The sequence below is a fragment of the Glandiceps talaboti genome, chromosome 16, assembly GCF_964340395.1.
Source record: "Glandiceps talaboti chromosome 16, keGlaTala1.1, whole genome shotgun sequence".
NCBI lineage: Eukaryota > Metazoa > Hemichordata > Enteropneusta > Spengelidae > Glandiceps > Glandiceps talaboti.
The window spans coordinates 21,911,666-22,177,941 of NC_135564.1; the positions used below are offsets into that span (position 1 = coordinate 21,911,666).

A 266,276-nucleotide genomic window follows, 5' to 3' on the forward strand; every position below is an offset into this window, starting at 1 on the left:
AACCCATGGTTGGTTATCTGGTAAATGTAATACCATTCACTTGATATGACAACCCATAGTTGGTTATCTGGTAAGGAAATACCATACACTTGATATAACAACCCATAGTTGGTTATCTGGTAAGGAAATACCATACACTTGATATAACAACCCATAGTTGGTTATCTGGTAATGAAATACCATACACTTGATATATTATTGACGGTGTTATTCAAAACCAGCAATGAAAAAAACAGAAATGTTATGCTAAGGCTATACCTTTCTGAGTGAAATATACAGTAAGAAAGTTGGCAGAGTGAATAAATATGTGGTAGCAATTTATGACATAGATTGTAATTGTATATTACAGATGAAACAGCCATGGCTGATAAGATTGTCAAGTCTAAAACATTACCAGGTAGAACTACAATGACACCAATGGATGATATGTCACCTTCTGCCTCTAGTGGTAAGATTACCAATCAACCAACTCAATCTGAAACACAGAAAAAGAGTATATTTGGCAGACCGAGAAGTTCAAGCAAGAAAAATAAAGAGGTAAGAGTTATAAACAAATACATTATTCAAATACAAGTAAGGGTTTTGTGTTCTGTATTTTAAAGAAAAGACTTAGTAAATAAATACATTTATTATCAGAAAAAGACTACTTCTTGATTATTATGGAAGTAAGCAGGACTATTGGTAATAGTAGCCCATATTATGGAAGTAAGCAGGACTATTGGTAGTAGTAGCCCATATTATGGAAGTAACCAGGACTATTGGTAGTAGTAGCCCATATTATGGAAGTAAGCAGGACTATTGGTAGTAGTAGCCCATATTATGGAAGTAAGCAGGACTATTGGTAATAGTAGCCCATATTATGGAAGTAAGCAGGACTATTGGTAATAGTAGCCCATATTATGGAAGTAAGCAGGACTATTGGTAATAGTAGCCCATATTATGGAAGTAAGCAGGACTATTGGTAGTAGTAGCCCATATTATGGAAGTAAGCAGGACTATTGGTAGTAGTAGCCCATATTATGGAAGTAAGCAGGACTATTGGTAATAGTAGCCCATATTATGGAAGTAAGCAGGACTATTGGTAGTAGTAGCCCATATTATGGAAGTAACCAGGACTATTGGTAGTAGTAGCCCATATTATGGAAGTAAGCAGGACTATTGGTAGTAGTAGCCCATATTATGGAAGTAAGCAGGACTATTGGTAATAGTAGCCCATACTATGGAAGTAACCAGGACTATTGGTAGTAGTAGCCCATATTATGGAAGTAACCAGGACTATTGGTAGTAGTAGCCCATATTATGGAAGTAAGCAGGACTATTGGTAATAGTAGCCCATACTATGGAAGTAAGCAGGACTATTGGTAGTAGTAGCCCATATTATGGAAGTAAGCAGGACTATTGGTAATAGTAGCCCATATTATGGAAGTAAGCAGGACTATTGGTAGTAGTAGCCCATATTATGGAAGTAAGCAGGACTATTGGTAGTAGTAGCCCATATTATGGAAGTAAGCAGGACTATTGGTAGTAGTAGCCCATATTATGTAAATGAACTTCATTTGTACCTAAATTGAAGCTGAAGAAGCTGAACTGCCTGAAATAACCAAAACTATATCATTGAAATTTACCATGAAATGTTTGAAAAGGATAATTTCAAAGTATGCCATAGTACAGACTCAAAAGGTATTCTGTCTTACACTTCCTGTCAAAGTCTGCGATGAAATAACACCCTCCAGTTGCGAAACTGTACAATCTCTCATAACATTTTAGGCACTGATTTTGTTGTAAACAAACTTCATCTGCTCATAAACTTATTATAAACAAACTATCAAAAGTGAAAAAGCAGAAGTATTTGAAATGACCAGCCATACTATTGATATTTGCCATAAAATGTAGGGAAAGTATTATTTTCAGTGAATCATAACATGGAACAATTCGTACCCACATCTCAAATCAAAACCTGATGTTGACTAGCGCCATCTAGTGGCCAAACTATACACACATCTTTTATCTATCCACTAATTTGAATATGATATATAGATAGCCTATGTATAATTCCCTTTGAAATATATAAAATTTCTCTCCTGTTTCACTATGTTATAACACAGTGGTTAATTCTGTATACAGCCTATACATCACCATACACATGTACATTGTATTGACTAATAAGGAATGTCCTATAATTATACAGCAGGAAGCAGAGCTACAACAACAGATTTCATTACTACAAGGTCAACTCAATGACCTACAGAGTATGTGTAAATATTGTGCATCTAAAATGGATATTCATATAAGTAAGTTCATTATTTTGAATATTTAGGGCAAATGGGAGTGTATGTTGTATTTTCTGAGAGGATTGTGGCACAGTGTTATTTGTCACCATTTTACAATGATTCTATCATATTTACAACATGTACATACAGATTACTAGCTATGTATTTCTGGGTTTTATTCCATACAAAATAAGTTTACAAAATATGCAATATTTAAAATATTTTTACCTCCCGTAAGGATACGGGAGGTATTAAAATACAAATGTCTGTCTGTCTGTTTGTTTGTCTGTCTGTCTGTCTGTGTGTCTGTGTCATCATTTTCTAAAACTTGGCTGTCTCAATTGTAATGAAATTTGGAATATATAATCTTAAGGGTAATAGCTAGACCTGATTAGGTTTTCAGCCAGATCGGTTAATTTTTAATTAGAGAAATTTGCATATTAATGAAATCAAATAAGTAAGCAATATCTTAAGACTACATACTTCAATTTCAATATAATTTAGTATATTCGTTATAACAACATACATTTGTCGTATAAAATTTGATGATGTACCTTACAGCCTTAACAAATAATTTGCATAATTAATCATTTTTGGTAATTAGGCTATATCTTAAGAATGCATACTTCATATTCAACATAATTTAGTACATACATTAACCATAAGAAAACACATATGTCCTATAAAGTTAGTTGATGTACCTTACAGTGTTAATGAATAATTTGCATGATTAATGATTTTCAGTAATTAGGCTATATCCTAAGAATACATACTTCAATTTCAATATAATTCAGTACACATGTTAACAATAACAATCACACATGTCCTGTAAAGCTTGTTGATGTACCTTTCAGTGTTAATGAATAATTTGAATAATTAATTATTCTTGGTAATTAGGCTATATCTTACGACTGCATACTTCAAATTCAATACAATTCAGTACATACATTAACCATAACAAATTGTGCATTTCCTATAAAGTTAGTTGATATACCTTACAGTGTTAATGAATAATTTGCATAATTAATGATTTTCAGTAATTAGGTTATATCTTAAGACTGCATACTTCAATTTCAATACAAATTAGTACATAATGTTAACCACAACAAAGCAGGTACGTCCTATAAAATTTGGTGCTATAGCAGTTTTAATGAAAAATTTGCATAATTAATGATTTTAGGTAACTACGTTGTATCTTAAAAATGCAAGCTTCAAATTTCGTATACTATGATACATATCAACCATAATAATACTCACCTGTCCTATGAAGTTTGTTGCTACAACTTTTACCTTTTAATGAGTATTTTGAATAATGAACGATATACAGTAATTAAGCAGTATCATGTACTCCTCAAATTCCGTATAATTTGGCACATACATTAACTTAAGAAAGCACACTTGTCCAAAAACAAAGCCTGTTACCATAGTTTTTTAGCACAACTGAACTTGTTCAGTAGTGCTATAGGGATCACCCGGCGTCTGTCTGTCTGTGTGTGTGTGTGTGTGTAAACAACTTAAAGTCAAAAACTGCTGAACCGATTGCCATGATATTTGGTGGGTCCATTACCTTGGGTGTCTAGTTGGGAAATTGTTCAAATCAAAATGATCGCATCACAGGTGTGTGATTTGGGTCAAAAAATGTGATTTTTGGTCAAAAAACTTAAACTCAGAAACTACTGGGCAGATTGGTGCGAAATTTGGTGGGAACATTCTTAAGGGGGTGTAAAGTAAGATTTGTTCATGACACGATGATTCCATCAGTGATATGCAAATTAGGGCTAATAATGTGTCTTTTTTGTTAAAAATCTCTAATTCCAAAAGTACCGAGCAGATGGGGCTGAAATTTAATGAGAATGTATCTAGGGATGTATGGATGAAGAAATATTAAGCATACAATGAGTCCATGAGTGATATGCAAATTAGGTGTAAAAATGTTCATTTTTGGTCAAAAACTTATATCTCAAAGTGTATTTGGTCACTGAGTCTGAAACTTGGTGAGATGTTTCTGAAAGTGTTATTCTGCAGATTTTCTTCAAAACATTTTGACAAAATTGGCCCTAGCGACCATGACCACGCCCTTAGCAACGACCAAATGGCAGTATTTTTTGGTCAAATGACAACATCATCTGGTAGGCAAATGAGTAAACATTCAAAAAATGTATGTAAATACCCTAGCAACCATGACCACGCCCATAGCAACAGCCAAATGGTCGTGTATTTCACAAAGATAACAACAGGGATTAATAGACAATTGAATAAATATTCAAAAAATGTATGTAAATTTGCCTAGCAACAAGACCACGCCCATATCAACAGCCAAAGAATCACGTATATTGCAAAGATAACAACAGGAATAGAAAGACAAATGAATAAACATTTCAAAAACTGTATGCAAATGCACCTAGCAACAAGACCACGCCCATAGCAACAGCCAAATGATCACATATATTGCATAGATAACAACGGGGATTAATAGACAATTGAATAAACATTCAAATGATATATGTAAATATGCCTAGCAACAAGACCACGCCCATAGCAACAGCCAAATAATCACATATATTGAAAAGATAATATCAGGAATTCATACACAAGTGAACAAAAACATACAAAAATGTATGCAAATATATCTAACAACATGACCACGCCCATAGCAACAGCCAAATGATAGCATATATCATAAAGATAGCAACATGGTTGGATAGGCAACTGGGTAGCCATTCAACATTCAACAAACTAACTTATTGTTAGCATGGACTACCATATAGATAAACATTTTTAGAAACTGTACAGTTGTGCTACAACGCCATTGGCGGTATTTTTTATTTTAAGGAGTTATTTGCATAATTAGTGATTCCCTTACGGGAGGCATTCAGTTTAAATCTGGTAGTTTTTTCCCCTTAAAGTACATAATAATTAAAACATGTTGCCACTGTTGACAACCACAAATTTGCCTAATATATATGACGGGCAGGAATTTTTTTTTTAAATTGTCAATTTCCTTAAATATTATTCAATGCCCTAAACAACATGATAAATATTTCTAGATTTGGTACGTTATTGTGTTGACTTTGTATCCTGTAGATCATGTCCAAGAGAAATTAATGAGACAAAGACTAGATAATGAAGATGAAATATTACTGGCTATTGCAGGACTAAAACAGGTAATGAATGAATTGATTGTCTTCTTGTGTGTAATATGTTTATAAGTAATTTGACATTTCATATTTTAGGTTGGATATTAGACTTGTACATCTTTGTTATGAGCAGCAAATGTTTAGTATAACTTATATACATGTTATTTTTTATTGCCTTCTAGTATTTGCTTGCCTGAACGTTATAGATTAGAAGTAACTTTGATCCAACAATATAGTTGTCATTATCATACAGTGAAATGAGAGTTTGTACTATTTGTGACATGTAGTATTATGGATTGATGTATTAACATATTTCATATCATTTACTTATAAATATTATATCATTTACTTATTTTGATATTATATCATTAACTTATTTTAATATTATATTAATACTTATTAATATTATATCATTTACTTATTTTAATAGTATATCATTACTTATTTTAATATTATATCATTTACTTATTTTAATATTATATCATTACTTATTTTAATATTATATCATTTACTTATTTTAATATTATATCATTACTTATTTTAATATTATATCATTACTTATTTTAATATTATATCATTTACTTATTTTAATATTATATCTAACTTATTTTAATATTATATCATTACTTATTTTAATATTATATCATTTACTTATTTTAATATTATATCATTTACTTATTTTAATATTATATCATTTACTTATTTTAATATTATATCATTTACTTATTTTAGTATTATATCATTCACTTATTTTAATATTATATCATTTACTTATTTTAATATTATATCATTTACTTATTTTGATATTATATCTAACTTATTTTAATATTATATCATTTACTTATTTTAATATTATATCTAACTTATTTTAATATTATATCATTTACTTATTTTAATATTATATCATTACTTATTTTAATATTATATCATTACTTATTTTAATATTATATCATTTACTTATTTTAATATTATATCATTACTTATTTTAATATTATATCATTTACTTATTTTAATATTATATCTAACTTATTTTAATATTATATCATTTACTTATTTTAATATTATATCATTACTTATTTTAATATTATATCATTTACTTATTTTAATATTATATCATTACTTATTTTAATATTATATCATAACTTATTTTAATATTATATCATTTACTTATTTTAATATTATATCATTTACTTATTTTAATATTATATCATTACTTATTTTAATATTATATCATTTACTTATTTTAATATTATGTCATTACTTATTTGTATAGATAAAAGATGTTCTTAAGGGGGAACTGAGATTTTCAAGGAACTTGTTGGATACAGATGAAGAAATTGTCATCAATGATGATCACTATGGTAAAGATGAAGATGAGGAAAAAACTGTACATCATCCAGATTCATCCACGGAAACGATACTAACAGATGAAAAAGAGAAATCTTCCCTAAATGGATCAAGGTCAACATCACAGGATTTTGTGTTCCTTGATAGAGAATCAGGAAGTGAAACACAGAGTCTTTCAAGTGATGCACTGGATGGTTGCCATAGTGACAAGAAGAAAAATGATGGAGAGGGTGATACAAGGACAAACACATCTTCAGAGGTAGATGAATCAGAGTATTCTATGTTAAATAGTGATATTAGTGTCAATAATGCAGATAATCGGGAACAGTGTGTTTGACATCCATAAATTATGAAGATCATCGGGAACAGTGTGTTTGACATCCATAAATTATGAAGATCATCGGGAACAGTGTGTTTGACATCTATAAATTATGAAGATCATCGGGAACAGTGTGTTTGACATCCATAAATTATGAAGATAATCGGGAACAGTGTGTTTGACATCCATAAATTATGAAGATCATCGGGAACAGTGTGTTTGACATCCATAATTTATGAAATATATGTATATAAAAACTGTGATTCATGTGAAAATGAAAGTAACCAGCAGGGTTAAATTGTCTAAATTGTAGACTGTAGATTGATAATGCAGTTAGTTGTCACTTTCAAGTCCTGATTAAATCTGTGTGTAGACACAAGACAGGAAAGTTGGTGTGCTGAGTAAAGTACAGGATTTATAGAAAGTGACTTTTATTGGCAATCTGCTATGTTTGATAATTGGTGTCTTAGCTTAGTATTGGGTTGTACACAACCAAACATTTAGACACCCAGAAGTGGGTAACAAATTGACATGATTATCATTTACATAACTGTGTTTAATAGTCTGGCAGTAATCTACTTATGTGAATAATTCACCTATGTCAACTCTACTGCAATAGGAAAGTTGAATAATACAGTATAGTAGAATGTTCACAGGTCAAAATAAAAGATTTATATAATTGTTGTTTGTTTGAGGTGTAAACTAGCCCCAACCTCTCCCCCAACCCATAGGACCACCCCCTCCCCAACCCATAGGACCACCCCCTCCCCAACCCATAGGACCATCCCCCTCCCCCAACCCATAGGACCACCCCCTCTCCCCCAACCCATAGGATCACCCCCTCCCCAACCCATAGGACCACCCCCTCTCCCCCAACCCATAGGATCACCCCCTCCCCAACCCATAGGACCACCCCCTCTCCCCCAACCCATAGGATCACCCCCTCCCCAACCCATAGGACCACCCCTCTCCCCCAACCCATAGGACCTCCCCCAACTCATAGGACCATCCCCCTCCCCCAACCCATAGGACAATCCACGAATGTTCAGCTACCTACAGGTGTAACCTGTCCCCTCCCTCTCCCCCAACTCATAGGACCACCCCCTCCCCAACCCATAGGACCACCCCCTCTCCCAACCCATAGGACCGTCCAGGAATGTCCAGCTACCTACAGGTGTAAACTATCCCCTCCCTCTCCCCCAACCCATAGGACCACCCCCTCCCCCAACTCATAGGACCGTCCAGGAATGTCCAGCTACCTACAGGTGTAAACTATCCCCTCCCCCTCCCCCAACCCATAGGACCACCCCACCCCCCCCCCCCCCAAACCCATATGACCATCCAGGAATGTCCAGCTACCTACAGGAATGATTGGTAGCAGTACATCTGTTGCCAGCCTATCTTGACACCCCAACAACTTTTCTTAAATCTGTATTTGGACCTTGAACATTTGACTTGACTATCTTTTGACTCTATAATTTAGTTTTACTTACACTCTACACAATTTTGATCTGTGATATTACATTGTATATGACATGGCAACATTACAGTTAGTGTAATTTATTGTTAATCTCACAAATACTACAAAGTATTCACACATCTTACAAATCAAGTACTCACATCACTTTCTTTATATTTTTCACCATAAATCTGTAAAATAATGATCAATAGAAGTATGACTGTATTTAAAGTGAAACCCAAAGGTTAATGTATTTTAAACCAATCACAGTTTGTCATCCCCTTTCATCAGTTTGTTTTCTTATGTCAAATTACTGAATAGATATAAAGCAATGGCACAGATGTGTACAGTTTTAAATTCCGACGGCAGTTTTTAGGTTGGCTAGATTTGTTGCTTTCATATCACCTTTGTTGAATTCTTAAATTGATTAATGAAAACAAATTTTATTTTTCATGTACAGTATTAAAAGCCTTTTAGACTAAAATTGTTGTTTTGCATTTTTTGAAGTTAAAATGATATCTAATAGTAATTTGTGAATGTTTTATTATTTTCTCAACCTGTGTGCTATGAAAATGTGTATCATTGATATATGAATGTAATCTGTAATAGTTTGTGTTTTGTTATTTGTATGTTTGCTATTGTTCAATATGCAATATTGCTAGTATCACACACAAAAAAACAAAAGATTGTATATATAGGCCACTGGGGGTGCCATTCAGAAGTAGATTTGGCTTGATTTGTGATGAGCCAGAATCTGTCATCAGTACTGCTATGTAGTTTTGACATGACCCTTTTACCAGGGTTTCAATACAAAGCATGACAGCGTTGTTTGATTATGTCAAATAGTTAGTCCTCCTTTATGTTTTCAATGATGTAATATTATGGAGTCCATAAACATATTGTATACATTTTATGACCTGCCATGGTATAGGAATTCAGTTAGACTTCATTTAACCTAATCTGACGTGCCTTCATGTGATGCTTCTTTGGAAATAGCTGCAAAGTTTGTAATTTCACTATGGTGTATTGGTAATATTCTTTATACCACAATGCAGTATTAGAAGAGTGATAGTTGGTTAAGCAATTCTATAAGGAAATATTCCTTTCAAATTCAACTAAAGATGACCTCTTTAACTGGTTTAAAAATGTAGTCATTTACAGCGTGACGAAATGCTTAGCTGTGTACTAGCTTAGTTAAAAGTGTAAGTGTTTGACTACCCCTTAGTATTCCCCCACCCCACCCCACCTCCATTGTCACATACATACACTGGTAATGTACAACCCTTTTAAATGCACAACTTGATTTTTGGTCCTTTGCTTCCATGCTTACTGTTAGTGTTAGTGTTAGGTTTATAAAGGAAACAAATGTCTAGGTGTATATCCCCCTGACTATAACTCTGAGTCTACCATGTGCAGTGTAGTTTGTTTTCTTAAATCATTTTTTGCACAACTGAACTGATACGGTTCAGTAGTACTATAGGCATGGCAAAGTGTCTCCGTCTGTCTGTGTGAGTGTAAACAACTTAAAGTCAAAAACCGCTTGACCAGTTGCCATGATATTTGGTGGGTATATTACCTTGGGTGTCTAGTTGAGAAATTGTTCAAATGAAATTGATCTTACCACTGGTGTGTGATATGGGTCAAAAATGTGATTTTTGGTAAAAAAACTTAAACTCAAAAACTACAGGGCAAATTTGGCTGAAATTTGGTGGAAACATTCTTCAGGGTGTTTACATTAAGAATTGTTCATGGCGTGATGATTCCATCAGTGATATGCAAATTAGGTATAAAAATATGTCTTTTTGGTCAAAAATCTTTTAATTCCGAAACTACAGAGCAGATTGGTCTGAAATTTAATGAGGATGCATCTAAGGGTTTATATATATATATATCAAGAAATATTAAGCATACAATGATCTCATGTGTGATATGCAAATTAGGTGTAAAATGTGAATTTTAGTCAAAAACTTATATTTCAAAAAGTACTTGGTCAGTGAGACTGAAACTTGAGATGTTTCTAGATGTGTTATTCTGTAGATTTTCAAAACATTTTGACACAATTTGCACTAGCAACCTTGACCACACCTTTAGCAGCAACCAAATGGCAGTGTAACATCTGGTAGGCAAGTGAGTAAACTTTCAAAAAATGTAGGCAAATATCCTTGGTAATCATGACTATGCCCATAGCAACAGCCAAATGGTGGTGTATTTCCCAAAGATAACAACAGGGTTGGATGGGTAACTGGATAGTCATTCAGCAAATGAACACTCATACCTAGCATGGATCAGCATATGGTTAAACATTTTTAAAAAGTGTACAGTTGTGCTACAATGCTATTGGCGGTATTTTTTATGTGAAAGGATAATGAGCATTTGTCTTATCTCTTTCACTTTCATTTGCTAATATTTTATACTTTATGAAACTGGGTCAAATTTAGGGAAAGAATTGGATGATGTGTTAAAACATAGACCCTACACGAAACATACAGGTCTATGGTAGAAAGTAATTTTGATAAAATAGTCAGTCATTTTAGTCCATCACATTAGTAACTTTGCTATGCTTGGCTTTCAAGTATAAATCCATTTGATATCCTACTTTTATGTCATCATAATTACACTATTTGACCTGAATCTATGTACATATACTTGTAGTAGTGCAATGTATTATTTGATGCTTTTATCCATCTTTATCTTATTTATTTCCTCAATATTTTAGTCGGAAATAAAAACATATTACCAACAAATTAGCATGTTGTGTTAAGTGTAGCAAGGAGACTTGTGTTGTATTACTATCTCATCAAGACACACTCTAGTATAGGTAGCTCCCTGAAATATAAAACCAAGACACTCTCTAGTATAGGTAGCTCCTTAAGATATAAAACCAAGACACTCTCTAGTATAGGTAGCTCCTTAAGATATAAAACCAAGACACTCTCTAGTATAGGTAGCTCCTTAAGATATAAAACCAAGACACTCTCTAGTATAGGTAGCTCCTTAAGATATAAAACCAAGACACTCTCTAGTATAGGTAGCTCCTTGAGATATAAAACCAAGACACTCTCTAGTATAGGTAGCTCCTTGAGATATAAAACCAAGACACTCTCTAGTATAGGTAGCTCCTTGAGATATAAAACCAAGACACTCTCTAGTATAGGTAGCTCCTTGAGATATAAAACCAAGACACTCTCTAGTATAGGTAGCTCCTTGAGATATAAAACCAAGACACTCTCTAGTATAGGTAGCTCCTTGAGATATAAAACCAAGACACTCTCTAGTATAGGTAGCTCCTTGAAATATAAAACAAAGACACTCTCTAGTATAGGTAGCTCCCTGAAATATAAAACCAAGACACTCTCTAGTATGGGTAGCTCCTTAAGATATAAAACCAAGACACTCTCTAGTATAGGTAGCTCCCTGAAATATAAAACCAAGACACTCTCTAGTATAGGTAGCTCCTTGAGATATAAAACCAAGACACTCTCTAGTATAGGTAGCTCCTTGAAATATAAAACAAAGACACTCTCTAGTATAGGTAGCTCCTTAAGATATAAAACCAAGACACTCTCTAGTATAGGTAGCTCCTTAAGATATAAAACCAAGACACTCTCTAGTATAGGTAGCTCCTTAAGATATAAAACCAAGACACTCTCTAGTATAGGTAGCTCCCTGAAATATAAAACCAAGACACTCTCTAGTATAGGTAGCTCCTTAAGATATAAAACCAAGACACTCTCTAGTATAGGTAGCTCCCTGAAATATAAAACCAAGACACTCTCTAGTATAGGTAGCTCCTTAAGATATAAAACCAAGACACTCTCTAGTATAGGTAGCTCCCTGAAATATAAAACCAAGACACTCTCTAGTATAGGTAGCTCCTTAAGATATAAAACCAAGACACTCTCTAGTATAGGTAGCTCCTTAAGATATAAAACCAAGACACTCTCTAGTATAGGTAGCTCCTTAAGATATAAAACCAAGACACTCTCTAGTATAGGTAGCTCCTTGAGATATAAAACCAAGACACTCTCTAGTATAGGTAGCTCCTTGAGATATAAAACCAAGACACTCTCTAGTATAGGTAGGTCCTTAAGATATAAAACCAAGACACTCTCTAGTATAGGTAGCTCCCTGAAATATAAAACCAAGACACTCTCTAGTATGGGTAGCTCCTTGAGATATAGAACCAAGACACTCTAGTATAGGTAGCTCCTTAAGATATAAAACCAAGACACTCTCTAGTATAGGTAGCTCCCTGAAATATAAAACCAAGACACTCTCTAGTATAGGTAGCTCCTTGAGATATAAAACCAAGACACTCTCTAGTATAGGTAGGTCCTTAAGCTATAAAACCAAGACACTCTCTAGTATGGGTAGCTCCTTAAGATATAAAACCAAGACACTCTCTAGTATAGGTAGCTCCTTAAGATATAAAACCAAGACACTCTCTAGTATAGGTAGCTCCTTAAGATATAAAACCAAGACACTCTCTAGTATAGGTAGCTCCTTGAGATATAAAACCAAGACAATCTCTAGTATAGGTAGCTCCTTAAGATATAAAACCAAAACACTCTCTAGTATAGGTAGCTCCTTAAGATATAAAACCAAGACACTCTCTAGTATAGGTAGCTCCTTAAGATATAAAACCAAGACACTCTCTAGTATAGGTAGCTCCTTAAGATATAAAACCAAGACACTCTCTAGTATAGGTAGCTCCCTGAAATATAAAACCAAGACACTCTCTAGTATAGGTAGCTCCTTAAGATATAAAACCAAGACACTCTCTAGTATAGGTAGCTCCTTAAGATATAAAACCAAGACACTCTCTAGTATAGGTAGCTCCTTGAGATATAAAACCAAGACACTCTCTAGTATAGGTAGCTCCTTAAGATATAAAACCAAGACACTCTCTAGTATAGGTAGCTCCTTAAGATATAAAACCAAGACACTCTCTAGTATAGGTAGCTCCTTAAGATATAAAACCAAGACACTCTCTAGTATAGGTAGCTCCTTAAGATATAAAACCAAGACACTCTCTAGTATAGGTAGCTCCTTGAGATATAAAACCAAGACAATCTCTAGTATAGGTAGCTCCTTAAGATATAAAACCAAAACACTCTCTAGTATAGGTAGCTCCTTAAGATATAAAACCAAGACACTCTCTAGTATAGGTAGCTCCTTAAGATATAAAACCAAGACACTCTCTAGTATAGGTAGCTCCTTAAGATATAAAACCAAGACACTCTCTAGTATAGGTAGCTCCCTGAAATATAAAACCAAGACACTCTCTAGTATAGGTAGCTCCTTAAGATATAAAACCAAGACACTCTCTAGTATAGGTAGCTCCTTAAGATATAAAACCAAGACACTCTCTAGTATAGGTAGCTCCTTGAGATATAAAACCAAGACACTCTCTAGTATAGGTAGCTCCTTAAGATATAAAACCAAGACACTCTCTAGTATAGGTAGCTCCTTAAGATATAAAACCAAGACACTCTCTAGTATAGGTAGCTCCTTAAGATATAAAACCAAGACACTCTCTAGTATAGGTAGCTCCTTGAGATATAAAACCAAGACACTCTCTAGTATAGGTAGCTCCTTGAGATATAAAACCAAGACACTCTCTAGTATAGGTAGCTCCTTGAGATATAAAACCAAGACACTCTCTAGTATAGGTAGCTCCTTGAGATATAAAACCAAGACACTCTCTAGTATAGGTAGGTCCTTAAGATATAAAACCAAGACACTCTCTAGTATAGGTAGCTCCCTGAAATATAAAACCAAGACACTCTCTAGTATGGGTAGCTCCTTGAGATATAGAACCAAGACACTCTAGTATAGGTAGCTCCTTAAGATATAAAACCAAGACACTCTCTAGTATAGGTAGCTCCTTAAAATATAAAACCAAGACACTCTCTAGTATAGGTAGCTCCTTGAGATATAAAACCAAGACACTCTCTAGTATAGGTAGGTCCTTAAGCTATAAAACCAAGACACTCTCTAGTATAGGTAGCTCCTTGAGATATAAAACCAAGACAATCTCTAGTATAGGTAGCTCCTTAAGATATAAAACCAAAACACTCTCTAGTATAGGTAGCTCCTTAAGATATAAAACCAAGACACTCTCTAGTATAGGTAGCTCCTTAAGATATAAAACCAAGACACTCTCTAGTATAGGTAGCTCCTTGAGATATAAAACCAAGACACTCTCTAGTATAGGTAGCTCCTTGAGATATAAAACCAAGACACTCTCTAGTATAGGTAGCTCCTTGAGATATGAAACCAAGACACTCTCTAGTATAGGTAGCTAATTAAGATATAAAACCAAGACGCTCTCTAGTATAGGTAGCTCCTTGAGATATAAAACCAAGACACTCTCTAGTATGGGTAGCTCCTTAAGATATAAAACCAAGACACTCTCTAGTATAGGTAGCTCCTTAAGATATAAAACCAAGACACTCTCTAGTATAGGTAGCTCCTTGAGATATAAAACCAAGACACTCTCTAGTATAGGTAGCTCCTTAAGATATAAAACCAAGACACTCTCTAGTATAGGTAGCTCCTTGAGATATAAAACCAAGACACTCTCTAGTATAGGTAGCTCCTTGAGATATAAAACCAAGACACTCTCTAGTATAGGTAGCTCCTTAAGATATAAAACCAAGACACTCTCTAGTATAGGTAGCTCCTTGAGATATAAAACCAAGACACTCTCTAGTATAGGTAGCTCCTTAAGATATAAAACCAAGACACTCTCTAGTATAGGTAGCTCCCTGAAATATAAAACCAAGACACTCTCTAGTATAGGTAGCTCCCTGAAATATAAAACCAAGACACTCTCTAGTATAGGTAGCTCCTTAAGATATAAAACCAAGACACTCTCTAGTATAGGTAGCTCCCTGAAATATAAAACCAAGACACTCTCTAGTATAGGTAGCTCCTTAAGATATAAAACCAAGACACTCTCTAGTATAGGTAGCTCCCTGAAATATAAAACCAAGACACTCTCTAGTATAGGTAGCTCCTTAAGATATAAAACCAAGACACTCTCTAGTATAGGTAGCTCCTTAAGATATAAAACCAAGACACTCTCTAGTATAGGTAGCTCCTTAAGATATAAAACCAAGACACTCTCTAGTATAGGTAGCTCCTTGAGATATAAAACCAAGACACTCTCTAGTATAGGTAGCTCCTTGAGATATAAAACCAAGACACTCTCTAGTATAGGTAGGTCCTTAAGATATAAAACCAAGACACTCTCTAGTATAGGTAGCTCCCTGAAATATAAAACCAAGACACTCTCTAGTATGGGTAGCTCCTTGAGATATAGAACCAAGACACTCTAGTATAGGTAGCTCCTTAAGATATAAAACCAAGACACTCTCTAGTATAGGTAGCTCCCTGAAATATAAAACCAAGACACTCTCTAGTATAGGTAGCTCCTTAAGATATAAAACCAAGACACTCTCTAGTATAGGTAGCTCCTTGAGATATAAAACCAAGACACTCTCTAGTATAGGTAGCTCCTTGAGATATAAAACCAAGACACTCTCTAGTATAGGTAGCTCCTTGAGATATGAAACCAAGACACTCTCTAGTATAGGTAGCTAATTAAGATATAAAACCAAGACGTTCTCTAGTATAGGTAGCTCCTTGAGATATAAAACCAAGACACTCTCTAGTATAGGTAGCTCCTTAAGATATAAAACCAAGACACTCTCTAGTATAGGTAGCTCCTTAAGATATAAAACCAAGACACTCTCTAGTATAGGTAGCTCCTTGAGATATAAAACCAAGACACTCTCTAGTATAGGTAGCTCCTTGAGATATAAAACCAAGACACTCTCTAGTATAGGTAGCTCCTTGAGATATAAAACCAAGACACTCTCTAGTATAGGTAGCTCCTTGAGATATAAAACCAAGACACTCTCTAGTATAGGTAGCTCCTTGAGATATAAAACCAAGACACTCTCTAGTATAGGTAGCTCCTTTAGATATAAAACCAAGACACTCTCTAGTATAGGTAGCTCCTTAAGATATAAAACCAAGACACTCTCTAGTATAGGTAGCTCCTTAAGATATAAAACCAAGACACTCTAGTATAGGTAGCTCCTTGAGATATAAAACCAAGACACTCTCTAGTATAGGTAGCTCCTTAAGATATAAAACCAAGACACTCTCTAGTATAGGTAGCTCCCTGAAATATAAAACCAAGACACTCTCTAGTATAGGTAGCTCCTTAAGATATAAAACCAAGACACTCTCTAGTATAGGTAGCTCCCTGAAATATAAAACCAAGACACTCTCTAGTATAGGTAGCTCCTTAAGATATAAAACCAAGACACTCTCTAGTATAGGTAGCTCCTTAAGATATAAAACCAAGACACTCTCTAGTATAGGTAGCTCCTTAAGATATAAAACCAAGACACTCTCTAGTATAGGTAGCTCCTTGAGATATAAAACCAAGACACTCTCTAGTATAGGTAGCTCCTTGAGATATAAAACCAAGACACTCTCTAGTATAGGTAGGTCCTTCAGATATAAAACCAAGACACTCTCTAGTATAGGTAGCTCCCTGAAATATAAAACCAAGACACTCTCTAGTATGGGTAGCTCCTTGAGATATAGAACCAAGACACTCTAGTATAGGTAGCTCCTTAAGATATAAAACCAAGACACTCTCTAGTATAGGTAGCTCCTTAAGATATAAAACCAAGACACTCTCTAGTATAGGTAGCTCCTTGAGATATAAAACCAAGACACTCTCTAGTATAGGTAGCTCCTTGAGATATAAAACCAAGACACTCTCTAGTATAGGTAGCTCCTTCAGATATAAAACCAAGACACTCTCTAGTATAGGTAGCTCCTTGAGATATAAAACCAAGACACTCTCTAGTATAGGTAGCTCCTTGAGATATAAAACCAAGACACTCTCTAGTATAGGTAGGTCCTTAAGATATAAAACCAAGACACTCTCTAGTATAGGTAGCTCCCTGAAATATAAAACCAAGACACTCTCTAGTATGGGTAGCTCCTTGAGATATAGAACCAAGACACTCTAGTATAGGTAGCTCCTTAAGATATAAAACCAAGACACTCTCTAGTATAGGTAGCTCCCTGAAATATAAAACCAAGACACTCTCTAGTATAGGTAGCTCCTTGAGATATAAAACCAAGACACTCTCTAGTATAGGTAGGTCCTTAAGCTATAAAACCAAGACACTCTCTAGTATAGGTAGCTCCCTGAAATATAAAACCAAGACACTCTCTAGTATGGGTAGCTCCTTAAGATATAAAACCAAGACACTCTCTAGTATAGGTAGCTCCTTAAGATATAAAACCAAGACACTCTCTAGTATAGGTAGCTCCTTGAGATATAAAACCAAGACACTCTCTAGTATAGGTAGCTCCTTGAGATATGAAACCAAGACACTCTCTAGTATAGGTAGCTAATTAAGATATAAAACCAAGACGCTCTCTAGTATAGGAAGCTCCTTGAGATATAAAACCAAGACACTCTCTAGTATAGGTAGCTCCTTAAGATATAAAACCAAGACACTCTCTAGTATAGGTAGCTCCTTAAGATATAAAACCAAGACACTCTCTAGTATAGGTAGCTCCTTGAGATATAAAACCAAGACACTCTCTAGTATAGGTAGCTCCTTGAGATATAAAACCAAGACACTCTCTAGTATAGGTAGCTCCTTGAGATATAAAACCAAGACACTCTCTAGTATAGGTAGCTCCTTGAGATATAAAACCAAGACACTCTCTAGTATAGGTAGCTCCTTGAGATATAAAACCAAGACACTCTCTAGTATAGGTAGCTCCTTTAGATATAAAACCAAGACACTCTCTAGTATAGGTAGCTCCTTAAGATATAAAACCAAGACACTCTCTAGTATAGGTAGCTCCTTAAGATATAAAACCAAGACACTCTAGTATAGGTAGCTCCTTGAGATATAAAACCAAGACACTCTCTAGTATAGGTAGCTCCTTAAGATATAAAACCAAGACACTCTCTAGTATAGGTAGCTCCCTGAAATATAAAACCAAGACACTCTCTAGTATAGGTAGCTCCTTAAGATATAAAACCAAGACACTCTCTAGTATAGGTAGCTCCCTGAAATATAAAACCAAGACACTCTCTAGTATAGGTAGCTCCTTAAGATATAAAACCAAGACACTCTCTAGTATAGGTAGCTCCTTAAGATATAAAACCAAGACACTCTCTAGTATAGGTAGCTCCTTAAGATATAAAACCAAGACACTCTCTAGTATAGGTAGCTCCTTGAGATATAAAACCAAGACACTCTCTAGTATAGGTAGCTCCTTGAGATATAAAACCAAGACACTCTCTAGTATAGGTAGGTCCTTCAGATATAAAACCAAGACACTCTCTAGTATAGGTAGCTCCCTGAAATATAAAACCAAGACACTCTCTAGTATGGGTAGCTCCTTGAGATATAGAACCAAGACACTCTAGTATAGGTAGCTCCTTAAGATATAAAACCAAGACACTCTCTAGTATAGGTAGCTCCTTAAGATATAAAACCAAGACACTCTCTAGTATAGGTAGCTCCTTGAGATATAAAACCAAGACACTCTCTAGTATAGGTAGCTCCTTGAGATATAAAACCAAGACACTCTCTAGTATAGGTAGCTCCTTCAGATATAAAACCAAGACACTCTCTAGTATAGGTAGCTCCTTGAGATATAAAACCAAGACACTCTCTAGTATAGGTAGCTCCTTGAGATATAAAACCAAGACACTCTCTAGTATAGGTAGGTCCTTAAGATATAAAACCAAGACACTCTCTAGTATAGGTAGCTCCCTGAAATATAAAACCAAGACACTCTCTAGTATGGGTAGCTCCTTGAGATATAGAACCAAGACACTCTAGTATAGGTAGCTCCTTAAGATATAAAACCAAGACACTCTCTAGTATAGGTAGCTCCCTGAAATATAAAACCAAGACACTCTCTAGTATAGGTAGCTCCTTGAGATATAAAACCAAGACACTCTCTAGTATAGGTAGGTCCTTAAGCTATAAAACCAAGACACTCTCTAGTATAGGTAGCTCCCTGAAATATAAAACCAAGACACTCTCTAGTATGGGTAGCTCCTTAAGATATAAAACCAAGACACTCTCTAGTATAGGTAGCTCCTTAAGATATAAAACCAAGACACTCTCTAGTATAGGTAGCTCCTTGAGATATAAAACCAAGACAATCTCTAGTATAGGTAGCTCCTTGAGATATAAAACCAAGACACTCTCTAGTATAGGTAGCTCCTTAAGATATAAAACAAAGACACTCTCTAGTATAGGTAGCTCCTTTAGATATAAAACCAAGACGCTCTCTAGTATAGGTAGCTCCTTCAGATATAAAACCAAGACACTCTCTAGTGGCGTTATTCAGTGTTTATCATTCCGAGGAATCTTGCGTGAGTTTGAAGTGCCTCTCCGGATGAATGCTCAGAACAAAAAAAATTAAGACTACAATTTATTGTAATGGCTTATTGCAGCTACTTGTACAAGTTCTCGTGGTAGGAGCAATCGTCTGTCATGGCAGACAATCGGTCCCCCTTCATGCATTGCCCCTAAAATCAACAGAAGAACATATGCACATGTTTTTACAACTTACAATTGTGCGACATGAAAAAGGCAGGGTTCGTACACTTAAAGCAAAACAAAATTCCAGGACTTTCCAGGGGTTTTTCGTCAGTTTTCCAGGGGTATTCATATTGATTTTGGCCATTTTCCAGGGGTGTTGACACTAAAGTAATGACTAATTAAAAAAAAATTTGCAGTGCTACTCCATTTGAAAAAAAAAATTGATGCAGGACTGACAGTAGAAAGAAAAAATTGCTGTCACTCTGACTGGAAAAAAAATTGCTCCCGTACCTACTTCCTCCATACCCCCCCCCCCCCCCCCCCCCCGAAATCAAATGGTTCTCCCCTAAGTAGCCGTTTCGTCAAGCTGGTACACTGATCGTGTAAGATTGAGTCGCAGCATTCGTCAGTCTAATTCAGACATATACAGAAAAATAAATAATTTTTTTCTTCAAAATTTTGAATGAAAACGTCATTTACGTTACGAAATTTCGAGCTATGAATAACTGAATACATTCATCGCTTGCGTCTCGATGTTTATGTCCTGATGCCACGAGTTGCGGAACATCGCGATTTCTCAACTCAACTTGACCACTGACGAATGTTACTGTACCGAAAACATAAAACAGTAGTTTATTCTTTTAGAACATGTAACACAAATACCCATTTATCGACGACATAAAAGTCAAAACCGTACTTCCACAACCCGGAAATTCAACTGCACTTCCCTAGGCCGTAGTATTGCCATGCCTGAGTTTCTAGTAGTAGTATGTCGGACTCGTGCGCCGAACTTGTAACAATTTCTAGTCGTGGTTGATGATGCTTTGATACTCGCTACAATGTTACGATAATCTTGTTAACAGACCTACTGTCAATGTTACCCCTGGCCGGGACTGTTTACAATATCATGTCCCTGAAATGGCGACTGGGAGATGGAGTAGCAATATGCAAGATCGAAACAAACACTGCGGTGCCCATTCAACTACGCATAGGCACGGTCTGTGGGGCAAAGTGTCTCGTGGAACGATCGTTTGACTGGGTCTAATCGGCGTGAATTTTGATTCACCACCGTGGCGAAAGACTTTGAAAATATTTTCGACATTTTACATTTACGAGATTCAGAATCATATGAATGGGTGGCTCGAGCACAGACATGACGATCGTCAATATTAATTGATCGATTGGTCATGATCATTTTCCAGGGTTTTCCAGGGGTAGGGCACATTTTCCAGGGTTTTCCAGGGTTTTCCAGGGAGGGTTTGAAATTCCAGGGTTTTCCAGGGTTTTCCAGGACCGTACGAACCCTGAAAAGGTTATGTCGTCATCTTAATCGCTTTCGTACATCATGTAGCGAGAATGTAGCGTGTTCGGTGTTCCGCGTAATGTTCTCGTTATGTGAAGACATCTTAATCTCTGTAATGTATTTTTGGTGTCTAGTTGGGAAATTGTTCAAAGCAAAATGATCGCATCACAGGTGTGTGATTTGGGTAAAAAAATGTAATTTTTGGTAAAAAAACATAACTCAAAAACTACTGGGTAGATTGGTCTGAAATTTGGTGGGAACATTCTTAGTGGTGTGTAGATTAAGAAGTATTCATGATATAATTATTCCATCAGTGATATGCAAATTTGGGCTAAAAGTGTGTCTCTTTAGTCAAAAATCTTGAATTCCAAAACTACTGAGCAGATTGGGCTAAAATTTAATGGGTATACATCTGGGGATGTATAGCTGAAGAGGTAAGAATATAATGAACTCATTGGCGATATGCAAATTAGGTGTAAAAATGTGAATTTGGGTCGAACATTTATCTCAAAAAGTACTCGGCCAATGAGACTTAAATTTGGTGAGATGTTTCTAGAAGTGTTATTCTGCAGATTTTGTGATTTTTGAATAACAAGTGAGTAAATGCCAATAGCAACAGCCAAGTGATTATGTATGTATATGTTATTAAGATAACAGGGATTAACATTAACAGTCAAATGAATAAACATTCAAAAAATGTATGTAAATGTGCCTAGCAACAAGACCATGCCCATAGCAACAGCCATATGATCATGTATATCACAAAGATAACATAAGGGCTTCATCGACAAGTGAACGAACATTAAAAAAATGTATGCAAATATGTCTAGCAACATAGCGTATATTACAAAGATAACAACAGAGTTGGATGGGCAACTGGATAGTTATTCAGCAAATGTACACCTATTGTTAGCATGGACTAGCATATAGATAAAAACATTTTTTAAAAACTGTACAGTTGTACTACAACACCATTGGCGGTATTGTTTTGTTAACCATAAAGGAAAGTGGTTGTCATCTTGAGAATAGCAACCCTTCCATAAATCCACAAAAGCATCCTACCACAAACAGGGTTGATTTCAAGAAGGGGTGGGGTGGAAGTTATACATTCTCCAAGTCAGTTGGTCATAAACCTTGTGCAAAACATGAATATTTCTTTTTAATTTAGCTACGTCTATATGTAGGGAAAATCCTATATGTAGGGAAAATCCTATATGTAGAGTAAATCCTATATGTAGGGTAAATCAGATATGTAGAGTAAATCCTATATGTAGGGTAAATCAGATATGTAGAGTAAATCAGATATGTAGAGTAAATCAGATATGTAGGGTAAATCAGATATGTAGGGTAAATCAGATATGTAGAGTAAATTAGATATATAGAGTAAATCCTACATGTAGGGTAAATCAGATATGTAGAGTAAATCCTATATGTAGGGTAAATCAGATATGTAGGGTAAATCAGATATGTAGAGTAAATCCAATATGTAGGGTAAATCTGATATGTAGAGTAAATCCTATATGTAGGGTAAATCAGATATGTAGAGTAAATCAGATATGTAGAGTAAATCCTATATGTAGGGTAAATCAGATATGTAGAGTAAATCCTATATGTAGGGTAAATCCTATATGTAGGGTAAATCAGATATGTAGGGTAAATCCAATATGTAGGGTAAATCAGATATGTAGAGTAAATCCAATATGTAGGGTAAATCACATATGTAGAGTAAATCCAATATGTAGGGTAAATCCTATATGTAGAGTAAATCCTATATGTAGGGAAAATCCTATATGTAGAGTAAATCCTATATGAAGGGTAAATCAGATATATAGAGTAAATCCTATATGTACGGTAAATCAGATATGTAGGGTAAATCAGATATGTAGAGTAAATCCAATATGTAGGGTAAATCCTATATGTAGGGTAAATCCTATATGTAGGGTAAATCCAATATGTAGGGTAAGTCAGATATGTAGAGTAAATCCTATATGTAGGGTAAATCAGATATGTAGAGTAAATCCTATATGTAGGGTAAATCACATATGTAGAGTAAATCCCATATGTAGAGTAAATCCTATATGTAAGGGTAAATCCAATATGTAGGGTAAATCCTATATGTAGGGTAAATCCTATATGTAGGGTAAATCAGATATGTAGAGTAAATCCCATATGTAGGGTAAGTCAGATATGTAGGGTAAATCCAATATGTAGGGTAAGTCAGATATGTAGGGTAAATCCAATATGTAGGGTAAGTCAGATATGTAGGGTAAATCCAATATGTAGGGTAAATCCAATATGTAGAGTAAATCTCATATGTAGAGTAAATCCTATATGTAGGGTAAATCCAATATGTAGGGTAAATCCAATATGTAGGGTAAATCCTATATGTAGGGTAAATCCAATATGTAGGGTAAGTCAGATATGTAGGGTAAATCCTATATGTAGGGTAAGTCAGATATGTAGGGTAAATCCTATATGTAGGGTAAATCCTATATGTAGAGTAAATCCCATATGTAGGGTAAATCCTATATGAAGGGTAAATCAGATATGTAGGGTAAATCCCATATGTAGGGTAAATCCTATATGTAGGTTAAATCAGATATGTAGGGTAAATCCTATATGTAGGGTAAATCCTATATGTAGAGTAAATCCTATATGTAGGGTAAATCAGATATGTAGGGTAAATCAGATATGTAGGGTAAATCCAATATGTAGGGTAAATCAGATTTACTCCGTAGTCCAGCTTACTCTCTTTGCTCCGACTAATTCTTACTGACCTTTCAACTAAATTCGCACCCACCCTTCATTTGTCCCACCTAGTGCACAGAAGCTTGGGATTGGCCATATTTGTTTACACATATTTATATCTGTTTATTGTTTACTTTACATTTTTTGTTCTTTAAAAATATCTTTTCCCTACAAGGTGATATGTAATTAAGTGATGATTTTAAAAGCTGTTGATGTGGTTTTTTTTGTTTTTTTTTAGCACAACTGAACTGATCAGGTTCAGTAGTAGGCATGGCAAACTGTCTGTCTGTCTGTCTGTCTGTCTGAGTTGATGTGTGTAAACAACTTAAGGTCAAAAACTGCTGGACCGATTGCTTTGATAGTTGGTGGTCATGTTACTTCTGGTGTCTAGTTGGGAAATTGTTCAAATGAAAATTGCATCAGAGATGTGGCTTTTGGGTAAAAAAAAATGATTTTGAAAAAACTACTGGGCAGATTGGCATAAAATTTGGTGGGAACATTCTTAGGGATGAGTAAATTAAGATTTGTTCATGATATGATAATTCCCATTGTAATATGTAAATTAGGGCTAAAAATGTCTTTTTGGTCAAAAACCTATTATAATTCCAAAACTGCTGTGCAGATTGGGCTGAAATTTGACAGGGGTGCATCTGTGGGTGTATATATGAAGAACTAGTAAGCATATAATGATCTCACCAGTAATATGCAAATTAGGTGTAAAATGTGAATTTTGGTCAAAAATTTATCTCAAAAAGTACTTGGTCAGTGAGACTGAAACATGGTGAGTGTTATTCTGCAGATTTTCTTCAAAATATTTTGACACAATTGGCCCTACGAAACATGACCACACCCTTAGCAACAACCAAATGGCAGTATATTTTGGTCAAAGAGACTGCGATGTAGTGACATGGTGCAAATACTGTACAAACACCAGTGCTACATTAGTGCAATTACACAGTGAAAATACTGAATACACACCAGTCCTATATTAGCGCATATGGTGCATACACACACCAGTACGACATTAGCATATATGTTGTGTACACACACCAGTCCTATATTAGCACATGTGGTGCGTACACACACCAGTCCTATATTAGCACATATGGTGCGTACACACACCAGTCCTACATTAGCGCATATGGTGCGTACACACACCAGTCCTATATTAGCACATATGGTGCGTACACACACCAGTCCTACATTAGCGCATATGGTGCGTACACACACCAGTCCTATATTAGCACATATGGTGCGTACACACACCAGTCCTATATTAGCACATATGGTGCGTACACACACCTGTCCTACATTAGCGCATATGGTGCATACACACACCAGTCCTATATTAGCACATATGGTGCGTACACACACCAGTCCTATATTAGCACATATGGTGCGTACACACACCAGTCCTACATTAGCGCATATGGTGCGTACACACACCAGTCCTATATTAGCGTATATGGTGCGTACACACACCAGTCCTATATTAGCACATATGGTGCGTACACACACCAGTCCTATATTAGCACATATGGTGCGTACACACACCAGTCCTATATTAGCACATATGGTGCGTACACACACCAGTCCTACATTAGCTCATATGGTGCATACACACACCAGTCCTATATTAGCACATATGGTGCGTACACACACCAGTCCTATATTAGCACATGTGGTGCGTACACACACCAGTCCTATATTAGCCCATATGGTGCGTACACACACGAGTCCTACATTAGCACATATGGTGTGTACACACACCAGTCCTATATTAGCACATATGGTGCGTACACACACCAGTACGAGATTAGCACATATGGTGCGTAAACACACCAGTCCTATATTAGCGCATGTGGTGCGTACACACACCAGTCCTATATTAGCACATATGGTGCGTACACACACCAGTACGACATTAGCACATATGGTGCATACACACACCAGTCCTATATTAGCACATATGGTGCATACACACACCAGTCCTATATTAGCCCATATGGTGCGTACACACACCAGTCCTATATTAGCCCATATGGTGCGTACACACACCAGTCCTTATATTAGCACTTTTGGTGCGTACACACAACAGTCCTATATTAGCACATGTGGTGTGTACACACAACAGTCTTATATTAGCACATATGGTGCATACACACACCAGTACGACATTAGCGCATATGGTGCGTACACACACCAGTACGACATTAGCACATATGGTGCGTACACACACCAGTCCTATATTAGCACATATGGTGCATACACACACCAGTCCTATATTAGTGCATATGGTGCATACACACACCAGTACGACATTAGCGCATATGGTGCGTACACACAACAGTCCTATATTAGTGCATATGGTGCGTACACACACCAGTCCAATATTAGCACATATGGTGCGTACACACACCAGTCCTATATTAGCACATATGGTGCGTACACACACCAGTACGAGATTAGCACATATGGTGCGTAAACACACCAGTCCTATATTAGCACATATGGTGTGTACACACACCAGTCCTATATTAGTGCATATGGTGCATACACACACCAGTACGACATTAGCGCATATGGTGCGTACACACAACAGTCCTATATTAGCGCATATGGTGCGTACACACACCAGTCCTACATTAGCACATATGGTGCATACACACACCAGTACGAGATTAGCACATATGGTGCGTAAACACACCAGTCCTTTTATTAGTGCATGTGGTGCGTACACACACCAGTCCTATACTAGCACATGTGGTGTGTACACACACCAGTCCTACATTAGCACATATGGTGCATACACACACCAGTCCTATATGAGCACATATGGTGCATACACACACCAGTCCTATATTAGCACATATGGTGCATACACACACCAGTCCTATATTAGCACATATGGTGCATACACACACCAGTCCTATATTAGCACATATGGTGCGTACACACACCAGTCCTACATTAGCACATATGGTGCATACACACACCAGTCCTATATGAGCACATATGGTGCATACACACACCAGTCCTATATTAGCACATATGGTGCATACACACACCAGTCCTATATTAGCACATATGGTGCATACACACACCAGTCCTATATTAGCCCATATGGTGCGTACACACACCAGTCCTACATTAGCACATATGGTGCATACACACACCAGTCCTATATTAGCACATATGGTGCATACACACACCAGTCCTACATTAGCACATATGGTGCGTACACACACCAGTCCTATATTAGCCCATATGGTGCGTACACACACCAGTCCTACATTAGCACATATGGTGCATACACACACCAGTAAGACATTAGCACATATGGTGCATACACACACCAGTCCTATATTAGCCCATATGGTGCGTACACACACCAGTCCTTCATTAGCACATATGGTGCATACACACACCAGTCCTATATTAGCACATATGGTGCATACACACACCAGTCCTATATGAGCACATATGGTGCATACACACACCAGTCCTATATTAGCACATATGGTGCATACACACACCAGTCCTATATTAGCACGTGGTGCGTACACATATCAGTCCTATAGTAGCACATGTGGTGCATACACACACCAGTCCTATATTAGCCCATATGGTGTGTACATACACCAGTCCTACATTAGCGCATATGGTGCATATGTTACACCCAATCTGTGAAACTGCCCAATTCATGAAATGTGCATGGAACTTTGCCAAGTTCATGGAATGGTCAACCTTATACAAATGAGAGTATAGATTACGATCTAAAAGGGGCCAAATTAAATTTTGGGGGGCAAGAGTTTTGAACTGGGTTGTTGATGATCAAACTTTATTAAAAACACAAGCTACACTGAATTATAATAAAATAAGAATTGTTAAGTGATGAGTTTGTAAATACACGATAATAAAGTTGTTTGATTCTTATTCTTTTTGTGTGTGTCCTATAAAATATGCTCTTTTCATGTACTGGGCATATCTTGCAATACCCACTTCATAACCTGGGCAACACGATTGCCTATTTCATGAACTGGGTAAAGTTACCTACCCGTTTCATGAATTGGGCAATTTGACAGATTGGGTGTAACACATACACACACCAGTCCCACATTAGCTGCATAAACGGTGAAAATACTGCATACACACACCAGTTCTACATTAGTGCATACACAGTGATTTCAGAATGTATGCATTTTATGCAATTTCAGATTTCGGTGATTTTACCCATTTTTGGCAATTTCTAGCTTTTTAGGGACTATGGCTGGCCACTGTTTTATTTTCATATTTCAATTCATTGTTATATATTCTATACACCTGCAAAGTTTAGTTTGGAATCTATGGTTAGAATACCAGTAAACCTCCTTAGTGTTTAACATGAATCCACAATAGAGTAAAAAAACTCCCCTTGACATTCTCACAATATATTACCCTTTTTAGAAAATTAAAGAATAACAAACATGTGGAAATAAAATATCTTTTAATGAAGACTTCTGGAAATGTTTTGCAATTTAGTATTTGGTAGGAAATACAATACAAGAAAGGGATATGCATGTTTAGGAAAATGATGAAAATTTACCATTACATTGATATTTATTCAAAAAGTGACCCTCTTCTCTGTCTTTAGAATCAACAAATCCTTAATCACTATCACAAGTTTTAGAATAAATAAGTAGATATTATTTCCCAATGGTTTTCTTCATTCAAGCCATGGAAACTACAAGTTAGCTAAGTTCTGCAGGTCTTGTCACTACTCAGTACTGGAAAGTATACACAGCTCTATATACTGACTGGAAAGTATACACAACTCTGTATACTGACTGGAAAGTATACACAACTCTATATACTGACTGGAAAGTATACACAACTCTGTCTACTGATTCGAAAGTATACACAACTCTGTATACTGACTGGAAAGTATACACAACTCTTTATACTGACTGGAAAGTATACACAACTCTGTATACTGACTGGAAAGTATACACAACTCTGTATACTGACTGGAAAGTATACACAACTCTGTATACTGACTGGAAAGTATACACAACTCTTTATACTGACTGGAAAGTATACACAACTCTGTATACTGACTGGAAAGTATACACAACTCTTTATACTGACTGGAAAGTATACACAACTCTGTATACTGACTGGAAAGTATACACAACTCTTTATACTGACTGGAAAGTATACACAACTCTTTATACTGACTGGAAAGTATACACAACTCTGTATACTGACTGGAAAGTATACACAACTCTGTATACTGACTGGAAAGTATACACAACTCTGTATACTGACTGGAAAGTATACACAACTCTGTATATAGACTGGAAAGTATGCACATCTTTATCATAATAAATAAATTACTGACAAGATTTTCTTTTCAGTCATTTTCTAACTAATCATGGTGAACTCTATCAAAAGCTTCACATACTAGTTTGTTAGTACAAAGTGTGAACAACAACAACAAAGCCAGAACAACCGTAATAGTCAATATACAGAGCTCAGCAAATTAAAAGTCACTAAATACAATTTTTTTTAATCACACTGAGTTGTCAGAGTAGAAAAGAACACAGATCAGGAAGAAAATCTGAATTTATTTTGTTCCTGTCTTGACATGAAAAATTCAGAAATGATAAAAATTAATACACATCTCTAATATAGATAGTATATAAATATTGGGTTATTTAGGTGGGGGTAATGGGTTGTTTTGTGATGGTGGTGGTGGTGGTGGTGGTGGGGGTTCAGGGTGATGGGTTATTTTGGTGGGTAGGTGTGTATGAATTAACATTACAATAGTCAGAATCAGAGTGCTATGTGGATCCACTGACAAATTAATTAAGATTGTCATGTTTGGAAGCGTGATTCAAATCAAGAAACATAATATTTTGTACTTTAAACTATATATTACAAGTATTACTAATATTAATCTTTAAAACTTTATATGGTATATCATTCTATTTGATATCTTTCTATTCTATGGTACACAGATATTCATTGGGTAGTCAGCCAACGTTTATCTTACCTATTGTCTTTGTCAAAGAATTGTTATTTAAAACGTTAATGCAAGGATTATACTGAATGATAAAGGACTTTCTTACTTGTTACTTTTGCACTCCTAATGTTTGATAAATATTGTATTTATTTAATTATAATAATACCAATAGATATCGGCCTGAATGAATTGTTACGTGTTGATCATTTGCTAAACAAGTGTATGTGCCAACATTATGATGACTGTTCCTTCTGTCTACCCAGCATCATTAACTTTGCAATCAGTAACCAAACAAAATATGCCTAAACGTAGACAAGATAATCTTGGATTGTCTTAAACTGTAACTGTGTCCTTATACACACTTCAATGATTCATTATCATTTTTTGTGATTTAGTAAGCTCTCACATTTATAATATAGACTTCATAATTTTACTAAAGTTTTTAAACAATTGAATTCTTCAGGTACTTTACGTTAAACTCACTAAGATTACTGAAATTCTTGCATACTTGTCATGTTCTTACAGATAGCTTCTACTTTCCTTAAATACATTTATCAGATTGATAAAACAGTAATAATATGTTCTTCTACCACAGCCAAGGGTTGTTATTACCTATGAGTAACATTTTGTCTGTTCAGGTTGCCTAGTAGTAAAGTCATTAAATGGTCAATTTGACAAAGCTTGTCTACCTGAACAGGTGAAATGTTACTTGTAAGTAACAACAACCCTTAGTTATGATACAAGAATGAATACTTAGTTTAAGTATTACTTTACATTATGTTAGAAATAATGTATAGGCACCATGATATCATATGCTGTTGTGATTGCAGCTAGTTGAAATGGACTATTACTAAGACATTTAATTGTGATATTATGAAGACCTGGTGCTATGTCTGTAGCAACTACTGTTGGCCATGTAATGCGATACTTGCTTCGCCCATACACTGTTGCTGCTCTGGCGAAGTCATTATCAATGATAACTCTGACTGTGCCACATTCATTACATGTGAATGCAGAAATAGCGACTTTGCTTGTTAGATTTTTGTATGGTTCAATTTCAATGGGGAATCTAATCACACTTCCATTTAGATTGCCAACCCAAAGTTGTTTGTGATCAGCACTATCCGAATTGACAGCAACTTTGTTCCATCCTTCAGCAGCCCGGATTGGCCAAAGATATTCACTTAATCCAAGTTGTGGCAGTAATGCAGACCAGCAACGAGGTCTTGTTATACGAGTTGACATGAAAACTGGCGATGGTAATGGAAGTGCAGTGTTGGCATCAGAAGAACTCTGTGAAGTCGGGTTCAGTTTTTGATCTAGCATTTCCCAGGTTGCATTTGTAATGACCTGTACCATAAAGTGACGTAGAAATAACTCCATTTCTAAGTGTGCTTTTGCACTCAGATGGTTCTTGTTTTCACCAGCAACTAGATCATCAGCTTTTCTTGCCAATACTTTCTTACAAACTGCCTCCTTCAGACTCACTGAGGGTATATCATAATGCCAGCTCAATTCGCGTCCACCAATATCTTCACTGTTGTTGCATGATCGCTGAGAAATTTGTTTTCCATAGAGGAAGTTGACATATATCAACTGTGGTTTATTTGGTAATTCCAAGACTTCACGTGTGATTTCCTCCTGAGCTGATGCACCTACACCTTTCAGGTAGTCATTAACAGCAAATTCCCACATGATAACGTCTAAGTGATATACATCCAGGTGATTCTTCATACAGTATGCAAAATACTGACTATCTGTTGCTCCAATTGCAGCGTTCTTTACTCTCACGTTTCCTCCTAAGATTCTGTGAAGTGTTATTTCAAGGACTCGTGGATATAAATTGACTGCTGAAACAGACCCACCCATGATGCCAATATTAAAAGATCGGTCAGTCTCGATGACATCTTTTATTGCTGTCTTCAAGCGATCCACATTTCCCCAATTCACAATTGCCCTTGTCAAGATATTTTGACCCAGACCCATATTCTTAACAATCTGTGTTATATTCTCTTTCTCTCGTTGTAATCGTATAAATATACCTTGTAATCTTCTGCCAACTTCTGATTGAAGGAATTCCCGCTTTCGCACATTTTCGTTTTCTCTAGCATCCATATTACTCCAAGTAGGGTTATTAAATATGTATGAAGATTGTTCTTGTGGCTGATACTGTAACACACTTCTCTGTGCCGGACCATACTGTTCAGTCTGTGACCCTGACATACCCAAAATATAAAATAGAGTCCCTATGCTACTAACAAAGGCTATCATGGCAAACAGCACTGGAAGCCGATTGTGGTTCATTCTCCTTAGGCCTGCAACAAAAAAAACAGGAAAGAAATTCTTTAATAAAGTCAGAAATTCATAAATTATGTACCTCGTTTTTGTACTTACTAGAGTTAAAGACCTTCAAAAAGAAAATCATCAGAAATTGTTGAACTTTGGCAGAGATAAACTTTAGATAATATTCTATTACTAAAAATTTGAAATTTCTTTTTGAAAAATAAATGTTATTTGCCAAATAGATATTTAAAGTTAGAAATGCAGGTAAAGTTGCTTACCTGACTTCATTTCTGCCATAAATACTTTGAACTGAATAACATTCCTTCTAATGGAAGGTTTAGATACCAATGTTCCCGCCATATCTGTACATATATTGATAAACATAGATAATGTAAATTTGTGTAATTACCAAGCACACAGATGTTAGGTATTAGTATATTACTCATAATGTTTGGTAACTAAAATGGGCAACAGTAATTGCAGTATACTATTATGCTTATTTGCAGGCATACAATGCTATGACACTGGGGTATACACTGCTATGACACTGGGGTATACAATGCTATGACACTGGGGTATACAATGCTATGACACTGGGTATACAATGCTATGACACTGGGTATACAATGCTATGACACTGGGTATACAATGCTATGACATTGGAAGTATACACTACTATGACACTGGGGTATATACACTGCTATGACACTGGGGTATACACTGCTATGACACTGGAAGTATACACTACTATGACACTGGGGTATACAATGCTATGACACTGGGTATACAATGCTATGACATTGGAAGTATACACTACTATGACACTGGGGTATATACACTGCTATGACACTGGGGTATACACTGCTATGACACTGGAAGTATACACTACTATGACACTGGGGTATACAATGCTATGACACTGGGTATACAATGCTATGACACTGGGGTGTACAATGCTATGACACTGGGGTATACAATGCTATGACACTGGGTATACAATGCTATGACACTGGGGTGTACAATGCTATGACACTGGGGTATACAATGCTATGACACTGGGTATACAATGCTATGACACTGGGTATACAATGCTATGACATTGGAAGTATACACTACTATGACACTGGGGTATATACACTGCTATGACACTGGGGTATACACTGCTATGACACTGGAAGTATACACTGCTATGACACTGGGGTATACAATGCTATGACACTGGGTATACAATGCTATGACATTGGAAGTATACACTACTATGACACTGGGGTATATACACTGCTATGACACTGGGGTATACACTGCTATGACACTGGAAGTATACACTACTATGACACTGGGGTATACAATGCTATGACACTGGGTATACAATGCTATGACATTGGAAGTATACACTACTATGATACTGGGGTATATACACTGCTATGACACTGGGGTATACACTGCTATGACACTGGAAGTATACACTACTATGACACTGGGGTATACAATGCTATGACACTGGGTATACACTGCTATGACACTGGGGTATACACAGCTGCTATGATACTGGGTATACACTACTATGACACTGGGGTATACACTGCTATGACACTGGAAGTATACACTGCTATGACACTGGGGTATACAATGCTATGACACTGGGGTATACACTGCTATGACACTGGGGTATACACAGCTGCTATGATACTGGGTATACACTACTATGACTCTGGGGTATACACTGCTATGACACTGGAAGTATACACTGCTATGACACTGGGGTATACAATGCTATGACACTGGGTATACAATGCTATGACATTGGAAGTATACACTACTATGACACTGGGGTATATACACTGCTATGACACTGGGGTATACACTGCTATGACACTGGAAGTATACACTACTATGACACTGGGGTATACACTACTATGACACTGGGTATACACTACTATGACACTGGAAGTATACAATGCTATGACACTGGGGTATACACTGCTATGACACTGGGGTATACACTGCTATGATACTGGGTATACACTACTATGACACTGGGGTATACACTGCTATGATACTGGAAGTATACAATGCTATGACACTGGGGTATACACTGCTATGACACTGGGGTATACACTGCTATGACACTGGGGTATACACTGCTATGATACTGGGTATACACTACTATGACACTGGGGTATACACTGCTATGATACTGGGGTATACACTGCTATGACACTGGGGTATATACTGCTATGATACTGGAAGTATACACTGCTATGACACTGGGGTATACACTGCTATGACACTGGGGTATACACAGCTGCTATGACACTGGGGTATACACTGCTATGACACTGGGGTATACACTGCTATGACACTGGGGTATACACTGCTATGATACTGGGTATACACTACTATGACACTGGGGTATACACTGCTATGATACTGGGGTATACACTGCTATGATACTGGGTATACACTACTATGACACTAGGGTATACACTGCTATGACACTGGGGTATACACTACTATGACACTGGGGTATACACTGCTATGACACTGGGGTATACACTGCTATGACACTGGGGTATACACTGCTATGACACTGGGGTATACACCGCTATGACACTGGGTACGTATACACTGCTATGACACTGGAAGTATACACTGCTATGACACTGGGGTATACAATGCTATGACACTGGGTATACAATGCTATGACATTGGAAGTATACACTACTATGACACTGGGGTATATACACTGCTATGACACTGGAAGTATACACTACTATGACACTGGGGTATACAATGCTATGACACTGGGTATACAATGCTATGACACTGGGTATACACTGCTATGACACTGGGATATACACTGCTATGACACTGGGGTATATACTGCTATGATACTGGAAGTATACACTGCTATGACACTGGGGTATACACTGCTATGACACTGGGGTATACACAGCTGCTATGATACTGGGTATACACTACTATGACACTGGGGTATACACTGCTATGACACTGGAAGTATACACTGCTATGACACTGGGGTATACAATGCTATGACACTGGGGTATACACTGCTATGACACTGGGGTATACACAGCTGCTATGATACTGGGTATACACTACTATGACTCTGGGGTATACACTGCTATGACACTGGAAGTATACACTGCTATGATACTGGGTATACACTACTATGACTCTGGGGTATACACTGCTATGACACTGGAAGTATACACTGCTATGACACTGGGGTATACAATGCTATGACACTGGGTATACAATGCTATGACATTGGAAGTATACACTACTATGACACTGGGGTATATACACTGCTATGACACTGGGGTATACACTGCTATGACACTGGAAGTATACACTACTATGACACTGGGGTATACACTACTATGACACTGGGTATACACTACTATGACACTGGAAGTATACAATGCTATGACACTGGGGTATACACTGCTATGACACTGGGGTATACACTGCTATGACACTGGGGTATACACTGCTATGATACTGGGTATACACTACTATGACACTGGGGTATACACTACTATGATACTGGGGTATACACTGCTATGATACTGGGTATACACTACTATGACACTAGGGTATACACTGCTATGACACTGGGGATATACACTGCTATGACACTGGGGTATACACTGCTATGATACTGGGTATACACTACTATGACACTGGGGTATACACTGCTATGACACTGGGGTATACACTGCTATGACACTGGGTACGTATACACTGCTATGACACTGGAAGTATACACTGCTATGACACTGGGGTATACAATGCTATGACACTGGGTATACAATGCTATGACATTGGAAGTATACACTACTATGACACTGGGGTATATACACTGCTATGACACTGGGGTATACACTGCTATGACACTGGAAGTATACACTACTATGACACTGGGGTATACAATGCTATGACACTGGGTATACAATGCTATGACATTGGAAGTATACACTACTATGACACTGGGGTATATACACTGCTATGACACTGGAAGTATACACTACTATGACACTGGGGTATACAATGCTATGACACTGGGTATACAATGCTATGACACTGGGTATACACTGCTATGACACTGGGATATACACTGCTATGACACTGGGGTATATACTGCTATGATACTGGAAGTATACACTGCTATGACACTGGGGTATACACTGCTATGACACTGGGGTATACACTGCTATGACACTGGGGTATATACTGCTATGATACTGGAAGTATACAATGCTATGACACTGGGGTATACACTGCTATGACACTGGGTATACACTGCTATGACACTGGGGTATACACTGCTATGATACTGGGTATACACTACTATGACACTGGGGTATACACTGCTATGATACTGGAAGTATACAATGCTATGACACTGGGGTATACACTGCTATGATACTGGGTATACACTACTATGACACTGGGTATACACTGCTATGACACTGGGGTATACACTGCTATGACACTGGGGTATATACTGCTATGACACTGGGGTATACACTGCTTTGATACTGGGTATACACTACTATGACACTGGGGTATACACTGCTATGACACTGGGGTATACACTGCTATGACACTGGGGTATACACTGCTATGACACTGGGGTATACACCGCTATGATACTGGGGTATACACTGCTATGACACGTACTGGGGTATACACTGCTATGATACTGGGTATACACTACTATGACACTGGGGTATACACTGCTATGACACTGGGTACGTATACACTGCTATGATACTGGGTATACACTACTATGACACTGGGGTATACACTGCTATGACACTGGGGTATACACTGCTATGACACTGGGTACGTATACACTGCTATGATACTGGGTATACACTACTATGACACTGGGGTATACACTGCTATGACACTGGAAGTATACACTGCTATGATACTGGGTATACACTACTATGACACTGGGGTATACACTGCTATGATACTGGGGTATACAATGATATGACACTGGAAGTATACACTGCTATGACACTGGGGTATACACTGCTATGATACTGGAAGTATACAATGCTATGACACTGGAAGTATACACTGCTATGACACTGGAAGTATACACTGCTATGACACTGGGGTGTACACTGCTATGACACTGGAAGTATACAATGCTATGCCACTGGAAGTATATACTGCTATGACACTGGGGTATACACTGCTATGACACTGGGGTATACACTGCTATGACACTGGAAGTATACACTGCTATGACACTGGGGTATACAATGCTATGCCACTGGAAGTATACACTGCTATGACACTGGGGTATACACTGCTATGACACTGGGGTATACACTGCTATGACACTGGGTACGTATACACTGCTATGATACTGGGTATACACTACTATGACACTGGGGTATACACTGCTATGACACTGGAAGTATACACTGCTATGATACTGGGTATACACTACTATGACACTGGGGTATACACTGCTATGATACTGGGGTATACAATGATATGACACTGGAAGTATACACTGCTATGACACTGGGGTATACACTGCTATGATACTGGAAGTATACAATGCTATGACACTGGAAGTATACACTGCTATGACACTGGAAGTATACACTGCTATGACACTGGGGTGTACACTGCTATGACACTGGAAGTATACAATGCTATGCCACTGGAAGTATATACTGCTATGACACTGGGGTATACACTGCTATGACACTGGGGTATACACTGCTATGACACTGGAAGTATACACTGCTATGACACTGGGGTATACAATGCTATGCCACTGGAAGTATACACTGCTATGACACTGGGGTATACACTGCTATGACACTGGGGTATACACTGCTATGACACTGGGGTATACACTGCTATGACACTGGAAGTATACAATGCTATGATACTGGGTATACACTGCTATGACACTGGGGTATACAATGCTATGACATTGGAAGTATACACTACTATGACACTGGGGTATATACACTGCTATGACACTGGAAGTATACACTACTATGACACTGGGGTATACAATGCTATGACACTGGGTATACAATGCTATGACACTGGGTATACACTGCTATGACACTGGGATATACACTGCTATGACACTGGGGTATATACTGCTATGATACTGGAAGTATACACTGCTATGACACTGGGGTATACACTGCTATGACACTGGGGTATACACAGCTGCTATGATACTGGGTATACACTACTATGACACTGGGGTATACACTGCTATGACACTGGAAGTATACACTGCTATGACACTGGGGTATACAATGCTATGACACTGGGGTATACACTGCTATGACACTGGGGTATACACAGCTGCTATGATACTGGGTATACACTACTATGACTCTGGGGTATACACTGCTATGACACTGGAAGTATACACTGCTATGACACTGGGGTATACAATGCTATGACACTGGGTATACAATGCTATGACATTGGAAGTATACACTACTATGACACTGGGGTATATACACTGCTATGACACTGGGGTATACACTGCTATGACACTGGAAGTATACACTACTATGACACTGGGGTATACACTACTATGACACTGGGTATACACTACTATGACACTGGAAGTATACAATGCTATGACACTGGGGTATACACTGCTATGACACTGGGGTATACACTGCTATGATACTGGGTATACACTACTATGACACTGGGGTATACACTGCTATGATACTGGAAGTATACAATGCTATGACACTGGGGTATACACTGCTATGACACTGGGGTATACACTGCTATGACACTGGGGTATACACTGCTATGATACTGGGTATACACTACTATGACACTGGGGTATACACTGCTATGATACTGGGGTATACACTGCTATGATACTGGGTATACACTACTATGACACTAGGGTATACACTGCTATGACACTGGGGTATACACTGCTATGATACTGGGTATACACTACTATGACACTGGGGTATACACTGCTATGACACTGGGGTATACACTGCTATGACACTGGGGTATACACTGCTATGACACTGGGGTATACACCGCTATGATACTGGGGTATACACGTACTGCTATGACACGTACTGGGGTATACACTGCTATGATACTGGGTATACACTACTATGACACTGGGGTATACACTGCTATGACACTGGGTACGTATACACTGCTATGACACTGGAAGTATACACTGCTATGACACTGGGGTATACAATGCTATGACACTGGGTATACAATGCTATGACATTGGAAGTATACACTACTATGACACTGGGGTATATACACTGCTATGACACTGGGGTATACACTGCTATGACACTGGAAGTATACACTACTATGACACTGGGGTATACAATGCTATGACACTGGGTATACAATGCTATGACATTGGAAGTATACACTACTATGACACTGGGGTATATACACTGCTATGACACTGGAAGTATACACTACTATGACACTGGGGTATACAATGCTATGACACTGGGTATACAATGCTATGACACTGGGTATACACTGCTATGACACTGGGATATACACTGCTATGACACTGGGGTATATACTGCTATGATACTGGAAGTATACACTGCTATGACACTGGGGTATACACTGCTATGACACTGGGGTATACACTGCTATGACACTGGGGTATATACTGCTATGATACTGGAAGTATACAATGCTATGACACTGGGGTATACACTGCTATGACACTGGGGTGTACAATGCTATGACACTGGGGTATACACTGCTATGATACTGGGTATACACTACTATGACACTGGGGTATACACTGCTATGATACTGGAAGTATACAATGCTATGACACTGGGGTATACACTGCTATGATACTGGGTATACACTACTATGACACTGGGTATACACTGCTATGACACTGGGGTATACACTGCTATGACACTGGGGTATATACTGCTATGACACTGGGGTATACACTGCTATGATACTGGGTATACACTACTATGACACTGGGGTATACACTGCTATGACACTGGGGTATACACTGCTATGACACTGGGGTATACACTGCTATGACACTGGGGTATACACCGCTATGATACTGGGGTATACACTGCTATGACACGTACTGGGGTATACACTGCTATGATACTGGGTATACACTACTATGACACTGGGGTATACACTGCTATGACACTGGGTACGTATACACTGCTATGATACTGGGTATACACTACTATGACACTGGGGTATACACTGCTATGACACTGGGGTATACACTGCTATGACACTGGGTACGTATACACTGCTATGATACTGGGTATACACTACTATGACACTGGGGTATACACTGCTATGATACTGGAAGTATACACTGCTATGATACTGGGTATACACTACTATGACACTGGGGTATACACTGCTATGATACTGGGGTATACAATGATATGACACTGGAAGTATACACTGCTATGACACTGGGGTATACACTGCTATGATACTGGAAGTATACAATGCTATGACACTGGAAGTATACACTGCTATGACACTGGAAGTATACACTGCTATGACACTGGGGTGTACACTGCTATGACACTGGAAGTATACAATGCTATGCCACTGGAAGTATATACTGCTATGACACTGGGGTATACACTGCTATGACACTGGGGTATACACTGCTATGACACTGGAAGTATACACTGCTATGACACTGGGGTATACAATGCTATGCCACTGGAAGTATACACTGCTATGACACTGGGGTATACACTGCTATGACACTGGGGTATACACTGCTATGACACTGGGGTATACACTGCTATGACACTGGAAGTATACAATGCTATGATACTGGGTATACACTGCTATGACACTGGGGTATACAATGCTATGACACTGGGGTATACAATGCTATGACACTGGAAGTATACAATGCTATGACACTGGAAGTATACAATGCTATGACATTGGAAGTATACACTACTATGACACTGGGGTATACAATGCTATGACACTGGGGTATACAATGCTATGACACTGGAAGTATACAATGCTATGACACTGGAAGTATACAATGCTATGACACTGGAAGTGTACACTGCTATGACACTGGAAGTATACAATGCTATGCCACTGGAAGTATACACTGCTATGACACTGGGGTATACACTGCTATGACACTGGGGTATACACTGCTATGACACTGGAAGTATACACTGCTATGACACTGGGGTATACACTGCTATGACACTGGGGTATACACTGCTATGACACTGGAAGTATACACTGCTATGACACTGGGGTATACAATGCTATGCCACTGGAAGTATACACTGCTATGACACTGGGGTATACACTGCTATGACACTGGGGTATACACTGCTATGACACTGGGGTATACACTGCTATGACACTGGAAGTATACAATGCTATGATACTGGGTATACACTGCTATGACACTGGGGTATACAATGCTATGACACTGGGGTATACAATGCTATGACACTGGAAGTATACAATGCTATGACACTGGAAGTATACAATGCTATGACATTGGAAGTATACAATGCTATGACACTGGGGTATACAATGCTATGACACTGGGGTATACAATGCTATGACACTGGAAGTATACAATGCTATGACACTGGAAGTATACAATGCTATGACACTGGAAGTATACAATGCTATGACACCGGAAGTATATAATGCTATGACACTGGGGTGTACACTGCTATGACACTGGAAGTATACAATGCTATGACACTGGGGTATACAATGCTATGACACTGGAAGTATACACTGCTATATGACACTGGAAGTATGCAATGATATGACACTGGAAGTATACAATGCTATGACACTGGAAGTATACAATGCTATGACACTGGGGTATACAATATGCTATGACACTGGAAGTATACACTGCTATGACACTGGGGTGTACACTGCTATGACACTGGAAGTATACACTGCTATGACACTGGAAGTATACAATGCTATGACACTGGGGTATACAATATGCTATGACACTGGAAGTATACACTGCTATGACACTGGGGTGTACACTGCTATGACACTGGAAGTATACACTGCTATGACACTGGAAGTATACAATGCTATGACACTGGAAGTATACAATGCTATGACACTGGAAGTATACAATGCTATGACACCGGAAGTATATAATGCTATGACACTGGGGTATACACTGCTATGACACTGGAAGTATACAATGCTATGACACTGGAAGTATACAATGCTATGACACTGGGGTATACACTGCTATCATGACACTGTAGCCCGAATATAGGCCAGGCAATATGTGTTCACTATGACATTGGGGTATACACTGCTATGATGTGAGATTATACACTGCTATGATAAGGTATATACACTGTTATAATATACCTAGTGATAATGCTGTGCCATGATTCGCTAGAATCAGTCACGTGATATGAAAATAGAATGACTACTTCCCTCGGGAAATAGTCCCATCAATTTTTACATGGTCACGTGACCACCGCGCGTTCACAGCAGGTCAAAATGGCAGCTTCTGACGATGTCGTCTGCCACCGCGAGTTCACAGCATGAGGTATATTATAAAACACATATTGCCTGGCCTATATTCGGGCTATATCACCCGTTCATTACCCCCTCGTGACTGTGAGTTACCAGAATCACATGCTATTTCCCTCGGCCTTTGGCCTCGGGAAATAGCATGTGATTCTGGTAACTCAGTCCCTCGGGTGTAATAAACGGGTGCTATAGCCCTCATGGCCAGGCAATATGTGTTCACTATGACACTGTGGGTATACACTGCTATGATATGGGGTATACACTGCTATGACACTGGGGGTATACATGACACTGGGGGTATACACAATAACAATAACAAAAACAATAAAACATCTTGGTCATTACTGTAAATCTAAAACAACTTTAGAACCTGAAGAGTATCATTTAGTCATTTTAAAGGGTCACAATTGAAATTTAAGGCAAGATCATATTCGCTCGGTCTTGCATATGAAAAGATAAAAGGGGGAAATTATAATGATGACTGTACATGTCCTTGTTGTGGAAAAGCTGATGAGACACTTGAACACTTTCTTTTAACATGTGAAAGCCCTTCTACACATCAACAGAATAAAGAGTTGAACTTGCATCAAGATTTTAAACAAGGGAAAGAACTACTCTGTTTATTTATAGGAGATAATATGAAACACTACAATGAGTCTATAAGTAAACAAATAGATAAATTTGTCAAACAATGCCTTATTGATGCAACTGAAAGCAGATTTTGTTAAAACTAATATAGAATAGTTTAGAAGTTAGATCTTTTGACTACTACCATTTGAAGCGTAATGTTTTCTTTCCCTTTTGGTTTGTTTCTTTCTTTTGTTTGTTTGTTTGTTTGTTTGTTTGTTTGTTTCTGTATATGCACGTGATTATACTAGTTATATCTTTTCTAATTTTTAGTAGTGTATTTTTTTAATTTTCTGTTAGTGCTGCTCCTAACTTAGTGAACCCTAGACTGTAAGATACGTCGTGACGTTTCGCCCTCACCGGCCCGATGGTTGAGGGCGCCCCGTCACGGTGTACCTTACAGACTAAGTGAACCCCTGATACAAAAGAGATGCAATAAATAAATAAATAAATAAATAAATAGATAAATAAATAAATAGATAAATAAATAAATAAATAAATAAATAAATAAATAAATAAATAAAAAATCTATAAATACAGCGCTATGATACTGGGTAATGATCAAGGTAAATACCATCAAAACAGTCTGACACCCCATCCATAAAAAGGGGAAAAGAAAATAGACTAGAGGAATTGTTTTTAAAGGTGGGTTTCAACAAAGTGAGTGTGAAAGGGAATAGAATGGCTGACAACTAACTACTTTGAATGTGAAACAAAAATAAACAAAAAATCCAAACTATCCCCAAACAATCATCAATAGTTGTAACCTCTTCTAATATATTTGAACTTAATATCAGCTACAAGACCAGGCCTCTAAATTATCACAAGTTAGGATTGAAATACTTAGTATTTAAATAAACTATGACAGTCAAAGTTGCAAACTAACTTGTAGCTTTTATTTTCAGAGCTAGGAAATCAAAGTGGTGTTAAGTTAACACCAATAAAAACAATTTTTTTTCCTTTGTCAGAAAATGTCAATTTTCATCTGACATCAAACGGATGAAATACTATCTGTACTAGGCAGTAAGGCTAGGAATACCATCTGTACTAGGCAGTAAGGCTAGGAATACCATCTATACTAGGCAGTAAGGCTAGGAATACCATCTGTACTACACAGTAAGGCTAGGGATACCATCTGTAATAGGCAGTAAGGCTAGGAATACCATCTGTGCTAGGCAGTAAGGCTAGGGATACCATCTGTACTAGGCAGTAAGGCTAGGAATACCATCTGTACTAGGCAGTAAGGCTACGAATACCATCTGTACTACACAGTAAGGCTAGGGATACCATCTGTACTAGGCAGTAAGGCTAGGAATACCATCTATACTAGGCAGTAAGGCTAGGAATACCATCTGTACTAGGCAGTAAGGCTAGGAATACCATCTGTACTAGGCAGTAAGGCTAGGAATACTATCTGTACTAGACAGTAAGGCTAGGAATACCATCTGTACTAGGCAGTAAGGCTAGGAATACTATCTGTACTAGACAGTAAGGCTAGGAATACCATCTGTACTACACAGTAAGGCTAGGAATACCATCTGTACTAGGCAGTAAGGCTAGGAATACCATCTGTACTAGGCAGTAAGGCTAGGGATACCATCTGTACTCGGCAGTAACGCTAGGAATACCATCTGTACAAGGCAGTAAGGCTAGGAATACCATCTGTACTAGGCAGTAAGGCTAGGAATACCATCTGTACTAGGCAGTAAGGCAAGGAATACCACCTGTACTAGGCAGTAAGGCTAAGAATACCACCTGTACTAGGCAATAAGGCTAGGAATACCATCTGTACTAGGCAGTACGGCTAGGAATACTATCTGTACTAGGCAGTAAGGCTAGGAATACCACCTGCACTAGGCAGTAAGGCTTGGAATACCATCTGTACTAGGCAGTAAGGCAAGGAATACCATCTGTACTAGGCAGTAAGGCTAGGAATACCATCTGTACTAGGCAGTAAGGCTAGGAATACCATCTATACTAGGCAGTAAGGCTAGGGATACCATCTGTACTAGGCAGTAAGGCTAGGAATACTATCTGTACTAGACAGTAAGGCTAGGAATACCACCTGTACTAGGCAATAAGGCTAGGAATACCATCTGTACTAGGCAGTAAGGCTAGGAATACCACCTGTACTAGGCAATAAGGCTACGAATACCATCTGTACTAGGCAGTAAGGCTAGGGATACCACCTGTACTAGGCAGTAAGGCTAGGAATACCATCTGTACTACACAGTAAGGCTAGGAATACCATCTGTACTACACAGTAAGGCTAGGAATACCATCTGTACTAGGCAGTAAGGCTAGGAATACTATCTGTACTAGGCAGTACGGCTAGGAATACCATCTGTACTAGGCAGTAAGGCTAGGAATACCATCTGTACTAGGCAGTAAGGCTAGGGATACCATCTGTACTAGGCAGTAAGGCTACGAATACCATCTGTACTAGGCAGTAAGGCTACGAATACCATCTATACTAGGCAGTAATGCTAGGAATACCATCTGTACTAGGCAGTAAGGCTAGGAATACCATCTGTACTAGACAGTAAGGCTAGGAATACTATCTGTACTACACAGTAAGGCTAGAAATACCATCTGTACTAGGCAGTAAGGCTAGGAATACTATCTGTACTACACAGTAAGACTAGGAATACCATCTGTACTAGACAGTAAGGCTAGGAATACCATCTGTACTAGACAGTAAGGCTAGGAATACCATCTGTACTAGGCAGTAAGGCTAGGAATACTATCTGTACTACACAGTAAGACTAGGAATACCACCTGTACTAGACAGTAAGGCTAGGAATACCATCTGTACTAGACAGTAAGGCTAGGAATACCATCTGTACTAGGCAGTAAGGCAAGGAATACCACCTGTACTAGACAGTAAGGCTAGGAATACCATCTATACTAGGCAGTAAGGCTAGGAATACCATCTGTACTAGGCAGTAAGGCTAGGAATACCATCTATACTAGGCAGTAAGGCTAGGAATACCATCTATACTAGGCAGTAAGGCTAGGAATACCATCTGTACTAGGCAGTAAGGCTAGGAATACCATCTATACTAGGCAGTAAGGCTAGGAATACCATCTGTACTAGGCAGTAAGGCTAGGAATACCATCTGTACTAGACAGTAAGGCTAGGAATACTATCTGTACTACACAGTAAGGCTAGAAATACCATCTGTACTAGGCAGTAAGGCTAGGAATACTATCTGTACTAGGCAGTAAGGCTAAGAATACCACCTGTACTAGGCAATAAGGCTAGGAATACCATCTGTACTAGGCAGTAAGGCTAGGAATACCATCTGTACTAGGGAATAAGGCTAGGAATACCATCTGTACTAGGCAGTAAGGCTAGGAATACCATCTGTACTAGGCAGTAAGGCTAGGAATACCATCTGTACTAGGCAGTAAGGCTAGGAATACCATCTGTACTAGGCAGTAAGGCTAGGGATACCATCTGTACTAGGCAGTAAGGCTAGGAATACCATCTGTACTAGGCAGTAAGGCTAGGAATACTATCTGTACTAGGCAGTAAGGCTAGAAATACCATCTGTACTAGGCAGTAAGGCTAGGAATACTATCTGTACTAGGCAGTAAGGCTAGGAATACCATCTGTACTAGGCAGTCAGGCCAGGAATACCATCTGTACTAGGCAGTAAGGCTAGGAATACCATCTGTACTAGGCAGTAAGGCTAGGGATACCATCTGTACTAGGCAGTAGGGCTAGGAATACCATCTGTGCTAGGCAGTAAGGCTAAGAATACCACCTGTACTAGGCAGTAAGGCTAGGGATACCATCTGTACTAGGCAGTAGGGCTAGGAATACCATCTGTGCTAGGCAGTAAGGCTAAGAATACCACCTGTACTAGGCAGTAAGGCTAAGAATACCACCTGTACGAGGCAATAAGGCTAGGAATACCATCTGTACTAGGCAATAAGGCTAGGAATACCACCTGTACTGTACTAGGCAATAAGGCTAGGAATACTATCTGTACTACACAGTAAGGCTAGGAATATCACCTGCACTAGGCAGTGAGGCTAGGAATACCACCTGTACTGTACTAGGCAGTAAGGCTAGGAATACTATCTGTACTACACAGTAAGGCTAGGAATACCACCTGCACTAGGCAGTAAGGCTAGGAATACCATTTGTACTAGACAGTAAGGCTAGGAATACCATCTGTACAAGGGAGTAAGGCTAGGAGTACCATCTGTACTAGACAGCAATGCTAGGAATACCATCTGTACTAGGTAGCAAGGCTAGTAATGCCATCCGTACTAGGCAGTAAGGCTAAGAATACCATCTGTACTAGGCAGTAAGGCAAGGAATACCAGCTGTACTGTACTAGGCAGTAAGGCCAGGAATACCATCTGTACTAGGCAGTAAGGCTAGGAATACCATCTGTACTAGGCAGTAAGGCCAGGAATACCATCTGTACTAGACAGTAAGGCTACAAATACCATATGTACTAGGCAGTAAGGCTAGGAATACCATCTGTACTACACAGTAAGGCTAGGAATATCATCTGTACTAGGCAGTAAGGCTACGAATACCATCTGTACTAGGCAGTAAGGCTACGAATACCATCTGTACTACACAGTAAGACTAGGAATACCATCTGTACTAGGCAGTCAGGCCAGGAATACCATCTGTACTAGGCAGTAAGGCTAGGAATACCATCTGTACTAGGCAGTAAGGCTAGGAATACCACCTGTACTACACAGTAAGGCTAGGAATACCATCTGTACTAGGCAGTAAGGCTACGAATACCATCTGTACAAGGCAGTAAATTTATACTAATCAACATTTGTGCATATCATTAAAATTTTCCATAAATTGTTATGTAACTATATGACTGTGTATTGTGTGATTTGAGATTATAAAGCCTAAAGTTACAGACTAAGTGACAGAACAGAAAGGCAACAGGTATAAATTTAATGTTAAATAGAGGAACTGATATGTAGTACAACTAGTATTCTTTCCATAATGATTGGGGAAATATATTCAAATCAAGACATAGTTATGTTGTCTAATATCCTACTACGTTGTGCTGGATGTTACTTAAGTGGGGAGCTAGTAAATGCCATCTATAAGTATTAACTGTTAGACTATAAACCTTACTGATACATGTACAGTGTATGTTTGCAACTATTTCAGTGTATGTTTGTAACTATTTCAGTCATTGACACAATATCATTTCACATGTATCTATATATTACATTATGATTTGGTCTGATGGAATAAAAATCCTTGTTAAGCTAACATTGATAAAAAAAGAAAAATTGATAATACCTACCTTGTACTGTTTCTTTGACTGAAAGAAGTGAAGCTGACATGGAATATACTAAGAATACCACCTGTACTAGGCAATAAGGCTAGGAATACCATCTGTACTAGGCAGTAAGGCTAGGAATACCATCTGTACTAGGGAATAAGGCTAGGAATACCATCTGTACTAGGCAGTAAGGCTAGGAATACCATCTGTACTAGGCAGTAAGGCTAGGAATACCATCTGTACTAGGCAGTAAGGCTAGGAATACCATCTGTACTAGGCAGTAAGGCTAGGGATACCATCTGTACTAGGCAGTAAGGCTAGGAATACCATCTGTACTAGGCAGTAAGGCTAGGAATACTATCTGTACTAGGCAGTAAGGCTAGAAATACCATCTGTACTAGGCAGTAAGGCTAGGAATACTATCTGTACTAGGCAGTAAGGCTAGGAATACCATCTGTACTAGGCAGTCAGGCCAGGAATACCATCTGTACTAGGCAGTAAGGCTAGGAATACCATCTGTACTAGGCAGTAAGGCTAGGGATACCATCTGTACTAGGCAGTAGGGCTAGGAATACCATCTGTGCTAGGCAGTAAGGCTAAGAATACCACCTGTACTAGGCAGTAAGGCTAAGAATACCACCTGTACGAGGCAATAAGGCTAGGAATACCATCTGTACTAGGCAATAAGGCTAGGAATACCACCTGTACTGTACTAGGCAATAAGGCTAGGAATACTATCTGTACTACACAGTAAGGCTAGGAATATCACCTGCACTAGGCAGTGAGGCTAGGAATACCACCTGTACTGTACTAGGCAGTAAGGCTAGGAATACTATCTGTACTACACAGTAAGGCTAGGAATACCACCTGCACTAGGCAGTAAGGCTAGGAATACCATTTGTACTAGACAGTAAGGCTAGGAATACCATCTGTACAAGGGAGTAAGGCTAGGAGTACCATCTGTACTAGACAGCAATGCTAGGAATACCATCTGTACTAGGTAGCAAGGCTAGTAATGCCATCCGTACTAGGCAGTAAGGCTAAGAATACCATCTGTACTAGGCAGTAAGGCAAGGAATACCAGCTGTACTGTACTAGGCAGTAAGGCCAGGAATACCATCTGTACTAGGCAGTAAGGCTAGGAATACCATCTGTACTAGGCAGTAAGGCCAGGAATACCATCTGTACTAGACAGTAAGGCTACAAATACCATATGTACTAGGCAGTAAGGCTAGGAATACCATCTGTACTACACAGTAAGGCTAGGAATATCATCTGTACTAGGCAGTAAGGCTACGAATACCATCTGTACTAGGCAGTAAGGCTACGAATACCATCTGTACTACACAGTAAGACTAGGAATACCATCTGTACTAGGCAGTCAGGCCAGGAATACCATCTGTACTAGGCAGTAAGGCTAGGAATACCATCTGTACTAGGCAGTAAGGCTAGGAATACCACCTGTACTACACAGTAAGGCTAGGAATACCATCTGTACTAGGCAGTAAGGCTATGAATACCATCTGTACAAGGCAGTAAATTTATACTAATCAACATTTGTGCATATCATTAAAATTTTCCATAAATTGTTATGTAACTATATGACTGTGTATTGTGTGATTTGAGATTATAAAGCCTAAAGTTACAGACTAAGTGACAGAACAGAAAGGCAACAGGTATAAATTTAATGTTAAATAGAGGAACTGATATGTAGTACAACTAGTATTCTTTCCATAATGATTGGGGAAATATATTCAAATCAAGACATAGTTATGTTGTCTAATATCCTACTACGTTGTGCTGGATGTTACTTAAGTGGGGAGCTAGTAAATGCCATCTATAAGTATTAACTGTTAGACTATAAACCTTACTGATACATGTACAGTGTATGTTTGCAACTATTTCAGTGTATGTTTGTAACTATTTCAGTCATTGACACAATATCATTTCACATGTATCTATATATTACATTATGATTTGGTCTGATGGAATAAAAATCCTTGTTAAGCTAACATTGATAAAAAAAGAAAAATTGATAATACCTACCTTGTACTGTTTCTTTGACTGAAAGAAGTGAAGCTGACATGGAATATACTATGTTTGAAAACATTTCGTATTCATCACAGTATCATGCCACCATCAATTCATGGACTATTTGGAAGGAAAAAGAGCTTTGAAAAGAAGAGAGAAAAGCAGTCAGGCATACAAGATGGCTATTACACAGTAGATTGTACAGCTGTTACATGTATTAGCAATGACATAGTAGCAACTATGGCAGAATAGGGGCCAGAAAGAAGACAAGCCCAATGAATACAAAGAAAGGATTAACACTTGTAACAGATGATCAGGAGGCTACTGGATAAATTAATAATGACATTAAAATCTTGTAAACTGTTATGTAAAGATAGTGATGTAGTGGTGATAATATGTTATGGAATGAGAGTGATGTAGTGGTGATAATATGTTATGGAATGAGAGTGATGTAGTGGTGATAATATGTCATGGAATGAGAGTGGTGTAGTGGTGATAATATGTCATGGAATGAGAGTGGTGTAGTGGTGATAATATGTCATGGAATGAGAGTGATGTAGTGGTGATAATATGTTATGGAATGAGAGTGGTGTAGTGGTGATAATATGTCATGGAATGAGAGTGGTGTAGTGGTGATAATATGTCATGGAATGAGAGTGATGTAGTGGTGATAATATGTCATGGAATGAGAGTGATGTAGTGGTGATAATATGTTATGGAATGAGAGTGATGTAGTGGTGATAATATGTTATGGAATGAGAGTGATGTAGTGGTGATAATATGTCATGGAATGAGAGTGGTGTAGTGGTGATAATATGTCATGGAATGAGAGTGATATAGTGGTGATAATATGTTATGGAATGAGAGTGGTGTAGTTGTGATAATATGTTATGGAATGAGAGTGGTGTAGTTGTGATAATATGTTATAGAATGAGAGTGGTGTAGTTGTGATAATATGTTATGGAATGAGAGTGATGTAGTGGTGAGAATATGTCATGGAATGAGAGTGGTGTAGTTGTGATAATATGTTATGGAATGAGAGTGGTGTAGAGGTGATAATATGTCATGGAATGAGAGTGATGTAGTGGTGATAATGTCATGGAATGAGAGTGATGTAGTGGTGATAATATGTTATGGAATGAGAGTGATGTAGTGGTGATAATATGTTATGGAATGAGAGTGGTGTAGTTGTGATAATATGTTATGGAATGAGAGTGGTGTAGTGGTGATAATATGTCATGGAATGAGAGTGGTGTAGTGGTGATAATATGTCATGGAATGAGAGTGGTGTAGTTGTGAGAATATGTCATGGAATGAGAGTGATGTAGTTGTGATAATATGTTATAGAATGAGAGTCTTACAATGGCTGGTTTTCTATCAACTCAGATTTTTATCAATCTGAGAAGTTTGACTATAAAAAATAGCAGTGTAGTTATTTGGAATAAACACAATGGTTACCTTTGTCAATACTTTGTAGATGACTATACATCCATCACATCAAACACTAACTTCACTGATTGGTAATTTAATGACAATTTATACTCACAAACCAGCTATATTATGACTACTATCTTGAAACAGACAATGGAAGTTTTCTATTGTACAAGAGTGACTCAAACTATACAAAACTCAAACCATACTGATCATACAAATGATTAATATAAACCAATCAAAATTTACAGATGGCTTACTGTCATAATAATAGATGCTGTGATATTGTGTCTGAATATGTAATTTGTAAATATAGATGAAATAGTCAGATATTCATACACTGCAATCATTTTACTTACAAGAGGGAAATCTGGCTTGGTATCTGGGGGTAGTCTAGACTGAATGAAATCTGGCTTGGTATCTGGGGGTAGTCTAGACTGAATGAAATCTGGCTTGGTATCTGGGGGTAGTCTAGACTGAATGAAATCTGGATTGGTATCTGGGGTAGTCTAGACTGAATGAAATCTGGCTTGGTATCTGGGGGTAGTCTAGACTGAATGAAATCTGGCTTGGTATCTGGGGGTAGTCTAGACTGAATGAAATCTGGCTTGGTATCTGGGGGTAGTCTAGACTGAATGAAATCTGGCTTGGTATCTGGGGGCAGTCTAGACTGATTGAAATCTGGCTTGGTATATGGGAGAAGTCTTGACCGAATGAAATCTTTCAAAAATGGGTTTTGGTTTACAATCGGGGTAGATATCTGGGTATACCAGGTAAATATGTGTTACTGTTAAAGGCCAGGTTTTCAATCCCATGTTCTCATATTTGTCACTATCTTTTCAGTGGAGCTATAAGGAGTACATAATGTCATTCTTTTGTTCTTGATCAGTTATTTCTATAACTCTACCAGACAAATTGTTTCTATATAACTCTACCAGACAAATTGTTTCTATAACTCTACCAGACAAATTGTTTCTATAACTCTACCAGACAAATTGTTTCTATAACTCTACCAGACAAATTGTTTCTATAACTCTACCAGACAAATTGTTTCTATAACTCTACCAGACAAATTGTTTCTATAACTCTACCAAACAAATTGTTTCTATAACTCTACCAAACAAATTGTTTCTATAACTCTACCAGACAAATTGTTTCTATAACTCTACCAGACAAATTGTTTCTATAACTCTACCAGACAAATTGTTTCTATAACTCTACCAAACAAATTGTTTCTATAACTCTACCAAACAAATTGTTTCTATAACTCTACCAGACAAATTGTTTCTATAACTCTACCAGACAAATTGTTTCTATAACTCTACCAGACAAATTGTTTCTATAACTCTACCAGACAAATTGTTTCTATAACTCTACCAAACAAATTGTTTCTATAACTCTACCAAACAAATTGTTTCTATAACTCTACCAGACAAATTGTTTCTATAACTCTACCAAACAAATTGTTTCTATAACTCTATCAGACAAATTGTTTCTATAACTCTACCAAACAAATTGTTTCTATAACTCTACCAGACAAATTGTTTCTATAACTCTACCAGACAAATTGTTTCTATAACTCTACCAGACAAATTGTTTCTATAACTCTACCAGACAAATTGTTTCTATAACTCTACCAGACAAATTGTTTCTATAACTCTACCAAACAAATTGTTTCTATAACTCTACCAAACAAATTGTTTCTATAACTCTACCAGACAAATTGTTTCTATAACTCTACCAGACAAATTGTTTCTATAACTCTACCAGACAAATTGTTTCTATATAACTCTACCAAACAAATTGTTTCTATAACTCTACCAAACAAATTGTTTCTATAACTCTACCAAACAAATTGTTTCTATAACTCTACCAGACAAATTGTTTCTATAACTCTACCAGACAAATTGTTTCTATAACTCTACCAGACAAATTGTTTCTATATAACTCTACCAAACAAATTGTTTCTATAACTCTACCAAACAAATTGTTTCTATAACTCTATCAGACAAATTGTTTCTATATAACTCTATCAGACAAATTGTTTCTATAACTCTACCAAACAAATTGTTTCTATAACTCTACCAAACAATTGTTTCTATAACTCTACCAAACAATTGTTTCTATAACTCTATCAGACAAATTGTTTCTATAACTCTACCAGACAAATTGTTTCTATATAACTCTACCAAACAAATTGTTTCTATAACTCTACCAAACAATTGTTTCTATAACTCTATCAGACAAATTGTTTCTATAACTCTACCAGACAAATTGTTTCTATATAACTCTACCAAACAAATTGTTTCTATAACTCTACCAGACAAATTGTTTCTATAACTCTACCAAACAAATTGTTTCTATAACTCTATCAGACAAATTGTTTCTATAACTCTCCAAACAAATTGTTTCTATAACTCTACCAGACAAATTGTTTCTATAACTCTATCAGACAAATTGTTTCTATATAACTCTATCAGACAAATTGTTTCTATAACTCTACCAAACAAATTGTTTCTATAACTCTACCAGACAAATTGTTTCTATAACTCTACCAAACAAATTGTTTCTATAACTCTACCAAACAATTGTTTCTATAACTCTCCAAACAAATTGTTTCTATAACTCTACCAAACAAATTGTTTCTATAACTCTACCAAACAAATTGTTTCTATAACTCTACCAGACAAATTGTTTCTATAACTCTACCAGACAAATTGTTTCTATAACTCTACCAAACAAATTGTTTCTATAACTCTACCAGACAAATTGTTTCTATAACTCTACCAAACAAATTGTTTCTATAACTCTACCAAACAAATTGTTTCTATAACTCTACCAGACAAATTGTTTCTATAACTCTACCAGACAAATTGTTTCTATAACTCTACCAAACAAATTGTTTCTATAACTCTACCAGACAAATTGTTTCTATAACTCTACCAGACAAATTGTTTCTATAACTCTACCAGACAAATTGTTTCTATAACTCTACCAGACAAATTGTTTCTATAACTCTACCAAACAAATTGTTTCTATAACTCTACCAAACAAATTGTTTCTATAACTCTACCAGACAAATTGTTTCTATAACTCTACCAGACAAATTGTTTCTATAACTCTACCAGACAAATTGTTTCTATAACTCTACCAAACAAATTGTTTCTATAACTCTATCAGACAAATTGTTTCTATAACTCTACCAAACAAATTGTTTCTATAACTCTACCAGACAAATTGTTTCTATAACTCTACCAAACAAATTGTTTCTATAACTCTACCAAACAAATTGTTTCTATAACTCTACCAGACAAATTGTTTCTATAACTCTACCAGACAATTGTTTCTATAACTCTATCAGACAATTGTTTCTATAACTCTGCCAGACAATTGTTTCTATAACTCTATCAGACAGAAGCTGGTAGCTGGAGAAAGTACCCGCTTACTCTAGTCATTACTCCGCCTACTTCTGCCGATATGTTAATAGAAATTTATGATGTGAAATTTAGAGAAAGGCAATTTTGTAACAGTAGGAATAATTTACAAAACAGTATACAACAAAAATATTATGTTTTGAACGAGAATGTGGGCCCATTCTGCTCAAAAGCATTTATTTCTAGTAAATGTTGTCACGTAAACTGACTAAGTAACTATCCATGGAAGCAGGCCCATTGCTCCTTTTCCTTTTGCCCCCACCCATTGCCCATACTTATCGCATAATTCAGATCTTAGAAATTATTGACATTGTGAATTAGAAATGACTAATTGTTCTGTTTGTTCCAAGGAAATGTTGTGTTTGCATGTTCAATGTCTTGGATACTTTACCACAAACCGTGTAAAAAACTATAGTGAAAATTGTGGGTGTCATTACATGAAGGAAGTGATGTATTCACAAATAAAGAGTACAATAAAATCAGTCCGCACCTTGTCCCTTGGCTAAAGGAATTGCCGTTGACGATGATAAGTTCCTTTAAAACAAAGAAGCATTCTATCTAATTGTTTTTGTTTGATAACAATAGAGCATTTTATCAGTATGAAAGGAGACATGTGGGCATACAATGAGCTCTTGTAGCAATATGAACCACCGTGGCATAGGGGTACAGACAAGGAACTCGGAGTTAAAATGAAGACACCTTTTTGCCAACAATTACATCTAATTAGTTCTAATAGTCTTCCATCACCCCATAAAAGATTCCTTTGAATAAACCAATGTGACAGTTAGTATTCATGCAAGATTAATCTATGGATTGTAAATCACTCTTAAATACATTCATGACTAATCCAACTTGAAGATGTGGAATATGTTGGTATATTATTGGGAGCAAACAGCTGGGGGGGGGGGGGGGGGGCAACATGACAGGGGGGGGGGGGGTATCAACAGGCCGAGAACTCTATACATAAATGTTGGAGTGAGACCATCTATGGCCTAAGGATTAACATATTAACCTTTTATTGTTGCTATTAAATCCTTTAACAGCTGCCACCAAACTAAACAATTGAATGTGTAATCACTTCTCACAATATAAACTACTATCCACTAAAAATAATGCTTTGGATACCAACAATATCTGACTATATTCTCATAAACTAGTCCAGTAAAACTTTATATGATAATAATACTTTGGTGTTTAGATTATATTATCTCTTATGATAAACTGCTGGGTGAATTAACTGGGCCATGTAGAGATTTGGTAACATGGCATAAGTATGAATAGCTTACCTAACTATGAAATGAGGCTATGATATGGGATGATTTCAACAATGCTATGGGTATTTCATAATGTTATTAATTATATAAATTTTTACTGGACTAGTTTGAGAATATAGTCAGATATTGTTGGTATCCAAAGCATTATATTTTAGTGGATAGTAGTTTACATTGTGAGAAGTGATTACACAATTGTTTTGTACGCATTAACATCTCTGTGTTTTTACTCCCTGTACTAGATTCATATTACTGGATAGTATACATTAACATCACTGTGTGTTTGTACTCACTGTACTAGATTACTGGAAAGTATACATTATTCACTATCACAGCATTGTAACAGATGGTACATCATTAACATAACATTCAAATTAATTAAATACACACAACAAATTAAACACACATTACAATGTTAAATAGAATAGACTTATTTTATTACAAATTTGTAAATAGATATTTAGCTACAGACCTAAAGTGAATTTGATAGCAATGGCAGTGTTTCACTTTCTCACACATTTAGACATACAGAAGACATATCATATTGACTTGAATCTGAAACCATTCTCAAAATCTAAATGAGTTCTCAATGGAAAATTTACCACATTCTAGTAATGTTCTAAAATAGACTACAGTGGCAGTATTTATAAGTTTCAAACATAAATAGCCTGTTGATGAGATCTATATGTACAAAGTGTTTGTCTCTTTTCTTAGCCTGCAGCTACCAAGGAAGTTTTACATAGAATATTATTTGTCTCTTTCAGTACCTAGAAAGCTTTGTATAGTTTGTACTTTTATATTTCATTTTCTGATACATTTCTTCATTTTACATCAGGAATATATAAGTGACATAAGAGGCATTTTGAGCTGAATGAAGAAAAAAGTGGAAACTATAAATTTACCTGTGCATGCTTTAACTAAGAAAAAATGCAGGAAATAATAATGATTCTAAACTTACATTTTGGGCCCTACAGAACAAGTCATGTACGTTCAGTGTCATGATGAAGCATCCTGTATTTTCTGTTCTGACAAGTACAATTAGTTTGTGCATGGTTCCATGTGAACAACTTTGCTGTATAACGTCATCCAAGTGTTAGTTAGAAGTCATATTCAACTTTGCTGTATAACGTCATCCAAGTGTTAGTTAGAAGTCATATTCAACTTTGCTGTATAACGTCATCCAAGTGTTAGTTAGAAGTCATATTCAACTTTGCTGTATAACGTCATCCAAGTGTTAGTTAGAAGTCATATTCAACTTTGCTGTATAACGTCACACAAGTGTTAGTTAGAAGTCATATTCAACTTTGCTGTATAACGTCATCCAAGTGTTAGTTAGAAGTCATATTCAACTTTGCTCTTTGAAAGATTGGTAGTGAAATAATACAAATCATCCTCCAACTCATTCCTAGAGATATCTGTAGGAAAGACAATAAGGTGAGGATATCATTAAGTATTATATTTAAGAAATCTTTTCAGATACCAGAATACTGGTGGTAAGGTGAAGCCCAGAATACTGGTGGTAAGGTGAAGCCCAGAATACTGGTGGTAAGGTGAAGCCCAGAATACTGGTGGTAAGGTGAAGCCCAGAATACTGGTGGTAAGGTGAAGCCCAGAATACTGGTGGTAAGGTGAAGCCCAGAATACTGGTGGTAAGGTGAAGCCCAGAATACTGGTGGTAAGGTGAAGCCCAGAATACTGGTGGTAAGGTGAAGCCCAGAATACTGGTGGTAAGGTGAAGCCCAGAATACTGGTGGTAAGGTGAAGCCCAGAATACTGGTGGTAAGGTGAAGCCCAGAATACTAGTGGTAAGGTGAAGCCCAGAATACTAGTGGTAAGGTGAAGCCCAGAATACTAGTGGTAAGGTGAAGCCCAGAATACTAGTGGTAAGGTGAAGCCTTGGGGCAATATAAAAACCAGAATACTGGTGGTAAGGTGAAGCCTTGGGGCAATATAAAAACCAGAATACTGGTGGTAAGGTGAAGCCTTGGGGCAATATAAAAACCAGAATACTGGTGGTAAGGTGAAGCCCAGAATACTGGTGGTAAGGTGAAGCCCAGAATACTGGTGGTAAGGTGAAGCCTTGGGGCAATATAAAAACCAGAATACTGGTGGTAAGGTGAAGCCTTGGGCCAATATAATAATACTGCCAAAGGCACAGTAGCGCAACTGTAGTTGGCTATTGCCAAGGGCGTGTTCTTGTTGCTAGACATATTTGCATACATTTTTGAAATCTCTATTAATTTGCCTACCTTTCCAGTTTTCATTGCCATGGGCATGGTCCTGTTGTTAGGCATATTTGCATACATTCTGAATATTTATTCACTTACCTACCCATCCCTATTGTTATCTTTGTAATATACATCATATCACTGTTGCTAAGGGGTGGTCATGGTTGATAGGACCAATTGTGTCAAAATGTTTTCAATAATAACTGCAGGATAACACCCCCAGAAACATCCCCACCAAGTTTCAACCCATTCACCATGCACTTTCAAGACATGTTTTTGACCAAAAGTTAGGTGTTCAGACCTAATTTACATATCACTGATGGGATCATCACGTTATGAATACAGCTTCATCTACACATCCCCAAATGCTTCCCCATTAAATTCATGCCAATCTGCTCAGTAGTTTTGGAATTATAGATTTGACCAAAAAAGACACATTTTAGAACTTATTTGCATATCACTGATGGGATCATCATGTTATGAACAATTCTTAATCTAAAGACCACTAAGAATGTTCACATCAAATTTCACCATGATCTGCTCAATAGTTTTGGAATTATAGATTTTTGACCAGAAGGGCACATTTTTAGCTCTGCTGTCAGCGAAAGCTGACAGCATAAGCTTTAGGTATAGGTTGGTATAGGTATAGAGGTATAAGTGATCATGGTCTGTCTGTCAACTTTTTTTATTTTCATTATCTTCTCTGAATGTGACTGTCAGACTACTTTGATATTTGGTGTGCATGTTCCTTGGGAGGACGCTATTCAGATTTGTTTATGCCAAGTTGATCTGTGCCATTTCCAATTTTTTATGATTTTTTTTTCAAAAATGATATTTTCATCATCTCCTCAAATACTACTCGTCAGATTGCTTTGATATCTGGTGTGTCGATGCGCAGAGGGTAGCTTACCCAGATTTGTTAATTTCAAGTCAGCACATCTTCTTTTCTATTTTTGATGTTTGTTTTTTTGTAATTAAAAAAAAATTAATAAGTTAATGAGCATTGTGACTGACGCCATATTGGAAATCAGTCCACAAGACTTTAAGTAAACTGCCACTTTTCAAAAGACACCATTAACGTCAAACAAGCAATGTAATATGTGCTATAGTCTTAATTCTACGCATTGTGTGCCCAAATGACAAGTGTTTGTTCGAAACAGGGTTGCAGACTTCAATTCCAAATTCTGCACCCTTTCTACAGAATGGTTCATTCCAGTAGGTATAATATGCTCTCGATCGACAAAGTCATGAAGTTGCCTAGCCTGAAAGTGTATGCTGTCACTGCAGGGGAAGAATTTTGAGTCAGTTGTCAATAAAAATGATAATACTCATTCTAAAATTACCTCATTTTGAAAGGGAAAGTACTTTGTGGTTCATTTATTGAGTTTTGATTTTGTGCGATCAATATTGGTGGCAAAATCACCACGTCAAAATTGCCGATGTGGTTATGTCGCTGCGTACAAATGAGTACGAGTACAGTTGAGGTCAAAGTTCTTTTGCTAATGAGCCTTACCATATATGGAACAAGTCATTGAGAATGACATAGTCCCCGCTATGATTGGGTTTTAAGGAACTGGCAGTTTATGTTGTAATTTTCTTGATATCACTACTCTGATCACACAACAACACTTGTGAACCTAAATCAAACAGACTTAGATATGTTGTGTCTACTCGTTGGACATGAAACATGCCTACTCATGTTGTGTCTCCTCGTTGGACATGGGACATGCCTACTCTTCAAGATGACGTGATGGAATAAACCATTCAACAATAAAGGGTGGGTTGGGTATGGGGGGGGGACCTGTTCAAGCATGTCTGAGTTATGGCTTTGGACATGAAAACTGCGCCAACAAAATGGCTGCCAGGCAGCCATATTGGATCGTATCACAATGAAAATGGATATGCACATGTATGTCATAGAACACTGTCCTAATACCAACTTTGAATGAGATCTGTTCAAGCATGTCTGAGTTATGGCTTTGGACATGGAAAATTCGCAAACAAAATGGCTGCTAGGCGGACATATTGGATCGTATCACGACAATGAATATGCACATGTATGTCATAGAACACTGTGCTAATACCAACTTTGAATGAGATCTGTTCAAGCATGTCTGAGTTATATCCAAAGCCATTGGCTTTGGACATGTCAAAATTCACAAACAAAATGGCTGCCAGGCAGCCATATTGGATCGTCTCACGGTGAAAATGGATATGCACATGCATGTCATAGAACACTGTCCTAATACCAACTTTGAATGAGATCTGTTTAAGCATGTCTGAGTTATGGCTTTGGACAGGGAAAATTCGCAAACAAAATGGCTGCTAGGCGGCCATATTGGATCGTATCATGAAACAAATTGACGTGCATATGTATGCCATTGTATGTTGCCCCTGTACCAAGTTTGAAAAAAATCGGTCCAGGTATTGCCAAGAAACAGCTCTGGACGGACGGACGGATGCGCACACAGACAGACGAAACCCAATCCATAAGTCCCCGTCCCGGACTTCGCCCGGTGGGGACTAAAAAGTTAACAGTTTGAAAAAGTATCGAAACAAAGTACCGACACAGTATATATCTTGCTATTGGTGCAAATGGCGATGTCCTGATGAATAAATAATGAAGTCGGGGGGGTTCTACTGTAATCAGAATCTAATGTAATCACTTCAAACGGAGAGGAATATTATATCTTGTGCCGAAATTCTTGCGTCTGATAGGACGCAGTCCTGATTTTTATGAGGATCACAAGGTCATAATAATGCGTAAAAGACGCAATATACTGCGTCATGTAAAACCCTGCCGATGGGATCATCACATTGTGAATAACATTTTCACGTACACATCTCCATAGGCATCAACATTAAGTTTCAGCCAAACCTGCTGAGTAGATCTGGAATTATAGATTTTTTACCAAAAAGGCATATTTTGTTACCTAATTTGCATATCACTGATGGGATCATCATGTTATGAACAATTCTCAATCTAAACGCCCCTAAGAATGTTCCTATCAAATTTCAGAACAATCTGCCCTGTAGCTTTTTGACCAAAAATCACATTTTTTAACCCAAATCCCACCGATTGTAAGATCATTTTGATCCCAATGGTGTACCATAGCCACCCTGTGATTCTGTAAGAGACAGACTACCTAGCTACCCTGTGATTCTGTAAGAGACTGACAACCTAGCTACCCTGTGATTCTGTAAGAGACTGACAACCTAGCTACCCTGTGATTCTGTAAGTGACTGACAACCTAGCTACCCTGTGATTCTGTACGAGACTGACAACCTAGCTACCCTGTGATTCTGTACGAGACTGAGTACCTAGCTACCCTGTGATTCTGTAAGAGACTGACTACCTAGCTACCCTGTGATTCTGTAAGAGACTGACAACCTAGCTACCCTGTGATTCTGTAAGAGACTGACAACCTAGTTACCCTGTGATTCTGTAAGAGATTGAGTACCTACCCTGTGATTCTGTAAATGTGACATGATTGAAGACTGGTCTGGCACTGAGCTGACAAATACTGATATTATCCGATGGACTTCTCATTTCCAGTCTCCATACATTAGGTTGTATACTACAGGACAAAACAAATAATAGTGATACTGACTTTGAAGGTTAAAAGGTAAGAAATTACCTGTTCTTTCTCTATGCAAAGAGAGGCATCAACATCAACATTTTCCATTCAAGGGCAGATGTAATAGCTTCTGAGTATACTGATAACAAGGGGAAACGTATGTCTATGTCTGGTAAAAGTCTGGGGCATGCACTTACCGGTAGTTAATTTTCTACTTGACTATTGGAGCTCCTTCTACGGTGTGAGCTATGCTACAACGTTCTATAAAATCTTCACATTACATGTTATGGTTGGCCGTAAGATCGCATCTGCAGGCAATCATGCTGGGGAATTGGCTGACATAATTTCATACGATCTCTTCACTATTTCAAAATTTAAAATCTTGTTTTTACTTCGTTCGATACTCGCACGTGTTGATCTTTCTGAAACCACACACCATGTAAGACTTACTTAGTATACAGATTCCTGACCACAAACCGTGTAAGACTCACTTAGTATACAGATTCCTGACCACAAACCTTACAAGACTTACTTAGTATACAGATTCCTGACCACAAACCGTGTAAGACTCACTTAGTATACAGATTCCTGACCACAAACCGTGTAAGACTCACTTAGTATACAGATTCCTGACCACAAACCTTGTAAGACTTACTTAGTATACAGATTCCTGACCACAAACCGTGTAAGACTCACTTAGAATACAGATTCCTGACCACAAACCTTACAAGACTTACTTAGTATACAGATTCCTGACCACAAACCGTGTAAGACTCACTTAGAATACAGATTCCTGACCACAAACCGTGTAAGACTCACTAGTAGTATACAGATTCCTGACCACAAACCGTGTAAGACTCACTTAGAATACAGACTCCTGACCACAAACCTTACAAGACTTACTTAGTATACAGATTACTGACCACAAACCGTGTAAGACTCACTTAGAATACAGACTCCTGACCACAAACCTTACAAGACTCACTTAGTATACAGATTCCTGACCACAAACCGTGTAAGACTCACTTAGAATACAGATTCCTGACCACAAACCGTGTAAGACTCACTTAGTATACAGATTCCTGACCACAAACCGTGTAAGACTCACTTAGAATACAGATTCCTGACCACAAACCGTGTAAGACTCACTTAGTATACAGATTCCTGACCACAAACCTTGTAAGACTCACTTAGTATACAGATTCCTGACCACAAACCGTGTAAGACTTACTTAGTATACAGATTCCTGACCACAAACCGTGTAAGACTCACTTAGTATACAGACTCCTGACCACAAACCTTGTAAGACTCACTAGTAGTATACAGATTCCTGACCACAAACCGTGTAAGACTCACTTAGAATACAGATTCCTGACCACAAACCTTACAAGACTTACTTAGTATACAGATTACTGACCACAAACCTTACAAGACTTACTTAGTATACAGATTCCTGACCACAAACCGTGTAAGACTCACTTAGTATACAGATTCCTGACCACAAACCGTGTAAGACTCACTAGTAGTATACAGATTCCTGACCACAAACCATGTAAGACTTACTTGGTATAGATTCCTGACCACAAACCTTACAAGACTTACTTGGTATAGATTCCTGACCACAAACCTTACAAGACTTACTTAGTATAGATTCCTGACCACAAACCATGTAAGACTTACTTAGTATACAGATTCCTGACCACAAACCGTGTAAGACTTACTTAGTATACAGATTCCTGACCATAGAAGCTTCCAATGATAGTTCAAATGTATGAACTTGACTATGCTGGTTGTCTTCATAATACTTCAAGGCATGCCTAGAAGAGAAAACAATGATAACATATAATAATATTAAATACTATTAGGGTTAGTGTTGGCTGTGTGGTTGAACCTCTTATTATCAGGCTATTTGTGGTCCTCATGATTTTACCTGAGTTATATTGGATACCCCTTTCAGCAAGGGAAACTAATATCTAATTGTAAAAACACAAGTTTACACATTTCCTTCACTAACCTTCATTTAGTCATATTTGTCACAAAACCTGATAAGAAGGTTAAAGGGTGGTCATGGCACATGGGGGTTAAATTTGATAATTTGTCAATCTGTTGCCTTAACCACTTCACATCTTGGCTGACCCTCTTATTAAAGCAGGTATGTACAACCCCCTCAACTGGGTAAATGTGACTACAACTGAGAGTCTCAATTTGAAGTAAACACTAAGTGCGACCGTCTTTGCGACTGCTGTTGAGACTCTCAAAGGGGGTTGTAAACAGTGAATGAGAGTGAATCTGAGACCGTATATGAGACTCTCAACGGGCTCATTAACAGTAAATGCGACTTATTCTGAGACTATCCAGCTACTACGGTAGTACCGTATGACTTTATCATTCACATCGAACTGTATAACGATCACAGTGAGTGACTGTTGAAATTTCGCCATGGATCTAAGATCTTGCAAACTGATTTTAGTTATTTAGTTCATGCCATCAAACCACCTGCACCTTTGACATCCTCTCCTTATACTACACACGTACACAATAGGTTTTGTTGTGATATACCGGTATAAGTAAGTTGTTATAGACTACACACATACACAATAAATTTTGATGTGATATACCGGTATAAGTAAGTTGTTATAGACTACACACATACACAATAAATTTTGATGTGATATACCGGTATAAGTAAGTTGTTATAGACTACACACATACACAATAAATTTTGATGTGATACATCAGTAAGTTGTTACAAACCTGATTAATAACCTTTGATTCTGTAATGGTAACTGGAGATAAATCCTTGTCCCAACTGTTAATTCTAAAACATTCAACAATCTCTGTACTCTCTCTACCTGCTGGTCTATAGCTAGGTCATTCTGTGTGTAGAAATCCAACTCATTCATCATCACTAGCTTCTCAGCTGAAATAAACCAAATAAAAAACATCATTAGTATGTAAATTTCAATCTGATTAAAATCTAATGTGCTGAAGACATCTTGATATCTTTATTTACCTCTATTTCCTTCATTAAGTGTTATTTGTTTTTCACTTTGTTGTTCAGGGAGTGATCTGACCCTGTGCAATATCTGAATAACGTGTGCAAAATATTAGCATATATTATATTTCAATAGAATTTGATGTACATGGGTTGATGGGTCATATTTACATGTACTGATTGAATGATGTAAATATGTCTAATTTATAATGTATTTGAACAATCACAGTCTCTGGTGGAATGACATTTGAGACCAGCTAGAAACAGTCAGAGTAGATGAGAGGACAAGAGAAAATTCAAAAAAGTGCCAATGGTGTTGTTGCACAACTATATTTATCTGTTGCTATGGACGTGTTCTTGTTGCTAGGCATATTTGCATACATTTTTGGACCCTTTGTTCACTTGGCTACCCTTCCTAGTTTGCATCTCTCTCTCTCATATATATATATACAGGGGTGAACAAATCATTTTGTGAACTGGTGGTCCCCGGACCAGTGCCTTAAAAAATCCAGTGGTCCTGCTGAAAGAATTAGTGGTCCCTGGTCCCGCTAATGTGAAACATTAAATCTTGCCGATGAATCTGTATATTCAGACGTACACCACTTTTAGTTGAACAATACCCAATTTATAATAATAAATATAAAATTGACATGCTTGGTTTCTGTCAATTGACAATTCTATTATATTTCTAACAGTTATTTTTGAGGCATCGACGAAACGAAAAACTTTGAATGGCGGCTTCAATTGGATTTCACGAAGGATTAGAAATTTGACAGAAATATGTGACAAGAACATTGGAAAACAGTTTTAGTCATGACTGCAGTATGCAACAAAAGTTGTACTTCGTTTTGTCAAACTTGTCTGGAAAACCCAGACATTGCAAGCAAATCATCACAACTGTACAAAGAAACTGACCACTTCAAAGTTGATCCTATAAAATCTCACGAAAAAAAACCTACGAACACATACATTGCCTGACCAGAGGGAGTCCCCGTGTGACTGTGTCGAGATAAAACCAAATTCACCAGTCGTCGAGGCTTTTGAAAAAAACCTAGGAACACATACATTGCCTGACTAGAGGGAGTCTGTGTGACGGTGTGGAGATAAAATCAAATATATATCAAATATATATCAAATCTATATATATATATATATGAAATACAGACTGACAGGTATGAGAAGGTAATGACCCTTTGTTATCTTGGTCATCAAACGTTAGCAAAAACACAGTGAATGATAAACATATTATCATATAACACTGTATATAGTAGACTGGCAGACAAGTAAGCAAACACATATGGACAGACACAGACAGACAGACAGACAGACAGACAGACAGACAAATACATACATACATAATCAGACAAACAGATAGAAAATTAGTCAGGCAAATAGATAAAAAGGGAAAACAAGTGCACATTTAAAGTAACTACCAGTTTGATATAGTTATTGTAAATAAATCTTACCAGCAAAGTATGTGGTATAATCTCTTCTTATCTTATCAATACCCATCTCTACCAGTAGTTCTAATGGAACACTGTCATCAAGTTGGAGTAGAGTCATCTTTCTGTCATAAGATAGTCTTACCATCTTTGCCATTTGTGTTAAGTTACTTCTATGCACCTACAAAACATAAATATGTATGTCAAAGAGACACTATTTGTGTTAAGTTACTTCTATGCACCTACAAAACATAAATATGTATGTCAAACAGCCACCATTTGTGTTAAGTTACTTCTATGCACCTACAAAACATAAATATGTATGTCAAACAGCCACTATTTGTGTTAAGTTACTTCTATGCACCTACAAAACATAAATATGTATGTCAAAGAGACACTATTTGTGTTAAGTTACTTCTATGCACCTACAAAACATAAATATGTATGTCAAACAGCCACTATTTGTGTTAAGTTACTTCTATGCACCTACAAAACATAAATATGTATGTCAAAGAACCACCATTTGTGTTAAGTTACTTCTATGCACCTACAAAACATAAATATGTATGTCAAACAGCCACTATTTGTGTTAAGTTACTTCTATGCACCTACAAAACATAAATATGTATGTCAAACAGCCACTATTTGTGTTAAGTTACTTCTATGCACCTACAAAACATAAATATGTATGTCAAAGAGCCACCATTTGTGTTAAGTTACTTCTATGCACCTACAAAACATAAATATGTATGTCAAACAGCCACTATTTGTGTTAAGTTACTTCTATGCACCTACAAAACATAAATATGTATGTCAAACAGCCACTATTTGTGTTAAGTTACTTCTATGCACCTACAAAACATAAATATGTATGTCAAAGAGACACTATTTGTGTTAAGTTACTTCTATGCACCTACAAAACATAAATATGTATGTCAAACAGCCACTATTTGTGTTAAGTTACTTCTATGCACCTACAAAACATAAATATGTATGTCAAAGAGCCACCATTTGTGTTAAGTTACTTCTATGCACCTACAAAACATAAATATGTATGTCAAACAGCCACTATTTGTGTTAAGTTACTTCTATGCACCTACAAAACATAAATATGTATGTCAAACAGCCACTATTTGTGTTAAGTTACTTCTATGCACCTACAAAACATAAATATGTATGTCAAAGAGCCACCATTTGTGTTAAGTTACTTCTATGCACCTACAAAACATAAATATGTATGTCAAACAGCCACTATTTGTGTTAAGTTACTTCTATGCACCTACAAAACATAAATATGTATGTCAAACAGCCACTATTTGTGTTAAGTTACTTCTATGCACCTACAAAACATAAATATGTATGTCAAACAGCCACCATTTGTGTTAAGTTACTTCTATGCACCTACAAAACATAAATATGTATGTCAAACAGCCACTATTTGTGTTAAGTTACTTCTATGCACCTACAAAACATAAATATGTATGTCAAAGAGCCACTATTTGTGTTAAGTTACTTCTATGCACCTACAAAACATAAATATGTATGTCAAAGAGCCACTATTTGTGTTAAGTTACTTCTATGCACCTACAAAACATAAATATGTATGTCAAACAGCCACTATTTGTGTTAAGTTACTTCTATGCACCTACAAAACATAAATATGTATGTCAAAGAGCCACTATTTGTATTAAGTTACTTCTATGCACCTACAAAACATAAATATGTATGTCAAACAGCCACTATTTGTGTTAAGTTACTTCTATGCACCTACAAAACATAAATATGTATGTCAAACAGCCACTATTTGTGTTAAGTTACTTCTATGCACCTACAAAACATAAATATGTATGTCAAACAGCCACTATTTGTGTTAAGTTACTTCTATGCACCTACAAAACATAAATATGTATGTCAAAGAGCCACTATTTGTGTTAAGTTACTTCTATGCACCTACAAAACATAAATATGTATGTCAAAGAGCCACTATTTGTGTTAAGTTACTTCTATGCACCTACAAAACATAAATATGTATGTCAAAGAGACACTATTTGTGTTAAGTTACTTCTATGCACCTACAAAACATAAATATGTATGTCAAACAGCCACTATTTGTGTTAAGTTACTTCTATGCACCTACAAAACATAAATATGTATGTCAAAGAGACACTATTTGTGTTAAGTTACTTCTATGCACCTACAAAACATAAATATGTATGTCAAAGAGACACTATTTGTGTTAAGTTACTTCTATGCACCTACAAAACATAAATATGTATGTCAAACAGCCACTATTTGTGTTAAGTTACTTCTATGCACCTACAAAACATAAATATGTATGTCAAAGAGCCACCATTTGTGTTAAGTTACTTCTATGCACCTACAAAACATAAATATGTATGTCAAACAGCCACTATTTGTGTTAAGTTACTTCTATGCACCTACAAAACATAAATATGTATGTCAAACAGCCACCATTTGTGTTAAGTTACTTCTATGCACCTACAAAACATAAATATGTATGTCAAACAGCCACTATTTGTGTTAAGTTACTTCTATGCACCTACAAAACATAAATATGTATGTCAAACAGCCACTATTTGTGTTAAGTTACTTCTATGCACCTACAAAACATAAATATGTATGTCAAAGAGCCACTATTTGTGTTAAGTTACTTCTATGCACCTACAAAACATAAATATGTATGTCAAAGAGCCACTATTTGTGTTAAGTTACTTCTAAGCACCTACAAAACATAAATATGTATGTCAAACAGCCACTATTTGTGTTAAGTTACTTCTATGCACCTGCAAAACATAAATATGTATGTCAAAGAGCCACTATTTGTGTTAAGTTACTTCTATGCACCTACAAAACATAAATATGTATGTCAAACAGCCACTATTTGTGTTAAGTTACTTCTATGCACCTACAAAACATAAATATGTATGTCAAAGAGACACTATTTGTGATAAGTTACTTCTATGCACCTACAAAACATAAATATGTATGTCAAACAGCCACTATTTGTGTTAAGTTACTTCTATGCACCTGCAAAACATAAATATGTGTCAAACAGCCACTATTTGTGTTAAGTTACTTCTATGCACCTACAAAACATAAATATGTATGTCAAACAGCCACCATTTGTGTTAAGTTACTTCTATGCACCTACAAAACATAAATATGTGTCAAACAGCCACTATTTGTGTTAAGTTACTTCTATGCACCTACAAAACATAAATATGTATGTCAAAGAGACACTATTTGTGTTAAGTTACTTCTATGCACCTACAAAACATAAATATGTATGTCAAAGAGCCACTATTTGTGTTAAGTTACTTCTATGCACCTACAAAACATAAATATGTATGTCAAACAGCCACTATTTGTGTTAAGTTACTTCTATGCACCTACAAAACATAAATATGTATGTCAAACAGCCACTATTTGTGTTAAGTTACTTCTATGCACCTACAAAACATAAATATGTATGTCAAACAGCCACCATTTGTGTTAAGTTACTTCTATGCACCTACAAAACATAAATATGTATGTCAAACAGCCACTATTTGTGTTAAGTTACTTCTATGCACCTACAAAACATAAATATGTATGTCAAAGAGCCACTATTTGTGTTAAGTTACTTCTATGCACCTACAAAACATAAATATGTATGTCAAACAGCCACTATTTGTGTTAAGTTACTTCTATGCACCTACAAAACATAAATATGTATGTCAAAGAGACACTATTTGTGTTAAGTTACTTCTATGCACCTACAAAACATAAATATGTATGTCAAAGAGCCACTATTTGTGTTAAGTTACTTCTATGCACCTACAAAACATAAATATGTATGTCAAACAGCCACTATTTGTGTTAAGTTACTTCTATGCACCTACAAAACATAAATATGTATGTCAAACAGCCACTATTTGTGTTAAGTTACTTCTATGCACCTACAAAACATAAATATGTATGTCAAACAGCCACCATTTGTGTTAAGTTACTTCTATGCACCTACAAAACATAAATATGTATGTCAAACAGCCACTATTTGTGTTAAGTTACTTCTATGCACCTACAAAACATAAATATGTATGTCAAAGAGCCACTATTTGTGTTAAGTTACTTCTATGCACCTACAAAACATAAATATGTATGTCAAACAGCCACTATTTGTGTTAAGTTACTTCTATGCACCTACAAAACATAAATATGTATGTCAAAGAGCCACTATTTGTGTTAAGTTACTTCTATGCACCTACAAAACATAAATATGTATGTCAAACAGCCACTATTTGTGTTAAGTTACTTCTATGCACCTACAAAACATAAATATGTATGTCAAAGAGACACTATTTGTGTTAAGTTACTTCTATGCACCTACAAAACATAAATATGTATGTCAAAGAGACACTATTTGTGTTAAGTTACTTCTATGCACCTACAAAACATAAATATGTATGTCAAAGAGACACTATTTGTGTTAAGTTACTTCTATGCACCTACAAAACATAAATATGTATGTCAAACAGCCACTATTTGTGTTAAGTTACTTCTATGCACCTACAAAACATAAATATGTATGTCAAACAGCCACTATTTGTGTTAAGTTACTTCTATGCACCTACAAAACATAAATATGTATGTCAAAGAGACACTATTTGTGTTAAGTTACTTCTATGCACCTACAAAACATAAATATGTATGTCAAAGAGACACTATTTGTGTTAAGTTACTTCTATGCACCTACAAAACATAAATATGTATGTCAAACAGCCACTATTTGTGTTAAGTTACTTCTATGCACCTACAAAACATAAATATGTATGTCAAAGAGCCACTATTTGTGTTAAGTTACTTCTATGCACCTACAAAACATAAATATGTATGTCAAAGAGACACTATTTGTGTTAAGTTACTTCTATGCACCTACAAAACATAAATATGTATGTCAAAGAGACACTATTTGTGTTAAGTTACTTCTATGCACCTACAAAACATAAATATGTATGTCAAACAGCCACTATTTGTGTTAAGTTACTTCTATGCACCTACAAAACATAAATATGTATGTCAAAGAGACACTATTTGTGTTAAGTTACTTCTATGCACCTACAAAACATAAATATGTATGTCAAAGAGCCACTATTTGTGTTAAGTTACTTCTATGCACCTACAAAACATAAATATGTATGTCAAACAGCCACTATTTGTGTTAAGTTACTTCTATGCACCTACAAAACATAAATATGTATGTCAAACAGCCACTATTTGTGTTAAGTTACTTCTATGCACCTGCAAAACATAAATATGTATGTCAAAGAGCCACTATTTGTGTTAAGTTACTTCTATGCACCTGCAAAACATAAATATGTATGTCAAACAGCCACTATTTGTGTTAAGTTACTTCTATGCACCTGCAAAACATAAATATGTATGTCAAAGAGCCACTATTTGTGTTAAGTTACTTCTATGCACCTACAAAACATAAATATGTATGTCAAACAGCCACTATTTGTGTTAAGTTACTTCTATGCACCTACAAAACATAAATATGTATGTCAAAGAGACACTATTTGTGTTAAGTTACTTCTATGCACCTACAAAACATAAATATGTATGTCAAACAGCCACTATTTGTGTTAAGTTACTTCTATGCACCTACAAAACATAAATATGTATGTCAAACAGCCACTATTTGTGTTAAGTTACTTCTATATGCACCTACAAAACATAAATATGTATGTCAAAGAGCCACTATTTGTGTTAAGTTACTTCTATGCACCTACAAAACATAAATATGTATGTCAAAGAGACACTATTTGTGTTAAGTTACTTCTATGCACCTACAAAACATAAATATGTATGTCAAACAGCCACTATTTGTGTTAAGTTACTTCTATGCACCTACAAAACATAAATATGTATGTCAAAGAGCCACTATTTGTGTTAAGTTATTTCTATGCACCTACAAAACATAAATATGTATGTCAAAGAGCCACTATTTTGAGAAATATAATTTCTGTACAGTACTTATATTTTTCTAGGAATCATTCATTATTCTAGTGACAGTTATGACAAGCTACAAGACACAAATAAATTAATACTGTTATAGATAAATGATTTTAGTAATGGTATTAAATTTTGAAATTTGATAAAATTGAAATTTGGTTAAAAATTGCATACTTTAATATTACTTGTTCATAAGAGTCCTTGATCACATAATGTTCCAATGATGCAGGATCATGTGATTAGGGACTCAGTTGAGTCTGAAAGAGTCCTTGATCACATAATGTTCCAATGATGCAGGATCATGTGATCAGGGACTCAGTTGAGTCTGAAAAGAGTAAGAGTTATCAAGTTCACACTTTATTACTAATTCCATGACATATATACATGTACATCTATTAATATGACTTGTTAATAGTACCGGTAATCTTAGACTTTGAGGTTGATATAATTAATAGTAATCTTAGACATTGAGGTTGATATAATTAATAATAATCTTAGACATTGAGGTTGATATAATTGATAGTAATCTTAGACATTGAGGTTGATATAATTAATAGTAATCTTAGACATTGAGGTTGATATAATTAATACTAATCTTAGACATTGAGGTTGATATAATTAATAGTAATCTTAGACATTGAGGTTGATATAATTAATAGTAATCTTAGACATTGAGGTTGATATAATTAATAGTAATCTTAGACATTGAGGTTGATATAATTGATACTAATCTTAGACATTGAGGTTGATATAATTAATACTAATCTTAGACATTGAGGTTGATATAATTAATAATAATCTTAGACATTGAGGTTGATATAATTAATAGTAATCTTAGACATTGAGGTTGATATAATTAATACTAATCTTAGACATTGAGGTTGATATAATTAATACTAATCTTAGACATTGAGGTTGATATAATCAATACTAATCTTAGACATTGAGGTTGATATAATTAATACTAATCTTAGACATTGAGGTTGATATAATTAATACTAATCTTAGACATTGAGGTTGATATAATTAATAGTAATCTTAGACATTGAGGTTGATATAATTAATAGTAATCTTAGACATTGAGGTTGATATAATCAATACTAATCTTAGACATTGAGGTTGATATAATTAATAGTAATCTTAGACATTGAGGTTGATATAATTAATACTAATCTTAGACATTGAGGTTGATATAATTGATACTAATCTTAGACATTGAGGTTGATATAATTAATAGTAATCTTAGACATTGAGGTTGATATAATTAATAGTAATCTTAGACATTGAGGTTGATATAATTGATAGTAATCTTAGACATTGAGGTTGATATAATTAATAGTAATCTTAGACATTGAGGTTGATATAATTGATACTAATCTTAGACATTGAGGTTGATATAATTAATACTAATCTTAGACATTGAGGTTGATATAATTAATACTAATCTTAGACATTGAGGTTGATATAATTTATAGTAATCTTAGACATTGAGGTTGATATAATTAATAGTAATCTTAGACATTGAGGTTGATATAATTAATACTAATCTTAGACATTGAGGTTGATATAATTAATAGTAATCTTAGACATTGAGGTTGATATAATTGATACTAATCTTAGACATTGAGGTTGATATAATTAATAGTAATCTTAGACATTGAGGTTGATATAATTAATACTAATCTTAGACATTGAGGTTGATATAATTAATAATAATCTTAGACATTGAGGTTGATATAATTAATAGTAATCTTAGACATTGAGGTTGATATAATTGATAGTAATCTTAGACATTGAGGTTGATATAATTAATACTAATCTTAGACATTGAGGTTGATATAATTAATAGTAATCTTAGACATTGAGGTTGATATAATTTATAGTAATCTTAGACATTGAGGTTGATATAATTGATACTAATCTTAGACATTGAGGTTGATATAATTAATAGTAATCTTAGACATTGAGGTTGATATAATTAATAATAATCTTAGACATTGAGGTTGATATAATTAATAGTAATCTTAGACATTGAGGTTGATATAATTAATAGTAATCTTAGACATTGAGGTTGATATAATTTATAGTAATCTTAGACATTGAGGTTGATATAATTGATACTAATCTTAGACATTGAGGTTGATATAATTAATAGTAATCTTAGACATTGAGGTTGATATAATTGATAGTAATCTTAGACATTGAGGTTGATATAATTTATAGTAATCTTAGACATTGAGGTTGATATAATTAATACTAATCTTAGACATTGAGGTTGATATAATTAATAATAATCTTAGACATTGAGGTTGATATAATTAATAGTAATCTTAGACATTGAGGTTGATATAATTGATAGTAATCTTAGAGATTGAGGTTGATATAATTAATAGTAATCTTAGACATTGAGGTTGATATAATTAATACTAATCTTAGACATTGAGGTTGATATAATTAATAGTAATCTTAGACATTGAGGTTGATATAATTGATAGTAATCTTAGACATTGAGGTTGATATAATTAATACTAATCTTAGACATTGAGGTTGATATAATTAATAGTAATCTTAGACATTGAGGTTGATATAATTAATAGTAATCTTAGACATTGAGGTTGATATAATTAATACTAATCTTAGACATTGAGGTTGATATAATTAATACTAATCTTAGACATTGAGGTTGATATAATTAATAGTAATCTTAGACATTGAGGTTGATATAATTAATAGTAATCTTAGACACTGAGGTTGATATAATTAATAGTAATCTTAGACATTGAGGTTGATATAATTAATAGTAATCTTAGACATTGAGGTTGATATAATTAATAGTAATCTTAGACATTGAGGTTGATATGATTGATAGTAATCTTAGACATTGAGGTTGATATAATTAATAGTAATCTTAGACATTGAGGTTGATATAATTAATACTAATCTTAGACATTGAGGTTGATATAATTAATAGTAATCTTAGACATTGAGGTTGATATAATCAATACTAATCTTAGACATTGAGGTTGATATAATTAATAGTAATCTTAGACATTGAGGTTGATATAATTGATACTAATCTTAGACATTGAGGTTGATATAATTAATAGTAATCTTAGACATTGAGGTTGATATAATTAATAATAATCTTAGACATTGAGGTTGATATAATTGATACTAATCTTAGACATTGAGGTTGATATAATTAATAGTAATCTTAGACATTGAGGTTGATATAATTGATACTAATCTTAGACATTGAGGTTGATATAATTAATAGTAATCTTAGACATTGAGGTTGATATAATTGATACTAATCTTAGACATTGAGGTTGATATAATTAATAGTAATCTTAGACATTGAGGTTGATATAATTAATAGTAATCTTAGACATTGAGGTTGATATAATCAATACTAATCTTAGACATTGAGGTTGATATGATTAATAGTAATCTTAGACATTGAGGTTGATATAATTAATAATAATCTTAGACATTGAGGTTGATATAATTGATACTAATCTTAGACATTGAGGTTGATATAATTGATACTAATCTTAGACATTGAGGTTGATATAATTAATAATAATCTTAGACATTGAGGTTGATATAATTAATAGTAATCTTAGACATTGAGGTTGATATAATTAATAGTAATCTTAGACATTGAGGTTGATATAATTAATAGTAATCTTAGACATTGAGGTTGATATAATTAATAGTAATCTTAGACATTGAGGTTGATATGATTAATACTAATCTTAGACATTGAGGTTGATATAATTAATACTAATCTTAGACATTGAGGTTGATATAATTAATAGTAATCTTAGACATTGAGGTTGATATAATTAATAGTAATCTTAGACATTGAGGTTGATCTGATTACACTCATACAAACTATCCCAATGAAGATCTACATGGATGCGATATTCTACTTGGGTGCAGACATCCAGACATGTACATGTACTACATACTATAATAATTTATAAAACCCATCTAGACAAATGAAAAATAGCGCAAATATTGCGTTGCCGCACAACTTCATGTTCAGGGCAATGATAGATAGATATATAATTTTTTGAAGATTTAAAGTTGTAACCAAAACAAAATTTTCATACCTAATTTCCATCATCATAATCCAGCCATCCTATGTTGGAAGTGTACAAGACAAGTATAGCAACATCCTAATCAAACTTTAAAGGGATGTGTCTACAAGGTTTTGTACTTCTTTATTTTTTTAAATCAATTTGGAACCAAGTCATACCAATGTAACAGGTTTATCTTTCTTGGTTGTCTTATTGTAATATTGTAAAAGCCAGCTACATTCAGTTTATATGGGTAGGTGATGAAACAGCTGTCTTACAATATATTACATAATCCAGTCATAAACCAAACTGGCCATGCTACAGGCTTTACCACCAGAGGAAATAGTAAAGTAAACATTATAGTTAATTAACAATGTACTGTTCTCACTGTGTCAGCTATTAATGATGACAAATCTACACATTCTCAACAAAGTTAAGCTCAATCTACTGGGTAATTTCAGAGTTGAAGATTTTTGAGGAAAAGCAATGACAAAGAATAACACTTCTAGAAACATCTCACCAAGTTTCAAACTCATTCACTTAGCATTTTTTGAGATATAAGTTTTGACCAAAATTCACATTTTTACACCTTAATTCCATATCACTCATGGAATCATGGTATGCTTAACATATCTTCGTCCATACATCCCTAAATGCATTTCCATTAAATTTCAGCCCAATCTGCTCAGTGGTTTTGGAATTATAGATTTTTAACCAAAAAGACACATTTTCAGCCCTAATTTGCATATCACTGATGGAATCATCCCGTCATGAACAAATCTTACTTTACACCCCCTTAAGAATGTTCCCACCAAATTTCGCACCAATCTGCCCAGTAGTTTCTGAGTTTAAGTTTTTTGACCAAAAATCACATTTTTTGACCCAAAACCCACATCCCTGATGCAATCATTTTCATTTGAACAATTTCCCAACTAGACACCAGAAGTAACATGACCACCAAATATCAAAGCAATCGGTCCAGCAGTTTTTGACTTTAAGTTGTTTACACACATACACACACACACACAGACAGACAGACAGACAGACAGACAGACACTTTGCCATGCCTATAGCACTACTGAACCTTTCAGTTCAGTTGTGCTAAAAATCTAACATGACTTGTTTTCAAATAGAACTTACCATAGGCTGGACTTCACCACTGTGCAGGGCTTTCAAGACAACATCAAAGGATTCTGTCACATCTTTGTAGCTAGTAGCACCAATACATACATTCCACAATTGTTCAGTAAAATCTAATCTTTCTCGTTTTGGTACCATTTGACTATGGAGTGGGGAATCAAATGAGTTCTCTCTTGAACCGTCATCTTCCAATTCCTACACGTAAATGATTAATATAATAGTTTTTTTCCAATCTTTTTTTCTTAATTCATAGCCTGCGATAACAACCATTTCAAGATATTTAGGTCTTTCTCGCTGTGAGGAGAGAATGACACTTCAGCAAACTACTCAATTTATCAATAGTTCTGAATACATTATGTTTTTAACATAAAAGTTTGACCTTTGACCCCATCCACCTTTCAATTATTCCTCATTCTAAGATTCAAACAATCAGATCCTCACAATTTTACAAAATTTGAGATATGCAAGATGTTTTATGTTTTCAAAGTAAAATATTTTTCTGAAGTTCTCAAGTAAAGAAGGCAATGGTTTACATAATTCTATTTTTCCACAGCCATCTAACACAATAATTAATTTTACTGTAATAACACATGCCAAATGAATATAAAGTTAGTTTTATAATATTTCACCTTTCTTTTCTGTCTTCCTTTCTTTAATTCTTTCAGAAATGATATGACTTGTTGTTTGAGTGAGTCTCCATCATTATCTGATGTCTTTTTAGCCCACTGAATCTCACCAGTTTCTAGTCCTTTGGCAAAGCTCTGAAAATAACACTAATTTTGTCACAAAACTATAAAGGTGACTAGTAATGCAAGGGCTGAGATTCATCAATACAGTTACCATCAAGTTGCAGTGGCACAAGTTGAGTTTATGAGCTTTTTACTAAGTGAAATACTTACAAAAAATTCATGTAAATTATTCTTGCATATTGTTAACTTCGATGTATACTTTCTGTGACATTACAATTTGTGTTCTGACATTGCTAGAACTGCTGATTGCATATAGTAGGGAGTTTATGTACAGTTTTTGATACATATAATATATTATGTCATTAGATCCTAATGCCAGGTTTGAGTTCATTCAATTGCAAGTGATGGTTAAGTATACAGTAGAATTACCTTTTATTGTGCAGAAAGAAAATTACGCCCCGAAAATGTACAAACTCAGCTTGTGCCCCTTTAAAGTATATTCACCTGAGACAGAGGTTGGATAACAGACTGGGTCAGATGGAAAGACAGACAGACAGACAGGCAGACAATCAGACACAGACATATAGCAAACCAGCCAGCCAGAGAGATCATACAGTCAGAGACAGACAGACAGACAGTCAGCCTGCCAGCTAAACAGACAGATATCCAGCCAACCAGTCAGATAGCCAGCCAGAAAGACAGCCAACCAACCAGCCAGCCAGCCAGATAGCCAACCAGCCAGAGAGACAGCAAGCCAGCCAGCCAGACAGATTGGTATGTCTGTCTGTCTGTCTGTCTGTCTGTCTGTCTGTCTGTCTGTCAAGAGACAGAGAGACAGGTAAAGAAGATGATCACAGAATATACAATGTACACCACCTGTATCAGTCCACACCTGTGTTAGATCTAACAACCACTTTGATTGCCTGAAATCTGAAGAAGAAGGCTGTATGCCTAGGAATGTCATACAGATTAACACCTAAATATAATAGGTACATCATGCTATCATAAACTTTGACTTACAACTAATGTACACAGTTCTCTGTACACAGAATTAATAACACTTCTTGTGTCACCAGGAACAGCTCGGATGCTCTACAAAAATAAATAGAATAACATTTATTTCAATCATCTGATGTGGTTTTGGGACATGCTATCAATGTTTGGTAATCATTTTACTTTGCTGACTTGATAGGGCTAAAGATAGTCAGAGTGATTAGATAGAGTTAGGTTTTGTTGAAACCATATCATTTTCTTTTGTCAACGAAGAACTTCTGTGACATTTTTCTAGACACATAATAATAATAATAATAATAATAATAATAATAATAATAATAATAATAATAATAATACACACTTTATTGATCCCACAAGGGGAAATTGGGACACTGCCAGCAGTATAATAATTCACAAAATACAAAAATGATACAATTATAACAGATACACAACAAGATACACATATATGTAATGTTAAATTTAAAACAGCTACAATAATTTAAAACTCAAACCCACAAGATCACTGCACTGCAGCTCAACACTGGTCTTTAAAAATTCTTATTGCCTGTGGTATCTATGGTTAATAATGACGGCACAAAATACAGGGGTCATACAATTAGTCAAAAACAAGTCTTCATAGAAGACATAGTGCTCCCCCTCAAACAGACATTTTAATGAAGTCTCCATGTATTAACCTTTTTTGAGTTAATTGGTCAATCATGATTGTTCACTACAAATACGACTGTCATTGAGTAAAACGTGATATGAACACCAACAGTACTGCATGTATGTGTTTATCTGGTCCTGCATTATCTATAGACATGATCTAAAAGATATTAGCCCTACATAAGTGCTGTATAGTGTCTGCAATATGTAATAAATAGCTTAATTTTGAATGTTGATGGTCTATGAATAGAGTCTATGACTGAAGTTGTTTAGTTATGCAGTATTAACTAGAGTGATTATTTACTACAGATATGATTGCCATTCAGTAAAAATATACATGAGCACTAAATACAATGCTTGACAAACAATTTACAAGTAAAGAAAATCAACACTCGATGCAAGATGTTGGTTTCAAAAAACATCATAGCCATTAGATTAATATTGTCCATTTTCAATCAGCCAAAGGGCAAATTCATTAGCAACAAACTTTAAACATTGAAAATACAATTTGTTGGTCTATATATTTCTATTAATATCTGCTTCGTTGTCTTATTATTTCAGTACTACGAGTCAATACTGTGATACTAGACTAGTCAGTATTATTTAGTCTGTCGACAATGACATCGTCATTGCCGTCGCAACAATCAACGACCATCTGCAGCTGGGGATTGTTGTTTGGCTGTAGTCGTTGTTGTGGTTCATACATATATGGTACAATACAAGCATCCCCCACTACCACATCTTCTTCGTCATCACTAGTACTCACATTAATACTACATGTATTGTTGTCATTGTCAGTTTCGACTTCTAAATAGTCGAATGTGGTTCCACTAGAATCGGTATCGCTTGTTATGTTATCGGACATATTTGAAATTCCTTCCAGTTGTGACGTCATGAAATACATAAACAACTTTGGCAATTTCCAGAATTTTTCCAAAAAAAAATTCAACTTTTCATAATTAATATCGTACTTTTGTCAAAAATGTCATACAAATCTCTAATTATCTATGAAAACTACACCATTTGTAGGCAAAAAGTCAGAAACTTTGGAAACCTATTTACATACACTTTAAAATACACATTTTTCCAATAGAGGAAATCTGTTTTCAGTTCAGGTCACAATCCTTGGGCTACCAATTTCTGAAATTGGTATCCCACTAGGACTACCAAAGAAAACAGTTAATTTTGAGCCCTGAATGCATATATTGCTGAACCTTATCAGTCCGGTTGTGCTAAAAATCAATATGAAACAATACTGACAAAGTCTTTGCTTTTAACTCAACACATTGCAAAAAGCTACAAAATGTGTAAAAAGTTTGCTATTGTACAGTAAATAAATAACAAAGATTTTACACCTTTATTATGACTTTGCAATGTATTGAATTACAAACAAGGACTTGACATATGTTATTTCACATTGATTTTTCAAGTAGGAAGCCATGATGATAAAATTGTTTTATAAATGAAAACCCCAAACTAAATACCAAATCCACATTCATACGGCACTTTAACATTCTTCAAAGGGTGTTCAAATCTATTATATTTTGTAATGTTTTTTTACTAAGGTTTGGAACTAGAAAAGGGGATAAATCTGTTAACGGACACATTGATTTCTATACCTTCTATACCATTATTTTGGTGGCGAAAACCAAACAGTTAAAATACTTGGTAGCCAAGAGACTTAGATATGTCAAGTCAGTATGTTACGTAAGATAGCCAAGTCTGTAAACTATGAATACTTGGGGAACTAACAATTAACATACATCTTACTCAATTTCCACCCTAAAAGTAACAAAAATACTAATAACATTTTGGGTCATGTGTGCCAGCCAAGAGAGTTCTGCACAACAGTGAAATTCAGTCCTGTTGCTTGACTGAAATTTTGTGTTCTTGCATAACTGAAGTTCAGAGGCGTGTGTAGTCCTGGATTTCAGTACTGCTGCAATCCTGCACTGTCACAGGACTGCAGGAAGTTGGCTATGTAATCTTGAAGTTGAGCACACACTTCATGAGGTTTTGCCAACATTATGATGTTAAAAAATATACCATACTTACAACTGTGGCCTTTGCTTTATGAGGTGGTTTCTGTAGAATTTGATTGACATTTTCCCATGCACACTCAATCATCAGACTACTACGTTGTCCTAGCAATAAGGAAGTATCATGTGACACTGATCCAAAGACATCATACTGGGCATATCCATGGGTAACAACCTAGTCAAATGAAAGTATGTCAGTGTTTACAGACACTCCACAGTTGCACAGTTTTAGATCTATCAGTTGTCTAGTACATCTTTGCAAACAGTTGGGTCAGATCAAAAGAACAATCTGAGGATGTATATAATCCTTACAGTTTCACTGATAAGATAACCATAATGCAAAAAACCCGGGATTGAAACCACAGTTAATGGCAATTTAGATCTGAAAGTTTTACCACGTTTTTGTGTATAAGAATGAACAGGAAGAATTTCTTAATCTTCAATCTCCATACATAGGGGTATTTTGTTTGTATATAACTAAGTACAAGTTGGTCCTCTTTCTCTCTAAGTTGTATTTGTTTGTACACTACTTAGTACAAGTTGGGAAAAAAAGGATTAATAATTAATATTTTCATTGAAATGACATGACGGATGTCAATGACCAAATTTGACAGTACATTTAGGTTCTTGATCTCAGGCCTCGTTTTAGTCTTCTTATTACATTCACTTTCAAACTTTAACATTATGTTGTTTCTGTTAGCAACTTTCCTCATAAAATCTATGTTAAGATCTTGTTCTGGGTTGAGTCTGTGTTGCTGATTGTGTTTCTTACTATCTTCTTAGCTGCAATCAATGAAGGTTTGGTTCTATTATGAATTAAATTGGCTGAAATATAACACTTTTCCACACTTTTCTGTTTTGTAGTTTAAAATTGTCAACAGTAGTCCCAATTGACCGATCGCCCTGAGCACTGGAGCCACGCCCACCTAAGTTACAGTTGCTACTACGACAACTTCGCACGTTTTGCATGGTTTGTCGTAGGCAAAACATGGCGTCCAACGTGGCGATCGCTGAAAAATACTATTAATAATTTGAGTGTTCTTTATCGTTCCACTGCCACCAAAGCAAAGATGATAGCTTTCCTATGGTCAATACATAGATGGAAACAATTTATTTTAGTTCGGGTACTGTCAATTCACCAAATTTTATCGAAGTCGGCTGAAGTCTGAGAAACCACATGGCAGATGCATGTTGAATAAGATTTTACATCATAGCCGTCTCCGTTCCTGTACAGATGGGTACATATTTATTTATTTCACTGATGTTTTCATTGTTTCCATTGATTTGCACATTTCATAGCAATACTTTTTGTTTTAAAATAAATTCCACAAGGTGACTGAGATAAACCATAAGATGAGAAGTAAAACTAAAATGATTCACAGTTGCATTGCTACGATATAGAATATTATGAATAACAGGTTTGTTATTGACGAAAAAATGGTTTTAGATTTGTATCTTCAATGGTTTTACATAACAATCACAAGTCTATTCCATCAATACAAATAAATGCAAAAAGTAGAAACAGCGCAATTTATAGCATTTTACGATATGAGAGGTCACTTGTTTGACTTGCAGGATACGATGTACCAAAATCTTGAAATAAAGCGTCCTGGACTGCACGGTGTGTAATTTGTTGACGTACGTACATGCAGTGTAGTGGCGTATAGTAGGCAAACTGGGGAAGGTAAAAAATACTTGAATTCACAATTATAAATTTAAGTCATGACAGCCGTTATAACTGCAAAACTCAACAATTTTCTGAAATAATGGTTGTCATCAATTAATCATTCACTGCACACGACAGCTTAAGTCAACTGCAATGTACCATATCATTTCTAAATTCTATTTCTTTTGCACAGTGAAAAAAAGGAACACATATTAGACTTGAAAAAATAGACACTCGTTTAAGTTTACCTCAAAACAGTACAGTTATATTGCAGATTATTACTGTCAGATACTCTCAGAGTATCAATTTCTGATAATCATAATCATAACAATAACTTATGGTAATAAGAAAACCGTTCTTTCCTTTCTGAAGTCCAGTGGAGCAACAAATACTTCCTAATTTTATGTGTATTTTTTTTCTATTTGTAATTATTTATTTCAAACTTGCCTATTCAGTGTTAACTTGGTGGCACTAAACAAGTTGTAGCTGTCAGCAGTGTTTTTGCTAAGGTTTGGGAACCCCGGTAACAGAAAGGGGGAAAGAGGTAAAACTGGTAGTGCTTCCCATGCAATGTATCATAGTTTAGGTGGGGAACCCCAGTAAAATGATGTGGGAACCCCGGTAGATTTTACCTACTTACCGCCCTTAAATAAAACACTGCTGTCAAAGAATGGATATTTCTTTGTCTGGCATTTACAAGCAATCATCCATTACAGGCACCCCACACTGACAAAAGTGAACCAATACGAACTGTGAAGGAAGCCAGTGAAGCCCAGAAATTTATTTTTTTTAAAACAGCAAATATAGAGACTCCAAAAAAAATCCTAGACCATAGAATTTGTAAAGTTTGTTTCCATAGAACTACACAATAGTAATTGACCTTTTTTTTTGTACAATCTCTGATTTATTACACAATTGATTTGAATAACATCCTTTAACTCTAACCTTTGACAAGGACAAGAACTTGAAAATCACTTTTCATGAAGTGATTTAATTTTTTAACACCAAATATAAAATGTCCTTTAAAATGACAATAATAAGTCCAATGTTTTTTGTCTTTGATAATGTCTTGTAATAGTTATATAAAACAGAAAAGAAAGTTCAAAGGAATTGTTACTAATAATTGTCATGAAAAAGGTGTAGCAAAGTATGAAAGGAGTTTTCATGTAGCTTGTACAATATTTTTGATACATAAGCCATGTTATCCATCAGCTGCAAAATTCATCCTAACTTTAAATGAGAGATACTATATAGGATCTCCTTTTTAATTCGTGGTTAGAGATTTCAAATGTTAAGACATTTTCATGTGGTTACTTTATCACTCTGCAAACCAACATCCACTAGAAACCACTCCTGAAATTATAAGAAAGTAGATGACATTATTATTCATGTTTCATGTATATTTTTGTTTTATTTTATAGGCAGAACTTCTGTATCTAATATTCAAGGCATCAATCAACTGCAACATTGTTTGTGGAGATGTTGTTTCTAAAAAATATGAGTTGACTGTTGTCAAGTTGCTATGACAGCAGTGGGTAGCTAGGCTGAGGTCACCATTTGGTGTTGGACGGATTATTAACACACAAGTCATCAAAGGAATATGAATAAAGGAAATTTATCTGCATCAACTGTGAACATTTAGTCTTTTGAAAATATTGAAAACAAGCGTTCTTTTTTATTTTGATTTATTTTCAACATTTCAAAGTGTCATAACAGTGAGATATACATTATTATGTCTATGATGCATGACACATGAGTAAAAATTACTAACTAGTAATAAAATTTACTGACAATCTGAATGAAGTACCATTTTTCATTTGTTTGACATATTGCTTTTAAACTGTTACTACAAAGGGTTATATAGTCACAAATGTAGTTATTATGTTTCACGATATAAAAAAAACATTCTTTTTACTTTAATTTCTGGTAAAGGTCAACTTACTTTTACATGACTAAATTATTACACTAAATGAGAAATAAGGTACCAGTTGTACAAATCAAAATAGGCCATTACTGTACAAGTATATACTTTCCCCATGTACAAATCATCTTTTGTTTATTTACTTACATTTGTTTATTCATATATTTTGGGGGTTGCTGTTACAGAAGATATTTATCACATTTCTTGCTTTTCTTATTTCAATACAAAATTTACTGAAAATAAAATGGATCAGATGCACAAGTAGTGATGTAAAATATTGTAACAATATAACTTTCATTTTGAGCCATGTCAGTGGTATTTACAAATTCTGATATTTAGTCGCAATCTTGCATGTTGCTTTAAATTTTTGTTTTGTATCTGGATTCACTAAAGCAAACAGGAAATACACTTAGAGATAAAGACCTCTTACTCCACCTAAAAGAAATTTGGGCTGAAAAAATCAGTATTTTATGAATAGATCGATGAAATAGTTTACCTCACAGTAATATCAAAATACATACCTCAGATGCGCGTATAAATGGCGGTCCATCTTCTTGATCATGTAGGTCAACATTGTCGATATTTTTTCAGCTTCAGAAAGTATAAAAATAAGATTCAACCTCTCTATCCTTCGGGATAGTGATCATATATATTATACCGATCCCATGACCAGTATTTCACGACAATTTCAATGTTGTAAGCAAATATTATATACGAGAACCTTGCATTCACTACACGCTGATAAACTACGACAGATTGCTTTGTTTGTCATAGGCTGTGACACGTGCAAGTGCACATTATAGAATTATGCTCACTGATTGGTCAATGGAATCTGTCAATCAATCTCGGTGATCGGTCAATTACACCATAAGTAGCCACACATTGCATGTGTTGGAGATATTATTTGTCTTGTAGATCAAATTGAAATGTATTATTTCCTAATATCTTTCTTCATTCAGCCAAGGAAAATAGGAGTGACGTAAGGAGAATTGTAACTACAAGTTGGTAGATGAGTAGTGACAAACCACTGTAACCACCTTGTGATCTATATCATTCTATGTGGACTTATGTACACATCACCACTGTAACCTGGTGATCTATATCATTCTATGTGGACTTATGTACACATCACCACTGTAACCTGGTGATTTATATCATTCTATGTGGACTTATGTACACATCACCACTGTAACCTGGTGATCTATATCATGCTATGTGGACCATGTACACATCACCACTGTAACCTGGTGATCTATATCATGCTATGTGGACCATGTACACATCACCACTGTAACCTGGTGATCCATATCATTCTATTTGGACCATGTACACATCACCACTGTAACCTGGTGATTTATATCATTCTATGTGGACTTATGTACACATCACCACTGTAACCTGGTGATCTATATCATTCTATGTGGACCATGTACACATCACCACTGTAACCTGGTGATCTATATCATTCTATGTGGACTTATGTACACATCACCACTGTAACCACCTGGTGATCTATATCATTCTATTTGGACCATGTACACATCACCACTGTAACCTGGTGATTTATATCATTCTATGTGGACTTATGTACACATCACCACTGTAACCTGGTGATTTATATCATTCTATGTGGACTTATGTACACATCACCACTGTAACTTGGTGATCTATATCATTCTATTTGGACCATGTACACATCACTACTGTAACCTGGTGATCTATATCATTCAAAGTTCTCTTACCATTAAACTCATCACACACAGTTCTCTTACCATTAAAGTGTACATGCAAAGGTACATACTTTTTTTCATAATTATGTTTATTTTGCCATAAAAATAAAGGAAATCGGGTTTGTAATAGTACAATATAATTCTAACACGAGAAATTGCGCGAAAAATGAGGCACTCTCGGCTCAGCCACAGAGCACCTTCAGGTAAGTACCTCTCATTTGCATATGGATATGACAGGATTTGGAACTTTATGACGTCACTTCGGGAACACAAACGCATTCGTCAGTGTATCTTTACATGTAAAGCCATTATGGTCGAACCAGAAGGTCAACTTCAAAACCTGTTTTCGCCAGAACTCGACGTTGAATATTGGTCAGATTCCTCAAGCGTAGAGCAATACACTCCAGCATTAACATCTGATGGTGTGATTTAGCCAAATTCATTCGAACCGACCGCTAGCAGTAACGATAGTTCCTCTGGTAGTGAATGAGTATGTCCTAGTGAAGCCGTGTTGTTTACATAAAGTGAATGCTGTTATCAGCGTCCTTTGTTGACATAACTATTCAATGGGTGGAAAACAGCTCCTGCTGACAATGTAATCGAAACGAAAATTATCTAATATTTCCATACCCATCAAACATACAGAGATCGAATGAGAATGGCTTCAATAGTTCCCCATAATATTCTCTCAAGTTGTTCAAATGTAGCATGTGTCATAACAGTACATTTGATCTATGGATGACCATTCAAAATCTTCGCGAAAGTAGACCCACAAATTCGTTAAAGCAGAACCTTTTGTTGGATAACCATCCCTCTTGAAAGCTATGTGTACACTTACTTTATTTCATTTTTACTGCGTTCATTACCATCCACACAGTGACATGAAGTGGTTTCATCTTCTTTCAAAGCACAGCCCATGTTCACTGAAGCCGGCCGTACTGTGGTGTATTGTGTATTGTCTCCGACCAGTTTTGTTTGAGTTTTTTTTATGGATAGACATGTCTTACGTTGTGGAAGTTATTTGACCTGGGAGCGTGAAGCTTAGTGCTGACTGTACTTTGCTGTGTCCATCCACTTTTGACATGTGATTGGCATGACACAGTAATTGTTCAGGTAGACAAAACAATGGAAACAAAAATAGCAACATTATAATGAGCGGTGCGTCTTTTTACTTTGATATGATTCCGACGATGTACATGTGATGTATCACAATGAAAACGATCGACTCCCAGCAACATGGAAATCAAAACATACAATCGGACTACGCATTGTTTAAAAACAAATGCTATCGTAGTGAAAATATTTTATGAAGCTAACTTACTTTCTTGAAAACATCATTTCAAATTATTTTATTTGTCTTCCAAGTTTTTTCGCTTTGATCATGGCTACACCGGTGGCGTGGAGAACCCCGGCCCCGGTAACATTTACCGGCTTTCACTGTATGGCATCACTGTCCAGTTTTTACGTGATTTCAACTGCCTTCACCCATTATTACCTACTCAGTTATATCACTCTGAAATATGCGTAGGGTGATCTTTCACTGCGGGTGCTGCCGACAAAACACCAAGGAACCATTGTTGTCGGAAGACTAAACTGGTACACCACAATATGTACAGTTACAGATAATACTATATAGCAAGCGTAATTAGTAATTCATAAGTAAACATTACACAAAGGCTTAGAAGGCTTTTGTAACACGTGGGACCTCGACACCTTTCGTGAGCTGGTTGAGGTGCCGAAGTTAGTCGAAGCACAGGGGATTAAGGGGGCAAGTATTTTTGCGACTTTCTTGCCAATGCGCACAATATTTAGAGGTATGAATGCAATTTCATTTATTTTTATGGCAAAATAAACATAATTACGAAAAAAATTATCAACCTTTGCATGTACACTTTAAACTCATCACACACAGTTCTCTTATCATAAAACTCATCACACACAGTTCTCTTATCATAAAACTCATCACACACAGTTCTCCTTTCATCAAACTCATCACACACAGTTCTCATATCATCAAACTCATCACACACAGTTCTCATTTCATCAAACTCATCACACACAGTTCTCATATCATCAAACTCATCACACACAGTTCTCATATCATCAAACTCATCACACACAGTTCTCATCATTAAACTCATCACATACAGTTCTCATATCATTAAACTCACCACACACAGTTCTCTTATCATTAAACTCACCACACACAGTTCTCTTATCATCAAACTCATCACACACAGTTCTCATATCATCAAACTCATCACACACAGTTCTCTTATCATAAAACTCATCACACACAGTTCTCCTTTCATCAAACTCATCACACACAGTTCTCATATCATCAAACTCATCACATACAGTTCTCATATCATTAAACTCATCACACACAGTTCTCATATCATTAAACTCACCACACACAGTTCTCATATCATTAAACTCATCACACACAGTTCTCATATCATTAAACTCACCACACACAGTTCTCATATCATCAAACTCATCACACACAGTTCTCATATCATCAAACTCATCACATACAGTTCTCATATCATTAAACTCACCACACACAGTTCTCATATCATCAAACTCATCACATACAGTTCTCATATCATTAAACTCATCACACACAGTTCTCATATCATTAAACTCACCACACAGAGTTCTCATATCATTAAACTCATCACACACAGTTCTCATATCATTAAACTCACCACACACAGTTCTCATTTCATCAAACTCATCACACACAGTTCTCTTATCATCAAACTCATCACACACAGTTCTCATATCATCAAACTCATCACACACAGTTCTCCTATCATCAAACTCATCACACACAGTTCTCATATCATCAAACTCATCACACACAGTTCTCATTTCATCAAACTCATCACACACAGTTCTCTTATCATCAAACTCACCACACACAGTTCTCATATCATCAAACTCATCACACACAGTTCTCCTATCATCAAACTCATCACACACAGTTCTCTTATCATCAAACTCATCACACACAGTTCTCATTTCATCAAACTCATCACACACAGTTCTCATATCATTAAACTCATCACACACAGTTCTCTTATCATCAAACTCATCACACACAGTTCTCTTATCATCAAACTCATCACACACAGTTCTCATATCATCAAACTCATCACACACAGTTCTCTTATCATCAAACTCATCACACACAGTTCTCATATCATCAAACTCATCACACACAGTTCTCATTTCATCAAACTCATCACACACAGTTCTCCTATCATCAAACTCATCACACACAGTTCTCTTATCATCAAACTCATCACACAGTTCTCATATCATCAAACTCATCACACACAGTTCTCTTATCATCAAACTCATCACACACAGTTCTCTTATTATCAAACTCATCACACACAGTTCTCTTATCATCAAACTCACCACACACAGTTCTCATATCATCAAACTCATCACACACAGTTCTCATATCATTAAACTCATCACATACAGTTCTCTTATCATCAAACTCATCACACTGAGTTCTCTTATCATCAAACTTATCACACAGTTCTCTTATCATCAAACTCATCACACACAGTTCTCTTATCATCAAACTCATCACACACAGTTCTCCTATCATCAAACTCATCACACACAGTTCTCTTATCATCAAACTCATCACACACAGTTCTCTTATCATCAAACTCATCACACACAGTTCTCTTATCATCAAACTCATCACACACAGTTCTCTTATCATCAAACTCATCACACACAGTTCTCATATCATCAAACTCATCACACACAGTTCTCTTATCATCAAACTCATCACACACAGTTCTCATATCATCAAACTCATCACACACAGTTCTCTTATCATCAAACTCATCACACACAGTTCTCATATCATTAAACTCATCACACACAGTTCTCATATCATCAAACTCATCACATACAGTTCTCTTATCATCAAACTCATCACACACAGTTCTATTATCATCAAACTCATCACACACAGTTCTCTTATCATCAAACTCATCACACACAGTTCTCTTATCATCAAACTCATCACACACAGTTCTCTTATCATCAAACTCATCACACACAGTTCTATTATCATCAAACTCATCACACACAGTTCTCTTATCATCAAACTCATCACACACAGTTCTCTTATCATCAAACTCATCACACACAGTTCTCTTATCATCAAACTCATCACACACAGTTCTCATATCATCAAACTCATCACACACAGTTCTCTTATCATCAAACTCATCACACACAGTTCTCTTATCATCAAACTCATCACACACAGTTCTCTTACCATAAAACTCATCACACAAAGTTCTCCTTTCATCAAACCCATACAGAGTATCCAAAACCTGAAATTCATACTTACGTGAAATGAGTCTCTGTTACAGTTATATTTGTGTTCTCGTAGTAAGCTGTCTATATTTGGAAGCAATGCTTTGTCCACTATAGGTCCTAATAATATAAAAATAAAAATACTAACTATTGGTTTCTGTAAAATCTATTTTATTACACCCTAAATGTAGGCTGTCTGGCTTTACAAGGATAATATTGTGGGAACATGACTAAAATGAAATTAACAAGTTCTTATACAGGTATGGGTTGAAAATATAACAAGTCTTTGTAGAATACATGTTCCCCCTCAAATACAATTACGTGTATGTGACTGAATGGAGTCTCTATCTATTGCAGTTTTTGAGTTTTGCAGGAAATATTGATTTTTAACTACAAATATGGCTGCCATTCAGTTAAATTTGCACATATTGAAAAACACATGTCTCATATGGTATGTCACCTTTGTCCCAGTTTGAAAGAAATCAGATATTGCATGTCTGAGAAATGACGTATTACGGATGCACAGAGCCCATTGTAATAGTCTCCCCTTTGGGGAACTGATAATTTACAATAATCAATAAGCTTTCTATATCATGCAAAGACAGAGCTCCTAATGCTATTGTGCCATCTAACCCTACAATGAATTGGCAATATACACAAATTAATAACATCATTGACTGCTCTGTCACAGTTTAAATGACCCCTTGAACTTAATATCTATAAGGACCATGGAATGACATCACATTCTGGTCTCGTTGAATTACCAATTCAAATTACATTGTATACGTTTACTTGATGTTTGCATAGCCAGGGCCCATCTCAGCTCAACTGATGACAAACATAGCTGTTTGATGGAAGTCACCAAATGCACTCTTATTCTTTGCAGTGATCTTCACAAAACATTAGTTGTTCTATAATCTAGCAAGAATGATAGTTGGTACAACTACTTTTCAAAAGTATTGTACCTTGGAGGTGCTTTGGAAGACTAGGATCTTTTTCTCCGATTTTGCAGTGGTCCAATAGTGGATAGTCTATGCCATTCCTTTGGTTTTAATACACAGAAAACCATCAGAATTATGATATACAATCACAACTAAAGTAAAGCTGGTTTCTAATAATGAAAATTGTCATGTACACTTTAATGATGTGATATGCTTTGTGCACTTGATATCTAATTGCTCTGTATATGTTTCATAATTTCATTTAAAAAACAGCCAGATTTCATTGAAAATGCCATGTGTCATTTCTGATTATGTTGTAGCTGTACAGCATTTTGAATCACCTTTAAGGTGTTTGCAGACGCTTTTGAAAAGTTTTAAAACCAGAATGCATTTCACAAACATGTCGTCTAGCAAATTAGCGATAGTGAATGTGAGCATTTTGAATCACCTTTAAGGTGAAATGCACCTCGGCTTTAAAAGTCGTCGGATCACTTTCAAATTTGTATCTACTGGGGGCCAATAAAAGTGAATTTAAAGTACTCTAGGTATCACACCATCACAGTTGATATGGGGTCGTGAAGCACAGTGACATTAAAAAGTATTCCCAATGTTCAATATTCATGTGTTATACATCAATGGAAAACTTACTTTCTGTACTGTCACATGACATAAATATCTATTTGAAGACAAAAATACATCTAGACCAGATGTAAACTGAATGCCTTCCATAAGGGCCGAAAGCCTTTAGATTTTTGCTCCTACATGGAGGTGTTTACATTCTAACAAAGTCCACATCATGCTGTACAGCTACAACATAATCAGAAATGAATGTACCCATGCAGTGCTGAGTGGTGTCACTAAACTGTTGTAGGGGGTCACAGCTGTGAGGGCTATGGCACAACCTCTAAAGATTCTTCTTACCAAATTTGTTAATTTTGTACAAACCATTAATATTCATTAGTTTAGAAAATTTCCATATTCAGAGATATTGTATACTGCAAATATGGAGTGTACAAAGGCTGCTCATAACACACTGTAGTCATTTACATTTTGGCACTTACATACATTACACATATTTCCAAATTCAGTTGTGAGAGATGTCAAGTATTGCATTGAACACTGCAGGCTGACTGGATGAGTTATTTACAAGTAGGTCTAATTTCTTCATGCACTATCTGTCTTATTAAAGTGCACTTGACACATTCTAAATTGTTGTTCTGCCAAATAATTCAAAGAATTTGACTGCACCTACCTGTGTAAGAGACTTTAAATGTTGAAAGACCAGTAATCTGACCTGATGTAGACCTCTCGGGCTGACTTCCCATGTAACAGACACTTTCAGGTTCCTTTCCATCACATGGTATCCAAATAGGTAATATTGACTGTGATTCAGACTTTGTCTGCTTTATACAATTGGGGTTGTTAGCTATTGCATAGACTGATAGAAACCATCTAGAATGTACAATGAAAGATGTTACAACTGTTATTGTGTTACAAACAGAATGACACTGTTGAGATGAATATCATGAAGTACATGTATATTGAATATGGGAAAGGAGAAGGTTGGGGAGTAGGGTTAATAGTTATGTGTGCAATGACAACTGTTAAAATAACTACATAAAAATAGTACCAATGGGATTCCAAAAGATATACATGACATCCTTTGGCTGTTGCTATGGGAGTTGTCTTGTAGCTAGGCATATTTGCTTACATTTTTCAAATTTTTATTCACTTGTCTACCCATTCCTGTTATCTTTGATTAAAAAAACACACCACCATTTGGCTGTTGCTATGGGGGTGGTCTTGTTGCTAGGCCATTGTTGTTATCTTTGTAATATGTATCATTTCACTGTTGCTAAGGGCATAGTCATGGTTGCTAGGGTAAGTTGTGTCAAATGTTTTGAACAGTAACTGCAGAATAACACCTAAAAAAACACTCATACCAAGTTTCAGCCCCATTCACCATTTAATTTTTGAGATATAAGATTTTGACCAAAATTGAGATTTTAAGAACTAATTTGCATATTGCCAATGGGATTATCATGTTGTGAATACACCATCATCTACACATCCCCAAATGCATTCCCATTAAATTTCTGCCCAATCTGCTCAGTAGTTTTGGAACTATAAATTTTGGACCAAAAGGACACATTTTTAAACCTAATTTGGATATAACTGATGGAATCATAATGGAGGGGTGAACAAATCCACTGGCCCGAAGTCCGGGACCAGTGATTTTTTTGGGCGGACCACACAAATTCGACCTTGTTTGGTCCGTCAGACCAATACCTTAAACTGTAAATAACCATGTTAAAAAGTGAAATGTGAATAAACAAGAAATACGATCACGATGGAGCTAAAACTCACGCCTTGCATGACCTTTCTATGGGTCATGAAGTATAATCAGGTGACTTCCAACGTAAAACCAGTAATATGCGCTATAGAGGTATAGTGTATTGTTCAAGTGAATAGGAAATTGACGTCTGTTAGAATGGGGGGGGGGACACTTGAACTTTGACAGTTGAATGGCTGGTGGTGCGGGAATACATCATAGTAGCGGCCTTACATTGTAGTTTATTTCACTGAATCAACAACAATGTGAAATCCATAATCACAGGAGAAAACACTCAACGCACATGTGGCTTATATCATTACTAATAGGGACATATCGGTTTAGGGACACAAGAATTAGGAAGACAAGAATAATAATTTTATTGTATAATAATTCAAATATATCAAATGAAACAATTTATTTGCTATCATTCTGTCAGCATTGATTGTATTATTGTTTTTATTCATAAAGGAGCTTCAAATGATTTATAGAAGAACCCCTTTCACCAAATGACGTACAAACTTCATGTTGTCCCACAAAAGTTACCAAGTTTGTCCACTGGGCCAGCTGGGCAAGTGAATAACAAAGGTTTCATCATTTTTGCCAACTTCAGTTACTTCCATGATAGCAATCATTGACTGTCATCTTGGTTTTTCCAATGACTTACAAGGGTTGACAATACCATACCAGTCCTCCTGCATTGCTTTCTGCAATATGCTGGTCATGTACAGTTGACTTCGAATCACAGTTGTGTGCAAATGTGTGTTGATGCCTGGGTTTGAAGTTTCAAACAAATGTAAACATACTTTCGTAGTGGTTCATTCCATTTTGGGTGTGTGGGTTGCTTGTTAGACACATAACACAAATGCACTCCAAATGTGAGCATTTATGCTGCTTATTATCATTTAATTTGTAATAGATAAAACATTACACGATCAAAAATATACACCATCTGTTTCATTTTCTCCTTACATGTAATTTAGGTGTAACACAGTCACACCATAGATGTATTAGGGAGAAAGATTATGAATGCGTCGTTAATCCCATTGCCGCTCTTTGTTCATCGTAGCAAACCACGGCCTGTTTTACGGCAACGTTCCTAACAAGACTCCCACAGGCAGTGGATGCATTCATACACTACTAGTATATCAGTATATGAGTTTAAGTCTTCCACACACACACACACACACACACACACACACACACACACACACACACACACACACACACACACACACACACACACACACACACACACACACACACACACACACACACACACATGGACAGACACGGCACCATGTCTATAGCATTATTGAACCCAATCTGATTAAAAATCTGATGTTGTGAAAGCGGTTAGATGTCTTTCTTTACCTTTATTTCCATCGTTTTGTGACATTTGTTTTGTTCTGGGTGATCACTGCCATCCCACATCTGACCCTGTGTAATAGACAATCCTGAATCTCAAGGACCTTGCGCTTTCGAGTAGCCAATCAGGATGACTGTTATGTTGGCAGCTGTGCATATTGAAAATTGAAAAAAAAAAAACAAGCAAACGAACTACCCTTACACAACACGTGAAGGTCAACATGTACTGAGACTCTCTGAATGATTTTGAAAGAAGCATGCTGATTGGTTGGAGAAGGCTTACAAGATCACCGGAACAAAACAAATGTCACAACACGACAGAAATAAAGGTAAATAAAGACATCTATACTAGATTTCACAACATCAGATTTTAATCAGATTGTAGCAAACCTTATCAGTTCAGTTGTGCTAAAAATGTTTACCCCCCCCCCCCCCCCCCATAATTAAGTGTATCACCTAGAGTCACTGCATCAACTTTAATGTTTTAACATAGGGACTCTACTCTTAGCAACTAATCAACAGCAAACAATTTTTTATTTATTCAACTTACGGTATGTACTAAATGATACATATAACACTTTCATACATTATATTGTGGTTATCATCTTCTGGTTCTTTTCAAAAGAAGTGTCACAGAAATGAGGGCTAAATCATAATGGAAATACATGACACAGTCATCTAAAAATGTACCTAAAATAACTCAGGTTAAATTGACTTCAATTAAAGGCCTGTATTTCAATCCCGGGTCACCGCATTAGGGACTACTCCACCCAGTACACAGCGTCTTATCTGAGCGGATTAACACTCACGTCACCGTGTCCTCATATCAATGACAACGATCAAACATTTACTAATCCTGTTATGACAGACACTGTTTCTGCCTGAACCAAAATCATTTATAGTAACAACGGACATCGGAATCATTTCACTGCGTTGCTAGTCGTTGTGATACTGTGAACTGTATTATGTACAGGCTCGCAACGAAACGGACACATTGAGCTTGAAAGTTCGGCCGACAGTATACAGCGACTGTGCAGTGTGCGTATTATACCATAGACAATGGATGGCAGTTGTCTACTGCATATAACACTTTTGACTCGACAGAGGTGGTAATTTTGTTTCATTGTAATGTGTCATAATTATGTAACACATATAGTTTTATAAATAAAAGAATGAATTTCACGAAAAAGAACCTTTTGTATGTTTGTTCAAAGATCGGAATACAAATGTACCGGGGAGACAGCTGTGTTGACGTATCACACAACAATGCACTAGCGATGGCAAAGGAACTGTCTGAAGTAAATCGCTGTTTTGTTTATCGTTCATTGCAATGTCCCGAAAGGGTTGAACGGGCCAATTTTATAACTTTACCACTGTACAGTGAATCAAAATATGGAGCTTGGACGGCAGCGTATGAATATAACGGGGTGTGCTGTACGCCGGGGATGTACGTACGTGGCAGGGTGGAGCCGAAGACAATTGCACTTACAGCTACACGACTTTTGCAATTGAAACTCATGATCCAAAACATCTGTTTCGGCACCATTTTGAATAGTATTCTGCCTTCTTTCCTTGTATATTTTTGTCCAGACGCGTTACATTATTTTCTGTTGATGCAGCATGTACTATGTGTATCATAACACGGAAAGTCGGGTTGACGTCATGCTCAGTTTAGATTGAGATGATCGACACTACTGCCACTTCCAACGACATGGTGAAAAAGAATGCTTTGTTACATGTAATCAATTCAAAATAATACGCAGATAATGGGCGGAAAAAACCCCAAAATTTACTTCTTTAAAAAAAAAGATTTACAGGTTCGTTATTATTTCGGGGGAGTTTGAATTTATTGTGTGATTTGGCACGCTCGGTATGTGTAACAGGGTGTACCGATTTTCAGCATTCAATGCAAATGCCAAAACCACGTAAAATAGGATGTCATTATTTCCGGGTTTACACATGAGGTAAAAGAAGGGTTTCGATTCCACCAAAAAGTATTACAAGAGAAATCGGCTAAAATATGGGCAATAATGTCATATGTGTTCATAAAAAAGATCGCTTGCTAAGAAAACACTTTTTTTGGAAACTGTCGTTTTACTCAGTTGCAACGTCAGTTCCAGTTTGTCATCAAGATGAACAGCAAGATACTGATTGCCGTCAATGAAGTTCAAAGGGACGCTATCAAGGCTCTCTTTGCAAACTCCGGATGGGAACTGGTTATTGATTCCGAGTCACCCGACCTTGACAACACTGGCGTTGTTGAGTCAACTGACGAGGTCTCGGCCAGCAACGACAGTGGTATCGATATCGGTGACGAGGCCTCGGCCATCAATGACAGTGGTATCGGGGACGATCTGCAAGATCAAAACAACGACATTGCTTTGCATCAAAACGAATGTCCGCACTGCCTTTGTTACCTGTGTGTCACAACATACCGACAAGACTGGCTTGGTATGGGCCAGGAACCTTGTAACGAAAATGTTTTGGTTCGCCATCGGCTCTACCGAAAGTATTGGAATATGCTCGACCGAAGAAATGCGTGGAACGATCCACGCTACTTACATAGGAAGCAGCAACTAATGCAGGCTGATGATGTTGCCATCAGTCGTAGGGAAGTGATGCCTAAATGCGTCACTTCGCAGGTACGGTCTCTTTATCCAAATTTACCCGGTGTGCCATACAGAGGTCATAGCTGGGTGTAAGCTCGGTCTAACCGAACGGCTGAAAAGCCACAAACCAAACGGCCCTTTTCAGGGCCACCACATCCTCCAAAAAGAGTGTACCTTACATAAACTACACGTTCATGTTTTGCGTATGTCGGTGTTGTCATTTGTTAGCAATTTTATTTGAATTTGAGATCAAAACACCTTTCTAATTGGTTTTCTACTGTATGTGTAAATGGTACTCCCATTACCAAAAAATAAAACCCAAACAGAAAGACAATCACACACACACACACACACACACACACACACACACACACACACACACACACACACAAACAAACACAAAATAGTCACATTTCTACCACTGTATACTTTTGCTTTGTCGCCGGACCGTACTTCTGATTTGATCATTACCGTTATGTTATTATGGTAGGTAGAGGTAAATAATCTAGCGAATTGATTATCGAGATACTACCAACCCCCAGGGAGTTACACAAACGTTTACACAGTATTTGAGTGACAGCTGTTTGGACACTTCTAACCTAACATTTCGCCACATACCACATGACAACATACATCAAATTTCGCTCCCAGATCATCATAATTTACAAAACAATTCACACAGGCACCTCTTCTACATATTTATAATTCATTTTGGGATACATTTAGAGTAAATGCTCGGGAAATAGCCGTGATTTTGACAGTTTTCTTGGAGCACCCAGGCGATGTTAGGCGTACGAGAGGCTTTGCATAAATGAGCGTCCCTACTGTAATCCTCCTTTTATAGTCGATACGGGCCTTTAAAGCAAAGTTTGCAAGACTTTACAGTGAAACACTGGGAAATGCTATTGTTTTGAAAGGACGCTATTATATAGTCAACTACACAGCCCCCACTACCCATTCGCCAAATTGTCAAATGCGAATAAAAATGATAAGCTCACTTCACAAAAGTTGATTTGGCGAAACTGTTGCCAGTGTTGGCGACAGGTTTTTCACTGTCATATTTTACATGAGATGACTGATACAATCTAAAAATCTGTCAAAGCCCTAAAAAATCTGTCAAAGCCCTAAAATTTGGAACATAACTGGTTCATTTGAAGACCGCTGGCTGTTTCACCGCAACACTACATTCGTACGATGTTTGTTTTGAAAATAGCTCGGATCAACTTCGTCATGCCTGAATACGTGTTCAGCAGGTAAACCTTATTTATACAATCGTACATCTATCAGCTTTTTGGAGCCATTGGAAAAAGCAGATGGTGGCAAGTATTTGCATGTGAATACGAAGTATGTGAATACATAACACATGCCATTAGACAGAAGTTTGCAGATGACTAATGAATTGACAGTGATGTGCTACAAAATCAAAAAGCAGCTTCTTTTTATACATCATAAGATCATGTTGTTCAATATTTTTGAACATCATGGGGATGGGGAAAATCTCGTGACTTTTCAACAAAATATAAATTTTTTGGAAGAGTAAGTTGAAGCTGTGTCCTGGCTGTCAGCAAGGATGTTTGATTTTAACTTCCTGGAAGTCAAAACTCAGACTGAACCACGTCCCTATGGTACGTTACAGAAACTATAATATGTCCTTCACAAAGTCAGCTGTGAACCAAGTGCTAGTATTTTTTTTAAAAACTATGATAACATAAACACATTATTTTGTAACCAATGATGAACAAGTTCATTGACTAATAGCAACATGGCAGCGTAGTGTTCACTGACAAGACTAAGCTTGTAACAGTGTTTTCAAATTTTGTCAAGTTCAATGATTGACTCTGAGATTGCCACTTGACCATATGTCATGTGACGGCAGTCAAAATTTTATTTTTATCATAAAAGTAAAAATCACTCTAATTAGAGATGAGTACAGGGCATGTACATACAATTATAATTCAAATAATTTGTTTCTTATCCCTTTACCACCATCATATCAACTCAGAATATTGTATCATGAAAATGGTGTTAGAAGAGGCTGGCTTTAGTCTCAAAATAAAATTTACTATTATTATTATATAGTAATTTCTCCTTTAGAGCTAAAATATCATATATCAGTATATTTAACTGTTTTAAAGCCCCAAAATAATGGCTAACATTCATTGAAAGTGGTGAAATCTTTTTGAGATTGGCTAATTCAGTGGCTAAATGATTTAATTTGCTAACAGGAACACAGAACTATCATGAAGGCACTCACTTCTGGTCACAGCACCCCTAGTGGCCACACTATATAATCTTTTGTCTTTCTTAAAACTGGTAAAACAGCACATTGCAATGGACAAAGGAGACCACACTTTGTATTGGTAAAACAGCACATTGCAATGGGCAAAGGAGACCACACTTTGTATTAGTAAAACAGCACATTGCAATGGGCAAAGGAGACCACACTTTGTATATTGTAAAACAGCACATTGCAATGGGCAAAGGAATAGTGGATGTCTTTTTAAGTTGATGTCAGTTTCCACATCCACTATTTCTTGCGAGACTTCAAAGTTTTCATGATTTTCTTATTTTTTCTTGAATACTAAAGAAAAGTTTAGGGTCGGCAGTGAAAAACTAGGTGGGGTCACGTAACCAGAGCGTTGCCCAGCTGGGGACTAAATATCTTCTCATAGCCTGGCAGTCATCTTATCAGCATCTAGCTAAATTCAGATGGACTTACCTTGCTTGTTGCACAGTCAGTGGTCTGATACCAGATAATTTGGTTTTCAAAGCTGGCAAAGTTGTGTCAATATCTATTGTCTCTCCTAATTGATTGATTATACTAGATTGATAGTCTTCTTCCTCAACATATGTATAGGAGTCATTCAAATTGTCCTCACTCTGTGAATGTTCAGGCTGCAGAGACAATGAAAAAGACAAGGAAGTTCACAGATTGCATTAGTCACTTTGTCAGTAGTATTCATAGAAGAAAAGTACAAAGAACACACCTATGGTGATATTTATCGAAACAAAATTTATTTCGTTCTCTCAAAAACATTATACACATATATAGCTATACCGTATACAACGTGAGCATCATTTGTTAGGGAAGTGAAATTTTTCTTCAATATTTAAATCAACAAATGTATCAAAATCTTTTACATCTGTGAACACAGTGAGCTCATCATAAAAGGAAGATTGTAATGGGAACACTTCTCCATTCCAATCATCAATGATTTTGCCAATTTTTCATCACCACCACGTTTCATTTTCTGTGCATGTGTATAAAGTTGTCAAAACATGTCTGGTTAAAAGGAGGGGGGGGGCAACTATAGGCAAGGTGGGTCATGCATGTAACACAACATTCTCCAAGCCAGAGCACATATTCCTGCTGATGCAACAAAATATGAAGCTCTGGCTTCTTTTACTAAATTCAGTATTTTGTACAAGTAATAAAATATTCATGAGCAATGGCACAATGGCAATCCAACAAATCAACAACCAGGCTATTTATTCGAAACATTAAATGATACTATTGCTTCACTTAGTCTTTGGTATATTTTGACAGTAAAGCTGTTGAAATTGATATGTGTACACTCGGAATTAGATTTACAGAAAGTAGACAAGGCAATGTTTGTGGGGTGGAGTAGCCACTTATGTGAGAACCTGGGATTGAAAGCCACGGTTTTAATATTTCTTCATCTATACACTCCCAAATGATCCCCATTCAATTTCGGCCCAATCTGCTCACTAGTTTTGAAATTAAAAATATTTGACCACAAACACATTTTAAGTCCTAATTTGCATATTACTGATGGACTCACCAAGTCATGAACAAATCTTTAACTACACACCCCTAAGCAGTGTTTCCTCTGGGTCAAAAAATTTACAAGCAATTTGGCTAATTTGCCTCAAAATTTATTAGCCAAACCAGACTTTCAATTAACAAAACTTTTGCGATAAAAATAACCAATATAAGTAAAGACAATAACGCAAAATTGTATGTTTTTACTCTGTTTATTTACATACATTTTTCATGTCATGTTGGCAAACATACAGTTCTCATCTTTGCTTTGAAGTTGTAGCACCAAACATCTAGGTTTTAATCAGTTCTCATTGTAACTATTTCCTAAATCTCAATGTGGTGTGACCTGTGAAATTTGAATATGACCCATCATATGCATAACGTTTCAACAGTTTCATGTGCCCCATGACCATTTCCTGACGTGGAGAGCGCGTCTTGGGTAGTTTAGAAACTACGTGATGTTATCATTACTTATCCACGTGATTGGTTACTTATTAACAGACGTGGTGCGAAAGGGTTGCCATCGATAGAACGGCCATTACAGCGAAGCATCTTCCCTCAGGAGTGAAGCGATGATCCGAAATGGACCACATCATTGGACAGGCTATGCTGAAAACTTCACTTAGATAAATTCAAACTGCCACGTTACCATTTCATTCTCACTAAAACTGAAACTTTTTCTTTTTGAGCTTCGTTACTAGCTCGAACGCATTACGTGAATTTACCGTTCACTACACCATTCTCTTCGTCTGGTTCGTACGTTAGGCCAAAAAAAAAATATATCTAGTTCTGGTCAGCATGCGCGTGCCCTGAATACCCTCGCGTCGATCCTTTTTTTTTGATAATTTTTGCTTTCCCGTTCCTTATTTATTCCTGATATCAGGAGAACAAGCAGCTGAAATCTACCCTACATGCCAAGACTGCTTGAATACAAAGCCTAAACTGCTTCGAAGAAAAAGGAAGTTTTTCAAGAGATAAATATGATAGAACAGAGTATGTAAAGTGTCAACAAAATGTGTATTTACTAATTTGCAAAAAAACAAACAAAAAAAATTGGAAGAAAAAAAATTCGCGTTGTCGCACCACTTTAGAAAGTTTACCCTGACCAGAACCAGAATTTTTTTTTTTTTTTTTGGCCTTATGTATCAGTCAAGAATAAACAAATATCTTTGTGTATTACGAGTTAACAGTTCTCCTGCATAGTGGAAGGGCTCGGTAATAAAGACGACTTGTCTTCCATCGCCCCTTGCATGTGACAAACTACTTGATCAAATTTTACAAGCATGGATCACATGATCAGATGCTGAAAGTTTTACACAACGGAACTTACAAGTTTGTTGGATGGGACGTTATTTGCATTGCTGATGTAACAATTTTATGGTTTGACTCTGTGTTTAACTTTTGAGGAACGCACAATGTGTACACTTCCTTCTAAATGTAATACAATGTAGTTTAAATTACGGATATTCCATGTTGCGACAAAGAAACCACAAGCATTATGCATAGATTTTGTGGTGCCCTATTCTAAATTGGCTTCGCAAGTTTGGCTAATTAGTAATTAGTAATTGTATCAAAAATATTCTCGCCAAATGCAGATTTGATTTGGCGAGTGGGCAGCAGAAACACTGCCTAAGATTCTAAGAACCTTCCCACCAAACTTCAGACCAATCTGCCCAGTAGTTTTTTGAACAAAATTATATTTTACCTAAATTACACACCTGTAATGCGATCATTTTAATTTGAACAATTTTTTTAACTAGACACCAAAAGTAATGTCCCCACCAAATACCAAGGCAATCAGTCTAGCGGTTTTACACACACACACACACACACACACACACACACACACACACACACACACACACACACACACACACACACACACACACACACACACACACACACACACACACACACACACACACACACACACACACACACACACACACACACACACACACACACACCATGCCTATATCACTACTGAACCTTAGGTGTCAAAAAAAAAAATTGTGGTTCCGATTACATTCAATTTTAAAAAAGTTGGGGGTAGGTAGATTTTTTATTGATCTTTTGCATTTTTTTTCATATACGAGTGCCTAGTTCTGGTAGTTATGTTTTTCTGTTGTTTTCTATATGGTCTCTGTGTTATTGGCTTCTTCTCATCAGATGTACAGCCATTACAGATTGGAAGAACAGTTTTAATAAAACTTTTATATTGTCATTTTCAGTTGATGTCATTTTTTACATCCACTATTTCTTGCGAGACTTCATAATTTTTGGGAGTTTCTTATTTTTTCTCTCGAATATGTTAAAAAAAGTTTAGGGTCAGCATGAAAAACTAGGTGGGGGTCGCGTAACTGGAACCAAGCAACTTTTTTTATTTGGCCTCATTAGTTCAGTTGTGCTAAAAATGACACTGCAATCATGTGCTTTCTTGTAGAACAAATGGTCATGCCCTAATTTGCATGCTGGTACAGTATGCTGCATAATGCAAAAATGTTTAAGGTATTGCTCTGCAGCACTGGTGCAAGTAATCTCTGATACATATATAATAAAATGTACACACACATACACACACAACCCCCACTCTATTACAATAGGTAAAAGTATATTTCTCATAAACTCTTACCTTTGAAAATGGTAAGTTTCAGATACAATAGCTTGCTTACCTCTTGATATTGTTGTACAAATACAAAATTTGATGTTTTTGATGTTTTGATGAAATCTTTCAATGGGAGATCTTCTGCTGGTTTTACTTGTATACAATACTTGTTGAACAGGATACTCTGTGAAGCACACTCTGAGGCAGACAAGCTGGAAGAACCAATATCCAATATCAATATATACCCGAAAAGATAATTGAAATATTCAAAGTTCATGTTAAAAGACTAGTCACCACAATTATGTCCCTAAAAGTATTTCATTGTTTTTTAAATTTCATAATTTTTACATGCTATCTGTACTACTTTCATGTGACCACCAGCAGTGATACAAGTTTCCTAGCAATTTAACAAGTATTCTAGTTTCATACTGATGCTGGGAACTCAATGGTTACCTGGGTACATATGTAGAATATCCACCTGATGATGGGGATTAAAATAAGGTTTAAACTAAACGAGGGAATCTAACCCTATTCGCTATCCTAACTGAGATTTCAGTTGTTTTATTGGCAAACAGATCCATGAAATCTCGAACGTCTAGCAGCAAGACTACTGTCTTTTGCAGATGGTACGTCTTCTGTTTTCTAAAATGTTGTCAATGAATTTGTTAAAGTTACATGGACCGGTCTACAACTAAAATACTCTAAAGAGCTTTATACATACATGTATGAAGCAATGGATTTTGGTTAGCAATTTACCAGATACACTTAAAATTACTGAAAATGTAACATGTAAAATTAACTATGCAGTGTGCGGTATTATGCTTTGAGAATAGAGTCTTTTGCAAGAACAAAAAGAATGTTTCTTGTCAACAGATGGGGGGGGGGGGGGGTCATCAAGTTTTTTTATTTGTCAGAGGGGGGTTGGATTGTTTTGTGGATGACTGCAGGGGGGGGGGGGGGACACTATTTTTAAGTACAACATGAACAAAAAGTCACCGGCCCAACCCCAGCCATAACCAGATTTAAACTGAATGCCTCCCGTAAGGGAATCACAATGCAAATAACTCATTAAACTAAAAAAACTATGGTAACAGGCTTTGTTTTTTGGACAAGCGTGCTTTCTTAGGTTAATGTATGTAAGAGTGTATGATACTGATTAATTACTGAATATCGTTCATTATTCAAAATACTCATTAAAGGAAAAAGTTGTAGCAACAAACTTCATAGGACAGGTGCGTATTATTATGGTTGATGTACGTATCATATTATACGAAATTTGAAGCTTGCATTTTTAAAGATACAACCTCGTTACCTAAAATCATTAATTATGCAAATTTTTCATTAAAACTAAGCTATATAAAAGATTTTATAGGACATATCCGCTTTGTTATGGTTAACGTATGTACTAAATTAAGATATAGCCTAATTACCGAAAATCATTAATTATGCAAATTATTCAGTAACACTGTAAGGTACATCAACTAACTTTATAGTACATAAACAATTTGTTATGGTTAATGTACATGTATGTACTGAATTGTATTGAAATTGAAGTATGCAGTCGTAAGATATAGCCTAATTACCAAGAATCATTAATTATGCAAATTATTCATTAACACTGAAAGGTACACCAACAAGCTTTACAGGACATATGTGATTGTTATGGTTAACATGTGCACTGAATTATATTGGAATTGAAGTATGTATTCTTAAGATATATGTATTCTTAATTACTGAAAATCGTTAATTATGCAAATTATTCATTAACGCTGTAAGATACATCAACGAATTTTATAGGACAAATGTATGTTGTTATGTTTAACGAATGTACTAAATTATATTGAAATTGAAGTATGCAGTCTTAAGATATTGCGTAATTAGTTGATTTCATTAATATGCAAATTTCTCTAATTAAACATTAACAGATCTGGCTCAAAACCTAATCAGGTCTAGCTATTACCCTAAAGATTATATATCCCAAATTTCATTACAATTGAGCCAGTCGATTTTTAGAAAATGATGACACAGACAGACAGACAGACAGACAGACAGACAGACAGACAGACAGACAAACAGACACACACACACACAGACACAGACACACATTCCCCTTTTAATACCTCCCGTACCCTTACGGGAGGTAAAAACTGATTGTTCCCTTAGATATGCAGAGAATGTGTCATCCTTTAAAATCAATGCTTTCATCATTTTATTACCGAAGTTTGTGAATTCTTTTGAGTCTACTGTCTTTTTAGTCTAGCTGCTAGACCTCGGATGTTCTTCCCATAGAATACGTCACACGAGTCGACTGAACATCACTATTGAGGAGGGAACATCCGAGGTCTAGCAAAAGTCATCTCTGTAGTTCAGGGATATAAATAACTGCCAATCAGAGAACTACATTGGCGACAATCACAAACAGAGGACATTAGTATTATATTGGACATTATATTATATCATGCTACTATGTGCCATTCTGATTTTACCACGGCTGGCAGTGGTTAAATGGGCCCCTAAACTAGCATATGAATAGTACATACAAGCTGAATGTGGAAACAACGCGACGTTACACTTCCTCAGAGTAAAGGTATGTCAGGTATCCTGTCCAATAGTATGGGGTAAAAGTAGTCCAAATAATTCCACTGATGACCTTGCGATCGAAAGCAACGATCGATCAGTGGCTTCAACATCACTGGCCATGGCTGATAAGGTATAAGTTCTCCCATGCAACGAGCCGTCTCAGTGTCCTGCTTTCGTTGAATCAAGCAACACCAATTTAACTTTTAACCATCAGTCAAGTGCATCAGGATTATTTCAAAACTGTACATTTTCAGGTTCAGTCAATGTTCAATTTGTTAACCATTAAATTAAAGTAGACTGTGTAACGTCGCGTCTCTGATTTACTGTCTCGAGCTTTCTCCGATTCAACTGATTCAATGCCGAGACATCTATTTTTAGCAGTGTACAAGATTGTATTGTTCTTATGTAAATATCCAAACAAAATTGTTACTTTCTTTGACCTCTTGCCCCGTTTTCTTTGTTGCTAGTTTTCAACGCGTTTTCGTTATGCGTTATATGATGTAAATAAAGTAATTTATCAATGCAATGCAATGTAGTGTATGGTTTGAGTTCATGTAGTGTGTGTGTGGGCAACATGAACGTCTCCACTCATCAAAATATGCTCGTTCCCGACGATCTATTACCGACGATCTTTTTCTGTACTTTTCAGGCATATAAATAACCACAGAATCACATTTAGAAGAAATAGACACATATTTTGATATAATATAATAGTAATAACCCCTGCCGAAGGCGGGTATACACTCGAATTTGGTACAATTCGCTCCCTATTGTTTTCATTAAGTACTACACAATAGGTAATCCCAAAATTACATTATATTTTTAATCTTTGAAATTGAATAACTCGAGAACGGATGGACGAAATTTGATGGGGTAAGCACTGTTGTGCTGGGAAATTAGTTTTCTTTAGAATAATTCATAGAAAAATGTGATGAAATGAATTCATAAATTTCATCAGAACACCCTACATATAGCACTCGCCATTCGGCTTGTGCTATATGTCACGAATTGTACCAAAATCTTGTGTATACATGGTCCAACCATGGTCTAACCCCTGGCCATGTCATCTCAATGGAATGTGAAGTCTGAAAATGACATTAGCTAGACGTTCGGGCAAGCCCTCACTGCGAACTTGTTCGCTTACCATATCGGAAGAAAGTCCGAACGTCTAGCAGCAAGACTATTGTCTTTTGTACAGGGTACGTCTTCTGTTTTATAAATGTCGTCAATGAATTTGTTAAAGTTACATGGTCTGCAACTAAAATACTAGTACTTTTAATTATTTCAGTTGCTGTACTGTACATTCACTTTCATAATTTATTTTAGAACTGTGATATATATTTTTTAATGTTAGTAGTGGTTCGTGCCATCAGTTTGTTCATTCCATTTACAGGCTGTCTTTTTTTTTTTAATTGTTAGCTTGTCGCTAGTGTTGTGGTTTTGGTGTATGTGTAAGGTCTTTATTATTCAATTTATTGCCAATTGTGTAATTTTGACTTGCCTGTGATCTTGGAGTAATTATACCGACAGTACTATAAATAACTCGAGAACGGATGGACGAAATTTGATGGGGTAAGCACTGTTGTGCTTGGAATTTAGTTTTCTTTAGAATAATTCATAGAAAAATGTGATGAAATGAATTCATAATTTCACCAGAACACCCAGCGGTGATGAAGCATATTAAATAAATAATAAAAAATAGAACAATTGCAAACAATGCATAGTCTTCGACTCACCGTTCAAAGAAGCTTTTAGCCTCTTGGAAAATTTCCATCTTCGAAGAATTATTTCGTTCTTGGTATCAAATTTGCAACTTCATCAAAATTGCAGAAATCGAAATATCCGCCATTTTCACAGGCTACACAGAGCATGCTGGGAAAATTCCCTAAAGGTCACAAGATGAAACCCCTGCAAATGACCTAACCTATTACTGATGTATATACATCCGAGGACAAAAGTTAGTTACAGGATCAGAAATGTGTCACTTGAAATAAATAATTACGTTTAATTTTAGTGAATAAATATGAGAAATATCACTGTGACGTTATGAAAGTATAGTCCACATGCGTTATTTTTATGCCAAGTACATGTTTGCGAGACTGATATCCATTCACTATGGTAATGCGGTCGAACTACATATCATCCGGTCTTTTTCACGACTGGCGGCCGCCATATTGTTTAAGAACGGTCTCGCTGGCCCAAAAAACCAGCCAAAATGGTGAGTTTCCGAATAATGATGTAATAAAAACTTACTGTTTATGAGGTACAATGAACCAAAGTACGTATTTGTTTTACTTATTTCACAAAAAATGGTCTCCCTTCTGAGCTTTAACTAGTATGCCAACACGGAACATTGACTGGGCCACCATGCATTGCTTCATCCACGACAACACGTGGGTCTTTGACGTCGTACTTTATGTTGGAATATGAAATATCTGACTTCAGAGAGTCCTAGGGACATACCACATACAAATATTCTGATTAGAATATATAAATTTCATGTTTTACTCAGGCGTTGTCTGCTGCACGCCCCCTTATCAACGTGTATTCTGAGAAAAATGAGCCGAGTGGAACCACAGTAACACTCCCAGCTGTATTCAAGGCACCCATCAGGCCTGATGTTGTCAACTTTGTACATACCAATTTAAGAAAGAACAGTCGTCAACCATATGCTGTCAACAAGGATGCAGGTAAGATGGGGGGAAATGTATAATGTATTTACTTTTATAGCGAAAAGGAAAATGGAAAGATGAATTCCAGAGAATTGTATACAACTCGTACACTTCAACATCTTTTAGTTTAGACAATGACATTTTGATCTTGTACTTGTGGAGATGAAATTTTGTACTATATAACAGGTAAACACCCCCCCCCCCCCCAATAGTTTTGATTTGAAAGATTGAATGACAACAATTCTCTGGTAATAGCCATCATTTGTACTATGTTAAAAAAGTTAAAGCCGCCATATGTATTAGAGGTCGCCATTAATTAGTCCCCGCCGGACGAAGTCCGAGACAGGGACTTATGGATTGGGTTCCGTTCATTCGTCCGTCCAACCAACCGGAGCCGTTTCTTGGAGATGCCTGGACCGATTATTTTCAAACTTGGTAATGGGGCAACATACTATGGCATACATATGCACGTCGATGTGTTTCATGATACGATCCAATATGGCCGCCTAGCAGCCATTTTGTTTGCGAATTTTCTATGTCCAAAGCCATAACTCAGACATGCTTGAACAGATCTCATTCAAAGTTGGTATTAACACAGTGTTCTATGGCATACATGTGCATATCCATTTTCGTCGTGATATGATCCAATATGGCTGCCTGGCAGCCATTTTGTTGGCGCAGTTTTCATGTCCAAAGCCATAACTCAGACATGCTTGAACAGGTCAGTACATTGAAAATGTGTAGTCTTAGGTTCCTGATATTTTGGTAATTATTTACAGTACAGTCATTTTGATTCTTGACAGGTCACCAAACCAGTGCTGAATCCTGGGGTACTGGTCGTGCTGTCGCCCGTATTCCACGTGTCCGTGGTGGTGGTACTCACCGATCTGGTCAAGGTGCTTTTGGTAACATGTGTCGTGGTGGTCGCATGTTTGCTCCAACCAAAACCTGGAGGCGTTGGCACCGTAGAGTGAACATCAACCAACGTCGTTATGCTATGTGTTCAGCCATTGCTGCAACTGGAATTCCTGCTCTAGTCATGTCAAAAGGTAAAATGTGATGTGTATTTGTGTCCACATGTGGCATGAACAGAGGTGATGTGTCTTGTTTAGAGATGTGAAGTATACTTCTATAAGTGTTAGTCAAATGAAAAGATGTAATTAATTGGGTTCTGCTGACCTCTATTCTCAAAATTATTTGTCACCAAAAATAAGAAGACATAGCTACAATATAATTTTCAACACTTTCCAAGTACTGCTTAGAGTTTAAGTTTCTTAATCTGTGTGATGACTTCTGGAAAATTTAATGTATATGTTATAAACATGAACTGCCTTACCCGTATTATACACATATCATCGGAAAAGTGGACATCGCGACGGTAGTTTTCTGTGGTAGCGATTTGAGTTGTTACCTACAAGATTGGTAATTGTGTTGATAAATTTATGCTTCAAGTATTTATTCTAAAACATCGGTGATCATAATCACTGATCGTAACATTCATTCAAGGAATTGACGTCTTTTCTCATGCATGATGAACGCAGTGACGGCCAGGCGAGGTCATCAAAGGGCATACTAATTTGAATATCTTGAATCGTATTGGTTTGATCTGTTTCACTATACCCGGGGAATGGTCACGCGTGTATCGTGTATTCAAATAGTCAAACATGGATAGAGGGACATGAAACAGTATAAGTATTTAGATTTGCTTTGCAAAAGACGACGTGTGGGGGCATCATTTCAAACAACTGACATGAGTTGGGTTTACAATGTACTTCCGTACTTCGCCTCTACCGAATCGGCACTCCAGCACTGAAGTGTCTAAATTTCACTGTTAGCCACAATGCGCCTTTGTGGGCGCCAAGAAGTCGATTTCAATGTGCCAATTTTCAATTAAATGCGACTATGGCGCGGGCGCGTTGACTTCCCAATCACTGTATATGTTATAAACATGAACTGCAATCAGTTGAATTGAGTTGTTCTAGCTAAAAGGTTTGTGAAATATTCTCATTTATTATAGGTAATGAAAGTGAATCACCATCATAGTGATTTATAATGTCTGACTAATTTGTCCAAGTGTTGAATGTTTGTTGTATTATCGTTTACTAAATTGTATGTTTGTATTGAGGTTCACCTTTCCTTCATCTTATCATATAGGTCATCGTATTGAAGAAACTCCAGAAGTTCCATTGGTAGTAGCTGACAAAGCACAAGACTTCAAAAGAACCAAAGAAGCTGTAGGATTTTTGAGAAAGTTCAAGGCATGGGAAGATATTCAAAAAGTAAGTCAAGAAAATGGAAAGTAATGTAGCCAGTCTATCCTATGCAGGGGTGAACAAATCATTTTGTGAACTGGTGGTCCCTGGACCAGTGTCTTAAAAAATACAGTGGTCCTGCTAACAGAGCTAGTGGTCTTGGGTCCCACGATGTGAAACATTAAATCTTGCCTACGAATCTGTATATTCAGACGTACACCACTTTTAGTTGAACAATACCCCAATTTAAAATAATAAATATAAAGTTGACATGCTTGGTTTCACTCAATTGACAGTTCTATTCATCTTTATTATTATAAATTTGGTATTGTTCAACTAAAATAGATGTAAGTCTGAATATTTGATACCCTGCAATTGCATGTTCATGAATGTGTCCTCAAACCTCTGTACTCAAACAGCGTTGTCTCATCAATTTCCTATTCAATTGCACAATACACTATACCCATATAGCGTATATTACAGGTTTGACATCAAAAGTCACCTCTGATTATACTTCATGACCCATGTAATGCGTATAGTTTTAGCTCCATTGCAATCGTATTTCTTGTTTGTTCATTTTCAGTTGTTGCTGTTCCTACTTTTTAACATGGGTATTTACAGTAACGTACTTTTCCAACGAACCAGACAAGGTTCAATTTGTGTGGTCTGGGCAAGAAAGTCACTGGTCACTGGTCCCGAACCTCAAACCAGTGGATTGTTCACCCCTGCTTTGCATCAGTGTAGCTGAGATTTATGTTAGTTTTGAAAGATATGATGATATTATAACTTCTGGTCCGTGTTTTTGATAAACAATGATAATTGTGAAGTTCTGATCTTTGTACATTGTGTGTGATTTCTTTCATGCTATAATAATGAGCCCCATGTTTTCTGATAACACCTGTTGTGTCTTCTATAGGTTTACAAATCAAAGCGTTTGAGAGCTGGTAAGGGAAAAATGCGTAATAGGCGCCGTGTCCACAGACTTGGTCCATGCATTATCTATGACCAAGACAATGGTCTTACCAGGGCATTCAGGAATATTCCAGGTAGGATTGATTGGAATCCATAGACTCCTATCGACTATATAGTAAAATATGTTGTGTTGCTTCATGAAAGGAGTTGGCCAATGTGTGAGGGCAACCTGTTGTGGAACATCTTATAGACTTTAGTGACATAATATGGTCTTGAAATTTTGTGAGTGAACTTGTTGGTTTGCGTGACTGCCTTGGACAAGTAAAATATGAAACCAGGCTAGTGAAATCATTTCACTCTGCCTGATTGGGCAAGTGAAATATTTTATACATACTGTGTTACTGGCTTGACTGAGAGTAGACAGCTTCAACTGCAACTTGGGGTAGCAGTACTTGCATTGCACATGTTTTAAACCTGTAAAAATACTAACAATTTAGGAAAAGGAATTTACGAGAGACAGACAGACAGACAGTCAGAGACAGTAATAAACAATATGCTATAGTCAAGGTGATGTACAGTTGAATCTATTGGAAACAATTGTTGATAATCTTTTGCAATAAAGAGCCCCACCATGTATAGTTTGAGTGATACATTGATGTATTTTGCTCCTACACAGGTGTCACTCTTCTAAATGTAAACCAAATGAATCTGATGAGACTCGCTCCTGGTGGTCATGTGGGACGCTTTTGTATCTGGACTGAGAGTGCCTTCAGGAAACTGGATGATCTTTATGGTACATGGAGGAAACCATCCAAAGAAAAGAACAATTACAAGTAAGTAGACACTGTGAAAGATGACAAAAAGGGTTTTATGGATGTGATATTTCATTGCCTACTGAACACAAGTACCATTTCCGAAAGTTAGTGAGCAACAATGCAACCCATTGTTTCATATCATATGGTTGTGGCATGTTGATATCAACAATGCAACCCATTGTTTCACACAATATAATTGTGGCACATTGGTATCAACAAGTTTTTTTTTTATTAGAAGGAATACTTGTGATACAAATAAATATTTGACAATATGAAAGTTAGAAATCTGACTGAGTAGTCATGTAGTTCAGTGTGATTCATAGAGAAAGTTGTTTGGGTGGGAAAAGTATTTCTATGGAAAGACAGTGAATGTGTTACCAATTGATCACTAAGAGATATCATGTCAGAACATCTTTGGCATAGATTCATCTAAACGGACACATTTATAGAGAAGCAGGTAAATCTTATACTTTTACCAAAGATGAATGTGTAAAACAGAAAGAATACAAAACTTCAAATAAAGTACCAACTTGGACTACTTGAGGTCAAGTGAAAGGTTGAAGAGTGTTGACTTTAAAGTTTACTTTGTGACTCATTTGATATTACAACCCACTGTCTTAACACCATGTACAGTTCACCAGATTAGTGAAAATTTATTTGCAAAGATGTGATGAGTTATCAACTTCAGGTCCGTGTTGTTGATTTCCAGTGATAATACCGAAGTTCTGATCTTTGCAATCATGTCTTAGACATTAGTAATCTTGTAATTCTTGGCTAAGGGCTAGATGAGGACTTAAAACCTATGTATATTTTACCCTCTAGTTTACCCATGCCTAAGATGACATACACAGACTTGGGCAGACTTCTGAAGAGTGAGGAAATACAGAAGCAGCTTAAACCAGTCAAGTGAGTATAATGTATAGTGTTCGCTATCAAATTTTGTTTGGTTTTGTTGTAGAGAAGCTAAAGTAAGGTTGCAGTAGTTGTCCTCAACTCCAAGTAAATAATGTAACTACAGTAGTCAGGGGTGAACAAATCATTTTGTGAACTGGTGGTCCCCGGACCAGTACCTTAAAAAATCCAGTGGTCCTGCTGAAAGAATTAGTGGTACAAGGAAAAATTGAGCAGGTCCGCCCAAAAAAATCGCTAGTCCCGGACCCAGGACCAGTGGATTTGTTCAACCCTGGTAGTATATAGCTAAATCACTTAGTCTTCTTAAGTTGTCATATGACCACAGAGTGCACTCTACACTACTGACATTTGCATCTCCTTATCCCTGTTATGGGACAGGCATTATGGTTGGATCCAGCCAACTCCTTTCAGCCTTCACATAAGAAATGCATGAGGGTTTATGGATATGTTTGGTTGTAAGGTTATAGTGCTCTTCCAGGATGCCTCCACAAGAAATGTCAATGACAAGTGTAAGCCCTTCATATATAACCAGTGGGGGTGGATACATGGTGTATCTGTCATCTGATGCTTGTTAGTTTCATATTGATATAAGACTTATCAGATTATGATATCAGAGAGTGCTTAAAATTACTATGGTTGTAAAGTTGGCAAAGATATGATGAGTTATCAACTTCAGGTCCGTGTTGTTGATTTGCAGTGATAACACTGAAGTTCTGATCTTTGCAAGATGCATGCCATTGTGATGACTGTCTAGATTCATAGGATGATTTGAAAAATAAAAAGGTTGGCCTTAGGACAAGAGAGTAGGCCTTGAAGGTTATGGAACTGATAGAAGATGAAGGTGGTGGACAAAACTTGGAATAGTTTTGTTTGCCAACTGTTTTAATAAAAGTTTTGTTAGGGAACTTAAAAATGTAGAAAGCACTTGTAGGAAGATATAGAAGTAGTCGTTTTCAGTATATATGCTAATGAGTCATCTAATTGAAACAAAAAAAGAAAACCCTTTCCATTTATCTGGTATGAAAATTTTAATCTTTTAAATAGAAAATGTGTATATGTTAATAAGCAAGTCAAACAACATTAAGGTATGAAGTTTGTAAAGGAATGGGCAAACAACGTGATTTCCTATTTAATTCTAATTATTTGTAGGATAATGTTACATACAAAACAGTTTACCTCAATCTTGCATACAGTAGGATAATGTTACATACAAAACAGTTTACCTCAATCCTGCATACAGTAGTGAATTTATATTTTTATGTTACTTTAGTAAATGCAAAGTTGTAATGGTTTGCTGTTGTGAGAGAAGAGTGCTTCATATACATATTAGCACAGATTTGATGATTGTATCATTTTGTGTTTCAGCCGTACAGCAAATAAACGCAAGATTCTGAAGAAGAATCCTTTGAAGAACATTCGTGTAATGACAAGATTAAATCCATATGTGAAGACTGCTAAACGTCAAGCTAAGTTGACGGATGAGAGACGTAGGAAGGCCAAACAAGACCTGCTTGACAAGAAGCGAGGTGTAAGTACAAACTATAAACAGTTCTGTATTCAGAATGTATTCACATTGTAAATAGACATTGTTGTCTAATGAAATTGATTTGTCCAACAGCTTAATCAATTGATGTCATATTTTGACATAAATTATCCAGTACTAAACACATTGTGTACACCATACTAGAGATGTGAACACATTGTGTATACCATACTAGAGATGTGAACACACTGTGTATACCATACTAGAGATGTGAACACATTGTGTATACCATACTAGAGATGTGAACACATTGTGTATACCATACTAGAGATGTGAACACATTGTGTATACCATACTAGAGATGTGAACACATTGTGTATACCATACTAGAGATGTGAACACATTGTGTATACCATACTAGGGATGTGAACACATTGTGTATACCATACTAGAGATGTGAACACATTGTGTATACCATACTAGAGATGTGAACACATTGTGTATACCATACTAGGGATGTGAACACACTGTGTATACCATACTAGGGATGTGAACACATTGTGTACATCAAAAAATTAAGATATCTTGTATGGAGTATCTTACATCATATATAATCATGCATTATATGTTCTTTCTTCACAGATTTCCACAGAAGCCAAAAAGCCAGCTCAAACCAAAGCAAAGGGCAAAGGAAAGAAATAAAGAAGACACAATGGAAACTGTACAAACTATATGAACTGTACTTTACTTTACACTGTCAACAAGTGTATCTGTACAACAATGAATAAACAAATATTGTGGAACTGAAATTCTCTGTCTTTGCATTTGCTGGTGGCATAGGTGTTGAATGAATAAGGTATACTCTTAACACAAGTTGAAAGTGAGGAAGTTGCATGTACAGAAATAGTGAAATGATTTGCAAGGTTACAACAGAAAATACTTGTATTTCAATTCCTATGACTGGTGACAGTATTTTTATTGAATATTCGTAAATACCTAATAAATATATGGATAAGATAATAAATTTAACTCCAAACTATAGACATATGAACTACAACATTTAATGATAAAATTTTCCATTGATACTGCAAACTTTTTACATGAGGCCTTTAACCTTAGGAAAACCATTATTTACAATTCAAACATTTATTTAATTTGATATCATTTGTGTCCTATAAGCCAGGGGGGGCTAGATGTGGCTCTTTTTTTGTAAATTTTATTTAAGTATTGTATAATTTAATAAGTCCACATAGGACACCTTCATAAATAAATAACAATGCCATTGTTTTGCACTATAACCTTCCTTGAATAGATTGTTAGCTCACAAGCACCTGTGGTATTAATTTAAATAACAATGCTTTTCTTCTTTACTTCAACAACATGTTTTCCCATGTTGATGTTTCACAATGTGTGTATACAAAAGACAACTGTCAAATATTGGGTGAATCATCTGGCACAGGTAAAGTAGAACACAACCATAAACCTATTTGTTCAGTTTTATCACAGTTAATTAAAGCTAGTTAATCAGTTGAAATTCCAATAATGCTTTATCTCTTAAACTGGACAGAATTGTGTACATGGATCAAGGAATTTCACTTGCTTGTTTTCAACTTGTCTAGTTAGTCTACTGCCCTCAATGGTTGACATTGGTATTCTGTAGATAGGTTACTGGCCTCAATGGCTCTACTGCCCTCAACGGTTGACATTAGTATTCTGGCTGTCTGCATTCACCCTCATATCTGTGGCATGCGCATATGCATCAACTGATTTCAACCAAACCTGGCACAAAGGTAACATGCTATGTGAGACCAAGGGCACGAGGCAACAATTCTGGTGTCTATTACAATTAATAACGAATAACATGAATAAAGACAACATCAAAAAGTTCCATCAAGTTCTTGTTTATAATTATTTCAGTATCTTGAATCGCTAATTAATATATAATTATAATACACAGAGAAATACATATATTTAACTCGATCGAATCATGCTGGAATATAAATAGAATATATGAGATGCTGTGCTGTGGCGTGTAATGATTGAATAGCACCCCCAACAGTTGTAGAATTTAGTTCTCTGTCTTGTCGCGCTATCACAAGCTCGAATGATTGGAATCTTGGCAAACGTCCATGAAAGTACTAGAATTTAAAAATTTAACCTCCACGAGCCCAGCATTTACTCAATTTGCTCATTTGCTAATGTATTACTAGTTTAAACAAGGAATGCATTTGAGCTCAAGCATGGCAAGCAGCACATCAGCTGTCGCGAGTGCACATAAAGCGTCGATTTTGCACCATGATCATGTTCCATTAATATTGGTAACAGATAAAGCATTACAGACTAAATCTATCCGTATATTGTCTTTTTCTTTATTCTTTTATGGAGTCTTCCATATTTATATAAACTTACTCTGTGATTAAAATGTTTCATTTTTTAAAAGACCAGAAAGTGTACATACATATAATATTTACATACATATAATATTTAATTTTTAACCATTCCATTTCTGGCCTTATACCCAAAATAACAAATATGTGTAGACGTGTATAATGAGTTTATTAAAATATACTATAAATAAAGAAGTAAGTAAGTAAATGTGACTCATAGCTAACTTGGGCCTTTATTACCTGTATATAATTATCATTTTCAGATTTCACCAGGATTGTTACCTCATGCCCATGGTGAGACATTTTTGATCATGACTTGTGTTTGACCATGTGAGGCATATGCTAGTTACCTAATTTTGTGACTTTGACCTATATACCAAAATGACAGCCATATTTGTGCTAAAAATCACATTTTGCCTGTTATCTCTAAAAGTCTATGGACACCATTCAAGTGTCTACCCTCATGCTATCAATGATAAGCATTCTAATGAGACCATTACCTTTGATCTTGACAAACATTTTCAAGGTGAAGTGAGAGAAAGGGTTACATTCTAACTGTATACTTCAGACAGCTAAATATTATTGCTAATTATACTGAAAACCCAACACTATAAACATTTGCATCCCTGGAAAGTCTAACAAAGCATTTCCGTTAAAATGCTAATCATCTTGCCAAACAACACACAAGTTGGTTGGGGGGGGGGGGGGGGGGGGTCCTCCTATCTACATGGTATACCCCATAGTTAACTTGATCTCTTTGTATTTAAAAGGAATTGGGTGGGGTGGGGGGTGTCACTAACTCATTATATATTACATACCCTATAGCCAACTACTTATACATGCAAAGTATGAATGTGGTTAGTGTAATACATATAATATACTTTAGTCAACCAGTAATGTGTGGAGAGAGAGACGGAGGGAGTACTTTTCCAAGTTACAACCTTATTTACCTTACCACCTGACTGTAACTGTAACTGTGACTGTGAATGAAGGTAGTATGGGCCTATTTCATCTTTCCACTTTGTTTCCAAAGTATCATCAGAGATGTGGCTGATAAATAGTTATTGACATTTGGATTGCAATACTCAAATTGCTGCCATCACAGGACCAACTTTTATTTTTTTTAACTTAGTACAGCTAAGTCTAAACAGACGACAACTATGCTCTACTACATATATGTTAGAAGAATACAAATTAAAATATTTTATAGGAGCATATGATCTTACTAGTCAACCAATCATGCTGCATGTTACAACCATCACAAATAATAAATACTGATTCAACCAATCATGCTGCATGTTACAACCATCACAAACAAAAAATACTAATTCAACCAATCATGTTGCAAACAACAATTCTTTATTATAAAGAGGAGAATCTTGGGCTACAAATAAGTGGGTGCCATAGCAACCAAATTTAGGGTGTCCGTACAAATCACCATTACATAATTGTGCATCTTGGAGGTGACGCAAACTAAAATCCACCATGTTGACTGGACAATGCACCTTTTACAACTTGACAACACTGCAATTTTTGGCCTTGCTGGCACCTTAGTATCCAAGTTTTGTAGTCAAAACCAAAGAGTACGTATGCATACCTGTAAATAACAACATATCTACTTTGATCACATCTACTGCTAAATGACTCATTTTGATATAATCTGTCAGAACTATCACTTTTCAATTCGTAATATTCTATTCAAATTTTTGGCTGAGTTTATTTACATTGCCAAGTTTAGGGGAGGTCCTACCTACTGTATGTACTGAAGTCATTAAAAATAAACTTTTTTTATCATTCAAAAATTTACTAATTCTGCTAATCAAGTGACGCAGAGCAATGGCACCTCTTAAAATGAGCTGAAATTAAAACTCAAAAGTAATTTATCTTTTTTTTTAATTTTTGTACTTTTTCCTGTTTACTTTACCAGGTTTGAATGAGAAAAGAAAATAAAGTTGGATATTTTGATAAAATCTTTGCTCTACTTATTGTTTAATGTGGTACAAAATAACACCTTGTTTTTGTGCAAATGCGTAAATGAAAATGAGCGGGTAGTAGACTACTATCAAACTCAAGATATAAAACTTCAAATCTGGTTATGACAACGACCATGGTGAACTTTCACCATCTAGTCAACCACCCTCATGAACTGTGGGTAAGTACAGCCACCAATGTCTACAACTACTTCATTAGAGGTGCTAAGGTGGCTATAATATTTAAAACATTTATCTATGTCTGACTCTTGGTTAGTAACAATTGTGACCTACATCAGAAATCTTTCTCTAAGGCAGTAGAAACACATGATATAGTTTTGATTTCTGTCACATTTTATCTTTTATATATTGTGGAGTACAAATATTGGTGTATCTTTTCTTTGCCAACTGAACTACATACAGTTCCTGAATGTCACAGGCCACAACTGGTTCAAACCAGTCATGGCTGCTCAGAACTGATTATAACCAACATAATATTAATGGCTGTATATTGAAATGAAGAAAAGTGAACTACATATAGTGCCACTGACCAGTATTTGTATCAAATTCAATATTACTTAGTAAACTGCCTTCTTTTTCACAAATTCCTAAAAATTTGAACTTGTGTTTTGATGAAAAGACAATTTGTATTCTGTAGTCATGTCATGACATGAAATGACACTGACTGTGTCTCTTTATAAAAAATGAAATAACAGTCATGTTGACTTATTATTAGATTACTACTGTATCAAAACACACAGGAAAACACAATAGTCATCAGGGAAAGATTAAAATAGTTATACTGTGAGAAATGTCAATAAAATGTGTCTGTATTTCTTTCCCATAGATTATTTCATGAATATACAGTATATCATGACAACTATAGCTCTAACTGTTGACACATTGTCACATGACTAGACTAGGCTTTCAAAATAAACATTGGTACTCTTTTTAAGAATCCTTTGTGGACACTCCTTTCAATTTTCTACTATCTAGGGCTCCATGGTTACAAATGGATAATGAGAAACAAATATGAAGATGAGTTTGCTCAGTTGCCATGGAAACATCAAGTTACATGTCGTCAATGTAAATATCTTGTGTTATTTTCATAGTTTGTGGGGCAGCAGGCAGGCAAGCTAAGGCTATGGTGTTGACTAAATCCTTCAAGGGTCGACCCACTCACAGGATCTGGATTTTGCCGATGCACAAGTTGTTCTATTTCTCTTTGAATAGTTCCCCAAATTGTCAGACGCTTATTGTCAACTCTTCATGACATACTGGAACAAGGCACACGTGGAGACCCCATCTGTGTCAGAACTCTATCCAGCCATTGCAAAGGTCCGTTGAGATGTAGCTCAATCCAGCACGGTGTGCTCGTCACAGTTTGACGCCTGTATTCGGCACCCCATCCTTTGACGAAACTCATACGAATTGTGCACATACGTGTCAGCTGATAGACAGCTTCAAAACCTTGATTGACAGACTGTGACAGCAATGCGGCAAATTCCTGATTATTGAAGATTTTTAAATTGCAACCTGTAAATGGTACAAAGAGTATAATATAGGTGATGTCATTACCAGTAATTTCCCATATACCCTTGCATGAAATCTGCAAAATGGCCGAAAACAAGTCAAGTGCGATAGGGCTTCTTTACAAGATTAAGCATGTTACCGTGGTGATATTTTATCAACCCAAATCATGTGTTTAAGTTGACATCAGTAATCAATACAAGTGTACTAAAGGTAGAAACAAGTCTGACTGGACTTTTCCTTTAACATATTCTCTACAAGTGGAGAAGAGGTTGGATTGCCAGTACAATGTGTATATTATGATTACCTGGTGGTATTTTACAGACAGTAGCTGGATGCCATCCATATCTGAGATTACACTGTGGACTCTGTACAAATATACTACTCTCACTAAGACATTCAGCAAACACTTCACCTCCAATATAATACAAACGTACACCTTTACCTGAAAATAAAGTCAAACAATTCAATATTACAAAAGACTTACCAACGACTCACTCAAGTCCATGATTCAATCTTTCAATCAATCAATCAATCAATCAATCAATCAATCAATTAATCAGTTAATACATTGACCAATTAATTCATTAATTAGAAACATTTACACACTGCCTATATCCAGCGGCACTGAACAACAAAGAACTTGGTAGAGATGTTTAAATTGCCCTTGCAAAAAAAAAAATCTTATTGACTTCCTTCAATTTATCACAGGTTTTAGACTACTGTAGATCAACAGCAAGACTGTTCCAGAGGCAGCAAAACAAAATATAGAGATGTACAGTAGTCAATTGTCAATGGATGGCTAGTAGTATTAAGTGACTCTTATAACTAACATTGTCAATGGATGGCTAGTAGTATTAAGTGACTCTTATAACTAACATTGTCAATGGATGGCTAGTAGTATTAAGTGACTCTTATAACTAACATTGTCAATGGATGGCTAGTAGTATTAAGTGACTCTTATAACTAACATTGTCAATGGATGGCTAGTAGTATTAAGTGACTCTTATAACTAACATTGTCAATGGATGGCTAGTAGTATTAAGTGACTCTTATAACTAACATTGTCAATGGATGGCTAGTAGTATTAAGTGATTCTTATAACTAACATTGTCAATGGATGGCTAGTAGTATTAAGTGATTCTTATAACTAACATTGTCAATGGATGGCTAGTAGTATTAAGTGACTCTTATAACTAACATTGTCAATGGATGGCTAGTAGTATTAAGTGAGTCTTATAACTAACATTGTCAATGGATGGCTAGTAGTATTAAGTGACTCTTATAACTAACATTGTCAATGGATGGCTAGTAGTATTAAGTGACTCTTATAACTAACATTGTCAATGGATGGCTAGTAGTATTAAGTGACTCTTATAACTAACATTGTCAATGGATGGCTAGTAGTATTAAGTGACTCTTATAACTAACATTGTCAATGGATGGCTAGTAGTATTAAGTGAGTCTTATAACTAACATTGTCAATGGATGGCTAGTAGTATTAAGTGACTCTTATAACTAACATTGTCAATAGATGGCTAGTAGTATTAAGTGACTCTTATAACTGACATTGTCAATGGATGGCTAGTAGTATTAAGTGACTCTTATAACTAACATTGTCAATGGATGGCTAGTAGTATTAAGTGACTCTTATAACTAACATTGTCAATAGATGGCTAGTAGTATTAAGTGACTCTTATAACTAACATTGTCAATGGATGGCTAGTAGTATTAAGTGACTCTTATAACTAATATTGTCAATGGATGGCTAGTAGTATTAAGTGACTCTTATAACTAACATTGTCAATGGATGGCTAGTAGTATTAAGTGACTCTTATAACTAACATTGTCAATGGATGGCTAGTAGTATTAAGTGACTCTTATAACTAACATTGTCAATGGATGGCTAGTAGTATTAAGTGACTCTTATAACTAACATTGTCAATGGATGGCTAGTAGTATTAAGTGAGTCTTATAACTAACATTGTCAATGGATGGCTAGTAGTATTAAATGACTCTTATAACTAACATTGTCAATGGATGGCTAGTAGTATTAAGTGAGTCTTATAACTAACATTGTCAATGGATGGCTAGTAGTATTAAGTGAGTCTTATAACTAACATTGTCAATGGATGGCTAGTAGTATTAAGTGACTCTTATAACTAACATTGTCAATGGATGGCTAGTAGTATTAAGTGACTCTTATAACTAACATTGTCAATGGATGGCTAGTAGTATTAAGTGACTCTTATAACTAACATTGTCAATGGATGGCTAGTAGTATTAAGTGACTCTTATAACTAACATTGTCAATGGATGGCTAGTAGTATTAAGTGACTCTTATAACTAACATTGTCAATGGATGGCTAGTAGTATTAAGTGACTCTTATAACTAACATTGTCAATGGATGGCTAGTAGTATTAAGTGACTCTTATAACTAACATTGTCAATGGATGGCTAGTAGTATTAAGTGACTCTTATAACTAACATTGTCAATGGATGGCTAGTAGTATTAAGTGACTCTTATAACTAACATTGTCAATGGATGGCTAGTAGTATTAAGTGACTCTTATAACTAACATTGTCAATGGATGGCTAGTAGTATTAAGTGACTCTTATAACTAACATTGTCAATGGATGGCTAGTAGTATTAAGTGACTCTTATAACTAACATTGTCAATGGATGGCTAGTAGTATTAAGTGACTCTTATAACTAACATTGTCAATGGATGGCTAGTAGTATTAAGTGACTCTTATAACTAACATTGTCAATGGATGGCTAGTAGTATTAAGTGACTCTTATAACTAACATTGTCAATGGATGGCTAGTAGTATTAAGTGACTCTTATAACTAACATTGTCAATGGATGGCTAGTAGTATTAAGTGACTCTTATAACTAACATTGTCAATGGATGGCTAGTAGTATTAAGTGACTCTTATAACTAACATTGTCAATGGATGGCTAGTAGTATTAAGTGACTCTTATAACTAACATTGTCAATGGATGGCTAGTAGTATTAAGTGACTCTTATAACTAACATTGTCAATGGATGGCTAGTAGTATTAAGTGACTCTTATAACTAACATTGTCAATGGATGGCTAGTAGTATTAAGTGAGTCTTATAACTAACATTGTCAATGGATGGCTAGTAGTATTAAGTGACTCTTATAACTAACATTGTCAATGGATGGCTAGTAGTATTAAGTGACTCTTATAACTAACATTGTCAATGGATGGCTAGTAGTATTAAGTGACTCTTATAACTAACATTGTCAATGGATGGCTAGTAGTATTAAGTGACTCTTATAACTAACATTGTCAATGGATGGCTAGTAGTATTAAGTGACTCTTATAACTAACATTGTCAATGGATGGCTAGTAGTATTAAGTGAGTCTTATAACTAACATTGTCAATGGATGGCTAGTAGTATTAAGTGACTCTTATAACTAACATTGTCAATGGATGGCTAGTAGTATTAAGTGACTCTTATAACTAACATTGTCAATGGATGGCTAGTAGTATTAAGTGACTCTTATAACTAACATTGTCAATGGATGGCTAGTAGTATTAAGTGACTCTTATAACTAACATTGTCAATGGATGGCTAGTAGTATTAAGTGACTCTTATAACTAACATTGTCAATGGATGGCTAGTAGTATTAAGTGACTCTTATAACTAACATTGTCAATGGATGGCTAGTAGTATTAAGTGACTCTTATAACTAACATTGTCAATGGATGGCTAGTAGTATTAAGTGACTCTTATAACTAACATTGTCAATGGATGGCTAGTAGTATTAAGTGACTCTTATAACTAACATTGTCAATGGATGGCTAGTAGTATTAAGTGACTCTTATAACTAACATTGTCAATGGATGGCTAGTAGTATTAAGTGACTCTTATAACTAACATTGTCAATGGATGGCTAGTAGTATTAAGTGACTCTTATAACTAACATTGTCAATGGATGGCTAGTAGTATTAAGTGACTCTTATAACTAACATTGTCAATGGATGGCTAGTAGTATTAAGTGACTCTTATAACTAACATTGTCAATGGATGGCTAGTAGTATTAAGTGACTCTTATAACTAATATTGTCAATGGATGGCTAGTAGTATTAAGTGACTCTTATAACTAACATTGTCAATGGATGGCTAGTAGTATTAAGTGACTCTTATAACTAACATTGTCAATGGATGGCTAGTAGTATTAAGTGACTCTTATAACTAACATTGTCAATGGATGGCTAGTAGTATTAAGTGACTCTTATAACTGACATTGTCAATGGATGGCTAGTAGTATTAAGTGACTCTTATAACTGACATTGTCAATGGATGGCTAGTAGTATTAAGTGACTCTTATAACTAACATTGTCAATGGATGGCTAGTAGTATTAAGTGACTCTTATAACTAACATTGTCAATGGATGGCTAGTAGTATTAAGTGACTCTTATAACTAACATTGTCAATGGATGGCTAGTAGTATTAAGTGACTCTTATAACTAACATTGTCAATGGATGGCTAGTAGTATTAAGTGACTCTTATAACTAACATTGTCAATGGATGGCTAGTAGCATTAAGTGAGTCTTATAACTAACATTGTCAATGGATGGCTAGTAGTATTAAGTGACTCTTATAACTAACATTGTCAATGGATGGCTAGTAGTATTAAGTGACTCTTATAACTAACATTGTCAATGGATGGCTAGTAGTATTAAGTGACTCTTATAACTAACATTGTCAATGGATGGCTAGTAGTATTAAGTGACTCTTATAACTAATATTGTCAATGGATGGCTAGTAGTATTAAGTGACTCTTATAACTAACATTGTCAATGGATGGCTAGTAGTATTAAGTGACTCTTATAACTAACATTGTCAATGGATGGCTAGTAGTATTAAGTGACTCTTATAACTAACATTGTCAATGGATGGCTAGTAGTATTAAGTGACTCTTATAACTAACATTGTCAATGGATGGCTAGTAGTATTAAGTGACTCTTATAACTAACATTGTCAATAGATGGCTAGTAGTATTAAGTGACTCTTATAACTAACATTGTCAATGGATGGCTAGTAGTATTAAGTGACTCTTATAACTAACATTGTCAATAGATGGCTAGTAGTATTAAGTGACTCTTATAACTAACATTGTCAATGGATGGCTAGTAGTATTAAGTGACTCTTATGACTAACATTGTCAATGGATGGCTAGTAGTATTAAGTGACTCTTATAACTAACATTGTCAATGGATGGCTAGTAGTATTAAGTGACTCTTATAACTGACATTGTCAATGGATGGCTAGTAGTATTAAGTGACTCTTATAACTAACATTGTCAATGGATGGCTAGTAGTATTAAGTGACTCTTATAACTGACATTGTCAATAGATGGCTAGTAGTATTAAGTGACTCTTATAACTAACATTGTCAATGGATGGCTAGTAGTATTAAGTGACTCTTATGACTAACATTGTCAATGGATGGCTAGTAGTATTAAGTGACTCTTATAACTAACATTGTCAATGGATGGCTAGTAGTATTAAGTGACTCTTATAACTAACATTGTCAATGGATGGCTAGTAGTATTAAGTGACTCTTATAACTAACATTGTCAATGGATGGCTAGTAGTATTAAGTGACTCTTATAACTAACATTGTCAATGGATGGCTAGTAGTATTAAGTGACTCTTATAACTAACATTGTCAATGGATGGCTAGTAGTATTAAGTGACTCTTATAACTAACATTGTCAATGGATGGCTAGTAGTATTAAGTGACTCTTATAACTGACATTGTCAATGGATGGCTAGTAGTATTAAGTGACTCTTATAACTAACATTGTCAATGGATGGCTAGTAGTATTAAGTGACTCTTATAACTAACATTGTCAATGGATGGCTAGTAGTATTAAGTGACTCTTATAACTAACATTGTCAATGGATGGCTAGTAGTATTAAGTGACTCTTATAACTGACATTGTCAATGGATGGCTAGTAGTATTAAGTGACTCTTATAACTAACATTGTCAATGGATGGCTAGTAGTATTAAGTGACTCTTATAACTAACATTGTCAATGGATGGCTAGTAGTATTAAGTGACTCTTATAACTAACATTGTCAATGGATGGCTAGTAGTATTAAGTGACTCTTATAACTAACATTGTCAATGGATGGCTAGTAGTATTAAGTGACTCTTATAACTAACATTGTCAATGGATGGCTAGTAGTATTAAGTGACTCTTATAACTGACATTGTCAATGGATGGCTAGTAGTATTAAGTGACTCTTATAACTAACATTGTCAATGGATGGCTAGTAGTATTAAGTGACTTATGACTAACATTGTCAATGGATGGCTAGTAGTATTAAGTGACTCTTATAACTGACATTGTCAATGGATGGCTAGTAGTATTAAGTGACTCTTATAACTAACATTGTCAATGGATGGCTAGTAGTATTAAGTGACTTATGACTAACATTGTCAATGGATGGCTAGTAGTATTAAGTGACTCTTATAACTAACATTGTCAATGGATGGCTAGTAGTATTAAGTGACTCTTATAACTAACATTGTCAATGGATGGCTAGTAGTATTAAGTGACTCTTATAACTAACATTGTCAATGGATGGCTAGTAGTATTAAGTGACTCTTATAACTAACATTGTCAATGGATGGCTAGTAGTATTAAGTGACTCTTATAACTAACATTGTCAATGGATGGCTAGTAGTATTAAGTGACTCTTATAACTAACATTGTCAATGGATGGCTAGTAGTATTAAGTGACTCTTATAACTGACATTGTCAATGGATGGCTAGTAGTATTAAGTGACTCTTAAATGTCAATGGATGGCTAGTAGTATTAAGTGACTCTTATAACTGACATTGTCAATGGATGGCTAGTAGTATTAAGTGACTCTTATAACTAACATTGTCAATGGATGGCTAGTAGCATTAAGTGACTCTTATAACTAACATTGTCAATAGATGGCTAGTAGTATTAAGTGACTCTTATAACTAACATTGTCAATGGATGGCTAGTAGTATTAAGTGACTCTTATAACTAACATTGTCAATGGATGGCTAGTAGTATTAAGTGACTCTTATAACTAATATTGTCAATGGATGGCTAGTAGTATTAAGTGACTCTTATAACTAACATTGTCAATGGATGGCTAGTAGTATTAAGTGACTCTTATAACTAATATTGTCAATGGATGGCTAGTAGTATTAAGTGACTCTTATAACTAACATTGTCAATGGATGGCTAGTAGTATTAAGTGACTCTTATAACTAACATTGTCAATGGATGGCTAGTAGTATTAAGTGACTCTTATAACTAACATTGTCAATGGATGGCTAGTAGTATTAAGTGACTCTTATAACTAACATTGTCAATGGATGGCTAGTAGTATTAAGTGACTCTTATAACTAACATTGTCAATGGATGGCTAGTAGTATTAAGTGACTCTTATAACTAACATTGTCAATGGATGGCTAGTAGTATTAAGTGACTCTTATAACTAACATTGTCAATGGATGGCTAGTAGTATTAAGTGACTCTTATAACTAATATTGTCAATGGATGGCTAGTAGTATTAAGTGACTCTTATGACTAACATTGTCAATAGATGGCTAGTAGTATTAAGTGACTCTTATAACTAACATTGTCAATGTATGGCTAGTAGTATTAAGTGACTCTTATAACTGACATTGTCAATAGATGGCTAGTAGTATTAAGTGACTCTTATAACTAACATTGTCAATAGATGGCTAGTAGTATTAAGTGACTCTTATAACTAACATTGTCAATGGATGGCTAGTAGTATTAAATGACTCTTATAACTAACATTGTCAATGGATGGCTAGTAGTATTAAGTGACTCTTATAACTGACATTGTCAATGGATGGCTAGTAGTATTAAGTGACTCTTATAACTAACATTGTCAATGGATGGCTAGTAGTATTAAATGACTCTTATAACTAACATTGTCAATGGATGGCTAGTAGTATTAAGTGACTCTTATAACTAACATTGTCAATGGATGGCTAGTAGTATTAAGTGACTCTTATAACTAACATTGTCAATGGATGGCTAGTAGTATTAAGTGACTCTTATAACTAACATTGTCAATGGATGGCTAGTAGTATTAAGTGACTCTTATAACTAATATTGTCAATGGATGGCTAGTAGTATTAAGTGACTCTTATAACTAACATTGTCAATGGATGGCTAGTAGTATTAAGTGACTCTTATAACTAACATTGTCAATGGATGGCTAGTAGTATTAAGTGACTCTTATAACTGACATTGTCAATGGATGGCTAGTAGTATTAAGTGACTCTTATGACTAACATTGTCAATGGATGGCTAGTAGTATTAAGTGACTCTTATAACTAATATTGTCAATGGATGGCTAGTAGTATTAAGTGACTCTTATAACTAACATTGTCAATGGATGGCTAGTAGTATTAAGTGACTCTTATGATTGACATGTCTACCATGTAGTCTTGTATAGTTCTCCGGATGACAGAAGTATAAAATACTAATAAGTAATAAAAAACCGATAGGGAACACTGCATACTATGGTGATCGGGCCTTCTTTATTTGCGGCCCACGTCTTTGGAATGCCCTGCCACCATGTCTTCGTTCTTCACATACTTTGAACAGTTTTAAATCTGCCTTGAAATATCCTCTTTTTAGATCTCATTGACATTATTATTAACTTTTAACTTTTTTACATTTCAGTTTTTTAAATGTCATTCCGTGTCTTTGTATTTTTATCCTGTTTCATATTATGTTTATACTTGTGTATATGTACATTTTAAAATACTTTTATACTTTTGTTCAGCGCATTGAGATTGTTTTTAATGTAATGCGCTCTATAAGAAATAAATATTATTATTATTATTATTACCGTTAAAGTCGTATTATAAGCCGCGGCTTATATTACAATGTTGCAAAATAAAGAACCAATTTTATTTCTTGAACTAGGGGTGCGACTTATAATAAAGACTTTTCAATTTTTCAAAATGTGGATGTGGTAGAAATTCACCCGAACTCTCGGTTATGGAAAAATGGACGTCTGTAACACAATATGAAAACTTTATTATGAAGTTTCAAAGTGTAAGAATGAAATGATAAGTGTGGCTGGAGGGGTAAGGCTGCCCGGAATGACAGCAACATCGACGTTACGGTCACGCTACTCATCTTTCACTCGTTCCGTAAGATGTACCCTACAGGAATCCCAAACAAGTACGGTAGACGCCGCCGATCTTCAGTCAGTCTTGGGAACGTTCTCCTGATGTACTCAATGCAGCCTGTGGAATGGTAGAAACACAACGATGTCAGATATTTTGAAACGATCGTGTTTGGAAAAAATATAGGTTGAAAGTAGACTGAAAGATTTGGCGGTATAAATCAAATTGACATCGATTCTCTCATTCTAAGTTGAAAGGTCAACTGCGTTCATGAACTCGTAAACAAATTTAAATGATCATCGAATGACTATTGGCCGTTACGCATACGACGTCATGAAACGTCACGAAACATTAGCATATATGATGGCCCACTGAGAACACGTCGATGTAAACAACTCCATGCTTTGCTAGCGTGATCACAGCTATGGTACATGAAACATGTGTTATAAAACTCACCTTTTGCTATCGTGATCACAGCTGAACAGAATGGTACATGAAACACGTTATAAATTAAAACTCACCTTTTTCATCAATATATCCTTTCTCTTGAACTCGAACTCCAACACGTGTGAACAAGTACGAAGCGGCTTCTTGTACTCGGGGTGTGATCGGCAGCCATACAACTTTATCGGTACGATAGGTGTAAATGTCCCGATCCCTGCCGAAAGGATTGCGACACCCTTCTTTTGATATACAGTGCGTAACTTTATCGGTACGATAGGTGTAAATGTCCCGCTCCCTGCCGAAAGGAAGGGATTGCGACACCCTTCTTTTGATATACAGTGCGTAACTTTATTAGTACGATAGGTGTAAATGTCCCGCTCCCTGCCGAAAGGAAGGGATTGCGACACCCTTCTTTTGATATACAGTGCGTAACTTTATTAGTACGATAGGTGTAAATGTCCCGCTCCCTGCCGAAAGGAAGGGATTGCAACACCCTTCTTTTGATAATACGAGGTGAAGCTAGCTGTGAAGTAGGGGTGCGACTTATAATACATACTTTCTATTATTCACAAATTGTTTGATGTACCCTCAAAGCCAGCGCCTCCAAGTAGGGGTGCGACTTATAATATGTATGCGGCTTATAATACGACTTTAACGGTAATTCAGAACTGTTACACTGTCATCTTGCTTTGGAAGCAAAGAAATAATAGCAAAGACCAAACCCAATGGCCAATATATATATATACACACCAGACATTGAAGAAATAGGGTGGAGGGTTTTTTTGCTGACTACTAGGATCTTATTTACATCCCTGCCGTTTTGCCTCACAAGTATTAGAATAGTGGTGGATAGCGCTTTCTAGAGTCAAGACTGGCTCAACAGATTTTCCAGATTAAAACCTTATGAAAATCAGAGTTTATGATGAATTTCAAAATAACTCTGTCATTCTCATTTAGGGTATTGAAAGCTAACACTATTTATTTCATGTAGTGATAAGTTAGATGGAATAGTCTGACTAGGTTTATGAGTGGGTGGAATAGTCTGACTAGGTTTATGGGTGAGTGGAATAGTCTGACTAGGTTTATGAGTGAGTGGAATAGTCTGACTAGGTTTATGAGTGAGTGGAATAGTCTGACTAGGTTTATGAGTGAGTGGAATAGACTGACTAGGTTTATGAGTGAGTGGAATAGTCTGACTAGGTTTATGAGTGAGTGGAATAGTCTGACTAGGTTTATGAGTGAGTGGAATAGTCTGACTAGGTTTATGAGTGAGTGGAATAGTCTGACTAGGTTTATGAGTGGGTGGAATAGTCTGACTAGGTTTATGAGTGAGTGGAATAGTCTGACTAGGTTTATGAGTGAGTGGAATAGTCTGACTAGGTTTATGAGTGAGTGGAATAGTCTGACTAGGTTTATGAGTGAGTGGAATAGTCTGACTAGGTTTATGAGTGAGTGGAATAGTCTGACTAGGTTTATGAGTGGGTGGAATAGTCTAACTAGGTTTATGAGTGAGTGGAATAGTCTGACTAGGTTTATGAGTGGGTGGAATAGTCTGACTAGGTTTATGAGTGAGTGGAATAGTCTGACTAGGTTTATGAGTGAGTGGAATAGTCTGACTAGGTTTATAAGTGAGTGGAATAGTCTGACTAGGTTTATGAGTGGGTGGAATAGTCTGACTAGGTTTATGAGTGAGTGGAATAGTCTGACTAGGTTTATGAGTGAGTGGAATAGTCTGACTAGGTTTATGAGTGGGTGGAATAGTCTGACTAGGTTTATGAGTGAGTGGAATAGTCTGACTAGGTTTATGAGTGAGTGGAATAGTCTGACTAGGTTTATGAGTGAGTGGAATAGTCTGACTAGGTTTATGAGTGGGTGGAATAGTCTGACTAGGTTTATGAGTGAGTGGAATAGTCTGACTAGGTTTATGAGTGGATGGAATAGACTGACTAGGTTTATGAGTGGGTGGAATAGTCTGACTAGGTTTATGAGTGAGTGGAATAGTCTGACTAGGTTTATGAGTGGGTGGAATAGTCTGACTAGGTTTATGAGTGGGTGGAATAGTCTGACTAGGTTTATGAGTGGGTGGAATAGTCTGACTAGGTTTATGAGTGGGTGGAATAGTCTGACTAGGTTTATGAGTGAGTGGAATAGTCTGACTAGGTTTATGAGTGGGTGGAATAGTCTGACTAGGTTTATGAGTGAGTGGAATAGTCTGACTAGGTTTATGAGTGGGTGGAATAGTCTGACTAGGTTTATGAGTGAGTGGAATAGTCTGACTAGGTTTATGAGTGGGTGGAATAGTCTGACTAGGTTTATGAGTGAGTGGAATAGTCTGACTAGGTTTATGAGTGAGTGGAATAGTCTGACTAGGTTTATGAGTGAGTGGAATAGTCTGACTAGGTTTATGAGTGGGTGGAATAGTCTGACTAGGTTTATGAGTGAGTGGAATAGTCTGACTAGGTTTATGAGTGGGTGGAATAGTCTAACTAGGTTTATGAGTGAGTGGAATAGTCTGACTAGGTTTATGAGTGGGTGATCTCTATTATAATGAACACTGAAAGTCATACAGTTTGTGAATAGCGCCATCTAGAGAGAGTAAACTGATAATAGTAAAGGAAATACTTGGGGAATTGTAATGTTGTGGTGGTGTCTAGACACAATGTTCATTACAACACTCTAACATTCAAGCTGGTCACAGAAGTTGGTTGTCAAGGATGAGTGGTTGTCAAGGAGGATATGGTACTTACCAATATGCCTCCTTGTGAGTTCAATGGTTTGATTTCTGTTGATATTTGAGAGGAGACCAAGACAGAATCTTTCGGAGTTAGACGGGTCAGTAAATCCGTCAACGGTCAACGATGGTTGTGATGCATGGAATGTCTCTCCAACTCTGGTATTCATTTCATAATAAGCTATGGAGCACCAAAATGGAGGTTCACAGTATGGAACTGGTTCCACGTCTGTATAACAAATAGAAAGCAATTACATCAACTCAATTCTAAGTATACAATATGGATAACTCATACTTGCATGATAATACAAAAGAGAGTATTTTATTGACCCTGTAGGTAGAATGAAATCAGTTTGTTTGTATTTCTCACATATCAAATTTGTTGTACTCTTTGAAGTCTGTATAATGACAATTTGTTGACAAATGAACAAATGACGTGACTCTTCAGCCAGTACCCTCTTTCACAAATTATACACACAGACATCATGCCAAAGTACACAGTAGTACCCATCAACAAAGAATGCACAACTCATAGAACCATTACCAATAAAGGTCAAACCTTTACTGGAAATACATTAATCATTTTACAGTGAAAACTTTTAAATCTGAACAAAATGATGCTTTATTTATCAAAATTCTACCTCTCTGAGAGGAGATATTGTCTTTTCAATATCCTGTGTTTGTGCTCAGGACACACTGATAGAAAACGTTTCAGTGCGTCTGACATGGCTACTAGTAATACGTATAGGGTAATGTATTGTACCTTGCATAGAAACTGTCATTAGAATCAATTAGGAGTCATTTACAGCAAAGGATGGAATACCGTAAACCATTAAGCTTAGCTAAATGTTCCACTCACAAAATAATATATGAAGGGACTGTAATGATTTTCATTCTGGTCATCTGACTTATTTAACAGAGTGACGATACAACCACTTCTACAACTTAATTGCTCTTTTCCATTTCAACAAAATGAAGCTTGAATTTCTGTACATCACTTTTTCCTCCAATCTTATTACAGTGCAACGTTGTATAAATATTGGAACAAGTCTTAATGACATACAAATTATAATATTTCCTTAGTTTCCTATATTATATAAGGCATACAAATTATAATATTTCCCTAGTTTCCTACATTACATAAGGCATACAAATTATAATATTTCCCTAGTTTCCTACATTATATAAGGCATACAAATTATAATATTTCCTTAGTTTCCTACATTATATAAGGCATACAAATTATAATATTTCCCTAGTTTCCTACATTATATAAGGCATTACAAATTATAATATATCCCTAGTTTCCTACATTATATAAGGCATACAAATTGTAATATTTCCCTAGTTTCCTACATTATATAAGGCATACAAATTATAATATTTCCTTAGTTTCCTACATTATATAAGGCATACAAATTATAATATATCCCTAGTTTCCTACATTATATAAGGCATACAAATTGTAATATTTCCCTAGTTTCCTACATTATATAAGGCATACAAATTATAATATTTCCTTAGTTTCCTACATTATATAAGGCATACAAATTATAATATATCCCTAGTTTCCTACATTATATAAGGCATACAAATTGTAATATTTCCCTAGTTTCCTACATTTTATAAGGCATACAAATTATAATATTTCCTTAGTTTCCTACATTATATAAGGCATACAAATTATAATATATCCCTAGTTTCCTACATTACATAAGGCATACAAATTATAATATTTCCTTAGTTTCCTACATTATATAAAGCATACAAATTATAATATTTCCCTAGTTTCCTACATTTTATAAGGCATACAAATTATAATATTTCCTTAGTTTCCTACATTATATAAGGCATACAAATTATAATATATCCCTAGTTTCCTACATTTTATAAGGCATACAAATTATAATATTTCCTTAGTTTCCTACATTATATAAGGCATTACAAATTATAATATATCCCTAGTTTCCTACATTATATAAGGCATTACAAATTATAATATATCCCTAGTTTCCTACATTATATAAGGCATTACAAATTATAATATATCCCTAGTTTCCTACATTATATAAGGCATACAAATTGTAATATTTCCCTAGTTTCCTACATTATATAAGGCATACAAATTATAATATTTCCCTAGTTTCCTACATTATATAAGGCATTACAAATTATAATATATCCCTAGTTTCCTACATTACATACGGCATACAAATTATAATAGTATAGAGAACATAAAACGTGAATAGTGCCCTAGTATAGAGAACATAGAACGTGAATAGTGCCCTAGTATAGAGAACATAGAACGTGAATAGTGCCCTAGTATAGAGAACATAGAACGTGAATAGTGCCCTAGTATAGAGAACATAGAACGTGAATAGTGCCCTAGTATAGAGGACATAGAACGTGAATAGTGCCCTAGTATAGAGAACATAGAACGTGAATAGTGCCCTAGTATAGAGAACATAGAACGTGAATAGTGCCCTAGTATAGAGGACATAGAACGTGAATAGTGCCCTAGTATAGAGAACATAGAACGTGAATAGTGCCCTAGTATAGAGGACATAGAACGTGAATAGTGCCCTAGTATAGAGAACATAGAACGTGAATAGTGCCCTAGTATAGAGAACATAGAACGTGAATAGTGCCCTAGTATAGAGAACATAGAACGTGAATAGTGCCCTAGTATAGAGAACATAGAACGTGAATAGTGCCCTAGTATAGAGAACATAGAACGTGAATAGTGCCCTAGTATAGAGAACATAGAACGTGAATAGTGCCCTAGTATAGAGGACATAGAACGTGAATAGTGCCCTAGTACAGAGAACATAGAACGTGAATAGTGCCCTAGTATAGAGAACATAGAACGTGAATAGTGTCCTATATGCAAATTTTAGGTCACTATGGGTTAATGGTCCATACCACATGGTACGATATGCCAATCACTGAAGGCTTCATTAACATGATGTGTTATAAATTGTAATATTTCATTAGTTTCCTTCATACAACATGCCAGTACTGAGACACCTCAATTACAGTGGACCTACAGTGGAGGTGATAAAACACACAAATCTCACAACTTAAACACCAAATGTTACATTTATTTTGGAAGCATAAAAACACAATTAACAACTTACCTGGATTTGGACTGTGTGCAGACTCAGCTCCATTCCCTATAATGTAGCAAAAGAATAAACTTTGTTTAAATTTTCTACACAATGAAACTGAAGTGGCAAGCCAATTTGTTGGTAGAGGAACTGATGTATAAGTTAGTAAGATAAATTGTCATATTTCTACCTAAAGTAAAAGACTAGACTAGGGACACACATTCACATCTGGGTATTTATTGTAGAGAATAACAGGTCAAGATTACTTGCTTCCAATTTCTCTTTTTTCGACTTCAGTTCCTCGCAAAAAAACCTACATCTACAACCCAATGATATGTATACACAGTTTAGTGTCAAATGTAACCCTGATTTCAACCTCTCCCCTGGTACAGTAGGCATCTACAACCCAATGATATGTATACACAGTTTAGTGTCAAATGTAACCCTGATTTCAACCTCTCCCCTGGTACAGTAGGCATCTACAACCCAATGATATGTATACACAGTTTAGTGTCAAATGTAACCCTGATTTCAACCTCTCCCCTGGTACAGTAGGCATCTACAACCCAATGATATGTATACACAGTTTAGTGTCAAATGTAACCCTGATTTCAACCTCTCCCCTGGTATGGTAGGCATCTACAACCCAATGATATGTATACACAGTTTAGTGTCAAATGTAACCCTGATTTCAACCTCTCCCCTGGTACAGTAGGCATCTACAACCCAATGATATGTATACACAGTTTAGTGTCAAATGTAACCCTGATTTCAACCTCTCCCCTGGTACAGTAGGCATCTACAACCCAATGATATGTATACACAGTTTAGTGATAAATGTAACCCTGATTTCAACCTCTCCCCTGGTACAGTAGGCATCTACAACCCAATGATATGTATTACACAGTTTAGTGTCAAATGTAACCCTGATTTCAACCTCTCCCCTGGTACAGTAGGCATCTACAACCCAATGATATGTATTACACAGTTTAGTGTCAAATGTAACCCTGATTTCAACCTCTCCCCTGGTACAGTAGGCATCTACAACCTAAAGCAATGATGCTATACAAACGATGGACACTGCAATTTTCCCTCTATGCAATTATCACAGAAGATAAACATAGTGATTCCATGCAATTTAATTATCATGCATGAACTGCTCTGTTATAACTTATCCTGGGATACTAATATTTCTATTTTATAAGGGTAAGGTATAATGTTTTAAACTAGTTCTTATCACACAAGCTTATAAGGATGCAATCATACACTGGATGACTTTTACTATTTGTCTAACATACATATCATATTACACTTGTTTTAATCCCATATTTACATCACTAAAACACTATACTAAATTCTGTCAAAATCAAAAGCATTTTGTCTTTTTGAATTCAAACTGTCTACACTGGCCATATGTGATGTAATATTGTAATGTTACATGGGAGACCTATAAAATGTTATACATGGAGACCTATAAAATGTTATACATGGTATAAAAACACATACATGTACATGTAGTATAACCTTGATCATAGTCCACTTAGTTATTTATAGTTTGTATTCATGATTTACAATTCCTACTTACAGTTTTACATAACTAGGTCACATCACTAAGAATTCTATCTTCATTTCCTTGTATTGAATCATTCTATCCTGTGACTAACCCCGTATGTGAAAATTATAAGCCAGTACAACAACTAAACTAACATGCTACAGTATGATCATATCTTATCCAAGACATATAAATACTATAAGTGTATTTTGTCAAATTATTTATTTTTCATCTACATTTTGTGTTTTCAATCATAGATTCAAATTGTCGTACATTTCAATTTTCAGGGCTTTAGTTTGAAGTTGATGATTTGTTTTACTTAGATTAACAACATACATGTACATGTCTTCCTTTTATTTCATCTCATATTGCATTTTGTGAATGTTGGTTGCCATGCCAACTACTATTGCATCCTGTACTGTTGCTTCTATTACGGATGACACCAAGACAATTTCATTACGGCATTTCTCTCACTGTTCAATATATCCCTCACACTTTCACTGATCAATATATCCCTAACGCTATCCGTGGCATTAATCCTAATTCCAGATAGTCTAGTGCTATCCGTGGCATTAATCCTAATTCCAGACAGTCTAGTGCTATCCGTGGCATTAATCCTAATTCCAGACAGTCTAGTGCTATCTGTGCCATTGATCCTAATTCCAGATAGTCTGGTGCTATCCGTGGCATTGATCCTAATTCCAGATAGTCTAGTGCTATCCGTGGCATTAATCCTAATTCCAGACAGTCTAGTGCTATCCGTGCCATTGATCCTAATTAAGGATAGTCTAGTGCTATCCGTGCCATTGATCCTAATTCCAGATAGTCTAGTGCTATCCGTGCCATTGATCCTAATTCCAGATAGTCTAGTGCTATCCGTGCCATTGATCCTAATTCCAGATAGTCTAGTGCTATCCGTGGCATTGATCCTAATTCCAGATAGTCTAGTGCTATCCGTGGCATTAATCCTAATTAAGGATAGTCTAGTGCTATCCGTGGCATTGATCCTAATTCCAGATAGTCTAGTGCTATCCGTGGCATTAATCCTAATTAAGGATAGTCTAGTGCTATCCGTGGCATTAATCCTAATTCCAGACAGTCTAGTGCTATCCGTGGCATTAATCTTAATTCCAGATAGTCTAGTGCTATCCGTGGCATTAATCCTAATTAAGGATAGTCTAGTGCTATCCGTGGCATTAATCCTAATTCCAGACAGTCTAGTGCTATCCGTGGCATTAATCCTAATTAAGGATAGTCTAGTGCTATCCGTGCCATTGATCCTAATTCCAGATAGTCTAGTGCTATCTGTGGCATTAATCCTAATTCCAGATAGTCTAGTGCTATCCATGGCATTAATCCTAATTCCAGATAGTCTAGTGCTATCCGTGCCATTGATCCTAATTAAGGATAGTCTAGTGCTATCCATGGCATTAATCCTAATTCCAGACAGTCTAGTGCTATCCGTGCCATTGATCCTAATTAAGGATAGTCTAGTGCTATCCGTGGCATTAATCCTAATTAAGGATAGTCTGGTGCTATCCGTGGCATTGATCCTAATTAAGGATAGTCTAGTGCTATCCGTGGCATTAATCCTAATTCCAGATAGTCTGGTGCTATCCGTGGCATTAATCCTAATTCCAGACAGTCTAGTGCTATCCGTGCCATTGATCCTAATTAAGGATAGTCTAGTGCTATCCGTGGCATTAATCCTAATTAAGGATAGTCTGGTGCTATCCGTGGCATTGATCCTAATTAAGGATAGTCTAGTGCTATCCGTGACATTAATCCTAATTCCAGATAGTCTGGTGCTATCCGTGGCATTGATCCTAATTAAGGATAGTCTAGTGCTATCCGTGGCATTAATCCTAATTCCAGATAGTCTAGTGCTATCCATGGCATTAATCCTAATTCCAGACAGTCTAGTGCTATCCGTGCCATTGATCCTAATTAAGGATAGTCTAGTGCTATCCGTGGCATTAATCCTAATTAAGGATAGTCTGGTGCTATCCGTGGCATTGATCCTAATTAAGGATAGTCTAGTGCTATCCGTGACATTAATCCTAATTCCAGATAGTCTGGTGCTATCCGTGGCATTGATCCTAATTAAGGATAGTCTAGTGCTATCCGTGCCATTGATCCTAATTCCAGACAGTCTAGTGCTATCCGTGGCATTAATCCTAATTCCAGACAGTCTAGTGCTATCTGTGACATTAATCCTAATTCCAGATAGTCTAGTGCTATCCGTGCCATTGATCCTAATTCCAGATAGTCTAGTGCTATCTGTGGCATTAATCCTAATTAAGGATAGTCTAGTGCTATCTGTGGCATTAATCCTAATTCCAGACAGTCTAGTGCTATCTGTGACATTAATCCTAATTCCAGATAGTCTAGTGCTATCCGTGGCATTGATCCTAATTCCAGATAGTCTAGTGCTATCCGTGCCATTGATCCTAATTCCGGATAGTCTAGTGCTATCCTGGTATCCATGGCATTAATCCTAATTCCAGATAGTCTAGTGCTATCCGTGGCATTGATCCTAATTCCAGATAGTCTAGTGCTATCCGTGGCATTAATCCTAATTCCAGATAGTCTAATGTTATCCATGGCTTTGAATCTCAAGATCTCTCTTTACAAGATGATTTGATACATTAGCATCTAGACTACATTGTAATTCCAGAAGAAGAAGAAAAATGTCAACAACTGTAAAAGTGCTGAAATAACCTACAACATCAACATACAAGGGTTGCATACATACTATACTGTACAGGTAGGTTAAACTTGGCAAGTGACATCAACTAACTGCTCTTTTTGCATGTCATAAATTTTTATGAGATTCAAGATCAACATCACCAATGGTGAGCATTCATGTTAGATTTTCTCTTCACTGTTCAGTTATTTCACTTTAGTAGTACAAAATGATATGAGACTTATAAAGTGCTAATAAAACCATAGACTTTGAATAGAATATAAGATTAGATGTAAGAGGAAGGAATTCCACTACAACCATAACACTGCCTTAAATTCTTGAAATAAAAGTAATTTCAGTGAAAAATAAAAATAAAAGTATATAAAATATTACAATTGACATGTTGTGACCCAAGTGATCAGTTTTTACATAACTTAACCATTAGTTTCACTACCTGGATTAAAACAGTCGTATTTCTGTGAATTTCTCTTTGTCTTCATTATGATAACATGACCAATGTCAAACAACATGAACTATGACGCACTTAAGAACAGTTCAATCCAGTGTACTTGCATGATAATCAAATGAAGGACTAAAAAGTCAGAGAAATCAATCATTACAGGAATAACAACAAATTTACATAGCATAAATTCTCAAGAGAATGTCAAAGATTTCATGTTCCTACCGCATCTGTTATCCTTGCTAAGGTTAGTAGTAGTGTTTAACATATCGGCATAGTTTGTATGGTCAGTCTAATGGCAAGGCTACAAATACAATGTTTTAATGGCTGCACTAGTACTATAGGGAAGCATAGAATAAACAATTAAGGCAGTTATTGATTACATTCTGTCCAGGTCATGTAGGGCCATAGGGAGTTGTTTCCTTTTTGTTCCCACCTCATTTCATTCACTTGACCCCAACTCACAATACATATCATTATTACAGCCCTACACAATACAATATTACTTGCCTGCACAATTCTTACCCTATTACTTCCACTTGGCTGTCAATCTGGTTCAGTTCTGTTATTTTTTCACAAACATTTTCTTGAACCGTTATCTCCTACATTTAATATACCATGTTTTCCCAGCCATACATGTACTTACTTTGAAATTCCAAAATTTATCATTTAACTTGACATGGCACTGGTTACAACTACTGGAGTTTGATCAGATAACCAACATTATATTCATTGAAATGTGTTCAAATGTTAAATTTAAATGGTTTGAATTGCATATTGTTGAAAGTGATATTTGGCCAACTATTTACATTTCTCTTTTATCATCTATTTACTTATTGTTATCATTATGTTGTATTTTCCTGAAGAAATACCCACTAGTGATTCTACTACATTTAATTTTCAGACGGACAGACAGACACAGTCACACACACACACACACACACACACACACACACACACACACACACACACACACACACACTAATACACGCATACATACAATGTAGATATGACACACAGAATACATGTATGTGAAGATACAGTGTAACACTTCATGAGTTATTGATAATATTTTGGGTGACCCGAGAAATGAGATTTTGAGTCCAAGTATGACCTGATGGTAATATATGAATAACATCATTGTAGAGATAAGCTGCATGATTAAATTGCTAATCCTTGGGAGATTTCACACAGATATTGAACTGTCATTTCTAACTAATATCACTATTACCCTTAACAAAAAGATTAATTTATCATTTGGTCAATATTCCTGTTAGCATTATATCTAGAGTTCAGTTACAATAGTGAACAGAAAGCTGATCTCATTCTAGTTCTATTAAAGATCTGTAAATAACCACTATCAATGTGCTGTGCAATTCTCTGATGGGTCCTACTTTATATGTCATTGCTGAGCACTGCCACCTGCCCTCTCTTACTGCCAAGGCTAATTGTCATTCTTGCAAAGGACACTCACGTTCTCACTGAGAATTTAATTTGGTCATGATTAAACTGAACATTCATCAAATCCCCCTGACTAGGAGTGAAATGTAGCAATTCCATTAATTTTGTAGATGTGTCTAGATGTATACTGTGGATTCCATTAATTTTGTAGATGTGTCTAGATGTATACTGTGGATTACATTAATTTTGTAGATGTGTCTAGATGTATACTGTGGATTCCATTAATTTTGTAGATGTGTCTAGATGTATACTGTGGATTACATTAATCACTCTGGGTTCATGGCATTTGTCATTATGTTTTTTGTACTAGCACTGTATCTCAATAGAGAGGAATGTCTTCCTTAAAAGGAAAACTGTGTATTGTGCCCAAGAGCACATTAACTTTTAATCAGATACCCAGGACTATGCCTTGTGATTCCAGGAACACTGGCCTTAGTTGTTCTTGGAAAACTGTTGGGCTATTTGGATTAATAGTGGCTGAAGTGCAGTGTTCAATAATATTAGCTCCATACATGTAATTCATGGTAAAGCTGAAGTTGGTATTGCTTGGAAACCTGGTAGTAGACCTTTATGATTGATTTACAGCTTGATAAATGGTGAGCTTCGTCATTCTTGAAAGAAACTGACTCTTAATCTTTCTTAGAAAAAAACGCCAATGGCGTTGTAGCACAACTGTATACTTTTTAAAAATGTTTATCCATATGCTAGTCCATGCTAACAATAAGTGTTCATTTGCTGAATGACTATCCAGTTGCCTATCCAACCATGTTGCTATCTTTACGATATATGCTACGGTCGTGGTCATGTTGTTAGATATATTTGCATACATTTGTGTATGTTTTTGTTCACTTGTGTATGAATTCGTGATATTATCTTTGCAATATATGTGATCATTTGGCTGTTGCTATGGGCATGATCTTGTTGCTTGGCATATTTACTACATTTTCTGAATGTTTATTCAGTTATATATAAATCCCCGTTGTTATCTTCGCAATATATGTGATCATTTGGCTGTTGTTATGGGCGTGGTCTTGTTGCTAGGCACATTTGCATACATTTATTGAATGTTTATTCATTTGTCTTTCTATTCCTGTTATCTTTGCAATATGCGTGATCATTTGGCTGTTGCTATGGCTGTGGTCTTGTTGCTAGGCAAATTTACATACATTTTTTGAATGTTTATTCAATTGTCTATTAAACCCTGTATCTTTGTGAAATACACCACCGTTTGGCTGTTGCTATGGGCATGGTCATGGTTGCTAGGATATTTGCATACATTTTTTGAATGTTTACTCACTTACCTACCAGATGATGTTGTTATTTAACCAAAACATACTGCCATTTGGTTGTTGCTAAGGGCATGGTTGCTAGGGCCAATTTTGTCAAAATGTTTTGAAGAAATCTGCAGAATAACACTTTCAGAAACATCTCACCAAGTTTCAGTGTCATTGACCACGTACTTTTTGAGATAAAAATTTTTGATGAAAAATGAACATTCTTACACCTAATTTGCATATCACTCATGGAATCATTGTATGCTTAATATTTCTTTGTCCATACATCCCTAGATGCATTCCCATTAAATTTCAGCCCAATCTGCTCAGTAGTTTTGGAATTATAGATTTTTAACCAAAAAGACACATTTTTAGCCCTAATTTGCATATTACTGATGGCATCATCATGTCATGAACAAATCTGACTTTACACCCCCTTAAGATTGTTCTCACCAAATTTTGCACCAATCTGCCCAGTAGTTTCTGAGTTTAAGTTTTTTGACCAAAAATCACATTTTTTTACCCAAATCACAGACCTGTGATGCGATCATTTTGATTTGAACAATTTCCCAACTAGACACCCAAGGTAATGGACCCACCAAATATCATGGCAATCGGTTCAGCAGTTTTTGACTTTAAGTTGTTCACACACACACACACACACACACACACACACACACACACACACACACACACACACACACACACACACACACACACACACACACACACACACATACACACACACACACACACACACACACCCCCCTTTTTAATAGGATGCAAAGTGAGATTGGTATAATTATTAAATTGTATTCTTTAAATGGTGGTCATGGTCGGTATTCAACAACTAGATTTATGATTCCTGGAATGCAAGGTTGATCTTTCTTGGAAAACCCATACACATTAGAATTTCAAGGATGATGACTGGCAAAGTACATGTATTCATAACAGGCTGTCATTGTGAAAACTAAAACCTTGCATAGTGCAATGAACTTTCAATAATAATAATAATAGATAGTGAACAACTGAGGTCTGTCACTGCTAGGAATGTATCATTAAAGGTGAACACTATATGGATATCTACATACTGCTACTTGTATTTAGTTCTAAGACTTGCTTACAAATCACTACCATATCTCATCATTGGTACTCACACCTTATCAAGTGAACATCGTCAGCTACAGTTTTTGGTTTGACAGACTACTACCTTATTATAAATTGGAAAGTCACAAGTCAAACGTCAAAGTCTTCTTTTATCAAAGGTGTCATGTAAATCATTCTATAATACTGGCCATTCATTTTACAATGCTTACAATGGACAAACATATCTATCATTCTGTTTGGAAAATCTACAAAGACATTCTGTTCACAAATGTGAGAAAACTCACAATTAAAAAGGTGTACATTAGACAATAAAGCTTGTTCCAATTTGATGGCTAATTCATTTATGATCAGTTCAATATAACAATATTAAAATTTATGATGTACTTCATAGCATGGCCATGCAACCAGTCTACTGTGAGATATCTGTATTTCATAGCATGGCCATGCAACCAGTCTACAGTGAGATATCTGTACTTCATAGCATGGGTCTACTGTGAGATATCTGTACTTCATAGCATGGCCATACAACCAGTCTACAGTGAGATATCTGTATTTCATAGCATGGCCATACAACCAGTCTACTGTGAGATATCTGTATTTCATAGTATGGCCATACAACCAGTCTACTGTGAGATATCTGTACTTCATAGCATGGCCATGCAACCAGTCTACTGTGAGATATCTGTATTTCATAGCATGGCCATGCAACCAGTCTACTGTGAGATATCTGTACTTCATAGCATGGCCATGCAACCAGTCTACTGTGAGATATCTGTACTTCATAGCATGGCCATGCAACCAGTCTACAGTGAGATATCTGTACTTCATAGCATGGGTCTACTGTGAGATATCTGTACTTCATAGCATGGCCATACAACCAGTCTACTGTGAGATATCTGTACTTCATAGCATGGCCATACAACCAGTCTATTGTGAGATATCTGTACTTCATAGCAAGGCCATACAACCAGTCTACTGTGAGATATCTGTACTTCATAGCATGGCCATACAACCAGTCTACTGTGAGATATCTGTACTTCATAGCATGGCCATGCAACCAGTCTACTGTGAGATATCTGTACTTCATAGCAAGGCCATGCAACCAGTCTACTGTGAGATATCTGTACTTCATAGCAAGGCCATGCAACCAGTCTACTGTGAGATATCTGTACTTCATAGCAAGGCCATGCAACCAGTCTACTGTGAGATATCTGTACTTCATAGCATGGCCATGCAACCAGTCTACTGCGAGATATCTGTACTTCATAGCATGGCCATGCAACCAGTCTACTGTGAGATATCTGTACTTCATAGCATGGCCATGCAACCAGTCTACTGTGAGATATCTGTACTTCATAGCATGGCCATACAACCAGTCTACTGTGAGATATCTGTACTTCATAGCAAGGCCATGCAACCAGTCTACTGTGAGATATCTGTACTTCATAGCATGGCCATACAACCAGTCTACTGTGAGATATCTGTATTTCATAGCATGGGTCTACTGTGAGATATCTGTACTTCATAGCATGACCATGCAACCAGTCTACTGTGAGATATCTGTACTTCATAGCATGGCCATGCAACCAGTCAACTGTGAGATATCTGTATTTCATAGCATGGCCATACAACCAGTCTACTGTGAGATATCTGTATTTCATAGCATGGGTCTACTGTGAGATATCTGTACTTCATAGCAAGGCCATGCAACCAGTCTACTGTGAGATATCTGTACTTCATAGCAAGGCCATGCAACCAGTCTACTGTGAGATATCTGTACTTCATAGCAAGGCCATGCAACCAGTCTACTGTGAGATATCTGTACTTCATAGCAAGGCCATGCAACCAGTCTACTGTGAGATATCTGTACTTCATAGCATGGCCATGCAACCAGTCTACTGTGAGATATCTGTACTTCATAGCAAGGCCATGCAACCAGTCTACTGTGAGATATCTGTACTTCATAGCAAGACCATGCAACCAGTCTACTGTGAGATATCTGTACTTCATAGCATGGCCATACAACCAGTCTACTGTGAGATATCTGTACTTCACAGCATGACCATACAACCAGTCTACTGTGAGATATCTGTACTTCATAGCATGGCCATACAACCAGTCTACTGTGAGATATTTGTATACTTCATAGCATGGCCATGCAACCAGTCTACTGTGAGATATCTGTACTTCATAGCATGGCCATACAACCAGTCTACTGTGAGATATCTGTACTTCATAGCATGGCCATACAACCAGTCTACTGTGAGATATCTGTACTTCATAGCATGGCCATGCAACCAGTCTACTGTGAGATATCTGTACTTCATAGCATGGCCATACAACCAGTCTACTGTGAGATATCTGTACTTCATAGCAAGGCCATGCAACCAGTCTACTGTGAGATATCTGTACTTCATAGCATGGCCATGCAACCAGTCTACTGTGAGATATCTGTACTTCATAGCATGGCCATACAACCAGTCTACTGTGAGATATCTGTACTTCATAGCATGGCCATGCAACCAGTCTACTGTGAGATATCTGTATTTCATAGCATGGGTCTACTGTGAGATATCTGTACTTCATAGCATGGCCATACAACCAGTCTACTGTGAGATATCTGTATTTCATAGCATGGGTCTACTGTGAGATATCTGTACTTCATAGCAAGGCCATGCAACCAGTCTACTGTGAGATATCTGTACTTCATAGCAAGGCCATGCAACCAGTCTACAGTGAGATATCTGTACTTCATAGCATGGGTCTACTGTGAGATATCTGTACTTCATAGCATGGCCATGCAACCAGTCTACTGTGAGATATCTGTACTTCATAGCATGGCCATGCAACCAGTCTACAGTGAGATATCTGTACTTCATAGCATGGGTCTACTGTGAGATATCTGTACTTCATAGCATGGCCATACAACCAGTCTACTGCGAGATATCTGTACTTCATAGCATGGCCATACAACCAGTCTACTGTGAGATATCTGTACTTCATAGCAAGGCCATACAACCAGTCTACTGTGAGATATCTGTACTTCATAGCATGGCCATACAACCAGTCTACTGTGAGATATCTGTACTTCATAGCAAGGCCATGCAACCAGTCTACTGTGAGATATCTGTACTTCATAGCATGGCCATGCAACCAGTCTACTGCGAGATATCTGTACTTCATAGCATGGCCATGCAACCAGTCTACTGTGAGATATCTGTACTTCATAGCATGGCCATGCAACCAGTCTACTGTGAGATATCTGTACTTCATAGCATGGCCATACAACCAGTCTACTGTGAGATATCTGTACTTCATAGCAAGGCCATGCAACCAGTCTACTGTGAGATATCTGTACTTCATAGCATGGCCATACAACCAGTCTACTGTGAGATATCTGTATTTCATAGCATGGGTCTACTGTGAGATATCTGTACTTCATAGCATGACCATGCAACCAGTCTACTGTGAGATATCTGTACTTCATAGCATGGCCATGCAACCAGTCTACTGTGAGATATCTGTATTTCATAGCATGGCCATACAACCAGTCTACTGTGAGATATCTGTATTTCATAGCATGGGTCTACTGTGAGATATCTGTACTTCATAGCATGGCCATGCAACCAGTCTACTGTGAGATATCTGTACTTCATAGCAAGGCCATGCAACCAGTCTACTGTGAGATATCTGTACTTCATAGCAAGGCCATGCAACCAGTCTACTGTGAGATATCTGTACTTCATAGCAAGGCCATGCAACCAGTCTACTGTGAGATATCTGTACTTCATAGCATGGCCATGCAACCAGTCTACTGTGAGATATCTGTACTTCATAGCAAGGCCATGCAACCAGTCTACTGTGAGATATCTGTACTTCATAGCAAGACCATGCAACCAGTCTACTGTGAGATATCTGTACTTCATAGCATGGCCATACAACCAGTCTACTGTGAGATATCTGTACTTCACAGCATGACCATACAACCAGTCTACTGTGAGATATCTGTACTTCATAGCATGGCCATACAACCAGTCTACTGTGAGATATTTGTATACTTCATAGCATGGCCATGCAACCAGTCTACTGTGAGATATCTGTACTTCATAGCATGGCCATACAACCAGTCTACTGTGAGATATCTGTACTTCATAGCATGGCCATACAACCAGTCTACTGTGAGATATCTGTACTTCATAGCAAGACCATGCAACCAGTCTACTGTGAGATATCTGTACTTCATAGCATGGCCATACAACCAGTCTACTGTGAGATATCTGTACTTCATAGCAAGGCCATACAACCAGTCTACTGTGAGATATCTGTACTTCATAGCAAGACCATGCAACCAGTCTACTGTGAGATATCTGTACTTCATAGCATGGCCATGCAACCAGTCTACTGTGAGATATCTGTACTTCATAGCATGGCCATACAACCAGTCTACTGTGAGATATCTGTACTTCATAGCATGGCCATGCAAATACTTAGGATAACATTAACAGAGTACAAAAAAATCACAATGTCTGTTTTGAAGCGTGAAGCCATGGCAAACTGATCACCAGGGAATGGGAACTAAACCATAAATTGTAATAACTACTCAAGCAGAATTTATGACAGAGAGCATGCAGTGAACATTTTACGAGCTCTCCTTGTTGTATTGTAGTATATGAAATGTCACACTTCACTGCTGATAGCAACCTTGTACAACTGACCTATATTTAGGTAATCTTAAAGTGTCAGAATATCACTGCCAATAATAATACCTCCTAGACTTCAAACCCATTCATTCATCCATCTGCTCACTGTTTTGTAGTCGCAGCTAAATACAGTGTATAAGGCTATTTTTTCTAAAAAGACTAAAAAAGTAACGGCCTTCTGCAACAAATGAGTACAAAAACTGTGAGTGTTTGAAACTGTGGCAACATCTCTTGTAAGTCGACTCTTTTGACTTACAGTATGTATGTATAGGTATAGTTTTTGTACATGTTTACAGGGTTCTCCCAAGCTTGAGAGTAGTCCCGGTCGCTATTTAATATTCATACTAATTTGCATAATTAATATTCATGAATACATTAATGGTACACTCAAAGTACATGGTGTATGATCAAAGTTGCTAAAGAAAAAATTTAAAACCAACTTTTCTTTCTCTACAGATTTATAACTCTAATCTCAATCTTTGCACATCGATTTTTTTCAATCACAGTTTTTGATTAGTTTTCTCAGAAAAGCTAAAGTTGTTTCAATCAAACTAAATATCCAAAGACGACAGCAGTTTCAAAACTCTAAAAAGTTGCGTATACCCACACGTACGCATCGCATTTAGACGAAATCTTGTGATACATGAGACATCGCGATAGTTTGTGACGTCATCACCAGCCATTTTGGAAATTACATGTTTTCATCTTCGTGCTATGTACGATGTCAAACTACTAACTAAAAGGGTTTTCAGAGTAAAATTGAACAGAAAACTAATAATCGGACACAACGTCAACTCTTATAAAAAGGTATATGAGGCTGTTATAATATTTTGATGACGTTGAAGAATGCTAGTCGAAAGTCTGCACCATCGTGTTTGCCCTGTAATTCACACACATACTGTACACATGCAGATATCAATGTATAGCGTCAGCTGTTGTCAGTTCATACTTCGGCTTTATAAATAATTGAGTATTTGTCATTATTGTAATTAATGGTCGTCTACATTGTTCTTTTCTCTTTTGCATACATTTTTTGAATGTTTAGTCATTTGCCTACCAGATGATGTCATTATTTGACCAAAATATACTGCCATTGGTTGTTGCTAAGGGAGTGGTCATGGTTGCTAGGGCCAATTTTATCAAAACGTTTTGAAGAAAATCTGCAGAATAACACTTTCAGAAACATCTCACCAAGTTTCAGATTTGGTGACCAAGTACTTTTTGAGATATAAGTTTTTGACCAAAAATGAACATTTTTACACCTAATTTTCATATCACTCATGGAATCATTGTATGCTTAATATTTCTTCGTCCATACATCCCTATATGCATTCCCATTAAATTTCAGCCCAATCTGCTCAGTAGTTTTGGAATTATAGATTTTTAACCAAAATGACACATTTTTAGCCCTATTTGCATATCACTGATGGAATCATCACGTCATGAACAAATCTTACTTTACATCCCCTTAAGAATGTTCCCACCAAATTTCACACCAATCTGCCCAGTAGTTTCTGAGTTTAAGTTTTTTGACCAAAAATCACATTTTTTTACCCAAATCACACACCTGTGATGTGATCTCTTGATTTGAACAATTTCCCAACTAGACACCAACCAAATATCATGGCAATCGGTTCAGCGGTTTTTGACTTTAAGTTGTTTACACACACTCACACACCCACACACACATCCACACCCCCCCCCCACACACCCCCCCCCCCCCACACACACAGAGACAGACAGATGCCGGGCGATCCCTATAGCACTACTGAACCTCAGTTCAGTTGTGCTAAAAATCAACCTACCCCACCTATTCTAAAATTGAATGTAATTGGAACCACACAATTTTTTTTATTACTCCCTTGCGTCATTACTGATCACCAAGTTATATCATTCAAAATGTGGAAATACACCAAGATAGAAGGGCACTTATGTCCAAAGGTCACAATGTCAAACAGAGTAATCATATATCTATACCAACATTCAAATAGGAATTCATCAGCCATTAGTTCCAACAAATATCACAATACAAAGGTGTGGTATCACTTTCAAAGATATGGTAGTGATCAATTTCAACAATGTGGCAATCATCAATTTCAAAGATATGGCAATGATCAATTTCAAAGATATGGCAATGATCAATTTCAAAGATATGGCAGTGATCAATTTCAAAGATATGGCAGTGATCAATTTCAAAGATATGGTAGTGATCAATTTCAACAATGTTGCAATGATCAATTTCAAAGATATGATTGTGATCAATTTCAACAATGTTACAGTGATCAATTTCAACAATGTGGAAATGATCAATTTCAAAGATATGGCAATGATCAATTTCAAAGATATGGTAGTGATCAATTTCAAAGATATGGTAGTGATCAATTTCAAAGATATGGTAGTGATCAATTTCAAAGATATGGCAGTGATCAATTTCAACAATGTGGCAATGATCAATTTCAAAGATATGGTAGTGATCAATTTCAAAGATATGGCAGTGATCAATTTCAAAGATATGGCAATGATCAATTTCAAAGATATGGTAGTGATCAATTTCAAAGATATGGTAGTGATCAATTTCAAAGATATGGTAGTGATCAATTTCAACAATGTGGCAATGATCAATTTCAAAGATATGGTAGTGATCAATTTCAAAGATATGGCAATGATCAATTTCAAAGATATGACTGATCAATTTCAAAGATATGGTAGTGATCAATTTCAAAGATATGGTAGTAATCAATTTCAACAATGTGGCAATGATCAATTTCAAAGATATGGTAGTGATCAATTTCAAAGATATGGTAGTGATCAATTTCAAAGATATGGCAGTGATCAATTTCAAAGATATGGCAATGATCAATTTCAAAGATATGGTAGTGATCAATTTCAAAGATATGGTAGTGATCAATTTCAAAGATATGGTAGTGATCAATTTCAAAGATATGGCAGTGATCAATTTCAAAGATATGGTAGTGATCAATTTCAAAGATATGGCAATGATCAATTTCAAAGATATGGTAGTGATCAATTTCAAAGATATGGTAGTGATCAATTTCAAAGATATGGCAGTGATCAATTTCAAAGATATGGTAGTGATCAATTTCAAAGATATGGCAATGATCAATTTCAAAGATATGGTAGTGATCAATTTCAAAGATATGGTAGTGATCAATTTCAACAATGTGGCAATGATCAATTTCAAAGATATGGTAGTGATCAATTTCAAAGATATGGTAGTGATCAATTTCAAAGATATGGTAGTGATGAATTTCAAAGATATGGTAGTGATCAATTTCAAAGATATGGTAGTGATCAATTTCAAAGATATGGTAGTGATCAATTTCAACAATGTTGCAATGATCAATTTCAAAGATATGGTAGTGATCAATTTCAAAGATATGGTAGTGATCAATTTCAAAGATATGGTAGTGATCAATTTCAAAGATATGGCAGTGATCAATTTCAACAATGTGGCAATGATCAATTTCAAAGATATGGTAGTGATCAATTTCAAAGATATGGCAGTGATCAATTTCAAAGATATGGCAATGATCAATTTCAAAGATATGGTAGTGATCAATTTCAAAGATATGGTAGTGATCAATTTCAAAGATATGGTAGTGATCAATTTCAACAATGTGGCAATGATCAATTTCAAAGATATGGTAGTGATCAATTTCAAAGATATGGCAATGATCAATTTCAAAGATATGACTGATCAATTTCAAAGATATGGTAGTGATCAATTTCAAAGATATGGTAGTAATCAATTTCAACAATGTGGCAATGATCAATTTCAAAGATATGGTAGTGATCAATTTCAAAGATATGGTAGTGATCAATTTCAAAGATATGGCAGTGATCAATTTCAAAGATATGGCAATGATCAATTTCAAAGATATGGTAGTGATCAATTTCAAAGATATGGTAGTGATCAATTTCAAAGATATGGTAGTGATCAATTTCAAAGATATGGCAGTGATCAATTTCAAAGATATGGTAGTGATCAATTTCAAAGATATGGCAATGATCAATTTCAAAGATATGGTAGTGATCAATTTCAAAGATATGGTAGTGATCAATTTCAAAGATATGGCAGTGATCAATTTCAAAGATATGGTAGTGATCAATTTCAAAGATATGGCAATGATCAATTTCAAAGATATGGTAGTGATCAATTTCAAAGATATGGTAGTGATCAATTTCAACAATGTGGCAATGATCAATTTCAAAGATATGGTAGTGATCAATTTCAAAGATATGGTAGTGATCAATTTCAAAGATATGGTAGTGATGAATTTCAAAGATATGGTAGTGATCAATTTCAAAGATATGGTAGTGATCAATTTCAAAGATATGGTAGTGATCAATTTCAACAATGTTGCAATGATCAATTTCAAAGATATGGCAGTGATCAATTTCAACAATGTTACAGTGATCAATTTCAACAATGTTACAGTGATCAATTTCAAAGATATGATTGTGATCAATTTCAAAGATATGGCAGTGATCAATTTCAACAATGTTACAGTGATCAATTTCAAAGATATGGTAGTGATCAATTTCAAAGATATGGCAGTGATCAATTTCAAAGATATGGCAGTGATCAATTTCAACAATGTTACAGTGATCAATTTCAAAGATATGATTGTGATCAATTTCAAAGATATGATTGTGATCAATTTCAAAGATATGGCAGTGATCAATTTCAACAATGTTGCAATGATCAATTTCAAAGATATGGCAGTGATCAATTTCAAAGATATGCCAGTGATCAATTTCAAAGATATGGTAGTGATCAATTTCAAAGATATGGCAGTGATCAATTTCAAAGATATGGTAGTGATGAATTTCAAAGATATGGTAGTGATGAATTTCAAAGATATGGCAGTGATCAATTTCAAAGATATGGCAGTGATCAATTTCAAAGATATGGTAGTGATGAATTTCAAAGATATGGTAGTGATGAATTTCAAAGATATGGCAGTGATCAATTTCAAAGATATGGCAGTGATCAATTTCAAAGATATGGCAGTGATCAATTTCAACAATGTGGCAATGATCAATTTCAACAATGCAGTGGACATCAATAATAATCAAAAGTTGTTTTATTTTTAAAAATCAGATCAACCTGAAAGTCATCAATCTTTGTATTATTGGTATTGTCCAGTTGTCATGGATACAATATTGTGATATTCATTTATCTCTCATGGTTATGATCATGTCATTTACCTTCATTATAGTCATTAGCAATGTCAAAGTTATCGTACAATTTAATGCATACCTTTGTAACCTCAAAGGAGGTTTCAAGATGAATATCAACTTGGCACTGCGTTTGAGACTTTGTTCCTTTTTTATGAATACCTACTGATGTGTCCTATTTGAATTCATACCCTATTCATGTCAAAATGTTGACCTGGTATTTCACTGGATTCGTACTCCTCTTTTGTGTCAAAACTCAAAAGGTTGCAATTTTGTGCAAAAGTGAAAACCAACGCCGTGCCAAGTGCTATATTTGATTTTATGGTTTCCCTAACAAATTAGAAATTCAGTCCATTTTTAAAAACTCAATTACGGTAGCCTTATGAAAGCATAACACCCTGTCCCTCCTTTCTCAAATTCTTGCACAAAGTTCTCATTTATACTTAACCCCCCCCCCCCCCACCACACACACACACACATACATGTACAGAGTTTTTTACGATCTATAGCTGTAAACTCTGCAAACATGTTAATTACTACCCCATAGTTACATAATTATAGCTTTCTTTGTTATGGTTGATATTTAGTAGTATCACCCTAAGAATACCTAACTATTTTTCCCTAATATTTTTTTTTAACTAAGGATAGCACGAGTGATATGTTTAAAGGAGACAATACAAGTTGTATTACCTACAAAGACATTGGTATCAACTCAACTAGTATAGGGGGGGGGGGGGGGGGGGGGGGGGTTTAATATCAAATTAGCATATGTGTATAGTATGGGGGTTAACATCAAATAAGGTAATATTTGTAGTATGGGGGTTCATATCAAATAAGGTAATGTTTGTAGTATGGGGGTTCATATCAAATAAGGTAATGTTTGTAGTATGGGGGTTAATATCAAATAAGGTAATGTTTGTAGTGTGGGGGTTCATATCAAATATGGTAATGTTTGTAGTATGGGGGTTCATATCAAATAAGGTAATGTTTGTAGTATGGGGGTTCATATCAAATAAGGTAATGTTTGTAGTATGGGGGTTAACATCATACACTGCAATGTTTATGGGAATAATACTAAAAGGGCAATGTTTTGTAATACGATTAACATCATAACTGTACTGACCTCCAACAGAGGAGGTGTCCATGCTCTGGTCCTGGTTATCCCCGTCTTCACTCATGTAGCCTGGTGGTGGGGTTTCTATCACAAAGAAAGAAAACAACACAACATTATCATTTACAATTACTTGTTTGAATGAATCATAAGCTTACTTTCATGGTGAATCACAGGAAGTCATTCACATCAGCTGTAGAATATATAAAAGAGTAATCCCATACCAATATTAGTGAATTTCATGGTAGGATTGGTAACTAGAGTGACAACTGCTGTCAGTTAGAAGTGAGATGAAAGTCATAGGTCTTGAATTTTGTGATGACTTCTGTACAACAACAATGGAACACTCAGCAGCTTTTCCCCATATCTTAGCATTTGACAGAGAGTTAGAGATCACAACACCTTTCCTGCCCCAAGCACAATGTCACATCTATAAATACTATGCTGGCAAATACCTTGCACCCTTTGGTAATACAGCAAGGCCACACATAATAAATGTATTGTTATCTAAACCTACTATCAACCACACTGTCACCAAGGCCACATATCATAAACTTATTGTTCACCACATTTTTCCTCACAATACAACACCATTATTCTTACATAATGTAATATTTATATCATCTTAACGTGTTTATTTTGACATTTTAACCTTCTAATTTGTGTTTTATTATCATGTGGGGTTTTAAGGCTGTTCTTAAGTTGAAAACAACCTGTATGCTGTACATATCTTAACATGAAAACACCCTGTATGCTGTACATATCTTAACATGAAAACACCCTGTATGCTGTACATATCTTAACATGAAAACACCCTGTATGCTGTACATATCTTAACATGAAAACACCCTGTATGCTGTACATATCTTAACATGAAAACACCCTGTATGCTGTACATATCTTAACATGAAAACACCCTGTATGCTGTACATATCTTAACATGAAAACACCCTGTATGCTGTACATATCTTAACATGAATTCAACTTCTTTTAATGACTGAATACTTATACAATGTGGAATATTATAGATTTATTTTACCTAGAGTAATACACCTGTTAATACCCAAGTATACTATCATAACATTTAATGATCATTTGTACAAAATGGCTACATGTTTGTAGAAGCTCTCAGTTATGACAGCACTGAGTAAAGATAAAACAGAATGACAATAACTAATGTCTCTCTCTTACAAGAATTCAATCTCAAAGCCTAATACATAGAATTCAACACATTACATATAGTTTCACACAAGCTTTCAGGTAATTATCCTGCCCGGGAAACTATACAACAATGAAATATGGCCAGCATACCATACATGTATTAGGTACATTTCAAGATAGCAGCTAATGATGTTCAAGTGCCAACATGTAAATTAGGTAACAATAATGATTGTTTGAAGACCACATTTAGAGGATTTACATGTGTCAACTGAAGTAATGTTGGAAGACAACAACTGATGACCTACATCTATTGATTACACAGTGCAGTTAAATGTAAAGCCAGCTACAAGCTGATAATTGATGTACAATGCAGTTAAATGCAAAGCCAGCTACAAGCTGATAATTGATGTACAGTGCAGTTAAATGTAAAGCCAGCTACAAGCTGATAATTGATGTACAATGCATCCTTAGAAATCAATCAATCACTTTCTTTCTTTCTTTCTTTCTGGATTATGATGGTGAATAACATGATAAATGGCAATGAAAAGAATATCAGTGGAAAATAACCACAACACATAATACACCCACTCAAAATAACAACTAAAGCTGTTGGCATAAATAATTCATTTTAACCACATCAACATGTCATGGTAGTAACTTAAATAACTAATAGTTCACTAGAAAATATTGACATTGCAGATCTTTGTCAAATAAGTCAGCAATTACCCTGTAACTCATTGCAATTCATTGAATTCATAAACTTCTACTGTATGAAATAATAGATTCCAAACTAAACAGCTCTTCAATAGCCAAAACTAATCCCACTTTAGAATGCAGAATTCAAATTGTCATACCTTTAGAAGTCTAGTGTGTTTGGTTTGTAGCTTGGTTAATTTATGACCATGTATGTGTGTATTTATAGCTCAAAAGGTTACCAAAGTATGTGTAGTGTCAATTACTCAAACCAATATCCTATGTGTTAAATTAATGTTTAACCAATTTCACTCTAGGATTTGCACATTTCTTTGAACTTTACTCATAACAATTGCATTGTATTTTAACACAATATGACTACATGGCTAGACTGATGGCCTTTAAGACTTCACAAATCATGGAACACTTACCATTTACTATTCACACCCATTCACTTAGTAACTTTCACTGCATCATGTATATTATAGGTGTTTTTGAGTAAACAGCTGTGTTACATTGAATGAATACTAACTTTTACTAACACAATCTTGTTATTGTTTGTTTCATAAGCTATGTTTGATATGTCTGTAGGTTTTACACCTTATCGTAACTCCTAGCAGACATACACTTTCTCTTGAAAATTTGTCAAATATCAACCTTGAAAAATTGTAGCGTCTCTCTCGCTTGGTGTAATTATTACACACACACACACACACACACACACACACACACACACACACACACACACACACACACACACACACACACACACACACACACACACACACACACACACACACACACACACACACACACACACACACACACACACACACACACACACACACACACACACACACACACCTACAAAGACACACCTTTCCATGCCTATAGCACTACTGAACCTAAGAAGGTATTGAAGAACATATACAAATCTTAAATGTCAAGGGTTATATACCTGGTGGCAACAAGACTTTAACAGGGTACAACTGTCTGTGACTTTCAGAGTTTAAGAAAAACAAAGCATCATAATGATTTTGATAGTACAAGGGGTGTCCTTCCTGTACCAAATATTCTGGTCCTAAAGTACACACCATGTAGAACTCAAAATAATGGCAGCTATCAAATCTAGTTTGGTTGTTGTTAATGTCAATATTAGTCATTACTATGGACATTTGGAACCAGAATGACAGTCCATCAATCACTCTACAACCTACAATTTCCTCTCCTTCTCAGTATACTTTGACAGTTAAATTTTCAGAACTTAATTTTCACCTACATACACCCTGCTGGTTTTTCGTTTGTTCCTTTTGTTCAAAGTATCTTTTGATTGAGGTGAACTGACCTAAAAAATCTACTCAATGTACTCAATACGTGACTTGTGCAATATCACATCCGGGTATTTTTTCTTCCTGAGATCTGCTACACAAGTCTGCATACATACGTCTAAGCCATCTTCAGTATCCATCACGTACTATACATATAATATAAATTTCAACCTGGTAAACATTCAATATGAAACTTTCAAATGTTATATGGACATCACCACACAACCACTTCAGAATGAAATCATATTCATACACACACTTCGCCAAAGCTCGTAAAACAGTTTTCAGTTTTCAATTTTCTAGCCACTAAAGGCCACCTCAAACCCATCTCACAACATCTCAACAACAAATCAATTACTCCAGCTACAAGAAATTGACATTCTACCTACCATTGTTATTCCTATGAATTGAAGGCATTGTAAGACAACAAGATCAATCTGTGTGATGAGTAGTGAACCTTCCTTACAAGGAAACCTGCACATTATGCTACAAGCACTACAATGACTTCTGTTTACATAAAGATTGTAGTAGGCATGCAGAGATGACCTATTTCCCATCATATCAATCTGCAACTATGACCTGCCTAAGGTCATTTGCAATTAAGGGCCTCTTTTCCAAATCTAATGAGTTCAGCACACACACATGCAAATACTAAAGACTTTTCATCCAAGGCTGGCTTTGTTTATTACTGGGAAGGAAATTAACTTGAATTAATTGAAAGGGCATGGCTTTTTATTAGTCTTAATCCAGAAGAGAAGTCATGTCATACAATATTATTACATCCCATAATAAAGGGAATTACAATGACATTGTTGCAGCAGTATGCCTCTTTTGTCCCCAACCTGACCTCACAGAGTTAAATGATGTATTATGCTTGGCTTGTTTGATTAAAAAATACCATACAGAGCCTGTGAAATCAATGCTGGATAAACAAACACACTTGAACTTGGTATTTGCAATCTGCTCAGCACAGCATTCCTCTCACATAAACTAACATTTTTTTTCTCTGCACAATTTGTTTTGTTCCATTGGCCATGATGGCATTTACTCAAAGCTCTTTGCTTGTGTAAATTTTCATACTAGTACATTTAATACCCTGGCTGAAATATTATCTAGAGCTATAAATTTATTCGAAGATAGATTTCTTAAAATATTTATCAGATTATATCAAATATATATGTCAATCAATCCTGTATTAGAGTGGTACATTTCATGTTTTGTATTAGAGTGGTACATTTCATGTTTTGTATTAGAGTGTGTATTTCATGTTTTGTATTAGTGGTACATTTCATGTTTTGTATTAGAGTGTGTACTTCATGTTTTGTATTAGAGTGGTACATTTCATGTTTTGTATTAGAGTGGTACATTTCATGTTTTGTATTAGAGTGGTACATTTCATGTTTTGTATTAGAGTGTGTATTTCATGTTTTGTATTAGAGTGGTACATTTCATGTTTTGTATTAGAGTGTGTACTTCATGTTTTGTATTAGAGTGGTACATTTCATGTTTTGTATTAGAGTGGTACATTTCATGTTTTGTATTAGAGTGTGTATTTCATGTTTTGTATTAGAGTGGTACATTTCATGTTTTGTATTAGAGTGTGTATTTCATGTTTGTATTAGAGTGTGTATTTCATGTTTTGCATTAGAGTGTGTATTTCATGTTTTGTATTAGAGTGTGTATTTCATGTTTTGTATTAGAGTGGTACATTTCATGTTTTGTATTAGAGTGTGTATTTCATGTTTTGTATTCTATACATTCTAGTATAAAATAGACTGATATATCTAAATCTATTAAAACTGACTAAAATCTATCATTCTAGTATAAAATAGACTGATATATCTAAATCTATTAAATCTGACTAAAATCTATCATTCTGTACATACTATTACTAGTATAAAATAGACTGATATATCTAAATCTATTAAAACTGACTAAAATCTATCATTCTAGTATAAAATAGACTGATATATCTAAATCTATTAAAACTGACTAAAATCTATCATTCTGTACATACTATTACTAGTATAAAATAGACTGATATATCTAAATCTATTAAAACTGACTAAAATCTATCATTCTAGTATAAAATAGACTGATATATCTAAATCTATTAAAACTGACTAAAATCTATCATTCTAGTATAAAATAGACTGATATATCTAAATCTATTAAAACTGACTAAAATCTATCATTCTGTACATACTATTACTAGTATAAAATAGACTGATATATCTAAATCTATTAAAACTGACTAAAGTCTATCATTCTGTACATACTATTACTAGTATAAAATAGACTGATATATCTAAATCTATTAAAACTGACTAAAATCTATCATTCTGTACATACTATTACTAGTATAAAATAGACTGATATATCTAAATCTATTAAAACTGACTAAAGTCTATCATTCTGTACATACTATTACTAGTATAAAATAGACTGATATATCTAAATCTATTAAAACTGACTAAAATCTATCATTCTGTACATACTATTACTAGTATAAAATAGACTGATATATCTAAATCTATTAAAACTGACTAAAGTCTATCAATCTATACATAATAGTATAAAGTAGACTGCCATACATAATTAAAATCTCTAGAATTGCTACCATTACCATATCCTGTGATACATAATCCCAAGTTTTCTGAATGAAAGTCAGTTTTTCTTGTGCTTGAGTTAAATTACTTCAAGGAAGGTGATTATTTCATACAGACTGTAGTACAGTACTTGCAGTAGCTTGTCTTCCCTTATTCATTAAGATGTACAGGTTGATGTGTTTAATGGCCTGGTAGGCATAGTACTACTATTAAGACTTCAACAGGAAATTTGATGTATTATGTGACATGAACAAAAGGAACTGGCCACTACCTATATGCTATCGACAAATGGAAAAACATACCACTATGCCCTGAAACATACCGCTATGCCTGAAACATACCACTATGCCCTGAAACATACCACTATGCCCTGAAACATACCACTATGCCCTGAAACATACCGCTATGCCTGAAACATACCACTATGCCTGAAACATACCACTATGCCCTGAAACATACCACTATGCCCTGAAACATACCACTATGCCCTGAAACATACTAGCTGTTAGAATATTCATCATACGCCACAACGGTATTGTAATGCTTCTTGTCGGCAAATAATAAAAAAACGGATAAAAAAAAGTCATTGAAGTGTTTATGTATATCTTGTCTAGCCATTTCGATTTATTTGGCCATATATGGGGACATAGTATTTTTGCATTTATACCCACAGACACTGACAATTAGTCAGATAGTGAGTAAATATCGATAAATGTTGGTTAATAAGACATGTAGATTGTAGTTTTTGTTTACTGATGTCTATTACAACCATCAGCAATGTATTTTTTCACCTGTTGACTACGCTCTTCATAGCCTGAATGCTAACGACTTCTCCTTATGACGTCACAAAATTGCGTGGTCTAGAAGGAACCGGAAATACCCGAAAACTCTCGAAGTAAATCCGAAGGGAAGTGACTGAAAAAAGGTCATTTTAAGGTGTTTGCAGATGCTTTTTCAAAGTTTTAAAACCAGAATACGTTTCACAAACATGTCTGGTAAAATAGCAATAGTGAATGTGAGCATTTAGAATCACCTTCAAAACTGTCCATAACAAGGTACCTCCCTACCTTTAAAACTGTCCATAACAATTAATGTGGTACCTCTCTACCTTTAAAACTGTCCATAACAATTAACGTGGTACCTCCCTACCTTTAAAACTGTCCATAACAATTAATGTGGTACCTCCCTACCTTTAAAACTGTCCATAACAATTAACATGGTACCTCCCTACCTTTAAAACTGTCCATAACAATTAACGTGGTACCTCCCTACCTTTAAAACTGTCCATAACAATTAACATGGTACCTCCCTACCTTTAAAACTGTCCATAACAATTAACATGGTACCTCCCTACCTTTCCAATATTCTCACCAAAAGAATTTAGGACTTTCAAATTCACACTCGGTCATGTTCTATTCACCTTTACATTTTTTTCACAACTGTTTATAAATGAACACCAAATCTATAAACACTACTATCATCTCCTAGTAGATAGATAATTATTTCAGTTAATCAGAATTGAACTCTAGCATCTAAAAGCAAACTACTTTGGATGGGATAAGGATATTTTGTTTGGGGCCTTGTACATTCCACCTGAAGGTTCTTCCGTATACAAGAATGAAAAGAACGGCATTAATGTTCTTGAAAACGAGTTAATTGATTTGAACTCTAAATATGAAAATGTTGATATTATACTTGTTGGGGATTTTAATGCTAGATGTGCAGAGTTATCTGATTACATTCTTGAGGATGATACGAGGTTTCTTCCTGTGGATGATTTTAGTTACGAATGTGATGCTTTTTGTGTTCCACGTCGATCTGAAGACAAAGTCATAAACAATTTTGGTAAAAGTCTGATGGCTTTATGCCGCACATTTTCTATACATTTACTTAATGGCAGATCGTGCCAAGATACCAAAGGTTCTTTTACATGTACAGCTAACCGTGGAAAAAGCGTGGTGGATTACATAATTGCATCATCATCACTTTTTGACTCTTTGTTTCACTTTAAAGTGGCAGATAGAGCCGAATCTGACCACTTCCCTTTGCAATGTGATCTGAAATGTAATTCATTTAAGAAGGATAAGAGTAGTTTAAAGGTTTGTGAATGGGGGAGATATTGCTGGAAAGATAACAAAAAAGAAAAATACATCAATAGTTTTGAGACAGGTGTTGTGCAAGACCTTTTGAACGAATCACATACGTATGTAGGTTTGGATAACACGAAAGCTATAGATACGGTCATTGATGCGTTTCGCCTTGCTGGCGTTGATATGAAATGTAGGCAAGGTAATATGACGTCACATTCCCATCGACAGCCTCCATGGTTTGATAATGTATGCCAGGAAATGAAAAAGTATATGTACACGAGTCTGAAAGAGTTTAGAAAAAATCGCTCAACGGAATCATTCGACACTTACAGAAAGAATCGCAATAAATTTAGATCTATTTGTAGAGAAAAGAAGAAAAATTACACGGACATACAGTTTAACAGATATCGCGACGACTGGAGATCTGTGGCTGGGACTGTCGGCATGTGGTCAGTAATAAAGCGGTATCGCAAAGGTGGTTTTGAAAGTGCGCCAATTTCAGGACAACAGTGGATAGATTACTTTTCCAGGTTGCATAATCCCCAAACTATGTCGTTTGGAGACACATTTGAAGATGTAAATGAGTATAGACATTTGAATTCCGAATCTGTACAAGTAAATGTAGATCTTTTGAATGCTAGAATTACTGATGAGGAAATTTTAACAGCTGTGAGTGAGCTGAAAAAGGGGAAAGCTCCGGGTCCAGATGGTATACCTTCAGAGTTTTATAAATGTACTGTCAACAGGCTATTGCCGTTAATGAGTGATTTATTCAACGACATTTTTGAAACTGGAGTCTTTCCTGAGGGGTGGTGTAGAGGGGTTATCATACCACTGTATAAAAAAGGTGTCAGGTCTGATCCGAATAATTACAGGGGTATAACTTTATTAGATGTGTTTGGGAAAGTGTTCTGTGCCATTTTGAATAAGAGATTGTACGTTTGGGCTGAAGACATCGGGTCTATCTCCAGTTGTCAGAGTGGTTTTAGAAAGGGTTTCTCTACTATGGATAATATTTTCACACTGTATGCCATAATTCAAAACTATCTGCGTAGACGTAGGGGTAAATTCTTCTGTTTATTTGTTGACTTCGCTAAGGCTTTCGATTCTGTTAATTACCATTATCTTTTCATTAAACTACAATCAATTGGTCTTTCGGGTAAAATGTTTAATATCATCAAGTCCATGTACGATGATGTGAAGTCATGTGTTAAATTGGATAGGGGGATTTCAGAGTATTTCAATTGTGGTATCGGAGTTAGACAAGGAAGCGTACTAAGCCCTGTACTTTTTTCTCTTTTCATCGATGAACTTTACCAAATAATTACAAAAGCAGGATTTAAGGGGGTGCAGCTTACACAAGACATGTTTGATTTATTTGTCCTGCTTTATGCAGATGATGTTGTGATATTTGCTGACACAGTTGTGGGTTTGCAGCGTTTGATTAACTGTCTGGGCCAATTCTGTGACAAGTGGAAACTTAAAGCAAACTTTAAGAAAACAAAGGTGGTAACATTTCGAAAGGGAGGTCATAGTTCAAGGAACGAAAAATGGCATTTAAATGGTACGAGTATCGAGGTGGTTAGCTACTATAACTATTTAGGACTGTTGTTATCATGTAGAAATAAGTGGTCTAAGGCAGTTAGTAATCTAGCTGATCAGGCCCGTAAAGCAATGTTTTCTATATTTAGTTTTGAGCGTAAAGTTGGCGTTATAACCCATGAGGTTTATTTTAAATTGTTTGATAGTCTAATCTTGCCTATTCTTTTGTATGGTTCTGAGCTTTGGGGATTTCAGCAGTTTATGCAAATCGAAATGGTACAACTTAAATATTGTAAACATTTTCTTGGAGTGCGACAAAACACTACAAATGAAGCGGTACTTGGGGATTGTGGCAGAACGCCAATTTTTGTAAAATCATTGACGAGATGTATAAAGTACTGGCTACGGCTTACTGAACTCCCCGATAACAGAGTTGCCAAACATGCTTATAAATTGATGCTGAAAATTGACGAAAGTGGTCACACGTCTTGGGCAACAGAAGTAAAAAATATTTTGCAATACTACGGTTTTGGTATAGTTTGGGTGTCACAGGGAGTGGGAGACACTATTTCTTTCGTAACGGAGTTCAGTCAGCGCGTATCCGATATTTATAAGCAAAACTGGTTTTCTGATGTTTGCTCCAAGGAGTCTTTAAATACATACTGTAATTTCAAGAGCGTATTAGAACCAGAAAAATATTTGTTGCAGCTTTCAGATGTAAGATACAGACATGCATTAGCGAGGATTCGATGTGGGAGTCATAAGTTACGTATACAGGAAGGTCGTCACAGCGGCTTAGAAGTTACTGAGAGAATATGTGAAGTATGTTCAGAGGGTATAGAAGATGAATTTCATTTTCTATTAGTATGCCCTTTGTATCAAACAGTGAGGGAAGCTTTACTACCTCAGTATTACTGGATATTTCCTACACGTCAAAAGTTTTTCAATTTAATGAATGTGCAGTCTGCAATATTACTAAGAAACCTTGGTAAATTTATATACAAAGCAATGTACTTAAGAGAGGAATTCTATTCCAGCTAATGTCATTACACTCCTTCTGCTTGATGTATTATATTATATTTTGGTCACGTAGGCCTGTGGCCTGTAGTGATAATAAACATATATATAACATATATATAACAATTAACATGGTACCTCCCTACCTTTCCAATATTCTCACCAAAAGAATTTAGGACTTTCAAATTCACACTCGGTCATGTTCTATTCACCTTTACATTTTTTTCACAACTGTTTATAAATGAACACCAAATCTATAAACACTACTATCATCTCCTAGTAGATAGATAATTATTTCAGTTAATCAGAATTGAACTCTAGCCAATAAAGGTTAAACCAATTTTACAACAGGCAACAATTAACAGGTTCCTATGGCATTTTAACTATGGAACGATGACGAAAATGGATATGCACATGTATGTCATAGAACACTGTCCTAATACCAACTTTGAATGAGATCTGTTCAAGCATGTCTGAGTTATGGCTTTGGACATGAAAATTCACAAACAAAATGGCTGCTAGGCGGCCATATTGGATCGTATCATGACAACAATGAATATGCACATGTATGTCATAGAACACTGTCCTAATACCAACTTTGAATGAGATCTGTTAAAGCATGTCTGAGTTATGGCTTTAGACAGGGAAAATTCGTACACAAAATGGTTGCTAGGTGGCCATATTGGATCGTATCATAAAACAAATTGACGTGCATATGTATGCCATAGCATGTTGCCCCTGTACCAAGTTTGAAAAAAATCGGTCCAGGCATCTCCAAGAAACGGCTGCGGACGGATGGACGGACGGACGCACGGACAGACGGAACCCAATCCATAAGTCCCCGTTCCGGACTTCGTCCACGGGGACTAATTATCATTAATTATGCATGCCACACCTACCAAAAACTAATCAGCACTAAGTTACAGCCCGACAATGCCACATAGTAAATTGCAAAACATTTGCTTCAGTACTTTTTGAGATATCAGTGGTACAAAATTTCTGTACAGACAGACAGACGGACATCACCTCGACATTACCTCCCATATTGGAGCTAAAAATGGAAATTCACTACAGATTAACTCTTACTTAATAATATTTTGCTGGACAAATAAAAGTGGACACAATGTATCAGTCTGGTAATTAGTAAAATTAGTCTTTGAAAACTAGCTGTTGACTGTAGAATCACAAAATTTTCTAAGGGTGAAAATATTCAGCTTTACAGTAAACGTACTTGCAAAAGTGGTATGTCAACAAAAATAAAAGCACCAATGATGATATGATATAGCACAACTGTTGAAAGTAAACCTTAATTTTCTATTATGAGTATGTGATCTTGTTGCTTGTTTCAATCAAATCAGCCACATGCTTTTGGAATTAAACATTTTTTACCATAACTCACTGTGTAACAACGTTTAACCCAATATGTAGTACTAACCCAATATGTAATCCAAAAAGTTATTTTTATTCCTCATTTACCATACAATCAATGGGATCACCATATCATGAATTTCTGACTGATCTGCCCAGTGGGGTTATTGAGTTTTTGACTACAAATCACATTTTTCAACCCAAATCACACACCTATGATGCAATCATTTCCTTTCAACAATTTCCAACTAGTCAGACTAGTCGTCGGACACACACACACACACACACACACACACACACACACACACACACACACACACACACACACACACACAGACACACACACACACGCATACACGTGCGCAAACACAGACAGACAGACAGACAGACAGACACAAAGACAGACACCACACCACACCACATCACACCACACCATGCCTATAGCACTACTGAACCTTACCCTTTCAGTTGTGCTAATGAAGGCTTTCAAAAGACACTCACATTTTGATAATCTAACCAGATATAAGTAATATCTACTTTACACCGACCCATTCATGTGGCATACATTATTATATAATATTATAATCCTAATATGTGTCCTTGAAGTTTCAGAACAGAAAGGTTAACAAAGCAAAGACAGAGTTATCAAGTTTGGGGGTAATACTTTCTGTATATTTTAAAGTACTTGTATGCTTTTACTCACTAAAACTAATTTAAAAATCACTTGTAATTGACAAAACTCAATCCTGGTATTAAGATACAAACCTATAACTTATACATGATTGGAAGGGGGGGGGGGGGGGGGGGCAGTGATGTTTAATATAACATAACTAACCTGGAAGAATACTTTGTGCTTCAACTCCAACAGGGAAATTGGTATTTTCTGGCACCGAAGTGGAATAATCATCCAGTGGTGGGAAGTCTTGGGGTATCTCACCAGTTTGACGAGGTACCAACACTGGTGGAAGAACTAAACAAGGAATACAGTAGAAGTTAGCTTACATGTGACAATCTAAGTTACACAGTTCAAAAAATTAAAACATGAAATTAGACAACATACAAGAATCATGAATCAGCCCAATGATGTAAATATACTGGTTGAAATAAAGAATTTTTAACAAATTCCTGAAAAGTTGCTGACCAAACAATGCAGAGTAGTCAGGCATCCACTGATATCATACAGAGAGATTATGATTTGTAAGGTGTACAGGCATCCACTGATATCATACATAGAGATTATGATTTGTAAGGTGTACGGGCATCCACTGTCGGCACTGATATCATACATAGAGATTATGATTTGTAAGGTGTACGGGCATCCACTGATATCATACATAGAGATTATGATTTGTAAGGTGTACAGGCATCCACTGATATCATACATAGAGATTATGATTTGTAAGGTGTACAGGCATCCACTGATATCATACATGGAGATTATGATTTGTAAGGTGTACGGGCATCCACTGTCGGCACTGATATCATACATGGAGATTATGATTTGTAAGGTGTACAGGCATCCACTGATATCATACATGGAGATTATGATTTGTAAGGTGTACAGGCATCCACTGATATCATACATGGAGATTATGATTTGTAAGGTGTACAGGCATCCACTGATATCATATATGGAGATTATGATTTGTAAGGTGTACAGGCATCCACTGATATCATACATGGAGATTATGATTTGTAAGGTGTACGGGCATCCACTGATATCATACATAGAGATTATGATTTGTAAGGTGTACAGGCATCCACTGATATCATACATAGAGATTATGATTTGTAAGGTGTACAGGCATCCACTGATATCATACATAGAGATTATGATTTGTAAGGTGTACAGGCATCCACTGATATCATACATGGAGATTATGATTTGTAAGGTGTACAGGCATCCACTGATATCATACATGGAGATTATGATTTGTAAGGTGTACATGCATCCACTGATATCATACATGGAGATTATGATTTGTAAGGTGTACAGGCAATGAAAGATTAGTGCACTGATAGTTATTTGTACTATTTACGCCTGCTGTGCTAATGTGACAAAGCAAGTCCCTCGTGGGGAGGTAAAGATACAAACAATCACTTTATGATAAATCACAAGTTGACTTACCTGGGGTCTCCACCCTTTCGTAATGATATGGGTTGACACAAACGTCGTCTCTTTTAAGGTTGAAAGCAAATTCACATCCGTCAATAGCACGGAGTTCGTGATGGCTCTGAAGATCTGGCCACCTCCACAAGCGACAATAAATTACGTGTGGTAACCCCTTTCTGTGGGAAACCTGTAAACGTCCATCCAGGGACCTATAAATAGAATGACAAACAACAAAACATCATCATCAAATTAACAAATTTCACCATCTAAAACCTGTAAACGTCCATCCAGGGACCTGTAAATGGAATGACAAACAACAAAACATCAATTTCAAATTATCAAATCTGACTATCTACTGGTACAACATAATGCCACTTGTTACTATGCCCTCTTTAAGGATATCTGGAAACATCGAAGAAACAAGAAATCAGCCATCCATCCATCTATCCAAACATTAGACAGGTATGGAATCAAACACTGATATGAGTGTCAGTACATTTTAAAAGTAACCCATATCATCAACCTTATGTTGAACTTGAAATGATCAAAGAAATGACATACTTTTCTTAGTACATGAATAATGACTTGTATGACATAATTATGCCACCTAGGTCAATATGACGTCCCACATCGTCTATGACGTCCAACATCGTTTATGTCAATATGACGTCCAACATCGTTTATGTCAATATGACGTCCAACATCGTTTATGTCAATATGACATCCAACATCGTCTATGACGTCCAACATCGTTTATGTCAATATGACGTCCAACATCGTCTATGACGTCCAACATCGTTTATGTCAATATGACGTCCAACATCGTCTATGTCAATATGACATCCAACATCGTCTATGACGTCCAACATTGTCTATGTCAATATGACGTCCAACATCGTCTATGACGTCCAACATCGTCTATGTCAATATGACGTCCCACATCGTTTATGTCAATATGACGTCCAACATCGTCTATGTCAATATGACGTCCAACATCGTCTATGTCAATATGACGTCCAACATTGTCTATGTCAATATGACGTCCCACATCGTTTATGTCAATATGACGTCCAACATCGTTTATGTCAATATGACGTCCAACATCGTCTATGTCAATATGACGTCCAACATCGTCTATGTCAATATGACGTCCAACATCGTCTATGTCAATATGATGTCCAACATCGTTTATGTCAATATGATGTCCAACATCGTCTATGTCAATATGACGTCCAACATCGTCTATATCAATATGACGTCCAACATCGTCTATGTCAATATGATGTCCAACATCGTTTATGTCAATATGACGTCCAACATCGTCTATGTCAATATGACGTCCAACATCGTCTATGACGTCCAACATCGTCTATGTCGATATGACGTCCAACATCGTCTATGTCAATATGACGTCCAACATCGTCTATGTCGATATGATGTCCAACATCGTCTATGTCAATATGACGTCCAACATCGTTTATGTCAATATGACGTCCAACATCGTCTATGTCAATATGACGTCCAACATCGTTTGTCAATATGACGTCCAACATCGTCTATGTCAATATGACGTCCAACATCGTTTATGTCAATATGACGTCCAACATCGTCTATGTCAATATGACGTCCAACATCGTCTATGACGTCCAACATTGTCTATGTCAATATGACGTCCAACATCGTTTATGTCAATATGACGTCCAACATCGTCTATGTCAATATGACGTCTAACATTGTCTATGTCAATATGACGTCCAACATCGTCTATGTCAATATGACGTCTAACATTGTCTATGTCAATATGACGTCCAACATCGTCTATGTCAATATGACGTCCAACATCGTCTATGTCAATATGACGTCCAACATCGTCTATGTCAATATGACATCCAACATCGTCTATGTCAATAAGATGTCCAACATCGTCTATGTCAATATGACGTCCAACATCGTCTATGTCAATATGATGTCCAACATCGTCTATGTCAATATGACGTCCAACATCGTCTATGTCAATATGACGTCCAACATCGTCTATGTCAATATGACGTCCAACATCGTCTATGTCAATATGACGTCCAACATCGTCTATGTCAATATGACGTCCAACATCGTCTATGTCAATATGACGTCCAACATCGTCTATGTCAAATTTGTGATTTGATATACAACTTGTATGACTTTATACATGTCCAAAATGTACTGGACAATTAGAAACAGGTTTGTATTCAAGCTAGGGAGTCAGGCATAAGGTTGGATTAAACATAGAAAGAACAAGACTCCCTAGCTTGAACACAATTTATTTGATTTTATCATGTACCTTTATATTTAAACTTTACACTCAGAGATAAATGTTTGAATCCCATGTTTTCACATTACAGTGACACGTCATTGGTGATATCACAAAGAGTAGATTCATGATGACTTAATGACAAAACCTATTTCCCAACTATAAAATCTAAACTTTAATCAAAATTCTACGAATGTAGTCAATATATGTACAAACACTGCATAATAAACCGCAGAGAATTCGATGAATATAGCTATACGGTACAATTTATTTTTCATTTATTTATCAGATAACCAACGGGAGCTAGTCCCATTTATAGGCTCCTTTGGTTCAGTGTTAGTGCACGAAGGTACCAGAATACTCGGGGGAAACACGTGTTGTGTGGTAGGAGTCAAACTGAACGACACTCTCCTTATTTACAGCATGGTAATTTATTCAAACACTGCTGACACCAGGTGAGTTTGAACCCAGGCTGGAGAGGTAAGAGGCATATGAGCTAACCACTCGGCCACCGCCAACCCAACAATGTTGTATCACCATACATATACCACATAAGAAACCATATAGAATTGTGGCATACAAACACTTTACACTGTTTAATATATCATGATGAAACAAGAACTTATATTGTATACTCTCTATTAGTCCTTATAGTAATACTAATAACATTTGAAGTAAGTCTTGTTTAATATCAGTGTTGGAGTCTTTTAATGTTACCGCAATAACAGATTACTGTAAATTGGTATGCAAAGTGTGATCAAATATACCAGTATAACATTATCTTCTGCACATAGTATCTACTAGTACTTAGATTTACTCTTGTATTATCAGTGAAAGGCTACTTCAAATATTGCATGGTTAAAAGATTTCTAAGGTACATACATGTATATCAAATAATTCATGACTATAATAGACTTCACAAGCATGCAAGTTTGACTAAGAGGCCCTTGGCAAGAAATATATGCAAATATGTAATCTCCATGAGAATCCCAATGAGGTCAAATTCCTAAATGGCAAAAACAGGAAATCTATGAAGGGATTGCCAATAGCAACAGCATACTGGTCATAGGGTTATACTACTCATCAAGATTGATGGTGATAACAATTTAAGTTCACGCCATGAGTTAGCTATACTTCCACTAGCAAATGACACTAGTTTTTGTTATTTATTAGCTTCAATGCTTTCAAATAGTGTACAGTAGGTATAAATCAGAGCTAACATTTAAGGTCAACTGACAGTTCCTGTATTACTCAAATAAGATTAGGATGCTGTATGCGTGTTGAAAATACAAGACTTTGTTAAATAGTAATACAATGCCACCCCTTTGTACCACCACAAGCTTTCTATGACAGAGGCAACTGAGGTACAATCTTGCTCACTAGTTAAAGATAGACACAAACTAACACTATTTGGGCAACATAATGACAACATGTTGTCATAAGGATATTGTTCTAATTACACTCTCAGTAGTGTGGCATTTCTGATGACTTCCATCACCTAACAAATTGATCCTATCAAGTGTGTACTGTACAAAAATCCTTTGGCCAATCCTAGCTTTCAACCTGAGACCACATGTCTCCTTTAGGGCTGTCGATCAATTTATAACAATTTTGACCTGTAACTGTCCTCAGAGATAAAATCAACCTACTAATTGACATAACATGTACATTATCTAATTACTGGTATTTTAACTATTTGAAGTGAAGGTATTGTTGGTTACTCCAGTTAAAGCTAGTATACTTTAACAGCCTGGTATTATATTCATCACAAATTCAGCATATCATTGGTTTATATTAATCTTCCAAATAGTAATGTAATAATTAAAGTGGCCATATGGATGAGAATTTGGTATTTATTTTGGATTTTTGTTTCATATACCAAGTCCATGTTCATATCTCAATAAACAGCAAAACACTAAACAATGTGTAAAATGTTTGTTATTGTACGTACAATAACAAACTTTTTACACTTTTTGCATCATTTTGCAATGCATTGAGGTATGAACATGGACTTGGTATATGTTCTTTCGCATTATTTTTTCAAGTAGAAAAACAGAGTGAAGCTGTTTTATCAAACAAAAATCCAAAATAAATACCAAATTCTCATCCATATGGCCACTTTAAACTCTTCCACAATATACAATACTATCTGTTTATACAATACTATCTGTTTATACAATACTATCTGTTTATACAATACTGACTATCTGTTTATACAATACTATTTGTTTATACAATACTATCTGTTTATACAATACTGACTATCTGTTTATACAATACTATCTGTTTATACAATACTATCTGTTTATACAATACTGACTATCTGTTTATACAATACTATTTGTTTATACAATACTATCTGTTTATACAATACTGACTATCTGTTTATACAATACTATCTGTTTATACAATACTATCTGTTTATACAATACTGACTATCTGTTTATACAATACTATCTGTTTATACAATACTATCTGTTTATACAATACTGACTATCTGTTTATACAATACTATCTGTTTATACAATACTATCTGTTTATACAATACTATCTGTTTATACAATACTGACTATCTGTTTATACAATACTATCTGTTTATACAATACTATCTGTTTATACAATACTGACTATCTGTTTATACAATACTATCTGTTTATCACATACTATCTGTTTATCACATAAATACGTGCATATCTTCTACTGTGTGACGTCAAACATGGGGTGATTTTAGAGCATATCACCCCTGTTCTACCGAACTATTTTTTCTGTTCGAGTGTTCGTATCAATCCTACGCTACGATCAAGTTTATCATAATAATTATGTGCTTTCAAAACGTAAATGCATACATTACGTTACATATATCCTTGGATGGCATGAGTTTGATACGTAGAAGTCCTTTTCTTTTTATTTGATACATTTTATTCTATTTAAAAATCACGTAGATTATCAATGTAGCAGCCGGCAAGCTTCCGATTATCCATCGAGCTCAGATCTCCGAACTTACACAGCCCGAGAAAATATGATTAAAATGACGGCACAAAAGTCGTATTCAGACAATTCTACTTACGTTTTAGACTAAATTCGATATTACATGTACACCGCAAGGTTATAACCGTTAATTTTGGTTGAGAAACCACACAACAGTATGACCGATACCATACATATGGTAAGCTTGACTTGCGACAGGTCACGCGATTATGTAATTTACATAGCCGTCGGGTGCCATTTTTTAATACGCGATGAAGAATATAGTGCGATGAAATGATGCAGTATACGTAAAATATGATTTAAAATTTTAGAAAAATACGGGGAAATGCTTAGTTATGTGATAAATATATAAGTCCATGAAATCAATGTTAGTTTTATGTCATAATGCTCCTCGTATGATTCCGCGGACTACAAGTTCTCGCCTACCGGCTCGAATTTGTATTAGTATTAGCGACTTAAATATCCTATAGTTTCATATATTACACATATGACCTATTTACACGTCCTATAGTTTCATATATTACCCATATGACCTATTTACACACCCTATAGTTTCATATATTACCCATATGACCTATTTACACACCCTATAGTTTCATATTACACATATGACCTATTTACACACCCTATAGTTTCATATATTACCCATATGACCTATTTACACACCCTATAGTTTCATATATTACACATATGACCTATTTACACACCCTATAGTTTCATATATTACCCATATGACCTATTTACACATCCTATAGTTTCATATATTACCCATATGACCTATTAACATATCCTATAGTTTCATATATTACACTTATGACCTATTTACATACCCTATAGTTTCATATATTACACATATAACCTATTAACATATCCTATAGTTTCATATATTACACATATATCCTATTTACATACCCTATAGTTTCATATATTACACATATAACCTATTAACACACCCTATAGTTTCATATATTACCCATATGACCTATTAACACACCCTATAGTTTCATATATTACCCATATGACCTATTAACATACCCTATAGTTTCATATATTACACATATGACCTATTAACATATCCTATAGTTTCATATATTACAAATATGACCTATTAACATATCCTATAGTTTCATATATTACACATATAACCTATTAACATATCCTATAGTTTCATATATTACACATATGACCTATTTACATATCCTATAGTTTCATATATTACACATATGACCTATTAACATACCCTATAGTTTCATATATTACACATATGACCTATTAACATATCCTATAGTTTCATATATTACACATATGACCTATTTACATACCCTATAGTTTCATATATTACACATATAACCTATTAACATATCCTATAGTTTCATATATTACACATATGACCTATTTACATATCCTATAGTTTCATATATTACACATATGACCTATTAACATACCCTATAGTTTCATATATTACACATATGACCTATTTACATATCCTATAGTTTCATATATTACACATATGACCTATTAACATATCCTATAGTTTCATATATTACACATATAACCTATTAACATATCCTATAGTTTCATATATTACACATATAACCTATTAACATATCCTATAGTTTCATATATTACACATATAACCTATTAACATATCCTATAGTTTCATATATTACACATATGACCTATTAACATATCCTATAGTTTCATATATTACACATATGACCTATTTACATACCCTATAGTTTCATATATTACACATATAACCTATTAACATATCCTATAGTTTCATATATTACACATATAACCTATTAACCCTATGAGCCCCACTGACCCTTTGATACAAATTATCACTTTCTCTCCATTGCTAATTTGCATATGAATACCTTAGAATCCCAAAACTTTCTTACTTTCACAGCTGATCTGACAGGTATCACACATCAAGGAGAAAATAACAAGGCAAATGTTTTTTTCACTGTGAAATTAAAATTTTATTCAAATCCATATCTTTTCTTGTCATTTTTTTTACAATAATTCTTTAAAATCCATTTATACACAGAATTATTTATACATTTACTGCAGGATGCTGCCGTGATAATCTATAAAACATAGATTTCTACATAAATAAACACCACATAATTTACAACCATAAATGGTTTCAACAGGGTAACCCTTACTTGTTTTTTTCTTAAGATTAGAGCAATGCCTGCAACATCTTTTTTTTCTCTTAGCATCAGGTTGCATGACCTCAGATGTATGTGCATGTAGATTAGCTGCACTCAAACTATTCTCAGTTGTAGGAGCATGGGGTTGGGGACCTCGCTTTCTTCTACTACTAAAACCTGCTATCAGTTGGCTTGATAGATCTAACCTGTAATCTACATTTCTGTATCGACGTCGAGGATCAGGTTTATGTGCTATCTCATACAAAATAAATGAATTCACAATCATACGCTGAAGAAAAAAGAAAAATAAATACTTCCAATACTTCATGTACTTATTTGACACAGAATAATATGATGCCATCTGATCACTTAAATCTACCCCACCCATGTATTTATTGTATTTAATTATGGAATTTGGTGTAAAGAACGTTTTCCCACCCCTAGTCATATTTCCTCCCCCTGATTGGCAATTTGTTGTTAACATTCGCACCTCCCGTTTGTCAAACCATTTGCAAGCAATGACCTTGCCACTTTGCATTGTAAAACAGTCCCCTTGTTTCATCTTCTGCTTCCCTTTAATCTCAGCAGGGAGACCTTTACTATTTTGACGAATCGTACCACAAACATAAACATCTTTATCTAACAAATCTAAAGCAAGTTGTACAGAACTAAAAAAGTTGTCAAAATAAACATGATGAGATGAATTAAAATAACGCTCTGATAACTTGTATACAACTTGGTACCCTAAACCTTTCTCCGGGGTTTCTTTTTTCCCCGTATACGGCAACATATCTAATGTGTACCCCGTCTTTGGGCAGGCAGCCGACCAAATCTTAAAACCCCACTTTACAGGTTTCCCTGGCATATATTGAATCATGTGCGACCTGCCTTTAAACTTGCACATGGCTTCATCAATACTGATTTCTCTGTATGGGTAGTAATGTTCAGGAAATGTCTTACGGATGAGATCAATCACTGCACGGACCTTGAATAAACGATCGCGGTTAGGATCAGTCGCGGCAGGTTCAGTACGAGAGTCGCTGATATGTAGATACTGACTGATCTTCATGAAGCGATTACGTGGCATAACTTTGGCAATCCCAGAAACATTCAGACGATCATCAGTCGACCAATAATCTCGAAGTTCGGGTAGTTTGTGGATTCCCATCAGGATAATCATGCCAAAGTATGCGCGAAGTTCGTTACGATCAGTAGCGTACCACTGTGCATCGCGTCCCCGCTGATCTTGTCGGAACTCCGCGTACTTGTTTGTTTCATGTACCAACAAATCAACAAAATCATCAGTAAAAAATAGTTCAAAAAAATCAACTGGTTGGCTGGAAAAATCAAGAGTGTGGGTTGGCCCAGAAAGTTCGTCATCAAAGTCTGGAATCCTAATTTGTTCGATTTCGTTAGTCCACTGGAGATCCGTTGCTAACGGTGAGTCATCGTCATTATCGTCGCGGTCGAGATCACCCAATTCACCTGCAAGTAGACGGATTAGCTCACCCGGGTCGATGTCACTGCCATCGTCGTGGTTTCCGCCTTCCAATTCATGTCTGAGAGTAGCTTCGTTAATTTCTTCGAGGGTAAAACCTTCAAATTCCGTGTCAGAATCAGGCTCATTAAAGATATTCCGCAACATTTCATTAGGACTGACTGGTGGAACGTTGACACGATCATCATTTTGACTTTGAGTTTGACAGCTGTCACCACTAGCTCCAACTTCCGTATTATTTCCAATGTTTACACTCATTATTTCACTTCAGAGAAGCCGACAGGATATTAGTTAAACAAAAGGGTTAAAGTTTAACTCAAAACTATTTAAATGCACTTTGCATATCAACGGGTGAACTTTGGTCGACCTGTGAACTATTTGTATATGAACACAGCAAATGGAAATGGCGACGCAATGCACAGGCTTGCCCGCGAAAATGATTTCCCGCTCAAAATATACTTCATCTGATTGGTTCAGTGATACGTTTTATGTTGCTAGGCAACTTAATGTTCTCGTCATCAAAAAAAGTGCACAAATAAAGTCATGGGTATAGTATAATCAACGGTTTTAATGACGTATTACATATGAGGCCGTTTGAATCCTAAACGGGATTTCAATCGTTGAGGGCGCTAGGCCGTCTCAGGCCGATACGGGATCTCAGTGGGTGGGAAATGGAGGCCGTTTCATTCCGAATTGAGTGTCAAAGGGTTAACATATCCTATAGTTTCATATATTACACATATGACCTATTTACACACCCTATAGTTTCATATATTACACATATGACCTATTAACATATCCTATAGTTTCATATATTACACATATGACCTATTTACATACCCTATAGTTTCATATATTACACATATGACCTATTAACATACCCTATAGTTTCATATATTACACATATGATCTATTTACATATCCTATAGTTTCATATATTACCCATATGACCTATTAACATATCCTATAGTTTCATATATTACACATATGACCTATTAACATACCCTATAGTTTCATATATTACCCATATGACCTATTTACATACCCTATAGTTTCATATATTACACATATGACCTATTAACATATCCTATAGTTTCATATATTACACATATGACCTATTAACATATCCTATAGTTTCATATATTACACATATGACCTATTTACATACCCTATAGTTTCATATATTACACATATGACCTATTAACATATCCTATAGTTTCATATATTACACATATGACCTATTAACATATCCTATAGTTTCATATATTACCCATATGACCTATTAACATATCCTATAGTTTCATATATTACACATATGACCTATTAACATACCCTATAGTTTCATATATTACACATATGATCTATTTACACACCCTACAGTTTCATATATTACACATATGATCTATTAACATATCCTATAGTTTCATATATTACCCATATGACCTATTAACATACCCTATAGTTTCATATATTACACATATGATCTATTAACATATCCTATAGTTTCATATATTACCCATATGACCTATTAACATATCCTATAGTTTCATATATTACACATATGACCTATTTACACACCCTATAGTTTCATATATTACACATATGATCTATTAACATATCCTATAGTTTCATATATTACCCATATGACCTATTTACACACCCTATAGTTTCATATATTACACATATGATCTATTTACACACCCTATAGTTTCATATATTACACATATGACCTATTAACATATCCTATAGTTTCATATATTACCCATATGACCTATTAACATATCCTATAGTTTCATATATTACACATATGACCTATTAACATACCCTATAGTTTCATATATTACCCATATGACCTATTTACACACCCTATAGTTTCATATATTACACATATGACCTATTAACATACCCTATAGTTTCATATATTACACATATGACCTATTTACACACCCTATAGTTTCATATATTACCCATATAACCTATTAACATATCCTATAGTTTCATATATTACCCATATGACCTATTAACATACCCTATAGTTTCATATATTACACATATGACCTATTTACACACCCTATAGTTTCATATATTACCCATATGACCTATTTACACACCCTATAGTTTCATATATTACACATATGACCTATTTACACACCCTATAGTTTCATATATTACACATATGACCTATTAACATACCCTATAGTTTCATATATTACACATATGACCTATTTACACACCCTATAGTTTCATATATTACACATATGACCTATTTACACACCCTATAGTTTCATATATTACACATATGACCTATTCACATATCCTATAGTTTCATATATTACCCATATGACCTATTAACATATCCAATAGTTTCATATATTACACATATGACCTATTAACATATCCTATAGTTTCATATATTACACATATGACCTATTAACATACCCTATAGTTTCATATATTACACATATGACCTATTTACACACCCTATAGTTTCATATATTACACATATGACCTATTAACATACCCTATAGTTTCATATATTACACATATGACCTATTAACATACCCTATAGTTTCATATATTACACATATGACCTATTTACACACCCTATAGTTTCATATATTACACATATGACCTATTTACATATCCTATAGTTTCATATATTACACATATGACCTATTTACATATCCTATAGTTTCATATATTACACATATGACCTATTAACATATCCTATAGTTTCATATATTACCCATATGACCTATTAACATATCCTATAGTTTCATATATTACACATATGATCTATTTACATATTCTATAGTTTCATATATTACAAATATGACCTATTAACATATCCTATAGTTTCATATATTACAAATATGACCTATTAACATACCCTATAGTTTCATATATTACACATATGACCTATTTACACACCCTATAGTTTCATATATTACCCATATGACCTATTAACATATCCTATAGTTTCATATATTACACATATGACCTATTTACATATCCTATAGTTTCATATATTACACATATGACTTTTTTACATATGTGAAGTCAATGTCGGAAATGTCTATTCAAGGTCATATGAAGTCAATGTCAGTAAATGTCTATTCAAGGTCATATGATTCCTGTTACTAGGTCACAACATTTTCATAAATAGAGGGGTTTTTTTCATTTGTTTTCAATCATATCAACTGTTCAATTTCAAAGTCCTAATTTTAGTATGCTAATTTGTAACAGTTTCATGACTTGCAACAATAACAACATAAAGGGTAGGAACCCCTCCCCCTCCCCCTTTATGATACTATGTGACAGAGCAAAGTAACGTAATAAATGGGGATAGGGAGGGGGTTAGCAGGCGTTTCATCACAATTGAAAGGGAATTTCAAAATAACAGTTACAATATTAATTGCATTGAAAAGTAATGAAAGTACATATTGCTGAAAGTACAGTTTACCCTGTACATGTAAGTTTGCATTAACACTGACCAAACACTACGTCAGAATCAGAAACACTCACCAAACACTACATCAGAATCAGAAACACTGACCAAACACTATGTCAGTCAGAATCACTGGCCAAACACTACATCAAAATCAGAAACACTGACTAAACACTACGTCAGAATCAGAAACACTGACCAAACACTACATCAAAATCAGAAACACTGACTAAACACTACGTCAGAATCAGAAACACTGACTAAACACTACGTCAGAATCAGAAACACTGACCAAACACTACATCAGAATCAGAAACACCAACCAGACACTATTAACCCACATACAAGTGGACGCCATGGCTAGACAGATCTTTAATTAGAAGAACATAGCCTGTTTTTATTTTTCCTTGAGCCTATGAAATGAAAGCCTGACTTGCCTATGAAATGAAAGCCTGACTTGCCCTGTAATACCTTAATTCTACAGATACTGATGACTTAATGCCATTTCCTGTTATTGACATACCAGAAGTAAGTACAGTTTTCAAACACGAACAACTGTAATACTCTCTGTTCAACCCAAACATTTATTTTAACAAGAATTTCAGTTTTGTTGAATCAGAAATAACACATTTAAATGAAAACAGTGCAAACACTTCAAAGGTTGGGGAACAAAATAACTGGTGTAAAATGTACACATCTATAGACTGACATTAGTTTAAATTCTGGTCTATAGAGGGCGCCACACATATCGGGCTAATTTCACAAATGGAAATTGCACACATGTACACCTCTAAATAGAACAATGATTATAACTGAGTTTGCTGTAAATTGTTATGCCAATGTTATAAACCTTGACATGGTATATGAGGGATTTCTCTATTTTCAGTATTTTACCAGTATTACTGTCTCTGCTGTGCCAGAAACTTTAACTAAAGGATGGAATGCATTTCTCTATTTTAGGCATTTTTACCAGCAATTCTATTGTGAAGTGTCAGTGTTCTTGTTAATGATGGTAAAAATGTACATAGTCCCCAACTGGTGTGTAACTTATAGTGCAAATTTGAATGGTGTCCTCTAGACACAAAACTCCGTAATTTATTAAATCTGCCTCAGTTCCCTGGATATTTTTACCAAGGTTCCTAAAATCTGCCTCAGTTCCCTGGATATTTTTTACCAAGGTTCCTAAAATCTGCCTCAGTTCCCTGGATATTTTTACCAAGGTTCCTAAAATCTGCCTCAGTTCCCTGGATATTTTTACCAAGGTTCCTAAAATCTGCCTCAGTTCCCTGGATATTTTTACCAAGGTTCCTAAAATCTGCCTCAGTTCCCTGGATATTTTTACCAAGGTTCCTAAAATCTGCCTCAGTTCCCTGGATATTTTTACCAAGGTTCCTAAAATCTGCCTCAGTTCCCTGGATATTTTTACCAAGGTTCCTAAAATCTGCCTCAGTTCCCTGGATATTTTTACCATGGTTCCTAAAATCTGCCTCAGTTCCCTGGATATTTTTACCAAGGTTCCTAAAATCTGCCTCAGTTCCCTGGATATTTTTACCAAGGTTCCTAAAATCTGCCTCAGTTCCCCGGATATTTTTACCAAGGTTCCTAAAATCTGCTTCAGTTCCCTGGATATTTTTACCAAGGTTCCTAAAATCTGCCTCAGTTCCCCGGATATTTTTACCAAGGTTCCTAAAATCTGCCTCAGTTCCCTGGATATTTTTTACCAAGGTTCCTAAAATCTGCCTCAGTTCCCTGGGTATTTTTACCAAGATTCCCAAACTATTTCCATTCCCTGGGTATTTTTACCAAGGTTCCCAAACTATTTCCGTTCCGTGGGTATTTTTACCAAGGTTCCCAAACTATTTCCATTCCCTGGGTATTTTTACCAAGGTTCCCAAACTATTTCCATTCCCTGGGTATTTTTACCAAGGTTCCCAAACTATTTCCATTCCCTGGGTATTTTTACCAAGGTTCCCAAACTATTTCCATTCCCTGGGTATTTTTACCAAGGTTCCCAAACTATTTCCATTCCCTGGGTATTTTTACCAAGGTTCCCAAACTATTTCCGTTCCCTGGGTATTTTTACCAAGGTTCCCAAACTATTTCCATTCCCTGGGTATTTTTACCAAGGTTCCCAAACTACTTCCATTCCCTGGGTATTTTTACCAAGGTTCCCAAACTGTTTCCATTCCCTGGGTATTTTTACCAAGGTTCCCAAACTATTTCCATTCCCTGGGTATTTTTACCAAGATTCCCAAACTATTTCCATTCCCTGGGTATTTTTACCAAGGTTCCCAAACTATTTCCGTTCCCTGGGTATTTTTACCAAGGTTCCCAAACTACTTCCATTCCCTGGGTATTTTTACCAAGGTTCCCAAACTATTTCCATTCCCTGGGTATTTTTACCAAGATTCCCAAACTATTTCCATTCCCTGGGTATTTTTACCAAGGTTCATCACTTGAAATGTTTGATTCAAAAAATTATGAAGATAACTCAAATTTGGCTATTTGACCTTGAAGAAGACTTTTCAAGGTCAAAGGTCAGAGTCTTAAAACAAAACTCATATTTGATAATATGGGTGTAGACACTTGAATGGAGTCACCATGTATTACACCTCAAAGTTATGATGCCTATTGTGATATTCAACACAAATATGGCGCCATTTGGCCATACTTGATTCAGTCTTAAACAAAGTGACGTGCACATTCTCACATAGTATGTTAAGTTTATGCCAGGTTTGGTTGAAATCAGTTGGTGCATGCCAAAGATATGAGGGTGAATGCACGTATGCACACGAGCACGCACACATGGACGGACGGACAGGCAGATGGACCCCAACGTTATAAGTCCAACTAACAATGTCATGATCTGTGTCTGTGACAAAAAGTTGACGACCCTATAAAATTTAAAATACCGCCAATAGCGTTGTAGCACAACTGTACAGTTTTTAAAAATGTTTATCCATATGGTAGTCCATGCTAACAAGAAGTGTTCATTTGTTGAATGACTATCCAGTTGCCTATCCAACCATGTTGCTATCTTTACGATATATGCTATCATTTGGCTGTTGCTATGGGCGTGGTCATGTTGTTAGATATATTTGCATACATTTGTGTATGTTTTTGTTCACTTGTGTATGAATTCCTGATATTATCTTTGCAATATACGTGATCATTTTGCTGTTGCTATGGGTGTGGTCTTGCTGCTAGGCAACTTTACATACATTTTTTGAATGTTTATTCAATTGTCTATTAATCCCCGTTATCTTCGCAATATATGTGATCATTGGCTGTTGCTATGGCCATGGTCTTGTTGCTAGGCACATTTGCATACTTTTGAATGTTTATTCATTTGTCTTTTTATTCTTGTTATCTTTGCAATACACATGATTGTTTGGCTGTTGCTATGGGTGTGGTCTTGTTGCCAGGCAAATTTACATACATTTTTTGAATGTTTATTCAATTGTCTATTAATCCGTTATCTTTGTGAAATACACGACCGTTTGGCTGTTGCTATGGGCGTGGTCATGATTGCTAGGGTATTTGCATACATTTTTTGAATGTTTACTCACTTGCCTACCAGATGATGTTATTTGACCAAAACATACTGCCATTTGGTTGTTGCTAAGGGCATGGTCATGGTTGCTAGGGCCAATTTTGTCCAAATGTTTTGAAGAAAATCTGCAGAATAACACTTTCAGAAACATCTCACCAAGTTTCAGACTTGGTGACCAAGTACTTTTTGAGATATAAGTTTTTGACCAAAAATGAACATTTTTACACCTAATTTGCATATCACTCATGGAATCATTGTATGCTTAATATTTCTTCGTCCATACATCCCTAGATGCATTCCCATTAAATTTCAGCTCAATCTGCTTAGTAGTTTTGGAATTATAGATTTTTTACCATAAAGACACATTTTAGCCCTAATTTGCACATCACTGATGGAATCATCACGTCATGAACAAATCTGACTTTACACCCCATTAAGAAATTTCACACCAATTTGCCCAGTAGTTTCTGAGTTTAAGTTTCTTTACCAAAAATCACATTTTTTGACCCAAATCACACACCTGTGATGCGATTATTTTGATAAGAACAATTTCCCAACTAGACACCCAAGGTAATAGACCTACCAAACATCATGGCAATCGGTTCAGTGGTTTTTGACTTTAAGTTGTTTACACGCGCACACACACACACGCACGCGCACACACACCACACACACACACACACACACACACACACACACACATACACACAGACAGACCTCAGTTCAGTTGTGCTATAAAGTATTTATATACATGTACATTGCCAGCTGTAGGCATTCACAGTAATCTCCAGTGATGTGTAATTGGCAGTTTTTTCAATTCCTTGCAGTCTTCAATTACTTAGAATTGCATATTCCCACAATGGGTCTCAGTAACAAGACAGTTACTGACATCCTAGCCGTAAACATACTCTAAATTCATATGCTAATAGGTATGGTAGGGTAACACAGCTCCATACATCATCCAATTACTCGCTTCATAAATATCTGACTCCGCATTTAAAATGAACCTGTTTTAATCATAGTGTCTAAGATTTAATTCAGCTGTGCTAAAAACAGGTTTCCAGGCAACCTTAAACAGATGTTAATCTTTATGCCATTGACAATGACATGTGAAGTAGCTCATAAAAGATTTAAATGATATCATTGCATCAATAAAACAAGAAAACTTTAATTCCCAGACTTACAGAAAGCATCTTGGAGTACAACAAATTACATATTTCAACGCAAAATGCATATCTCTGATGCGATCATTTTGATTTGAACAATTTTTCAACTAGACACCCAAGGTAATGGACCCACCAAATATCATGGCAATCGGTTCAGTGGTTTTTGACTTTAAGTTGTTTACACACACACAGACACACAGACACACACACACACACACACACACACAGACATGCATATATAAAAGTTGTATACATACACATTATACACACATACACATAATACACACCTCACAAACACACAAACACAAATAAATATTCACACACACACACACACACAATTTCATAGACACATACAAATAATTATTAATACATATCTCACACATACAAGTACAGACAGTGTAACACATCCACACATAGTACACATGAACACATCCACACATAGTACACATGAACACATCCACACATGAACACAAACACATATACACAAGAACACAAACATTCACAAAAACAAACAACACATACACAACACAAATATATACAGCTTAGATCAAGATGAAACATATTAACAAGCGATATGACACGAGCTACACTGTAGCTGCCTGTATTGGCTTTAATAATAATATACGTACTTCTGCCATTTTTGTCAGAATCTGTGAATAAATGGTACATCATCTACATGTATCCATATGCAAAAGAAATTTCATATTTTCATGACAGATAAAGTTATTGAAATTATTATTATATAATATTTAATAATTATTATCATAAAATGTTCTATTATCTTATTTAATAAATAACCATGGTAACACAGCTGTGACTGATACAAGGTTAGGCGAGGACAAGGTCATGCATAGTAATCTCCTTCATTTGTGTTAATTGAGGTTAATGATGGAATGAGATTACTAGTAGTTCTACAATAGTTAAATTGAAGGTTGTGCACTTTTTCCTGACATAACTTAATTCTATGTACCTATCATTTCAGGACACACAAAACTGAAAATGTTCAGATTGTTTCCCCTAAATTGTTATTCTGCCTTGACTTGGAAACAATAACATAACACACTTCTTGAGACAAGTTAGTCTTGCTGCTAGACGTTCGGGCTTTCTTCCGATACGATAAGCGAACAAAGTTTGCAGTGAGGGCTTCCATCCTAGATAGCGATGTTTGGTCATGTGTATTACTGCATCGGAAGAACATCCAGGGTTTAGCAACTAGACTAGAGACAAGTCTGCTTCATACAGCCCGACTACAGACAAGTCTGATTCATACAGCCCGACTACAGACAAGTCTGCTTCATACAGCCCGACTACAGACAAGTCTGATTCATACAGCCCGACTACAGACAAGTCTGCTTCATACAGCCCGACTACAGACAAGTCTGCTTCATACAGCCAGACTAGAGACAAGTCTGCTTCATACAGCCCGACTACAGACAAGTCTGCTTCATACAGCCCGACTACAGACAAGTCTGCTTCATACAGCCAGACTACAGACAAGTCTGTTTCATACAGCCCGACTAGAGACAAGTCTGATTCATACAGCCCGACTACAGACAAGTCTGCTTCATACAGCCCGACTACAGACAAGTCTGATTCATACAGCCCGACTAGACAAGTCTGATTCATACAGCCCGACTACAGACAAGTCTGCTTCATACAGCCCGACTACAGACAAGTCTGCTTCATACAGCCCGACTACAGACAAGTCTGCTTCATACAGCCCGACTACAGACAAGTCTGCTTCATACAGCCCGACTACAGACAAGTCTGATTCATACAGCCCGACTACAGACAAGTCTGCTTCATACAGCCCGACTACAGACAAGTCTGCTTCATACAGCCAGACTAGAGACAAGTCTGCTTCATACAGCCCGACTACAGACAAGTCTGCTTCATACAGCCCGACTACAGACAAGTCTGCTTCATACAGCCCGACTACAGACAAGTCTGTTTCATACAGCCCGACTAGAGACAAGTCTGCTTCATACAGCCCGACTACAGACAAGTCTGCTTCATACAGCCCGACTAGAGACAAGTCTGATTCATACAGCCCGACTACAGACAATTCTGCTTCATACAGCCCGACTACAGACAAGTCTGCTTCATACAGCCAGACTAGAGACAAGTCTGCTTCATACAGCCCAACTACAGACAAGTCTGCTTCATACAGCCCGACTACAGACAAGTCTGCTTCAAATAGCCCAACTACAGACAAGTCTACTTCATACAGCCCGACAGTCTTCAAATACTAAATCCTTTATTTTCATTTCATTTCACTGCATTCAGTGATCATGTATTAATATCCTAAATTTAGTTGTCACATCTTATACTTCCTTAAATCAAAATAAAATAGTTTCTTTACAATTCAATGAAAATAAAGAATTTCACAGTAAACTACAAGTATTTGATTTTACAACAATTCCCAATTTTTGACACTTTATTAATATTATGTCAATTATATATCATATGTTTGGTCTTAGCACTTAATTTCCTGAAAAGAATACATGTAATAATTTGTTACTAAAATTTCAGTGCATCAGTCAGGAAGAGAAAGCAAATCACACACTAAACCTACAACACAACACAACACAACACAACACAACGCAATGCAACACAACACAACACAGCACAGCACAGCACAACACAACACAACACAACACAACACAACGCAACGCAACGCAATGCAACACAACACAACACAACACCTTACTATAGCACTCTGAGAAAATACAACAAAATATTACAATGTAGTTAAAGTGAGCTGACCTATGTATCAATGCATTCCATTCACACACTACCAACTAACAGTAACAAAACATTTATGATTTTATCTCAAGGTAGCACAGGCTTTTAAACTAAAACACTGTCATGCATCAATCTCTGAAAGATAGTCTCACATACCAACATACTTTCTGTATGTCTTTTTTTTTAATGCTTACATAATATCTGTGTTGTGATACATGTCCATAGGGTAACAGCTCTTCTTGGATGACTACCTATGAATAAGGGCCCCTTTCATAATATGTTAAAGCACTATTCATTCTGTAATGGACTAAACATGAAGTGGAGCCAGACAAGTTTATTCCTGTACTGTGTAAAGGTCACAGCTTTGGTGTTATGAAACCAGTAAATACCATATATCACATCTGTTTACTATTCAACCTGACCTTTCCTGACTTGATACAGAATATAGCTTACTTCATTTCATATAGCTGCAACGGTAATCCTGTGTGGGAGTATTTACATTTGTACATAAAACTGTTCAACACAAAAAGAATATTGCTGAGAAAAGACAAGCACTAGTCATGAGATATGTCTGAAATTAGCCTATTTGATCTACTTTGTACAAGTTGGTGTAATCACACTATAATATATAGGTCAGAAGCCAGTCATTTTTACATGACCATAAACACTGCTCTTGACGTCTGTAATTACATGGACAAGAATGTTATCACACATGGCAAATAATTACAATTACTATATCATGAATAACTGGCAAAACATAATCACTGATGTAGGGGGTCACAGTACAATAGATTGGACTTGACATTAACACAATCTGATAATCAACATTGCCATGACAACAGCAGCTTGTAAGTCAGACAACATTGGTTTCTGCACATCGATATAATTGGCATCCAGCACAACTCACTGTGTAATATTGTCCATCTGACAAAAGCGGGAACAGCCATATTTCTTATCAAGCACTGTTTACATTTTAATTCTTTGGTAGCAAAACGCTTGAAGGCAGGCCTCATTCTTGTTTCACACTTCTATTCACCATTTTTTTGTATTTGCTGTGCCTTTTCACACACTTATATTTACACACAGCTGAACAGCAACAATCCGACCACTTCCACAATAAAGAATGAATGGTACATTGAATGGCACACATAGCATCATGAACAACTCCATAAAAAAAAACATTATATGAAGTACAGGCTCAACTTACAAAACAGCACTTCAATTTCATGTTCTAGCACAAAGATTGCTTATCACCAGTACTTCTTTGAAACTTGAACGATGTCATTCTGAGTTAGAACATATGTCCTGCTGTATCATGTCACAGCACACCGTCAACATATCATGTGCCGGGGCTAAAGATGGCGGCCTTTCCCACCCACCCACTTGTTTTCTCCTCTTTAACTCACACACACACACACACACACACACTGAATTAGCACAGTGCAAGTCATATGATATACACACAAAGAGTGGTACAAACATAAATGAATATTCTTACCCTAGAACAGATAGCGCAATTTTCCATTTGGGTGGACAAGAGGGTCAATTGAGGACATCTACATGCCTATTGACTGCTAGGCTGTGGACTTCCTGTCTGTGCAAGCTAGACAGTAAAACTATGTAAGGGGGACATGACCAAATATGACCTCACTGTAACCTCTGTGTCTAACCTTTCCCCTGTGTTTTTGTAATATGGAAGTAGGGCATACCAAGAAGTCATACAAAAATCACGTATTGGCCATACATGACATGGCTTGATTTCACACTTACCCCGATTTTTCAATGTTTTGTTGTATGCTCGACTACTGGCAATGATGCGCAGAGTACGCTACCCAGTATACCTTGCAGTTATTTGTCAATGAACTGAGGAAGTGACATCACACGAAAATTAAGACATGACTTGTTATCATCAATGTTATGCTCTAGGCATCACTTTATTTAATTGATAATCTTTGTGCAGATAAAAACCTATCTATATAGTAATCTATTCCATTACATTAGATACATACAGTGACAAATCTTTGAGCAAAAAACGCTTCATTTTTCAAAGATTTCACTTCACATCGCGAACGTTTGATACACATATCATCAATTTCTAGTACTTTATGTACTCTTTGCTCTATTTCCATTGAACATTTCCATACCAAGACTCCAAATCATAACATTATTCTAGTACACAGGAAATACAAACAAACAAACGAACAAACAAACAAACAAACATGGAAACATGTTGGATATATAATCTGATTATGGCATCAAGTTTCTAATTTATGCCATGTTTACCTTTTATGTCCAGTGTTTTATTTAAGGGCGGTAAGTAGGTAAAATCTACCGGGGTTCCCACATCATTTTACCGGGGTTCCCCACCTAAACTATGATACATTGCATGGGAAGCACTACCAGTTTTACCTCTTTCCCCCTTTCTGTTACCGGGGTTCCCAAACCTTAGCAAAAACACTGATGTCTGTTTATATGTTTATCCCAATTTATGTATGCTAATGAGCAATATGTAAATACATCATTATAATATATTTGCATATCATACATTTCACAGTAAAACATGTCACAACTTTCTTTGGTTTGTACTCACAGACAAAATCTTACAACTCTCTCTGGTTTGTACTCACAGACAACATCTTATAACTCTCTGATTTGTACTCACAGACAACATCTTATAACTCTCTGATTTGTACTCACAGACAACATCTTATAACTCTCTCTGGTTTGTACTCACAGACAATATCTTACAACTCTTTCTCTGGTTTGTACTCAAAGACAACATCTTTCAACTCTCTCTGGTTTGTACTCACAGACAACATGTTACAACTCTCTCTGGTTTATACTCACAGACAAAATCTTACGACTCTCTCTCTGGTTTGTACTCACAGACAACATGTTACAACTCTCTCTGGTTTGTACTCACAGACAACATCTTACAACTCTCTCTGGTTTGTACTCACAGACAACATCTTACAACTCTTTCTCTGGTTTGTACTCACAGACAACATGTTACAACTCTCTGGTTTGTACTCACAGACAAAATCTTACAACTCTCTCTCTCTGGTTTGTACTCACAGACAACATGTTACAACTCTGGTTTGTACTCACAGACAACATCTTACAACTCTCTCTCTGGTTTGTACTCACAGACAACATCTTACAACCCTCTCTCTGGTTTGTACTCACAGACAACATGTTACAACTCTCTCTGGTTTGTACTCACAGACAACATCTTATAACCCTCTCTCTGGTTTGTACTCACAGACAACATCTTACAACTCTCTCTGGTCTGTACTCACAGACAACATCTTATAACCCTCTCTGGTTTGTACTCACAGACAACATCTTACAACTCTCTCTGGTTTGTACTCACAGAGAACATCTTACAACTCTTTCTCTGGTTTGTACTCACAGACAACATCTTACAACTCTCTGGTTTGTACTCACAGACAAAATCTTACAACTCTCTCTCTGGTTTGTACTCACAGACAACATCTTACAACTCTCTCTCTGATTTGTACTCACAGACAACATGTTACAACTCTGGTTTGTACTCACAGACAACATGTTACAACTCTCTGATTTGTACTCACAGACAACATGTTACAACTCTGGTTTGTACTCACAGACAACATGTTACAACTCTCTCTCTGGTTTGTACTCACAGACAACATCTTACAACCCTCTCTCTGGTTTGTACTCACAGACAACATGTTACAACTCTCTCTGGTTTGTACTCACAGACAACATCTTATAACCCTCTCTCTGGTTTGTACTCACAGACAACATCTTACAACTCTCTCTGGTCTGTACTCACAGACAACATCTTATAACCCTCTCTCTGGTCTGTACTCACAGAAACATCTTACAACTCTCTCTCTGGTTTGTACTCACAGACAACATCTTACAACTCTCTCTTTGGTTTGTACTCACAGACAACATCTTACAACTCTCTCTTTGGTTTGTACTCACAGACAACATCTTACAACTCTCTCTCTGGTTTGTACTCACAGACAACATGTTACAACTCTCTCTGGTTTGTACTCACAGACAACATCTTACAACTCTCTCTGGTTTGTACTCACAGACAACATCTTACAACTCTCTCTGGTTTGTACTCACAGACAACATCTTACAACTCTTTCTCTGGTTTGTACTCACAGACAACATGTTACAACTCTCTGGTTTGTACTCACAGACAAAATCTTACAACTCTCTCTCTGGTTTGTACTCACAGACAACATGTTACAACTCTGGTTTGTACTCACAGACAACATCTTACAACTCTCTCTCTGGTTTGTACTCACAGACAACATCTTACAACCCTCTCTCTGGTTTGTACTCACAGACAACATGTTACAACTCTCTCTGGTTTGTACTCGCAGACAACATCTTATAACCCTCTCTCTGGTTTGTACTCACAGACAACATCTTACAACTCTCTCTGGTCTGTACTCACAGACAACATCTTATAACCCTCTCTGGTTTGTACTCACAGACAACATCTTACAACTCTCTCTGGTTTGTACTCACAGACAACATCTTACAACTCTTTCTCTGGTTTGTACTCACAGACAACATCTTACAACTCTCTGGTTTGTACTCACAGACAAAATCTTACAACTCTCTCTCTGGTTTGTACTCAGACAAAATCTTACAACTCTCTCTCTGGTTTGTACTCACAGACAACATCTTACAACTCTCTCTCTGATTTGTACTCACAGACAACATCTTACAACTCTGGTTTGTACTCACAGACAACATCTTACAACTCTCTCTCTGGTTTGTACTCAGACAAAATCTTACAACTCTCTCTCTGGTTTGTACTCACAGACAACATCTTACAACTCTCTCTCTGATTTGTACTCACAGACAACATGTTACAACTCTGGTTTGTACTCACAGACAACATCTTACAACTCTCTGATTTGTACTCACAGACAACATGTTACAACTCTGGTTTGTACTCACAGACAACATCTTACAACTCTCTCTCTGGTTTGTACTCACAGACAACATCTTACAACCCTCTCTCTGGTTTGTACTCACAGACAACATGTTACAACTCTCTCTGGTTTGTACTCACAGACAACATCTTATAACCCTCTCTCTGGTTTGTACTCACAGACAACATCTTACAACTCTCTCTGGTCTGTACTCACAGACAACATCTTATAACCCTCTCTCTGGTCTGTACTCACAGACAACATCTTACAACTCTCTCTCTGGTTTGTACTCACAGACAACATCTTACAACTCTCTCTTTGGTTTGTACTCACAGACAACATCTTACAACTCTCTCTTTGGTTTGTACTCACAGACAACATCTTACAACTCTCTCTTTGGTTTGTACTCACAGACAACATCTTACAACTCTCTCTCTGGTTTGTACTCACAGACAACATGTTACAACTCTCTCTGGTTTGTACTCACAGACAACATCTTACAACTCTCTCTGGTTTGTACTCACAGACAACATCTTACAACTCTCTCTGGTTTGTACTCACAGACAACATCTTACAACTCTCTCTGGTTTGTACTCGCAGACAACATCTTATAACCCTCTCTCTGGTTTGTACTCACAGACAACATCTTACAACTCTCTCTGGTCTGTACTCACAGACAACATCTTATAACCCTCTCTGGTTTGTACTCACAGACAACATCTTACAACTCTCTCTCTGGTTTGTACTCACAGACAACATCTTACAACCCTCTCTCTGGTTTGTACTCACAGACAACATGTTACAACTCTCTCTGGTTTGTACTCGCAGACAACATCTTATAACCCTCTCTCTGGTTTGTACTCACAGACAACATCTTACAACTCTCTCTGGTCTGTACTCACAGACAACATCTTATAACCCTCTCTGGTTTGTACTCACAGACAACATCTTACAACTCTCTCTGGTTTGTACTCACAGACAACATCTTACAACTCTTTCTCTGGTTTGTACTCACAGACAACATCTTACAACTCTCTGGTTTGTACTCACAGACAAAATCTTACAACTCTCTCTCTGGTTTGTACTCACAGACAAAATCTTACAACTCTCTCTCTGATTTGTACTCACAGACAACATGTTACAACTCTGGTTTGTACTCACAGACAACATCTTACAACTCTCTGATTTGTACTCACAGACAACATGTTACAACTCTGGTTTGTACTCACAGACAACATCTTACAACTCTCTCTCTGGTTTGTACTCACAGACAACATCTTACAACCCTCTCTCTGGTTTGTACTCACAGACAACATGTTACAACTCTCTCTGGTTTGTACTCACAGACAACATCTTATAACCCTCTCTCTGGTTTGTACTCACAGACAACATCTTACAACTCTCTCTGGTCTGTACTCACAGACAACATCTTATAACCCTCTCTCTGGTCTGTACTCACAGACAACATCTTACAACTCTCTCTCTGGTTTGTACTCACAGACAACATCTTACAACTCTCTCTTTGGTTTGTACTCACAGACAACATCTTACAACTCTCTCTTTGGTTTGTACTCACAGACAACATCTTACAACTCTCTCTTTGGTTTGTACTCACAGACAACATCTTACAACTCTCTCTTTGGTTTGTACTCACAGACAATATCTTCCAATAATCTACAGGTCAGGACTGAGTTTATCCTGTCATTCACTACTGTGCTTACATTTTGTACTTCCAATACTCTACAGTTCAGGACTGAGTTTATCATGTCATTCACTACTGTGCTTACTTCCAATACTCTACAGTTCAGGACTGAGTTTATCCTGTCATTCACTACTGTGCTTACATTTTGTACTTCCAATACTCTACAGGTCAGGACTGAGTTTATCATGTCATTCACTACTGTGCTTACATTTTGTACTTCCAATACTCTACAGGTCAGGACTGAGTTTATCATGTCATTCACTACTGTGCTTACTTCCAATACTCTACAGGTCAGGACTGAGTTTATCCTGTCATTCACTACTGTGCTTACATTTTGTACTTCCAATACTCTAAAGGTCAGGACTGAGTTTATCATGTCATTCACTACTATGCTTACTTCCAATACTCTACAGGTCAGGACTGAGTTTATCCTGTCATTCACTACTGTGCTTACATTTTGTACTTCCAATACTCTAAAGGTCAGGACTGAGTTTATCATGTCATTCACTACTATGCTTACTTCCAATACTCTACAGGTCAGGACTGAGTTTATCATGTCATTCACTACTGTGCTTACTTCCAATACTCTACAGGACAGGACTGAGTTTATCCTGTCATTCACTACTGTGCTTACATTTTGTACTTCCAATACTCTACAGGTCAGGACTGAGTTTATCATGTCATTTACTACTGTGCTTACTTCCAATACTCTACAGTTCAGGACTGAGTTTATCCTGTCATTCACTACTGTGCTTACTTCCAATACTCTACAGTTCAGGACTGAGTTTATCCTGTCATTCACTACTGTGCTTACTTCCAATACTCTACAGTTCAGGACTGAGTTTATCCTGTCATTCACTACTGTGCTTACTTCCAATACTCTACAGGTCAGGACTGAGTTTATCAAGTCATTCACTACTGTGCTTACTTCCAATACTCTACAGTTCAGGACTGAGTTTATCATGTCATTTACTACTGTGCTTACTTCCAATACTCTACAGGTCAGGACTGAGTTTATCATGTCATTCACTACTGTGCTTACTTCCAATACTCTACAGGTCAGGACTGAGTTTATCATGTCATTCACTACTGTGCTTACTTCCAATACTCTACAGTTCAGGACTGAGTTTATCATGTCATTCACTACTGTGTTTACTTCCAATACTCTACAGTTCAGGACTGAGTTTATCATGTCATTCACTACTGTGCTTACTTCCAATACTCTACAGTTCAGGACTGAGTTTATCCTGTCATTCACTACTGTGTTTACTTCCAATACTCTACAGTTCAGGACTGAGTTTATCATGTCATTCACTACTGTGCTTACTTCCAATACTCTACAGTTCAGGACTGAGTTTATCATGTCATTCACTACTGTGCTTACTTCCAATACTCTACAGTTCAGGACTGAGTTTATCATGTCATTCACTACTGTGCTTACTTCCAATACTCTACAGTTCAGGACTGAGTTTATCATGTCATTCACTACTGTGCTTACTTCCAATACTCTACAGTTCAGGACTGAGTTTATCCTGTCATTCACTACTGTGTTTACTTCCAATACTCTACAGTTCAGGACTGAGTTTATCATGTCATTCACTACTGTGCTTACTTCCAATACTCTACAGTTCAGGACTGAGTTTATCATGTCATTCACTACTGTGCTTACTTCCAATACTCTACAGTTCAGGACTGAGTTTATCATGTCATTCACTACTGTGCTTACTTCCAATACTCTACAGTTCAGGACTGAGTTTATCATGTCATTCACTACTGTGCTTACTTCCAATACTCTACAGGTCAGGACTGAGTTTATCATGTCATTCACTACTGTGCTTACTTCCAATACTCTACAGTTCAGGACTGAGTTTATCATGTCATTCACTACTGTGCTTACTTCCAATACTCTGTCTTCCATTTATGATTCTAGAAAATGTTGATACATAAAAGGTAAAGAGATATTGACAGACTCACCACAAATCTCTCTTTGTCACTTCAACAGATTTAGTTTCCAGCAACTGTTACACACAGTTTTGAACCCAGACATACCACAGCATCTTGAACACATTTAAGTGACATAGTAACCAACTGGGCAGTTGAACCCTGACCTTTTAGCACTTCCAATCTCAGACCCTTGTATGAGATGACCATGCTAGGCATGGATCAGATAGTATCAGCTAAGGTATGACATTGTTGGCATGTCCTTACCACTGACAACTCAATCACAAGAGTTCATAGTAACCCAGACAATGATACAACATAGACGTATAAGATGATCTTGGAAAGTATGAGGTTACCTCTTGCAGCTGGGTTGAAAGCACTCTTTCTTGACCTTTCTGTTCTATCTTGGAAGGTTGTCTAGTGTGAATTACGTGCATCTGTGCAGTCCTGGTGAAGCAGTATGATGCATTAGTCATGGATACAATTACAATATTTATAACCCTGACAACCACTTTGACTTTGGTAAAACCAAGGTTATACAGGTCTCTGAATGCATACTCTAACCCTCCATACAACTTACAAGACACACAAAAGTATCAACTTTCCCAAAGTATGCGTTTATGACGCACAACTAGTTTCAAGTTTGGTGTTTCAAGTCTATTTACTGAGATTACAGTAACTACATAGAAACACTGCATTCCTCCACTAAAAACTAAAATGTTAAGATAAGACTATAAGAGCAATTTAACAATGACTTTTGATTGCAGCATATTTTATGAATTCAATCAACAATTTGCAACAATTTGGGGAGAAATTCAGTTGCAAAACATATATACTCCACTAACTCTAACTGGGTATTATGTTTTCATTAGACAAACAACAATGTCATCACTGAAAAGATATACTTACATCACTAAACTTGTTTTATGCAACACATTTAATAATTCCCCTATAATAATCTCATTCCAGGCAACATACTACTTGTCTAATTATTAATTTCATTGAAACAATTCATGATTTAAACAAGTAGTCATGTTCAATTTATCACTAAATACATCAAACCAATAATACACAGTACACAGTACCATAATTACTTGAGTAATTAGTAAAGAAGTAATTCAGACAATCAGAAGAATGCAAACTGTTTCCAGCAGAGTTTTACACTACTGTAAAAAGTGAATTTTACAATGTGCAAACATAAAAGATGGGGAAACATTGAGTAGTTAGTTATTGTTGGAGACTTTAAATTCTAATTTCAAAATTACATTTGATGTCATTAATGAAAACATTTCAGTGCTTGGTGGTTTTACATTTGATGTCATTAATGAAAACATTTCAGTGCTTGGTGGTTTTACATTTGATGTCATTAATGAAAACATTTCAGTGCTTGGTGGTTTTACATTTGATGTCATTTATGAAAACATTTCAGTGCTTGGTGGTTTTACATTTGATGTCATTAATGAAAACATTTCAGTGCTTGGTGGTTTTACGTTTGATGTCATTAATGAAAACATTTCAGTGCTTGGTGGTTTTACATTTGATGTCATTAATGATAACATTTCAGTGCTTGGTGGTTTTACGTTTGATGTCATTAATGATAACATTTCAGTGCTTGGTGGTTTTACGTTTGATGTCATTAATGAAAACATTTCAGTGCTTGGTGGTTTTACATTTGATGTCATTAATGATAACATTTCAGTGCTTGGTGGTTTTACGTTTGATGTCATTAATGAAAACATTTCAGTGCTTGGTGGTTTTACGTTTGATGTCATTTATGAAAACATTTCAGTGCTTGGTGGTTTTACATTTGATGTCATTAATGAAAACATTTCAGTGCTTGGTGGTTTTACATTTGATGTCATTAATGAAAACATTTCAGTGCTTGGTGGTTTTACATTTAATGTCATTAATGAAAACATTTCGGTGCTTGGTGGTTTTACGTTTGATGTCATTAATGAGAACATTTCGGTGCTTGGTGGTTTTACGTTTGATGTCATTAATGAAAACATTTCAGTGCTTGGTGGTTTTACGTTTGATGTCATTAATGAAAACATTTCAGTGCTTGGTGGTTTTATGTTTGATGTCATTTATGAAAACATTTCAGTGCTTGGTGGTTTTACATTTGATGTCATTAATGAAAACATTTCAGTGCTTGGTGGTTTTACATTTGATGTCATCAATGAAAACATTTCAGTGCTTGGTGGTTTTACATTTGATGTCATTAATGAAAACATTTCGGTGCTTGGTGGTTTTACATTTGATGTCATTAATGAAAACATTTCAGTGCTTGGTGGTTTTACGTTTGATGTCATTAATGAGAACATTTCAGTGCTTGGTGGTTTTACGTTTGATGTCATTAATGAAAACATTTCAGTGCTTGGTGGTTTTACGTTTGATGTCATTAATGAGAACATTTCAGTGCTTGGTGGTTTTATGTTTGATGTCATTTATGAAAACATTTCAGTGCTTGGTGGTTTTACATTTGATGTCATTAATGAAAACATTTCAGTGCTTGGTGGTTTTACGTTTGATGTCATTAATGAAAACATTTCAGTGCTTGGTGGTTTTACGTTTGATGTCATTAATGAGAACATTTCAGTGCTTGGTGGTTTTATGTTTGATGTCATTTATGAAAACATTTCAGTGCTTGGTGGTTTTACATTTGATGTCATTAATGAAAACATTTCAGTGCTTGGTGGTTTTACATTTGATGTCATCAATGAAAACATTTCAGTGCTTGGTGGTTTTACATTTGATGTCATTAATGAAAACATTTCGGTGCTTGGTGGTTTTACATTTGATGTCATTAATGAAAACATTTCAGTGCTTGGTGGTTTTACATTTGATGTCATTAATGAAAACATTTCAGTGCTTGGTGGTTTTACATTTGATGTCATTAATGAAAACATTTCAGTGCTTGGTGGTTTTACATTTGATGTCATTAATGAAAACATTTCAGTGCTTGGTGGTTTTACGTTTGATGTCATTAATGAGAACATTTCAGTGCTTGGTGGTTTTACGTTTGATGTCATTAATGAAAACATTTCAGTGCTTGGTGGTTTTACGTTTGATGTCATTAATGAGAACATTTCAGTGCTTGGTGGTTTTACGTTTGATGTCATTTATGAAAACATTTCAGTGCTTGGTGGTTTTACATTTGATGTCATTAATGAAAACATTTCAGTGCTTGGTGGTTTTACATTTGATGTCATTAATGAAAACATTTCAGTGCTTGGTGGTTTTACATTTGATGTCATTAATGAAAACATTTCAGTGCTTGGTGGTTTTACATTTGATGTCATTTATGAAAACATTTCAGTGCTTGGTGGTTTTACATTTGATGTCATTAATGAAAACATTTCAGTGCTTGGTGGTTTTACGTTTGATGTCATTTATGAAAACATTTCAGTGCTTGGTGGTTTTACATTTGATGTCATTAATGAAAACATTTCGGTGCTTGGTGGTTTTACATTTGATGTCATTAATGATAACATTTCAGTGCTTGGTGGTTTTACGTTTGATGTCATTAATGAGAACATTTCAGTGCTTGGTGGTTTTACGTTTGATGTCATTAATGAAAACATTTCAGTGCTTGGTGGTTTTACATTTGATGTCATTAATGAAAACATTTCAGTGCTTGGTGGTTTTACGTTTGATGTCATTTATGAAAACATTTCAGTGCTTGGTGGTTTTACATTTGATGTCATTAATGAAAACATTTCAGTGCTTGGTGGTTTTACATTTGATGTCATTAATGAAAACATTTCAGTGCTTGGTGGTTTTACGTTTGATGTCATTTATGAAAACATTTCAGTGCTTGGTGGTTTTACATTTGATGTCATTAATGAAAACATTTCGGTGCTTGGTGGTTTTACATTTGATGTCATTAATGAAAACATTTCGGTGCTTGGTGGTTTTACGTTTGATGTCATTAATGAGAACATTTCGGTGCTTGGTGGTTTTACGTTTGATGTCATTAATGAGAACATTTCAGTGCTTGGTGGTTTTACGTTTGATGTCATTAATGAAAACATTTCAGTGCTTGGTGGTTTTACATTTGATGTCATTAATGAAAACATTTCAGTGCTTGGTGGTTTTACGTTTGATGTCATTTATGAAAACATTTCAGTGCTTGGTGGTTTTACGTTTGATGTCATTAATGAAAACATTTCAGTGCTTGGTGGTTTTACGTTTGATGTCATTTATGAAAACCAGTGTTCTCCATGAGGGGTTTTAGCAGGGCACCCTGGTATCGATGGCCAGCGCCCTGCTCCAAATGTTTTGCACCCTGGTATATCAGTTGTGTGCTTTGTTGTCATAGTTTTCCACCTCCCATATTGTTCCATGAACATTTGCATACGTTGAAGCCGTCAACATTATTTGTTATCACACATTAAACCCTCTTAGAAAACAAATGATCATTCACACCTTTGCCGAAGTAAAGTGACATCTTTGTACCATGCGATAACGTGTTTCCCCTTCCACTGTCTATGATCACTTGAATTACATGGCAAACGTGATGCTATAAACTTTCGACTTGTATTCTTCAACATCATCAAAAAGTATAACAGACTCATATACCTTTTGATAAAGTGGTGATGCTGTGTTTTATGTTCAACTTTACTCTGAAAACATTTTCAGGTTAATACATGGCCATCGTATATTGCGAAGTTCAACCAGGGCGACTGCATACAAAATTACGACATGGCGGTACTTGGCCATCGTATATTGCGAAGTTCAACCAGGGTGACTGCATACAAAATTCAACCAGGGTGACTGCATACAAAATTCAACCAGGGTGACTGCATACAAAATTACGACATGGCGGTACTTGGCCATCGTATATTGCGAAGTTCGACCAGGGTGACTGCATACAAAATTCAACCAGGGCGACTGCATACAAAATTACGACATGGCGGTACTTGGCCATCGTATATTGTGAAGTTCAAACAGGGTGACTGCATACAAAATTACGACATGGCGGTACTTGGCCATCGTATATTGCGAAGTTCAACCAGGGTGACTGCATACAAAATTACGACATGGCGGGTAATGACATCACAAAATCTCACAAGTTTTTGAAGTCCTCCGTAAAGTATAGAAAGTCTCACGTATCATGAAATTTCAGCCAGATGCGACACTGTGTAGGTGTACTCAAATGTTTTAAATGTTTTTTTTTAAGTCTACTCGTCTCTGGACATTTAGTTTGAAATAATTGTAGCCTCCCTCAGAAAACTAACCATTATCTTTTTAAATAACTTGAAATAATTTTATCTTTCCTGACAAAACTAATCATATTGTTTGAAATAATTTTAGTTTTCCTTCTAGAACCCAATTCACACACAGTTAACCTTGTAATACATATAGATGTACTTCTAGAACCCAATTCACACACAGTTAACCTTGTAATACATACAGATGTACTCAGGGCATGCCTTTTGAGGCGAGCGATCGCTCCGCTCGCCTACCGCTCGCGCAAACTAAAATCCATGAGAGCGATTTTCCACTCGCCTGGGCCCCAACGAACCTGTACAACAGCCTGATGTTATTTTAAATCATTTTTCAGTATGTGGTTACCATAAAAATCAACGTTTGTTCGGTAAAATTACTTGGTGGGAGCGTGGCACACTTCCGTGTTCACAATCGTCGATCTCCAGCTGAAGTCAGCGCTGTCATTCATGACCTATATATGTATCTGAAATTTGCATTGCACTACCCTTATATGGGAAAAATAGTGACGTATTCGAAGCGGGACATGCATGATGTCATGGCATATCATGAATATTGATCAGCTCAGTATGCGTGGAGATTTCAACTTACGCATCATTGCAAATTGCGCAATTACGATTGATACGATGACTGTTTGTAGTTCTCGTTTTCAGCAATCCATCGATGAGTTTTTAGTTTTAAATTTCGATCGGCCTAGTTTTGTTAGAACAGGGTTTTTGGAGACCATCCGGCATCCTACGTGAATGTCTCCTCCGGAACATGAACAACAACTGCGATTTATAGTCGCTACACAAAGTACATGCCCAGAGTTCCGACAATAGCTTGGTGATGTTTTGGAGGGCATTGAAAGAATGACAATAAAATAAGATCGATTATTTTACAAAATAAAAATAAAAAGTCGACATTTTTCCCATCTTATCTTATTATTCTCGTGCAGTTTTCAGAGAAATTCCCGGGTTTTTATTTCATAATCTCCAACACGCAGTTTCATTGTTTTTGTCCGATGATCTATTCAACTGCCGACCACGTCTGTTTTACCTCCATGACTTTATCGACTGCTGTAACATATACAATATTTGCTCGAATTTTCGCCTTGCCGTGATTTCTAAACAAGCGACCTATCGGTCAGAATAGCTCCGCTGTTTTTTTTTTTATTTAATTTTTTATTTTGGTGACATGTAGAAGTGGTTCAGGTCATCAGCTCTTCACTATGCAGTTTTGTTTTAGCGATGCAATAAAGTGGTTAGTGGTTTCATATGATGTCTCACTATAAAACACATTTTACACAGAAGTTGGTAATGTATTGTACTTTTATACCATAGTCACCATTTTATAACAAAAATCTACTGTTATGAAAAATTGCACAAAATCTCAGAAAAAAATGACTGGGAAATGCACACAAGAAAAAGAAAAAAAGAGGATTTTGAGGTTGGCTATAAATAATTCCAGTGTCTTACAGCTGTAACCCTGGAAAATTTTAATGATGAATGAAATAAACTAGGGATCTAAAATAATTTTGAGGCAATTTGAATTTCAATTTTCTAACAAATTTACAAAGTCAACAACATTCAACTTGTACTAGTTGTGGTAGATATATATAGGGAAGACATGTATTAATCGCCATCTTAGTTTCCGTACGGCGACAATCTCAAGTACCCGGAAGAGAGTCATTCTCAGCCACACGTTACAGTGGTAACACTCGTTCATGTTCGGTTACCTTTCACAAAGAAAACACAACGAAATGGTTGAAATGATCTTTTTTTAATTTCTTTTCATCACAACAACAAAATCTGCGTGATCAAAAGTGTTGTAAACTAAACCAGAAAGAATTATCGGACTGGCTAAACTTCCCGATGAACTGGAGTAAGGTCCTACTACTTCCAAGTAAGCCTCGATAGTACGTGAGAAAATCGTCTCAAAATAGCAATACAACTTTCAAAATATAACTTGACATGTCTTCATTTGTTAGAGTTATACAATTCAAGACGGGTTTTCACTCGAAAACAACAATTCTGTGAATAATGACACTCGGAACGCAGCGATTTCTCGGACGATGTTACCACTGTAACGTATGGCTGACAACGACTTGCTTCCGGGTTAGTCCCTCGTGCATACGGGTGGATTGTCGGCGATTAATACATACATCGTCTGATTTAATTCACAGTATTTCTTGTGACCGGCGCCTCTCAGCAGACTCTGCCATTTTTTTCATCATTCCATTGTATTTAAACCTTGTACTTGACATTTCGCAATATTTATAATTCTCAACAAAATACCTCAACATGCCTCACTTCGTTCGTACTCAAAGCAGCCCCGCGCGGTATGATCACTGACACTGATGACATGATCAAGAGAGAGAACCTTTTCGGATTTACATGTAAAACGGGGAAAGATACGCAAAACATAATGCAAAGTCTGAAGCCAAATTAAAGTTGTAATTATTTTAATTATTTTTACTTGCCAAATATTTGCATTTTGGAAAGGCAAGACACGTTCATGTCGTTTAACTTTACATGTGAACTGTCGGCCATATAAACTTCAACCGCATGCCTGGCATGCCCTTCCTTACGCAAGTTGTCTGAATTCTGGTTCACTGTCATTCCAAATTGCACGACAATATAGAATTAACCACAAGTTACATGTTATCTGAAAACATCACACTTTTATAGTGGGTCTGAAGTGTGATTTTAGTGAGTACCAAGAACGTCCTGTGTTGATACTCAAGATACAATGTGTACTTGCTGTGGAAAATCGCTCGGTCAAATGAGGTCACCTTCAGCTTCTGGTCGAATCAGGATAGAGTATGCAAATGAGGATGTTGCGGACTGGCTGATTATGTAGAAGGTTGCAGAATTGGATTTGAAGTTTACAACCCTGTTTCGAACAAACGCTTGTCATTTGGGCGCCCAATGCGTAGAATTATGACTATAGCACATATTACATTGCTTGTTTGACGTCAATAGTGTCTTTTGAAAAGTGGCAGTTTACTTAAAGTCTCGTCGACTGATTTCCAATATGGCGTCGGTCATTATGCTCATTAACATATTCATTTTTTTTTCAAATTACAAAAAAAAAATCATAAAAAATAAAAATGAGGATGTGCTGACTTGAAATTAACAAATCTGAGTAAGCTACCCCCTGCGCATCAACACGCCAGATATCAAAGCAATCTAATAAGAGGTTTTCAAGGAGTTGATGAAAATGACATTTTATGAAAAAAAATCATAAAAAATTGAAAATGGCACAGATCAACTTGGCATGAACAAATCTGAATAGCCTCCCCCCAGGGAACATGCACACCAAATATCGAAGAATTCCGACTGTCACTTTCGGAATAGATAGTAAAAATATAAAAGTTTGACGGACACCTATGATTCACTCTACTCTCTATACCTCAATACCCACCTATACCTAAAGCTACGCTTTCAGCTTTCGCTGACAGCGGAGCTAAAAAAGTAGGTCTGCTGCTCAGATGTGAACGGATCTCGCTACTTTAGTTGGCGACACCGGTCGTCGGATCTGTGTGCAGGTACTAGGTGGGGTTACGTGTTTTATTGTCTCGATCGAGTGAATGGTTACAAATTAGCAAGCAATTTAACGTCAACGTCAAAGCTCAACATCAGGAGGCATTTGTCACCTGGGGTACGTTAGTTTTTGTCAATTCATTGTAGTTTTGAACAATCTCAAGTTTGAATTAGCTGCATTTTAAGCGAAATAGAAGTGGTGGTTTCTTCAATGCCCTCCAAAACATGTACTTTGTAGCGACTATAAATTGTTCCGGAGGAGATATTCAGGTAGGATGTTATTATAAAAACGTTCTAAGAAAACAAGACCAGTTAGAATTTGAAATTAAAACATATTTTTGTATTGTACTACTTGTAGTCACAACAAAAAACTTAATATTTTTTCAAGATTTTGATGTGCACAGTCTTAACAAAATTGTTGCAATAATAATTGTTGTACAAATAACCAAACGAACTGTTACTTATAAATATATTTTTGCATACATTTTTTAAATGTGTGGGTTTTTTTTATTCCATTTTATTTATTCGGAGCCAACTGGCCATTTGAAAATACAAATAGAAATGAAAATGAAATGTTTTTCTTCACTCGCCTGACTATTTTCAGGAAAGGTATTAAATCACTCGCCTACCACTCGCCTGGATGGTTTCAGGAGAGTGATTTTTAGCTCTCCTGCCATTTTCAAAAGACATGCCCTGATGTACTTCTAGAACCCAATTCACACACAGTTAACCTTGTAATACATATAGATGTACTTCTAGAACCCAATTCACACACAGTTAACCTTGTAATACATATAGATGTACTTCTAGAACCCAATTCACACACAGTTAACCTTGTAATACATATAGATGTACTTCTAGAACCCAATTCACACACAGTTAACCTACAACATTATTCCAATAGAGGGCGCTATACAACCACACTGTACAATCATTTGTGTTGGACCAATCTTGAATGCATGGGTTGCTATCCCAGGTTCTTGGTATTAGTGTTATCCTAATATCAGTAGATTCATAAACATGGATATAGGACCAGACTTAATGTTCTGGACCAACATTTACTGTACCTCTGTCACAGTCAGACAACTGTTATTCACATTAAAATTTAAACCTAATATCAATTTGGCTTTCAGAGAAGCAACACAGATGACAATATTGGCTTTCATACTGCATTTTAAATTAATAAAATAACTTTACTATGTTTTTCTACATTAAATTAATAAAATAACTTTACTATGTTTTTCTACATTAAATTAATAAAATAACTTTACTGTTTTTCTACATTAAATTAATAAAATAACTTTACTGTTTTTCTACATTAAATTAATAAAATAACTTTACTATGTTTTTCTACATTAAATTAATAAAATAACTTTACTGTTTTTCTACATTAAATTAATAAAATAACTTTACTGTTTTTCTACATTAAATTAATAAAATAACTTTACTGTTTTTCTACATTAAATTAATAAAATAACTTTACTATGTTTTTCTACATTAAATTAATAAAATAACTTTACTATGTTTTTCTACATTAAATTAATAAAATAACTTTACTATGTTTTTCTACATTAAATTAATAAAATAACTTTACTATGTTTTTCTACATTAAATTAATAAAATAACTTTACTATGTTTTTCTACATTTAAAAAAACAATTTGAAACAACATAAACCAAGTCCACATTTGAAACTTAATAATTGCAAAAAAAAATAAACCAGATTTAAATGGAGGCATAAAGGGGTAGAGAACATGTAACCACATGTACACTGAACACCTACCGAAAACAACACAGACAAGTAGTGTCACCAGACATAGTATAGTTGCACGTGACCAATATGTATGCATGATCACCCTCAACAATGCCTATATCCTGCCATCCCTAAAAACATCTTCACCAATTTTCAAACCAATCTCATCAGCACTTTTTGAGTTTTTACCAAAATCACACAACTTTAACGCAATCATTTTTATTCAAACAATGTTCCATCTATAGACCTTAAGTAATGTCCAATCAAATATCAAGGCAACTAAGCTTTAAAGCAGCACTATCTTGCACACCCTGAATAGAATAGTATTGTTCACCTGTCAGTGAATGTATCTTTTGTAGCTATACAACATCATAGAATATTTGGGAGCATAGTTAACGTATGTACTAAATGATATTGAAAGTGAAGTATGCATTCTTATGATATATCCTAATTACCGAAAATCATTAATCATGCAAATTAGTTATTAACACTGTAAGGTACATCAACAAACTTTATAGGGCATATAAACTTTGTTATGTTTAATGTATGAAGTAAATTATATTGAAATTGAAGTACACAGTCTTAAGATATAGCCTAATTATCGAATATAATTAATTATGCAAATTATTCACCAAAATCTTTAAGCGAAATCAACAAACTTGATAGGACATATGTGTATTCTTATGGTTAACGTATGTACTAAATTTCCCAAATTAACATGAACAGATCTTGCACACAAACATTACATATATAATCAGTGCTATATTTTGTGTCATATGATATAAAGTGTCTTCTTAAGGCAAAAATAATTTTTTCTGGTCAGGACATTTTGTCTAAAGTGGTATGACAGCGAGATTTTTTTCCTCAACAAACCTGTCACCCAATCTACTATTTATGGCAGTTACTGTTCCTTTTATTTAATACTTTAGAGCAAGTGTGTATGTCGGGCAGATGTAATTTGCTTGTTCATGATTGGCCCTGCAATTGTCTTCACTGAAGTAGGGAGGGTTATTTTTGTGTTTCACGGATCTGTAGACTGCATGGGCTAGACAAACACAAAAAAAAAGACCGACACAAGGGTATTTAAGGTACACAGGGAAGAACCGCTGCCCGACCACTGCCGATTGCAGGCCCTTAGATCTGTAACAATTACTAACATACATTGTTGACCATTACAGATTACCAGACAACTAGCCACCCCCAGAATCCTTGCCCCTTGCCCATTACCAGACAACTAGCCACCCCCAGAATACTTACCCATTGCCCATTACCAGACAACTAGCCACCCCCAGAATCCTTGCCCCTTGCCCATTACCAGACAACTAGCCACCCCCAGAATACTTACCCCTTGCCCATTACCAGACAACTAGCCACCCCCAGAATACTTGCCCCTTGCCCATTACCAGACAACTAGCCACCCCCAGAATCCTTGCCCCTTGCCCATTACCAGACAACTAGCCACCCCCAGGAAACTTGCCCCTTGCCAGACAACTAGCCACCCCCAGAATACTTACCCCTTGCCCATTACCAGACAACTAGCCACCCCCAGACTCCTTGCCCCTTGCCCATTACCAGACAACTAGCCACCCCCAGAATCCTTGCCCCTTGCCCATTACCAGACAACTAGCCACCCCCAGGAAACTTGCCCCTTGCCAGACAACTAGCCACCCCAGAATACTTACCCCTTGCCCATTACCAGACAACTAGCCACCCCCAGACTCCTTGCCCCTTGCCCCTTGCCCATTACCAGACAACTAGCCACCCCCAGAATCCTTGCCCCTTGCCCATTACCAGACAACTAGCCACCCCCCCCCCAGACTCCTTGTCCCTTGCCCATTACCAGAAAACTAGCCACCCCAGAATACTTACCCCTTGCCCATTACAGATTACCAGACAACTAGCCACCCCCAGAATACTTGCCCCTTGCCCATTACCAGACAACTAGCCACCCCCAGAATACTTGCCCATTACCAGACAACTAGCCACCCCCCAGAATACTTGCCCCTTGCCCATTACCAGACAACTAGCCACCCCCAGAATACTTGCCCCTTGCCCATTACCAGACAACTAGCCACCCCCAGACTCCTTGCCCCTTGCCCATTACCAGACAACTAGCCACCCCCAGAATACTTACCCCTTGCCCATTACCAGAAAACTAGCCACCCCCAGAATCCTTGCCCCTTGCCCATTACAGATTACCAGACAACTGATGGCCTCCTTGCCCACTTTCAACACACAACTGAATAGCCCCTTGCCTATGGTTGGCAGACAAGTGGATAACCCCCTTGCTTACTACTGCAATACTAACCAACTTGTCAAATGAACACCAAAGGGCTTATTCACTGCCTGCAGCCTGATCAATGAAAGTATACAATAAGAAACACCTAACAGCTTAGGGGCATCACGACTTTCATTGACTTCAAACCTAAGAAATGTTTCTATAAATAACTGGCTTCTTCTTGGTACAAATTTGCATAATCCAGCAAATACAAACATGAGGGAGAACAGTTACATGTAAATTACATTGTAATGGGACTCAGACTTCAATACATTCTTGTCACAACTTCCTACTTTAAAGTCACACTATTTTAACCACTTGATCATATAATATAGTGCATAACTATAGAAGTCCAATCAAAATCTAACATCACAAATTGCAATTGGGTAAACACAATACTCCATTCCATTTAGATCTAAATACACCATGTACAGTATGTTATCTATGACATGTAAAATTATCTCATGTCTATAGTTGGTTTTTACCTATAGCCAGTCTTTGTTAGACTGAAATCAATGCTGTAATGTTGGACTTCAAAAGACGATAATTGTCATGGGATAAGTATGGGTTCCCAGGTAAATCAATGTTTGTCTTTCAACTAGACATGACACAGACAGACGACAAAGTAAAGCAGACCCTGAATGGACTCTGACACTGGACTAGTTATAAACAGGGACAATATCACACACACAAACACACATATCTCTATATATATATGGATGTTTAGACAAGACAACAGCCACTGCTTACCTCACATAACGACTTGATGGGTCAAAGACTGAGTAAAAAATAACATTTTTTTATTCCCCGTCATGCCACAGTTGCAGCTAGACACTGGGAGACACTTCAATGACATATTACATAATGACTACATTCCAATTAGATATGCAAATGACGGGGTCAATGCCCTTCCTAACAAAGCACAATCTGTCCAGGCTGTGATTTCTTACCTATGACATCCATATACACAACTCTCACACCTGCATTTTATCAGTTTCAATTCTGAACAAACTGTCAGGCTTTGCAACAAATGGCAGAATGTGCTAATCCGGTTTTGCTAGGCTTTCTCCAGACACTTCATATCAGACGTAAATATGTAATTATATCGAAACGTTGATAACTGGTTGATGGTATTTTTCTAGGAAAACGTATATAATTTTATTTCATGCACTATATAGTTCTCAATAATTGTCAATAAATTCATTAACAAGCGACCTATCGGTCAGAATAGCTCCGCTGTTTTTTTTTTGTTTTGTTTTTTTATTTTGGTGACACGTAGAAGTGGTTCAGTTCTTCAGCTCTTCACTATGCAGTTTTGTTTTAGCGATGCAATAAAGTGGTTAGTGGTTCATATGATGTCTCACTGTAAAATACATTTTACACAGAAGTTGGTAATGTATTGTACTTTTATACCATAGTCACCATTTTATAACAAAAATCTACTGTTATGAAAAATTGCACAAAATCTCAGAAAAAAAATGACTGGGAAATGCACACAAGAAAAAGAAATGAGGTTGGCTATAAATAATTCCATTGTCTTACAGCTTTAACCCTGGGAAATTTTAATGATGAATGAAATAAACTAGGGATCTAAAATAATTTTGAGGCAATTTGAATTTCAATTTTCTAACAAATTTACCAAGTCAACAACATTCAACTTGTACAAGTTGTAGTAGATACATATAGGGAAGAAATGTATTAATCGCCATCTTAGTTTCCGGACGGCGACAATCCCCACCAAGTCTAGTACCCGAAAGAGAGTCATTCTGGCAGCCATACGTTACAGTGGTCACACTCGTTCATGTTCTATTACCTTTCATAAAGAAAACACAACGAAATGGTTGAAGTGATCTTTTTTTTTTAATTTCTTTTCATCACAACAACAAAATCTGTGTGATCAAAAATGTTGTAAACTAAACCAGAAAGAATTATCGGACTGGCTAAACTTCCCGATGAACTGGAGTAAGGTCCAAGTCCAAGTAAGCCTCGATAGTACGTGAGAAAATCGTCTCAAACTAGCGATACAACTTTCAAAATATAACTTGACATGTCTTCATTTGTTAGATTTATACAATTCAAGACGCGTTTTCACTCGAAAACAACAATTCTGTGAATAATGACACTCTGAACGCAGCGATTTCTCGGACGATGTTACCACTGTAACGTATGGCTGACAACGACTTGCTTCCGGGTTAGTCCCTCGTGCATCCGGGTACCTGGGGTTGTCGCCGTACGGAAACTAAGAAAGATGGAATTTACAGTGATTCTTGTGACAGGCGCGGCGCCTGTCAGCAGACTTGGCCATTTTTTTCATCATTCCATTGTATTTAAACCTTGTACTTGACATTTCGCAATATTTATCATTCTCAACAAAATACCTCAACATGCCTCACTTCGCTCGTACTCAAAGCAGCCCCTCGCGGTATGATCACTGATGACATGACGAGAGAACCTTTTCGGATTTACATGTAAAACGGGGAAAGATACGCAAAACATAATGCAAAGTCTGAAGCCAAATTAAAGTTGTGATTATTTTAATTATTTTTACTTGCCAAATATTTGCATTTTGGAAATGGCAAGACACGTTCATGTCGTTTAACTTTACATGTGAACTGTCGGCCAATAAACAAAATTTGGTTGATTCACAGTCCGCAGTTAGACTGCTCTTGCATAACTTCAACTGCATGCCTTCCTTACGCAAGTTGTCTTTATTCTGGTTCACTGTCACTCCAAATTGCACGACAATATAGAATTAATCACAAGTTACATGTTATCTGAAAACATCACATTTCTATAGTGGGTCTGAAGTGAGTACCAAGAACGTCCTGTGTTGTTAATTGCTGTGGAAAATCGCCCGGTCAAATGAGGTCAGCTTCAGCTTCTGGTCGAATCAGGATAGAGTATGCAAATAAGGACGTTGCGGACTGGCTGATTATGTAGAAAGGGTGCAGAATTTGGATTTGAAGTTTACAACCCTGTTTCGAATAAACGCTTGTCACTTCATGCATTTGGGCGCCCAATGGGTAGAATTATGACTATAGCACATATTACATTGCTTGTTTGACGTCAATAGTGTCTTTTGAAAAGTGGTAGTTTACTAAAGTCTCGTCGACTGATTTCCAATATGGCGTCGGTCATTATGCTCATTAACATATTCATTTTTTTTTCAAATTACAAAAAAAAAATCATAAAAAATAAAAATGAAGGTGTGCTGACTTGAAATTAACAAACCTGAGTAAGCTACCCCCTGCGCATCAACACACCAGATATCAAAGCAATCTGACAATAAGTTTTCACGGAGATGATGAAAATGACATTTTATGAAAAAAATTCATAAAAAATTGAAAATGGCACAGATCAACTTGGCATGAACAAATCTGAATAGCCTCCCCCCAGGGAACATGCACACCAAATATCTAAGAATAATGACTGTCACTTTCTGAGAAAATAATGAAAATATAAAAGTTTGACGGTCACCTATGATTCACTCTACTCTCTATACTCTATACAACCTATACCTAAAGCTACGCTTTCAGCTTTCGCTGACAGCGGAGCTAATAAATATATCAGTATAGGCATCATGGCCAAAGTTGAAAGGTCAAATATGCAAGGAGTTTTCAATCAAAATTTGGTAAATCTATGTTGTTGACATTCCGATAGTGCATTTCATAAATCTAACTGAGTTGACATTCCTATACGACATTTCATAATCTACCTGAGTTGACATTCCTATAGGGCATTTCATAATCTACCTGAGTTGACATTCCTATAGGGCATTTCATAAATCTACCTGAGTTGACATTCCGATAGTGCATTTCATAAATCTAACTGAGTTGACATTCCTATAGGACATTTCATAAATCTACCTGAGTTGACATTCCTATAGGGCATTACATAAATCTACCTGAGTTGACATTCCTATAGGACATTTCATAAATCTACCTGAGTTGACATTCTTATAGGACATTACATAATCTACCTGAGTTGACATTCCTATAGGGCATTACATAAATCTACCTGAGTTGACATTCCTATAGGGCATTTCATAATCTACCTGAGTTGACATTCCTATAGGACATTTCATAAATCTACCTGAGTTGACATTCCTATAGGGCATTACATAAATCTACCTGAGTTGACATTCCTATAGAACATTTCATAAATCTACCTGAGTTGACATTCTTATAGGACATTTCGTAAATCTACCTGAGTTGACATTCCTATAGGGCATTTCATAAATCTACCTGAGTTGACATTCCTATAGGACACACCGGTACCTCTCGATCCCCTACTATGTGGTGTTACCTCTATATCCCTTACTATGTGGTGTTACCTCTATATCCCCTACTATGTGGTGTTACCTCTATATCCCTTACTATGTGGTGTTACCTCTATATTCCTTACTATGTGGTGTTACCCCTACATCCCTTACTATGTGGTGTTACCCCTACATCCCTTACTATTAGGTGTTACCTCTATATCCCTTACTATGTGGTGTTACCTCTATATCCCTTACTATGTGGTGTTACCTCTATATCCCTTACTATGTGGTGTTACCTCTATATCCCTTACTATGTGGTGTTACCTTTACATCCCTTACTATGTGGTGTTACCCCTATATCCCTTACTATGTGGTGTTACCTCTATATCCCTTACTATGTGGTGTTACCCCTACATCCCTTACTATGTGGTGTTACCTCTATATCCCTTACTATGTGGTGTTACCTCTATATCCCTTACTATGTAGTGTTACCTCTATATCCCTTACTATGTGGTGTTACCTCTATATCCCTTACTATGTGGTGTTGCCTCTATATCCCTTACTATGTGGTGTTACCTCTACATCCCTTACTATGTGGTGTTACCCCTACATCCCTTACTATGTGGTGTTACCCCTATATCCCTTACTATGTAGTGTTACCTCTATATCCCTTACTATGTGGTGTTACCTCTATATCCCTTACTATGTGGTGTTACCTCTATATCCCTTACTATGTGGTGTTACCTCTATATCCCTTACTATGTAGTGTTACCTCTATATCCCTTACTATGTGGTGTTACTGTTACCCCTATATTCCTTACTATGTGGTGTTACCTCTATATCCCTTACTATGTGGTGTTACCTCTATATCCCTTACTATGTGGTGTTGCCTCTATATCCCTTACTATGTGGTGTTACCTCTATATCCCTTACTATGTGGTGTTACCTCTATATCCCTTACTATGTGGTGTTACCTCTATATCCCTTACTATGTAGTGTTACCTCTATATCCCTTACTATGTGGTTTTACCCCTATATCCCTTACTATGTGGTGTTACCTCTATATCCCTTACTATGTGGTGTTACCTCTATATCCCTTACTATGTGGTGTTGCCTCTATATCCCCTACTATGTGGTGTTACCTCTATATCCCTTACTATGTGGTGTTACCTCTTTATCCCTTACTGTGTGGTGTTACCTCTATATCCCTTACTATGTGGTGTTACCTCTATATCCCTTACTATGTGGTGTTGCCTCTATATCCCTTACTATGTGGTGTTACCCCTACATCCCTTACTATGTGGTGTTACCTCTACATCCCTTACTATGTGGTGTTACCTCTACATCCCTTACTATGTGGTGTTACCTCTATATCCCTTACTATGTGGTGTTACCCCTACATCCCTTACTATGTGGTGTTACCTCTATATCCCTTACTATGTGGTGTTACCTCTATATCCCTTACTATGTGGTGTTGCCTCTATATCCCTTACTATGTGGTGTTACCCCTATATTCCTTACTATGTGGTGTTACCTCTACATCCCTTACTATGTGGTGTTACCTCTATATCCCTTACTATGCGGTGTTACCTCTACATCCCTTACTATGTAGTGTTACCCCTATATCCCTTACTATGTGGTGTTACCCCTACATCCCTTACTATGTGGTGTTACCCCTACATCCCTTACTATGTGGTGTTACCCCTATATCCCTTACTATGTGGTGTTACCTCTATATCCCTTACTATGTGGTGTTACCTCTATATCCCTTACTATGTGGTGTTGCCTCTATATCCCTTACTATGTGGTGTTACCCCTATATCCCTTACTATGTGGTGTTACTGTTACCCCTATATTCCTTACTATGTGGTGTTACCTCTATATCCCTTACTATGTGGTGTTACCTCTATATCCCTTACTATGTGGTGTTGCCTCTATATCCCTTACTATGTGGTGTTGCCTCTATATCCCCTACTATGTGGTGTTACCTCTATATCCCTTACTATGTGGTGTTGCCTCTATATCCCTTACTATGTGGTGTTACCTCTACATCCCTTACTATGTGGTGTTACCCCTACATCCCTTACTATGTGGTGTTACCTCTATATCCCTTATTATGTGGTGTTACCTCTACATCCCTTACTATGTGGTGTTACCTCTGTATCCCTTACTATGTGGTGTTACCCCTACATCCCTTACTATGTGGTGTTACCACTATATCCCTTACTATGTGGTGTTACCTCTATATCCCTTACTATGTGGTGTTACCTCTATATCCCTTACTATGTGGTGTTACCTCTATATCCCTTACTATGTGGTGTTACCTCTATATCCCTTACTATGTGGTGTTACTGTTACCCCTATATTCCTTACTATGTGGTGTTACCTCTATATCCCTTACTATGTGGTGTTACCTCTATATCCCTTACTATGTGGTGTTGCCTCTATATCCCTTACTATGTGGTGTTACCTCTATATCCCTTACTATGTGGTGTTACCTCTATATCCCTTACTATGTAGTGTTACCTCTATATCCCTTACTATGTGGTGTTACCTCTATATCCCTTACTATGTGGTGTTACCTCTATATCCCTTACTATGTGGTGTTACCTCTATATCCCTTACTATGTGGTGTTACCTTTACACCCCTTACTATGTGGTGTTACCCCTATATCCCTTACTATGTGGTGTTACCTCTATATCCCTTACTATGTGGTGTTACCCCTACATCCCTTACTATGTGGTGTTACCTCTATATCCCTTACTATGTGGTGTTACCTCTATATCCCTTACTATGTAGTGTTACCTCTATATCCCTTACTATGTGGTGTTACCTCTATATCCCTTACTATGTGGTGTTGCCTCTATATCCCTTACTATGTGGTGTTACCTCTACATCCCTTACTATGTGGTGTTACCCCTACATCCCTTACTATGTGGTGTTACCCCTATATCCCTTACTATGTAGTGTTACCTCTATATCCCTTACTATGTGGTGTTACCTCTATATCCCTTACTATGTGGTGTTACCTCTATATCCCTTACTATGTGGTGTTACCTCTATATCCCTTACTATGTAGTGTTACCTCTATATCCCTTACTATGTGGTGTTACTGTTACCCCTATATTCCTTACTATGTGGTGTTACCTCTATATCCCTTACTATGTGGTGTTACCTCTATATCCCTTACTATGTGGTGTTGCCTCTATATCCCTTACTATGTGGTGTTACCTCTATATCCCTTACTATGTGGTGTTACCTCTATATCCCTTACTATGTGGTGTTACCTCTATATCCCTTACTATGTAGTGTTACCTCTATATCCCTTACTATGTGGTTTTACCCCTATATCCCTTACTATGTGGTGTTACCTCTATATCCCTTACTATGTGGTGTTACCTCTATATCCCTTACTATGTGGTGTTGCCTCTATATCCCCTACTATGTGGTGTTACCTCTATATCCCTTACTATGTGGTGTTACCTCTTTATCCCTTACTGTGTGGTGTTACCTCTATATCCCTTACTATGTGGTGTTACCTCTATATCCCTTACTATGTGGTGTTGCCTCTATATCCCTTACTATGTGGTGTTACCCCTACATCCCTTACTATGTGGTGTTACCTCTACATCCCTTACTATGTGGTGTTACCTCTACATCCCTTACTATGTGGTGTTACCTCTATATCCCTTACTATGTGGTGTTACCCCTACATCCCTTACTATGTGGTGTTACCTCTATATCCCTTACTATGTGGTGTTACCTCTATATCCCTTACTATGTGGTGTTGCCTCTATATCCCTTACTATGTGGTGTTACCCCTATATTCCTTACTATGTGGTGTTACCTCTACATCCCTTACTATGTGGTGTTACCTCTATATCCCTTACTATGCGGTGTTACCTCTACATCCCTTACTATGTAGTGTTACCCCTATATCCCTTACTATGTGGTGTTACCCCTACATCCCTTACTATGTGGTGTTACCCCTACATCCCTTACTATGTGGTGTTACCCCTATATCCCTTACTATGTGGCAGTGTTCTGCCAAGGTTTCCAACTAGTGGGGACAATGGCCCCCTGGTTGCAAAAAGAGGGGTCATTTGACAGGGAGTGGGGTCAATTATTTATTGTCTATGAAATTATATATATTACCTCGGACCACTATAGAGATACCGTGGTCTGAGATATTCCATTACACATAGACTATTACCCAACTACATAAAAAAATTCCATTCATAATAACAGTTCCCAGTAAGCTATTTTTTGAAAATTGTGTACTACACATTACACCTTAGAAAAAGAAGGCAACTACAATTATGTAATTTAAAGTCATTTCTACAGAGTATATTATATATTGTTTAGAAAGATTGGACAGCCAGGTAGTCACAATTTTTAATCTGACTATCAATGAATAGCAGTACTCAAATTTATGATTCCTTTTCTCAGACAAGGACAAAGAACAACTTCAAAATTAGTGAACATATGCTTGAATAAAAAATTTGAGAAATCCTAATCTTGTAACCACTTGGCACTTGTTTCATTTTTACAACTGTTACACTCTGCTGTGTTTATCATTCCCTCTTCAAATTCATGACAAGAGTTTTAAAAAAAAAAACATTTTGAGGAAAATAAACTCCCTGACTTTAAAAAGTACCAAATGTGAACGAAAAACTTACAAATAATAGTCAAACAAACTTTCAACATGATTTGGTCCTGCTATATCAAATGACAGCATTAGTTACATACATGTATTGTAAACTTGATACGGAAAGCTGACATTAGGTGTCCTTGAAACTCAGAGATCTTGAACTAAAACTATCAACAACGTCAAAGTTAGGGTGCTTTGTAAATACAACTGTAATTATTTTCTGATTTCATCTCTGAGTTCATTCTTCATGTCTGACCGGGCGCACATGCATCGGCCGTCTCGAGTGGTTATGCCAGTGATCACTCATTGATTCAGTGCCAAACATTCACATGTGTCACTGTCAACATCACGCAACACGATCCCCTAACACAGCTTTGTCGGGATCAAAATACACATGTACTCATTTTTGTTTCCATTAATTTAACCCATCAACAAATGAAAATCACAACCTGTCCCATAAAATTTGGTTTCCTAAGGCTTATGTGGCAGAGAGATGTTCCGATTTCCCGTAGCAAGTTCAGTGTTTCACACACGTCAGTGAGTAGGTCAGAGGTCGAGACAGTGATGCGTCGGTAGACAAAACATGTGAAGAGAGACGTCCATTTCGGCGTCTCATCTACTCCCTCTAATGTTTCAATTGAAGATTATGTTTTATCAAAGTTGGATCTTTTTGTTGCATATTAATCCATTTGTTTGCATGTTAACAATAGAACTGCGCGTTGTCACTGTATCTTATATGATGTCAACAAAACTATCGCTTACGGAGTCAGTATACTTTTTGTGGTATTGACGCCGGCCAGGGCAGGGGCTTGCCCTGGACTTAGGTGTCTGCCGTAAAATGAATGCGCCAAATTGACGCAAGGTGGGAAAATTATTGCGCCATTTGTAATTTTAGGGGGCCAATGTCGCAAGGCCGCGGCCTCGGCAGAACACTGATGTGGTGTTACCTCTATATCCCTTACTATGTGGTGTTACCTCTATATCCCTTACTATGTGGTGTTGCCTCTATATCCCTTACTATGTGGTGTTACCCCTATATCCCTTACTATGTGGTGTTACTGTTACCCCTATATTCCTTACTATGTGGTGTTACCTCTATATCCCTTACTATGTGGTGTTACCTCTATATCCCTTACTATGTGGTGTTGCCTCTATATCCCTTACTATGTGGTGTTACCCCTATATCCCCTACTATGTGGTGTTACCTCTATATCCCTTACTATGTGGTGTTACCTCTATATCCCTTACTATGTGGTGTTACCTCTATATCCCTTACTATGTGGTGTTGCCTCTATATCCCTTACTATGTGGTGTTACCCCTATATCCCTTACTATGTGGTGTTACCTCTATATCCGTTACTATGTGGTGTTACCTCTATATCCCTTACTATGTGGTGTTACCTCTATATCCCTTACTATGTGGTGTTACCTCTATATCCCCTACTATGTGGTGTTACCTCTATATCCCTAACTATGTGGTGTTACCTCTATATCCCTTACTATGTGGTGTTACCTCTATATCCCTTACTATGTGGTGTTACCTCTATATCCCCTACTATGTGGTGTTACCTCTATATCCCTAACTATGTGGTGTTACCTCTATATCCCTTACTATGTGGTGTTACCCCTACATCCCTTACTATGTGGTGTTACCCCTATATCCCCTACTATGTAGTGTTACCTCTATATCCCCTACTATGTGGTATTGCCCCTACATCCCTTACTATGTGGTGTTACCTCTATATCCCTTACTATGTGGTGTTACCCCTACATCCCTTACTATGTGGTGTTACCTCTATATCCCTTATTATGTGGTGTTACCTCTATATCCCTTACTATGTAGTGTTACCTCTATATCCCTTACTATGTGGTGTTACCTCTATATCCCTTACTATGTGGTGTTACCTCTATATCCCTTACTATGTGGTGTTGCCTCTACAGGGTTCGTACACTTAAAGCAAAACAAAATTCCAGGACTTTCCAGGGGTTGTTCGTCAGTTTTCCAGGGGTATTCATATTGATTTTGGCCATTTTCCAGGGGTGTTGATACTAAAGTATATTTTTTTAATGTGAGAAGGGTAAACTTCACACACTACTACATGTATGTTATTCATGTTTGATGACTGTCTTACAGTACACACTATATGTTATTCATGTTTGATGACTGCCATCACAGTACTAGAGTACACACTGTTATTTGTGTTTGATGACTGCCATCACAGTACTAAAGTACACACTATGTTATTCATGTTTGATGACTGCCATCACAGTACTAGAGTACACACTATGTTATTCATGTTTGATGACTGCCATCACAGTCCTAGAGTACACACTATGTTATTCATGTTTGATGACTGCCATCACAGTACTAGAGTACACACTATGTTATTCATGTTTGATGACTGCCATCACAGTACTAGAGTACACACTATGTTATTCATGTTTGATGACTGCCATCACAGAACTAGAGTACACACTGCTATTCGTGTTTGATGACTGCCATCACAGTACTAGATAGAGTAAAAGCACACTGAGTTGTACAGTATTTACTTTATACATTCAGAACAATATTACTGAAATTATATATGCTTTGATAAAATAAATTTAGGGGATATGGACAGATTTTCACAATCAAGCTGGGAAATGTTCACTTGCTTTTTGCTCTGTACTGTTTGTATCTGAATGTAACATCTGACTCTTGTTATCCTATGCAGCTATTAGAGTCAATTTCATATTAATTATTGATTACATTTAACTTATCATTTTTAAATTTACAATTACAGATAACTTTCAAATATACATATGCATTCCACTTGCTGTGAGAAAATAGATATGTATATTACTAATTGTAATATCAAAATATGGTTTCAAACATTAGTGTCTACACTTGTCTTCACCACTAGATACATAGAGATATTTTGTCAATTCTAGGTAGTTTGCATCTAATTCTGTTACACTTTTCTATTGAAATGGACTATTTCCGGAACTATTTCCTGACATTTCAATGTACTACTTATTCCTTTTAATAAGACTTCATGTTCATTCATTTTTCAAACACTACACTTCCTGTACACACTATATTTATGCATTGATTGTACAGTGTCTACATTGCCATGTAGAGGTAGTTATGAACATTAACGATACAACAATTCTGAGTCCTGCTTTCAGACAGAATAAGTTTGGATTCAATTCAGACTCACTAGCACTCTTGTCCTTTCTTAATCCATCCTGTGCATAAAAGCTGCCGGCCAAAGACTTACTTGTATGCTGTGACACCCAAAAAAACAAGAATGAAAGAAGTCAAATACTAGCAATTAGTTGCCCATCAAATGATTTTATATCTATTTCACTACAAGAGAAATATAACACTCAGAAAATATAGCACTTTTCAGTGCACACAATTTCACAATTTTTCACCCAAAAATGATCAAAAATGCACTTTTTAAATAAATTTCAAAAAACTGGGTGCACTTCATTTTTGTTTGAGACATTAGAATATCATTTTTACCTCCCGTAAGGGTATGGGAGGTATTAAAAAGGGTATGTATGTCTGTCATGCATCCGTCTGTCTGTGTGTGTATGTGTGTGTGTGTGTGTGTGTGTGTGTGTGTGTGTGTGTCTGTGTGTGTGTGTGTCTGTCTGTCTGTCTGTCTCACCATTTTCTTAAAAACGGCTGGCTCAATTAAATTATAATGAAATTTAGTACCTATAATGTTTGGGGTAATGGCTAGACCTGATTAGTTTTTGAGTGAGATCTGTTCATGTTAATTAGGGAAATTTGCATATCAATGAAATCAACTAATTAAGCAATATCTTAAGATATAGCCTAATTACCGAAAATAATTAATTATGCAAATTATTCATTAACGCTGTAAGGTACATCAACAAATTTTATAGGACAAATGTATGTTGTTATGTTTTAACGAATAAACTAAATTATATCGAAATATATAATTTCAATACAATTTACTTCATACATTAAACATAACACACTTTATATGCCCTATAAAGTTGTTGATGTACCTTACAGTGTTAATAACTAATTTGCATGATTAATGATTTTTGGTAATTAGGATATATCATAAGAATGTATACTTGAATTTCAGTATAATTTAGTACATAAGTTAACCATAACAAAGTGGATATGTCCTATAAAATTTGTTGATATAGCTTACAGTTTTCATGAAATATTTGCATAATTAACGATTTTAGGTAACTAGGCTGTATCTTAAAAATGCAAGCTTCAGATTTTGTATATTATCACATACATACGTGCATATCTTCTACTGTGTGATGTCAAACATGGGGTAATTTCAGAGCATATCACCCCTGTTCTACCGAACTATTTATCTCCACACTGTTCAAGTGTTCGTGCCAATCCTACGCTACGATCAAGTTTATCGTAATAATGATGTGCTTTCAAAACGTAAATGCATACATTACGTTACATATATCCTTGGATGGCATGAGTTTGATACGTAGAAGTGCTTTTATTTTTATTTGATACATTTTATTCTATTTGAAAATCACATAGATTATCGATGTAGCAGCCGGCAAGCTTACTTCCGATTTTCCGTCGAGCTCAGATCTCTGAACTTACACAACCCGAGAAAATACGATTAAAATGACAGCACAAAAGTCGTATTCAGACATTTTTTTCTGCTTACGTTTTAAACTAAATTCGATATTACATGTACATCGCAAGGTTATAACCGATAATTTTGGTTGAGAAACCACAGAACAGTATGACCGATACCATACATATGGTAAGCTTGACCTCGCGATGAAGAATATAGTGCGATGAAATGATGCAGTGCGATGAAATGATGCAGTATTCATAAAATACGATTTAAAATTTTAGAAAAATACGGGGAAATACTAGTTATGTGATAAATATATAATTCCATGAAAGCAATGTTAGTTTTACGTCATAATGCTCCTCGTATGATTCTGCGATGCCTACCGGCTCAAATTTGTATTAGTCCGCCGGATCATACTCAGAGCATTATGACGTAAAACTAACATTGATTTCATGGGATTATATATAAATATGGTACATATATCAAGCACAATAATACGCACCTGTCCTATGAAGTTGCTACCACATTTACCTTTAATGAGTATTTTGAATAATACTCATTATTCAATGAGTATTTTGTTTCAGTATGTTCATCATGACTACATACAGAATGCAATATTTTGTTTCAGTATGTTCATCATGACTACATACAGAATGCAATATTTTATTTCAGTACGTTCATCATGACTACATACAGAATGTAATATTTTATTTCAGTATGTTCATCATGACTACATACATAATGTAATATTTTGTTTCAGTACGTTCATCATGACTACATACAGAATGCAATATTTTATTTCAGTATGTTCATCATGACTGCATACAGAATTCAAAGTAAATGTCCACAGACGGGTAGACTTAGAAAACCATTTAAAAGTTTGTGTACACCTATACATCTATGGTGTCACATCTGGCTGAAATCTGATGATACATGAGACTTACTATATTTTACTAATTTGTGGACTTCAGAGATTTTGTAACGTCATTATCCACCATATTGGAATTTTGTATACAGTCACCCTAGTCAAACTTCTTGATATATGATGGCCAACTATCAACTATAAGTGTTTTCAGAATAAATTTGAACATAAAACCAATGATAGGATGCAGCACCACCACTTTATCAAAAGGTACATGAGTGTGTTATACTTTTTGACACATTGAAGAATACTACTACTAGTCGAAAGTCTACGGCATAATGTTTGCCATGTAATTCAAGTGATCATGGACAGTGGAGGGGAAACACGTTATCGCATGGTACAATGGTGTCACTTTACTTTGGAAAAGGTGTGAATGATCGTTTGTTTTAGGGCATTTGTTTTCTTAGAGGGTTTAATGTGATAACAAATGACAGGTTCAAAGGATGAAAATGTTCATGAAACAATACATGAGGTGGGCGACTATGACAACAGGGCACACTGACATTCCAGGGTGCAAAACATTTGAAGCAGGGCACAAAACATTAAAGCAGGGAGTTGGCTGTCAATACCAGGGCAAGTGCCCTGCTAAAACCCCTCATGGAGAACACTACATATGTACCAAAAGATTAATTGCACTGGTGCACCTGCATACTAGTGTTATTTTCATTGAAGTGCAATACCAAAAACATTATTGCATCCCTGCATGCAAAGGAGAGAACACTATAGTTTGCTACACACAAAATCATGTGATCGTGCTATATTAATTTTATGGCAATTTACCATTTCAGATAAACAGATGTAATAATAACAGAACTTCTTTTCTCTTTTCTTTATTGAATTCCTTGTTACAAGTCTCTTTCCTTCATTTTAGCAAGGTTGACAAGTCTGTAGAATAACTTTGTAAGAAGATGAATACTTATCATCCTGATGGGTGTAAATCTGTAGCCATGAACTATTGTGTGATTTTATCAGGAGTACTAATACATTCGTCCTATTAATTTATTATTATGGCATTGCCATCGCTAACAATTTTTTCAAGTTATCCAATTTGAACTTCAGTGTGTAACCTTTTGAAACACTTACATGATGATTGTCATCAGTGTGCGAGATGAATTTTCATTTATATAAATCATTACTTCTATGAAACATTTTTTCTTCAGTGTAAACTTGTCAAAATAATCCACCAGATAACATGTAAACATTTCTAGAACTCAGAATTCCTTTGGGATTTACTGTTTAAAAGTAATTAAAAGTAATAATGTAAACATCGGAATCATGCATGTCATGGATCATGAAACGCTATGGAGTCGATCATTTCCCCAATGATACAACTGATTTAAAGCTAAAACCTGGTCAAGAAATTAGGAATGCAGTATGACTTTTACCAATTTTAAGCATAATTTTGAAAATGATGGAAATATTCTGAGCTATTATTACATTGCAGCAAAATGTACTGCGCGACAGTATTAATTTCGAGCCCTGTCCCTCATCAAACCTCAACGGCTTCAGCCATGATGAAAGACACATGCTGCTCTGATGTAACAAAGGGGGTGGGTGGGTGGGTGGGAGGGTAGGGGGGGGGGGGGGTAGACGGCAGTGTTCTGCCAAGGTTTCCAACAAATGGGGACAAAGGCCCCTTGGTTGCAAAAAGTGGTGTCATTTGACAGGGAGTGGGGTCAATTATTATTGTCTATGAAATATTCATATAAATTATCTGAGACCACTGTAGAGATACTGTGGTCTGAGATATTCCATTACGTATAGACCATTACCTAACTACATAAAAAAAATCCATTCATACTAACAGTTCCCAGTAAGCTATTTTTTGAAAATTGTGTACTACACATTACATCTTAATAAAAGAAGGCAATTAAGATTATGTAATTTTAAGTCATTTCTACAGAATATATTATATATTGTTTAGAAAGATTGGACAACCAGGTAGTCACAATTTTTAATCTGAATATCAATGAATAGCAGTGCTCAAATTTTTAATTCCCTTTTTTTCAGACAAGGACAAAGAACTTCAAAATAAGTCACAGTGAACATATGATTGAATAAAAACTTGGAGAAATCCTAAACTTGTAACCACTTGTTTCATTTTTGAAATTGTTAGTACACTGCTGTGTTTATCATTCCCTCTTCAAATTCATGACATTTTGAAGAAAAAAAATCCCTGACTTTAAAAAGTACCAAAGGTGAACGAAAAACTTACAAATAATAGTCAAACAAACTTTGAAATAGTTTATTTTTTATCAATTAACCGTTACTGGCTGTGTATCATGATTTGGTCCTGCTATATCAAATGACAGCATAGTTACATACCGTAAATTTGATACGGAAAGCTGACATTAGGTGTCCTTGACAGTCAGAACTTGAATCTTTAACTAAAACTACGTCAACAACGTCAAAGTTGGGATGCTCTGTAAATGCCACATTAATTTTTTTCTGATTTGCACAACAAGTTCGTTCTTCATGTGTGACCGTCTATAGTGGCCATGCCAGTGATTACGCATTGATTCAGTGCCCAACATTCACATGTGTCACTGTCAACATCATGCAACAAGATCCCCTAACACAGCTTTTTCGGAATCAAAATACACATGTACTCATTTAATTTAACCCATCCACAAATGAAAATCACAACCTGTCCCATAAATTTGGTTTATTCAGGCTTCTGAGCTGTGGCAGATATAATAGATGTTCCGCGTTCCGGTAGCAAGTTCAGTGTTTCGCACACGTCAGTGAGTAGGTCAGAGGTCACGACAGTGACGATAGACAAAACATGTGACGAGAGACGTCCATTTCGACGTCTCATCTACTCCCTCTAATGTTTCAATTTGTAGATAAAGTTTATCAAAGTTGATCTTTTTGTGGCATTTTTTATGTTAACAACAGAACTACGCGTTGTCACTGTATCTTATATGATGTCAACAAAACTTTCCCATACGCAGTCAGTGGATTGACGTCGAGTCAGAGCCTGGCCTGGTCCGGCCGTGGACTTAGATAATTTTGATATCTGCCGTAAAATGAATGCGCCAAAGCGACGCAAGGTGGGAAAATTATTGCGTCATTTGTAATTGTAAGACGCCATGAGGAACCTTACAATTTTGCTGTGCTCAGGGGTCGGTCGGAAATAAAAAAACTTTTTTTTTTCTGATGTCGGAGCTGCAAATTAGGGTCGGTCGGGAGATGAGAAACAGAAAAATAAAAAGGGCCGCCCTAATCGTGATTGCAGTGTTTTTTGCTACGCTTTCACTCGCTACACTCATCAAAGTATGGGCGCAGAGAAAACTGCAAGCACTTGTGCAAATATGCCACACTTGTACTCGTGTGTCATGGGGTCTTTCATAATCATATATCACCTTCTGGGTCCTTTTCATCTATTTTTGTATTGTGTGGGTCACTAACCAACATTACCATACACAGTGCAGAGATCTATTCAAATTTTTAACCTGATTTCTCTCTCCCATCCCCCTGTTACTTAAAATTCACAATACTTAAAAGCAAAAACTTGGTAAAATACTTACTGTCCTACTAAAACACATACAATCAGAGCTGGAAACTAGGAATACCTGTGGTGGGAGCTAGGAATACCTGAGATGAGGGCTAGGAATACCTGAGGTAGGGGCTAAGAAAACATGTACCTGAGGTGGGGGCTAGGAATACCTGAGGTGGGGGCTAGGAATACCTGAGGTAGGGGCTAGGAATACCTGAGGTGGGGGCTAGGAATACCTGAGGTAGGGGCTAGGAATACCTGAGGTGGGTTCTTGGGTTGTAGTATTGGCAGTTTAATTTTTTTTAAATACAAATTTTGCCATGTACTGAAATGAGGTGAAAGTAAGAGGTTCTCCTAATGACAGTGACACACTTATTCACACACACATGCATGTACACACACGCACACACATATACTAATTCACTCATACACACGCACACACATACTCATTCCCACATGCAAGTACACTCACACACAGACACATGCAAGTACACACACACATGCACACACATATTCATTCACTCATGCACATGCATTGCAAATACACACTTGCACAGACACACGTGTAAGTACACATTCACACACACACACACCTACTCATTCACTCACACAAACACACACACACACACATACACACACACACACGAGTACACACATTCACACATTCACTTTCTGATCTTTTGTAACAATTTCTGCACAACTACATGTACATGAATCCGTTGTTGTGTAAATTTCTCCCACTCCTACAATTAGTTTCTATGGTAACACTATGTTTACATTTTACACTGAAATAACACTGTTGAAAAGATTCACTGTGTCCACGACTCAAAATTATTAGTTGTCCATGGCATACAGACTAAGGAATATTATATCTAGACAACCACATTTACAGTTGTCCACGGCATACAGACTAAGGAATATTATATCTAGACAATCACATTTACAGTTGTCCATGGCATACAGACTAAGGAATATTATATCTAGACAACCACATTTACAGTTGTCCACGGCATACAGACTACGGAATATTATATCTAGACAACCACATTTACAGTTGTCCACGGCATACAGACTAAGGAATATTATATCTAGACAACCACATTTACAGTTGTCCACGGCATACAGACTAAGGAATATTATATCTAGACAACCACATTTACAGTTGTCCACGGCATACAGACTACGGAATATTATATCTAGACAACCACATTTACAGTTGTCCACGGCATACAGACTAAGGAATATTATATCTAGACAACCACATTTACAGTTGTCCACGGCATACAGACTACGGAATATTATATCTAGACAACCACATTTACAGTTGTCCATGGCATACAGACTAAGGAATATTATATCTAGACAACCACATTTACAGTTGTCCACGGCATACAGACTACAGAATATTATATCTAGACAACCACATTTACAGTTGTCCAGGCATACAGACTAAGGAATATTATATCTAGACAACCACATTTACAGTTGTCCACAGCATACAGACTAAGGAATATTATATCTAGACAACCACATTTACAGTTGTCCACAGCATACAGACTAAGGAATATTATATCTAGACAACCACATTTACAGTTGTCCATGGCATACAGACTAAGGAATATTATATCTAGACAACCACATTTACAGTTGTCCACGGCATACAGACTAAGGAATATTATATCTAGACAATCACATTTACAGTTGTCCACGGCATACGGACTAAGGAATATTATATCTAGACAACCACATTTACAGTTGTCCACGGCATACAGACTACGGAATATTATATCTAGACAACCACATTTACAGTTGTCCACGGCATACAGACTAAGGAATATTATATCTAGACAACCACATTTACAGTTGTCCACGGCATACAGACTAAGGAATATTATATCTAGACAACCACATTTACAGTTGTCCACGGCATACAGACTAAGGAATATTATATCAAGACAACCACATTTACAGTTGTCCATGGCATACAGACTAAGGAATATTATATCTAGACAACCACATTTACAGTTGTCCACGGCATACAGACTAAGGAATATTATATCTAGACAACCACATTTACAGTTGTCCAGGCATACAGACTAAGGAATATTATATCTAGACAACCACATTTACAGTTGTCCATGGCATACAGACTAAGGAATATTATATCTAGACAACCACATTTACAGTTGTCCAGGCATACAGACTAAGGAATATTATATCTAGACAACCACATTTACAGTTGTCCAGGCATACAGACTAAGGAATATTATATCTAGACAACCACATTTACAGTTGTCCATGGCATAAAGACTAAGGAATATTATATCTAGACAACCACATTTACAGTTGTCCACGGCATACAGACTACAGAATATTATATCTAGACAACCACATTTACAGTTGTCCATGGCATAAAGACTAAGGAATATTATATCTAGACAACCACATTTACAGTTGTCCATGGCATACAGACTAAGGAATATTATATCTAGACAACCACATTTACAGTTGTCCACGGCATACAGACTAAGGAATATTATATCTAGACAACCACATTTACAGTTGTCCATGGCATACAGACTAAGGAATATTATATCTAGACAACCACATTTACAGTTGTCCACGGCATACAGACTACGGAATATTATATCTAGACAACCACATTTACAGTTGTCCAGGCATACAGACTAAGGAATATTATATCTAGACAACCACATTTACAGTTGTCCACGGCATACAGACTAAGGAATATTATATCTAGACAACCACATTTACAGTTGTCCACGGCATACAGACTAAGGAATATTATATCTAGACAACCACATTTACAGTTGTCCACGGCATACAGACTAAGGAATATTATATCTAGACAACCACATTTACAGTTGTCCACGGCATACAGACTAAGGAATATTATATCTAGACAACCACATTTACAGTTGTCCACGGCATACAGACTACGGAATATTATATCTAGACAACCACATTTACAGTTGTCCACGGCATACAGACTACGGAATATTATATCTAGACAACCACATTTACAGTTGTCCATGGCATACAGACTACGGAATATTATATCAAGACAACCACATTTACAGTTGTCCACGGCATACAGACTAAGGAATATTATATCTAGACAACCACATTTACAGTTGTCCATGGCATAAAGACTAAGGAATATTATATCTAGACAACCACATTTACAGTTGTCCATGGCATACAGACTAAGGAATATTATATCTAGACAACCACATTTACAGTTGTCCATGGCATACAGACTAAGGAATATTATATCTAGACAACCACATTTACAGTTGTCCACGGCATACAGACTAAGGAATATTATATCTAGACAACCACATTTACAGTTGTCCACGGCATACAGACTAAGGAATATTATATCTAGACAACCACATTTACAGTTGTCCATGGCATACAGACTAAGGAATATTATATCTAGACAACCACATTTACAGTTGTCCACGGCATACAGACTAAGGAATATTATATCTAGACAACCACATTTACAGTTGTCCACGGCATACAGACTAAGGAATATTATATCTAGACAACCACATTTACAGTTGTCCACGGCATACAGACTAAGGAATATTATATCTAGACAACCACATTTACAGTTGTCCATGGCATACAGACTAAGGAATATTATATCTAGACAATCACATTTAAAGTTGTCCACGGCATACAGACTACGGAATATTATATCTAGACAACCACATTTACAGTTGTCCACAGCATACAGACTAAGGAATATTATATCTAGACAATCACATTTAAAGTTGTCCACGGCATACAGACTACGGAATATTATATCTAGACAACCACATTTACAGTTGTCCACAGCATACAGACTAAGGAATATTATATCTAGACAACCACATTTACAGTTGTCCATGGCATACAGACTAAGGAATATTATATCTAGACAACCACATTTACAGTTGTCCACGGCATACAGACTAAGGAATATTATATCTAGACAACGACATTTACAGTTGTCCACAGCATACAGACTAAGGAATATTATATCTAGACAACCACATTTACAACATATGGTAGTACAAATGAAATCTATTACACAAATGGAAACTAAACTATTCACACACAAAGCCTACAACTTCAATAGTTTACATCAAACCTAACCAAGGGACTTGTCGTTGGTTTTCAAATCCAACAATCCTCACCAAGGCAACAAGTCTCTGGGCTACTTCAGACCCTGACTTTCTGCCCTATTAAATGTCACCAATCTTTTAACACTGCGCCATATACACCATCATATGCTGAAGTTCAGGAACTGTGTCACTCTCCTGGAATGCCATTCCATTGTGGACCAACTCTCAAATATAATGTATACACTATCCCTCAATGTTAAATGAAACCACAATTTTCTTGTGTCAACAGTGGCAAAACAATTGAAAAGAAGTAGTCAATCATGTACCAAATAACTTTTCAATGTGTTAAATGTCAGTTTCACAAAGTCAACATTGGCTATAGAAGTGAACTACATTGCCTTGGCTTAGAGGAGGAAAATATGAATGACCTAAAGCCCTAGACACAAGCTTGTGCCTCCGGCCCTCACTGTTCATATCATTATCAGTACGCGTCAGTAGTCAGTGCTACGGAGCAAGGCGACGACTTTGTTTTGGATGAAACATTGCAAAAAAGGCACGAACGACTGTTAACAGTCTAGTAAAGCCCATGAGAAGCATTGTTACTACAAGGTGAGAGGTGACAAAACCCTGGCTAGTAAGAGAGGAACAAATGTGGGGATGATTTTGTTGTAGGTGAATTGATGTCCTCTCTGAGATGTAAAAAAGTCACTGTCACCACACTGAGATGTAAAAGTCACTGTCATCACACTGAGAGGTAAAAGTCACTGTCATCACACTGAGAGGTAAAAGTCACTGTCATCACACTGAGAGGTAAAAGTCACTGTCATCACACTGAGAGGTAAAAGTCACTGTCATCACACTGAGAGGTAAAAGTCACTGTCATCACACTGAGATGTAAAAGTCACTGTCATGCACTGTCATAGGTATATATATATGGACACTCTGAACATAGGTCAGAGTCAAAATTTAAGGTCGCATATGAAAGCTCCTTATGGATAACATAGGTGTAGGCACTCAGATAAGCTCTTATTTATTACGCTTTCAGATATAATGTGCAAACTGTGAATTTTTACCACAAATATGGCTGCCATTTGGTAATTATTCTGAATGTCACTGAACAACATGATGTGCATATGTGCACTACTGTACCAGCGTATGAGCGTGTTTTGCCTTTGTTATTCATCAGCGCGGCGATATGGGTCAGTACGAAGACGTTGCTATCGCAATTAAAAATCCCCATTATGTGGTACCAGCTCGTAACTTTATACTAGTATGTTCTTTGAAAGTGTAATTTATGTTTCTTATCTGGTGAAATAACTTTCAAATCAACAATTGAGGACTCGTAATCACAGCCAACAAAAGAAACGTCATCGTTGCCAGTGTGGTAATATGTAGTACACCAGGACGCAGCATCTTATCATTCATGATCGTTTTTCGTGAGTTTTGAGAGTTGTGCAGTACTAAGACATCATTGAAAACGTTTGGAAACTCATCCTCTGTATGTTGAAAAGAAGCAAGCTGATTAGAACTTCCAAATCTTTTGTAAGAAAATCAGCGTAGACTCAATTAAGCATTGACGTCCCCCTACCAGGCAAAGTTAAGGCATGGTTAAACCAGATTTAAACTGAATGCCTTCCGTACGGGCAAAGTTTTGAGATTGTCGTTCCTACACACAATTGTTGGAATACAACAGAACATACAATGTATGAAATAAGTTATTTGCTATTTGCTCATTGCTGTTAGTGATCTCCTGGCCAACCACAACATGTAATGTAAAACTTTATAAAATGTTCTAGCATAGCACTCACTGTAGAAAGAGTTTTAAAGGCCGAAAGGTCAGTGCCCATCACTTAAGTACACCCCCCCCCCTCATCACTTAAGTAACCCCCCTCCTTCCTGCATTATTTTTTTCTTCCGTAAGCCAATTCAGTCTGCAGATGAAAGGGAAAACACAAAAGTAACTCTCTCTACATTAATTGCCACCAGTGAAGACAACTGAAAAACTAATCATGAACTAGCCTGACATCTGCCCCACATACACACTTGCTGTAAAGTACTAAATAAAAAGAACAGTAACTGCAATGATGAGTAGATTGATTAACATTTGTTGACAATGTAAAAATAAAACAAGTCATTGAGAATGACATAGTCCCCGCTATGATTGGGTTTTAAGGAATTATCACTACTCTGATCACGCAACAACACTTGTGAACCTAAATCAAACAGATTTAGATATGTTGTGTCTGCTTGTTGGACAGGGAACATGCCTACAACAATAAAGGATGGGTCGGGTATGGGGGATCGTATCACGAAGAAAATGGATATGCACATGTATGTCATAGAACACTGTCCTAATACCAACTTTGAATGAGATCTGTTCAAGCATGTCTGAGTTATGGCTTTGGACATGGAAAATTCGCAAACAAAATGGCTGACAGGCAGGCATATTGGATCGTATCACGATGAAAATGGATATGCACATGTATGTCATAGAACACTGTCCTAATACCAACTTTGAATGAGATATGTTCAAGCATGTCTGAGTTATGGCTTTGGACATGGAAAAATCGCAAACAAAATGGCTGCTAGGCGGCCATATTGGATCGTATCATGACAACAAATGGATATGCACATGTATGTCATAGAACACTGTCCTAATACCAACTTTGAATGAGATATGTTCAAGCATGTCTGAGTTATGGCTTTGGACATGGAAAATTCACAAACAAAATGGCTGCTAGGCGGCCATATTGGATCGTATCACGATGAAAATGGATATGCACATGTATGTCATAGAACACTGTCCTAATACCAACTTTGAATGAGATCTGTTCAAGCATGTCTGAGTTATGGCTTTGGACATGGAAAAATCGCAAACAAAATGGCTGCTAGGCGGCCATATTGGATCGTATCATGACAACAAATGGATATGCACATGTATGTCATAGAACACTGTCCTAATACCAACTTTGAATGAGATCTGTTCAAGCATGTCTGAGTTATGGCTTTGGACATGGAAAATTCGCAAACAAAATGGCTGACAGGCAGGCATATTGGATCGTATCACGATGAAAATGGATATGCACATGTATGTCATAGAACACTGTCCTAATACCAACTTTGAATGAGATCTGTTCAAGCATGTCTGAGTTATAGCTTTGGACATGGAAAAATCGCAAACAAAATGGCTGCTAGGTGGCCATATTGGATCGTATCATGACAACAAATGGATATGCACATGTATGTCATAGAACACTGTCCTAATACCAACTTTGAATGAGATCTGTTCAAGCATGTCTGAGTTATGGCTTTGGACATGGAAAATTCACAAACAAAATGGCTGCTAGGCGGCCATATTGGATCGTATCATGACAACAATGAATATACACATGTATGTCATAAAACACTGTCCTAATACCAACTTTGAATGAGATCTGTTCAAGCATGTCTGAGTTATGGCTTTAGACAGGGAAAATTTGCAAACAAAATGGCTGCCAGGTGGCCATATTGGATCGTATCATGAAACAAATTGACATGCATATGTATGCCATTGTATGTTGTCCCTGTACCAAGTTTGAAAAAAATCGGTCCAGGCATCTCCAAGAAACGGCTCCGGACGGATGGACACACGGACAGCTCCACAGACGGAACCCAATCCATAAGTCCCCGTCCCGGACTTCGTCCGGCGGGGACTAATAAGTGCAGTCGCACCACTTTAGACAACATTTCCTGACGAGAAACCATTTTTTCCTTTTTAGTGGCCTACAAAAATATGCCAATAACTTAATAAAACTAAAAGCTACATTAGTAATACTTTCAGGACATGTGCGCTTTGGTATCGCAAATGTGTGTACCAAGGTATAATGAATTTAAAGCATGCATTACGTAAATTGCTCATTAATATTCACGGGATTTTTACCAAAACCCAATCAAGTCTTGCCATTACCCTACAAAATACGTCTTCAAAATTTCGACTTCCACCCACTAAGTACATCTCTTGCTTACGGAAGAAAAAAAATGGACGCCACGATCATGTTCCGACAGTGACGCAATTTTCCGAAGGCTCTCGAAGCAAAATGCTCATCGCAGATTTCCAAAAAAATTTTCACTATTAATATCATACTTTTGTCAAAAATGTCATACAAATCTTTAATCACCTCAGGCAAAAAGTTGGAAATTTTAGAAACCTATTTACATACACTTTAATAGAAACACACACACACACACACACACAGAATTTTCATCCCTAATATATAACCTTCCTTACGGAAGGTAAAATAGCACCAATGGCTCATCGGCATTTGGCTGTTGCTATGGAAATGGTCTTGTTGCTAGGGATATTTGCATACATTTTTTGAATCTTTAGTCACTTACCTACCCATCACTGTTGTTATCTTTGTAATATCATTTTCCATTCAAATTTCACTATAAACAAGCCATCATAGATGACAGTTCCCGCTGTTTGGGAGCCGTTGATCCCTGTTTGGATTGTAACACTTCTTGTCTGTGATATGCAATCACAAATTGACATGCATATGTACCTAATAGTACACTGCCCTCGCTGCCAGACTAGGGTATGGACAATCTTGCTGCCAGACTAAGATATGGGTAGTCTCGCTGCCAGACTAGGGTATGGATAGCCTCGCTGCCAGACTAGGGTATGGGTAGTCTCGATGCCAGACTAGAGTATGGGTAGTCTCGCTGCCAGACTAGGGTATGGGTAGTCTCGCTGCCAGACTAGGGTATGGGTAGTCTCGCTGCCAGACTAGGATATGGGTAGTCTTGCTGCCACACTAGGATATGGGTAGTCTTGCTGCCAGACTAGGGTATGGATAGTCTCGCTGCCAGACTAGGGTATGGGTAGTCTCGCTGCCAGACTAGAGTATGGGTAGTCTCGCTGCCAGACTAGGGTATGGGTAGTCTCGATGCCAGACTAGGGTATGGGTAGTCTCGCTGCCAGACTAGGGTATGGGTAGTCTCGCTGCCACACTAGGGTATGGGTAGTCTTGCTGCCAGACTAGGGTATGGGTAGTCTTGCTGCCAGACTAGGGTATGGGTAGTCTTGCTGCCAGACTAGGGTATGGGTAGTCTTGCTGCCAGACTAGGGTATGGTTAGTCTCGATGCCAGACTAGGGTGTGGATAGTCTCGATGCCAGACTAGGGTATGGGTAGTCTTGCTGCCAGACTAGGGTATGGGTGGCTGCAACAATTGTAACTTTGTTTTTATTCACAATACCTTCTTAGTCTTCTTTATATTTTATTTTGTGTGACTCAACATTTTTCGTTTTTACTTTTTTATTTCTGGCAAAGAAAAACAAAGCTACAATTCTATTATTGAACAAGGCCAATCTAAAATCTCTCGGCAATTATTTTCATGGTTTTCTCATAAAAATAGTCAATTCCTTAGCTTCAGTTATCGTTGCAATTGCGAAATTCACTACGTACATGTACAAGTACTTGATTCTGTTCATTTTCTGTTCAAAACAGCAATAAATACTCTCAGAGTCCTTCTCAGCAACCATTGCGACATTGTTCTAGTACTTGGAGCATGCGCAGTATTAATCAACATGTCCACCGAATTTGAAAATTTAGCTGTAGCGTGGAGAATATAGTACGATTTCCACTTGAAAATACATTGAGGAATATTTGATCAAGAGCGACACATTTATAGACTAAGACATAGGATATGCTTGACATTCAAAAAGGCGAGGGATATTGTCTACAAAACAGTTTGAATGTGTTCAGGATCCTGAACACATATCTGATACGAGCTTACACATGATAGCTTTGTAGCGGTGGGCCGAGAGGGATGTAGCGAAACCACTGCAGTACTGCATCTAGGGTATGGGTGGTTTTGATTTATACCAAAAATTTGTGCACAGTCTTGTGTTTTCCTTATAGGAGGAACCATAACAGAGTGGGATGAAGACGTGTCAGAATCGGAGCGCATATTTCCAGAGCTGTATCCAGGGTAAGTTTAGAAGGGGTACTAACTGTAACATTCATATGTAATTAGTGTTGATTGGGGGAAGTCCCCATTTCATGTCAGCAGCATGGCAGTCAGTTTATGACAGTACCAACATAAAGTAATCCCTTCACCAAACATACAAGTACAATATTTGATGACACTACTAAAATAACTGACATAATTCTACTGCATGTGGCATATCAAGTATCCCTATTCAACTTGTATAACTGTTTCTATTGTACACAAATTATTTGTTGTCCTAGATCAATACTATTACTAGTACCTAGACATATATTGCAATTGTTTGTGTGATGGTCGAAAACCACAGGACGAGATTTTATGCATCACTGCATAAATGATAAGACCACTTACAAAACTTCTTTAGTCTTCAGATTGGGCAAATCTTATATTTGTTCCTTTACACTTTATGAATGTGATATTGAATTTAACCCTCGTAACCTAGACAACATCAATGTCCCGTAAATTTACAATGGCATCATTGCCCTCGGTACCCATCACTGTGTTCATCACACGCCGCCAGTGTTCTGTTTACATAAATTACATACACATGTACGATCTGGCACTCACGTGTGCTTCAAAATATTGATATGTGTAATATTGGTCAGAAATAACGACTTGGACAAATTTGCAGTAGCGATCAAACAATTGAATTATAAAAAAAGCTGTTGGTATAAAATTGATGTTCACATGGATAACAACACAAGACTTGTAAGTAAATATACACACGAGTGATCGCAGATTGAACGTGATGATCACCAGGGGCGAAGTAGCCATCGTCCAGTCTAAGATAAACATTATTGTCAACATCAAACACAAACACAAACAAAAATAAAAATGATGTATCCTTACCTTGGGATAGTAACACACTTGGTATTGGCGTCCTGGTTCGAAATAGATTTCTCAAGTTCGTCTAGTGTACCAGTCTTCTTCAATCGCTTGACCAAACTTTTAACTGCTTTCTCAGTCCACTTGTCGTCGGCTTCGCCCTTCTTCCAACCGAGTAGTCGTTTGACGATGGGCGGAGTAAACGGCAACATAGAACTCATTTTCTATACAAGAAACGGCTATTCAGGTCCCTTCCTGCAGCCGAGAAACGATAACCTTTCGTAAGTATAGGGATAAATACGAAAGATATTAGAATAAATTGACGATCAGTTTTCGTCGATGGACTGGTCAGGCTGCTACCGATTTGCAGTACCTAGACATTGACCTATTAACGCAATACTCAGCGCAAAGTCATGTATAAGTACGCAAGGTCACCAAATAAAACAGGAGACGTCTGTTCTTCTTTCGTGTTCTTACCTTTGAAAATCTCGTAGGTTTTTTCAAAATACAATTAACAGCGACTTCGTCGGTTTGGTTAAGTTTCGTGAATGAGAATAAGTCAGAAACCGGAACAAAACAGACGACCACTCACCCACGCGTGCGTATATCAGTTTGGAATAAAGGTAAACTGGCCCACTTACAGTGATTTACATAATACGATTGACAGTTCCAATCAGCTGGGTCGTTCCATTCGTGAAAATAGACCAATTGGCGTATAGTTTAGAGCATTTCACGCGTACACAATACCATGACGTCATCGGTTTTTTTTGGCGATTCATAGGGGGAGTGACGTTTAGGTCACACAGGGTCAATATTAATGAATAGGGCTAGGGAAGTCCCTTTTGCCTTACATGGCTAAATGGCCCACACCTTGAAGAGTCCATGAAACGGGAAACGCTCTGTTTCGACGATTTCCGGTTTGATAGTGTTCAATACTGGACGTCACCATGGTTTTGCACATCGTTTACTATCAACATTCGTATGTTGTTTCGTTGTAATTTATGTAAATTCTTTGTTTGCCGTCGCTTGCGGATCGCCGGGTAGATTTAGAAGAAACATAAATTTCGTTGTGCTCAAAATGCCGTACAAATATCTTCAGAATAACTACACACATGACACATATCACTTTATATTTCACCAGTGTAGGAAACTTAGGTACACACAGAAAATGAAACAACAGGAAAGTGAATTATTTCAAGACATCCTAACATTGTTGTTTTTTTCTGTTTGGAGTATTTGACTCGAAATTCAAGGACGGCAAATCAAAGCATTGAAATTAATGGAACCTAACTTGGAAATATAGTGGAATATAATTTTAAGAGAAGTTAACGACATTTTCTTTTACAATCCTGAAAATGAATTAAACTCAAAACATTTTAAGAATATGACACGTTAATAAATAATAATAAAATCAAAAATATCTGCCAAGGAACTGGTCACAGTGTAAACACCAAGCCATATTGAAACTTAATCAAAAGTTTGGTAGTATGCTATTTTCGTGGGTGAAAATATATAAAACATTAACATATAAATGATGTTACTATACTTTAACAGTAAATTTGATGTTGTTGGTTGTGTTACTATACCCTCTGAAGGTATAATAAAGTTCATGGACTAACACAACGAGTTTCAACCACAGTAACACGTAGAGCATAATACCATACACAGGCACTCGAATCAATCTGTATAATAAAATATTACTTAGAAGTTGTTGTTTTAGTATAAGAGCTTTTATTCCAGATTATACATATATACAGAGTGTTGAAATGTCGTGGTACTACTAAAACTGATTTAGGCACATATTCGATTTTACATGTATATCACCATAATCTCCGATGTGTAAAATAGTACATCAAGCTACTGTGGTTTCAGGCTTTGCCGTCGGCCAAAGTTGATACAACAGTTGGCGTGGGTAATAAATATAATCCAACTTTATAAACAGTCTTATTATAGCATAGGTAGGGTCTATGGTTATAGGCAGCAAGACAGTGTTATGAGTAAACGGAAGTAGTTACGACACATTTTGAAGAAGTGTCACTTTACCACCTGCGGAGATCGGATTAATAGCAAAGGGTCATTCAGGGGTCATTGTGGTTTACCATTACATTCCTTGAACATGACGTCATATTTGGTCCATCCTGGACTGCACTGTGTACGAGAAGTATACACGGTGTACCCATGGATGTAATCAATAAGGCAGTCTGGATGCCAACGTGGTTTCTAACTAATGTGAGTGGAGGTGTAAATGGTAACGATACCGTAGTTCTGGATGTATATACTACGATGTTCGACATGTCTTCCCTGAGAGGGAAGACGTGTCGATCCTCGAAGCATGGAGGTATAACCCACATACTTCCATGTTAAGTTGTAGCATATACATCCACAGCTATAAACGATACGGGATCGGACTAGGCTGTCAATAAAGGGGTCTTATCTCCAATGTAATAATGCTAACCAGAGCATTTATTCCTGAAAAGAGTGGTTTAAATGAGATAAAATGATATATCGTTAATGTGCATTTAAAACACACTGAATCTATCATTCTTTAAGGTCTGTCAAATCGCCACAGAGGATCACCAAAAAAATAGCGCCAATGGTGTTGTAGCACAACTGTACAGTTTTTAAAAATATTTATCCACATGATGATCCATGCCGAATCATTTGCTGAATGATTGATTATCTAGTTGCCTATCCAGCCCTGCTATTATCTTTGCAATATACGCGATCATTTGGCTGTTGCTATGAGCGAGGTTATGTGTTACACATATCTGCATACATTGTTTTTAATGTTTGTTCACTTGTCTATGAACCCCTGATGTTATCTTTGCGATATACATCATCATTTGGCTGTTGCTATGGGTGTGGTCTTGGTCCTAGGCACATTTACATACATTTTTGAATGTTTACTCACCTGCCTACCAGATGATGATGTTATTTTAGCGAAATAAGGGAGCGATCAGTTTTTTACGGCCGGGGGCGGTAAATCGGGGGGGGGGCACCTTAATTTGGGACTCAAAGAAGGGGGGGGGTCATGATTTTTACAAAGTGAATAAAGGGGGGGGTCACCTTATTTTCAACAACTGAACGAAATCATGAACCACCCTGCTGTACTTAGATTTCCATACAACAAATGTATGTGCATACAATAAACCATAAACAATGGCTATAAATATATGTTCAAATATAACATAAACTCTTTGTCTCTTGATACATCCCAAGCATATGATATGGAGTCATAACACCGCACCTTTTAAGCAACAGTTTTGTTAGAAATGACTTCTCAATATTGCAGGCCATGGGTTGCATGGTGTCATCATGTGATTAAAAAAAACTTGCATGTGTAGCTGTACACGTAACACATAAGAAATGAAATACCTTGAAATTTACTGGATGGACTGACTCTCTAAAATCTGTGCCTCCATTGACCTGAACATGTTGAATTGCACAGAAACAAAGCCAATAGAGACACACTTTCAAACAATTTATTTTATTTAATGAATTTGTATCTCTAAATGGTAACTGACCTCCACTGTGCGTGTTTTCCCAAAATTTTCTCACTTTTGACTTGATCTTTTTTTATTATTTGTGTCAATATGATTTGAAATGATTTAAACTTTTGAAACCCTAAAATTAGTGATACTTTTATGATATAACTAAGTTGTGTTTTACTTCTGAATGTTGCTCTAAATGGCCTCCAAATGGTGTTCATTTTTCAAAAAGCTCTTACAGTAGGAGGGGGACACCCCTCCCAACCTCCCCACTATGCAGTGTGCTGTAATATGCTTTGAGAATCTAGAGTGTCTTTTGCAAGCACAACAAGAATATTTCTTGTCAACAGATGTCGGGGGGGGGGGGGGTTCAGTGGGTTTTTTTATTTGTCAGAGGGGGGGTTTGACTGTTTTGTGGATGAATCACAGGGGTTCACTATTTTTAAGTACAACACGAACAAGAAGTCACCGGCCCACCACTGGCCGTAAAAACTGCCTCCCTAAACTGGCTTTGATTGTTGCTATAAAGGGTGTGGTCATGGGTGCTAGGGCCAATTGTGTCAAAATGTTTAGAACAAAATTTGCAGAATAACACTTCCAGAAACTTGTCACCAAATTTCAGTCTCATTGACCAAGTACTTTTTGACAAGTTTTTGAGAAAAATTCACATTTTTACACCTAATTTGCATATCACAGATGATATCTTAATATGTCTTCATCTATACACCCCTAGATGCATCCCCATTAAATTTCAGCCCAATCTGCTCTGTAGTTACACCCAATCTGTGAAATTGCCCAATTCATGAAATGGGTAGGTAACTTTGCCCAGTTCATGAAATTGTCAATCGTGTAATTTCACCCCTTTTAGATCTTAATATACACTCTCATTTGTATAAGGTTGACCATTAGGGACCGGACAGAATTTACGGCAGGGGAGGGGGGGGCCTGGGGAGAAATTGGGGGGGGGCATGAAAAAAATGGGAGGCTTGAAGGGGGGGCCATGAAAATTCTCATGGTTTGAAAGGGGGGGCCGCGAAATATTTTGTTATTTGAAACAATTTGAAACAAATGAATATGTTAGAAAATTTAGCATTGCAGGAGATAGCACTTGATATCGCCTTTAATATTGAATGTCTACACTTTCATTTATGTATTAAAATGGAAGTGTGTACGTTTGTATGTACCTATTTAGTGAAGCATAAAAACACTACTCAAGATTAATTTGATACACCCTGAATTACTCTTATATACTCCAAGTTGTTCACACACACACACACACACACACACACACACACACACACTTACACACACACATATGTATACATACATACATACATACATTTTAGCACTGTGGAAACAGGTTCAGTGTGTAATTACCATCAAGGATATATATATATATATATATATATATGGTAATATACTAGCATAGGACCTGTAATTTATGTGATTAAAAAGTGACCTTTTGGTGAAAAATGTAAATACAAAAACGTCTGGCCAGATTAATTTAGATAGGTGTTTTATTTCTTTCCTTGACACTATTCTTGAGTTTCACTCTCAGACTCACTAGAGTCTGAAGATGTGAGGCAAGACTTGTCTTTCTTTCTATCTAAAACCAGTGAAATTAAACTATTTCCCTCCTCAGCATCATCAAATGCATCTATCTGTACTAAATATTGTAAAGCATTTAGATATCTGCGTGGTGTTAAGTGTTTTTTCATCAGTGACTTTGCACTAAAGCAATGGAGAGGTATATGAATACTCTAGTCAATATGCATGGTTGGGACCAGAGATGGTAAGAATTCCACAACCTGTACCAGACCCGGACAGTCCAATGCACTATCTTCCAGTTCATAAGTGTCCAACTGTTGACAGTGAAGGAAAGCAGAGAGAGGCAGATGACTGGCAACCCAGGTCAAATATCACAAGGAAATTCAGAAAGGGTGAATTGACAACCAAATACAATGTAATAGGTGGAAGAATTTTCAAAATTATTTTATGTTGATTGCAAACATATTGAAGTATATGTTCAACACCTGCAAAACCTAAAGAATGTTCAAGAAATGAGAATGCGTACAAGGTTAAGTCAGAAAAAGGAGAAGAAAATCAAGCCGTACCAGGACTATAATTGGCTTGACTTAGTTGTGCATGGAAAGTTAAACTCTCTTCAGGTTGCTGAATTAGACAAGTACTTGAAATATCAGCAACTAATACATACATGGTAGGAAGGATGACAAGTTGAAAGCTGTTACATGTGATGTGTTAAGAAGAACTTCAAGAGAGCAACAGAAGTCAGTGATTGAAAAGAACACAGGTGATGAAAGTGAAGAGGAACTGTGTGACAGTGAAGAAGGAGATATTGTTTTAGAAGAAATTCGTAGTGATAGTGACACTGATACATCAAGTACTAGTGACAGTGACAGTGAGAGTGACAGCCAATCAAATGAGTCTAGCCATCAAAAAGACCAGGATGGTTCCCTCATTGTTCAAACTAGATCAGGTAGACTGGCTGGATCATGGAAACTTGCCTTTATATAAATTCAAGATTATGAATAAAGGGATTGTATTGCAAAGGCTATTCATCATTGACACTGCACTTCAAGCTTAATGTGAATGGTTTAGAAAATTGTGAGTAATACTCATCTGATCACTGTACAGTGTATTGAATACAATTCTGAATTTGCTGTCCCCATCATGAAGACACAAATGCCTGACACTTAGGTTTAAATATGTATGGTTTTGGAACTGAAAGCATATTGATTACATCTCAGTATTCCACAACATTCTGAATTTCTTTGCACTTTCATGAAGTCACAAATGTCTTACAGTTACATGTGTATTGGTAATGCATTTGGTGTAGGAAAGTGAAAGCTATATTTGTCAGACCTCAGTGTGCATAAAATCCTTAGTTTGCTAGCACTTCATGACATCACAAATGTCTGACATTAGATAGTTATTGTGTTATGAGTATAAATAGATATTTGAATACACTATGTAGGTGATGTGATGTCCTTAGATACTCCCCACAAATGTCCCCACTTCAGTTTTTCACAAATCACGCATGTGAATGTGTGTTTACTCTGTGTCTGTGTTTCTGTGTATGTATCAGTGAATGACAGTTTTCTAAAAAACGTCCTCTACAACTACTAAGTTGTTTGGGCTGAAATAGTAACATAATAGTAGTACCAAAAGAAATATTACAGGTGTGCTACAGTAACAAAAAAAATTGTACTCTTTTTAGTTATTGTAGGGGGCAGGATATTGTGCACTTTTTTTCTCTTTTTTTTTTTGGGGGGGGGGGCATGAAATTTTTATACTTTTGAAAGGGGGTGGCTGTGAAATTTTGGTCACAGTGGATGGGGGGGCCAGGAAAAAAACCAAGTCAGAGATAATTTCTCCCCAGGCCCACCCCCTGCCGTAAATTCTGTCCGGTCCCTTATGTCTGTGAATTATCCGAAAACAAATGTTGTACATTTTCGTAGGAATACTCCAAGAAGTGAATATGTTGTCACAATGGCGTCAAAGCCTTTTGAATATATACAAAATTAAACACACCTCGGTGTTACCCTTAACGAGCACCTGGACTTTCAAGTACTAGTAAGTGCTAATGTTTTATCAAAATGTGCTGGTAAAGCACAGGGTGCTGTTGTAAGTAAATTCAAATTCTTATTTTTCACAAAATTGTACAACACTTGTTTAATCCCTTCCTGACTTGAACGGACAGGGGTTATAATCGTTAATCCACACACAAGTTGTGATAACTTACAGAATAGAGCTTTACGTTTCTTACTTGGTGTTCATAGATTTGCCCCTATTCTGGCTATACTAGGTGGTACAGTTTGGCTTTGTGCCAAATATACCAGATGGGTAGAAATGTTGCGTCTGTGAAACCGTTTCTTAATGCGCCGGATAGTAACAGGCTAACTAGAAAAGTATTTACCTGGAACTATGAACTTTAGAAATATCTGGTCGTCTGAAGTTAAAAATATTTTTGATTTCATTGATATGGATGACAAGTTTTTAAATACAGTTGTGCTACAACGCCATTGTGAAATCTAAATCAACAGCTGTCCCAAACTCAATTATAAAAGCCCATTCTGCTTGCAAACCTAAAGATGTGGCAAATCTATTTAATGATTATTTTCAATCGGTTTTCAAGCAGGGTCATCACATTGATATTTTCCCCTGATTTCTCTGATATCACTTATAATATTCTCTTTCGATGTTGTTCTTAAGCATCTCCAAATACATATATTTCGATATAGTCTTGCAATTTCATGATTTATGCAAGAAATTTAGCTCTATATCTGTGATTCGTCAAGTCCCAATGAAAGTTAGTTGTCAAAAATGTTGTTGAAATGCCCGCCATGCCTCCTATTCTCAGCACAGGAAAGCTTGCCATCCTCGACTTCACTCGGCTTTCATGATCCCCTACATACCCGGGATATGGCATATGTATGGAAAGCCACAACTGACTTAAGTGTGCAATTACTATTATTGTATGTGCAAATACTATGTTATTATGTGCATTCAATAGTTTATTATGTGCTTACCTTAAGTTATTATGTGCATACTGTATTATTCTATGTACAGTTACTATTATTGTATGTACAAACACTATGTTATTATGTGCATTAAATAGTTTATGTACAGTTACTATTATTGTATGTGCAAACACTATGTTAGTATGTGCATTTAATAGTTTATTATGTACAGTTATTATTATTGTATGTGTAAACACTATGTTATTATGTGCATTGAATAGTTTATTATGTACAGTTACTATTATTGTATGTGCTAACACTATGTTATTATGTGCATTAAATAGTTTATTATGTACTAACCTTAAGTTATTATGTGCATACTGTATTATTCAATGTACAGTTACTATTATTGTATATGCTAACGCTATGTTATTATGTGCATTAAATAGTTTATGTACTAACCTTAAGTTATTATGTGCATACTGTATTATTAAATGTACAGTTACTATTATTGTATGTGCAAATGGTATGTTATTATGTGCATTAAATAGTTTATTATTCACTGTTACTACTATTGTATGTGCTAACGCTATGTTATTATGTGCATTAAATAGTTTATTATGTACCAACCTTAGGTTATTATGTGCATACTGTGTTATTCTATGTACAGTTACTATCATTGTATGTGCTAACATTATGTTATTATGTGCATTAGAGTTTATTATGTACTAACCCTAAGTTATTATGTACATACTGCATTATTCAATGTACAGTTACTATTATTCTATGTGCTAACGCTATGTTATAACGTTAACTCGATAGTATATTATGGACAGACTTTAGGACATTATGTGCATACTCAACATAGTACTATCATTGTTCTGTATGGAGGTGAACTAGAAATTTTTTTTTTTTGATCCTGTAATGGCTTGAGAAAAAAAAATTGTCATAACAGACAGAAGTGGAAAAAAAATTGTCAGAAATGAGCAAATTTGGAAACCTTATTCTCATGTATTCTTTGGCGGCTCGCCGCCATAGGTGCCGCAAATGTTTTTAATACAAGTATAAATTCCTGTTTTTTTCCAGCACTTATCATTAAAACATGCACTATGTAGCTCTGCTTTAAACCCAAGTGCACACAAAGTTTTCCTTTCCTTTTCTGACCCAAGAAAACATATTTCAGGATTTTTGTTGCAATATCTCAATGACACAGTCAATATCTGAAGGGGACTATTTGGTTTCTGTAAATTAAGACAATTTAAAAAACAAGACAGGAGTCAATAAACTAGTGTTAAAATCTAGTGTTTTTCGTTCAATATAAATCTCTTATAAAGATGTACAAATAAATCTTTCTCAAGTTGACAATGAAAATTGAGGAACAACAAATATAACGAAATACAAAAAATAATATCTTCCCTGAGAACTTACAGGAATTGACTGATTCAAAGAAAAGCAAGTTTAGTACTGATCAGAGTTGATTTTGGAACTGTTCTATAATTTAAAGTTGTAATTTAACGTAGACAGACGTCTTTCATACTAACTGCTAATTCTTCTACTTGCACAGAACAAGTTATTTAGAGGTACAGTTGTGAACCATTGTGACGTGGTATAAGTATGAACAACGCATTCAAACTTAATGATTAATTTTAAAAAAATTGCACTGCTACTCCATTTGAAAAAAAAATTGATGCAGGACTGACAGTAGAAAAAAAATTGCTGTCACTCTGACTGGGAAAAAAATTTGCTCCCATACCTACTTCCTCCATACCCCCCCCCCCCCCAGAAATCAAACGGTTCTCCCCTTAGTTACGGTAGATCTCGATCTAGACGTCACTAGACGATCTAGTTGCCGCACGAGTTGGAACCCCTGTCAGCTCCCAGGCCCGGCCCGCCCCAAAGCTTCCCGGCACCGACTTCTTAAATCAAGTCGGTCACCCAATCTTCTGACACCAAAACTTATTAAATTTTCCTCAGTCATGTCGAGCACATGAGAGAAAGTGACTCCCTCTGTCAAGAAACGTTCTGTGAAAGCTGACAGACCTAAATCTGACAGAACAGACTCCATGACAGACGACGACGGGACGTGCTCACAAAAGGATAACACAACAGCAACTCGAGTCTGCGCGTGCGTGTTTGAATCCGAGAAAGTGTGCCCTCTAGCGGGGGATCTTAACGAAAGCCCTTAATAAACTACTGTATGCACATAACGACGTAGTGTTACCGCATATAATAATAATAACTGTACATATAATAATACAGTATGCTCATAATAACTTAATATTTGCACATAATAACATAGTGTTAGCGCATATAATAATAGTAACTGTACATATAATAATACAGTATGCACATAATAACTTAAGATTTGCACATAATAAAATATTTAATGCACATAATAACATAGTGTTAGCACATATATTAATAGTAACTGTACATATAATAATACAGTATGCACATAATAACTTAATATTTGCACATAATAAAATATTTAATGCACATAATAATATAGTGTTAGCACATATAATAATAGTAACTGTACATATAATAATACAGTATGCACATAATAACTTAAGATTTGCACATAATAAAATATTTAATGCACATAATAACATAGTGTTAGCGCATATAATAATAGTAACTGTACATAGAATAATACAGTATGCACATAATAACTTAAGATTTGCACATAATAAAATATTTAATGTACATAATAACATAGTGTTAGCGCATATAATAATAGTAACTGTACATAGAATAATACAGTATGCACATAATAACTTAAGATTTGCACATAATAAAATATTTAATGCACATAATAACATAGTGTTAGCGCATATAATAATAGTAACTGTACATAGAATATTACAATATGCACATAATAACTTAAGGTAAGTACATAATAAACTATTGAATGCACATAATAACATAGTATTTGCACATACAATAATAGTAACATAGAATAATACAGTATGCACATAATAACTTAAGGTAAGTACATAATAAACTATTGAATGCACATAATAACATAGTATTTGCACATACAATAATAGTAACATAGAATAATACAGTATGCACATAATAACTTAAGGTAAGTACATAATAAACTATTGAATGCACATAATAACATAGTATTTGCACATACAATAATAGTAACATAGAATAATACAGTATGCACATAATAACTTAAGGTAAGTACATAATAAACTATTGAATGCACATAATAACATAGTATTTGCACATACAATAATAGTAATTGCACACTTAAGTCAGCTGTGGCTTTCCATACATGTGCGTGTTGAACTTCCTTCTGTCCCACCACGAGTTTACACATTCCTTTAATCACTAAATTGTCAAGATTTTGTTGAGTGGCGCACCCTCACAGTACACTAATTATATAGAGGTCAATGTATAGGTCACCATTATTGATACATTGTCACGAAATTTTCTTCGTAGGCTAGGCGAGGCTTGGTCTATTTTCCATATTTTGACAACACACATTTGGGTATAAATTATAGATTATTACACTTGATAAATATATGAGAGTGTATTTATATCCTGAGATACAGAGCTAGATAAATGATTATGTACAAGCCTTGCAACAAACAACGGTAGTTTGTTATCGAGAGAAATCGGAAAAGAACACGGTAAAAAGGAGACGGTTCGAGGTCAATATAATACTTCCTAAACTTCCAATCGAAAATCTAAAATGACACAATTTCTCTTTATTCATCTGCGCATTAGGGTGAGGTTTTTTTTTTTTTGTTTCTCATCTCCAATGGAATAGTCAGGTGGGGCGGGCGGGCGAAATAAAAAAAAAAGGGGGCAAGAAAAAAAAATCTGTATTTTTCCAGTTGTATTCTCTCTCCTTTCTGTCCTGTCAGTCTCTCTACAACTTCTTTTCTCTTTTCTTTATTGAATTCCTTGTTACAAGTCTCTTTCCTTCATTTTAGCAAGGTTGACAAGTCTGTAGAATAACTTTGTAAGAAGATGAATACTTATCATCCTGATGGGTGTAAATCTGTAGCCATGAACTATTGTGTGATTTTATCAGGAGTACTAATACATTCGTCCTATTAATTTATTATTATGGCATTGCCATCGCTAACAATTTTTTCAAGTTATCCAATTTGAACTTCAGTGTGTAACCTTTTGAAACACTTACATGATGATTGTCATCAGTGTGCGAGATGAATTTTCATTTATATAAATCATTACTTCTATGAAACATTTTTTCTTCAGTGTAAACTTGTCAAAATAATCCACCAGATAACATGTAAACATTTCTAGAACTCAGAATTCCTTTGGGATTTACTGTTTAAAAGTAATTAAAAGTAATAATGTAAACATCGGAATCATGCATGTCATGGATCATGAAACGCTATGGAGTCGATCATTTCCCCAATGATACAACTGATTTAAAGCTAAAACCTGGTCAAGAAATTAGGAATGCAGTATGACTTTTACCAATTTTAAGCATAATTTTGAAAATGATGGAAATATTCTGAGCTATTATTACATTGCAGCAAAATGTACTGCGCGACAGTATTAATTTCGAGCCCTGTCCCTCATCAAACCTCAACGGCTTCAGCCATGATGAAAGACACATGCTGCTCTGATGTAACAAAGGGGGTGGGTGGGTGGGTGGGAGGGTAGGGGGGGGGGTAGACGGCAGTGTTCTGCCAAGGTTTCCAACAAATGGGGACAAAGGCCCCTTGGTTGCAAAAAGTGGTGTCATTTGACAGGGAGTGGGGTCAATTATTATTGTCTATGAAATATTCATATAAATTATCTGAGACCACTGTAGAGATACTGTGGTCTGAGATATTCCATTACGTATAGACCATTACCTAACTACATAAAAAAAATCCATTCATAATAACAGTTCCCAGTAAGCTATTTTTTGAAAATTGTGTACTACACATTACATCTTAATAAAAGAAGGCAATTAAGATTATGTAATTTTAAGTCATTTCTACAGAATATATTATATATTGTTTAGAAAGATTGGACAGCCAGGTAGTCACAATTTTTAATCTGAATATCAATGAATAGCAGTGCTCAAATTTTTAATTCCCTTTTTTTCAGACAAGGACAAAGAACTTCAAAATAAGTCACAGTGAACATATGATTGAATAAAAACTTGGAGAAATCCTAAACTTGTAACCACTTGTTTCATTTTTGAAATTGTTAGTACACTGCTGTGTTTATCATTCCCTCTTCAAATTCATGACATTTTGAAGAAAAAAAATCCCTGACTTTAAAAAGTACCAAAGGTGAACGAAAAACTTACAAATAATAGTCAAACAAACTTTGAAATAGTTTATTTTTTATCAATTAACCGTTACTGGCTGTGTATCATGATTTGGTCCTGCTATATCAAATGACAGCATAGTTACATACCGTAAATTTGATACGGAAAGCTGACATTAGGTGTCCTTGACAGTCAGAACTTGAATCTTTAACTAAAACTACGTCAACAACGTCAAAGTTGGGATGCTCTGTAAATGCCACATTAATTTTTTTCTGATTTGCACAACAAGTTCGTTCTTCATGTGTGACCGTCTATAGTGGCCATGCCAGTGATTACGCATTGATTCAGTGCCCAACATTCACATGTGTCACTGTCAACATCATGCAACAAGATCCCCTAACACAGCTTTTTCGGAATCAAAATACACATGTACTCATTTAATTTAACCCATCCACAAATGAAAATCACAACCTGTCCCATAAATTTGGTTTATTCAGGCTTCTGAGCTGTGGCAGATATAATAGATGTTCCGCGTTCCGGTAGCAAGTTCAGTGTTTCGCACACGTCAGTGAGTAGGTCAGAGGTCACGACAGTGACGATAGACAAAACATGTGACGAGAGACGTCCATTTCGACGTCTCATCTACTCCCTCTAATGTTTCAATTTGTAGATAAAGTTTATCAAAGTTGATCTTTTTGTGGCATTTTTTATGTTAACAACAGAACTACGCGTTGTCACTGTATCTTATATGATGTCAACAAAACTTTCCCATACGCAGTCAGTGGATTGACGTCGAGTCAGAGCCTGGCCTGGTCCGGCCGTGGACTTAGATAATTTTGATATCTGCCGTAAAATGAATGCGCCAAAGCGACGCAAGGTGGGAAAATTATTGCGTCATTTGTAATTGTAAGACGCCATGAGGAACCTTACAATTTTGCTGTGCTCAGGGGTCGGTCGGAAATAAAAAAACTTTTTTTTTTCTGATGTCGGAGCTGCAAATTAGGGTCGGTCGGGAGATGAGAAACAGAAAAATAAAAAGGGCCGCCCTTACCAACTTTGATTCAACGTTGAATATGGAGCTTAATCCACGCCAAAAGTCGAACTCGTCAAGTGATAAGTCAGGTACATCAAATGACAAGTCAGGAACATCAAGTGATAAGTCAGGAACGTCAAATGACAAGTCAGGAAGGTCAATTGGTAAGTCAGGTCTGTCAAATGACAAGTCAGGAACGTCAAGTGATAAGTCAGGTCCGTCAAGTGATAAGTCAGGAACGTCAATCGGTAAGTCAGGTCCGTCAAATGACAAGTCAGGTCCGTCAAATGACAAGTCGGGAACGTCAAGTGATGAGTCAGGTCCGTCAATTGGTAAGTCAGGTCCGTCAATTGACAAGTCAGGTCCGTCAATTGGTAAGTCAGGAACGTCAAGTGACAAGTCAGGTCCGTCAATTGACAAGTCAGGTCCGTCAATTGGTAAGTCAGGTCCGTCAATTGGTAAGTCAGGTCAGTCAAATGACAAGTCAGGAACGTCAAATGACAAGTCAGGTCCGTCAAATGACAAGTCAGGAACGTCAAGTGATAAGTCAGGTCCGTCAATTGGTAAGTCAGGAACGTCAAGTGATAAGTCAGGTCCGTCAATTGGTAAGTCAGGAACGTCAAGTGATAAGTCAGGTCCGTCAAGTGATAAGTCAGGAACGTCAATCGGTAAGTCAGGTCCGTCAAATGACAAGTCGGGCACGTCAAATGACAAGTCAGGTCCGTCAAATGACAAGTCGGGAACGTCAAGTGATGAGTCAGGTCCGTCAATTGGTAAGTCAGGTCCGTCAATTGACAAGTCAGGTCCGTCAATTGGTAAGTCAGGAACGTCAAGTGACAAGTCAGGTCCGTCAATTGACAAGTCAGGTCCGTCAATTGGTAAGTCAGGTCCGTCAATTGGTAAGTCAGGTCAGTCAAATGACGAGTCAGGAACGTCAAATGACAAGTCAGGTCCGTCAAATGACAAGTCAGGAACGTCAAGTGATAAGTCAGGTCCGTCAATTGGTAAGTCAGGAACGTCAAGTGATAAGTCAGGTCTGTCAATTGACAAGTCAGGAACGTCAAGTGATAAGTCAGGTCCGTCAATTGTCAAGTCAGGAACGTCAAGTGATAAGTCAGGTCCGTCAATTGACAAGTCAGGAACGTCAAGTGATAAGTCAGGTCCGTCAATTGACAAGTCAGGAACGTCAAGTGATAAGTCAGGTCCGTCAATTGACAAGTCAGGAACGTCAAGTGATAAGTCAGGAATTACGTCAATTGACAAGTCAGGAACGTCAATTGATAAGTCAGGAACGTCAAGTGATAAGTCAGGAACGTCAATTGACAAGTCAGGAACGTCAAGTGATAAGTCAGGAACGTCAATTGACAAGTCAGGAACGTCAATTGACAAGTCAGGAACGTCAATTGACAAGTCAGGAACGTCAAGTGATAAGTCAGGAACGTCAATTGACAAGTCAGGAACGTCAAGTGATTAAGTCGATGTCAAGTGATAAGTCAATTTGTACGAACGTTATATCATTTTTGGCAATCGATAATTCAATCTGGACAGTTGACAATTCATAGAGTGCAGCTAAATCAAAGCATACGTTGAAGTCTGCACAAAGCACCCCAGCTCGCTTGGAAGTGAATACACGTCAACTGACGACTACTTTTGACAGAACGCGTTTGGAAATCGTAATACCAATGTCTACTAAGCTAGGTATGCTCTTAACAAGTTATATGACCCAGGTCATGAACTGGCAGAAGAATTGATAGATGGAAGAATTATACTCGAGTTTTATATGCAGTTATGGATGACTTAAATTTTATACGTTCACACGCCTAAATTTTGCCAGTTTAGACATTTCGTGGAATGATCTTGAGGGAAAGTGGCTCCACACAACGAATATTTAACTTCTGCGTGGGCTATCGGGATGTGTTTTTGTTGTGTCTGTTCTGTTTAGCAGCTGATGTAATGAAATAGCCATGGCAATATACGAAGCCAGATCTTTTAGGGGTGCACACTTTTAACTTCAGGGGGATGGGAGGATTCTCCTTCCGAGCGCTGTATTTTTTGGTGACCCCCTGCAACAAAATAAGTAGCCCCGCCCCCAGATTCTTGTGTTTTCTCATGATCCCCACCCCCTAAAAAGCAAAAAAAGAAAACACTTAAAGTGCCGTGGTAATTAACTTTTCACTCAAAACAAATTCACAATTCAACTTTGATTCATGCAATATAAAAATCAATATACATTATGAGAAAGATAGTTGTGCTGTAAAGAACGATTATTTATTATATATGCAAAAGCAATCGGACAGTAAGGGAGATATCTTTGCAGTTATTATGTGTAATTACCAACATATCAGTTCAAAATACATTCTCACTGGAGAGAAAAGGGATGTTCAAATCTGATTTGGTTCTAAGTAATATTTGTATTCATGTCTAACTATAAGTCTAGATACACTGTTTGGAAGCGTTGGTATGCTTCACAGTTTGCATTGATTTTTAAAAGTAAAAGTCTTCCATGGCAGAAGTACCTCAATGTCATGGTTGTGTCTGTATTTGTATTAATATGGTACTATTGGGGAAAGCTTTCACTAAAATGTCAAATAGACGTTGTTCATTTCTTTAGTATCGCTGAAATATGTAGATGTCAATTCCCTAGTATCAATCCTTTGAAACCTATTAAACTTATATATTTACTACATGATACAACTGTTTCTTATTTGTCTATAAAATTGTGAACAAACTATATCTCCTCAGTTTAGGCAAAAAATCAATTACTAGAGGGGCATGAAAAAAAATTGAGGGTTCGAGGGTAGGCATGGAAATTCTGATGGTCTGAAAGGGGTGGACACAAAATATTTTGTTAACGATTTGAACCAAATTAAACATCAGGAGCGATCGTTTACTGAGTACATTTGAACATTTCTAAAGCATATATTCAGTGATGAGGTGGGTGACTGCAAAGTGAATGTGTTTGTGTATGCCTAAATTTCTCTTCCCCCTGCCTCTGTCTGTCTGTCTGTCTGTCTGTCTGTCTGTCTGTCTGTCTTAGGAACAGTCATTTACATTGTACATTTGCAAAAGTGTTCACTTCATTTACTACCATACATTTTAATATGTGTCATTTTACAGTACCCCCCCCCCCCGTACTTCAGAGATGTATAGTATGGGTACACTACATTAAACTAACAGTGGAAATAAACTTCAGCATCTATACATAACAAATGAGAGATTTCTTTACAAATATAGATGTGGGCTTTCCAAAAAAGGTCTCATATTGGGCTGTAACCTGTACTTGGAAATACTTAGCCAGCAGGGTTTTCTCTTTTCAATCTTGATTTTGGGAGGAAACAGCATGTGGGAGGGTATGAGAGGGGATGTCCCCATTTTTTCAAATAAGGCTGCTTTCACAAAAACTTGTTAGGGGGGTCGGGAGATTTTAGGGGGGGGGGGACTTGAAAATATATGGATAGTGTGTGTGTGTGGGGGGGGGGGTTTACCTGAAAAAATGTTATGGGTTGTAGGGGGGTACCTGAAAATAAATTGACATCATGACTTTTCAAACATGGGAAATTAAGCTTTTAAAATGTTGGTCTTCCTTTGTCAACAACAACAACAACAACAACGACAACAACAACAACAACAACAACAACAACAGCGGCGGCGGCGGCGGTGGCGGCGGAGGCAGCTACAAACAACAGTTGCTCACAAGTTAGTAAAATGAAAAACAAAAACAGTCAAATTTTAATTTTCTTTTAATAAACTGTTAATGTAATGATAAATTGAAATGGGCGAATTGAATGGTAGAGATTGTTTTTTGTCTGAAAATACCAGTGTCTTTCATGTACACTACTATCTACTGAAATTTGGTTCATTTAATGTGTGAAATTACCTTTACACTGTACTGAAAATATTGTTTGTGACATGACTGTGTTTTGGTTTGTGGTTATCACAATGATATTTAACTTTTTCATGTAAATTCTTACTAGTATTAAATGACAGACAACATTTTACATTTGCAGCTCTTGGAAGTTAAAAAGAAAAGAGTTGGAAAAGGTTCATCTCAGCCTGCCATCAAAATGTAAAAGATGCACATGCACTAAAACATACTTGACAAGTATCAAAAACATCTGTGCAAGGTATTTTTTCATCCTATAGATATAACTATAATTTTCAACACAAACTTTTAATAACACATTCTAAATATTTCCTAAAATTAGCATATTGGCAACATCTGCGACATGTGAAACAGAAGACAATATCTCACAAGCTGAGTTAACAGAGAAAAAGTAAAATAAGTTTTTTGCACATACTTTTCAACTTTGCATGAATATACTAATACTTGTAAATATAAAGATAAATAAATAAACTTTGACACTATATGGATGTATTCTCAACACCATTAACAAGAGATGATGGTAGTGAAAGACCACCAGATGACTTCCAACCCCGTGCACAACTAAAACACCTGTATCAAGTAAAAATGTTGAGAAACTTGACGAATTGAGCAAGAAACTGTGTGTCAAGAAAGAGATATTAAAGGGAGCAATCCTTCATTTAGAACAACATAGAACACTTGCCTCTATGAGGGAAAGAAAACGAATGAAAGAAAGGGAGCAACGTGCTGAAAAAAAATTTGATGAATATGATTGGGATGCGCTGTCAGAAATGGTGACATTTCCAAATTGAAAGTGAATGAACTTGATAAGCACCTTTCCAACTATGAAATTCCAGCTGTGGCAGGAATGTACAAAATAGACAAAGTTGAGGCTGTAAGATGCCACTATTATCAATCTAAAGAAAGTGAGAGTGATTTGTCATCTGATGACAGTGACAATGAGAATGATGATACAGCTAGTTCAAACTCTGATGAAGTTGAAGGAGAAATTGGGTCTGATGATGATGATGATGATGATGATGATGATGATGATGATGATGACAATGCCATGTTTATATACACAAGATCTGGAAGGAGAGCTACCACTTGGAAATCAAAAATTTAAATAAACACATTCTGAGACTTTGTTTAAAATCCTGCATTCCCCTTTGTAATCTAACGTCAAAACCAGTCCAATAATCAGGCTCTTACAAGGTAAATGTATTACCAGGTTCATTAAGATATACAATTACTATGATAATAGGGCCATCTTAATTATCATTACCACTAATATATATAACTTGATTCCTATTCTGTTAGATGAAATGTGGCTGGCATTTTTGAATCATACATTTATTTTCTTTTGACATTATATTGAACTAATTTACATCAAACAAGAACGTGATACATGGCAATGCATTTTATTAAGAGTTTTTTCAGTGTTATTTAGACCAATTTGATTTCTTTTAGCACACATTTAGGAAACTGAACTGGAACAATACAGTATAAAACTCTCTTTAGATAACATGTGCATCACAATATTTGCAAATACAACTAAAATGACATTCAACTGTAACACTACTAGTATAATGTACTAATACAATATTGAACAGAAAACAAAGACTCAGTTGGGGGAGGGAGGGAGACAGACAGACAGACAGACAGACAGACAGACAGACAGACAGACAGACAGACAGACAGACAGAGATAGACAGAGACAGACAGACAGACAGACAGACAGACAGACAGACAGACAGACAGACAGACAGACAGGGGAAGGCATGCATAAATACATTCACATGGCTGTCATCCACCTCATTACTGAAGATAGGTGTTAAAAGTTATTGCAGCGAAGGTGCGAGAAATTTGTTAATGTATTCTCTCTGTAAACGACCGCTCCTGAGGTTTAATTTGGATGAAATCATGAGCAAAATATTTCGCCACCCCTCCATTCAGACCATCAGCATTTTCATGCCCCCCCCTCTCTTTGAACCCTGATTTTTTTTCATGCCCCCCCCCCAAATTTCTCCCCCAGCCTAGGTCAAGATATATTATTTCATGCTGTGAATATTCAAACGAAAATTGACTGTGGATGTATTTGGTTTATTTTGGTGATAAAACCACGTAGTTCTTGTTTTCTTCCATCATTCATCATGAATATATCGACTCTGAATCTATTATACCCAGAGTGTTATTCCTTTATGTGTTTAGCAAAAAGGATCGCCCTTGTCAAATTTGAAAGACGTGAAAGACCCGACTTCATATCGCCATAGCCATGGCTAGTTTAGTACATCATCAGCCAAACAGAACAGCACACAAATAAACAAAACAAAAACACATCTCTATCACCCATTTCAAAGTTTATTATTCGTTGTGTGCAACCACTATACTACCTCTGTTTTAACATGCGCACAAAAAGCTTTAGTTCTCCGCGGTCGATCACCGTTGTCATCCCCTAGCTTACTAATTACAATCTGAAGCATGATCTTCTCCTGATATTGCCGTTTTTCTTCCGTATGGAAGAGATTATTTAGTGGGTGGAAGTCTGTGTGTGTGTGTGTGTGTGTGTGTGTGTGTGTGTGTGTGTGTGTGTGTGTGTGTGTGTCTGTGTGTGTGTGTGTGCATGCGTGTGCGTGTGCGTCTGTCTGTCTGTCTGTCTGGCTGTCTGTCTGTCTGTCTGTCTGTCTGTCTGTCTATGTGTGTCATCGTTTTCTCCATAACGGCTTGCTCAATTCAAATTTTGAAGACGTATTTTGTAGGGCAATGGCAAGACTTGATTAGGATTTGGTAAAAATCACGTGAATATAATATGCAATTTACGTAATTAATGGTTTTCGGTAATTAGGCTATATCTCAAGAATGCACACTTCAAATTCATTATAACTTGGTACATACATTTGCGATACCAAAGTGCACCTGTCCTGAAAATATTACTAATGTAGCTTTTAGTTTAATAAGTTATTGGCATATTTTCGGTAGGCCACTAAAAAGGAAAAAGTTACTCGTCAGGTAATGTTGTCTAAAGTGCAGTGGTGCGACAATGCGCTTATTTTTTTTACATTCTCAACAAATGTTAATCAATCTACTTATCATTGCAGTTACTGTTCTTTTTATTTAGTACATTACAGCAAGTGTGTATGTGGGGCAGATGTCATCATGGGATAGTTCATGATTAGTTTTGCAGTTGTCTTCACTGGTGGCAATTAATGTACGTGTAGGGAGGGTTACTTTTGTGTTTTCCCTTTCATCTGCAGACTGAATTGGCTGGACAACATGAAAAAAAGTTAACGCGGGAAGGGGGGTACTTAGGTGATGGGCGCTGACCAGAAACATTTTTTTTGTACTTTAAAACTCTTTCTACGGTGAGTGCTGTGCTACAACGTTCTATAAAGCTTCACATTACATGTTGTTGTTGTTGTTGTTGTTGTTGTTGTTGTTGTTGTTGTTGTTGTTGTTGGCCAGGAGATCACTAACAGCAATGGGCAAATAGCAATCAATGAGAAAAAATAGCTTATTGCATATGTTCTGTTGTATTCCAACAATTGTCTGTAGGAACGACAGTCTCAAAACTTTGACCTTACGGAAGGAATTCAGTTTAAATCTGGTTAGTAATATTAATAAGTTTAAGGGTGACATTCGACGTGCAATTTTTAACTAATTTAATTAATTATTTAATCAATTTGTTCTTTTTTGTATTTACTTTGTCTGTTATTGTGTTTGTAGTTTTCCTACCGTATTGTGTAGTTTATTAGTATCCTGTATTTGAGTCTGTAAATGGGACTTGTTTCTCGTAGGACATTCCTGATAACTAAAATTAAAATAACAAAAAACAATCAAACAAACATAAAAATAAAATAGATTGATTGATTGATACTATATGGGTACCGCCGTGAGAGAGATCGATACTATATGGGTACCGCCGTGAGAGAGATCGACACTATATGGGTACCGCCGTGAGAGAGATCGATACTATATGGGTACCGCCGTGAGAGAGAGATCGACACTTATACTTGCATAAATGAAGATCAAAATAGATCAATTATTAATTAGGAAAGTAAGGAACTAAGAAAGAACGAAAGAAAGAAAGAATGACGGGAGTGAGTGAGGAAAGAAAGAAAGGAAGGAAGGGGTAAGAAAAAGAAAGAATGAAACGAGGGAAGGAGGAAAGAAAGAGGGAAGGGAGGAAGAAAGGAGGGAGGGAGGATGGAAAGAAAGAAAAGTTCAGTCAAATCAATCAATCAATCAATCAACCGACCGACCGACCGACCGACCGACCGACCGACCAACCAACCAACCAATCAATCAATCAATCAATCAATCAATCAATCATCTTAGCTATTATAATACTATAGTAGTTCTTACTTAAAATGATTCGAGTGAGCTCGATGTTATTTCTGATCCAGGTGAAAAGTATAGGCCGGGGTAGAAATTTCTTAATGAGCGCCACCTATTAATTGTACAGTTTGAACTGTCGTTTATCGTATCATTGCTATAGTTTTAAATATAGGTAAACTGTTTGATTTCTGGGGGGGGGGGGGGGTACTGAACAATTAGGTACCGACAACATTTTTCTTTCAACCACCATGACAGCAGTTCTTTTTCGAGAGCAGCGAGAGAGCAAAACCATTTTCTTTTTTACCAGTAGGGGTATCGTCATGTCTTGTCGCATCGTGTAGGATATTACTGACAGTCCTACTCCAGTGTATGTCAATCAACATTTGTTATTTCTGTGATGGTTCTATATACATACATACATACATACATACATACATACATACATACATACATACATACATACATACATACATACATACAATTAATCAATTCAATTAATGCTTGTTAAATCTACTTTCGTTTGACGTGATGTTTTTGCAATCTTGTATTTCTTTATTTAGATAACCCATGTTTTAGTGTGGAAGGAAGGACCCTCCTTAATGTAATTTTTTATTACAAATTTCGGCAATTTTATTACATTTTTTTCCTGAAAATTTATTACAAATATCGGCAATTTTTATTACATTTGTCGTTCATAGAAATTATTATCGGCAATTATTACAAATGTCGGTTTTATTACATGAAAAACGTGATTTTTATTACGAATATCGGCGTTATTACAAATTTCGGCAATTATTACAAATGTCGGTTGTACAACGCACCACTGCATAGACACATAAATGCAGTGCACGTGATTCCCGTAAAAGCTATTGCTACATTGTATTACATTCTAGTGACATCAGTCGCCATCTTTA

General features: G+C 36.2%; 4 protein-coding genes and 3 non-coding genes across 10 annotated transcripts in view; 5 read left to right on the top strand and 2 right to left on the bottom strand.

Annotated features, from left to right (window-relative positions):
- LOC144447075 (TBC1 domain family member 5-like) overlaps positions 1–7,368 on the top strand; it is a 74,267-nt gene extending 66,899 nt beyond the window's left edge. For 3 of the 4 annotated variants that reach the window (XM_078136977.1, XM_078136980.1, XM_078136978.1), the window contains 4 exons: positions 350–537; positions 2,189–2,291; positions 5,355–5,434; positions 6,681–7,368. In XM_078136977.1, the coding sequence (XP_077993103.1) occupies positions 350–537; positions 2,189–2,291; positions 5,355–5,434; positions 6,681–7,091 (782 nt within the window). In that variant the 3' untranslated portion in view covers positions 7,092–7,368. The remainder of the gene's footprint in view (positions 1–349; positions 538–2,188; positions 2,292–5,354; positions 5,435–6,680) is intronic. The other variant, XM_078136979.1, reaches the window with a different exon arrangement.
- A 50,271-nt stretch (positions 7,369–57,639) lies between these two features.
- On the bottom strand, positions 57,640–110,792 carry LOC144447593 (protein zwilch homolog). The gene is made up of 14 exons (XM_078137670.1): positions 110,668–110,792; positions 106,419–106,563; positions 102,682–102,857; positions 94,906–95,105; positions 92,747–92,832; positions 83,056–83,214; positions 80,362–80,433; positions 79,282–79,413; positions 78,653–78,847; positions 67,434–67,590; positions 65,727–65,892; positions 64,694–64,789; positions 62,860–62,972; positions 57,640–58,581 (listed from the first exon to the last, which is right to left on the bottom strand). The coding sequence occupies exons 1-14, from the start codon at positions 110,703–110,705 to the stop codon at positions 58,499–58,501; spliced, it is 1,818 nt and encodes a 605-aa protein (XP_077993796.1). The 5' UTR covers positions 110,706–110,792; the 3' UTR covers positions 57,640–58,498.
- Positions 110,793–111,079: 287 nt separating this feature from the next.
- LOC144447018 (large ribosomal subunit protein uL4A-like) lies at positions 111,080–118,786 on the top strand. The gene is made up of 9 exons (XM_078136877.1): positions 111,080–111,149; positions 111,444–111,621; positions 112,407–112,652; positions 113,758–113,882; positions 114,772–114,901; positions 115,444–115,600; positions 116,405–116,488; positions 117,860–118,022; positions 118,620–118,786. The coding sequence occupies exons 1-9, from the start codon at positions 111,147–111,149 to the stop codon at positions 118,677–118,679; spliced, it is 1,146 nt and encodes a 381-aa protein (XP_077993003.1). The 5' UTR covers positions 111,080–111,146; the 3' UTR covers positions 118,680–118,786.
- LOC144447880 (small nucleolar RNA SNORD18) lies at positions 114,622–114,692 on the top strand. The gene has a single exon (XR_013482062.1). It is a non-coding gene; the product is annotated as a small nucleolar RNA SNORD18 (small nucleolar RNA).
- LOC144447882 (small nucleolar RNA SNORD18) lies at positions 116,245–116,315 on the top strand. The gene has a single exon (XR_013482063.1). It is a non-coding gene; the product is annotated as a small nucleolar RNA SNORD18 (small nucleolar RNA).
- Positions 117,145–117,215, top strand: LOC144447883 (small nucleolar RNA SNORD18). The gene has a single exon (XR_013482064.1). It is a non-coding gene; the product is annotated as a small nucleolar RNA SNORD18 (small nucleolar RNA).
- Positions 118,787–121,713: 2,927 nt separating the features above from the next.
- LOC144447867 (mothers against decapentaplegic homolog 3-like) lies at positions 121,714–243,379 on the bottom strand. The gene is made up of 8 exons (XM_078137984.1): positions 242,937–243,379; positions 172,846–173,039; positions 171,553–171,687; positions 158,922–158,996; positions 139,387–139,422; positions 136,266–136,478; positions 124,172–124,309; positions 121,714–123,870 (listed from the first exon to the last, which is right to left on the bottom strand). The coding sequence occupies exons 1-8, from the start codon at positions 243,131–243,133 to the stop codon at positions 123,602–123,604; spliced, it is 1,257 nt and encodes a 418-aa protein (XP_077994110.1). The 5' UTR covers positions 243,134–243,379; the 3' UTR covers positions 121,714–123,601.
- Positions 243,380–266,276: the final 22,897 nt, after the last annotated feature.

What these genes read in the sequence shown, in the direction of transcription:
- LOC144447593 (XM_078137670.1), bottom strand. Translation starts at nt 110,705, where the DNA reads ATGGAAATTTTCCAAGAGGCTAAAAGCTTCTTTGAACG. An exon ending in TTATACCACATACTTTGCTG is followed by an intron (nt 65,893 to 67,433) that starts GTAAGATTTATT and finishes GGTTTATTTCAG; the next exon opens with CTGAGAAGCTAGTGATGATG. An exon ending in CACATTTACAGAATCACAGG is followed by an intron (nt 58,582 to 62,859) that starts GTAGGTACTCAA and finishes TCTTTCCTACAG; the next exon opens with ATATCTCTAGGAATGAGTTG.
- LOC144447018 (XM_078136877.1), top strand. An exon ending in AAGCAGCTTAAACCAGTCAA is followed by an intron (nt 116,489 to 117,859) that starts GTGAGTATAATG and finishes TTTGTGTTTCAG; the next exon opens with CCGTACAGCAAATAAACGCA. An exon ending in TGCTTGACAAGAAGCGAGGT is followed by an intron (nt 118,023 to 118,619) that starts GTAAGTACAAAC and finishes CTTTCTTCACAG; the next exon opens with ATTTCCACAGAAGCCAAAAA.
- LOC144447867 (XM_078137984.1), bottom strand. Translation starts at nt 243,133, where the DNA reads ATGAGTTCTATGTTGCCGTTTACTCCGCCCATCGTCAAACGACTACTC. An exon ending in CGAAAGGGTGGAGACCCCAG is followed by an intron (nt 171,688 to 172,845) that starts GTAAGTCAACTT and finishes TTCCTTGTTTAG; the next exon opens with TTCTTCCACCAGTGTTGGTA. An exon ending in ACTCACAAGGAGGCATATTG is followed by an intron (nt 124,310 to 136,265) that starts GTAAGTACCATA and finishes CTTTATTTTCAG; the next exon opens with GTAAAGGTGTACGTTTGTAT.